This window comes from Phyllostomus discolor, chromosome 5, assembly GCF_004126475.2.
Source record: "Phyllostomus discolor isolate MPI-MPIP mPhyDis1 chromosome 5, mPhyDis1.pri.v3, whole genome shotgun sequence".
Lineage (NCBI taxonomy): Eukaryota > Metazoa > Chordata > Mammalia > Chiroptera > Phyllostomidae > Phyllostomus > Phyllostomus discolor.
The window spans coordinates 38,044,458-38,330,564 of NC_040907.2; the positions used below are offsets into that span (position 1 = coordinate 38,044,458).

The 286,107-nt window shown below is 42.5% G+C and overlaps 8 protein-coding genes, 1 long non-coding RNA gene and 1 pseudogene across 31 annotated transcripts; 4 read left to right on the forward strand and 6 right to left on the reverse strand.

The window, feature by feature from the left end:
* Window positions 1-10,469: 10,469 nt before the first annotated feature.
* On the reverse strand, window positions 10,470-58,556 carry NDC1 (NDC1 transmembrane nucleoporin). Its single transcript, XM_028512206.2, has 18 exons — window positions 58,208-58,556; window positions 56,587-56,707; window positions 52,795-52,896; window positions 50,694-50,868; window positions 48,805-48,943; window positions 44,400-44,508; window positions 41,934-41,985; window positions 40,089-40,224; window positions 39,201-39,293; window positions 37,628-37,709; window positions 35,242-35,400; window positions 29,514-29,759; window positions 29,312-29,418; window positions 27,412-27,462; window positions 25,572-25,635; window positions 23,838-23,938; window positions 16,211-16,371; window positions 10,470-12,951 (listed from the first exon to the last, which is right to left on the reverse strand). Exons 1-18 carry the CDS (start codon window positions 58,262-58,264, stop codon window positions 12,888-12,890), a joined length of 2,019 nt encoding a protein of 672 aa, XP_028368007.1. The 5' UTR covers window positions 58,265-58,556; the 3' UTR covers window positions 10,470-12,887.
* Window positions 58,557-64,925: 6,369 nt separating this feature from the next.
* On the reverse strand, window positions 64,926-91,568 carry YIPF1 (Yip1 domain family member 1). Of its 5 annotated transcripts, none has more exons than XM_028513813.2 (10): window positions 91,454-91,568; window positions 90,682-90,761; window positions 86,574-86,737; window positions 82,467-82,547; window positions 82,134-82,221; window positions 78,539-78,655; window positions 74,911-75,077; window positions 74,371-74,553; window positions 69,398-69,495; window positions 64,926-65,417 (listed from the first exon to the last, which is right to left on the reverse strand). In XM_028513813.2, exons 2-9 carry the CDS (start codon window positions 90,710-90,712, stop codon window positions 69,406-69,408), a joined length of 921 nt encoding a protein of 306 aa, XP_028369614.1. In that variant the 5' UTR covers window positions 90,713-90,761; window positions 91,454-91,568; the 3' UTR covers window positions 64,926-65,417; window positions 69,398-69,405. The 5 variants fall into 5 exon arrangements, with proteins under 5 accessions (XP_028369614.1, XP_035882018.1, XP_035882017.1 ...); XM_036026125.1 differs by lacking the exon at window positions 91,454-91,568 and adding an exon at window positions 91,096-91,398; XM_036026126.1 differs by lacking the exons at window positions 64,926-65,417; window positions 91,454-91,568 and adding exons at window positions 65,425-65,443; window positions 91,096-91,399.
* Window positions 91,569-95,294: 3,726 nt separating this feature from the next.
* On the forward strand, window positions 95,295-111,209 carry DIO1 (iodothyronine deiodinase 1). 5 transcript variants are annotated; one of them, XM_028513051.2, is made up of 4 exons: window positions 95,323-95,739; window positions 102,052-102,195; window positions 107,873-108,072; window positions 110,024-111,209. In XM_028513051.2, exons 1-4 carry the CDS (start codon window positions 95,418-95,420, stop codon window positions 110,090-110,092), a joined length of 735 nt encoding a protein of 244 aa, XP_028368852.1. In that variant the 5' UTR covers window positions 95,323-95,417; the 3' UTR covers window positions 110,093-111,209. The 5 variants fall into 5 exon arrangements, 3 of the variants coding, with proteins under 3 accessions (XP_035882021.1, XP_035882022.1, XP_028368852.1); XR_004903206.1 differs by lacking the exons at window positions 107,873-108,072; window positions 110,024-111,209 and adding an exon at window positions 97,465-97,532 and having other exon boundaries at window positions 95,306-95,739; window positions 102,052-102,141; XR_004903207.1 differs by lacking the exons at window positions 102,052-102,195; window positions 107,873-108,072; window positions 110,024-111,209 and adding exons at window positions 97,465-97,532; window positions 100,458-102,045 and having other exon boundaries at window positions 95,306-95,739.
* Window positions 111,210-114,815: 3,606 nt separating this feature from the next.
* On the reverse strand, window positions 114,816-142,670 carry HSPB11 (heat shock protein family B (small) member 11). Of its 7 annotated transcripts, none has more exons than XM_036026131.1 (7): window positions 142,070-142,165; window positions 131,527-131,595; window positions 130,719-130,831; window positions 125,830-125,936; window positions 124,186-124,254; window positions 121,062-121,105; window positions 114,816-116,339 (listed from the first exon to the last, which is right to left on the reverse strand). In XM_036026131.1, the coding sequence occupies exons 3-7, from the start codon at window positions 130,814-130,816 to the stop codon at window positions 116,226-116,228; spliced, it is 432 nt and encodes a 143-aa protein (XP_035882024.1). In that variant the 5' UTR covers window positions 130,817-130,831; window positions 131,527-131,595; window positions 142,070-142,165; the 3' UTR covers window positions 114,816-116,225. The 7 variants fall into 7 exon arrangements, with proteins under 7 accessions (XP_035882024.1, XP_035882025.1, XP_035882023.1 ...); XM_036026132.1 differs by lacking the exon at window positions 142,070-142,165 and adding an exon at window positions 130,934-131,013; XM_036026130.1 differs by lacking the exons at window positions 131,527-131,595; window positions 142,070-142,165 and adding an exon at window positions 142,555-142,670.
* An 8-nt stretch (window positions 142,671-142,678) lies between these two features.
* LRRC42 (leucine rich repeat containing 42) lies at window positions 142,679-164,153 on the forward strand. 2 transcript variants are annotated; one of them, XM_028513267.2, is made up of 9 exons: window positions 142,679-142,872; window positions 144,184-144,216; window positions 148,107-148,593; window positions 155,415-155,546; window positions 157,017-157,135; window positions 158,454-158,542; window positions 158,709-158,822; window positions 162,332-162,416; window positions 163,657-164,153. In XM_028513267.2, the coding sequence occupies exons 3-9, from the start codon at window positions 148,121-148,123 to the stop codon at window positions 163,929-163,931; spliced, it is 1,287 nt and encodes a 428-aa protein (XP_028369068.1). In that variant the 5' UTR covers window positions 142,679-142,872; window positions 144,184-144,216; window positions 148,107-148,120; the 3' UTR covers window positions 163,932-164,153. The 2 variants fall into 2 exon arrangements, with proteins under 2 accessions (XP_028369068.1, XP_035882016.1); XM_036026123.1 differs by lacking the exon at window positions 144,184-144,216 and having other exon boundaries at window positions 142,695-142,872.
* Window positions 164,154-165,544: 1,391 nt separating this feature from the next.
* LOC114497891 lies at window positions 165,545-166,624 on the forward strand (annotated as a pseudogene).
* Window positions 166,625-181,234: 14,610 nt separating this feature from the next.
* Window positions 181,235-194,715, reverse strand: LDLRAD1 (low density lipoprotein receptor class A domain containing 1). Of its 4 annotated transcripts, XM_028514039.2 has the most exons (7): window positions 193,986-194,711; window positions 193,536-193,590; window positions 190,829-190,957; window positions 188,722-188,859; window positions 186,821-186,949; window positions 183,910-185,348; window positions 181,235-182,990 (listed from the first exon to the last, which is right to left on the reverse strand). In XM_028514039.2, the coding sequence occupies exons 1-6, from the start codon at window positions 194,112-194,114 to the stop codon at window positions 185,200-185,202; spliced, it is 729 nt and encodes a 242-aa protein (XP_028369840.2). In that variant the 5' UTR covers window positions 194,115-194,711; the 3' UTR covers window positions 181,235-182,990; window positions 183,910-185,199. The 4 variants fall into 4 exon arrangements, with proteins under 4 accessions (XP_028369840.2, XP_035882029.1, XP_035882031.1 ...); XM_036026136.1 differs by lacking the exon at window positions 181,235-182,990 and having other exon boundaries at window positions 184,147-185,348; window positions 190,829-190,954; XM_036026138.1 differs by lacking the exons at window positions 181,235-182,990; window positions 188,722-188,859 and having other exon boundaries at window positions 184,147-185,348; window positions 193,986-194,715.
* A 10,084-nt stretch (window positions 194,716-204,799) lies between these two features.
* Window positions 204,800-228,352, reverse strand: TMEM59 (transmembrane protein 59). 4 transcript variants are annotated; one of them, XM_036026139.1, is made up of 9 exons: window positions 227,948-228,287; window positions 224,343-224,375; window positions 223,279-223,384; window positions 221,648-221,742; window positions 217,780-217,932; window positions 216,180-216,261; window positions 215,065-215,146; window positions 209,925-210,033; window positions 204,800-205,431 (listed from the first exon to the last, which is right to left on the reverse strand). In XM_036026139.1, the coding sequence occupies exons 1-9, from the start codon at window positions 228,134-228,136 to the stop codon at window positions 205,276-205,278; spliced, it is 1,005 nt and encodes a 334-aa protein (XP_035882032.1). In that variant the 5' UTR covers window positions 228,137-228,287; the 3' UTR covers window positions 204,800-205,275. The 4 variants fall into 4 exon arrangements, with proteins under 4 accessions (XP_035882032.1, XP_028368995.1, XP_028368992.1 ...); XM_028513194.2 differs by having other exon boundaries at window positions 215,065-215,149; XM_028513191.2 differs by lacking the exon at window positions 224,343-224,375 and having other exon boundaries at window positions 215,065-215,149; window positions 227,948-228,352.
* LOC118500632 lies at window positions 218,386-218,963 on the reverse strand. Its single transcript, XR_004903208.1, has 2 exons — window positions 218,712-218,963; window positions 218,386-218,492 (listed from the first exon to the last, which is right to left on the reverse strand). It is a non-coding gene; the product is annotated as an uncharacterized LOC118500632 (long non-coding RNA).
* A 41-nt stretch (window positions 228,353-228,393) lies between the features above and the next one.
* On the forward strand, window positions 228,394-260,015 carry TCEANC2 (transcription elongation factor A N-terminal and central domain containing 2). 2 transcript variants are annotated; one of them, XM_036026141.1, is made up of 5 exons: window positions 228,394-228,664; window positions 229,191-229,393; window positions 236,606-236,747; window positions 252,112-252,305; window positions 258,996-260,015. In XM_036026141.1, exons 1-5 carry the CDS (start codon window positions 228,526-228,528, stop codon window positions 259,182-259,184), a joined length of 867 nt encoding a protein of 288 aa, XP_035882034.1. In that variant the 5' UTR covers window positions 228,394-228,525; the 3' UTR covers window positions 259,185-260,015. The 2 variants fall into 2 exon arrangements, with proteins under 2 accessions (XP_035882034.1, XP_028369435.1); XM_028513634.2 differs by having other exon boundaries at window positions 228,477-228,664; window positions 229,250-229,393.
* The last annotated feature ends 26,092 nt before the right edge of the window (window positions 260,016-286,107 follow it).

Here is a 286,107-nt window from a genome sequence, read left to right on the forward strand (position 1 = left end):
AGCCTGGATCCCTGATAACCTTCCTGAGGACTGCTGGCAGAACGGTTGTGGAGTATGAAAGAAAACAAGTCATTAGTATTGACTCCAAGGCTTCTGGCCTGAGCAGCCGGTAGCATGAAAAGCCATTTACTGAGATGGGAGAGGAAGGGGCCTACGGGAGTAAGTAAGACAGGTTAGTTAGGTTTGACTGCATACAACTGAAAAGCTCAAAATAATAGCAGCTTGAGTTAACATAGAAATTTACTTTTCACATAAAAGAAGACCCAGAAAGAGGTCGTCTCACCCACTCTTTCTTCGTAATAGACCCAGACCCGCCTGTCTCTCACCGCTTGCACTGCCCACGCTGATCCCGGGCACTGTCCTCTCTCACCTGGCCAACAGCAGTGGCCTCCTGACTAGTCTCCCCCCCACGCCTTCATGCCTACCCACCACCTCCTCTCCCCAGTCTGTTTTCCAGCCGGACTTAATTTCTTAAAACACAAGTGGGCCCAGATGATGTACTATAGAATTATATGCCTTAAACCTACGTAATTTTATTAACCAATGTAACTCCAATAAATTCAATTAAAAATAAAAACATAAGCGGGCCCATGTTCCTCCTTTGCTCAGAACTTTCCAATGGCTGCCTCTGACTCAGAGTAAGACCAAAGTCCTTATTGTGGACTACCAGGCCTGATGCCATCTGGTCCCCTCCTATGGCTCTGACCCCTCCTCCCACTCTCCCCCTCGCCCACTGTGCCCAGACGCCCTGTCCTCATTGCTAGCCCTTGAACTTGTCAAGCACACTCTGGGCTCGGGGTCCTTCTGCTTTTGGGAACTCTGACCCCGGACAGCGACCTACACTCTTTCTTATCTCACTCAGGCCTCGGACCAAAAATTGCTTCATCAGGAAGGCCTTCTCTGTCTCCAAGACAGGGTCCCATCCTCCTGTCTACTTGCTCTTCAGAGCGCTCACCACCACGGCACGTTTGTTTATGTTCATTGTCTATCTCCCCCACGAGCTTTGTTACTCTGAGCTACTCTGCTGTCCCCGTGGAAGCTTGTTAAACATTTGCTGACAGCAACAACAACAAAGCCAACTCCATCTTATTAGTTAACTGAGAAGCTCTAAAGGGGTAATAGGGTTTTCTGTTCTAATAATAATAAGCACAGTTCATAGCAACCACAAAACATTAAAAAACTAGACATAAGGTTAGTAGACAGCAGTGCATCAGGCCGCTTTGTCAGACGTCTCCAGAACCACGCGTCCGCCGAGAGCAGCCCCAAAGACACGCAGCCTTTTCTCGCTGTTCTCGCATGACCTCTTCAGTGAGAACAGGGGGTCACACTGACCACGCATTATCTGGTGATGAACACAGCTGTCTTCTCATAACTCTCCAGCCTTTATGGAAAATCCTGGTTAAAACATGAATAAATAAAAGCCCACTAAAACAGATTTATCTTTTCATTCACAAACAAGCTATTTCTTTCAAAGTTAGGAGGTTTTTCTGTTGAACTTGCAAAATGAAAAAAGAAATGTTTGTAGTAAACTTTACTCCTGAAAGTAGGTTTTCAGCTTGAGACATTTTTAGAGACAATATATGACTAATATTTGTTTTCATGTGGAGAAGGAGCAAAGTCTGATGGAACATCACAGCCCCCACCTCCAAAGAAGACTAAGAAGTCTAGCTTCTTCAAAAAAATAACAGGCTGGAATTTGCAAAGGGAACAAAGCAAGCTGTTTCTAAGGATTTGTTTCAAAAATACAAACTCCTCTCATACATTCCTGGTGACTGTTGCTTCAAGCTGCTAAACTATTACTTCTTTGTGGGGGTGGCGGGGGAAGCAGAGCTCCCAAGGAAACGAAGAGCCTGGCTTTGAAGCTGGATCTCCCTGCATCTGAATCCCATCTCCACTAGCTACGTCCTTGGGCAGATCATCTCACTTCTCCTGCCTCTGTCCCTCTTCTGGAAAACGTAGGTAATCTTCACAACACCCCTGGAAGAGAAGCGGCTGTTAAAAATAAGTGTGTGCAGAGTGCAGAGCACAGAGTCCAGCACCCACTAGGTGCTCAATAAATAGTACTGTTACCACTCCCATGAGCAGTGATCTACAGAAGCCCACTGAAGCCATCAGCACTGGCGAATGCACCATATAAAAACAACTGATTTTTAAAGAACACCAGAAGATACCAAAAGTACAAATAAAAAAACAAAGTCTCCCACCAGTACTATGAATAAAACCTCCCCCAAACAAAAGAGGTGTGGTCGGGAGACAATTTTTCCTCTAACAACTTTGAAATAGTGACCTCTGCTGGCCCATGGAAAACATGAGTTTTTCAACCAACGTTGTCATGAACGAGCAAGGGCTGAGTTGAGTCAGCCAGGCTCGGTCCCTGTCCCTGGAACAAAAACCAGGTGTTGCATTACAAGGGACAGAACTCGTCACAAGGGTTACCACGATGTAATTGGGATGTTAACAAAATTAAAGCCTGGCCTTTCCATTTGCTCATCCGCCCAGAAGATTCTTTTTTTTTTGCAAACCCTGTAGTCTCCTATTTTTAAAATGTCATAATTGCATGCAAATGTTACAGCTGAAAAACAACACAAGGGGCATTAAAAATCAATCTTCCATGTAAGCCTCAGATTTTCCAGCATGAAGATCCAAAAGCAGAAGTGGTGACAAATGTGTAGAAAATAGAGTGAAAAAGTCAGAATGCATCATTAAGAATATTAAAACAAAAGGAGGGGGAAAAATCTTTGGGAACACATGTCTAATTCAGCTGGGGTAAACAGCCAACTACAAAGAAGGCTTTTAAAAACCTTGCAAACCTCTTACAGATATGACCCAGAAATCCAATTAGGAAGCAGTCATGACCCTTTCCTTCGGGCAGAAATATGCTTCATGGAAGAGGCTGCTCAAGAGTCTACTGGCTGGGATGGTTGAACATGAAACACATTCCCACCTCTTAAAAGTGTGAAACAACAGAGGTCGCAAACTGGCAGCCACAGAACCATGTAATTTGGCTTGGCACTCACGGTATTATTTTTTTTAATTAATTAGTTTCCAACACTTTAAAAATGGAGATTTCACATCAAAATCTGAATTCTTGCCTTCTGATAAACAAATGGGGAAATCTAGACATACCAGGCAAGCACCGTCCCCGTGGCAACTACCAACCAGGGCCGGGCACCGGCACAGTCATCCCTTCAGAGGGACGCGGGCCCTCTCCAGTTTGCCATGGCCGGCCCCACTCCTGCCACCTGCCTGGCTTTTGTAAACACTTGAGTTTGAGACCCTGGGTTTCTAACAACCCAAAGGCACTAAACTGACTTCAGTTTAAACAACCATCAACCGTGTGCAAGGTACTTTAGTAGGCACTGGGGATAAAAAGAATTAAACACGACCTCTGAGCCCAAAGAACTCACAGATCACTGTTCCCAGCGAGGGCACACAAACTGGTTATTATAATATGCTAAGACGTGCATTGAAAAGGTACAGAAGTGGTAAAAACTAAAGTAATTCAATTCACTTTTTACTTTTGTGTGATAGATAATATTTGGCTCACTGATGTTCAGATTTTTTTTTCTAACACATGCATTTAAGGGTACAAATTTACCTCTAAGCTTGGCATTAGCTATAGCTCACAGGTTTCCACATGTATATTTTTATTATCACTCCTTTAAAAACATTTTTCTAACTCCCACCTATGTGATTGCTTCTTTTACCTGTGGGGCAATTTTAAATGTATTTCTTAATTTCCAAACACAGAATGTTCTATCATTTTAACCCATCTTTAATTGCCTTACAAACATACTCTAAATCAGGGGTGTCCAAACCATGGCCCACAGGCTGCATGCAGCCCAGGATGGCAAGAACGTGGCCTAACACAGAATCATAGATTTACTTAAAATTTTTTATTTTGTTCATCAGTTCTTATTAGAGTTTGTTTATTTAATGTGTGGCCCAAAACAACTCTTCTTCCAGTGTGGCCCAGAGACACCAAAAGGTTGGACACCCCTGCTAAATGATTTTAATCCTCTGAAATTTGTCGAGACTTGCTTTATGGACCAACATATGACCAGACTGGTAAGTGCAATGAGAGGTTGAAGAGATGTTCTTTAATTGTTAGGGGCAGTGATCCACGTGTGCACCTAGGCCAAGTTTGCTGATCCTGTCATTCAAGTGATCTACTTTATATCCTTACTGAGTTCTAAAATCTCCTTGTTCTATCACTTTACTAAGTACAAAATATCGTGTTATAATTATGGATTTGTCTATTTCCCCTGATAAGTGATTCTGTCCATTTTTGCTTCATGCATTTTATTAAGGTATAACATTCACAAAGTACATAAATCTTAATTACATATACAGTTCAATGCATTTTTATGTGTATACCCACACAAGGTACAGAACAATCAAGGCACAGAACACTTCCAGCACCTCAGGCTTCCTCCTGTCCCTCTAAGTCAGCATGCCGCCCCTCTTTCCATTACCACCATCCTGACTGAGGGGGATACCTGCTCCTGAAATGCACGTAAACACTGTCATACTCCTTTGTGTCTGGCTTCTTTTGCTTAATGTTACATCTATGGGCTTGCTTCATCTTGTTACAGAGAGCAGTTCTTTCTTTTGATTGCTATTTCAAATTGCACAGTACAATTTATTTACTCATTCTATTGATGGACATTTGAATTATCTCCTATTTGGAAGCTATTGTGAACAATCTTGCTATAGGCATCCTCGTAAACATTACTTTTGGTGTGCATATGCACTCACTTCTCTGGGGCGTATACCAGTTAGTGGAACCTGACAGACCCTAAGATAGGCATGTTTAGCTTCAGTAGGTACTGTCCGTTTGTTCACTCCTCCCAGCAGCTGAGTTTCAGTTGTTCCACATTCTCAACCTGTCATGTCAGCCTTTTCTTGTAGCCCTTCTGATGGGTGTGTAGTGGTATCTCAGGATCAATTTGTATTTCCCTAACAATTAATGATACCGAATACCTACCCTCCTTTTTGAAGTGTCTGTTCATCCTTTGCCCACATTATCACAATGTACTTTCAGGTTATATTATTAGGTGCCCTAACATTTAGAACTATTTTTCCTATGAACTGCATCTTTTATTGTTTTGAAGTGTGCCCTCTTTATTTCTAGAAAGGCTTTTTTTGCCTTAAATTACACCTTATCAAAAATTTATACTACTATACCAGCTTTCTTTTAGTGCAGGGGTGTCAAACTCGTTTTCACCAGGGGGCCACATCAGCCTCGAGGTTGCTTTCAAAGGGCCGAATGTAACTTTAGGACTGAATAAATGTAACTACTCCTTAACATTAAGCAAGAGCTCGGCACTGCTGCCGGGTAGAAACAAGGTACCAGATAAAACAAGGTGGAGGGCTGGAGTTGGCCCACGGGCCTTGTGTGTGCCACCTTTTAATGTTTTACTTTTCCTATCCTTTTATATTTTCAATTTGTCCTTATGTTTTACATGTGACTCTTAACAGCAAACAGTTGGCTTTCTTTTATTTGATGAACTTTGCTTTTTTTTTTCAGACCATTTAGTTCATTTAATGTCATTACTATTTGAGGTTAAATCTACATCTTACTATGTGCATTTTCTTTGTCCTGCTACAGATTCTTTTCCCTCCTGCTTACTTTCATTTTTTGTTATTCCATTCTTTCCCTCTCAGCTTGAAACGTTTACTATTCTTTTAGTGGTTGTCCTTACATTACAATGCACATCTTCAGTATACCAGTCTATTGTTGGCACAATGCAAAAACCATAGGCTATTTTAATTCGCAAATACACTTACTTGTAAGTCATTGTATTGTGTACTTTAATTCTCTGTATAGTTAAAACCCCATCAGACATTGATTCTAAGTCAATACTCATATTTACCTTGTAATTAATTTCTTCCTGCTTCTCTGTTCATCTTCTCTCTGGGGGGAAAAAAAACCAAACCTGCCTTTATAACTTAAGTTCCTTTAGTTCCTCTGTTGATGGAATCTCTCGGCTTTTGTTTGTCTGAAAATGTTACTTCCCTACCATTTCTGTAGATTAATACTGGGTATGGAATTCTAGGTCGGTACATTTCTTTCAGGCTTTTGAAATTTCCATTCCATTGTCTTCAATTGTTTTTGCTGAGAACTTAGCTGTCTAGTTGTTGCTCATTTAAAAGTGGTCTTTCTTCTCTTGCTATTTTTGTCTTTAGTTTTTAGCACTTTTACTATAATGTATGTCAGCATACATTTTTGTTTAGGGTATACAGAGCTTTTCCAATCTGTGACTTGATGTCTCATCAATTTTATAGTTATTTGGTATTAAATCTTCAAAACTGCTTCTGCAGTTTAGATCCATTAGATCTCTATTTCCTTCCAGGAGTCCAACTAATTACACTTATAAACTTTCTATTATATCATCTTGTCTCATGCTTTCTACTATAATTTAATATTTTTTATTTTCTATGCTTTATTCTGGATTTCTTCTGACCTACCTTTTTATTCTGGATTTCTTCCGACCTACCTTTCAAGTCACTTTTTTCTACCTATGTCTCATCTGCAATAAGCCTATCCAATTATTTCTTAATTTTACTCTGTTTTTGTCCTATAATTTCTCTGATGCTTTTTCAAATCATGTAAGAGATCTTTCCAGAAAGTATCCAGCCATGCCATATGAAAAATAGAGACATTTATTGAAGAAGATACAAGATACAAAAAACACTGTACACAGGACAATGACACCTCAGGCCCCTTCAAATAGGCGCCGTGGGACCACACACAGCTTTCCCATTCACCATCAGCTGCCCCATTGTATTTTCCTGAATCTCATCAATGGTCTGAAATCTCTCCCCTTTCAAAGGTGATTTTAGTTTTGGGCAAAGCCAGAAGTTTCAGGGTGCCAAATATGGGCTCTAGAGGGGCTGAATCACCTGGGTGATTTGATGTTCCACCAAAAAACTCTGCATGAGACGTAATGCATAAGTGGGTGTGTTGTCATGATGAAGCTGCCAATCACCAGTTGCCCATAGCTGCCTTCTGAATCATCCAAATAGTTTCCACGGAGGAATGTTCAAGCTTAATGCAAAATCTGATGCAGAATTGTTGCTCTACTCGCTCATTTTGAATGTGACCATGGCCACACAGTACACATACTCACTCAATGGCATTATGAAGTCTCCATTGTTCATGCATGCTCAGTCCAGTCCACTCTCCTTGGCTGTCGGATTACATCACTGTTACACAAACCATTCTCATTCTATTAACAACGGTTGGACTTTTTCCAAACAGACCTTATATATAGTTTACATATATATTGTTAATATATGTAGTTTATACATGTGTGTAGTTTCTACTATATATGTATAGTTTCTAATACACTAGTTTCTAGTTCTCTAACAAAGTAGAATTTTCAACCTTACTGAAGATAATAATCATAATTATTTTTTAAATATTTGATGTCTTAAAATCTGGAATCCCTGTGTCTATTCTATTGTCTGTTGCTTTAGTTTTTCTCATTCGTGTTGTCTTGCCTCTTCCTGTGCCTGATTATCTTTAATTGTGTGCAGACACTGTATTTGAAAACTTGTTTGTAGAAATAATTGAGGCCCAGGGTATTGTTTTCCTCCAGAGAGGCTATATGATATCTTCTCCCAGGACCTAGAAACACTGGCAAAGAGAGACTACTGCAATTCAATTTAATGAGGATTCTAACTCAACTACACACAGGTCATGCAATCTCCTTCCTCTTTAACCTTCCTTCTAGGGTGCAGCCCTCGGGGGTTCCAAATCAAAGCAAGGGGACTTAGCAGTCCCTCTTTGGAGGCCCTGAACCCTAAATTTTGTCCATTTTGGAAGGCTCTGAGAACTGTCCCTACACTCCACTTTCTCCTGATGAACAGAGGTTGTCTCTTAGAAGCCATGTTGGCACTGTGTGACCTTGTTCCTAAAGCCTAGTTAGACCCTTGGACAGCTGATCCATTTGGACTAATTTCTTTCAATCAAGAATTTGGTTGGCACTCAGAAACAGCTGGTCGGTCTCTATTGTCTACAAATCAGGAGCTAGAGAGTGGATGGAAAGAGAGGTCAAAAGCCAGTAGACAGGGAAAGAGAACTAAAGCACTGATGCACAAAGAAGCAGAGAGGAACCATTTAGATATCCTAAGAGATTTACAGATTCTTCATGGGGTGTGGAAGCACATCTATCTTTAAGTCCACCATGACTTCCCTGTGCCCTTAGGGTCAGGTCAACTCCCCTTTTTATGCTCAGACTAAGTTGAAGTGGGGATTGTGTCCTTGCCACCAAGAGTCACTGTATAGTTAGAGAGGGACTATTCACTCAAGCTGCAAAACACTGTTTTTAATGCATTGAGCCCTGGCTGGTGTGGCTCAGTGGATTGAGTGCCAGTCTGCAAACCAAAAAGTCACTGGTTCAACTCCCAGTCAGTGAACATGCCTGGGCTGAGGGCCAGGTTCCCAGTAGGGGGGAGCATGAGAGGCCACGGATGGATATTTCTCTCTCACATTAATGTTTCTCTCTTTCTCCCTCCTTTCCCCTCTCTAAAAATAAATAAATAAATAAAATCTTTAAAAAAACAAATTGAAAGATTAAAAGGATAAACCAATCAATAGTCAATGCATCTTCAAAAGACTATCAAAGCAAAGGCCTGTGATTGAGAGGTTACCTTCCAATGTTTCTCTGCCAGAGGCATCATCCCACACATCATCCAGAGCTACGTTGCAGGGCACACTCAACAGTGTCTGGTAAGATATTGTATGTTCAAGGAGAACACTAACATTTGAGGGCAAGGAAGAGCCCCACAGCTCCTGCAAAGTAATGCAAGTGACAAAGCAAGCTAGCACAAGGGCATTTAAGTAGATGCATTTAGTGCAGCTAAGAACAGAACAGATGTCCCGTCATCAATGAAATAGCAAGACACATCAATTTTGTAAATAAGTAGTAAAAAGGTCTGTGCAAAGAAGGGTTGCCTTCACTCACTTCACCCACACAAGGTGGTGAGCTTTGAGGCCAACGGCTGTGACTTGATACCAGCAGAGCCTATCACAGGGCCTGGTACAAGGCAGGCAGGGAGTGATTGCTGAATGAGTGAATATAAGAATTAACAGCTACAAAAGCAAGTCTACAACACCTTGTCTTAAACTCCTGAGGCCAGACCCATGGGGTCTGAACAGCACCTCATAATCAAACATACTACAGGCAATGTCAGCAGAGTCATACTACATGAAATAAATTAAATCAACGAACAGTCTCACATAAGTTAAGGTCAGGTTTAGCTACCAAATAAATGTTGATATACTGAGAAAATGTAAATGTAACTGGAATCCTGGAAGGAGGGGGAGCTCATAGTCTGTAAGGGGATGAAAATTTATAATCAGTTAAGTTACAATTCAATGTGATAAGGTCCAAAAAACGAGGAATGGCAGAACATTGAAAAAACAAAATCTCTGGGAGTATGTGGGAAGGCTAAGCTCACTGGGAAGAAAGAGAAGTTTATCAAGACAGGGAACAACAGGAGCACCTAATGGTGTGAAAGAGCAGCTCATGTCCTATCACCTGCTGCAGTTTCAAGATAGCACATAAACACCTGAGTACCATCCTAGCATTTCTACTTAGAGGGTCTAATCATACTCTTCAAGATTCCCAGTAAGCAAATCAGATGGAAAAACTGTACCTTATAGCAAATGATGGCTCATATGCTTCAGACACTCACCAGAGAGTCCACCCCATATAAGAGATTTCACTAGAGCAGTGGTTCCCAAAGGGTGCTCTTCTGACTAGCAGCATCACCTGAACACTTGTCAGAAATACAAGTCCTTGGGCCCCACCCCCGATTTACATGATCAGAAACTCTGGAGGTGCGACCCAGTGTTTTAACAAGCTTTCCAAGTGATTCTGATGCATGCTCAATTTGGTGACTCCTGGTCTATAACAAACCCTTCTCACAGTGTGATTCTGGTCAGCAGCTTGCTAAGAATAGCTAGATTGTCAACCGATAAATTAAAGCCACCTTAAGCTATTTGGTTTTAAAGAAAGATGACTACATTGGGAGAGCAAAAGAGGGATTTGAGGGCCTTAGTACAGTACCTCAACTAGCTTGAGGTGAAGTTCAGACTAATCTAAGTAAAGTTGACAGACATAACTGTTAGCCTGGGGGAATATGATCCGTTTAGAAACACTATTCTGGCAGGAAAAGAAACTTCTATTAAAAGATGGCTTTCAGCACCTGCCTCCTTTGTTTAGTTTTGAAAGGAAGGAGCCAAGACGATGAAAAAAGATTTTTTAAATTCAGGCTCCTTAGAGTTACAATTAAATACTGGTCACCCACCAAATTAGTCTAATTAAGAGCAAAAGCTGATTTTTCAAGAAATTAAACTTCTTTTCAGGTTTTATAAGCAGTGACAGTACAGAAGGAATTGAAATGGCCAAGGAAACACGCCAGAAATAAGTAATTGACCTTGTATATATACATTTCAATTAACAGTCCTATTTTTTTAAATGTTGATTTATTTTTCTACTCAATTCAGTGTCAATGATATACAAAAAGATATAAGCTGATTACCACATTTACAGGAAGACATACAAAACAATTACCAAAGAACAAACCCAGCAAAGTAACGAATTGTAGCTTATCCAGGTCCACTGAACTGTACCATGTTTATCACAGAACAGTTTCAAGGTCTCCGGGAAAGAAGTTATATGGATTTATACCTTCTGTAAGGGTCAAGCAAACATTATAAGAGCTGACAAAATCATGTTTTATACTGACAGAGAAAAGCTCTTAAAAAACACCAATTTTCAGGCCAATGTTATTGCACCAGTGGGGCTCAAGGCACGATACGACTTCATCAAAGGAAATGCTGCTCTCCTCCTGGCTCCCTAAGGTCCTCCTCCTCGCACACAGCAGAAGGAGCTCTTTTTAATAGCAGGTGACTGAGCCACACCCCGCCCCAACAGATGGTGTGGAGATTATCAACACACAATGGGGAAAAGGAACTGACTTCCTTCCCAGCTAAATACAATCCAGATTTGGGGAGACAGTTTCCAAATCCTACCAAGCAGACTTTATGTGACAGATATTTTGTACAAAGTACATTTTCTGGAGAGAGAACAGGAATGAACATCTCAAGAAGGTTCACATTGCTCATCAAACATACCTTTGCCCAAAGTCTCAGCCAGACATTTCATCTAAGAGTTTAAAGAAATCATCATCCCATCATCAGTCTCAGGAAGAAAATGGGTTCAATACCATAATTCTTTAGGGCAACAGAAGGTTAAGAGTCCTTTTCTCCCAAAATGTGTCAGCCAGGGGGAACACAGAGAATAGAATACAGAAAGCTCAATGGCTTTAAAACATAAAACTCAGCAGCTCTCAGTCAACCTAGTCACAATTTTCTGGCCATCTGTAAGTAACTACCACATTCAAAATTCAACTTTCACATTTAAAAAAAAAAAGATCAACTCCACTTTAGGGAGGAAAAAGCAATGGCAGAAGCCCAAATCCTCCAAACCCTTGACAACTGGGGAGCTCTCATACAGACACTATACAGGTTAGCAGGGTTCATTTATTATCCGACATGTGCTGGCTGAAGGGGCAACAAACAGAGGGAATAAAGATAAAATACATCAAGTAGTCAGACAAATTGTAGACATATATACCACATTAAAGACTCATTTACAACACTGTGCTAAAAAAAAATTGGGGGACACCAGGGGGAAAGATAATAGGAAAAAAATTACAATGAAACATTTCGGTCCAAAGCTAGTCCAATGAATATCTACTAGTAGAATTTCCGATCTTTCGTTTACAAAGAAGTTGAGCAAATAAATTATAAAATTACCTCGCTCACTCTGGGGACGTACAACAGGCTAGCAAGTAATTCCTCTGATGTTTTAGTCTCACTCACTAGTTGAGGACTAAGTTGTTTCTGGCTACAAAGATTTTCCTAATGTATTTTAATTAGCCAGTTAACACAGCTAAGGCTGCTCCCTCTGTGAGGCCAAAAAAGCTTCACAAAATGAAGATGAAGGGTGGGAAAAAGGGAAAGTTTCCTGGTTTTTCTTGCAAAACATTTTCTCTCACTTGAAACACTGTACAATCAGTTAATGTTTTGTTCCACAAAAAGAAAGTAAAACTAGATGGGAAAAGTCATACACTTATTGTTTACTAGCAAGATACAAAATAAATTCATACATGTCGGCCGATTGTCTTTCAAAAACCAAATGCGAATGTTTAACCTTGTAACTTAAGAACTGATTTTTTCCACATTCCTTTATATAGAGTTAGCATCTGTAAATTGAGACTTTTTTTGGACAATCATGCAAATTTAATTTGTCTCTGGAAACAAAAACATAACCTAACATATTAACAAAATATGTCCTTTAGACAGTATTTTTTCTGTGAACTTTTCTCCAGTGTTACCATTTTTATCCTTTAGTACACAGCAAGGACTCTTAAAAATTTTATGTATTTCGAGTTTACAGAGAGCTAAACTCTCCGAACAATTAGGAAGGAAGACTGGAGCAAATCAACCTATTTTACCTTCTGAACTGGCTCTACCCCTTTCAAAAGCAAATTCTAAAAATTTTCTAATTATTATTATTAAGCTATATAAGCTCAAGACATTTGTACTGCCATAGACGCATCTGTGAAATCGAATATTTTATTATACCACACACACAACGAGGAACTGGTACAGAAAAGGCCGTTTTCAGTTATTCTGTTGAGAATTTCTTTCCATGATTTCTCCCATTAAAGTATAGTTTTCAAAGCAACCACCACGACAAAGGAAGCATCTAATTAGTCCATTTTCTTCTGATCCAAGAATGCTGAACATTTACTGTCCCATCTGCAGTTGTATCAGCAGTGTAATGAACACAGTTTATATTACTTAACTATTCTTTGAACTCCAAGAACTGTTGAAGTCTTTTCTGATGTTCTGCAGATGCTTGCACAGCACTAAATGAAACATAAATTCAAAGCATAAGCTTTATTTTACATTAAGCATATTAAGTGAACCACAGAGCACAGAGTCAATATTTTTCAAAACAATTAAAAATGAAGAGAAGTCCTCACTTATTTAGTACTTCTGAAAAAGCTGGATGAAAACTCTCCTTAATCTAACGAGGAGGAGGGCTTGCATTCAGTAATGGCATGCTTCCACCTTCTAAAAGACCAAAGCAAATTAAGACCGACAAGTAAAGGCATCGATTTTAACCTGCTCTGCTATGGAACCTGCTGTGCGGAGTTCCAGGCCTTACAGATTTTCTGGATTTTATTATTTTATTTAAACCAGATTCTAACATTATCTTTGAGTTGTGGAGTATTTGAATTGCCTTTAATATAAAATCCTTTAAACTAAAATGTTTGGTTAAAACATAATAGACTCCACTAATCGTTTTCAAAGGTAACAGCTTGGTGGTTTAGATTTACTTTTCCCTTTGAAAATAAATTATGTCTTGCATGGAGAAATTGAGTTCTCTCTCAATCCTCAGCCCCACAAAAATACATTACCTTGACAAAGTTAGGGGAAGTATATATTAAAACTAGTATAAAACCTTTTAAACTTCTAGGCAAAAAAAACAAAACAAAACAAAACAAAACAAAAAACAATGAAAGATTCTGGCTTTCTAGTTGTTAAGTAGTAATATATCATTACTGAATGATAAAATTCTAGTAACTGAAAGTCACCAGTTCTGAAAGTGCCCAAGAGTCTGACTGTAACAATTTCGCTGCAAATCATTCTTTAAGTCCTTACACATATAACTCTGCTTCCTTAAACCATGTAACTGCCTCTAACTGAACCATTTCAAGTCCTTTTCTGTGCAGATTCCCACCGAGGTGCTAGTGAGGCTGTCATCTCCAAGTAAATGGCTCTGAATGTCCTCAAACACCAAGTCTGCAGCTTTTTTCATGCATCTTCTCTCTGCTAGCAGGCACCGCATTCTCACAACTGTCAGTACTCTCAACTCGAATACCTGTCTCTTCCCCTCAAATTTTAATATTATGGGCTAGAAAATCAGTAAATCAAATTTACTTAATTTAAACCTGGTTCTCAGAGATAGAGCTCTGGGTAGGGAATAAATTAGATATTATACGGTAATAAGTTATTTTCCAAACAACATATAATGTACAGTGGGGGCTTCATAAATGTATGGTCCCATTTTAACTCTATTAACGACAAATGGAACAAGGTAGGATGAACAACCTACTCGTTGAGATTAGACACTGTAGATAGAACTCTCGGGTCAGAAAGTTCTAAGTCTGAATTCTGTCCCTGCAATTTACTACCTGCAAATTCTTGAGCAAATTACTTAAATAATTAGGAAACTTGCCCACAACCAATGATAGTCAATGATGTAATTGGACATAAATCTAAATGTTTTAACTCTAAATCTAACATCTTTTCACCCTGGCCAGTATGGCTCAGTTGGTTGGAGCATCGTCCTATCAACCAAAAGGTCATGGGTTTGACCCCTAGTCGGCACACATGCCTGAGTTGTGGGTTTGGTCCCTGGTCCAGACGCATACGAGAGGCAACCAAGTGATGTTTCCATCCCTCTCCGTCTCTCCCTCCCTTCTCCTCTCTTTTCTAAAATCACTAAGCATGACCTCAGGTGAGAATTTTTTTTAAATCTAACATTTTTTTCCACTATACCATTCTGTTCTATAGTTGTACAAAAGAGCCTGTATTAATCTCATCAATTTTAATGCACATATAAAATTTGGTTCTTCTCAGAGAAAAGCTAAGGCAGAGGTTCATTCTCATAACTTATTATCAGTCATCTATCTCCCTCCCTTTCTTTTCTAAGAAATCTCAATTTTCCCCTTTTCTCCTGTTTTTGCACTGTCACCTACATGATAGGGATATCGCATATCTCTTTCATTCTCTAAATTCATTGGGTGTTTGCTGAAAGTATTCAGCAGGACAGTACACATCTTGTAGGCAGTCTAGTGCTATGCTGGGAAGGTAGAATTTTAAAAGCAACAAAGACCTCAGTTCAAGTTCATGTTCTAACACCCACTGGACTGTGCTATTAAGCAAGTTCTTAATCTCTTTGGGCCTCCATTTCTATTTCTCTACAATTATGACTATCTCTGTACACCTCACAGGTCCTTTGAGAAGAATACATAAAAAGAAATGTATGTATATTAAGTGCAAAGTTATTGCCTAGGACAGCACTATCCAACAGTACTTTCTACACTGATGAAAACGTTTTGTATCAAAGCTGTCCAATACAGTAGCCACTAGCCGTTGCAGTTATTGAGGACTTGAAATGAGGCCAGTGTGATGAAACACTAGATTTTAAATTTTATTTAACTTTGTTTAATTTAAATAGCCATACATGGCTATAATTTTGGAGAGCGCAGATGTAGGAGGTACTCAATAACAGCTTTTGTTTCTTTTTAAACAATTGAATCATAACCTCTTAAGGAGAGAGGATTATCCACAGCTCTTTGGTATTCCCATTCAGAACCAAAGTGTTCCATAATACTTGCTGCTGCTACCGCCTAGTATTATGGAAGTAAAAGAAAACATACCACTGTTTCTAAAAGCAGGTGTATGAAGAAGTTTTCAAGTACTAACTGACCGCATACAGAAAAAGCAGAGTAATCTCTTGTCTTCTAAAGTCCATTCATAATTATGATAAAACACAGTTTAGTTAATAAACTAGTATCTCTTATCCTGCTTAGCTAAATTATTTCATGAGAAGAAAGCAGTAAACATCAATGAAACTAAATATAAACAGGTTTGGCATTTGTGGTTTTCTCTCTGGCTCTGTGTCTAAAGGTGCTGTGACCTGTCACTGTTTTTCCAGCGTGACTCACAAGCACCGAGGACTCATTTGTGGAAGACTCTGCTCACCCCAAGTCTTAGTTTGCTGACCAAGATGCAATAACAGAATTATTATTTTTCTGCCTTTTTTCTCCCTGAAGGATGTTCTGGTAATTTTAAAAAACGATATATAATTACATTTGCTGCTTTTATAACTTTCTCTCCCCTTCTTTTGGTCCATTTGAAAGAAGGCCCCAAATCGTATACAACAGGCCAACTTTTAAAACATAAAGTCTCAACCCAAGCTGTTAACTCCAGGAGGAATCATGAAGGCCCCAAAAGAACTCTGTTAGTGTGTGAGCCTTTATAATTTTCATACCTATTTCTTAGGAGAACTCCTGAAAATGCACTATCATCAGGGATCAAAATGGGTAAACTTACTTTAGATGTTCACCAAATGTAGTAGTTATTCGATAGATGGCGGTTTTTAGTGATGCTCTAAACGCAAATCTTAATGTTTTATAAGAAGTATCCACAAGGGTTCCTGAAATCCGCGGTGGTTTACTGGAAGCGTGAGGAAGCTTGAAGTACTTGTCAACGGCCTAGATCAAAGAGAGAAAACACATCAGAGCAGACTACGATGGAGGTCAACCTAGTCCAAAGGGTTAAGGAGACTTTATTTCAGATAGAGAGACAGAGAGACAGACACATACTATGAAATATTTATTCTGGACCACAAACCATTTGAAAAACAACACAGTAGAAGTCCAGCCACTTCAGCTGGAAGTCCTTTCCTCTAAAAACAAAATCTATACTTCACAACATCCTCGAAAATACAAAGCTAGGAAGTGAAACACAGATATCCTACTCCACTTATGTTTAACAGTATGAGTCCTTTATTAAAAAGCTTGGTAAAAACAAGGATAAAACTTTATTCTTTACATAAATAACCGTCATTTACTTCACTATCTAATCTTCCTTTTCAATTCTAGATGATTAAGCACCCATGAGCAAGAACAGATTGGGAGAGATAAAATTCAAAAGTGAAACTGATTTTATTTATAGTTGACAGTTCACAGATTTAACTATATCTTTAAAGGCCTAAGGTAAATAATATCATTTTTATATGACATAACTACATTAAGAGATGACAGGTGAAAATAGAGAAGTGTAAGTGTACAAATCTATTACAGCAAGATAATGTCCAAAGGAACAAGAATTAATAGTATAAGCTATTATTTATAATAACAAATATAACCACCAAAAGAAATAAAAATAAGCTATAACAATGTTTTTAATTTCAAGAGCTCTTTTATGTCATCTAGGTGATCCTTTTTATTTTAGCATCCTACTTTTGTTTCAAGGATGTTAACATTCTCTCTTATTTCTGAGGATTTTGATGATTTTTTAAATGTGTTTTTGTTTTTTGGCTTGTTCTAGATTCTTCCACATCACTGTCCCCTTCCTTGAGTCTTTTGGTCTTTATCTTCTACATTAGAGACCTTTACCAAAAATCTAGTGACCCTTGCCCTGGCCAGTTGGCTGGAGTGTTGTCCCAACACCAAAGGCTGTGGGCTTGATTCCTGGTCTGGGCACATACCTAGGTTTTGTATTTGATTGCAGTTCAGGATGCATACAGGAGGCAATTGATGGATGTTTCTTTCCACCGCCTACTCTAAAACCAGGCAATAAACATATCCTCATGTGAGCATTAAAGAGAAAGGGAATGTGAAGGGAGGGAAGGAAGGAGGGAAGAGGTTACCCTTGGCTCATGAATGAGAGTGGGACTTCCTGTCTGACCAAAAGCTCTGAGTAAGGTTAGATTACTGACAACAGCCTTCACAACAGGTGATCTGTGTGAACTTTTGCAGGGTGAGCACCCAACTCAGGAACTTTAGGTCTTCCTTCTTGGATAGTTCAGAGTTCCCAGAGAGTTTTCCAGTCCCCAGTGCTCAGGCAGCCAAGTGGGAAACACTGCTACTAAGGTTTTAGTACAAGTGTTTTATAAGAAGTATCCCAGAACTGTGTCTGGACTCTCTCAGTCCAGAAACCTGGTGTTTTTAACTTCTCTAGGGAATAACCTTCAACTACTGTGGGAGTGGGGGGAGCACCAGCAGCAGAGAGTCTAGAGATCTTGTTTTGTTTTGTTTTTAAAGATTTTATTTACTTACTTTTAGAGAGAGGGGAAGGGAGGGAGAAAGAGGGAGAAAAACATCATTGTGTGGTTGCGTCTTGTGCGCCCCATTACCAGGGACCTGGCCCAAAACCCAGGCATGGCCCTGACTGGGAATCAAACTGGTGACCCTTCAGTTCACAGGCTAGTGCTCAATCCACTAAGCCACACCAGCCAGGGCGGGATCTAACTGGTTGTGAAACAGCTCTCACCTAAACCTCTTTTGGTACCCGTGTCTTTGTTCTTCATTCCAGAGATACTTGGTACTGGCCCCACTAACAACTTCAGGTCTGCCTCTGAGCTGCTTAGTCATTTATCTCAACCATCTGCTTTCCAGCTTTGAAAATTTTGTTGCTGTTGTCTCTTCTCCTGTTTATGGATTTATGTCTTTTTAAACATCCTTTCACTATAGTTTAGCAGAGTTTGGGCAAAGGAACAAGATTTGATATGTGTGTTCAGTCTGCCATGATAACTTCAAGTCTAATCATTTATTCTTTCAACAGTAACTTATAAGATTATTTCCCAAGACTGGGACATATTTGAGATAATTTTAGGCACTAGGAAGGTGGTATTCCATGACATATTAAACAACATTAAGTAGCACTGAATCATAATGGAAAGTTACTTCCTTTTCAATTACCTTGCAAACCTTCTGATTAACTCTCAGTATTATCAGGACAAATACTCATCATCATTTACCACCTTGGTCCAATGAGCCCTTTTTATAATTTAAAGTTATTTTGCAAACAATTTTACAGAAGAATGATAGGATAATGTAACATAATTTTATAGAGATTTAAATAACAATATAAACACATTTTCTAGGTTTTGAACATACAGATATCTGGAACGGCAATGAACTTTGAATGCAACTCATTAGCTATCATGCATAAACCTGGAATACATCCAATTTGTAATACTGATTTCAAATTGAAAATATATCTTCAATAGGTTCTGGCCTATCATTACTTCTGGTTCTTTTTCTTGCATTTGTATAATTAAAATGCAGTATTTTAAAAAACTTTTAACAGCTTATAATTTTTTTGAAGAGAATTCGACCATTTTCTTCACAGCACAATTGCAAACATTTTCATTCTTAGGTTTATAAGGACAGATTCAAAAGATTAATCCAGTGACTTTTTTCATTTTGCCATCATCTATGCCTTCTAATCACCTTTGCACACTTTTAGCATTTATCCACTGATGAACTGTATAAAGTAAATTTTGGTGCACATGTATCATAGAAGATGAAGGAATATTATCATGTGTACTTTTAGCAAAAATGGAATAATTCAAGCTCTAATTTGTATTGTGGGACAAAGTCCTTCCTGTTAAATAACTTACTAGATGAGAATATCACATATACATATTTCCTTTTTCTCCTTAAAAATATATTCTTGTCATCAATTCTTGAATTTGTATTTTGGAAACTATATCTAGAATATTATCATTTGAAGATTTAATCTGAAATTCCTCTTGTATGATCAATTTCACCATCATTAAAGTTTACAGCCATTCTGTCCACTGTGGTGACCACTAAGATACATGTAGCTCTTAATCACTAGAAACGTAGCTGGTCTGAATTCAGATATGCTATAAGTAAGAAATACACACAGATTTTGAAAACTTACTATTAAAAAAGGAGCATAAAATATCTCAATAATTTTATACTGACATGGTTAAATAATATTTGAGATATACTGAATTAAATAAAACACATTAAAATAAACTTCACCTGGATTTTTTTAATGTAACGACTAAAAAATGCACAGTTACATATGTGCATTGCACTATGTTTCTAATGAACGGAGGTGGTGGTCCGGAGTGCTGTGATCTGTCTGTATTCACCTTCTGATTTATCTAAATGATTAAATTATGAAAACAGTTTTTGGCAAAAAATTATGAAAACATAGTTATGGCAAAAACTATGAAGGCAATATATGAATAACTCGATCTAGGAGATCCTGGCATATAATATGTAATGGCGTGCTCCGTGGTTAGGAGAACTGAAGTACTTAACCAGCTCTGTGACTAAACAAGTACCTGCTAAGGCTCGGCTTATGCATTGTCCATGGTTCCTGCACTGAAGACTCAGTTCACACACTGGGATCTCAAACATTTAGTAAAGAATTATCCCAAACAATGAAAAAGAGGAAGCAGTGAGTACAACACACCACTGAACAATATATTCTTCAGGAAAAATAAAAAATTCCACGAAGGACTTACTTTGGCCCTGAGAGAAATTTAAAGAAGGGCTGTACTATGAAAACAGATACTTTTTGCCCATTTATATTTGTCTGCAGTAGCATATGCACAAAAGCCAAATAAGGGGAAAAGTCCAGTTGCTCTCCACTGAATATTTATCTACCAGTGTCATTAACAAACATCCACTGTGCAGAGCCTTGGAAGTTCCTGGTCTCAAGGACCCTACATACAACCTAGTTAAAACAGAAGTTTTACTCTCCTAAAGCCTGAATCCCAAACAAGTGCTAAGGGTAAAGGCAGACTCTGTTACTGGAAGTCGGGACTACAGAGCAGAGTGTCTCAGCCTCAGGACTGCTGACATTTTGGGCTAGATAACTATCACGGGGACTGTTCCTGTGCTCTGTAGGCTGTTTGGCGGTATCCTTGGCCACTGCACAATGGATGACAGTAGCACTTCCCCAGTTGTGACAATCAACATGTCTTCAGACACTGACAAATGTCTCCTGGGAAATAAAACCACCCCTGGTTGAGAACCACCACTACAGAATAAAAATATTAGGTGATGATGATAGTCAAGTGCCAGTGAGATGCTACTGAGACAATGTCCGTGCCTCTACTCCAACACAGACAATAAAGTAAACGGACAATTAAAATACAGCATAATAAAGTACTGAGATGGGGTTATAGGGCAGAGACAGACAAAAAGAGAAAAATATGTGAGAAGGGAAGGGGAGTGGAGGGGAGGGGAAAGACATCATGTACAGAGTTAAGAGTTAGGTTAAGAAAATATATTTGGGAGAAAAAAACGAATAGACTATGGTGGTTACTAGAGCAGAGGGCTCACGTGGTGAACAGGAGGCTGGAGTCAGAATGAAGAATCTCTGTCAAGAATTAGCAGGGACAAGAGGCTACAGAAATAATTCAGGTCAGGAATGCCCCAAGCCTGCAGGAAGGCCCATGAGGAGGGATGGGCAAAAGAGAATGGATGGGTGGTGAATATGGGATTGATCCCTTGGGGTTTTGCCATATGGGTGCAGCTGAAGAACATGCGGACAGGGAGCAGAAACAATCAGTAAAAAAATGACTATGACAGACATAAGGCCTAGGCTGCATAGGAGAGACAAAGATGTAGCCAGGAGGGAGCTGAAAGAGGGGGTGAAAACACTGGTGAGGACAAAGTACACAGAAGCAGCCAGGGCAGGAGAGGCCTGTGCTTGGCACAAGGGCTCTTCTTAACATGAGCCCACAGATCGATGGGTAAAGTGCAGGGGCATTAACTTTAGGATAAAAACTGCATATTTACCTTCACTAGAGGACAGAATCCTGGAGTTTTAAGCTTTGGAGGTGGAGAACTCAGGAGACAATGAGGCAAGATGACAGCCATGGGATGAGACTGAGGGTGTATATAAAAGGGTAGCGAGGGGAGGAAGTCAAAGAACTGGGGTACCCAGGTGTGGGACAAATACCCATCCACGTGGACCCTGAATAACTCATTACAACCAGTCTGAGGATTGATTACAGGAAAAGACTGTAAGGTAGTTTGCAAAATCTAATGACTGCCAAGCATGACAAAAAGGCTGACTGCGGTGTGGCCTAGGGGAGAAGAGATGCCACAAGCATCACCAAGGAAGAGTTTCACACTCAGTACCAAACCACCGGGCCTGTTCTCTGTTCCTTTTACCTCGTTGGGTTCTCAAACACTTACTCTGCCTCCTTCCATTCTGCCCCTCAAAAGTATTCTCCTGTCCAACTCCTGTTTCAATGTAACTAGGACCTGACCTTTTGTCAAAACTGTAACTCCTACCTTCCCAATCAACGGTATGAATACCTATAATCAAATAGATTGCTTTCCTTGTCATACCTAACCATAATCAACTACAAAAAAGAATTAGAAATATTTACAGTGGAGCGGTGAGAAGAAACTAATCTGGGTACAGAGTATCTCTGGGCAGTGGGATTCCCTATGAAATCAATTGTTTTAACCAGCATTTTTTAAAAATGAAATAGAATAGAAAACATCAGAATGCAATACTCATCATAGTAAAAGGTAGGAAGTGTTCTAAGAATCCTTGGTTCTTGACTTGAGGTGGTGGACACACATACAGATATACAGATGTATTATACAATATACAGATATATTATAGAATTACACCTGAAACCTATATAAAGTTATCAACTAATGTCACCACAATAAATTCAATTAAAAAAGAATCTTTTGTTACTTATACACACACATACACATTCTGAATCTAATATAAAATAAATGTACTACAGGTCACAGTTCCAAAAGTTTGAAAGGCATGGTTCTACTGGTAGAACCTCTCTCTCTGAAGAGAACCCCATGTGAAAATAAAAAGCTCTGAAGGAGAAATAATGGATCTGGACCTGTGGCCTTCCCTGGGGTCTACTACACTGTTGATGTCCTTTAATTAGCTTCGGGCTCCAGTCCCAGCTCTGCCACCTATAAGACTTGTGTGTAAGAAAGTCACAGCACTACCAAGCCTCCCTCATCAATATAGGACAGCTATCTTCATTCCTTCATAAGACAGTTACGAGGATCAAAAATAATATGAAATTGCTTTGTTGACTATAAAGCATCATACTGTTATTGTCATTTGAAACTACAAAACCAGAATGATGAAAAAACAAACTATGCCACGAGTACCCAAAATATGCCCAAATCATTGTTACCCAATTGTGTAGTTAGACAAGGCAAGTATTAGCAGTTGTGGACAACTACTAGGGAATCGTTTCTTTAGAGAAAGGTAACTAGAAAAAGAGGACAAATAATGAAACATACATGTCTCAAGTAGCATACATGAGAAAGTAAGCACAAAGAGGACTCAAAGCAAAAAAAAAAATCACTGGTTTTTATAAGTAATACTTTCTTAGAGGTAAAATGAATTGTGATGAAGAAAGCAACAGCGAAGCATGTTTTTTCTCCAGATCTTTAATTGCCTCCTAAATCCAAAAGATGTATCCATTGTCATCCTTCAAGCCTAGTTCCGTATCACCTCCTCCAGAAAACCTACTGCACTCACTGGCCCCACCTCTAAGTGTCTCGAGCACTAAGTAAGTGTTCACATCCCACATCCAACATACACCAAGTATCACTAGACAGTGTAAAACACAGTACCCAACATCACGTTAGGAAAAGCACCCAACTGGAAGAAGTATACATTTTATTTTTCTGCCTTTAAGTCTACGACTAAAAAGACCTGTTAGTTTAAAACTATGCACCTATCCTGATGACAGGGAATCCACCAGCCTCACCTGTATCTTCTTCAGCCTCTGGCCAATAGGTAACTTATCATCTTCATGGGTAATTTAACTACGGGTCACTTTCAGTAGCTATACATTGTGTAAAGATCCAAACTTGTATCACTGAACAGAACTGCAATCTCCTAAATAATCTGTTTCATACCAGAGGTACAACCAATGGGTTTAATATACATAATTCCTTTTTCGGTTAACTACAAAATCATTATTTATATGTGAATTAAAATGATCTCTTCCTAGTCTCTGTCAGCAATTTCCTGAGGGTGAGAATAGTACCATTATTTTAACTTCCAACATATGTTTTGTTACTCAATAAATATGATACATAAAAAAACAAATGAAAAACTGGGCTGGGGTGGAGTGAGGAGGAGGGAAAGGACCTTTACCTCACCCGACCCACGTATGGCCTACCTCCTGCAGCGTCAACAAGGTATTAAGAATTGCTGGTAGAGTAGTCTGGACAACTCCAAATCTGTCTTCTGTAAATGACGCTGCTACTAAGTGAGAGAGACCTTAAGGGAAAAAGAAAAAGTTAAAAGTGAATTAAAATTAGGCAAATCGATTTGCAATATATCTGTTTGATAAAGGACTGGTCTTCTGAATACATAAAAAACTTCTAAATAAAAGAGAAGTAATGCACTAGAAAATGGGCCGAAGATCAAGAGGCACTGGAAAGTAGCTCGACTGCAGCAGGGATCAATAAGACACTGTCTGTCTGCTTTGTGTTCCAGCAGGAAAAACGTTTTTTAACATAATATTGTATTTGGTAGTGTTCAGTGCTAGGAAGAAAAACAAAGCCCCTGAAGACTGAAGGTTATGAGGGTACTTTCATTAGGTGTCAGAAAAGACCTCCCTGAAGAAGTATCATTTAAGCTTTCAAAAGGAAGTATCCATAACATAAATATATAATTTCTTTAACTAAATTTTCATATTTAAACTAAATTAAATATATTAAAATATATTAAATAAGTTATGTCAACATAAACAGTAAAAACATTCTATTAACTGCAGTTTTTATGAAGGAAGGATAAAAATACCAGGCTCAGTTTCTCTGCTTACGCGAGGCCTACCCATAAAAAGCACAGCCATTGTTAATGTGATGAGAACTGCGTGACATCCTATAACCTGGCAGCCAAGGAGTGGGCTGGAATGTGCATGTGTGAACAATGACGACTTCACTGTACTAGTCAGTGGTGGCATGTGAGCATGTGTGCTGTGTGGCCGTCACATTCAAAATGACTGAGCAAGTACAGCAATGACTCTGCATCAAATTTTGTGTTAACCTTGAACATTCCTCCACAGAATCTAATCAGATGATTCAGAAAGCCACAGCTATGGGCAGCTGGTGACTGGCAGCTTCATCACGACAACATGCCTACTCATGCATCACATCTTGTGCAGTTTTTGGTGAAACATCAAATCACCCAGGTGATTCAGCCCCACTACAGCCCAGATTTGGTACCCTGTGACTTCTGGCTTTTCCCAAAACTTAAATCACCTTTGAAAGGGATGAGATGCCCTGGCTGGTGCAGCTCAGTGGATTGAGCGCGGGCTGTGAACCAAAGCATCACAGGTTTGATTTCCAGTCACGGCACATGCCTGGGTTGCAGGCCACGGCCCCCAGTAACCACGCATTGATGTTTCTCTCTCTCTCTCTTTCTCCCTCCCTTCCCTCTCTAAAAATAAATAAATAAAATCTTTATAAAAAAAATTTAAAAAACAAAAAAGAAAGGGAAGAGATTTCAGACCATTGATGAGATTCAAGAAAATATGACAGGATAGCTGATGACGATTGGGAGAACCTATGTGAGGTCCCAAGGTGCCTACTTGGAAGGGGACTGAGACATCATTGTCCTATGCACAATGTTTCTTCAATCTTGTATATCTTCTTCAATAAATGTCTCTATTTTTTATATTACATGGCTGGAAACCTTCTGGACAGACCTCATATACAAGGAAAATTTCTGCCCAGATTAAAGTGCATCTAAATATTTAAGAAAAATAATTTATGTAAAGCAAAGATATAAAAATGTATCTTAAAATTCTAAGGTTGACATCTAAGTCCAAAACTGACTTTTCATGGATCACACTTCAAAATTTAACTGATAATTAAAAACACAGTTGCAGTTCACTTAAAGTGCTTACCTTCCAAAGCCCAAATATGCATTTGGGCATCTGAGAAAACAGCCTGAATGGAGGCCTCTGGGTGCTACAAATACAAAGAAAAACATTTAAGCAAGTTCTCCTGGGCAAAAACTCATTACTTCATCTGATCAACTATGCAGTCTATAACAATAAAATATTCAAAGCTATAAAATCTGAAATTTTTATACAATATGATTTAACTACAATAAAGCATTCTGCCACCAACTTACTATATGGCCCTTGCCAAAATCTCTATGTGCCTCAGTTTCTCATTTAAAATAAAAAACACACTCAACCCACCACAAAGGATTAGTATAGAAATCACTTAGGAGAATGATTATAAAAGCTTTAAAAAAAACCCACACACCTAACTAAATACATACTACCTCTCCTGAATTGTCTATCTCAACCCTACTCCAAAGAAAAACCACCCAACCTTCTTTAAAATAATAAGGCCAAATAGTGTGGTGCAAAAATTGGCCCATTTAAACAAATGCTGGCTTTGGTGACGCAACCAATGTAGCCTATTAAGTACAACAGCATGTTATACTCCTCAACATCAAAGGGCACTGCCCATAACTCCTTATCATACGATAGATCCACGTGCAAAGTCAGAATCAAAAGTAGCTGTTCACTTCCTAGGAAAAAGAAAATCTTTTTCGGTGTCTGCTCTGCCACTTACTGGCTTTATGCCCTACTTGACCCCTCTGAGCCTCAGGTTTCCTTATGTGTAAAATGAGAACAAAATGACAACTCACAGGAATGTTGTTAGAAATAAATGAGGGAACTTAAGTGAAAAGAGCAAGCAAGAGTGAGTTCTCCGCATCCTTGTGAAACAAAGCACTAAGTAAAACTTCAGACAACCCCTCCTCCTCTTTGTGGGAGAGGCCTTCCGCAGGGGTCAACTAGTTTCCCCAAAACTCTGGACAGTCTAAGGTAAGATTATTTTTGATAAAGGTAGTAATTGTTAGGAGGGTGATCTTCCCTGCCACCATAGTGAAAAAAGTTCCACGAACTTGAATTGATTCTTTGTTATGTGATAGCAAAGCTATCAGAGCTACTCAAATCTCTCCCCACCAAAGTATGACTCCAAATGAATAAAAATAATGTGTATCAATGAAACTTTCATTTGAAGGCATAATTGCGTCCATTATTAGCTAATATTGCAGTATCTTCAGAAAGAGAAAAGCTAGATTAAAAAAAAAAAAACTAAAACAAAACAAAAATTCTTTCCCCTGCATATGGACAAAGGTTTTGCTCATCAAAGGATTAGCTAACACACAACAGCTGTAGCCAGTGAAAACAGGAATGAATTTTTAGCTTCTGCAACTGAGATTTACTCTCCTGTGGCAGAGGGAGCAAGCAGCTAAGAGACAAGCTGGAAAGTCATTTAGCTTGTGGCCTGAATTACAACTTTTTATCTAACACAAGTTTAACATCTGCTATCTAACCCAGTCTCTCTTCTGGGTTAGAAGCAGTCTCTCTATCTCTCTTCTGAAGAGCAAATTGGCCACAAAGATGTTAGTAGGACCATGAGCCACAAAAGGACTGTCATGGATTTGCTCCTTTTGCAGGATGGGGTTGCCATCACACAAAGCTGCATGCAGTCAAGAGATTCAGGAGGCAAGTTGTAGTCAAGCCCCAGGAGGCCACTGAGGTGAGATGTGAGGTGACAATGGGCAGCTATGGTTAAAATGGAGGTTCAGTGAAACACTAATGCAAAGCTGTTTGGCTTGCTAGGCTCAAGCTAAACATTTAGAAGACCAATCCTATCTGCTACTTCATTTCTTATTTCATTTCCTCTCACCCCTTCCCCAATGCTGTAACTACATATTCTTACCTTACTGAAAAAATACATTATTAGCACCCGTTTTGACAAGAAATTCTTAATCTGAATTGAAAAAAAGAAAGAATTAACACATTTACAGTTTTCAATTCTATTCAAATATCATACATTTTCAGATTCTTCCTGACATTAACTTGAATAAAATAAACAAAATACAGAAAATGAACAGTATTTACAATAAACCACGTAAGGAAATACCTTTGTACTATAAGTTGGATAACCAAGACAGGTCAGGCCATCGAACCTAAACCGCACCGCATGTACACAATAACCTCCAAATTAAAGACCTGCCATAATGAAAGGAAGTCTAAGTGGACCTGGTAATATTTTCTAAGACCACATTCTTTCTCAATTCTCCACAGCTGTCTTGCCCTTTAACCTCTTAATACCGGAAAAGGTACATATTTTCCCTACTTCTCTCCCCCATCTTCAAATCTTAAGATGTGGAATGGTTTTCTACTAGTTGACATTTACAGAGAAAATATCTTAGTATTATTATAAGCTGACAGTATTTAAGGCACATAAGCATATTAGATACTGAAGTCCATAAAATGTCTTCAGTTCTTCCCTCTATTAATTAATCCTCCCATCAGTAAATGTTATTATTCCTCCCATATTAACAGGTAAAACCCTTTCTTGAACCTTCAACTCCCCCTGGTATTTACCTCATTGTTATGCTCCCCTGAGAGCAAAACTCCTAGAAAGATGTGGCTTTTCTCATGGCCTCCAATACCTTCTCCCAATCTCTCCTGACCCCATGCCAGTCAGGCATTCATCCCCACTACCTCACCCAAAAGCCCCTGGACAAGGATTCGATAGCCTCCACGTTTCCCCTGAAACATTTCATCATCAGTTTGACTCTCATGCTCCTTATTAGGAGCAGCATCTGACACTTCTTGCAACACTTTTTTCTTGGTCCTCTTCTCACCTCAATGGCCACTTGGTCTCCTCTGCTATCCCTCACCTCCCAGACCTTTCGTTACTAGAAGATTCCAATTCTTGCATCTCTTTCCTTCTGTATCTACACTCTCCAAGAGTTTTCTTGGAGCCTCATTGCTTTAAATACTGTCTATACTCTGATGACTTCCAAATTTACATTTCCATCCCAGAACTTTCCCCTACACTCCAGAATACGTCTAATTTCTTACTCTGTATTTTTACTTGACTATCTGCCAACATTTGTTTAAGTTAACATGTTTGAAACCAAACTCCAGATTTCTCCCCCTTACCTCCAACAAATCCCTTCTTCCAGAATCATTAGCAAATTGCACTCAATAAATTTTAATTGTATTATTTCAGATCCTTGGGCCAAAAACTTCAGAGTCAACATTTAGTCTATATCTCACACCACAAGCAAATCCTATTACATCTACCTTCAAAATATATCCAAACCTTGACCACATCTTACAGTCTCACTCAAGCTGGTCACAGATACCACCATCTTGCACTATATACTTCAATAGCTTTACTACAGGCTCTCTGCTTCCACTCCTGCTGCCCTCTGAGAGTGTAGTCTCAACACAGCAGGTAGAGCAGCACTTTCAATTTATAAGGACAAAACCATACAGTGGCTTTCCAACTCACTCAGAAAATGTCAGTCCTATACAACAGTAATGGGCCCGATGAGCTCTGGGTGCCTGCTACCCCTCTGACCTCATCACCCACCTACCTGCCACATTCCCCTCGCTCACTCTGCTCCAGCCACACTAGTGTCCACGTTCCTCACACAAACCAAACGCAACTCAAAACCAGTTAACTGGTCATTTCATATGGGACAACTGAATATATGAAGCATCAAAAAAGTCCTACTTATTCCTAATAGCTTAATCATGTGAGATCCTTGATAATCTCAATGTCACATGCAAATATAAATCCTATAACCATAATATCATACCTGTTCATGTTTATTATGAATCCATGAATAAATCACACTGGGCTGTCTCACTGTCTTACCCTCAGGTCTAAGAGGAGATGGAAGATTAGAAAGTTCTGTTTGCTGATCTATTAAAAAAAAAAAAAAAAACAAGGTGAAACTCAGGCTATTCGATTCTCTGCAATTATGACATTCCAAAATATACAAAATAAACAGTCCTCACCAGAAGCAGAAGTCCATAATCGTGGCCCTCTTCTTATTAGCTGAGAACCTTGCGGTGAGCCACAGCAGGTGTTTACATCAAAAATTCCAGCCATCCGATTCATTACACTAGAGCCAAATGGAGACCCAAGGGGACTGGCAACACCCGGTGTAGATAATTTCGAGGAAAACAGTGATGTCTTAATTAATGGTGGCATTGAAGGCTGAGGCATCTGGCTAGATTTGGGGGTCAGAAAGGTAGTTTCTTCTGCAAAAGAACAGATCCAGTGCTAAAAGGACAACCTAATCCAAACAGGCCAACGTAGGAGTTCTCAAATTTTATGCCTCTCAATTTTTTGTTTAATACATGTCCTAAGGCCCAGTAGGTTGTTTCCACTTAGATCCATATTCTCAAGATCCAGTTTTTACTACTGCAACTCAATGGCCACTCAAGGAGCTTGAAACATCTTTTTCTGTCAGATTGGTATGGCCTCTCTTGTTTTACGCCCTCACGTATACCCTCATCTTCAAGCTCAGTTTCTTTAAGGTGTTTTGAATAAACTTCTCAATTTATATTTTATTTTTTATATGGCAACAGCTTTAATTACTGCAATAGAATCTTTCCAGTTTTACTGCATGCTCTTACTATAACTATTACTTGGCTAAACATAACCAAATTTATATTATAATAATGTACCGATAAAACTTAATTATGAAATGGGCAAAAGACCTGAATAGAAACTGCTCCACAGAGGACATACAGAGGGACTGTAGACATATGAGAAAATGCTCAACATCACTAGTCATCAGAGAAGTGCAAATTAAAACCTCAATGAAATACCACCTTATACCTGTCAGAATGGCTACCATCAATAAATCAATAAACAAATGTTGGCGAGGATGTAGAGAAGAGGGAACCCTAATGCATTGTTGGTGGGAGTGCAGTCTGGTGCAGCCACTGTGGAAAACAGCATGAAATAAAATTAAAAATGGAGCTCCCTTATGACCCAGCGATTCCAATTCTGGGAAGAGACCCCAAGGATCCCAAAACAGAGATACAAAAAAATATATGCACCCCTATGTTTATAGCAGCACTTTTTACACTAACCAAGATTTGGAAACAGCCTAAGTGCTCATCAGCAGATGAGTGGATTAAAAATCTGTGGAACATTTACACAATGGAATACTACACAGCTGTAGAAAGAGAAGAAACTCTTCCATTTCCTAATACCAAGGATGGACCTGGAGAAAATTATGCTAAGTAAATTAAGTCAGTCAGTGAAAGAAAAATACCACATGATCTCATTTTTTACATAGAATCTAATGAACTAACGAACAATAAACTAATGATCTGTCACAATATAGTGACAGAAGTTAAGATACATAAAACAGACCAACAGCAGCCAGAAAGGGGGGGCAGGACAGGATGAAAGATGGTGAAGGGACTAACCAAAGAACATTTATGCACAACCCATGGGCATGGAGAAGAATACGGGGACTGGCTTGGGAAAGGGCAAGGATGGGGCTGGGTGGAGCTGGGGAAAGGGAGAAAAAGTGGGAGCAACTGCAAAACAGCATAAATGATAAAAATAAAAGATGTACAGAAAAAAATGTATAGATAAGAGAGCTAACCTTATCCCATTTTCCCCAGAGTTCTTTCAAATTAACAGAAGTCACACCAAAGACCAATTTGTCCAGAACACGTACACATGTGACCCTACAAATCTCATCTGTAAACAGCTTTTTCACAAATTAACTCTATCAACTTAGTTATAGTGTCTGGTGTACAAAAACAAAGGAACATTTTCCCTGCCACTACAGTAGAAGACAAAAAGATAAATCATATACTAGTATTCTATCTTAATACAACCACAATCAGACATTAAACATTTAAAGTAGCAAATTTTCATTAACTTTTTTAAGAGTTGGTGGCAATTAGAAATCTTTGAATACTCAATTTTTTTTTAATATATTCTATTGATTATGCTATTACAGTTGTCCCATCTTCCCCCTTCACTCCCCTCCACCCTGTACACCCTCTCCTACCCACATTCCCCCCTTTAGTTCATGTCCATGTGTCATACTTATAAGTTCTTTAGCTTCTACATTTCCCATACTATTCTTACCCTCCCCCTATCTATTTTCAACCTACAATCTATGCTACTTATTCTCTGTACCTTTTCCCCCTCTCTCCTCCTCCCACGCCCCTGTTGCTAGCCCTCCACGTGATCTCCATTTCTGTGGGTCTGTTCCTGTTCTAGTTGTTTGCTTAGTTTCTTTTGGTTTTGCTTTAGGTGTGGTTGTTCATAATTGTGAGTTTGCTGTCCTTTTACTATACATGTTTTTTCTTTATCTTCTTTTCTTAGATCAGTCCCTTTAACATTTCATAAAATAAGGGCTTAGTGATGATGAACTCCTTTAACTTGACCTTATCTGAAAAGCACTTTATCTGCCCTTCCATTCTAAATGAAAGCTTTGCTGGATAAAGTAATCTGGGATATAGGTCCTTGTCTTTCATGACTTGGAGTATTTCTTTCCAGCCCCTTCTTGCCTGTAAGGTCTCTTTTGAGAAATCAGCTGACAGTCTGATGGGAACTCCTTTGTAGGTGACTGTCCCCTTATCTCTTGCTGCTTCTAGGATTCTCTCCTTCATTTTTACCTTGGCTAATTATGATGTGCCTTGGTGTGTTTCTTCTTGGGTCCAGCTTCTTTGGGGCTCTCCGAGCTTCCTGGATTTCCTGGAAGTCTATTTCCTTTGCCAGAATGGGGAAGTTCTCCTTTATTATTTGTTCAAATACGTGTTCAATCTGTTGCTTTTCCTCTTCCCCTTCTCGTACCCCTATAATTCAGATGTTGGAACGTTTAAACATGTCCTGGAGGTTCCTAAGCTTCTCCTCGTTTTTTTGAATTCTTATTTCTTCCTTATTTCCTGTTTGTTTTTTTTTTCTTCCTTCTGGTCCACTCTATTGTTTTGAGTCCCAGTTTCCTTCCTCTCACTGTTGGTTCTCCGTGTATCTTCCTTCATCTCTTTTATGGTAACCTGCATTTTTTCATCTAATTTGCGACCAAAATCAACCAGTGCTGTGAGCTTCCGGATCACCAGTGTTTTCAACTGTGCATCTGATAGGTTAGCTCTTTCTTGGTCGCTCAAAAGGATGAGTTCTGGGGAACTGATTTGTTCTTCTATTTGAGCCATTGCTCTCCCTTTTTTTTTTCCCAGTCTGGTCACTCTTGTTACGGTGAGGGGCAGAGCCTTAGGTGTTCACTGGGGCTGGGCACCCCAGTCGCTAGATTGTGATGTTGTATGTGGGGGTAGGAGCGGGAGGGAACGATGGTGGCAGCCCCACTCTCCTGGGATCTCAGTCCCTTCCCTGGGATCCTGGGCTGCACGCCCCACCCTGGTCCACAATCGCAGCCTCACTGGGTCCGCCAGTTGCCGCTTGCGTACTCAGGGTCCACCCGCTGTGCACCCCGGATGGCTTACGTGCTCCCGGTTGCCTTAGGCGCCCAGCTCTCCCCACACTCCGAGAGCCACACTCGTCTCCGCCCCTCCTACCAGTCTGGATGAATGGGTCTACTTCAACTTCTTGGCTGTCTGACTTCCATTCAGATAAATTCTCTGTCAGTTCTGGGTGTTATTCTGCCTCTAAATTGTTGTTGTTCTAATCTTGGTTGTGCTTGGAGGTACGGTGCATCCACCTATGCCTCCATCTTGCCGGAAGTCCTCCCAAATACTCAATTTTTAAAGTGATACTGGAGTTTTTAAGCTCAGCAAAAATTCCTCAAAATTAGAGGTGAATTGTCTGCATGATGGGCTAGGAAGACAATTTAAAATAATGAAAATCTGCCCCAGCTGGTGTAGCTCAGTGGATTGAGTGCCGGCCTGCGAATCAAAGGATCACCAGTTTGATTACCAGTCAGGGCACATGCCTGGGTTGCCCACTAGGCAACCATACGTTGATGTTTCTCTCCCTATCTTTCTCCCGCCCTTCCCTTCGCACTAAAAATAAATAAATCTTTAAAAAATAAAATAAAATAATGACAATACCGTAAATCCTCCAACCCCAAATTACAATGATCTTTGTAAAATGCTAATTTGATGTAACTAGGCTATTCAAAATCCTCTACTGGTTCCATTTCCCTATGGGATAAAAATCTCTTTTTTTATAACACACAAGACCTCCTTTTATTATCAGAAATATCCTTACCCATGTAGACTCCTCTTTGACAGCTTTCTTTTTAGCTGTAACATTGTCTTATCACTATCTGTGCACTTTCCACTAAAAAGTCAGTTCCAAGAATATTTTGTCATCTTTGATTCTCTGACTTCTAGAACACTGTTTGGTATGTGGAAGGCAGTCAGTAAATATTTGTTCAACATATAAATACTAATCTGAAAGCTGATAATGTCTGAAACATTCTAGAATATTTTAAAATCTGACATTCATGGCCCTGACCGGTATGGCCCAGTTGGTTGGGCACCGTCCTGCTAAGCAAAAGGTCGCTGGTTCGATTCCCAGTCAGAGTACGCCAATCCGGGCATATACAAGCAACCGACTGATGTTTCTCTCCCTCTGTTTCTTTCACCTTCCCTTTCCCTCTCTAAAATAAGTAAGTAAAATCAATTAAAAAATAAAAATTAAGCCATTGTTTAAAATCTGACATTCATAAACTTATTTCAAACATTTTTCAATTGTAATCTATTTGTTTTTGGTATATGGTCTCTCTAGAGTAATAACATAAACATGTTTGTCTTTTGGTCCACAGAGGAATTTTTTTAACTATCAAGATTAACTGACGTTTAAAAAGTGGAAGATTTTACGTAAGATTTTTTTAGGTTTTAGGCTTCTCTTTAAAAAAAAGACCATGAGTTCAGCCCTGACCATAGTAACTCAGGTGACTGGGCATTATTCCAGAAAGCGATAGGTCACCAATTGCAGGTTAGGTCCCAGTCAGGGTGTGTATGAGAAGCAACAGATCGATGTTTCTCTCCTTCTCTTTCTCCCTCCCTTTCCCACTCTAAAAATAAATAAATAAAATCTTACAAACAAACAACAGGAGTTCATATTCCCCCTTCAGATGATGCTTGTTCTCTCAAGTTTACCACACCCTCACCTATTTGTGTTATGTAAATGCTTAGCACCAAAAGGCACTTAAGAGTGTTACATTCCTAGGCATTTTCTACTTAAGGGATTTGGTAAAATAAAATAGCATTAAGTTTCTCCACCTATATTTCTTCCTCACAACTTTCATCTTTCAAACTGAAGTAGTACTAACATTGTATTAGGCTATCTTATAATAATGAATGTATTTAAAACATGCAGATGTATTCCTATGTATAAGAATGTATCTTAAAACAATGAATTACCAAATTACTCATCATTTTCAACTGCTCTTTGGACATTTTCCAGCAACTTTTTGTGTCTCTGGGATACCGCAATTAGAATAGCATCCAGTATTATTTGTCAAGATTTACCTGGCTTTGCATTAGGGTAAGTTGAAGTCTCCTATTTGATAACCAACATTTTTTTTTATCATTTTAATACCATCACCACACTGGACTTCATTTTTTCTACCTATCATAATACTAAGTTCTTCTGCTTGGTTCAGTACAATATCCCATATATTAGATCAATTTCCCCTAAAAATGTATATCTCACACTCACACACCTATCTTTAGATTAACTATCATCTTTCTTACGAAATAAAATGCAAAAGCTTTCCCCTCTCTTAGTAATGCAAGCAGTTACCTGGAAAATTCGCTTTCTTGGGTTCCACGGTGTATGATGAAGACATTACTCTTCCATTGGTAGCAGCAGCTTCTTGGTGGAGAACCAGCTTCTGAGTCATATCATTTAGAAGATTTAAACACTCCCTTGAAATGGCTGTCCAGTTGTGGGGGTGTCCACCTAAGAGGTCCAAACACCAAATTTTAAAACTTAGATAATTGTAGTCTCTCAAATGAGGAGAAAAACCAATTAGAAATGCTTTGTATCAGGGCCCACTTTTCTCAGTTAAGCTACTATTTATATTCATGCCATCTAATACACAGCAGGAGTTCAATAAATATTTGGAAGAAATAATTTCCCCAGAAGTCTACAAGCACTGCTATTTTACCATAAAAAAAACCCTCAAACTGATCACTGTAATACAGCCGAGCACTAGAGCACGGTGTGAGTGCAGACGCCCAGGTGCTTCACCAGCAGTGCTGAACACACTGAGACAACAAACACCAGCATGTCTACCGGGATGCACACCGTGGCCCCTGGTGACCTCAAAACTGTTGCTTCTGATCCCCTGTGCTTCCTTGTATTTTCATTTGTATAACACTCCCTATCTGCTCTTATATCCACAGGAGTTACATATTATTTTGTAATGATAATACTTTATACTTGAAGGGCTTACATATCTGCTGATTATTTAACTAAAACTACTCTGGTCCACACTCTCATTCCCTTACTTCTCACTATCTTTTGATTTTCTAAGACTTTTATGTCCTAGAGCTGTCTGTGAAAATCAGCTGTGCTTCATTATGTATTAAGAATAGCAGTAATCCACTGAAAATTGGTTTCCCCATCCTAGGTGCCAAATAATCCTTCTCTTCACTTAGAGCCTTCCTTAAACATTTCCCGTTTACAACTCAAGAGGAGCATCACTTCACTTGCACACAAAATGCTTCATCGGCGAATGAATGTTTTGTACTGCTATAACTCAGGACCACTAGAGAACCATGTTAAAGGTCGAGTTAAATTTTAATAATATGCCCTAGTTCTCTGGCAGAGAACACGCCACCCTGTTACAGTTTCCTTAAAGATCTGGTGAAAATATTTAATGTATAGAGAATTCCTAAGTGAACCTAAGTCTGATAGAAAAGAATTGCTACAGCCCTGACCGGTGTGGCTCAGTTGGTTTGGCGTCATCCTGCAATGTGAAGGAAAGGTAACGGGTTCAATTCCCAGTCAGGGCACGTGCCTGAGTTTCCAGTTCAGTCCTGGGCAGGATGTATGTGAGAGGTACCCAAATGATATTTCTCCCACACATTGATATTATGCTCCCTCTCTCCTTCCCTTCCCCTCTCTAAAAATAAATAAATAAAATCTTAAAAGAAAAGTATTGCTAGTTATTCTCCACATTTTTCATGTTAGATTCTAGTCAAGTTGAAGCTTCGATCATTTATATTTTTATATAACCGGATTTTATTTCCATGTAACATTTAACTATACGTAAGGTTTATTTTACAATCTAGGAATTGGCAAGTTTGGCAAAATAATGAAGAGCTGATCAGGCAGAAAATGAAAAGCTACCAGTTCTCTATTCCCTAGGGGTGGCGGGGGCTGGAATTTTCCGCCCCCAGGAATAAACAGAGCACTGGTACAATTCCATCAGTCTTGAGGAAGTTGGCAAGTAACAGAGTCGCCAAGAGCACCTTTGGGTCACCATCTAATCTAGTTCCTTTCTACTTTGTTTCAAGGGAGGTAGAGGAACACGACAGGAAGGGGGAGCTCTGCGCCTGGAGTCCAATGACAGAACTTCTTCCTCCAGCTCTGACATTAACTTTATTTAAACCATTAATCTCTCTGAGAATAAGAACACCTGATATTTAAGATACCCGGTAGCATTAAAACTTTTAGGATTCTTAAACTGCTTTCCTGCTCTAAAACTGTCAACCTACCAAGTTAAGGGAATAAGGGGACTGAAGCAAATAATGTAAAAGTTTAAAAATACCTTTCCTGATGATGTAACTTCTAACCACAACACCAACACTTTGTTTTGTAAGATTTAAATCATGGTTTCATTTAATGGGCTCACTCATGTGTGATATTTTATTAAATATACCTACCTCACCAAAAGTGGAACACTTTCTATGCACATGCCAAATCAGGTCTATTACTTTTAGTTTTTGTTTTTTAAAATTATTTACTTATTTATTTTTAGAGAGAGGGGAAGGGAGGGAGAAAGAGAAGGGAGAAACATCAATGTGTGGCTGCCTCTCAAGTGCCCCCTGCTGGGGACCGGGCCTGCAACCTAGGCATGTGCCATGACTGGGAATCGAACCAGTGATCCTTTGGTTTACAGGCCTGTGCTCGATCCACTGAGCCACACCAGCCAGGGCAGGTCTATTACTTTTAGCATTACCTGGTTGGCTAAGACTAAAAACTTCTTGTCTTCGTGAAGGAGAATATTGAGAAAGCAACATCAGGTCCTGCAAGGCCAAATACTAAAAGGGAAAAAATACATATTGTTTAACTTTTTAAATCTTTATACAAAATCTTAACTATGAATTGGGCTCAACCTAATATATCTAAGGGGGAATTAGATGAAATTTTTCATAAAGAAAATAATACTTATCTTTCCTTTTTAGACTTCCAGAACTTCCTTGCCCCTACCCTCTGTAGGCTACCCCACCCACTATAAGTTCCAGCTACAAGGAACTATAGAACTCTCTGTGTTCTCCTACCTCTGTGGCGGGAAACTCAAATATCACTTCCTCCTGGACCTTTCCATGGCCTCCCTCACACTAACATACACACACAGTTCTCAACTGTGGTACTTAATTTATTACTACTGCCTGTTTACTTTTCTCATCTGGTTCCACCCACCAAACTGTGAGGCAGGAACAAAGTCTTGCTTGCTTCCACATTCAAAGGTAGTGTCTAGCACACAGCAGACATGCAATGTCTGCTGTACTTTTTCACCAAAAATTTTCATTTTGTTCCCTGACTTCTCATTCATCACTTAAGAGACCATCCCTTCTGTGAAGCTTTCTCATATTGGTCCCAAGCAGAGTAAGTGGTTCCCACGGTACTTACCATAGTAAATTTTCATTATTTTTGTCTGTCTGCCTTTTCCCTTAAGCTGTTCCACATCTTATTCATCATTATACCCTAAGTAACTAGCAGTGACTAACACCTACCCAGTAAATAGACTTGTTAAATAACCAAATGAATGACAGGTACTTTTGTTCATCTATTAAACTAGTCATAATTGATATTTAACAGTAATCGGAGCCTTAGTGGTTCATTTTCTTATTGATTTGTAACTTCCAGAGTACAATCAAAACTGTGGGTTCTAACTATTTCAATTCTTTTTTAATTACTATGACCTCTTAACAGGATCGCTTATATTACAGATCTACTTTAAAATTTCAAAATGCAATTTAATTCAAAACAATTTATTTCCACTTAATTTGATTTGCAAATTTATTGCAACTACTTTAAATTCTTTGATTAAAATTTGCTTTAGGATCATTATCACTATTTGTATCTTAAGTGAGTCACTGAATGTCTACACACTACCAAGCACCACCTTTGATAATAACGGCCAACAAGACTACAGGAGTAAAAACACATACTGATCCAATGATAAAAATAGTTTTCAGTGATTTGTTTTGCTACCATGAAGAGTTTATGAAAAACTAATGAATATCATCGTACATCATACTTGAAAATATTTTTATATCTATCCTTAACATAGAATTAACATGTACACATACACTGCAGTACATACTTTCATTTTAGTCACTTGGAAAGAAAAGTGAAAAAGTGAAACTGCATTCAATGTAGCATGTAAGTGATTTTTATAATACTACCAGAATAGTCTAGGCCCTCAAAAAATATATCTAAATACCTAAATATACTAAATATTAAGTCTTTCCATAAGATAAGTTAGACATGACTATGTAAAGACACAAGATGGACAGTTCTGGTACCTTTATGATGAGAGGTGGACTGCTGTTTAAAACTTTTGGGAGGCATTCATCTGACTCTTCTGCAAATGGTGGTTGAACAGGGAACAGATGAGCCTATCAAATATAATCAAAAAGATTATGATAATGAATATTTTCATGACTTTATTACATTAAGTACTAATTGAAATTAATTAGAAAAGGAGGCAATACAACTAAATTAACATCTTCAGTGTTCCTTGAAAAAACAGGTTGTATTAGAGTTATATAACCAAACATACTACTTTCTAAAATGTTACTCTCACAGTTTTATTAGATCTCTGGCTTCCAATAATAGAAACAAATTTTAGAAACAAAGGTTCTTTGAAGCCACTAAAGGATATAGACTTATAGAAATGGTAAAATGAAACAGAAACACTCATTTTCCAAGACAAACACTTGGATGATAAAAACACTGTAAATCCCATTCATTAAAAAACATTTCTTCAATATACATTTTTAAAGTTTCAAAGAACAAATATTTTATTGTTGTACATTTAAAAATTTTAATAGTATCTACATCAATAGCACATAAAAATTTTTAAAATTCAATATGTATTCATACTAGATGGGAGAGAAAGGAAAACCTTCAGAAAAGAATTAGATAGTAGATAAAGCATAGTAAATAGATACCACTAGCAATCCATTCAGTTTGGTTTCCAACAACTAAGATTACTAACACTGTTCCTCATAAAAAAAATAACAAAGTAAATGATTATAAATGATACATCCCTAATGAAGTGTCAGAAGAAAGACCAAAACTCAATTTACCAAAATGGCTTTGAGCAAAATAGCATGCTGATCAGTGCTCTACTAAAAATAAATCTGTGACCTCCAAAATGTGAACATAATAACAAAAAACTCAATACTAACCTCTGTAGCATAGATTTTGAAGAGTATCCATGAGATGTACCAAGTCGTCAGGAGAAAGACTCCACATAACCAGACATGGTAGAGTAATGAGAGATTCAAGAGGCCACTCACAGTATCAAGAGGCCTATGAAATTGCCTATGAAAGCAGAAATTACTGTTTAATACCATCGGAAACACAATCGAAGCATTTAAAAGACTTGAGGCTCAACGCTGAGAAACAAACAAATCCGATTTGTAAATGATAATGGTAATGGACTTCTCTCACTTTGTCCCCTACAGAGTCCTTTCCCTACTACCTTCTAACAGGGAGCATCAAAGGAGCCTAAAGGGAAGAGTAGACTAAACTGGCACACAGCTCCCTGTGTGCAAAACCTTCACTGCCATTTACTATGGAGGAAGAATATGCCAAGCCTCTAAGCCAACCCCTGGAGGCTGAGTAAAAGTTTATTATTGCTGCTTTTGTAGTTTGACACTTAAAAGTCATTCGACATAACTAGCACCTCTCCTGGACCACATTTCAGCTCTATCTGTACAGCCTATAAAGAGCTTCTTACTAGTTAAATGCACATGGTACTATCTAAAAAATCTTTACTTTTAAAATAAGAAATGCTATCTTACCAAAACCTTGAATAGATCAATTAGCAAAGTCATCATAATCCTACAATCACACAACAAGCAACCGTGAAAAAGGATTTGAACCTCTGACTCTGCCATTTATAAGTGTTGTGATTACATAAATCTCTTGACCCATACCACTCTCAGTTTCTTCATCGTGTAAGGAAGGCCTAATCTCTTTGTTCTGCCTCTTAGAGCTGTTATGAGATTTAAAACACCTTATATTAGGAGAGCTCAGCATAGTTATTTGACATTCACTTTGTGGAGTGGTAAGCACATTAAATGGAGGTATTTTCAGCTTTTAAGTAAACATTTACTGAGGACCTGGCATACATTATGGGCAGAATACCAGTCACGTACAAACAAAACATTTTTTAAGTGAAAGGAGGAAAAAAGTGTTACATTAAATTTTTATAAATTATTATTCTTCTTCTTTTTCTATTTGACCCACTTTAAAATCTAGGCTAACATAATACATATTATGCATTTGGTTTCGCATCTAGCAATTCAGCAAAAGACAAAACTAAATTTTACCTAGGGATTTTTAAGTTAGAGATTGACATCTACACTGAAGAAACCATAATGTCTCATAAACACCCATATATGCCAATGCTCCCACTCCCAAAAACTAGTGCAGTCCATATATGACACAAAAAGTCTCATAGTGAAATAATAATTAAAAGAACAAACGCTAATAAAGAAATTTACACTTATTTGCACAATAAAGATTAAAGCTTCAACTATGTACAAAGTGCATCGGGAATACACCTGATTGCCACGTATGACCTTCAACTGGTCACATGACACTCCTCAATTTTGGTATCCTCATAGGCAAAATTAGAATAATGCCCACAGCATTGCAGCTGTCTGGCACAATACAGCATAGAATTATTACTAAGTAATGCAGAAAAACAAAAGAGAGGCAAGCCACGCAACTCAACAAGTCTCCTTTTACGTAAGAGCTGTATCTAACAAAAAATGAATTACTGCTTACTTCTGGGGACAGTAACTGGGTGACTGGGGACAGGGCAAAAGGAATATTCTTCACCACATACACTTTTATATACCTTTGGAATTTCAGACTATGTGAACTACGCTTATTCAAAAATGAATACAATTTTTGAAAATCTTAAAGGCTACACCAATCAAAACATCTGGAAAGAAGCAAACATCTAAAAGGATGAAGGCATCTAAGAAGAATTATAATTCGACTTCTCATAGAGCACTTACTCATCTATTTGAAGGTCCATAGCAGTGCTAATCCAAGCTTTGGGAATATGGCCTGAGGGGGGAAAAATACATAGCTATGAATATAAAAAGTTATAAAAGCAAACCTTAACCGAGCTTAGAGAGGGGGAAAGGAGGGAGGAAGAGGACAGAAACAATGAGGTTAGAGAGAAACATCAATTGGCTGCCTTCTGCACCCACTCCAACTGGAGACTGGACCTGCAACCCAGGCATGTGCCCTGACCGGGAATCAAACTGGCAACCTTTCAGTTGGCAGGCTGATGCCCAACCAACTGAGCCACACCAGCCAGGCCTTAATCATGCTTTGAAATATGAGATTGATGACACAGCCAACTAGACACCAAGACCTCAGTTTAAATGCTGGATTGTTTGATTAGGAATGGGCAATAAAAAATAATAATTTCTAATTACAAGCAATCCTTGCTTTGCAGTTCCAATATGTACATATTTCAGTTACCATGGTCTATTCACTAAGACCAGTCCTCCAACAATTCAGTTTCCATGGCATAGTCACTGTCAGCAACTCAATACAGTACTTCTAGCTTTTCAGTACACAAATCAGTATGTAGATAATGAATATACACCATGATCAATGACCAATCACATCTCTTCTTTCAAAGTCTGTCTGTGACCAGTCTTTAGCTCAGGCACAGACAACAAGGCATGTAGTTGTGTTGCCTCCTTGTCTCCCATGGCAAACCCATATTATAGGGAACCGTTCCATGTGGCATGGTGAAGGTAGCCCAGGCCCTGACTTGGAAAACCGGTGGGGAGTGAGTCAGCAAACAGGAACTGAGCCCATGGATCACTTTTCCCTTGGGGAATCAGGCCTGCATTGTACATAGGCTGCGTTGAGGCTTCCTTTTTGCTAAAACTCCCTCACCCAGAATTGAGGCAGCAAATGTTTACTGCATATCTTTAAAGTAACTTCCTAAAATCTATGCTAAACCTCCCAAGTATGGAGTGTAACCAGTTCAACCACTTTTTCCCTTGCATTTGCAAATATCCCTTCTCTTTGTAGTAATTAGCAACTTCCTCTCCTTTGTTATCTGTAAAAAGTAACCACCTAAACTGAACCTGTGCATAATAAATAAGGACCATCCTCAGTGTAATGTACCCAGAAAAGCAATAAAAGCCTGTCCGGGCAGGGTGCTCTCTTTCTCACTCAGAGAGCAGCCATGCCGTCCCTTTTTCTCCACAAGACTTCTGCAAACTGTGTGAATTTGTTCATTGCAGCCACAGCACATGGACCCCACAGGCCGAGTCGGCATCACCATATAACATGTTACAAATATGAATAACTGAAAGAGGAAAATGGCCAAAAAAAAAAAAAACCCCAAAACCCAAAGTACTACAAAAAAATGAAAAGTGTTAAATTAACACTGGAAATAAAATTTGAAAGAAAGGAAAGAAAAAGCTGACCATGGAAATCCACATGGCTGCTCCCTCAGCCCAACATACAACTGCAGGCACACGTACAACTGCAGACGCATCTCGGAGATGCTGAGGTGCTCCAGAGCACTGCAATACAGCAAGACATAATCTGTTTGCTAGTGGAGGGTCTTGCCTTTAATTTGTAAAAAAAAAAAAAAGCAACATCTGTGAAGTGCAATAAAGTGGAGCACATTAAAAAAACAAGGTATGCCTGTATGAGAGAACAGCCAGGCTGTTTGTAGTAGGTTAAGACAACGAAGGATTAACATTAGAATGCCATGTTTGAAAACTATGTAGACAAATGGATTATATAAACTACAATTGAAAAAGTACACAACAAAATGGCCTACCCACAATGAGAACAATTTTGTAAAACTATATCCACAGAAAAAAATAGGATCAGAAAAAGTTATAATCTGAAAATCATTTTAGAACATTGGATTTTAGTTATACTATTATGTGTTACTACTGAGATTAATGTTTTCCATCTAACTCATTAAGTGGGCACACTTTTAAGTGGACACGCTGTACGTGCCCTGCTGTACGACAGCTCTCCAGAGGCTTTTTCACCTTGCAACACTGACACTCGACAACCACTGAGCAACATCACCCCTCTTCTCCCTCCCCTCCACCCCCACAACCACCAGATCCTACTTTTAGTTTCTGAAAGTCTGGACTACTCTAGACACCTCATACAAATGGAACCATATACCACGTCTTGTGACTGGCTTACTTCATGCACTATAACGTCCTCGAGATTCAGCCATGTTGGAGCATGTGACAGGACTTCCTTCTTCTTTTAAAGCTGAATGATATTCCACTGTATGTATATTCCACATTTTCTTTAACAACATTTTCCTTAACTAAATATTCTTCAACAATCTAAATAATGAATCGGTTAGGCTAATCACACGTATACAAATATAGGAAACATACAAAAACAAAAAATGACTGTAACTGACATTTTCTGAGCTACACGCTAATATATATACTATAAAAAGCATAAATTCTTACCAAGAAAATAATACACAATGCAGAAATTTCTAATCAGGAACAGTGATTCCATACAACTGTGTTTAATTAGTAAGAGCAAAGATCTCCTAAAGCGCAAGAACTTGTATTGCTGTGGAAAAAGAAAAACAGAATTAAGTAACACACCCAAACAGAGGTTCTACTCCATTCTAAAGCAAGCACGTAACTGTAAGAGTTCACACATAAACTACAATCATTGCATGAAAGACAAAGTTCATTCTATTGTAGAAGCAAAATATCAACTATTTCTGATGTTAAAGTAGATATTTTTATTATATTAACATCTCATTGATACAGATCAGAAGTGAGAAAATTAACAATATCAAACTATACTAAGGACTATGGAGATAAAGTATGAAAATGATAATAATAATAATAGCATCTAACATTCTTTGGGCACTTAACATGTACCAAGTACTATTCTAAGCACTTTACATACACTAATCCATTTAAACTTCACAAGAATTCTATGAAGGAGGTTCTATCACTACCCTCAATTTACAGATGAGAAAATCAAGGAGGCAGAGAAAAGTTAAATAACTTAACAAATACTACCACCTAGAAAAAGGAAAATCTGAGATTTCTAATCCAGGTAGGCTGGCTTCAGAGCGTGCAATCTTCAAGATAACATATATTGCCTCCGTATTACATTTTTTTACATGTTATTTTCAGAAAAATAGTAGGCAGTGAAGACGACACTAGCCTAGGAGCCAGGGAACCTGAGTTCTAGTGCTTTCCTCCTTCTGTACAACACCGAGCAGGTCCTGTCTCCTCTACTTATCTGTGAGATACGGTGGCTGAACCACTGGTTCCTTAGTAGATACCTTCCAATTCTATCAATCTAAGTCAGTGATTTTCAGCATGTGTGCTACAAGAATTTTTAAAACATGCAATACCTGACTATTTAGTCAAGGGCAGTGACCTCTTCTCCCTTACTTAAATTGCAAAAAATAAAAACAAAAATAAAAAAATCACAATAGCCAACACAAAAATAGCCAGCTGGTGTGAATGAGTCAAAATTATACTTATTTTTTTGGTCAGGTTGGCAAAGGTAACTAGTTTATTTGTGCCATGAGATGATGAAAAAGACTGAAAATCACTGATGTAAAACAAAGGAATCAAATAAGAAAAATACACAATTTTTCCTAAAAAAACTATACTTATTAAACATAAGTTGTTTGACCTTCCCCCATCGCTGTCCCTAAAATGACAATAAAAAAATATTTTTGAATTATTAGAAAGAATCTAAGGAAACCTACTGAACAATAGATAATCTTCCCAAATTCTGGTCTTTTGTACTTATGATATTCTTATATGTATAAAATAATACATATATCATACATTAATATATAATATGTAAAAGAGGATACATATTATTTTGTGGTTATTAAAATATTAGGGCCAATCCTTCTTTAAGGAATTTCAGAAGCTAAAGAACAGTAAAATTTTTAGTACTTAGGTGGAAGCTGTACCTTCATACTATGTCTGCAGATTCCTACAGTATCATACTAAAAGCAACCCATACGAGTACTTAGTCACTCACCATACAACTTCAAGTACGTTGGCTTACTCAAACATTTTCCAGTTTCAAGATGTGTAACTGTACTATTCTGTGCAGTACCTGGGTGTTAGCACCTTCTCCCTTTGACCCCTCCCCCACAATAAAACCATCACAGTTTCCGTACTATTCTCTACTACTGCACCTTTTGCTTTAACCATTACTCACAGGGCATAGAGAGGCTAGGGAAGCAAGTAGACATTTCAGTAGATACACTCCTAAACTGAAGCATTTTTCAATTCCCTACTGCGTTTCTTCTGTGGTTTGGTTATGAGCTCCCTTTACTGAATGTTTAGTACGTGCCAGGCTCTATCTATCTCATCTTATTTAATACTTTCAAACAGTCTCATTGGCTTAGAGCTTGCCAAACCCCATCTTGGTGTACTTCCATTTCTTTGTCCTCTATTTCCTGTAATGTTCCACTTTTCCCTGTCTATCATTAATCATTTTATAAGGGCAATACAACTGCTTTTAGTAGTGTAGGCAAATTTAAAGAAAAAAATTGAATGGGCTAATACAAATTGGTTAAAATTAATTTTTCTAAAGATCTAATTTTTTATATTTTACATTAAAAAAGTAGTTACTAAATAATACGCACAATATAAAACTATTTATGGAAACTTCACCCCACAAAATGTATAATGTTACAGATACATACATATATATATGTATATATATATATGTGTGTGTGTGTGTGTAAATGTACAGTCCAGGGTCAGGAAGAATATATACTAAACCAGTCACTGTCTCTGAGGCAAGGATGGAGACTGGTCACAGTGTGGCCAAGGACCTTTCACTTTATCTACAGTTTATCTGAATAGTTTATAATAAAAATGACACCACTATACTTTTGAGAAGCTAGCTGACAGGGAACACCAAAATAAGGATGATAATGATGATGATGATGATGGTAATAATAATAATAAATTTTAAGGTCTAACTTTCTCTGGTCAGCTTAGCTATTAAAAATGAATAAAGAATGGTTATAACGTTCACATCACTTTATGGAGGTTCAGAAGAACGGGCCTCATTTCTCACATCAAGCTTGCAAGTTCCTGAAAACCAACCCTACTTGCCTTAGCAACTTAAAATGCCTAAATGACAGCCATACACTGGGCGCCATGCTCGTAGGACTAGTGAAAGAATGCAAAGCTGTGGTATCCTCCTTCTCCCTTCATTTTCTGAAGAGGCCAAATTACCCAAGTAGGCAAACAAAGACACTTACAAACTCGATGGATCCAAACTTTATGGTCCCAAGCACAAAAGCCATCATTTCAACCACTCTTACCAAAATCTAGCCTCCTGTACTCCACTGCATCCACCCACCAAAACCCCTGCAGCACCAACCATCACCTCTCAGGGAGCAGCACCAACTGGGCAGACTAAGCACCACTGTACACCCATGGTTACAAGAGACATCCCCAGATTTTGGCCAAATACTGAATGGCTAAACGTTAAAAATCAACATTCTGCAAAAGTGGAACCTGAAGCCAAAGAAATTACAGAAAACTTTAGTAGTCAAATTTTACAAATGTGACATTATATGGTAGTAACAATGATTTATTAGAACTGCAGACTACTGGACTGTTCCTATGCTCACACCATTGCTTGTCTGAGATGTTAAGTAAATGGCCACTTCCAACTGAGACCCAAAGAGGAACAACAGATTTTAGGGTATCTTACTTGTCTCTAACATTTTCTTTTCTCCATTCTCTATATTCTTAATTATGTTTGGATCAAAGATAATTTACCATGGATATTTCTATACAGAATTTTGGAGTCTTCCTCCTCATGAAATTTTGAGGTGGCAAAGCTGACTTTTAATTCATCTTCACGAGCTGTGAAGAATCGCTAAACAGGACTTTTTATCTACATGCTCATAGACTACAGGGAGGTAAGGGCCAGACCCTTTTCTGTGTGCCCTGCCTCCTCGATGTATGTGTATGTTCATCAGATTGTCCTAGTAAGTGCCCAGGCACAGGCATGTTAAAAGGTTAGTTAAACCAAGAGTACCCTAATCCACCACACTCATACTTCATGACCTCATGACATATAATTTGTTTACATATCCCTCCCCACTCAACAAACTGGGTTCTAGTGGGAAGATGCTGGTTCTAATGTTTGCTCCAAAGCCTAGCCCTCAGCCAGCCAGAGTGGGAATGAAGCAAGTAACAGCACAGTCAGGAAACTGTAGGAATGGGCTGGGGAGAGCCTCAATGTCACAGTGAGAAATCTCAAGTGATCTCCTTCTCCCCTGCCAGAGGAGGTGGTTCTGAGTTTGAGATAGCTCCTGCCCAATTAGTTAGACTTTAAAAAACCAAACTAAAAGGTAGTTTAAATTGTCCCACTTGAACCAACAGAAACTATTTTATTTATACACATGATGCTTTGTTCTGAAGGTAATTTGAGACAGTAACTGACATATTCTATACTTACTTCCACATCCTCAAGCTCATGAAGTTCTTAGGTTCAAAAAGCTGGCAGCTGCACAGAGGAACTTTGCATGAGTGTCATCCTCATCCTCCCCCAGCCCTGCTAGGTCACAGCAATTGCCACTACCTAGCAGGGAGGGAAAGAGCGGAGCAAAGCGGTATTCTGAGAGTGGCAGCGGGAAAGGTGGCTACAGCTCTCAAACACATGCTAAAATCTCATGAAAACAAACCTCTCCTTTTCAAATGGCGATTTTAGGATCTAAGTTTCAAGTCCTAAGTTTCGCTGGTCAAATCTTGAATTAATCAGATGGGGCCAGTTATATATATAATACATACACCGAGGCAATTTTAACTATGCCAAATTCTGACGTAAGGTAATGGTCAAATGATAGCTTACCTGTATGATGGGAAATGGAAGATAGTTCATGTTGTTAATAAAATAGAGGAGGCTATAACTATAGCCCATAAATGCTCCAGCCAGTAGGAAAAAAAGATGATACTCATTTAAGCAGGTTTGTGCAGCGGGGCCATCTAAGCTGAAAAGAAAAAGTTAGGTTATTAATTCAACAGTCAGGGATACATATCACCGTTTTAGGCTCAATATTTAACACAAAGGTTTAACTTAATTACTTAAGAAATGCCCCAAATCCTAGCAAAATCATTTGCTTTAGGTAAATATGGGCAAAAAATTAACAAAACCCTTTTCCCTGATACATGAGATTTTGATCTTTAGTTAACTCTTTATCCCTGTCTTCTGGAAATCTGGTAAGGTTGAGAAAGTCCCCTCGATAGTAAGCAACACTACTTACAAACTGGTGAACTGCACCTGCACTGAAACTATAAACTCCATATTGCACACCTGACAGAGGTGCCACAACTCGAGCTTCTCTCTGTGTTTTCCCTTATAGCTGGGCAGTCCCTCATGGGGACCCTCTTCCCTAAAGAAAATGTATCACTGTTAGGGGAGAAAAAAACTGCCTTATATGACAGTGGCTGGGGCACAAAAACAAATCAAATATTCAGTAGTACTCATGAACATTGTTTTAAAGTCAGTGGAGAATAGGGAACTTAAGATTATTTCAGTAATCTTACTTGATTTTTTTTTTAATTTTGTTTATTTATTTTTAGCGAGGGGGAAGGGAGAGAGAAAGAAACAGCAATGTGTAGTTGCCTCTCATGCACCCCCTACTGGGAACCTGGCCCACAACCCAGGCACGTGCCCTGACTGGGAATTGAACTGGCGACCCTTTGGTTCACAGGCTAGCGCTCTACCCACTAAGCCACAGCAGCCAGGCCTCTTTTTTGATTTTTAAAGTCACAGAATGATCTGCAATTTTTATCAATGTCATGTGTTCAAGAACTGTATAAATTTCAATGAAAGCATTTTACTAGAGGGGGTAGTTATAATTATTTTTTTTCTTCATTCTTCCCATACTACCTTTCCTCCAAACTCCAATATAAATGCCATATCGTTGGCTCCTCAGAAAAGTGAAACAGAAGACCCATCTATCTGTGCTTTCTCCAAACCAAAAAGGAAAACAATCTTTTTCCACAGAGGAGGGGGTTAGTAGTGATCATGAAGGAACAGCTGGCAGTGGAAGTCTTTCCAAAAGGAAGGGATCTTTCTCCAAAGACAAATCAGTTAGTGATCCTGAAGAGGCAGGTAACAGGAATGTGTCCAAGAAAAAGAGGACTTTCTCTTCCAAGGACAAGCCCATCAGCAGTGGAACTGAAAAAGCTGCTGGCAGCAAGAGAAGCAGCTCCAAGAAAAAATCCTAGCAAGTATACCAGGAAGATCAGAACGGACATTTCCCTAGTGGGGTACTGCCCATTCCACCCATCTTGTATACCTTAACAAAAACAAATTTATAAGAAAAAAATGCCACCTCCCTGCTTTCTGAACTCTCCACAGGTGTTATCTGCACATCTCACTTTCTTCCTAGTACTGCTTATTTCTCACACATTGCTATTTCTCTACATATCCATTTGGGTCTGTAGCTTAATTCCCCTCTCATTCTCAACTCTCAAGGAGTTTGTATAGCCTATGTGTGAATCACTCCTATAAATCCAACAGCACCCAATATAGGACTGTGCATAGGACAAAATGGTTCTAAAAAACTGTTGAATTCAAAATATAAAACATCAAAAACATTTGATGTATGTAGAAAATCCCCTTCTACAGAAGCGTAGAAAGCAAACAATGTCCATAAACTAGTAAACTATACAAGTCATCTTTGGCTTAGTAACTAAACAAGATCTCTTAGGGAAAAAAATTAATAACACTACCTCTCAGTACGAGTGCAGGGAACCAAGAGGAAACTGTACCGGCCCTTGGCCATCACCGCAGCGCACCAAGCCACCATCATTCCCATCGCGGCGTGAACAAACGAGTGCAGGAGCTGCTGGGGATGGACGATCTTCCCTATCAGTGCCAGTCTGGAGCAGGGAATGGAGGGTACGACTGCAGAGAGAACACATCAGTGTGGCTTTATAATCTGCTAGGTGGCCTCAGGGGACCTAAATGATTCCCTCTCATCCTTGCACAAATACTCCAAAGGGCAGGAAGAAGCCTAGAGTCAACGTAAAATATGGTGCAAAAAATTCCTACTTAAAAATTCTACGTTAAAATAATTTGAGAAAAGATTAAATAAAAGGAGATGCGCACACACACACAACAAAGAATCTAGAGAGATGAAATCTAAGGAGAATATGATTAACAGCTTTCATTTCTTTTTAAAATTCTTGATAGCTCAAACGGCGCCTACCCTGGCAATCTCCTATGTGCCATAAAAAATAAATAATTTTTAAAAGACAGTGCTAGCCCTCCAGCAAGTTATCTCTATTTCAGCATTTGAAAATTAGCAATATACAGCCAATCTGTGAAAAACAAACCAAAAACTAGGTAAATATTGACAACACTGAATACAAAAATCAACGTTTGTATGGGAATTTCTATTACCTTCCTAATAATCCAAAAAAGTTTTCTGAACAAGAGCTGGGGGTGGTGAGTGTAGGTGTGAGGTGAGGGATGCCGGCCATTTAAACAGCTACAACAGGGTTCCCTAACCTATCTCTGAAGGCACTCCCCTTTTAATGCACTCACAGTGGAGCAGTTGGGGGAGGTAGAAAATTAAGTGTGAAGGGAAAGGGCTTAGGTGCTTTGTTTGCACTTCGGGGAAGATGCTGCTATCCCCTCTCCCTCTTCACTAGAGAAGCCCACAGAGGGCAGTGTGAACCAAAGCATGCTGTAAGCTGAAGAGTTCTGCACATGGTTTAAACAGAAAAAAGGTCTGTTAACAAGTAGTAAGATTAGGAAAACAAAGCAAACGGGTAAATATTGTAAATCCACAGTAAGATTTGAAATTTTATACTGTATCTAACAAACTACGGAAGAGCTAAAAAGAGGAATGATGTTACAGTCAAAACAAGTACTGCCAGAAAAACACTTCTTATTGTATCTTAAGGAAAGACTCAAGGAATCTGAAAGGCAGACTGAGAGGAAAAAAAACTCTTGGAATCTAGCAGGTGATTCTCCCAAGCAAAACACAACATTTTTAAGTTTTTTTTTTGGAAAATCTTAGAATTATACTTTCACATTTGAGAAAGACCTAAGAAATCACCTGGTCCTTATCTCATATCCTATAAATGCATCATTTTTATAATACTTACATCGGCTAAATCACAACTTGAACATGAGCTGTGAACCATTAAAATTAAAAGATCTAAGTTTTTTTGTGGTAAAATACACTTCAAGTTTATTGGTTTAGCCGTAACTGGGTAGCTCACTTGGTTATAGCATTGTCCCAATTTGCCAAGGTTGCAGGTTCAATCCTGGTCAGTGCACATACAAGAATCAACCAACGAATACATGAATCAGTGGAAAAACAAATCAACGTTTCTTTTTCTTCCTCTCTCTCCCTTTCCCTTCCTCTCTCTCTTTAAAATCAATAAATAAAAAATAAAAATAAAGTTTATCATTTTAACCATTTTTAAGTGTATAGTTCTGTGGCAGAAGTACATGTACACTGTTTTGCAAACATCGCATCACATCACACTTTCCCAGTTTCCCCAAGTGAAACTCTGTCCCAGTTAAACAGTTACTCCCCCAACCCACCTCCTCAAAGCCCCAGGCGACCACCAGTCTGTGTTCTGTCTCCATGCATTTGACTACTCCAGGTGTCTCATAAGTAAAATCATATGTTTGTCCCATACAGAGAAACTAGCACTCAAATTTTAAGGTAAGTTACTCAAAGCATATGATTCTGCATGCATTTGTAAAACTGACATAAAACAGAGCCTATATTACACACACTCATATACAAAACACACTGAGTCTGCCCTTAATAAGTTCAGTTATTTTTAAGATAATTAACTTTTAAAAACTTACCTGTATAAAACTCCACATTGAAGATACTTATTATTATTACTACCACTGACAGCAGCAAGAGGTAAAAGATCACACGGGAACTATATAGATCATTGAAAGAATCTAAAATACAAGAAAGAGGAATTAGTAAGAACCATTCAGTCATGTAGTCATATTCAGTATACTGCAATAGAAGAGGGGTTTGAATCACAAATATAATTTTAACTTTACAAGTTGTCTTTTCTTTAACAGTGTCCTTGTAACCTGGCTGGCATGGCTCAGTGGACTGACTGCCAAACTGCAAACCAAAGTGTCACCAGTTCAATTCCCAGTCAGGGCACATGCCTGGGGTGCAGGCCAGGTCAGGGACCCATTAGGGGGCGCATGGAAGGCAACCACACATTGATGTTTCTCTCCCTGTCTTTCTCCCTCCCTTTCCCTTCTCTCCAAAAATAAATAAATAAAATATTTTTTTTTAAAGTGTCCTCGTACACTGACAGGTCCTGTAGGACATCCACTCAAGAACTACAATGAGACTTATTTGGATCAAGCTCTGGGTCCTTCAAATTATACTAGAATTTCTTTCCGATGATTCAGATGTTAACATCAGACAAAATACTATCATATGCAAACATAATTTCATCATGTGAAACAGAGAAGTGCCATATTTAGTAATATACTAACAAAGTTTCCTTTTAAAATGTAAATATTTTTCAGATATTTTCTTTAAAAATACAATTAACCCCTATAGCTAAAAAAAAGTATCATTTCTGGAGCTAGAATAAATCCATAAATCATCTAAATTAGCTGAATTGAAAAACAAAAAAAATCAGGACATCCCTGTTAAATACCAATGCACTGACATTTTATAGTAGTTCAACAATCGTTCATTCCAAAACTATGACAAACTTTAAAATATGTATGTGCTATGCCTAAAAACATGATCAAAAGAAATAAAAACTGCAAGGATATATGCTTGCTGAATAGACTACCACTTAATAAAATAAAACAATTATTTTTTAAATGCAAAAATAATTTTTTAAATTATTTTTTAAAATGCATAATTCATTAACTAAATTAGTCAACAACATTTACTGAGCATTCACAATTCAACCCAAGCATTGTACTCTGCTAAAAAAAGGAACTGATTCTTGTGACTAGAATAAGCAAAAAGAGAGTACAACTTCTCTGGAAAGATTTTTTTTTTAAGATTTTATTTATTTATTTTTAGAGAGGGAAAGGAGGGAGATAGAGAGAGAGAGAGAGAGAAACATCAGTGTGTGGTTGCTGGGGGTCATGGCCTACAACCCAGGCATGTACCCTGACTGGGAATTGAACCTGCGACACTTTGGTTCGCAGCCCGCGCTCAATCCACTGAGCTACGCCAGCCAGGGCTCTCTGGAAAGATTTTGTGAAGCAAAAGTTGAAGAGAACAAGCAGCATTTGTTAGAATAAAGACATAAATCAAATCCAATTTATATGACTGAAGAGAAACTGTTATTAGGATTAAAGACCACTTGGCCCATGAAATTGCAGTTTTTTATCTTGAGTGCCAATTCTGAACAACTGAGAATGGCTCTAGATTACAGTACTGAATACCCTGAGTGTATTGTGACCAGGCAGCCAAGATTAAAAGAGCATAAGTAATGCAGATTCAGGCACAGCATTACCAAAACACTTGCCATCCCTACACTGGTTCTGTAACAGTGGGCATTAACAGTGGAAAACTGTAAGCCACCCTACCCTTTTTTGACAGTTTCTGTAAATGCTGACTCTAGTATGTAGCTTGTAGATAAACAGAATGTTTGTATAAGAATCTAGGAACTAACTTCAAAAGATAGACCCCAACCTTCAGGCATCCCAGCTCCAGATTCGCTGACCTTCGACCATGGAGCCAGGATGACGTGAAGCTGGATGACGTGACACCAGGATGACTAAACCAGGATGATGCCCACCGGACCATCACTTTTCTCATCAGAATGGACTGTGCTCATCTGCACATGGAGAACTTTGCAACCCCCTCCCCCTTGATCTCTTTGTTCTACTTCCATTTCCCTCTCCTGCCTTATAAAGACCTCTGCCTCCAATGAGAGGTGGAGATGCACTCAGAGCTGCAAGTCCCCCATCTTCCCAGAGAGACAGGCTTTGAGACATGAGTCCCCTATCTTCCCAGGGAGATGGGCTTTGTGACATGAGTCTCCCATCTTCCGGGTTGCCAGCACCTGAAATAAAACCACTTTCCTTTCACATCAGCACCTGCCTCTTAAACTCTTAAGTATTGGCTTTTGAAGCAGTGGGCAGCTGGACCTGTGTTCAGTTATACTTTATGGCTTAATTTCATCTGACCTGTGGGATCCATCCAAGAAGTGATTGATATGTCTCAACAAAAATGTAACGTGGCTTTAATTCTTTAGCAGAAATTATCTCCAAAGGCCACAAAGTAAAGCTTCAAACTCCTTGAAAATTGGCATTCTCTTCTGAAAAATTAAGAACACACTTCCCACTTTCCAAAGCAAAAAAATTTACTGTTATTGTTGTTGAGAGGATGTAAAAAGTATTTCTAGAGTATTTGTTTCTTAGCCTTAGGCAAGACTTGAAAGACTTCAAAACCTAGTCTGGCAACATTTCTCTTTTTATTTTTTTAATTCTAATGTGGCACAGTGGAAAGACATGAGCTTTGAAGTCAGAGACCAATGTTCAAATCCTAGTTCAGTTAGTTCCCAGCTGCGTGTCTCCAAAGACTTTAACCTCATTTTCCTCATTTATAAAGTAGGGGTTAATAGCTCTTTATTACACAGAGTTGTAGGAAGAAGAAGAGGTAATTTACTTAAGGTGGTTAGCACAGTGCCTACCACACAGTTGACAGTAATAACTGAAAACTCCTCATCAATCCTCACATTTAAGTCTATGTTCTTTTTTTTTTTTTTAAGATTTTATTTATTTATTTTTAGAGAGGGAAGGGAGGGAGGGGGGGAGAGAGAGAGAGAGAGAGAGAGAGAGAGAAAGAAACATCAATGTGCGGTTGCTGGGGGTTCTGGCTTGCAACCCAGGAATGTACCCTGGCTGGGGAATCAAACCTGGGACACTTTGGTTCCCAGCCAGTGCTCAATCCATTGAGCTACGCCTGCCAGGGCAAGTCTATGTTCTTTAGTCTTTAACTTTCGTCCTTTTCTCTCATCTTTCTTATTAGCTACAATATAGAAATGAAGTATTCATAACTTTACACAGGTTTTTAAAGATATGTCATATTTTCTATCAACAATTTTTAAATAGGTAAAAGAAACAGTTCTCCTTAAAAAAGACAATCTCAGCCCTGGCTGGTATGGCTCAGTGGATTGAGTGCTGGCTTGTGAACCAAAGGGTTGACCAGTTCAATTCCCACTCAGGGTACATGGCTAGGTTGCAGGCCAGGTCCCCAGTGAGGGGCATGCAAGAGGCAACCACACATTGATGTTTCTCTCCCTCTCTTTGTCCCTCCCTTCCCCTCTCTCTAAAAATAAATAAAATCTTTTTAAAAAAGACAGCCTCAATAAAGCTATCAAAGAGACAAACAAAAATTAAGTTTTCATTTACATGCTCTTCTCATGATTTTTTTTGTTCATGTGATAATAAAGTGTCTAACAGGTTTACTAATCTTATTATTACATAAGGAAAATGTGGTTTAAGTTAGGAAGGGAATGCCTTAAGATTACCCCAAAGCGAATGTTTTCCCATGTCAATATAAGCAATAATTGACAATATTTGAAATAATGCAATTTTTATGTTGAGAAGTAGATGCTGTAAATTTGTTTTCCCAAATTGAACATCACTTACCAGACAGCCACTGTATAGGATGAAATAAATCAATGCTACTGAAGATTATAAATACTGTGGTACAGATGGGTAGAAGCAGCACTGACCAGACAATACTTGTAACTATCCTCCAGCCCAAAACCTGTAACAAACAAAATCAACAAAATCACTCACTCATGAAGTCAGTTAAACTATTTCAGTTATGCAAATCCTATCTTTTCATACAGGATGTTAGTTACTAATATTTACACCTAGATCCTAGTCCATGCAAGTATATATAAGCCTCAATGGTTATTACTATTAATACTTTAATTTATATACCACTACAGAATCTTGTAATATCAGTGAACTGATGGCTATATTAGTCGAGTCAGGTGCCACATTAAAAATCCAGAATGGGGAAGAAGGACATATCTTTTAAGTTTTACAACTGCATTTTTACAGCAACTTACACTTTCTGTAGGCTTAATTGGCAGATGCATCAATATCTAAAAAGCTGTATGCATTTTCTAAGAACCATCTGTATATTGTAACTGTTTACAATGATGAGATAAACACTCCTTATTGGGCAATTGACACATAGTTTTCATGCCTGAATCACCAGTGCCTACCATATTAGAGGCACAAGATTTACTGTTGAATAAGTGAATACTGAGAGGTTTTTTAAGCATGAAAGTGACCATCGAATTTATCTTTTGGAAGGTAAAACACCCTTGTGTATGGAATGTAGCTATGAAGAAGAGGGATTCGAGGGAACAAGACCCTGACAGGAGGCAGTCCACCGCAATTGCCCAAACCAAAGATTAGTGTCTGAAGGTAGCCAGTGGCAATGGAAAAGGAAAAGGGGGGGGGGGGGGATAATTGCAGCCACATTTGCGAAACACAATCTATGCGACATTGGTGGCTGATAATATAGGTAGTAAAGGCTATGTAAGACTTGACTCCAAAGTTTGTAGCCTGGGATACAAGGCTGCTGTACCGTTGTGGTAGCCTAAAGGGATATTACTCCTATTTCTCTTTGCCCTGCACAGAATGGATGCAGAACTGTTGACTCAACTTCAACAAGAAAGTACCTCCTAACCTCAGTCCCAGGGTGCACACATTTCCTCTAACTTAACAAAGAATACCTGTCCTGCTTACTTTACTTAGTTCCTAACCCCAGCCTCTGCTAAGGTCTCGCATTCACATTCTTTCCAACTCTTTGCGCTTCTAATCCAAAGGAATAAACAAGTTATTTAGTTACACCTACTAGGTACACCACCCCTGCATAGGTTCTTTCTCTATTCTCTGCCCCAATTCCCATCCAGGTCAGCCCCCGACTCTAGCTTCCACTCTGAATTCCCCCTTCACCCCCTAACAAGTTTGCACTCAAGACATCACGGCACGCACACACCCTGTATCCAGCTTTCCCTAGCACACTCTTCCCAACATTCCCAACAGCTTCCACTCACAACGCACCCCCCCCCCCACCCCGCCACGACCCGGCAATGAGCCTCCCTGCTAGAGGTCCCTTCCCCACGCGCTCCCCACAACACTCGCGCCGGCTCCTCCCCCGCCCAGTGCGCACGCGCGGTCAGCGCCCGTCAGTCCAGCCGGACCCCAGCAGCGTCCAAACGCACACTACAGTGAGCGCAGCACTCACGCGCCACAAGATGTCCCGCGACCCGCTGGCGCAAGGCTGAGTCGCAACCGTGGCCATGGTGATGGCGGCCCCTACTCTGAGGGGTGCTGCACACTGTGAGCCCGCCCGCCACTGCGTTTCAAAGGGAGGAAAGCCCCGGGAGGACCCCGTTGGGGCTGCCTCGAACGCCGCCTGAGCGAAGCCCGGCCCAGGCCCCAACCCATTCCTTCGAGGTTTCGTCTGGACAGGCCCAGCAGGCCAGAATTGCCCCGGAGACACATGTCCAAAAGCGGCCCGGGACTCCAGAATTGGCCCTCTAGTATCGAAAAGATCCCTTCGAAGCAGGGTCAAGCGAGGCGCCAGAAATTGGGGGCGGCGCCGCTGCATGCTGGGAACTGTAGGCTCGAAGGCCCTACAGTTCCTCAGGGAGGTCAGGGAGAAGGGATGAGCGATGCATTCTGGGACTCGGAGGGCCAAAGTACCGCAGAGTGGGAGCGGAAGTCTTTCCCAAGGTACCTTGTAGCCTGCTGGGATTCGTAGTCTTTTATAAGGCCTATACTAGCCACAGTGTTGAAGGATCGGAATTCTACAGTTAGAAAGATCTGGCAAAATGACTGCCCTTTCTCCGGATTTTGCTTTACTGACCTCTTGAAAGTGAAATCAAAGCATATTGTGGCCCTCTCCACAAAGGTGCTCACTAATTTTACGGAAATGGAAAATTCTCTTTCCTTTGAGGTGCATTTAGTTTTGTAAAATCTGGTTTTTAGTTTCATCCATCTCGGCCACTTGCTAAGAAGAATTGATCTTCTGTGAGCCTCTATTTCATCTATAAAATAAGGATAAAAATAAAGATGTCAACCAGTGATGTTATAAAGATGTAATAATGCTATATAAATATTATTAATTTCCTGCTGGTGAGGAAAACAGCTTTTTACCAACCCAATTCCCACTTAATGAAGTCTTTGATTGTATTCGGTCTCAGTGAGATACCTGGAGGAATAGTGCCTACACCTTTTAATGCCCAATTACATACCACAGTCAACATTCAGTACTCTAACAAGACATACATAGATTCAGTGATTAACTCTGAAGAAACACAGTCGAGCGAGACAAATCGGGATCACACATACTGCTCTGCGACGTTTGCTAATAATGGTTTCCCGAGTTGTTTTAAGATTACATCAGATGAACCTCCAAAGAGTTAATATCACTCATGTCTGAAGCACTGCAGGACAAACTGGGAATAAAAGGTAGATCAAGTGCCCTGACTGGTGTGGCTCAGTGGGTTGGGCATCTCTCTGCAGAGTGAAAGGCCACTAGTGCAGGTCTCATCAGGGCACGTGCCTGGGTTGTGGGTCAGGTCCCTGGCTGGGATGTTTCTCTCCCTCTCTTTCTCCCTCCCTTCCCCCTCTCTAAAAATAAGTAAAGTCCTTAATATAAAAAAAAAAAAAAGATAGGCAAAGAAGATCTAACATATAAATAATGGGAGTCCCTGAAAAAGACTAGACTCTTATTTAAACCTCTTATATCTAAACCACCACTCTCCCAACATCGTACAGGGATATGGGAATTACTTTTTGTTCTGAAATTGTTCTAATATTGTTAATGAGTCATCATTTTCCTGAAGTTTTCACTTCAAAACCTCCACTTATTATATAGTTCTGGATATCTTACAGCCTGGAAAATATTAGGGGGTGGTGGTTGCAAATAACTCTTCTTCCTCCTCATCTGTAACCTGTGTAGTGTCAAATTCAGTCCCTCCAAGAGAGAAGGCTGTGAACTCTTAATAAAATATGATTAGCCATTTCCAAAGGCAAATAAGACATTTATTTTGAAAGAACGCCTGGACAAATCCAGAGTCTCTTGTGCAACAGAATTTTGATGAGTCAAACAGAAATAAATAAATAAATTCAAAACACATGGATATTTCCTGGGGTGGGGGACAGGAAAAACACATATTTCCTAGGATAAACCTAAGTTGTTTTTAGTGTTGTTGTTTTGTTGTTGTTGTTGTTTATTTTACCAAACTCTAAACACCTTGGGGAAGAATTTGAAAGGGTCAGCAAATTGAAAATAAGGTTCAAACTCCTCCTTCCTTTGAAGCCCTCTCTTTGGAGCCAGGCTTTCCTTTAGTTGGCTGTTGGGTGGGGCTGCCCTCTGCCGCTTGTTTCTTGGGGATCAGATTTCAAAGGAAAGAGAGGAGACCCTTGAGGGAATATCCACATAGTGGAAGCAAAGTATGAAACCCTGGCTTCAGGAATGGCTTTTTTCTCCCTTTTAAACTGGCCTAGGTTATTTACAAAGCCCAATTTAACTGTCTGCTTATGATAGACAGTAAAACAAAGCCTGTGGACAAAGTTGAGTGTACTAGGTGCCTCATCTCCAAGTATATGAGGAAGATGCAGGATCAAAGGTTTTTCACATGAATATTTAAGTGCCTGGGAGGCATTAAGCAAAGATTTTAGAGAGTCGGACACATGATTTGAATACTAGCTCCCTGTTTAATAGCAAGTTAGTGTAAGTAACTCAACCTCTTAGCGCACTAAACTGTACAAAGAGGGACAATAGTGTGCACTGTTTTGTCTTTTTATCCACGTGTCTAAGTTGAGCCCCATTACCCACCTTTCAAGGGTGATAGTCATTCATACTGCTCACCAAGTATTTCCAGTCCTCTGCTTTCATGACATATAATAGGACTGCACTTCACGACTCTCTTTAACATTAGGTATGGCCATGTGACTGTGTCTGCCAACGAACTGCCAGCATATGTGACTTATGGGTGAGAGATTTAATGGCCATTGTAAGACCCTTTAGAGCTCTCTGTTTCTCTGGCACAGTGACCAACAATATTTGAGATTGTGGTGGTTCCACTGACCCTAGGGACCTCAGTGACTGGAATGAACAGTTTCCCTGCCAACCTGTGATGGACTTGTAACATGAGCAAGAAATAAAACATTTTAAACTACTGATGTTTTGAAGTTGTTTCTTATTGCAGAATAACCTAACCAATCCTGTATGACACAAGTAGTAAATCAACAAATGCATCACATGAGGAAGACTTGAAAAGCTCTTGAAAACCTTTATGTTGCTACCTTATTAATTCACCCCACCAGCAGTTACTCAGCAATGAGTATGGGCCAGGCGCAGTGCTGAGCCCTGTGGGAGTGTGTACATCGGAGCAGAGTCCCTGGTGTCGGAAACTTGTGGCCTGGTATACGAGCCCCACCTCTAGACACTCACTCTCCTAAACCACACCCTCAACTAATGCATCTGATAGAACTGGTTATCAGTTTTTAGTTTATAAGTTGTTCCTGGGGAAAGGATTAGTACAGGCGTAAGAAGCTAAAACTGGCTTGCCAACAGACCCCTCACCTCCTCACCAACATGACTTGCTTTTACACCTTCCTGCCTCTGCTTAAACTGGACTCTTCCAGTGCCATGTTTTCCAGGAAGCCTTTCCTGTCCAATCTCTCTTTCCTATAATTCTACCATTTAGTGTAGGGGCGTCAAACTCATTTTCACAGGGGGGCCACATCAGCCTCACAGTTGCCTTCAAAGGGCTGAATGTAATTGTAGGACTGTATAAATGTAACTACTCCTTAACTAGGGACAAGGAGCTCGGTGCTGCTGCCGGGTAGAAACAAGGTGCTGGGCTGGATAAAACAAGGTGGAGGTCCAGATTCGGCTGTTTTGCTACCTGTGATTTAGTGGGTATGTCTTGCCTTGCATAGCACAGTACTGAAAGAGCAAAGTTTGAAGCCAATCACGTATTCAAGCCCCAGTTTTGCCCTCCCTCCCTGGCTCAAAAGGCTAGAGATCTTGCTTTGATTGAACATGTATATCTTTTTCTTAACTTATTATATCTTGGACACTAGAAATCATATCATATACATTTAATTCTCACACTTGCCCTTCACGTGAAGCAAGAATTCACACCCATATCTATTTGAATGTTTCAACTTATTAAATTTTTTTAGTGTGTAATCGATTTGCTTGCTCTCTCCTTTTTTTTCAATATTTAAAAGGGTTTATATTTTTTCTAATTATTTCCTTTATATAACACTTTTAATCCCCTCTGTTTGGGGAGGGCAGTTATTGTGGATCATTTCTCTTACGAACAACATGGCACTTACCTAATACCTTCCTCCTTCCCCAGTATCTGATTTGAAGCAATGTTCTCTTACTAAATAACTAAAAGGCAATCAGCAAGCGTATTCTGCCTTATAAATGTTCCCCCCTTCTTCCATTTTTGTTAGCTATGCTGTTTTTATTTTACATGCACAAAACCAGTACCATTGTCAGTCTAATGACAATGTGACTTTCCCTTATAAGTGAGTCTGTCTTTTAGCCTGGATACTCCAAATGCTTTTTCTTTAAACTCCACTAATTGTATGCCCTGGCAGATGTGGCTCAGCTGGTTGAATTTCCAGTCAGGGCACATACAAAGGTTGCGGGTTCAGTCTCAGGTCCGGCACGTACAATCCTGTTTGAGTGCGGATGGGAGGCAACCAATTGATGCTTCTCTCTTGCATTGATGTTTCTCTCTCTCCCTTCCTCTAAAAAGCAATAAAAACCTGTCCTCGGGTGAGGATTAAAATTTTTTTAAAGCAAATATTTCTTTATTTTATTTTACTTTATTTATTTATTTTTAGAGGGAAGGGAGGGAGAAAGAGAGAGAGAGAAACATCAATGTGCGGTTGCTGGGGGCCGTGGCCTGCAACCCAGGTGTGTGGCCTGACTGGGAATCGAAACTGCAACACTTTGGTTGGATTAAAATTCTTTTAAAATCCACTAATTTTACTAGACTGTGTACATGTTGACCTTCTGGGTTGAGATCTCCAGGTATACGGTATGTTCTTTCTATATGAAGTCAAAGTCTTTTTAATTTTTTTTCGGAAAAAGTTTTTTATTATTATAGTTTTTTATATTTATTCTTTTTTTTCTTCCAGGACATGCATAATACACTTTTAGAACTTTTTGGACTATCTTCTATGTTTGTCATTTTTCCTTGATTTCTCTTTATTTATTCTGGAATTAAAATTTTTTCCTTCAATTTCATTCCCTTAAGGCGTTATCTACTGTGCAACAGCTATGTTACTGTGATATTCCTTCTAATTTAGTCTTTTGTGAACTAAGTTTCCCCTTTTCTTTCCTCTTCTTTACTGTTTCATTACCTAACTTCTGCTTTCTAATTCTGATTTGTGCCTTTCTATCTTGTACTATGTTTTTAATTTGTATTAGCTCATTTTGAAATATTGTTAGAGTTTTTATCTGGTTTTGTGGACACGTGTTTCTGGAATGCTTTCATTCAATAGGGATGTTATTCTGCTCCTTGTTCTCATTTTTTAAAATAACTTCATTATGAGGTTTGTTTTCAATCCCTTCAGTTGCTTGTTTTTACATGAAATTAGTTTTTCTGCACATTTAGGAGGAGGAAGAGAGCTTTGCTAAATTTATGGCTCTACAATAGGGGTGTCCAAACTTTTGGCGTCTCTGGACCACGCTGGAAGAAGAGTTGTCTTGGGCCACGCATTAAACACATTGTGACATGTAATCACAAAAATATCTCATAATGTTTTAAGTAAATTTATGATTTTGTGTTGGGCTGCATTCATAGTCATCCTGGGCTGCATGCAGCCCATGGGCAGCAGGTCGGACACCCCTGCAACAGTTTCCTTTCCTATATTTTCATGAAGTGCTCAGAAATATGGCTTCAGATGCTCTTGAGATCTCCTGGCTCTGTTCCCCATCCCTGCTCTCATCTGGACTTCCATTTCCTTAGCTCTGGATATCCCTGCCCTACCCTATCTGTATTCATTCCTGATTTTTTTCCTCTGGTGTCCTGGAAAGGCTCTCTGTCTGGTATAAGAGGTAACAAGACCTGGACTGCTCCAGCTTCTTCAGATCTTGCTTTGGAGCCCTTGCACTCATCAGCTGCAAACTGGGTTGTACAAAACTCCCCCAACCCCAGTCAGTACCAGCTGCTGCTCTCCTATTGGTCCTCTGTGCTTTCCGGGGAGTTCTTGCTATTTTGATCTCAGCAAGATCTCTTATTTTTAGACTTCTCAGATACCGTGTTGCTTCCCTCTGCTTCTTTCCACAAAATTGCTGATACCATGTAAGTCTTCCAACTGACAGTGGTTTCCGCCTACCTGAATTCTGGGGTTTGTGGTGATATCCTGTCACCCAAGTTCTGTTGTAGATGATGTCCCTAGGTTTACCAAGGTGACCTTAATCTCACTATCACCTGAATTTGTGCGCATCTTCTTTATCTGCCTGGTCAGCCTTTTAAGTACAAATGTGCCTTTGTAGCCTATGCAGAAATACATAGGGAACTCCTGAACTGCAGAGGATGACAGTAAGGAACTGGCAATCCCGACCTGGCAGAAACTCAGCCTCCCAGATGGTGTGCATTCTGAATACAAAGTATTAAAAAATATCTTTGAGGTGTCACTGGTTTCTCCCCTGAATGCACTCTAGCCAGGAAGGCATGCCACCTTGCAGAGGTACTGCAAGGGCCCTAAAAGAAATTTCTAAAATCATCATCAAAATAGGCTGTAAACGAGCATGTTCTTTAAACCAACTGTTTCACACTCACAGGCAGAAAAGTCAGATGTGCTGTGGAGCCCCCACACCACAGCAGCTAGCACGTCACACCAAATTCTCGGCAGCCTCCGGCATGCTAACGACAAAAATCAGGGAGGAACTTGAGATCAAAGGCATGAAGTGCAGACACAGCTGTTATGTGAGGTATTTATTTTGCAACCATTAGGTTCAGTCACCCAGTGCCAGGTCACCAAAGACAAGTTTTCAGGCACCTAATGAATCCCAACCAAAGTGCACACTGTTTGGCCACTTTAGGATGGCAAGCATCCAGAGAGAAGAGGAAATCTGTACACAATTCAGAGAAAAGACATCGGAAGTTGGGATGGATCCACTTCAATAATTAAGGGCGTACCAAGGGCAAAGTATATCACCTGACAGGAGAGGCAAATGCGCCTGAGCCTGCCTACCCCACTCCCTCACATTTCACTCCAAATCAGTGCACAGTCACAACGACCATGGACAGGCGAGACAGAAGAGCTGAAAGACACATGTGCTGAAAACATTTAATTTTTGTTTGGTAAACGGGCAATCAGGCTTCAGTTCGGCACCATACGGATTGGATTGTAGCGGGATTCCTGCCATTCTGTTGGTTTTCCTGCTGGCTTTGGTGTCGGAAAGAACCAGACTGAAAAAAAAAAAAAAAAAAGTGAACTGAAAAACAAAAAAGAGTAACTTTCAAGGTAAAGGCTCCCTCATAGAGAAAGGAACTAAACTGTGGAAAAGCATATCATTTATGTTTAAAGACAAAACTTCAACACCAAAGCAGTCTGCCGTCCCCAGGCAGCTTTTCTTATATAAACTGTACCACTGGATAGCCAAATAGTACATGGAGAGAAGTTTTATAACTGAAGCATTCAGTATTCAGTTAGTAAACAAAGAAGGAAAAGTAGATTTGAAATATCACCATTTTGGAGCTGCTAATACATTAGTGGACAAAGGCATTGCTTATTAATGGCCACTAATATCAAAAAAAGAAAGATAATCAGGTATTATGAGCTCATGGATAGAAGAATTTGACAGCATTTACCAAGTAGTTTTGCCCCCCCCCCCAAAAAAACACCTGAATCTAATGAAATCTTTAGACACAACCACCAATTTGCAGGAAAAAAGACAATAGGGCAACGTGTTAGATGACATTGTGGAGATATAATCAGCAAACTCCAGACAGTAAGAAACTATAAGACAGACAATTCTTCAACAAATAAATGGCAAAGGGCGAGAGGGAGACAGAATAGCATTCTACATTTAAGACATTTATGCCCTGGCCAGTGTGGCTCAGTGGAGTGAGTGCTGTCCCACAAAAGTGAGAAGTTGCTGGTTCGATTCCCAGTCAGGGCACATGCCTTTCAGCCCCAGTCGGGACAATTATGAAAGGCAACCAATCGATGTTTCTCTCTCACACTGATGTCTCTCTCCCTCTCTTCTTCCCTCCCTTCCTCTCTCTCTAAAAATGAACTTTTAAAAAAGGACATTTAAGAGATACATCAACCAACTTCAATATGAAATTCAAACACTTAGGTACTGGGTTAGCCAAAAAGTACATTTAGTTTTTTCTGTAAAATAAAAGACACATTTTTCATTTTCATGAATAATTGATTTGGATATTTTATCGATTTGGATATTTTGAGTATGTTGGCTATCTCCTGCTATTGGCTTCTAGTGGGTAGAGGCCAAGGGTGCTGCTAAACATCTTCCAATGCATAAGACAGCCCCACAGCAAAGAATTATTTGGCTCAAATGTCAATAGTACCAAGAAAATTCGCAAACCACTTCTGACATGTTCGATCAGTCACAGCACCCTCTCCATACACTACACAAATCTTTTTTTGCATTTCAGTTGAGTTTTTGCCTTTCTTGAAATAATAAAGCATAATACACTGAAAATGTTGCGTATTTTCTTCCATCTTCAATATTAAAATGGCTGCACAAAAAAACAACCAGTTTTGATTGTTTTTAAGTGTGCGCTGATATGACAGCTGTCACAATACAACCTCACACAATTGTTTCAAATGAAGTTGAAGACAACTAAGCACTATCAGAGCCACTGCACAGAAAAAATATAATGGACTTTTTGGCCAACTTAATATACTTGATATTAAAAAGTTATAATTTTTTTAGATGTGCCTATGATATTAGATGCAGAATTTAAATATTATGGATAAAATAGAAGGACGCCTTACATTTGCTTCAAATAATACCAGGGACAGAGGTGGGCGTACAGGTAGAATGAGACCAGCCAGGAGGTGCGACTCACTGACAGTGGGAGGAGGACATGGGGACTCAGTGTACCAGTCACTCCACCTTGATCTACATTTAGAATTTTCCACCAAGTTAAGTTTTTAAAAAAGAATGAAAAGTTATTATGTTGGCCTACTTGCCGCCCACCCCCCCCCCCCCCCCCCCCCCCCCGCCCCAGCCCGTTCTCCCAATTTACCTAAAAGAAAGAGAACAAAGAAGAACATTGAGAAAGAAATAGCCCGGGAATTGAGAATGGATTCCCTGGGCAGGGACACCTCAGATGCGGCGTGGAAAAGAATAAGGGGCTGGGAGAACGACGTAGTGTTGGCCGTGGTGTCAAGTCATGCAGTTTGAATGCTGTGTTAAAGGGGATTATAGCAATGAGTTAAAGCTGATTTTGGAATAAAAGAACTGATGTGTGTAAACCTAGTAAAAGGAGTGTAACTCTGACTCATAAAATGAGCACTCTTGACATGAGTGAGTGAAGGGATAATTGCGTATAAACCCTGTGTATGAGTCAGGAGGGTTTTAATTATAAAGGAGTCTCCTGATGCTCATCTCTTATTAAAGCCCTTCTCACACTGCGGGATAATTATCTGCTGGCCGCGCTCCTCTGGACAGCCCCACTTGTCACCGCCCGGGAAGGCAGCCCCAATCCAGACGCGGCCCTTCAGATACTCTATCCCGTAAGCCAAAGTAAGACTTGTAGGTACAGTTTCCAGGCTTTACCAGGGTTTTGGCTCAGAGAAGAAACTGTATTGGCCCTCAGGTGATAAGTTAATTTTTTAAAAGGAAGGAAAGAAAGAAGAAAGCCAGATATTCTTAGTAACATCAGTGGCTTATGTAGGGGTAGCTTCCCTGATTACAAGTAATTGAAGGTTTCAGGGAGAAATTGGGTTCCTTTTCTCCCAGAAATGCACTCTAGGCTAAGCCCCCAATGCACAGATTTACATGAGGAAGGTTATCTGCAAGATTAGAAGCCATTACTTTTTCAGCGAAAGCTGCAAGTCCAGAGATCACGGGAGAGGGCACGGCCAGCTCATAAATCTGCAGAGCCGGGAGCTCTGACAGCCCCTCTCCCTGGCGAAGAGATTGATGCTTCTGCCAGGGAGGCTCCACAGAAACTGTTTATCACAATCTCATTTGGAGACTTGACACCCAAATGGAGGTGCTGACACCCAAGTTTATAGATCTGAGCAAAGCCCAGAGGTATCAAATCTCTGTAAATCAGGATGGGGGGTCTACAAGGGCCCTGAGGGCCAGTGTCTTTTCAGATGCCAGCTTCTAACTCTTAAGGTTACAGCACCTGGGACACTTGGTCTGGAGCCTTCATAACTGTACTATAAGGAAGAAAATGAAGTCTCAGCTCAGGAGCAGGCTGAGACAGCCCCCCACCAGAGCCTCACCAAGTGGAGGTCAGGTGTCCTGGGCCAAGGCAGAGACCCAGGCAACTGTCACCACTGTGTTCTCTACCTCTATCTCTCTCCAGATTCTCTTGTTCTCAGTGATATGGCATCACTGTGCCCCAATGAACAGCCCACGTCTTCACCTTCCCCGAATCCTGGGAAGCTGACTACTCCTCAGAACAATGGGTAACTGCTTCTGCTCAACCTTCAAGACCCAGTTCAAACAAGAACCCCTCTGTGATGTACAACACGGGTGTAATAGGGTAGCAAGGCAAGCGGTGACTGTTGGAAGGGAAGGAATCTGGACAGCAAAGGTAAAGGCACGAGGAGTCTGGCAACAACAAGAAGTCTGGCATGGCCGCAGACTAGGAACGCTGAGGAGGTGGAACGGGCGGGCCAGGAGTAGGCCGTGGAGGGACTGACGTTTTCCCTGTGCTCTTACCCACTGAGCTAACCACTGGCAGTGGAGTCATTGGAGGCCCAGAGAACATACCAGGCGTGAGAATGTGTAAGCTTTGGAGAAGCCATGCGTAATTTAAGAGAGGTCACATTCAGAGCCTGAGGCCAGGTGGAAAAGTCACAGGGAAACTAAAAAAACAAACAAAAAAACAAATAAATAAAAAACCCCACCAGGACTGTAACCAAAGGGAACAAACCTGTATTATGCCACTGGGAAGGGGACAGGAAGTAGAGGAGAAGGGACACTGGGCTCGAAAGGCAGGAGCGCCTCTTCTAGAAGAACCTAAGTACTTGTGTTTCCCAAATTTATAGTCAAATCATGTGGATTTCACAACTGAAGACTTTGGCAAGAGGGACATGCATGTACACAAACACCACACTAGACTGTGCAAAAAGATGAAAGGGTCTGGCCCTCTCTGTTCCTGTGCTGACTGTACCCGCTGACGCGCCTGCCCCTTTTTTACTGCACCGCAGAGCACAGACACAAAATATAACCTCTTACTTTCCTCTTTAGCTGGACTTGGCTGCTACCACCGTTTGGTTTGGAACAACTGTAGATGTTGGGAGATGTTCCATCTCTGGTGCATCAAAAAAGTATGCCTGTAGAAAAAGAAGGCCCATAGAGAGTTAAAACACACTAAAAAACAAAGCTTCCAGACTCCATGCTACTAGCGCTTCTGGGTTTCCATGGCTCCTACGTTTCCCCGTAACACACTGGTCATTGCACTGAACTACAAGCGTCACTGCTTCTGTCTGTCTCACTCACTCGGCTGGGAGTGCCTTTTTAAATTCACTACCACTTATTGAGCATTTATTACATGTAACTTCATCCTCATAACAACCCCGTGAGTTGTTATTATTACCCTCATTTGACGGATGAAGAAACTGAAGTGCAGAGGGGCTGTCGTTCAGGCCGGTGCACGTGGCTAATGAGCGGTGAAGCCAGGACTCAAAGATGGGTCCTTCTAATTCCAAAGCCCTAGTCTTTGCTCCGAAGACTGTACCCTTCTGGTCTGTGTGTCCCTGGCTCCTCACCCGGGCCCGGCACACAGTGTAAAGATTAATACTTAATGAATTGAACTATGATAGGCTGCTGCTAGCCAGGTAGCTCTGTAAAGACCTGAAAGAGAAAGGTGCCAGGCCAGCCGTACCTCATAGTTCTTCAGCTTGGAAACGAGGGGTTTGGGAAGTGCTTCCGCTTACCATCTACAATTTAACTGTCAAAAACCAGAAGGAGGTGAAAGAGAGAAAACAGGAAGGAGGATCTTCCCACCTGTGTCATGGTCTGAGAATCCTAACTTTAGCCCAGGAAAATTCCAGTTTCACTAGCCTTGAACAATGGATGTTTGCACCACTGCAGCCCAAGACGTTAGGAAGGTAAAAAGATAAGCTGATAAGCTAAGAACCATTTCACCTGCTCTGCTCTCTATTGGCCAGAAGGGGGCACCAACACGACACACAGGAGCTTTTCCAAACAGATAGATTCTCAGTTAACAGTCCATTTCAAAAAGTTTCTAGCAACAGACTCCCTCTAGTTTATCACATTCCCAGAGTAATTCTATTAGCTTTAAAAGTCTTCCTCCCCAGAACCCCTTCCAGCAACTTTTTTGTGAGGCAGGGAAAGAACAATCCCCAGCTTAAGGTGGAGGTCAGGGGCCATGCTGCCAGTGTTGGGCCCCTGCAATTACCTGGCAGGAGCAGGGAGCCATGGAGCCGTGAGGATGCAGGAACGATGCTTTTCTCCCAGACTCTGGGAGGAAACCCTCATCAGACGGAACGAGACAAGAGGCCCCAGTTCTAAACTGCACGCTGCTAGTAAGTTGCACTGTAACTTGGACAAGTCACTCCACTCCTGTGGGCCTCGGTTTTGTTTTTTGGGGAACTGTTTAATCCAACAGTTCAATTTAACTTTACAGATTAAGTGAGGAATTCTCTCTCTTAAAAGAAAAAAGGAATATATTTTCCCACTGATTTTTTAAAATTTTTTTAATCCTCACCTGAGGACATTTTCTTCATTGCTTTTAGAGAAAGAGAGGAAGAGAGCAAAACATCGATGCAGGACAGAAGTATCGATTGCCTACTGTACTCATTTGCATCTGGACAGGAGGGTCACACACATGGGGTGGGGGTGGAGGGAGTCACACGTACCCGCACCCAGGCAGAGGATTGAACCTTTAACCTAGGTATGTGCCCTGACTGGGATTCAAATCCCACAACCTTTAGGTTATTATGTGAATCCAATCAGATGAGCCACACTGGCTAGGGCTTGCTGATTTTAAATACACGTTGAACAAATTCAAATAATACAAAACTGTGCAAGTGCCGTGTTATTAAAAAAAAACAATAATGTTTAGCCCTTTTAGTCTTTTTTTCTTGATTTAATCTTTACTGTATTTTTTTCCATTACCATTTAGTCCCTTTATATCCCACTCTTCCCTCTTTTTTGGTTTCTAAAAATATATGTGACACACAGGCCTTAGTTTTCTTAGCTGCAAAACAAAAGGACTGTGGAAAAAATGATCTCTAAGGGCAAGTCATGATTCACTAGTTCCTCAAATACTAGGGCACAGGACCCTCTGCTACCGGCACTAACCACCTCTAATGTAGGCTCATACATCTCCAATCATACCAGGCTCACCCTCTTCTGCTTCCTCAGTGGTCCCTGCAAGGTGTGTGCCAGCACAATCATAGAGACCATGTACAGGTGCAGCACCAAGGGGACCTCAGCAGGTGCAAGGCTGCCACATGCCTCACTGCACTAAGGCAAAAACACCAATCCGCGCTCCCAGGGGAGAGTGGGAAGGCCCAGCTGTCTGGTTCAGTCAGTGTCCCTTAGCTCAACTAACCCCCGCCAACTCCCCTCCCTGCCTTTCCGATAATGTCTTTGTTTGTACAGCTTATCCTATTTCTCATGTTGCACATACCGTTTCATCCTTATCAATGAAGGTATTACTACAGCTCCTTTTTCTAAGTGAAGAGGTGGGAGTCTAGCAAGGGGAAATAACCAGAGCCGGGAGTGATGGAGCTGGGACTAGAACCCATTCCTAACTTCTTCTTTGGCCCTCCTGTACTGCACATCACCTCCAAGAGAGAAAGGAGGAGGCGCTCTCCAGTGTGGAGCACAAAACCCCAGGCACCGGGTCCCGGCCACATACCTGATCACAGGACAGCTTCCTTCTCTGAGGAAGAAAAAACTGTGCTGCCAGAAAAGGTCCTGTACCACGATTACCTCCCTGCTCCACCATCCACTCGGCCCTGCTCCCCCAAGTACCTTACAGCTCAACAGAGCAAAGCCTTTTCTCCTGTCTGCTTCCCTCCTCCAACTTCTCAACCAGGTAATAATGGGTAAAAAGTTCAGGAGAGAGACGGGAAGATGCCAGTGAGGGGCACCGATGAATGGGCACTGTCTTTAGAGTTCTATGACCTCGGGGCACTCAGGAAGAGTACGATGACACAGGGCTCTTAACCACGTCTTTGTATCTGAAGACACTGTCACAGTATATGAAGGGCTTTCGCAGCCATTTCACTGAGTCTCAAAAAAGCCACTGAAAACGTGAATCTCCCTGACAGATGTTTCTGAGAGTTACATCACTTGCCAGGGCTCACAGTGCTAAGCAGCTCCCAGTCCAGGGCTCTTTCCACTTTATTATAGTGCTCTCTTTTAAAAAGTTCCTGCCCTGGCTGATGTGACTCAGCGGGCTGGCGCATCATCCCATAACTGAAAGAAGGCAGGACTGATTCCTGGTCAGGGCACACGCCCTAGATTTCGGGTCTGATCCCTGGTCTGGGCTCAGGTGTGTGTGAGCCCCACGCCCAGGCTGAAAGCATACAATCCCTGTCCCTGCGCCAACCTCCGGCCATGTGTGGGAAGCAACCAATGGATGTTTCTCTCACACATCGATGTTCTCTTTCTCCCCTCCTCTCTCTCTTAAGAGCAATGAAAAAATGTCCTTGAGTGAGGATAAAAATAAAAAATAAATAAAAAGAAGTTCCTGAGTAGCAAGATGGGCAAGTACATCCTAACTTCAGTGTCATTTACCCCAAAAGGGAATAAAAGCCCAGGAGGTAAAGATCCTGGCCACACATACCGGTGAAATGGGTTAACAATAGTAATAACAACAACCACAACCACACCTCCCAGCTCCATCATCCAATCTGCCTTCCTCCTCTCTATTCTTTATAGAACCAAAAAGGCAATGCCTTTTCTCCTCACCAACTTCTCCACCTGGTATGTAAGGGGGAAAAATTTTCAGAAGAGAGACGGGAAGATGCCATTGAAAGGCATCACAGTGAGAGTTAGTTACAATAAACAGGTTATTCTTCTTCAGCAAACGCAAGGGTCCCAGCAGCATTTCAAGGGATAAGCCAGAGATCCCAAGTGCCAGGAATGGACAGCGTCATTCTGCCACGAGTGGAGCAGTCCTCTGTCTCAAGGGTGAAAGCTTGGGCACATGTGGAGTGTGTGTAAACCAGGTCCGTGTTCCCAAACTTGACACCTTTTATGAGACTTGTTCAATGATAAAGTATTAGAATCTTATTAATGCGTTTAGGGAGACCACAGTTGTCTACACAAAAATTAAAGATCAAATAATGCCCAGGAAATACTTCCTCCCATAACTGCAAAACCTGACCAAGGGTACGGACATGGGCTAGGTGGACAACTTCCCAGGGGCACGTCCTTTTCTTCATCGGTGATCATTCACATTGTTCAACGCAGTTTTTTCAAAACCTGCACCGGCCCCATTAAGGCCCTGGACAGCCGGCCGTGGACAGCCATTTTCGTGCGCTACATGTGCAAAAGATACAAAGTCACATCCCCTTCGGACCAAAGGAAAGGGGTCTGATTCATGGGATGCGTTCTACATTCTGTGCTCGCTCTACATTATTTTATTTTATCCTCAGAACATCCCCGAGTCAGGGCCTATTGTAGCGATGTTACTGAGTCAGAGAAGTTCACCAGCCAGCGAGCGACGGGGCTGGTCTTCAACCCGGGTCTGTCTGACTCCAAAGCACACGTTCTCCCTAAAAGGACACCTAAACACGTGAACTCAGTAACTATTTTACATGCTGTTCACCTTAAAACTAATTCTGTCCGTTCCTCTATTTGGCTGCATTTTCAGGCTTCCTACCTATGAAGATTTAAATTTCAAAACTCTTTTCTAGTTATGTGCAGAAAACTAGCAAAAGCATCCAAAGGCAGAACCCCCCAATCCTATTTATAGACACTCCTCCACCCCACGTCCTCTGGCCAGACACCAAATCTTAACCAGATGTTAGAAAGTGGGTAAAGCTGGAGATGACAATCAAATCCTCATGACTGTACCACCTCTCACCTAGCAGAGCCTACCTAAAACAGTACTTACTTGGTGGAGCCAGTTTTTAAAGAATGATCAAGTCTACAGTATGAGGCTTTTCGGCATCTGCACTTAGAGCACACAGTAAGCACACAGTAAGGACATGGGAACGAGACCTTACCAAGCAGCCCACAGAAAGCAGCATGTGCAGCAACACAATTGTCACGATCGTGGCCAACGCGACGCGCCGGCTATCCTCCCGAACAGCTGGCCAAAACGTCATCGCCAAGACAGAGCCTGAGATGCCCAGGGCCATCATGACTAGGATCCAACGAATGGCTTTCTGGGGGATAATCCACAGTATCTGAAAGAAGAGAGGGAGGGGAGGGGTTTTGGGGGGGCATTCAGAGAGGCATGTGTTCATTCCACGGCCATACGTTTACAAAGGCCCGTGAGTCAGTCGCCACTGGGCCCCCTCGGCCTCTCTGGTTTCTCAGCACAGCCTGGAGAAACACCACCAGCACGCAGACTGGGGAAAGCTTTCAGAGCGGAGGGCTTTAGATCCACTGAAGGCACTTGGCTCCTCAGCCCCCATTCATGCTGCACTCGTACATTCACAGAGCATTTTTCAGGTGCACATCAGTATTAGGCTAGAAATAATGATGCTGGTGGAATACACAACCAAGAACAGGACATCACTCAGAGTAAGTGTGGTACGTACTGCCGTGGGGATATAAATGAAGAGCGAGTATCCATAGACGCACACGATCTCCAAAAACGAATAGGAGACGATGTTCATGACTTTGCTGTTTCTCCACAGGAGGAAACCCCAGAGTGCAAGCGGGACCAGCCAGGCGTAGGCGTAGATGACTGTGGCTGCCATGGACACTGAGGATGACAGGACACAGCGTTACCCCCACCGAGCCTGCAGTGCGTTGTCAGAGCACTGCCAGTACCTCCCGGCCGACTTCCCCCTACGTCCATCTACCGCACTCGACCACAGGGTCACTGCCGACTAGTCTTCACGGACCCTGAGGCTGACCCAGCACCCGACAGGTGGCAGGCGCTCTAGAAATGTGCTGAACTGATGAATCTTTAGCGTTTGTCTTGGTAGTGATGATGAGCAGTAGTCCCTCATATGGTTTTTAAAAATTTGTTTAACAACTAACAACTAATATTATTAAATTGGTTATTAAAAAACAAATTATGCAACTGATACACTTCAGAGGGCCACATTGCAAGTGTTTGAATATACTAAGCATTTCAGTCAAATAAAAGCCAACTATCCCCTTGGAAGAACACGTCCTCTTTCCTAGTATAACAAGAGTTGACACTGATTTCTTTAGCAAATTTATTAAAATGCCCTGGATACAGATTAACTTGCTCTGCATGCTATTTAGGGTTCCTTCTGTCTCCGAAATAGTGAGTTCCAGCTCACTGATGAATTGCTTGAAATATTCTCCAGTTTCGCTTCCCTCTTTAAATAATTCTGTCTCTGTGGTGGAAAAGCTATTTAGCAGCTCCTCAGAACGGCAATGTTCAGTACATTGCTGTACCGCCCTCCTGCTCTGGCAGCAGCACGCCCTAGAGGATTTGTGCTCCCTCTTCTGGAGTGGAGGGTCATAAAGCTCGGCCGAGCCCGTGGCACCAGCCCTTCCTACGTGAAAACCAGCAGGTAATTCACTTAACGCTCTTGGCGAGAACAAAGGCACCCCTCGCAATCACAGTCAGACTCTCGTTAAGACGTGTGATTGTCCAAAATTGTTAGCTCCCAGAGCAGTTTTTGCACATTGGAAACTCCCTGATTAAGGCAAACGTAAATATGCTGACATACTGTGGTTTTTTTTCTTAGATAACTAAAAGAAGGGGAAAAGAATCACTACTACGGTTACGGCTAGCCATTGGGTGTCAGGCATGCCACTGGGTGTCAGGCATCACACTGACTGCTTTATCTAGAGGCAACGCTGCGTAATAGTCAGGGGCACAGACTCTGGATGCAGGCTCCATGGGTTCTGATCCTAGCTGTGCCACTCACAGCTAAGTAGCCCTGGGTGCAAGTCACCTAACCATCCTACCTCACTTCCTTTATCTGTGAAATGGAAAAAATAATAGTATACTATACCTGAAAAGATTATTATAATTAAATGAGTAAAAACAGGTATACCTAAAATACTGATTGATGAATAATAAATAACCAATAATTAGCTTTTTATATTGTTAACAGATATGCAAACATATTATTTCATATATTCTATAGCTTCATTTTAGAGACAAGGATACAGGATCAGAGAAGCTAAGTGGTCAAGGTCAAATAATTAATAAGCGGTGGCAGCAGGATCTGAACTTGGATGTGTGACCTATAGTCTTTACATAAGATGGAAACCTGTTTATTGGCAGAGGCAATGACTATCTTATTTGTACACACTTCCCCTGGCTCCCGATACTGGGGTGCTCAGCCAAAGAGGGTAAGAAGTAAGGACAAACAAGGACCCTCCTAGGCATCCAAACCCTCAGGCAGGTGATCACTCCTTCTTTTCTGTCAGTGTATCTATACATACTTCTGGTACAGAAATTAACACATACTATTCACAACAATGTGCATTTCCCTGTCTTCCTTTGATTAACCATTGAAGTTACTTGAAGGCAGGGTCTATACCTCATGGAAAGTATTTATTAAGTTAACCTCTAACCAAGGTCATCTGACAAATGGAGTTGGGTCCGATCCAGGTCCGATTCCCTGATGGGAAGGAAACTGGGCATGGAGGATGCAGGGGAAGAAAGACAGAAGGCTACAGAGGGGCACACCCACATACACACAGGTAAATATATATCTCTGCATACATGCATGTATCCATTCACATATATGTACATATGTGTAATATTACTTTACATATATCAACTCTTTATTCATCTAATAGTCCTATAATATAGGTACTATTATTTCCATTTCACTTACAAGGAACCTGAGGCCAACAGAGATGAAATAACCTGCCCAGCAAGGTAGAAGTCACTGAGTGGAGGGGCTGGAACTTGAAGACAGTGACCTGGTCCGCGAGACCACACTTTATGCGGCCTGTGTACAGCCTCGCAACAGGCCATCAAGCAGTGGGGGGAGGGGGAGGCGGCAGAGAAAATTGAGGGAGTGGCACAGGTCCATCTCCTACAAAGCTCAACTTTCTCATTCTGGAGTGGCTCTCATCTGCAAGTCCCTGTAAGCTGTTTTTGTTTCTAATTATACAATACTACCACAAGAAAGGAAGTTTTAGAACGGGAATGGCACCCACAAGCCCACGACTAGGACACACACTCATCTCTGTGTTTCCCCCTCCAGGCCCTGGCCACCCACAGACCTCCCTTTAATAAGCTGCTGACTACACAGGCATCAGTATGGATGATTGGCCTCTACCTTGCTCTACACGCAGGGGTGCCCAAGCTTGTGGCATCTCTGGGCCACACTGGAAGAAGAAGAGCTGTCTTGGGCCACACATTAAATATACAAACACTAATGAAAACTGGTGAGAAAAAAAAAGGTTTTAAGTAAATTTATGATTTTATGTTGGGCAGCATTCATAGCCATCCTGGGCCACATGTGGCCCTCGGGCCATGGGTTGGACACCCCTGCTGGAGCTTCATAATTAGTGGCTCCAGACCTCGCTAGTTGAGTCATTGTGACTTAAATAAAAATGCCCCTAATGTTCCCAACATTTAGATTACACAAATAATGCTACAATGGAAACTTTTATGCACAATGCTCTTTGCTTATTTTACACATTTTTCTTTGAATAAATTCCAATCGCTATTGGGCATTCCTTTACAGTTTTCCAGAAGATTATACAGATTCGTAATATTGTGACTTACTTAATACCACTGAATTGTACACTTAAAAATGGTTAACATGGCCCTAACTGGAGTGGCTCAGTGGGCTGGGCATTGTCCCCCAAACCAAAAGGTCTCTAATTCGATTCCCGGTCAGGGCACAGGCCTGGGTTGCGGGTCCCTGGGTAGCGGGTCCCTGGGTAGGGGCATGAGAGAAGCAACTGATCCGTGTTTCTATCCACACATCAACATTTCTCTCCTCCTTCTCCCTCCCTTCCCCTCTCTCTAAAAAATAAATAAAATCTTTTTTTAAAAGTACATAAAAGTGGTAAATTTTATGCATATTTTACATTTTTTAAGTTATGCGGGTTTGTATGGATGGGTGGTAAATTCTGAGACACCACGAATGTCTGAGCCCCAAAGCACAGAAAGCAGGGGTGCGGCGGAGAGACAGGGAACCGAGAGCCCGGTGGGGAAAGGAGCTCATGGGTACAGACTGTCGGCATTCCAAACAAGCCCAGCTATTCACCAACCTTTTCGGAATTCGGGTACATAATGGTATGTGTTCTTTCCCAGATGGATTAAGAAGTTGGAGAGATTCCCACTGATGGCTATGGCAAAGACCAGCGTGGCACATATCCAAAAGGGACCTGTGAGGGAAACCAGAAAATTCAGAAACAAGAAAGTGAAGCACCAGCCTTTAGATTTTTAAAGAATATTTTCTTATCTCCCTTGCCCTATTCATGTAAGCAAGGAAAAAGGACTTTTGGATGCATTCAATACTCTTGGAGCAGGAACTTTCTCTTTTAAAAGGCCAAATGCAAAACTCAGTAATTAACTGCCTTAAAGATGGGGGATTGGAACGCAAAAGCCAAACACCTCCTGTAATGAGGTGAACAAAGACACTCATTTGTTTACAGCTTCTTTTATTGGAGGATCACCAAAATAACTCACAGACATCGTGTTAAACTTTTGCCATCAGGATTCAGGAAGCAAGTCACTTCCCTTATCTAAGTGCCAATGTCAGTACCAGGAAACAAAGAAACCAGACAGGTCCTTCTGCAAAGACTGGGGCAAGCAGAACGCTTTAGGGGAGAGTTAGTGTGATCTACCAATTCACTACGTGTGTTTAAGGCTTTCCTTTTTTCCTTGTTTCTTTTTAATAAAAAAGTTACACAGGCACAGAGTTTAGTGTCTTAAAGGTACAAAAGGGAATACAGAGGAGAGTAAACTTCCTTCCCTCTTGGAGGGTCGCTAGCTATGCATTTCCCCTTCCCAGACCTTACTATCATAACCAGGTTCTGGTAAATCCTGCCAGAGATTTCTACACACAGAAAAGCAAATGCGTATTTGCATGTGTGTGCACGTCTTATGCAAATGGTTACATACATATTTACTTTCACCTTAATATATCCTGGAGATTCTACCACAGCTAAGATAAAAATCAGCCGTATTCTTTTCCAGTGACTACAATACACTCCACCGAACGGACGAGTCTGCCGTGCTTGCAAAGCCCTTTCATCGTTTCGCTTGATTTCATGAACACTGCCCTTGTTTCTCCTCATCTAGAAAAAATTCTAGTAGAACAAATATGATTTTAAATCTGGAGATTTTAATAAATTTTATGAATGCCAATCTCACTAACATTGTGCAGTACTTTTTGGGATAATTGCAGGCTCCTTGGCACATCTTAAAATTAAGAGAATTACTGTGCTGGGTGAGAGGACGAGTGGAAATGGGTCAGCGCTCTTCAAAGCCAGGCCAGGTCCTGAAGGCCGGACAAGGAGCACAGATGCTCGACTGGGCGCTCCCCGAGTCGCCCTCAGCTTCCCACACACTGTGTGTGTACTCACTATCCTTTAAGCTATCCTCTGCTATAGCCAAGGACTAAATCTTGCTCACCGTTATCATTTTGAGAGCCTAGCACCTTAAAGATGCAACAAATAAACAAAAAAAGACTAAAAAAACCCCTACGACCAACAATAATAAAAAAATTCCCGCCCTGGCTGGTGTGGCTCAGTGGACTGAGTGCCGGCCTGTGAACTGAAAGGCTACCAGGTCAATTCCTGGTCGGGGCACATACCTGAGTTGCAGGGCTGGGTCCCCAGTTGGGGGCATGCAGAAGGCGGCTGATTAATGTATGTCTCTCACACTGATGCTTCTCTCCCTCTCTGTCTCCCTCCCTTCCCCTCTGCCTAAAAATAAATACATAAAATCTAAAAAAAAAAAAAAATCTCCAAAGCTTCATAGGACAAATGAACAAAACTGACCACATGTTACTGTTGATGGGGGGAGACCACCCCAGCATATCACCACAAGTGGCCACAACATTACAAGTGGCTGTAGTACCACAGTACCCACAACAGAGCTGTCAGACTTATTCACAAGTACCCATGGCCAGCCAGGCCTGGCCCACGCCGCCGCCCCAGAGCACTCAGGCACAGATGGAAGCTTGGACTCCAGAGACACACAGCCACTGTGCATCCCAGGCCCGCACGTTGCTTCGTTCTGCCTCTCTCTTCCCCTCTCCTGCCAAATTCCTACTCTTACTATGGGGTGGGGTGGAAAGGAGCCTTAATTTAGTTTAAGGTATGTAGTTTTTATACAATGAAATATTTCTAACATCCAGAAAAGCACAAAGAATGATAAAACAAACCTTGATTGTGTTATTTTGATAAGGCTACCCTGTAGTGTGGGAAATAAAACAGTTTAAGGTATCACCTTTAAACTGTTTTACAGGCTCTGCGCTTGGCACTTGTAGAGTGCTCGGCACGTTAGTTCGCTCTTCCTCCCCCTTGGGGGTGGAGACTATGGCTTTGTCTTTGAGCCCTCAGTCTCAAGCACAACGCAAGGTGCTCACACACTGAGCCGAGCCTGCGCCAGGCACTGATGGTATGGATCACTGAGACCCTGAGTGGACCTCTCAGCAGGCGCTCAGGCTAGAAGAATGAATGAGAGGGCTGAAAAGAAGCCACTGGGCACCCCTGGATGCAGGCATGGTCAAGGCGATGGTTTCCACACCGTGCTCACTGGTGCTCCAGGAATTCCACAGATCACTGGGTGGAACTCCTGGTCCCTGAGGCTGAATGGAAGGGGCCCCTCGGCCTCCAGAGCGGTTACACTTACCCTGGTTTCAGATACTGGACATCGGTGCCATATAATGACAACTTTCTGTAGCTTAAAACCTCTGGGCTAATAGAATACATCCTGGCTTTCCATAGTGCTGAACTGGGCTCTAGTTCTACTCTTTTTTGTTTGACAACTCTCAGCCTTAGTTTCCTCATACAGAAAACAGGGATGGCAGTACTTAATATACAGTCAGTCTCATTTTAAGGATCAAATAATGTATGTATTAATTGGTACCCAGAAATTTCTCATGAATTCCTTTTCCGCTTATAATCAATACATATAATCGCTCTAATACTCACTGTTTAGGATTGAGTATATATATATTACTAAGCCTCATTGAGCATCAGCTTCCTCTTTTGAAAAACGGGATGACAACACCTATCCCAAAGGTTGTTACAAGAATTACATGTGACCACACACACAAAGTCTCTTAGAGCACCCGCACATGAGCGTTCAGAGCCACCGCCTCCCCTCAAACACAGAAAACCATTCCCGGTGGAGCCCTTTCCCTCAGGGTACTGGGGGGCCTCTGACCTTTCTCAGACAGCAGGGACATCGAGGATGACAGTCATTCCCTGGCCCACCCTCCTACAGACTTCTAGTGCTGCTTCCTGAGTCCCAAGGGGAGGAGCCGGTCTGTCTGAAGGCAGAGCTGGGACTCAATAAAGAAATGTCCTACACACTCCCCGACCCAAACCAATTCCTCTAAAACTGAAGTCAACAATCTCCTCTTAGAAAAAGTAACTTAATTTGTCCAAGTTTGTAATGACATTTGAAGACTTTCACAGGACATACTATTACTTTTAGTAATAGCATTAATGGAACAGATAAGTGCATTTTCTCCAAAATTCTTTGCAAGGGTTGCTAATGAACTCAGAAAAGTCAAATAAAATGCTGCGTGCCCTGCCAACAGTACGTTCTCCAGCCTTGCAGGTAATCTGCACACTCACCCAAGTTCATGGGGCACATGGTAGAGAATCAAAAAGGCACCACACATACCATACAGATCCGGATTGCTGCGGATATATAACCTCACGAAGTTTTTTCCTGGTATTGGCAAAAGAGACCCTTTTATTCTGTCAAAGACCTGGAAAACAACATAGCAGTAAGTCTACTGAAGGTCTTATTTAAGATTAATAAATTCAACTACTGCAAAATTGAAACTCAGTTATTAGAGCTTTTATGATGGTAGTATTTTCAAATACTAGTAACCTTTTACTTTTGTAAAACCCTATGCAGTGTACAGAAGCTTTCACATTATTTCATTGCATAGCCATAGAAGAAACACGTCTCCATTACACGTAAAAGCAAAGGTAAAACTGCTTTACAAACCTGGTGTGTGTCTACATCGAAAAATGTTTGATAGTATTCAAAGGTCCAGAAAGGGGAGCTTTTCTTCTGTCCAGCAAGTAACTGTCAGAGGTAAAATAAAACATAATGATTTCCTTATTCCCGGTACACAGAGAGGAAGGGAGCTGATCTAATGTAAAATCAAGTATGAAAGACCAAGCTCTTCTGCATCCATCAATCAACTTTGCAAAAGCTGCGCCCAACTCCCAGCCTGACAGAAAACGAGCATGGGTTTGGAAGTCTCCCCAAAAGGCTTCAAATCCTGGCCCCTCCACCAGGGGCAGCTTCATCAAATCACTAGACTCCTCTCAGTCTTCATTCTCTCATCTACAAAGTAGTGCTAACAAGATCTCCTTTTTTTTCTTTTTAACAGTTTTTTTTTTAAGATTTTATTTATTTATTTTTAGAGAGGGAAGGGAGGGAGAAAGAGAGAGAGAGAAACATCAATGTGTGGTTGCTGGGGGTCATGGCCTGCAACCCAGGCATGTACCCTGACTGGGAATCAAACCTGCGACACTTTGGTTTGCAGCCCGCACTCAATCCACTGAGCTACGCCAGCCAGGGCACAAGATCTCCTTCATAGATAGACTTTATCTATAGATTTATGGCTCATGTAGGTCATATTAATCCTCACAGGACTATAGGGAGGGTTAATTATACATAATACATGAGTTATGTACAATAACACATATATGCATCTACTATACACACATACATACAGAAGGCAGACAGTGTATCTTTTCTTCCCTCACCCCTTCAAGATCCCGACTATTGTCACCACTGGAGTTCTCAAAAATTTGATATACTGCTTCACTCTAAAGTATTACAAACGTAAAATATACTCTGACAAAAGAAACAAAATTCCAGTTTACAAGTGGCGCCCATGAGGGCCACACCTGCCACAACAGCACAGGTATTCGACAGTGAAAAGCAGGCCGCAGCTGGAATTGTGACTGCCACCTTCAGTTACCTGGAGAGGATTCATGCAGCAAAAGGAAACATACTCTGAGGAACTCTGAAGGACAAGGGAAGGTGCTCTCGGCAACTATTTTTGCTCATTATACTCCAGCCAGTGTGGCTCAGTTGGCTGGGCATCGTCCCACAAACCAAAAGGTCACCAGTGAGCTTCCCGGTTGGGTCACATGCCTGGGTTGTGGGTTTGGTCCCAGATCAGGGCACATACAGAAGGTAACCGATTGATGTTTCTCACATGGATGTTTCTTTCCCTCTCTTTCTCCCTCCCTCCTCCTCTCACTAAAATCAAAACAAATAGAATTTAGCAAAAAAAAATTTCGTTCTTTATAAAGGAAAACGTGTTCACAATTAAGTTGTCCAGTGGAGGCAGTGGCTGCTTTACACAGTAACGAATGGCCCATTTTAGACGTGTCCGTGTGCTCTTTCTGACCTGTCACAAACAGCATCAGTCTCTTGGAAGGGAAACTGAACTGGAGGAAACTGAAGGTTCTCTCCAACACTGATATCACAAGACAGGGAACACCACAGACCCATGTCCCATAGCTAGGCCAAGAAATTGTCAAAATATTGGTAAACTCTTCCCAATACACAGACACCATTAAAATAATAAATAGAATGTTTTAAGATTTTTCCCCCCCTATACATTTCTTCTTAGACTTTTGAAGCCTGCTTTTGCTCAGTGTGATAACTAATTATATGCATCAGTTTGTCTGGGCCATGGAGCCCTGATATTTGGTCAAACATTTTGGATGTTTCTGTGAGGCTGTTTTTGGATGATATTCACATTTAAGTCAGTAGACTTCTTGAGTAAAGAAGATTGCCCTCCAAAATGTGGGTGGACCTCAGCCAGTCAGGCGCAGGCCTACACAGAACAAAAGGCTGAATTCCCTCCTGAGCCAGAGGGAATGCCCCAGCAGACTGCCTTCAGGCTTGAGTTGCAACACCAGCACTTCCTGGTTCTGTAGGAGAATGCCTTTGAACTCAAACTCCAACTTTTTCTGCGTCTGTAGCCTACCAGCCTCCTCCATCAGATTCTGGACTTGCCACCAGATTTCCACAATCATGTAAACCAATTCTTTAAAATAAATCTCACTTCCTATGTATTTACATCCGACTGGTCCCACATCCCTGGAGAGCCCTAACAGACTTAACTATACTAACAATCACTCCTGTCTCCTGAGTAGTAAGCACGTAACATACACGAACACTACTAGCACAGAGGGGAGGAGCACAGGCTCTTGGACTCACACCCCTCGGTTTACAGTTCTCTGCTTCCTGCCAGGTGCATGTACTGGAGCAAGCTACTAAAACTCTGTGTCGCAGGTTCCCATCTGTAAAATGAGGATAAGAATAGTTCCTGGAACCAGGGTTGTTTTGAGGATTAAATAAGATGATCCAAGTTAAGAATTTAAAATGTGTCTGGTAGATTTTAAACAATGAATAAATATTAACTACTGTGATGCCAATAATGACAATAGTCAACATGCACATCTTTGTATATTTCAGATGAGGAAATCCAGGCTGAAGGAAGTTCAAGCACCTTACCCAACACCACATGGCTATTACTGCTGACCTGGACCAGGATTCAGAGTAGGCTCCTAAGTCAGAGCTCTTGTCACAGAATCTAGTATATAATGGTATTTGATTTAGCATAAGCTTTGGTGATTATTTTGGTATTTCGTGGAGTTCCACCAAGAGCCCCTGGCACCCAAGCACTCTACTATTTTAATAAGCCTGGACGGAACCCACTGCTATAAACTGGGTGCTTCTCCAGTGCACTGCAATCATGATTCCATCTACAAAATATCACTAGAAATATGATTTTTCTGGAACATGGAAAGTGCACATGGAATTAAATCTTTGTGGTCAAAAAGGCCACCTGACAGTCATTACCCATCCAGCTGCAGAAACCCAGAAGTTTCCCTAGATCCTCCCTCTCTTGCTCTCACCCCTTTGCCACCAAGTCCTGCCGAGCCTGCCCCCAAACAGGTGTGTCCAACCCCAGTCCAGGCTTCGGCCCTTCTCGCCGGGACCACTTCAACAGTCTCCTACCTGGTCTCCTGGCCTCCAGGCCATCTCCCCTCAGTTTGCATTCTGTATGGCTGCCACATCTTAAATGGCTTTAAATGTATCTGGCCATATTGCTCAAAATCTTTTAATAGCTCTCAACAGTTTTCAGAATATTCCTATTCACTGGGTTGGGTCCTTGCCTATCCATGCAGCCTGATCTCCTGCCTTCACCAGACTTTGTTCCCAATGTATGTGAAGACAGGAGATGTGCTGTCTGTACCATGTGCTTTCTTTTTTATTTTATTTTTTTAAGATTTCATTTTTACCCTGGCTGGCGTAGCTCAGTGGATTGAGTGCGGGCTGGGAACCAAAGTGTCCCAGGTTCGATTCCCAGCCAGGGTACATTCCTGGGTTGCAGGCCATAACCCCCAGCAACTGCACACTGATGTCTCTCTCTCTCTCTCTCTCTCTCTCTGTGTCTCTCTCTCTTTCTCTCTCTCTCTCTGTCTCTCTCTCTCCCCCCCTTCCCTCTCTAAAAAATAAATAAATAAAATCTTTAAAAAAAAAAAAAAGATTTCATTTTTAGAGAGGGGAAAGGAGGGAGAGAGGGAAACATCAATGTGTGGTTGCCTCCTGTGTGCCCCCTACTGGGGACCTGGCCCGCAACCCAGGCATGTGCCGACTGGGAATCAAACCGGCGACCCTTTGGTTCGCAGGCCGGCACTCAATTCTCTGAGCCATACCAGCCAGGGCTGTACCATGTTCTTTTATGCCTGTGACTTCGCCAAAGCTGTTGCTTAGAACACCCTTCCCTGCCTTCTCCTCCTGGCTACCAACTACTCTTTCATCAAGACCCAGTCTAAGGGTCACCACCTCCAGGAAGCCTCCTGTAACATGCTTCTCTCTGCTCCCACAGCCCTGCTGCTCCCCCATCCAGTGTGTTTCCCATGGATGACAGTGGTCTGTTTGCCCATCTGTTTGTCCCTCTGAGGCGGAGACCACCTGTGATGCCACTTCATGTTGGCACTGCCTGGCACTCTAACTGACATACAGGCAACAGTGAATAAATACATGACAAGTTCAATTTCAAAGAAAAGTGCAAACCTCAGTTTTGTCAGACTCATCGTTTCCCAGTAATTCATCATCCTCTTCTCTCCCAGAGCTTCTTGGGGGTCCTGGCTGATGTCTGGGAGTTTCACCAGGACCCTCGATGTTTATTGTGGTGGCATCTGGGTTGGCCGCTAGAGAAGTGGCTACATCACCAAATTCTGAAATCAATTAGAACATAAGGGTATCAAAGACCTTACCTACACTGGAAATGCTATACCTTTCATTTAAAGGCAAACTGTTATAACCTCAACTTTGCTACAACCCCTATCTAATACAAATGACAAAAGTCTCTGAAAAAAATCTCACCTAGAAATCAAGCTGACACAGAAAAATGATTATGAAGATACCAGAAGTTGAAGTCAGACCCAGATTTCAGTCCTGGCTCAGCTACTAACCAATTATATGAACTTAACCTGTATAAGCCTCAGTGTTCTTATCTGTACAATGGGGAAAATAGTATCTACTCTAAAGAATTTTGGGAAAGTTAGGAATATTACCTAAATAAAGTCCTTAGCAGAGTGCCTGACCCACAGCAAGTACCCGATCTAAACCTTTCTTCTTTGATTCTATTACAAAAAATTTAATGAAGTTATTTTTTCCAGTAAGGTCTATGTAATAATGATTATAAAAAATATGGGGACAAAAATGAAAGTAGAAACTGCAGAATAAAAATCACTCTTAACCCTATCATATAAAGACAACCACCATTAACTTTTGTTATATTTCCTTCTCTTTATATAGTAAGACTCATGCCAGTGAAGATCACTGATTCATGCAACAAATACTTACTGCATGCCTACAGTGTGCCAAGTACTCATTTAGGATGTGATAATACTATATAAACAATTTTGTATCCTGTTCTGTCTACTGGGGATTATATAAAAATGACTTTATATCAGTGTTTACAATGATCATTTATGTGGCTAATATTCTGTCAGCCAGGGATAGGGAGAGTAGGAGAGAGACACTGTAAGTTAACACAATTATTCCACTGTTATTGGATGTTTGGGGTGTTTTCAACTCTCCATTGGTACAAATAACACTGTGAGGAGTATCTGTGCAGAAAAAGCTTTCTGGATTATTGCCTTAGGACAAGCACCTCTCAGTGCAATCACTAGGTCGATCAAAGGATGCAAACCATTTTTAAGGCTCTTGAGCACATCATTAAACTGCTTTCCAGAAGAACCTCACCTATTCACATCCACAAGCAATGATTGAGACTTTCTGTCTCTGGGTAGCCTAATGAACTTTATCTAGCTGTTCTTGAACACAATTCAGGGCATCTCTAGAACTAGGCAGGACTAAGACAGGGTACCAGCAGGGCACCATCACCACACTACAAGCACAGCACAAATCTTATGACTACCAGCAGGATGGGGCTCTTGGATAGCCAGGCCCTCTCTTACTGCCTCTCAGCTATGCAAACAGCTTCATGGAGAAAACTAAAGTAACTGAAATTAATAGGGTGGCTGGTAAGTTACAATTACTTAAGCTTCAGTCTCCAATGTTTTTGCTGTTGAAGCAGCAAGAGACTCTGGAGCATCAGGTCCTTTGTTTAAATTAAGGCTGTAATGCTCCATGACCCTGGGAAAATTACTCCATATCTCTGAGTCTCCATTTCTTCAACTATGAAATGTAGATAGGACCTATCTTAAAGAGAGATTTTGAGGATGATATGAGATACTAAATATCCTGGCAATCATTTACTGACAGGACATGGCACTGACATTTAAAGAGACACTCACAACTTTGCCTGAGGGAATCAGACCAAGAAAAATACAGAACTGAAGTCTCATATTTAAATGCAGTTTACCAGGGGGAAGGAGCTGCCAGAAAGAAGAACAGAGTGTCAGGTTAGAGGTGCAAAGGCCAAGGAGGTTCAAGGGAGGATGAAAACTCATCTAGCTGATGGGATTTGGAAAGGTCTCTGGGAAAAGCTGCCCCCTGAGAAGGATGGTTGGAGTGGTGGGGATGGGAAAGTAAATGGGATAAGCAAGACCCAGAAGGTGAAAAATGTAGCCAGTGTTTGAGGAATAGCAGACAGCACAGTTCGATTGAAGAGCAGACCTCTCACATGGTCACTACTCACACGTTATGTTCTCCATTGGGTAGTCTTGCCCATTTCTGCTCCTCGAGGGCAAGACTGGTATGTTTTTTATTTCTGCCACCAACGTCCCCTGCTTCTACGCCCTGGCATATCCCATGCTACGTTTTGCCTCTGCTCCTTTCCTGACACAATGCCTTCCACCTGAAGGGTCCTGAACTCCACTTGTTCAGCAGACACTACCGCTTTCCTTAGGGAACCCTCCCATGACCCCTCTATAGCATCCTGTGTTCTTTTCTGAAAAGCAAAGTCCTTTATGTAGTTTTATAAAGTCCTGGGAGACTTGGCTCCTCTCCCCTCTCAAACCTCACCTTGTGACAGTCTCCCGCAACACCTGTGCTCTGGTACCTTGGAAAAAAGTCAAGCAAATTTCCTCCAAGCAAAAATAAAGAATGTATATGCCATTCTTTACCCTTGTATGGTCTCACACTGTACTGAGATAAGATGGCCAAGGATGACCTCTCTAATGAAGTGAGATCAGAACAGGGCAAGTGTATAAGCTATGTGACTATCTGGTGTCAGAATGTCCCAAACAGAAAAATGGCACAAAAGCCCTAAGCTGTGAATGTACTTGGCGTCCAGGAGGGTCAGTGATGGGGCCTGTGTGGGAACGGCAGAGAAAGGGCAAGAGTAACAGGACATGAAATCAGAGGCCACAGAGGGCTGGATCATGTCAAGTCTCCTAAGCACAGGATGGGCTCCAACTTTCATTCCTAGTGAGACAGGAGCCACCGAGAGGTTTTACAGCAATGACTTAGAATGTTTTACAACAATCTGACTTAGTTTTACAAAAACTCTCTGGCTTTAGAAGACCGACTGCAGCAGAGCAAGGGAGGAAGCAGGAAGACCAGAAGAAAGGTAGGGCTATAATCCAGATAAGGGGTGACTGTGACCTTGAGCATGGTCAGAAAGTAGCAGAGGTGGTGAGAAGAGGTCAGATGCTGGACATACTTTGAAGACAGAGCTGATGATATTTGCTGATAAAATGGATTTCTAATCATATCTCCTCCTCAGATAGTAGTGAGGTAGCATGGTTATGAAGGTAGGCTACCTGAGTTCAAACCCTGCTTTAGCACTTATTAACTATATGACCTTAAGGCAAATTACTTAGTTTTTCTGAGCCTAAACTTCCTGTAATGAAGTGAGATCTGAACAGAGCAGGGGTACAAGCCATGTGACTACCTGGAGTAAGAATGTCCCAAATAGAAAAATGGTAAATAGGGAAAATAAAAGAGCTATTTCATAAAGTTGACATAAGGATTAAATGAGTTAATATTTGCAAAGCCCTTAAAACAAAGCCTGCCACAGAGTAAGAACTACACATGCATTCACAAGACAAAAAAGCGTCCATCAGTCCCCAGCACAGACCAGGCTCTGGGTTAGGAGTTACGAACTTTCCCTCCAGCACTCTCATACTTTGTAGACTATTTAATATTGAAGTAAGGTATTTAAATGACCACTTAACAAGTAAATGTCTCCCTCACTAGACTGAAAGCTCCATAAGGGAAGAAACTGGCCATTTGCTCACTCTTCTATACCTGACAACCAGACAACAGCCCGGTTCACGGCCACACTCACAAGACACTTACTGAGTCAATGAAGAAATGACCTGGTCATGTTTCATCATAATCATCTTTTTATTGTTATCTACTCCAGTAGCATAAAATATTTCTCCTTTATCTTTTTATCCTCTGTATCTAGCACAGTTCTAAGCACAAAGTAGGTGCTCAATGAATGTTTGTTGAATTAAAGCAGGAACTCTATGCACATTTTATGTAATCACTGTACTAAATTTGTTACCATGTGAAGGGCTATTTAGCAAAAAAAGGAACAGCTGGTGTAGACAAATAGAAAAACCTGGGCGGGGCTAACATTCTTTTACCAGGATGTTTGAAATAATCTTCTTTAATGTGTGTGCCAGCATTGCAATGAAAATCTATTGCTGTAACCACAGAAATACTGATCATAAAGACAAAGGTGGGCACCCAACCGATGTACCTTCAAACTGCAAGTCATCTACAGCTGCCATTCAGCCAGTGGGTCTTCTTCCAATTATTAGGAAGCAAATTTGCAGAAGTCTAAAAGGAAAAAATGAAGAAACTCAACAGGTTACAAAAATAAAATATCTGCAAACAAATCTTATTTCAGCATTTGAAATGTTATTTGCCTTTTTTTTTAGTGGGGTTAACATCAGATATTATTTAAACTGTTATAAAAGAAGTTAAGGGGGTGTCCAAAGGGGTTCCATCCACTTCACTCACTGTGTGTTTATGGACCAGGTACAGCCTGGAGGTGGGAGGATGAGGAAGGTGGGAGTATGGGGTTGAGAAAGGTGGTTCTGAGGACAGTGAAGGGCAAAGGCAGTTCAGCCTCGCCAGTGGCTAAAGTCACAGGCTCTGGGGTCAGACAGACCTGGGTTTCATTCTCGATTCTGCTGCTTCTTGCTGTGTGACTGTGGGCTCCTCGGGGCCTCAGTTTCCTCATCTGTAAAATGCGTTCATAATGGTACCTACTCATACGGTACTGGGGTGGGGGGTGAACACTAAAAAAGACAGTAAGGCGCTTATGCATAGCCAAGCAATTAGCAGGTGCTGTAGTGAGGGCGACCCTGCAGCCTGGCATAACCTGAGCCAAGGTAGGTCTGGGAAAGAGCTGCCTAGGAAGCAGAGGCATCATTTTAGGTGCAGGAGCTGGGCTGCAGCGGCCCGAGGGAGCAAGGGATCCCGGGCCCCCTTTATCCCGGGTCGACCCGCACATCTGGCCTCCTCACCTCGAGGGGACGGGGCGCGGGAGGGGGTAGGGGCGCGGTATCCAGCCCCGAGAGAAGGCAGGGGCCTCAGACGCTCCACGCAGGTTCCGGTCCCTCAGAGTTGCCGGAAGCCGGAGAGGCGGGGGACGGAACAATTCCTCCTCTGGGTAGAGCTCAGCCTGCTTAAAGAGACAGCAACACCCGAAGACTTCAGCCAGCCGCGGCCTCCGGAACTGGCTCCCTTCCCCGCCTCTTCTGAGTGCGAGGCTCCGGTTCTTAAAGAGACCAAGGGAAGGTCCGTCTCCCTCGCCTCTCTCCGGCGGGGCTTAGGGAGTTCTCAAGATTGTGGAGTTGACTTTCTCTTTGTTCATGCTTCTTTTCTTATTGAAATCTAAAATAGCGTAACGAAAGACCATTGTGAAAATAAAAAGTCATCAATCCCTTCCCCCCAATTCTTTTAGGCCATAAGAATTTAATTAACCAGTGATGGAGGGAATGAGTCCATCGGTCTGAGTTTGCAAAGCAGTGATCGAAGTCAGGTTGAAGTCTGTCCATAAGAACACCCTAATAAGTGTGGTCATTTGTTCTTTCACTCCCACGACAATCAGCCTTAGCCTAGCATTAGTGTGGGGAGGGGTTGTTTGGGAGCGACAGTAAGGACTGGCTCACTCACCCCAGGGTCCCCATAGGGCGACTGACCCGTAAGGCGACTGACCCCCAACTCTAGTGCTGCTGGGCCCAACGACAGTGGAGTTGCGCTGACTGGTCCTGGTAAGAAACATTTTGCCCAGCTTCTTCTCTTTGCCTGGTTAATGCCTACGTGGCCCTCCAGATTTTGGTAGCACCCACCTCCTAAAACTTCTTTACTCCCTTAATCCCCTGGGCTTGCCTCTACCACCACAATTGTTACTGTTTGTCTATCTTTGACGGCCTGTGAGTGCTTTCAGGACAAAGATCAGGAATGATTCTGGTCTCTGGGTCTTCAGTGCCCAGCCTAGAGTGGGGCACATAATAGTTGCTCACTGAAAGCTAAGTAGAGCGATCAAGTAGTGGCTGGCTGAGCAGCATAAACCAAATTCACAGACCACACAAGATAGACCCTGTAACTTGGACCTCACCACAATGGGCTTTTGTTGTCAACTGGAAAGACTCTAAATATAGTGTGTGTATTTATACAAATGTATACATTAATACATTTATTTATGTATTTATATGTATTAATTGTATAAAGTATATTATGTAATACAATTATAGTTTATCTATTGAACTCACATCATAATTAGGCTTTACACATGCAAGATTTCTAATTCTCAGAACAATCCTGTAAGCTTGATCCTCCATTTATAAAGAGAAAGCTGAGGCTTAGAGTACGTGCAGGGTACTTTGGCTGAATATGTACCGGAAATGAACCTCAAGGCACAAATTCAGGTGTGCAGGCATGTTAGACACCTCTTAGACCCCGTTTCAGATCCTCTGGCCTCGCCTGCTACTTATTTCACCACCACTGATCTTATTCTGGCTTCAGCAGGTAGAACCTAAACGAGTTTCACCTCCAGCCCATACCTGAGGCTTCTTACCTTCTGCATCAGGGGTTGTGTCTTGGTACTGTGGGGTCAGGGGTCTGCTGGGACCACTCAGCACCCAAACAGTTACAACCCAGTGGTGCAGCTATAGGGAGTGGTTAATGCCTCAGGGGGCAAATCTTTGACCAATGGGGCTAACACCTGCTGAGAACATGTTTCTTCCTTTTCCCCCTCAGAGAGCCACTCCGCAGATATCTCATGTAACATCCAAACTATGTTGCAGGATCAAGCAACCAAATGCCTTTGGAAGTGGCTGCTGGGAAAAGGGTCCTCACAAGGGCTCTCTTTGCTCCACTGCCGTACAACCCCTGTCCTTCATGCCTGGTCCTAGGATTCACGCTTGCCAATGCAGCAAGAGCAACCCACACTAAGGCGTGGTGGTGCCACGAGTAGCCCCAGGAAGCGGCTCTCATGTTGGTATTTTGGAACTGTACTGCTCGCCAGTCCGGTGGCAGCAACAACCCTGTGGCTAGTGATAAGTGTGTGTGTCCTGGGAGGAGATGACGACACCTAGACTGTATGTTTCTTCTCTTGGAAACAGAAGTAAAAGTTATATTGATATATCAGTTATAGTGACATGTAAGATTTGGCTCAAAATGAGACAAGAATCGAAGATAACCATACTGGTTTAACTAAAACAGTGATTCTCAACTGGGGACTATTTTGTTTCCAGGGGATATTTACTTGGCAATGTCTGAAGACATTTTTGGTTGCCACAACTTGTGAGGTGCTCGGGGCATGGTGCTTCTAGATATCCTATAATGCAGTGTCTAGTTCAGAATACCACTGGTGTCAAAGTTGAAAAATTCTGAGTTCAAATGTTCAGGTTTCCTTAACCTGTCTGCCCAAGTATGGTAAGGTAGGTGAGCCCACTTGGAGGATTCTAATCAGACCTCTCCTGCTCTGAGGGAGGAATGAACCACTGAGAGACAGAACCCACCCACCCTCACTTAGATAGAATGGGGAAAGGAGAAGGGGTGAAGGGAAGCTGTTGAACTTGCTCTGATGGACAGGAAAGGGGGTAGAGGGGACACGCTGAAAAGTCTGAGCCTTGTTAGATGCCACATGTGATCCCGACTGAGTCTCCTGGCTTTCTGTGAAGAGGAAATCTAGAGGCCACTCAGCTGAGCCATGCTCCCGAAGGTGTCTTCAATGCCCCATGAGTGGTAGCATCCCAACTGGGAGAGCATCTCATCCCAGCTCCAGGGGTTGCAGATAAGGGGTGGGCAGTCGGTACCACTTTAATCTTCTTTTGGTGTCTCAACGAGTAGACCTCTCTTCCTTTTTTATGTACCTGATATTAAGAGCTAACATTGTTTGAAGCCATGTGTGGGCGAGGGAGAACTGAGATAGGCTGCACTTTACATCCCCGTGACTATATTGTAACTGCCAATTTTTACTTCCTAACCTCCTTACCTTTTGTACCCAAGCCCCCTCCCGTCTGGCAACCATCAGTTTGTTGTCTGTATCTGAGTCAAATGACATATATCTTTAAAGACAAAACAGTGGACTTCAAAGACTTTTTGAAAACAGAGTGGTAATTTTTTGTTTGTTTCTTCCCCACTCCAGACTCCCACCCGACTGTGGTCAGAGAGTGCGGTATTTTCACTCTGCCCCCAGTACTAAGGGAAGTCAAAGGCCCCACCTCTGCCTCTGCTTGGGGAGCTTCCAGACCCAAATCCTCCTGGAAGAGCCATGACCCCAGAAACATTTAACCACCAGCTAGAAGCTACGAGTGGAAAAAAATCTTTCATTATTAAGAGAAATATTTACTTTATTAAAAGAATAATTAACATTAGGGTTTACTTGCTTGGCTCTGGCTGGTGTGGCTCAGTGGATTGAGTGCTGGCCTGAGAACCAAAGGGTCTCAGGTTGGATTCCCAGTCAAGGCACATGTCTGGGTTGCAGGCCAGGTCCCCAGTAGAGGGTGCGTGAGAGGCAACCACACACTGATGTTTCTCTCCGTCTCTTTCTCCCTCCCTTCCCTTCTGTCTAAAAATAAATAAATAAAATCTAAAAAAAGAAAAAAGAAAAAGAACTTAATTGCTTGTAGCAGAGCCTTTCTAAATGACCACAGAATCCCTTTAAGTGTGATCTTTTAAAGTGTTTGTTCTTCAAAATTTATCAGGGGGAGAATTTAAGATCTGAAGTCTTCTGGTCCAATAATCTCCCAAAGGTTAAGGCAAAGAATCAGAAGTGATAATGATTACAACAGACCTTTGAGCACTTGGTTTGAAATTTTCCATTCCATTGACAGGAAGGCAGACACCTTGTGTCCTGGTACCTTCCCACTGCCCAGAGCTGGCTACTCCCACCCTACACCTTTGCTCAGCTCCGCCCAGCAGGGCCCAGCTGCAGCGTCTCTGTCTGTCAGCCTCAGAGGCAGGTCTGGCTGTGCTGAGATGGGGCTGGTCCAGCCAGGGCTGTGGCTGAAGAAGCTCTGGGTACTTTTGCAGGTGGTCCTGCATGTGGCCTTGGGCAAAGTACAACTAAAACTGTTTCCCAAGAGAGTCAAGCAGCGCATCTTGGCCATGAACGGGAAGAACCCACACTTCTCCTATGAAAACTGGGTTCCAACCCTCTTTGGCATCCAGTATTTCTGGTTTCTCCTGAAGGTTCGTTGGCAACGATTGGAGGACAAGACTGAGGAAGGGGGTCTAGCCCCAAACTGCCCTGTGGTTCGCCTCTCAGGACAGACGTGTAACATTTGGGACTTCATGCAAGGTCAGGAGGCTGATACCGCTGGAGCGGTGCTTGGAGTGGGGATGTTCAATGTGGGTGGGAGGTGTGTTGGAAAGTCCTGAATTCTTCTACTACTCCAGGTCCCTTTTTGGCTTCTTGGCTTCTTCCTACCTCCTGAAACCAGGACTTTTCCTAGATTCTGCTTTTCTGAGTGTCATCAGCATGTTCACAGGCACTGAAACCACAAACCAGCCCCTCTGGCCTTCAGCTCCTCTGGCACTGCTGTTGCCGCACGGTCGCTTCTGCCTGAGATGCACTTCGAGCCCCTCTCTGCCTGGTCAACTCCCATTCATCCTTCAGGCTTCTACTCAGTGACACTTCCTGTGACAAGCTAACCCCATCTCCCCTGGACTAGGTTAACCCCCCTTGTATACTGAACTTCCTAAACTTTTCTGTATTATTACACCTGTCCTGGTTTGTAATTATGTGTGGGGTATATGATTAGTGTCTTTTGCCCTCACTAGCCTGCAAACTCTGTGCAGGTGGAGACCACAGCTCTTAACCCCCTGTTGCACCCCCATGGCCACTGCTGACTCATGGTAGGTGCTCAGTAAATATTTGTGAAGATCTCTGACTCTTCCAGGCAAACCAGCTCTGTCTACTTGGGTTCTTAAAGACCTCTCTGATCAGTTTTTTCCTTTTGTCCTAACAGCCACTCTTCCTGCCAGAATTTCTTCCTCCCCCTCGTGCCCTCTGTTCCAGCCCAGCTTGTAAATATCTGCCAGATTACCCTTCCACAAGCACATCCCTGAACCGAGGACACCCCAACTCACCAAATTTTGGCAGCCCCCCTTCTGCATTCAGGATGAATGCTCAAGGTCCTCCCTGGGCTGTGATTTGTGCTCAAGGTCCTTCTGTACTGACTCCAGCTTTTGTTTTTCCAACTTCACTTGTAAGCTTCCCCTCTTGTTCACTGCCTGCAGACAACTGTCGGATCTTATATATCCCTTGCACTTTTCCTTCTCTGTCTTTGCTGAAGTTGTTGGCTCTTCCACACCACTGCCAAAAGCTGAAATACCCTTCATCATCAGGGTCTTGCTGTTCTGCCTCCCCATCTGTGAAACCATCTCAGATGCTTACAGCTGGTCATGCACTCTCTCTGTTGTGCGTTCATGACTCTCTGTCTGCACATCTCCCTGGACTCTGGTCTCCCTCCCCAGCCTCAGACGGCCTAAGCACAAGTGTTTTCTTCTTGGTGAATGGTTATGTCTTGCAACAGGGCTGTATCTGATTCATCACTGAATTCCCAGGGCACAGTAGAGAAGGTCCCTGAGGCAGTTGACTAATCTAGTGTCCTTTGGAACACAAATCCCATGGATATGCCTTAGTACATGAAGTCCCCTGGTCAAAAAGTACTTTGGGAATCCATGCACCCTATCCCCTCCTCTTGGATATTCATAGTGAACATGAACATATAGAAGGCTCTGAGCAGACTCGAAGCTTAAAAACAAACAAACAAAACTTGAACAAATTTCCCAAACATTGACAAATTTTCCTAACACACACACCTCCCCGCTCTCCACCAGAGGAAATGCCTGTCATCATATTGATGGTTCCAAAGAACAGCCTTTGGGAAATGTTGACCTAATCCAGGCCTCTCATTTTAGGGAGGAAATGGAGAAAACTGAGAGGCAAAGGTAACAGAGCCGACGATGGGCTGAGTCAGTCCCAGAATCAGGGCTTTCTTCTTCCCATTTTTTTTCACAGCACCTCAACATTCATGAGCACCTCCTATGTGCCTGGTCTTCAGCTAGATGTCAGGGTCACAGAGTTAAGTAAGAGCTTGCTCCTTCGCTCAAGGAGTTTATGGTTCTACAGAACAGATGGATGTAATAAACAAATTCTTACAGTTCTGTGAGTTGGGGGAGGCTATAGAGGCATGAACTTTGCCTCCAGGGCTTGGAAGTTTTCCTGAAGGAGGTGGCTTTGGAACTAGGCCTTGAAGAATGAGTAAGGTTTTTTTCCTGAGAATGGAAAAGGGGAACATGTTTCAAGGAAAAAGGAAAGCCAAGAGTTTTTGCTCATGACTTGAAACCAGGGTATACAAATGACCTCTATTTGCTCAAAAAACATTTACCAAGTGACCACTGATAATAAGAGCAATGAGAATAACAACTAACTTTTATTGTGCATCTACTATGTGCCAAGCACTGTGGTAGAACCAGGTGGATGTGCTGAATATGAATTATCTAGCAATCGATTCCATGAAAGACAACTTGCCTCATGGTCAGTTCACAGAATTTACTTGCCCCTTTTAATTGCTCATTTTCAGTGAGCCAGTGTGCATTTTAGGAAGACTGCTCTATTTATCCCTGTTTTTCTGCTGCTGTGTCTGAGCCTGAAGGAAGAGGAGAGAAGGAGACTGAAAGACAAAAGAACACTCTATTTATGAAATGGGGTTGGCTTTCAGCACCTTGATCCAGAGTCCCTGAAATAACAGGTGCTTGTGGTACAGAAATCAGCATAACTGGTCTCTGTCCTGGCAGCTCTCGTAATCCAGAGAGGGAGATGGCATAGTGAGACATGGAGCCAGAGGGTTCTGGGAGAAGCAGGGCGGGATAGGGGGGTAGTCAGAGGAACACTTCCTGGAGAAGAGGATGGTGAGCTGATTGTCTAGGGAGGGTGGAGCCTTGGGGTGGGTGAGGAAGCAGGGGAGAGGGGCAGAGCAGGACAGAGGGGAGGGGCAGCAGAGGTCTGAGGTGGGGAGGAGCATCCGTCAGTTTGGCAGGAGTTGGGTGTGGGAGGCATGAAGCAGTGAAGGATGAGGCTGGAGACACCATCAGGGACTAGAGCTTAGGGGGCCTGCTGTGTCTTACCAAAGAGTAGATTTTACCCAGAGGGTACAGGTGAGTTCTAGAAAGATTTTCAAGCAAAGAGTTAACACGATCAGGTCTACTTATTAGAAAGACATCCTGTAACTGCTTTGGAAACCCAGGAGGTCACTAAAAAGCTCTGTTTATAAGCTTTGGGTATAAATCCGAGCTCATTTTAGAGTCACAGATTGGAAGGTCTGGAAGAGTCTTTTTGGTAACCTAAAGCAGCTCTTTCATTGTTTAGATACAAAGGCTCAGAGAGGTAAATTACTTGCTCAGTCACACAGCAAGTTCTTATAGAGCCAGAACTAGAATTTGTGCCTCCTGATTCTCAGCTAGTGCAGTTTTTCTTATTAAGATGGCAGATGCTCAGAGAAATTCTCAGCCACTCCTATCCTCTGCATGTACATGCACACACACGACATACACATGCCTTAGGACACTCACACACAGCAGAACATTGATTAACCAGTGTATTTTGGTAGAAGGCAAGTCTGATGATTTCTTTTCTAGGTACCTGGGAGTTAATCTGCAACCTGATTTGTTTTAGCCCTTATTTAATATTATTTAAAATCTCTCCAAGCACATTTATGAGATGTCATCCAGTAATTATAAATGGGCTTTCCCTGCTCTGAGAGCCCAGTGCGGGGGTCTGGGGGTTGTGACGGTAGGTTTGAGTCCAGTGCTACCACAGAGCTTTTCCCATTTGTACCAGCGACTCAGGGTGGACAGTTCTTGCCCAACACCCTTGAAATGGTGTTCTCTGCACCATGGCCTGTGGCCAGGCGGGGTGTCAGCCCGCGGCACCCCTACCCCTTGTACTCGTTTTTCCCCTCTCTGCTACCAGGAAAGCAGCGAACTGAGTTTAAACTTTGCCCTCAGTACTGATCATTGCACTGACCACACTACATATAGATAAACTAACAGCTCTGTCTCTTCTAAGGGCCTAATCAGTGGATGTTGAGTCTTTTTTCTTTTTTCAAGGAAAAACAAATTCCAGACAGCTAATATTTAACTCTAGTCCTGACCTTAACTCTTGGATTCTTATCTGACGGGTGACTCCCTGAGGTCATTGGAGGCCAATGGCCAGCCACTTGGCTGTGACTGGCCTCTGAGCTTCTCCTATGTTGTCCTGGGTGACCCTGTCACATGGGTGAGGACTCTGTGCAATCAACCAATACCCTGTATGGCCTCCTATGAGAACATCTCAGAGCCACAGACAAGGAGGACTCTGTATCTCCAGAGAAACTGGCCTGCTTTCTCCTCCTGTACTGATAAGTGAGAAATACATAACCAATTGTCTCCCCTTGTAATTGGTCACCAGAAACTGAGTCAAATATTAGCTCAGTTATAATGAATGCAGGGTCCTTAATGCCTGTTTATTTGTGTTCCACATTTCCCTCTTCTCTGCCTTCCAGAGGGGCATGATTTTTAAAAAATTTCTATTTAATATTTTTCATATGTATAAGCTGCTTCAAATCCTTTGCAGCAGTGGGAGAGGGACTAACTGACCAACTAAACCACAAGCAGGTTAAGATGCCCTCTGCCCCCCTTCCACCAGCAAGTCCCATCAGTTCCAGTGTTCCCTTCTCTACTGCCCACACCCCAGCTCATGTCCCCTCACCCCTTGTATTTCTCATTGCCACTTCCATTCCACATCAGTCCTTTCCCATTGAGCAGCCAGAGTGATCTTCTGTGTAAATCTGATCATTTGTTTTCATTGTACAGCCCTACTGTAGCAGTCAGAGTGCTGGCTTGCAAGCAACAGAAGCTCACTCTGGTTTTCTTGGTCACACACACATCCATAGACGAAGGAATGTATTAGAAAAGTATTGTAGGAGTTCCAGAACCAACCACATGGAGCACTGAGCCTCGTCTGTCTTTTAGCATCAGCAGTCAGGCCTGGATGCTGCCATCCATGTGGTTGCCATGGGAAACCATCAACACTGTAGGACTCCACCATTCCTGACAGGAGAACCTCCAGTGGACCATGTATGACTTCTGCCGTCTCAGTGACTGCAGAACCAAAGATCCGTGTGGGAGGGTCCAGTCAGTCCTGCGTGAGTCACTGACTGTGCCCTGGCTGCCGGGGGCAGAGAGCAGACCTGGTCATTCTGTCTTCCCTAGTGCAAGGCTGGGCACACTCTCCCATCAACAAGTAGTACACAAAAGAGGGAATTCCAAGTAGGAAGGAGAGGTAGGAGCTGGGCAGCCAAAATTGTAACAGATATCCACCATTCTTGGTTTGTATCTTCTTGACGTCCTAGTCAGATTCTTCACAGTGTCAGAGAGCCTGCCCACTCTGGCCCATACCCGCCCCTCCCGCCACGACTCTCACTGCACCCCAGCCTGGCTGGGGCCACATTGGCCTTGCCGGTCCTCGAACACACCAAGCTCTGTCTGTCCCTCCTCAGAGCCTTTATACAGGAGTCCCTTTGTCTGGAATGCCCTACTCCTCCCTCTGTCCCCTCTGGCACATTGCTAGTCTTCATTTCCCCAGTTAAATGGCCTCTCATCAGAGGCCTTCCTGGGCCCACCTGTCTAAAGTAGGTGGCTCCTTTATAGTCTCTTTCATAACACTTGTCACAACTTGAAATTACCTCATTTACACAACATTAAATAGCAGCTAAAAAGTACCATGCCAGGGCAAGAGAGAGGCCACAGAAGATAAGAAAAATCTTTGTATTTTAATATACTAAATGGAACTTTCCCCCACTTTTTGAACAAGGGGCTTGCTTAGTTGTTTTGCAACGGACTCAGCAAATCATGTCGGTGGCCCTGCTCCCAGTATTTTGTCCCCTTGTGGAGTCCCTTTTGCCACCTCCCACTTCATAGCTCGGGGAGCAGGTAAGAGCTACTGACAGCAGCTGACATCATTGAGCACCTCCCATGGACCAGGCCCATTTTAACCACTTGTCTGTGTTAATTTCTTTAATTCTCATAACAATCATGTAAGGTAAGTATTATTACTATGTTCATTTGTGGATGAGGACACGGAGTTCTCTGAGTGGAAAGAGCACTGAATGAAAATCTGGGAGCCAGAGCGTTCATTTCAGCTCCACTACCGGTCTGCTGTGTGATATGAAACAAGACGGTAAACCTCAGTTTGTCCATAAAACAGGGGAAAAGTTATCTACCTTGTGGTATACTGATCACATCACGTGAAAGAATGGATATGTGCTCGCCTTATAAACTGCATGAAAGGGACTCTTTTTATCATTCTTTTCTTTCCCACCCAGCAACTGCAGGTGGTCCGCTAAGACCACCTGATAAAGCCCCTCATTCTATACAAGGGTAAACTGGCTCCAGCTTCTGCTAAGCCATGCTGTCTATGCTTCAGCTCCTCACTGTGCCCTCAATCCAACATAGAGCGCGGGGGCGGGGGGAATATAACAGGATTGAAGCAGGAGTGAAGGTGGGGCTTGCAAAACAACTGCTGTGTGTAGATTATTGGATGGTGACGGTTTCAATTCTGTTTCAGGCAACAGGCCACTGGTGCTGAATTTTGGAAGTTGTACCTGACCTTCATTTCTTTTCAAATTTGACCAATTCAAGAGACTTATTGAAGACTTTAGTTCCGTAGCAGATTTTCTCATCATTTACATTGAAGAAGCACACGCATCAGGTATGCAAGATTCCCTGTGCCCACCTCCTCCTGCCCTCTCTTGCTCCCCTCCCCCCAGGGTTGGGGGTGGGGAGAGGTATAGGAGGGGAGAGGGAAAGGGCCCCATTCCCCCACCATCTCCCAGTCCCTGCTAGGTTTATCCATCGTTTGCTGACTTCAATCTGTGCTTTCAACTAGGAACACAGAGCAGAAAACCTGGAGTGATAGGGTCTAGCTGGGGGAGCATCTGACATTCTGAATGGATAAATAGGGAAATCAAGGGCGAGCAGCTGAGATAAACACAGTTACCAAGAATTTAGACCTGAAATGCCACAAGTGCAATGGCTGCTGTTCAGTGACTTGTGAAATCCATCCTAAGACTTTCTGAGCTCAAAAGTGCATTGTGGTTCATCTCTGTCAGTGGTTCCCAAGCTTCAGTGACCACCAGAATCACCTTGAAGGCTTGTTAAAACACACTGCTGGACTCCGCCCCAGAGTTTGCGTTAGTTCTGGGGCGGAGCCTGAGAATTTGTGTTTCTAACAAACTCCAGGGGATGCTGAAGCCACTGGGGGGGTGGCGGGCACACGCTGAGGATCACGTCCCCAGGCCCGATTTTCACCTGGGACAGGCATCCTCTCTTCAGCCCCTGACAGGCGGTCACCCATCTTTATTACTTCATGGGAAATTTTGCTCCTTTGCCAACAGCTCTGTTTGTGAGAAAGCCCTTCCTTGCCATGAGCAGGCACATCCCTCCCTGAAACTTCTACAGCTTGGTCTAAGCCCCATGAACTTTACAAAATCGTCAGGTATACATTTCTCTCCTTGGCTGTCATGGGGATCAACTCTTAAACCCACACATTAAAGAAGGCAAGAAGGATTGGATAGCCAAGTAGAACAGATGTCGTTTACACACCCGCCTTCCTGCAAGACTCATCTTTGTCGGCCAGCATCAGGCAGAGTCCACGTCACAGACTTAGAGCTCATAAGCATTGGGTGAATGAGTGTTTTAGGCCAGTATTGGACTTGCTGGCTTATCTGTATGTTGTAAGTATAGAGATTGCTATTAATTAATCATGAGCAAAGTTGGTCCAGCAGCACTTTCTCCAGTGCTGTCCAGTCCTAGGCCCCTGGGTGTCAGTGCCTCCTGCGTTGCTTGTTGAAAATGTGTATTCCAGGGCCCTACCCCGGGCCCATTGCATCTTGATTTATATGCACCCAAAGGTTTGAGAACTGCTTTTAAGTTAATACTGTGTTCTTCAACTGGCACTTCCTATCCTCATTAAGACTTTGGGGCAACTTAAAATATTAGCGTATGGTAATAGGTACATACAGTGCTCTCAGCTTTTATGTGTACTTAAAAATTTCCACCCTGGCCAGGTAGCTCAATTGGTTAGAGTGCCATCCTGATACACTAGGGTTGCGGGTTCAATCCCTGGTCAGGGCACATACAAGAAGCAACCAGTGAATGCATAACTAAGTGAAACAATAAATTGACGTTTCTCTCTGTCTTTCCTTAAAAATCAATACAAAAATAAAATTAAAAATTTCCATAATAAAATGTAAAGAGCATAGGTACCAGAAGAACAAATACAAGCACTATGTACCTGTTTGTCAAATATCCCTTTGAAAGCAGCAGCAGCTATCAGTTAAAGAAAAAGAACTTGGATACTCACAGGTGTCTGTGGTCTCCGTGGCAGAGAGGAGATGATGCCCTGATGTCGTCGCCACGGACAGCTGAAGCTCAGCCAGCGCTGACGTAACTGTCTTGGGCAGCACTTCTCAAACTTTAATGTTTGCATTTAAATCACCTGGGAATCTTACTAAGATGCAGATTCTGGCTCAGTAGGACTTCAGAGGGGTCTGAGATTTGCCACATCTTGCCAGCTCCCCCCATGATTTTGAGACTGCTGGTTCAGTGTCCACACATGGAGCGGTAACAAGGTCCTAGAGCAGGGGTCCCCAACCCCAGGCCCACGAACAATACCAGTCTGTGGCCTGTTAGGAACCAGGCTGCACCGCAGGAGATGGGCCAGTGAGTGAAGCTTCATCTGTATTTACAGTCGCTCCCCATCGCTTGCATTATTCCCTGACCTCCACCTCCCATCAGATCAGCAGGGGCATTAGATCTCAAAGGAATGCGAACCCTACTGTGGTGAACTGTGCATGTGAGGGATCTAGGTTGCGCACTCCTTATGAGAATCTAACTCTAGGAGGTCCACTGATTCTAGGAGGCCTGTGGTCTGTGGCCCAGTCAGTTGGCTTCCTTCTTCCCACACACCACATTTCTCCAGGCAAATTGTGGGGAAGCACGAGGTGTGGAGCAAGGAACAGACTCTGGATTTTCAGGCCTGAATGTGAGTCTTGGCCCCATCACATGCTGGACACACAACCTGGAGGAACTTACATTCCATGCCGGCTTCTGAGCCACTGAACTGGGATAACAACTCTGATCTCACAGAACCACCTATTCGGCAATATTTACCATGTGCCTGCTGTGTGCCCACCTCTGTGCTGGGCCTGCGGATATAGAGGCAAAAGATACACGCAGTTCCTACCTCTAAGGAGTTCACAGTTGGAGTTGACAGGCAAGTCAGTGCTCCTGTCTGGGCCTCCCTGTTCTCAGGTGCAGGATGGGGAGGAGCCTCTGCCTGGCCCCCATTAGAGGCTGCTGTGAAGCTCCACTGAGCAAAGGGTGGACAACAGTTACTGCCTAACCGTGATGCAAAAGAAGCTGGTGTTATTGTCATATACAAAGTTTTGATGTCTTGGGGCAGGTAGTAAATACTTTAAATACTAGTTTTTCTTGGGAGAAAGACTTTGAAGCACTGAAAAGGTGAAGCAAATTCTGCTGATGGGCTTAAGCAACTTATATTACCCTGGGAGGCAACTATTATTGTGAACACAGGCCATGCAGCTTCCAAAGAACCCAGGACCACATTAGCTGGGTTCCCGGCTCCTGAGAAATGGGGCAGGCAGGTAGAAGGGGACGTAGCAATTTATTGTTGTCTTTTTTTTCCAATCTGTGGGTCTATTAGCTAATGAGCGCCACCTCCTGTAAGCAGGCAGAAGGGCACTCTGGCAAGTGAGGCCAGTTGAAAATCCCTTTCTATTTAAAGTTAAGCAGCTTTAATTGGCTTGGTTTAGGGGTGAGAGGAACATCTCCAGAGCAAAATTAGAAAATCGGTGATATATAATAAAAACTGGGTTCTTTCCAACCTGTCTGTTATTTTTGGGCAGCCAGACAAAATAAAGCAATATTTTTTTTAGCAGCTTCTATGAACCAGGCAGAGTACCGGGAATTCCATACATGTTATCTCATATAAACCTCACAGCCATCTGCTTAGCAGGTTCTATTAGTGAATAGTTTCTATTAATCCCATTTAACAAATAAGAAAACTGAGAATTTAAAGAGATTTTAAAGAGCTTGACCAAAACCATACAGCTTACTGTGTCAGGGAACCCTTCCTGGAGGAGAGGATGTTGGAGCTGTGATTCTTAACTCAGAGGAATTTTTGTCTTCCAGGGGTCATTTGGCAATATCTGGAGATTTTTTTTTATCCTTACCTGAGGACTTTTTTTTTTTCATTTCTTTTAGAGAAAGAGGGAGGGAGAGAAAGAAACATCGATGTGAGAGAGAAAGTGACTGGTTGCTTCCTGTATACGCCCTGACTGGGGTTTGAACCATGGCCTTTTGGTCCACAGGATGATGCTCCAACCAACTGAGCCACACCAGCCAGGGGTGGGAATATTTTGGTCATCACAAATTGAAAGCTGGGGGAGTGCTACTGACATCTAGTGAGGAGAGGCCAGGGATGCTGTTCAACACCCTACACCACACAGGAGGGCCCTTCACAATGAAGAATGATCTAGCCCAAAATGTCCACAGGGCCAATGTTGAGAAGCCCTGTGTTAGAGTCAAGCTTTGTTTTTACTTTTTATTTTTATATTTTTTAAGATTTTTATTTATTTATTTTTAGAGAGAGGAGAAGGGAAGGAGAGAGAGAGAAAGAAACATCAATGTGTGGTTGCCTCTTGCATGCCCCCTTCCTGGGGACCTGGCCCACAACCCAGGCATGTGCCCTGACTGGAAATCAAACCAGCAACCCTTTGGTTCGCAGGCCCACGCTCAATCTACTGAGCTACACCTTCCGGGGTAGAGCTGAGCTTTAAAAGGACATGTAGGATTTCATACATGGAAGGATTGTTAGGAGAAAGGGCAGAGAGGTGTCAGCATCATTTGAGGAGGAGTCCACTTTGGCTAGATGTGGAGGGACTAGCAGCCACGACTGGAAACATAGGTGGGGAGAGATGACAGAGATGATTAAATGCTATGCTAAGGAGTTGGTCTTGTAATTGGTGTTTAAGTAGAGAAAAACATATGATCAAATCATCCTCGGAGATTCTTGGATGACGACATAGAACATAGTAAGATCAGGGGCAGGAAGACTGCGTAGGATGAAAATGAGGGTCATTGCCAGGCTAGCAGCTGTACTTGGCTCTAAGCTCACCCTGAACGGCTTATCACACGAGGCTGTCAGTCGATCTCACCCTTCTGCTGCAGCAGAAGTCACAGTAGCCAAACAAGAAAATAGAAAGTCCTGCTCTACTCCCACTGTAGCTGGAGGCAGGAGCTGTGATGAAAAGGATGTGAGTGAGAGACAGCTTGAGGGCAAGTGGGTCAAGGAGCCCCAAGTATTACACCCACCTCACTGGAGCAAATAGCTGGAGGAAGACTGGAGAGATGGGCCAGCTCACTAAAGACCTGGTGGGCCATACTGAGGAGCATGGGATTTATTCTGAAGGTCACCAGGAGCCACTGAAACATCTACGCAGGAGAGTGACACAGTCAGATTTGCATTTTGGAAGGAGCACTCTGGTGGAGAATAACTGGAAGAGGGAAATTTTGTCTAGACTCTGGAGGACTAGTTCTCAAACTTTGGCATGTGTTAGAATCATCTGGAAGGCTGTTAAAACAGATTGTTAGGCCTCATTCTTGGACAATCTAGGTAGGGCGGGGCCTGAGAAGTTGCCTTGCTAACAAACTCTCAGGCGATGCTGCTGCTGCTGGCCTGGGCAGCTCACATGTAAAGAAATGCTGCTCTCAATCCTTGTCTCTAAGTGTGGTCCAAGCACCAGCAGCCTGAGCATCCGGGGAGCTAGCTAGACTCAGTGCCACCCTAGACAGACTAAACCAGAATCTTCCTTCAGTGAGGTCCCTGAGTGACTCTCTGGCACATGAAAGTTTGAGAAGCACTGGTTCGTTGGACTGCGTCATTGAAGAGCGGATGTCTGGAAGTCCGGAGCCATGGGCTTTGGTTCTGCGTCAGCCACTAACTCCCTATGTGATCTCATGCATTTACCCATAATGCACGGTCTGGCAGAAGTAAGGCCTGCTTGAGTGTGGTTGGTAGGGTAATAATGGGGATGTAATAATTTATAGTTTTAATCTGAACATTTTACATAAAATGCCATATAGTGTGCTCCACTGTGATATTGTTGTTACAGAATTACATGTTATGATTTTGTAATAAAAAAGGGAGCATTATTTGTGCTGGACCCTGTAGGAAACTGGGCCAGATCATGGCTGAGGGCTCCTGTCTCTGCGACCCGCCCCATTTAAAGTGAGGGGTAGGGACTCAGGCCTGCAGGAGTGTGTGCCATGCCTGTGACGCCCACTGCTTGGCCTTTGTCTTACAGATGGCTGGGCTTTTAAGAACAACGTGGTCATCAGGAATCACCGGAACCTCCAGGACCGCCTCCAGGCAGCTCACCTGCTGCTGGAGAGGAGCCCCCAGTGCCCCGTGGTGGTGGACACAATGAAGAACCAGAGCAGCCAGCTCTATGCGGCACTGCCCGAAAGGCTCTACGTGCTCCAGGAGGGCAGGATCCTCTACAAGGTGGTGGCTGCCCTCACCCCCACCCCCACCCCAGGGGCAGGGACCCAGGGAGAGCAAAGGGCTTCGTATCCGGTAGACCTGGGTTCAAATTGCTGCCCAACCATTTACTAGCCATATGACCATGGGCAAGTTTTCTTTTTTGGAGTTTCAGTTTCTTCTTCTGCAAAATGAGGATGTTGGCTCCCCTGTCACAGGGGATGACATAATGCACAGAAAGTCCCTAGTATTTAGACTGGAGCTGGAGCCTCCTGGCAGCCTTCTGAACCCAGAAAGATTGGCCCAGCCCTGGATTAGTCTGGAGCTGAGAGACAGAGAGCGTTGTTTCCATTTTATAAACAATGCTCAGAGAGTGGAACTGACTTGCCCAAGGTCACACTGCACAAGGCTGATTTTAACTCTGACTCCTCCGAATGGGAGGATTCCAGAGTGGGAGGGTCTGAAGCGCCTGATCTCTGAGGCAGGCCTGAACCTGGTGAGGCTGAAGGAGGCTGGAAGAAAGCAAACTCAGCAGTTCAGAGCTGGAAATGCTGAAACAGGTATTCAAGACAGGAATTGAGTCCAGTCTCCCTTTCCAGAAGGACTGAGTTCCTCTCAAGGCTTCCAGCCTGGCTCGGGTGAGGGGCATAAGCAGGGCCTCTAAACCCCCTGAGCACTGTGGGCCTCCTCAGAGAGAGAAACTGAGTGACAGCCACTGAGGCGGTCTCCAGCCTTGGAGAGCACGTGGAAGCCCAACCGTGTGGATACTCCCCTGCTCATGGGTCAGGCTAGCCCTATGTGTGCAAGTGAAACACCAACAACTTGTAGATGAATCCCCAGGGTGCCAAGGATTCAGGTCCTTTCTTCCTCTCTCCTCCCCAAGACGTGTTCTCAGATGGCTAGATCAAGCCAGGCTGGGCACTGTGTCCCTACCCCCGGTTAGGCCCTGTGCAAACACTGAAAACACAAGAATGAACTTAAAATGGCCCACACCTTCCTTGAAGGTGCTCACAGTCTGGGGGATAAGGAAGACCCAAATAGAGTGTTACGGTATCCCAAGTGCCGAGACTCCAGAGTAGGGGCCACCAAACCTTTCCTATGAAGGGCCAGGTAATAACTATTTTCAACTTTGTTGGCCACACAGTGCCTGCTGTGATGGTTCACTTCTGCTGGTATAACACAAAAACAGCACAGACAAAATGTAAACAGAAGTGTGGAGGCATCAGGACAGATTTAGCTCTCAAGACAGTTTTCCGGCCCCTGGGGAACTGTGGGCTTTTCAGAGGAGGTGTCAATTTCTGGGCTACAGGGTAAGGAGGCAGCCATGTGAGCATGGTGAGTGAAAGTCATTGCAAATATTAGGAAGAGGGTGGGCAAAGGCACTGCAGCACATTAAGGCAGAGTGTGAATGGAGAACTGAGGGCACTTGGGTTCAGACTTTCATTGTGATTCAAGGAGACTTAGGGCAAAGGAGAGCCATTAAGGAGTTTTGAGCAGGGGAGAGGCATGCTCAGATTCTTACTTTAGAAAGACCACTGGCTATTGGGTGAAGAATGGAGTGGAGAAATCAGGGCAGAGTCGGGAGTGAGACAGCTGCCCTAGTAGAAGGGGATGAGGGCTGAACTAGGCAGTGGGTTGGAGAGGCAGAGGTGGTTCTGGTACAGAATGAACAGAACTTGATGTGAGGAGTGGAGAAGATAAGGCCAGTCTGAACATGTGAGTATGGAAGAAAAATTTATTTGTACAGACTCCTTCCTCCTTTTGAAACTATTCATTTTATCCCCTCCGGTTTTCCTCCTGTTTACGTGCTGTCTTCCTGTGAAATGTTGGTGCCACTCCTCATGCTCTCCCTGGGTGATCTCGCACACCTCACCTTCCACAGACTACACCATCCCGATGGCTCCCACCTGGATATCACTAGCCCAGATCTCCTGCAAGTTAGAAGTCTCAGAATGTTCTTTTATTTCTCTTGCAGGGTAAACCTGGCCCTTGGAACTATCATCCCGAGGAGGTTCGTGCTGTTCTGGAAAAGCTCCACAGCTAATCTGGACAGATCCCCCAGTTCCAAGTGACCAAGAGGAGGGCTCCTCAAGGCTTGGCTCTCCCCGCAACCCAGCTGGCTTTCACCTCTTGACCTGTGTCCCTAGTTGAATTCCTAGCTCAAATTTTTCTGATCTGAGCAAATAATTTTATAATCAGAAAATGAAGCAGCCAGAGAGTCGAGTGTTAAGGAATGTACAGGTTCACACACATGGCCTCCACTGTAGAGGCCACTTTCAGTGCACGATGCCTCAGAGTGTGACGGCACCGGCACTCCGTGGGCGTAGGGCTTCTGAAGGGTGGTCTCTCTGCAGCTGCCCTGATACTGAGTGGTTAGATATGGCATCCCTTACACTAGGAAAAGGCACTTTACCAAGTTGGTCATCTGTGGCATTGGTACTTAATACACTGAACTGGTTTTTAGAACCAAGCATGGGGAGAACTCCAGGTGTTTAGAGAGAGATGAGGAATTGGTGAAGGAGGGAGTAGGGATGAGAGGAGAGAGTCAAGATGGTAATACTTTCCCTGGCAAAAGACTGAAAAACCAGTCAGTGGTGGTGGCCGGGAGGGGTGAGTTTCCATGGTAACACATCTCTAATTCTACCATAGAAGGGGAGGTTACTCACTTTACAATTGTTGAATATATTTCAAAGAAATTTGGCTCTGAAACTTTTTACTATCTTATCAATAGAGTTACTAGGGGGCAGGGGAGGACTGACTTCCCAAAAACAATGATAACCTTGACCAAACTGGACACCAGGCACCCGCAAAGTGCATTCGGTTATGCAGAAACTCATCCCTGAAGCTCTGTTTCTCAGATTTCTTTTTTGCAAGTCTCCTAATGGTAATTGTGTTAAACTATGTCAGACTAATGAATAACCATTGGTATTCATCTGTTTTAACTCTGCTTCTTCTCATATTTGTTTATGACGGCCACAGCCTAAAGTACACACAGCTGTGACCTGATTTGAAAACAAAATATTTTAAGATGCAGCAAGCTAATACAGAATGATTAAAATATATCAGCTCATTTAGGATGGCTTTAGTGTGATCTTTGTGTTTTCTTTCCCCATTTGTGTCCACCTGCACAGTAATCTGATCAGCAAAAACGCCATTTGCTGGAAGGGCCTCGTGTGACGGGGAGAACGCTCAGTCTCCATGCTACATGTCGAATGTGGTTCTGTCTTGTGAACTCCCACTGGGGAGTTTTTCCACCCTGGAATCAAACTACCTTCACAACGTGACATAAAGGAATGCACTTGGGAGACATTTTTCTAACATGAAAACACATTCTCCTTGGCTCTGCCTTCGTTTCTACAATGTTAACATTATTAATGTGCTATTTTACTCTTATAACTAGCTATCTTTAGTCATCTACCAGACACAGGCTCTTTCAGATTTGTTATTTAATCTCTACATATCTCAGAGAGGAGATTATGATCTCCATTTTACAAACAAGGAAATCAAAGCCCAGCTCTGAGTAATTTGTAGAGGGTCTGAGAATCAGTAAGTAACAAGTTGAGATTCAAACCCCATCTCTAACTTCAAGGCCCGAGTCCTGGCTCTACGCCCAGCTAGCTGTGTGACTTTGGTTAAGATGCCTTGGTACCTAGAACCATGATGGGATATCCCACTATAGAGGAGCGCCTACCCCGTGGAGAGGACTCGTGAGTAAGCACTCAGAACTGTGCCTGGCTTGAAGAAAATGCCATGGAAGTGTGGGCTATTACCATCAATATCATTGTTGTGGTTCCACAAATGCCTCCTTGGTCTCCCTTTTAAGGGCTGAGGTTTAGAAAGAAGACAGGACAGCGGGGACACAATAAAGATTCTTCAACTTGCCAAAGCAACTGTTCAATACTGGCCTGAGTGTGTGAAGGCGTACTGAGTGCTGTGAATGTGGTGGAACCAAAGCACAAGTGCGCACTGTCCTAAATCCCAAGTCCTAAATCCCTCAAAAGGAGAGAGCCCGTGAGACCACAGTCCTCTGCATCACTTCAGATGGTCCTCCAATTCATGTCTATAAATGCACAGAAATCTCCCAATTTTCAACAAATAACTGTAGCTGGGACCAGAGAGTGTTCAGAATGATAAAATAGACCCCAAGTGTTCCAATTCAGTTCTCTTCACTTTTGTGCATTAGACATTAACTGAGTGCTGATTCTTCTCTGGGTGCTGGGTGACGCAGAGATGGTCGAGGTCCAGCTATTGTCCTCCAGAAACTTAACCTCACGGGAGACCAGATGTCCACTGTGATGACCATAATTCTAGGTGAAGTAGGATGGATTAGAGCTGAGGTAAAGACTAAATGCTCACGGAGTGTGGAGGAGAGAGCAATCCCTCTGAGTCTGTGGATCTGGAAAAGCTTTATGGAGGTGGTGACCTCTGGGGTGCCCAGTACTTCCATAGTTTGGTATGGGGACTTGGAGGACGTGGGAAGGGAGAAGGGTACTCAAGTGGAAAAAACTACATGGGGAAAGGCAGAAAAATAATATGTGTAGCGGACTGAAAGAGGTTTGGGCTCAATTCTAATTCATGACGAAGGGCTCTTCTCTTTGAAGGTGATCTTCCTGGATCTGGATAGCAAGAAAAAACCCTGTTCTGTTTGGCTAACATGGTCAACTACTGGTAGGTGAAGGAAGCTTGTTAATACGTCCTGTCTGTCTCACAGTACAGTTTGTGGTCACAACTTCAACTGATTGGAAGGAAATACTTCATCTTGATATGTCTTTCTGCTTTCGGCTGGTTTTCCCCCAGTTCACTTATTCTCTGAGGGTGAGGCCCTCTGCAGCAACTGGCTTTTTGTGGAGCAGTGAGTCCCTGCCCCATTCTGGCAGATGCAAGACACTGCCCTGTGTGCCTGGCAGGGGGCCTGGCAAACCAAAACTCCAGCTATCAGGAATTAGCCTGTGCCCTCAGAAATGCCCGCCGCCTTTAATGCTTGCTCACCTCCCCGGAGCCCGGCTCTCAGTCCATTCCTGGCCACAGACTATGTCCTTCATTTCTGGTAAAACTAGTCATTAATTTAAGAAGGTGTATTAAAGTATTTTATCCAGCACTGTTAGGTGCTCAACAGAGGAAGGATTCCAGGATGTCTAAAAAGTTTCAAGACGTTTTTTTAAGAAGGAGACGTAAATCCTGTGTTCCCTGAAGTCTCACATGCTTGCAAATGCCAGTCTGTAGTCTTTAAGCCTGAAGAATACCTGGCAGGGTTTCAGAGTCTTGTGTTTCAGTCTCTCTCCCTCAGAGATTTGTGGACATTGCTCCACTGTTGCCTAGCAGTAATGCAAGTAGAAGTCTGAAGCCAGCCTAATTTATTTCTCCTGGCACTTGAATTGCTTTTATTCTGCTTGGAAACCTATCCAACTCTTTCTTTATATTAGAAGTTCACTAACTTCACCAAGACATATTGCAGTGTTGATTATTCTATATCAAAATTTCCTGGAATACTGCTATGGTCTGAATGCCTGTGCCCACTCCCCCAACAAATTCACTCCCTAAATCCTAGAACTCCATATGATAGTATTAGGAAGTGGAGCCTTTGGAAGGTGATTAGGTCATGAGGGCAGAATCCTCATCAATAGGATTAGTGCCCCTATAAAAGAGGCCCCAGAGAGCTGGCTAGCCTTCCAATGAGGGCAGGTATCCTTTGAGTAAGATCGGAAGTAGATAAGGAAGCTCGCTGTACATGACCTGAGGAAAAGAACCCACCAGGCAGGGGAACCTGCAAAGGTCTAGACCACATAGTACACACAGCATCTTGGCAGTCAAGAGCTGGTGTGCAGGTGGAGAGATGGCCAAATGCGGGGGATAGAGGAAGCCAATGCAGGGCAAATGAGACTTTAAAAAGACGATGGGGTTCAGCAGTGAGAAACAAAATAAAGGCTAAAGCCACATATGATTATATCTATTGCTTGAAACTTGCAAGGTGAAAATGAGTTTTTAAAGCTTAGGAGAATGAAGGTTAAAGGATGCTATTTCTTTAAAGTAGTTTTTAAAAAGATTTTATCTATCTATCTATCTATCTATCTATTTATTTATAGAAAGGAGAAGGGAGGGAGAAACAGAGAGAGAGAAACATCCATGTGTGAGAGAAACATCCATTGGTTGCCTTTCCCACACCACCAACCGGGGACCTGGCCAGCAACCCAGGCATGTGCCCTGACTGGGAATCAAATCGGTGACCCTTTGGTTTGTAGGCGGCTGCTCAACCCACTGAGCCATGGCAGCCCACGCAAAGGATGCTATTTTCAATATCACAAAGTGGTATTATGAGTATTACATGAACTTGTTCTGGGCATCCACAGAACACAGAAACAGAGAAAAAAGATTTAGAAATAATTTATTAGGTCTTTGCCAAAGAGATCAATCAGATAATCTCCAAAGATCCCTTCCAGCAATCTCTAAAGCTTAACACAGTGTTTTTCACACAAAGAATTATTGACGTCTCAGTTTAGGAAGCTGGCAGAAAGCAAATCCACAGCATTTCTATGTATTGAACATGAACACAATTGCTCTAAGTCACCTGCCTTCTCAAAAACCTTAAGTGGCTACAGAAAAAAATCTGAAAGTATTAAAGGCTTTCTGTGATGTGGCTGTAATGTACAGTTTTAGTCTATTCTTTGCTCCTGTCCAATTTACATAATCATCATCCCCAAATGTATGTTATGAAAAAGTGCTCACCTTCACATCTGATCACACCAATGGTGTTCTTGGAATACGTTTCCTACTCTCCTCCATTTATCTAAAACCTACCTTACTAGGAGTAAATTGGTATAACAAATCTTGGTAAGCAATTTATCTAGAAGTTTTAAGAGCCTTAAAACTGTTCCTAACTTTGAGTACTCCCTTTCTGAAAATCTCTTCTACGGAAATCTTCTGAGAGGCAGGCAAAAATTTATACACAAAGATATGATCAGTAGCATTAAACTTATTTTTCTGTTATGAAGAATTTCAAGTATACATTAGAGAGACTAGTACAACAAAACCCCGTATATCCATCACCCAGATTCAATGTTTTGTTGCCACATTTGCTTCAACTAACACTTTTTCATTTACTTAAGTATTTTAAAGCAAATCCCAGATATCATGTAATTTCAATCCTACATACTTATATGTGCATCTTTTTAAAATATAGGCATTTTCTTATGAAAGCTTAATGCTAGCAGCACACCTAGCAAAATGCGCAATAATGGTCCACAAGTAGATTTTCCAATTCTTAAAAATGTCTCTTTTCAGTTGGTTTGCCCAAATCGGCATCCAAATAAGAAACACACGTGACATGTGGTTATTGGAGCTTTTACATCTCTTTGGATCTAGAGCAGACCCCCTTCCTTAATCAATTAACATTTTTCATGACAATGACTTGGAGACCCAGAGAAGAGCTGACGTTGCAGTAGAAGTCCAAACGCTGTCTGGTGGCAGAATTCCTCCTTGCCCAGGAGAGGACAGTCTTTTGTTCTATTAAGGTCTTCAACTGATTGGTTGAGGCCCACCCACATTATAGAAGACAATCTGCTTTACTCAAAGTCCTCCCATTTAAGTGTTCACCTCATCCAAAAAACTCCCACATGGAAACATCCAGAATAATGGATGTCTTTGGAAAGAAAGAAGAAAGCCTGCCTCTTCTCTGAGGTTTTCAAATCCGTATAAAATAAAATTAAAAGAAAAAATAAAATGATTTGTTCCACAGGGCCTAGCTCAAGTTTCATGACCACTGTGAAACCTTCCCATAAATACTTTCTCTTTTCTGCACTTGTACATCGTGTACTTGCTATATACTACTTACTCACTTAGACCCTTGCATTGATCAATAATACATTTAAAAATTAATGCACTGAGACCTGAAGGGTCCCATGTTAGATGCTGTGGGGACACAATGTATTATCAGCTAAGTTTCATGCACAGTCACCTTCTTGACTAAGCTATAGACTGAAACAAGAGCTTTCTTATATCCTCCATGGTAGCCATCACTGCTGACCATGACACCAAATTCCTTTGCACAAACTGTTAAAGAGAAAATAAATAAAAACCAAAACAGACTGATACAAATCCCTTTAATAAACTATATCAAAGACAATTTTGTTTTTAAATAAATATATTGTTAAAAATCACATAAAATCATTTTGTTATAATTATTAAGAAGGATTGGAAACTGCTGTCCCCTCTGCAGAAATGCTATACACAGCTGCAAAATGATCAAAGGCTGATGTAATAATGAATCTCAAGTAAGTGGCGTGGCCATCATGCGCCTGTAGGGGAAAATCAATATGAATGCTCTTAGCAATTCTAGTTCACTGTTAAGCAGTTAGCAGAAGAAAGGTTTGATGCAAGAGTAATATTCTAAGTATATAGCAATATATGATGATATTCAGAAGAGAAGCCAGTCACATGTAATAGTACAGTTGTTCTAGTACAGTTCTAGTGTGTATCAGCCAAACATCAGCCTTGGTTTGATGTAAAATAGCAGACGGAGCTAAAAATTACAACTGTATATTTCTGAGCAATGTTTTCAGAAGTGGCTTTTTAAAGTATTTTTCATGATAAAAGATTTCTTTGGGTTAATGATACCTCAGAATGTTACCCTGGAACATGACTATAATTTTACATAATTTCTCTGGAAAGCAATTTGGCAATATATTTTTAAAAAGCTATAAATGTGTCTATATCCTTCAACCCAGGATTTCCATTCCTTGACGTTTAATCTTAGAAAATAACTGAAAAGGTGAAGGTCCTGGTAGTGGGAACATGCATAACATGTCACTGGTAGTATTACTTATAATGACAGAGGGAGGAAAAGGAAATTAGTTAGCATTTGCCTATTTGTATACATTTGACCTTTTTTTCCATCTGCCACTTCGTTTATTTATTTTTATTTGCAGGATGACTTGAAATACATCTTTAAGGGTATTTTCACTCCCCTCCCCCAACACGAATCATTCAAGTAAAACCAACATAACTATAAAATATAGCAAAGTAAAGGGAAAGTAGCACAACAACCCAAGAGGCAAAGGTTCAGGGGACGGCGATGGGTGCAGTCCGATTATACCATATGCATATGTGCCATAGGCATATGCATACCACATGCATATTCACCTGCTCAGGACTGCCTCCCCAGAGGGCAAGCACAAGGACTCATTTTAAGAGGGTGTTTTAACTCAAAGCTTAAGGTTAAAAAAAAGAAAAAGAAAACAAAAACAAAAACAAAGAAAACCCCATAAACTACACAGCCTTCCTTAATTATAGGAGTTCCTTTTCATTTTATAAAAAGAATGCCATGATAAAAAATACTGAGGCACAGCCAAAAGAAGGGTGACAACAACAAATTTAAAAACAAAAAATAACCAGAACTTCCAGAAAATCAAACTGGGTAGAAGTCCAACAGCCAAGGAGCTAAAAAAGAAACATTCATCCAGACTGGTAGGAGGGGTGGAGATGGGCAGCCAGGGTGGAGGATGTGTGGCAAGATGGCAGCTGGAGGACCAGGCTGGGGAGGTGGCAGATGATGGAGCGGGAAGTCCCACATTTGCATGTGGATAAACCAGGAGGAACAACTAGAGCCAGACAGACCATGCAACAGGGAAAGTTTCCAGCACAGGGAAAGAAAGCCTTAAAACCTCCGGCTGTAAAATCCTGTGGGGTTACAGTGGCAGGAGAAACTCCCAGCCTCTCAGGAGAGTTCACTGGAAAGACCCACAGGATCCTAGAATGTACACAAACCCACCCACCTGGGAATCAGCACCAGAAGGGCTCAATTTGCTTGAGGGTAGTGGGGGAAGTAACTTAAAGCCTCTGAGAATTAAGCAAGCAGCATTGTTCCCTCCCTGACCCCTCTCCAACATACAGCACCACACCATGGGTTGCCTCATCCTAGAGAATACCTAAGGCTCCCCCCCTTACAACATAACGGGCACACCGACACAAAGAAATATGGCCCAAATGACAGAACAGATCAAAGCTCCAAAAATAGAGCTAAGTGAGGAAGAGACAGCCAGCCTGCTCTTCCTCACATGCAGAGTTCAAAACACTGATAATAAGGATGCTCACAGAAGTGGTTGAGTATTGTCTCAAAATAGAGGAAAAAAAGAAGGCTATGCAAAGTGAAATAAAGAAAAATATACGGGGAACCAACAGTGAAGGACAGGAAACTGGGACTCAAATCAAGGGTTTGAAGCAGAAGGAAGAAGGAAACATTCAATCAGAACAAAATGAAGAAACAGGAATTCAGTGTCCCAGGTTCGATTCCCAGCCAGGGTACATTCCTGGGTTGTAGGCCATAATCCCCAGCAACTGCACATTGAAGCCTCTCTTGCTCTCTCTCTCTCTCTCTCTCTCTCTCCCCCTCCCTCCCCTCTCTAAAAAAAAAATAATAAATACATAAAAAAATCTTAAAAAAAAAGAAACAAGAATTCAAAAAAATGAGGAGGCTTAGGAATCTCTGGGACAATGTTAAATGTTCCAACATCTGAATCATAGGGGTGCCAGATGAAGAAGAGGAAGAGAAAGAAACTGAAAACTTATTTGAACAAATAATGAAGGAGAACTTCATTCTTATTCCCCAATCTGACAAAGGAAATAATAAACTTCCAGGAAGTCCAGGAAGCTCAGAGAGTCCCAAAAAAGTTGGACCCAAGGAAGCACACACCAAGACACATCATCATAAAGTTACCCAAGATTAAAGATAAGAAGAGAATGTTAAAAGTAACAAGAGAAAAGGAGACAGTTACCTACAAAGGAGTTCCCATCAGACTGTCAGCTGATTTCTCAAAAGAAACCTTCCAGGCAAGAAGGGGGCTGGGAAGAAGTATTCCAAGTCATGAAAGGCATGAACCTACATCCAAGGTTATTCTATCCAGCAAAGCTTTCATTTAGAATGGAAGGGCAGATAAAGTGCTTCCCAGATAAGGTCAAGTTAAAGGAGTTCATCATCACCAAGCCCTTATTATATGAGATGTTAAAGGAACTTATCTAAGAAAAAGAAGATGATCAAAAATATGAACAGTAAAATGACAACAAACTCACAACTATCAACAACTGAACCAAAAAAAAAACAAAACCAAAAACCAGCTAAGCAAACAGCTAGAACAGGAACAGAATCACAGAAATGGAGATCACATGGAGGGTTATCAGCAAGGAGGGGGAGAGGGAGGGGGAATGGGGAAAAAGTACAGGGAATAAGAAGCATAAATGGTAGGTACAAAATAGACAGGGGAAAGTTAAGAATAGTATAGGAAATGGAGAAGCCAAAGAACTTATATGTATGACCCATGGACATGATCTAAGGGAGCAGGGGAAATGCTGGTGGTGGGGGTGCAGGGCGGAGGGGAATAAAGGGGAGAAAAAATGGGACAACTGTAATAGCATAATCAACAATATATATTTAAAAATAAAATAAAAATAAAAATATTGAAAGTTATTTTCTTATATTTGTAAAGATAATAGAATTTAGAAGTTTCTTAGAAAACAGACCAGGAATGGCCATAATTTTAAGTTTAAAAATGATACAAACTTGTTCATACATTACTATTTTAACTACTGTATTTTGCTATGTATAATGTGCACTTCTTTGCCCAGATTTTTAAGGGAAAAATAAGGAGGCACATTATACATGGGTAGTATCTTGTGTTTGTAATTGTTTATTACATAAAATTTCTTGTATCATATATGTTAAAAAAATAAATGCTAAAATTCCTTTACAATACAGAAAGCATGTATCTAAATATAAATAAATAAATAGAATAAGAAAAATATATAAAATAATTAAAAATAAAAATAAATAAATAAACGATTTAATTAAAAAATTAAAATGAAAGATTTCTTTCCTGAAAGTTTGGGCCAAAAACGTCGGTACACATTACACATGGGAACATACTATACATGCATGGCAAAATATGGTGATGCATATGGTTGACAACTAGAAGAAAGCAGGTATAGTAAAAGCTGTTGTGACAGGGTGATAAAATTATAAGTGATTTTCAGCCTCCCCATCCCCCTATATTATTTTCCCAATGCTCTATAATGATGTGAGTCTCCCTGAACCATAGGGAGTCCTGAAGCAAAGTATTCAGCAAAGATTTACTAATCATAACCCATCAGTAAAGTTGGATAAAAACAGTAAGATAAATTTAGTCTAATCATTTTTCAACACCTCCAACTCCCCTTCCTAGTCATTGGGCACATTTGGGTGGTGGAGAAAATTAACAGGGTTCAAAACTTCCAAATAAACTCTTTTAAAATACTGGTATCATAGCTCCCAACAAGTTGTGATAAAGGAAATTTAATGGACAAGGTACCACTTTAACCCTTATTTCAGGAAAACTTAATTAAACAAACAATGCCACCAAAAAACCCACCACACATTCATTTTTTCCACATTTTTGTGTTTGTCTAAAACCAGAGCCTGACAAACTAGCAGGAACAGAGAAACTCCTGACGAGGCAGCAGTTTCCTCATCAACGGGCATTCATTCCACTTGACAAGCAAAGCCCAGTGGAATGCTGTCCAAAAAATGCTTATTCTCTTTCCACCTCATCTCTCTTTGGCTTAATTGTTGCTGATCCTATGCTCCAGTTCCTCTCATCTGAAACTCCTTTGTCCTTTCATAATTAAATTAACATCCAATTTTGGCATCTCAACCTTTTTCTGATTCCTATTCTAAAAGGCCTACACAATCAAATGAAAGAAAGCAAAGCAAGTAAATAACTCCAATAAAGGAACAAAATTATAACAAAAACAAGTAAGTGAATTTTGTTTTACCCTTGCTGCCATTCTGTCTGTGAATAGATAAAAGCCTAATTTATGAATGCTACATTTAGATTATAATATTATTGAGAATAACCTCTATTGATTAAGTACAGAAACTATAATATCATGAGAGTATTTATTAACTTTATGACTATAGAGATCAGTATAAAATTTAAATATATTATGCTAGCTAAAGATAATGTTTATCTCTACAAAGCTTATTTACTTACCATAATTTCTTCATTTTGAAGCTGCCCTTCTGTGTGTACTAGATCTAAAACATAAATTTAAAAAAAATGAGTTAGGGCTCAAAAATTCATGAGGATCTGCTACTGAAATTTATGTTCAGCAAAACATGATATCTGGTAAACTACAGTTAAATCAGATTCACCAGTGTTCTGGGGTTAAAATTTAACATACAAATAGAGATATTTGATATAAAAAAGTATGAAAGATAAACTATTTATGAGCTATAAAATATCTCTAGTGACTATAAACATAAGGAAATCCAAATGTAAATTACAGTAAAGGAATATAAAGTGAGGGGTTGATAAAATGTGAAAATTCCTTTCAAGGACCGAGCTACTAACTGCAATCACGGCCTGAAAGGAGCCGTTTTATTGTTCCCATAGGCAACAGCTAGAGCTCAGTTTCTCACAATAAATTTTTACTGTGATGCAGAATGATGCTGCCCATGAATCGATCTTTTCTGGTATCCAACTTTAGAAAACCTTCACTCATATAATTTTAGGACAGATTATCTGGTCATGAATTAATCATATCAAATATTCTTTTGGAAGCATGAAATATTGGTATAATAAAAATTATTGACATTATTTAGAAATTAATTTCATTTGTATTAAAATAGTGTACATAATTTAAAAAGGCACATAGTACAGAAAGGGAAGTCTCTGGGAAGTAAGATTATGTATGACTTTCCTTCTGTTTGCTAGCTGCTCTCTGAGGTCAGGAAAAACAGCAATCCTCTGCCTGACCTCTCTTCTGTCCTCCGTCCTGCTCCCTACAGGTGCACGAACATTTTCAATTCTTTAATCTTTTCCCCCTGGAATTCCACTATGTTTATATTCCTTTTCTTGTTTTAACAATTTTTTACTGACTTTATATTATGGTTGGTGAAAATTTAGGTCTCTTAAACTAATATCCTCTTCCTCTTCCTCCGGTAAATTTTCCCTCCTGCCATTCTCCCAATTTTGAAATCAATACTTGATGACTACATTCTTATTTATATGCATGTTATTTGCTGCTGAAATAAGTAACAAATTATGATCATATTTTCTTATTCAACTCCTCCCTAACCACAAGTTAATAATAACTTCTTATTCTAATTGTTTAGTTTTTTAAATTTGAAATATTAGAAAATTTCAAATAGACATAAAGCAGACAGAACACAACTCCTACATATAACTCGTCATCTAGATTTTACAGTTACTAATATTTCACCATACTTGATTTATCTAATATCTTTTTTCTAAAGTACTTTAAAACAAGTCTAAGACATCATATTTCATTTCCAAGTATTTGATTATCCATCTCTAAATAACAAGGATATGTTATTACATAACCACAAACCATTATCACACTAATATTAAAAATAATGCATTAAGCCCTGGCTCATGTGGCTCAGTTGGTTGGAGCATCATCCTGTAATCAAAGGATTGCAGGTTTGATTCCCAGTCAGGGCACATGCCTAGATTGCAGGTTCATCCTGGCCTGGGCATGTAAGGGAGGCAACCAATTGATTCTTCTCTCTTGCATCAATGTTTCTCTTTCTCCCTTGCCCTCTCCCTTCTTCTCTCTCTAAAAACAATGAAAAAATGTCCTCAGGTGAAGATTAAAAAAAATCCTTTATTATCACACACTACCCAGTCTATGTCCAAATTTTCCCATTGTCCCCAAAATGTCTATTTATAGTTGATTTATTCAAATCAGCACTGTCTCTTTTAAATTTAAACTGCTTTCTCTCCCATGTGTACATGTTTTTCCCATGCCACTGGCTTAATGAAGAGACCAGGTCAGTCATCCTGTGCAATGTCCCACATTTTGTCATCTTGCCTCTCCTAGTTTCACCTAATTTGTTCCTCTATCCTGCCTATTTCCTATGGTTTGGAAATTAAAGCTAAAGGCTTAATTATACTCAGGGTTTGAGGCCTTCATCAAATGTGTGGTGATCTTTGGCTGTCCTTTGTTACTTGTGAATAAGTCATTTGAAAACTACGTGCATGAGCCAGGCTTGGTGACTAGTGGACTTCAACAGGGTGACCAGGAAATGAACTAGTCTTTGTCCACATCCATAGATCTTTTCTCTGGGGCATTCACTTCCTCCAAAAATAAATCTTCTCATCTTCTGGCTGGGGCTATGTTCTTGGTTGCTGTCATAAACAGCAAAGCACAGGAGGAGTTCCTACTATTCAATATTTAGACTTCCACCCAAATCCCCGTTTTCAACTCCATGTCTCATTACTCTGCCTGGTCTCCCCGAGTCCTGAGCCTCAGCATTCAATGTGCCTTAGGGAGAACAAAGTCATCTTTGGGGGTGATTTATGGGAGGAAGGAGTGGTCGCCTAGCTTTTGGCAGTAGGAGAAACTCTCTAGGGCCCAACTACTTTGTATATAGGTATTCAACTGATGCCCCTTTTCTTCTGGTTTATGTCTCACTCACACTTCGGTACCATTTGCTTTCAAGTTCTAGACCTATCTGGGGTTCTGTCAGGCAAATTGGCTTGCTTCTCATAACTTTTCTCCTTGGCAGGCACTTAGGTTATAACGTACACCCTTGAGCTATAGACGTTACTTCTCCATTTGTATCTTCCCTTCCATAATATATATTGATCTCTCACATCTGCTTTGGTCTCCTGCTTTTTGGTTTGTTTATTGTTTTTTTGTCCTTTTAAGGTTTATGCCTCTTTTCATTCCTTTACAATTATTTTCACAGTATTTTGGGAAGGAATCGAGATAGACACAGGAAGGCAGTATATGTTTAACTGGAGGCTACAAATTCTGCTGCAAAGAAATCCAAAAACTAGTATTTATGGTTTTCTGCCACACGGCGAATATTTTGTTCACAAAACCCATAAATGGTAGGTATCATCTCCATTTTTCAGACAAAGATTCAGAAACTCAGAAAAATTAAGTAACATGTTACCAATTACACCACCAGTAAGTAAAGAAGCAGTCTTATATTCAAACCTGGGTTTTTCTAGGCTGTAAATATGTCACTAGAATCATTCAGGTCATCATTTTTCACCTAAATGCAGACTGATTGGAAGTACAGAGTCAAAGGGCAACTGTCTACTCCCTCACGCTCAGAACGAGGCTGGTAAAACAAGCACGTACCTCTTTCAATCCACTGCTCAAAATCAACTGGCTCATTAGACGCGCTCTTTTCAATCCTCAAAGTGCGCACTGATATTGTAAATAAACAAAAATAAATAATGTATTAATTATCTAACTGATCCTATGTTGTTATCCCTATATTCCTGTTTTCCTTTAAGACTGTCGGGATTGGTGGGACTGCACAAGAACTGGGATCAAGAATACCACGCTCTAAAAACCATTCACTTACTCTGTTTCTCCATAAGTCCCTATAGCGAAATACAGTCTCATGTCACTGTAATCTTACAAATGTTTTTGCAAACATACAACACTGAGCTAGGGAGCTTTTTTGAATTTGGTGTCATATAGATGTTTTTGTATATTGGTATTTGTAGTCTTGGTCATACATTTTTATCTTAGGGAGAACCTACTATGAGGCAGGCACACTTACTCATTCACTCCTGACTACAACTTTATGAGAAAAGTATTATTCACCTATTGATGAGAACGCAGGCTTGGAGAAGTCAGGCAACTTACAGAAGTTAAGCTAAGTACGAAATGATAAAGAGTTAGCAAATGCCAGAGCTGAACTTCAAACTCGAGGCCTGTCTGACCCCAGAGCCTCTATAATTAACGACTGAAGAGAGACAATGGGAACGCAGTCATCTTCCTTCTGCACTGTTTTTTCACCACAGCCCTGACCCAGCTCCAGCTCCCACAGATCCATTCTTTCTCTTCTCCGTTCCCTGGGGAGATGAGCACTGTTCACTCACTTGCCCACTGGCTACTGGTCAGATCTGGCCAACAGGAGGGGCTGGGAGGAAACTGGAGAGCAGTGGGGAAGTGAGATCAGGTTGTTTTTTCTCCACTCCCTTCCTGCTTCAGTGCCGTGTCTCTGACAGCGGTTGTGTCCCTTCATGAGTACCGCTCCTGCCAGGCAGGCCCTCAAGTGCAGGCTCCAGCTTTCACGGGGCTCCCATAAGCCTATTACCCTCATTTAGCCCAGGAGTGGTAATGACTTCCCGCTGTAGCTAGTTTCTGGGTGTCTCACCATCCCTGATTTCTTCTCTTAAGCCAGAACATAATTTTGTAAGTAGTTCCATCAATAAAATCTCTTCACTTGAACCATCTGGAGTGTATTCTGTTTCCTGCCACGATTTTGTCTGATATATTTTATCCTTACATAAACATATGACAGGATTAGAATGATATTCCAATGGGAGATTTCCCCCCTAAATCCCTGAGAAAATGTCATTATTAATAGAAGAATCAAAATTATCCAATGCAAATAATCAGGGTTATCAGATTTTCAGAAAGAATTTGACAGAGAACCCCAAGCCAGATGAATCTGTAATAAATATGTCAAGGAACCTAGCGTTCCGGCAAGCTGGCTTCTCATGTTCATAATAGGGTCTTTTGCCAACAACTTTCACATAGTGAATTGCATGGAAATTATTATGTGCTTTGGAAGGGTTTCAAATCTGCAGTTTCATGGAGTCTAACTGTGCTCAAGGCAGTTAAGCCATGCTCCTCACTTTCCCACCCCAATAATAAAGCTGGATTCCATGCTGCAAAGAGGCATTAATGTTTGCCAAAGTTTACACATGTGCCCTCTGCCTATGGAAAATTTTTAAAATGATGAAAATTAATGTATGATTTGCTTACCAAAGTAACTTCGGATTACAAGCTTTTCAATTTTTACGTGTTTGTGAAAACAAATAATGAACTCTTGGGGAAACATTCCTGTGGTGGTCCAAAATGTTTCTGGATTCCTATTGTTAATATGTAAAAAAGAGAGGGAAAAATAGCTAAATAAAAGTTAAACATTCACAACAGACTAGTGAGTAAGTATTTAAAAAAATAAACAACCCCTGGATTTTTACAATCCTTTTCTAACCATTCACTCTTTCTCTAATCTTTCCTCAACTTTCATAATTCTTCTTCTTCTACTACCATATATACTCTTTAAAAACAGAAATTATGTCACTCTTGTCTAAAACCTTCAGTGGTCCCTTATTGTCTATAAATCTAAATCCCTTAGTGTGCCATTTTATGACTCTGTACATAATAATCTGGTCCCATCATTAAAATACCACATCCTTGCCCATCATGCTCTCAGCTCCCATTACTGCACTCACACAGGGCCAGTCAAAATTCTGCAAACACATCATGCAGACTCATGCTCCTGGGCCTTAATACATACGTAATAAATCCCAAAGTACAATTTTTTCCATTAAGTGGTCAATTGTCTTTCAAAAAACTTAAAATAAAAAGGTTGTTTTTTATATTATCCAAATATTTACCATTTCCAATGAACTTAGTTTCTTCCTGGTTTGAATTTCCATCTAGTATTTTACATTTCAACCTACAGAACTTCCTTTGACAGTTCTTATGATGCAGGTCTACTTGTGATGAAAACAATGTCTTTATTCTATCCTCATTTTTGAAGGATATTCTAGCTGGGAACAAAATTTTAGATTGACAAGCTTTTTGGGGGTGGGGGAAGTCTCTCTTTTTCAGCATTAAAAATATTGTTCCATTGTTACCTGGATCTCATGGTTTATAATGCAAAGTTAGCTATCGCTGGTACTATTGTTCCTCTGTATTTAATGTATTTTTTCTTCCAGCTATTAAAATGTTTTTTATATATATTTTTAGCAGATAATAATATGGTCTCTTTGTATTTATCCTGCTTAGGGTTTGCTGAATTTTCCTGGATCTGTAAGTTAGCATTTTAAAATAAGATCGGGGAAATCTAGCCAAAAAGTAGAAACAACCCAGATATCTATGAGCTCATAAATGAATAATAAAATGTGTTATATACATACAATCAAGTATCATGTGGCAATACAAAGGAATGAAGCACTGACATGCACCGTAACATGGGTAAACCTTGGAAACACGTAACTGAAAGAAGCCAGTCATAAAAGACGACACATATATACTTCCGTTTACATAAAATGTCTGAATAGGCAAATCCATAGAGACAGAAAGTAGATTAGTGGGTGCCTAGGGCTGGTGAGGGTAGGGGAAATATAGGGTGACTATAATGGGCTATAAGGTTTCTTTGTGGTGTGATAAAACAGTCTAAACTTGATTGAGCAGATGGTTGCATAGCTCTGTGAATATACTGGAAGCCAGTGAACTGCACACTTTAAATGACTGAATTGCCATGGTATGTGAATAATACGTCAATAAAGATGTTATTTAAAAAAAAAGAAGGAGAAGAAAAAAAAGAAGAATTATGAGTTTCTTAACTCATAATTCTGGGTTTTTAATACTATGCTTAATATTTTACAATTTTTTAAATTTATATTTATATGGCTTTAAATATTTATTTAAGTAAATTAAATGACTTTTAATTGCCCTATGTTTTTTCCTTTTAATGAACAAAACCAATAAAATCACATGGTATCTATAGGTATGGATTTTAAAATGACATATTACTGAATCCTTTTAAAAATAAATTCTATTTATTTATGTATTTATTATTATTTTTTATCCTCAGTCAAGGACATGCTCACTGATTTTTATTTTTATTTATTTATTTTTTAAATATTTTATTTATTTTTAGAGAGGGAAGGGAGGAAGAGAGAGAGAGAGAGAGAAACATCAATGTGCGGTTCCTGGGGGCCATGGCCTGCAACCCAGACATGTGCCCTGACTGGGAATCAAACCTGCGATGCTTTGGTTCGCAGCCCGCGCTCAATCCACTGAGCTATGCCAGCCAGGGCTTGCTCATTGATTTTTAGAGAGAGGAGAAGAGGTATAAAAACATCGATTGGTTGCCTCTTGCACGTAACCCTAATGGGGATCCATCCTGCAACCTAGATATGTGCCTTGACTGGGAATCAAATCAATGACCTTTCAGTTTACAGGACAGCTCTCCAACCTACTGAGCCACATTGGCCAGGGCTGAATCCTCATATTTAATAAAGTCATCAAAATAACTTTCTATTTATTTATCTTAATCCTCACCTGAGGATATATGTTTATTGTTTCTAGAGAGAGAGAGGAAAGGAGAGAGAGAGGGAAACATTGACTGGTTGCTTCCCATACATGTCCCCATTGGGGACTGAACCCATAACCTAGGTATGTGCCCTGACTGGGGATCAAACCTACAACCTTTTCTTGGTATATGGGCAACACTCTAAACAACTGAGCCATCTGGCCAAGAGGAAAATAGTTTTATTTTAAATAAGGTTTATAGCTAATGACTGTTTAGTATCTATTATCTTACGTGACTTTTTTCATAACTCTGAGCTAGTCAGAGAAGTGAGGCATTCAGAGAAGGTGGTATTACCCCCATTCTGCAGACCAGGACACTGAGACTCAAAGAGTAACACATCTACTCTTAAGCCCAAGGTAACACATATAGTTCACTTACCCAGGCGTTTTAACTGTGAATCTTGTATTCTTCTACATCATCTAAAAAGAGCTAATTCTTTTCCTCCTAACTTATTTTATTATCTAGTGCAGAACTTTTTTCTCCATTTCACTGATACATTAAATGCCAGAGGAAAAAGTAACATTAAGGGCAAGTAAAAATATAATCACCTTCTTTAACTCCTATTCCTGGGAAAGGGAGAGCTGGGAACACTGTTGAGTTGGGGCAAATTTATAGCACTGTTTTCTCCAAATAATTCTATGGTTACTTCCATTTCAATAAACCAATTTATGAGTAGAGAATAATGTTTCATAAATGCTACATAAAGTCTAATTTTATTTGTTGGAAATACATATAGATTAAAAGTCTCTGATGTGCTCTGTTCAGTTACCAGGTCAATAACTTCTTTTATTCCATGTGGTCTTCTGTACTAGGGGTTTTGTCTAATCTAAAACATATATGGCCTTAGTTAATGTTCATTGATATGGACTGATATGGAAAGATCTCTATTTCTGGCAAACAACTTAATGCAAATCTTTATAGGTCTATGTATTCTTATAGCAGTTCCCACATTAATTTCTCTACTCCAAGGCAGAGTGGGATAAATAACTATGATCTGAATTTCAGAAAGTAAAAAAGTAAGAAGGATTAAGAGGTACAGGCAAAAAGCAGGTATCAAGTTTCTGATGCAAACCTTAAGTTTGAGTTATAGTGTAGTACAGAGAACCCCGAAGTAGGAGTTAGAAGACATGAATGTTAATCTTGATTCTGGCACTTGGTTATCTGTGTGACTTTGTGCAAATCATTTTACCTCTGACCATCTTTTCCCTCATCTTTACAATAAGATTGAAAATACTTTTTTTTTTTTGCCCCTTATTCCCCAAGCTTACAGTGTATGTCAATAACATATCATCTATGAAATTATAAAGTCCTATGCAAATGCAAAGTAACATATGCATACATATGTTTGTATGTGTGTATTTGTATGTATGTGTATAAATAAATACTCAGCTACTTTCAAATATTGTTAAGTTCGACTAATATTTGATGGTCTAATTCAATAAGCTACTCAACATATATTTTAAGACACTATGGAGTTAAAAATGAACAAGTCACAGTCTCTGACTTATAAGTAGTCACCTTTAAGAAACAAACATTAAAGATAAATAATTACACAATAAAGGAATAAATAAAGTGATAGAGGTATCTACCAAATTCTACTGGGTTCCAACAAAAAAGATAAACTCCCCCTACCTGAGGGAGAGGGAGAGATATCAGAGAGAATATAACTACTAGGCTTAAAGGAAGAGGTTGAGTTGCATACATGGGCTTCACAATAAAACCCAAAGAACAACAAGTGGCTCTGTCTTCAGTAGTTAAAACTAGTACTTGACCTCTTTAGGCCTTTCTTACCATGAGTCTAAAACGAAAGGTTTAGATAGATGAACGCATAAGTCTTTCCAGCTCTAAAAATCACATGATTCTATTAGTCAAATGCTGGTCACTGTACAAATACCAAGGAAGAGAATTCAAGAGAGTGATAAAATAGCCAAAGTTATCCCATTAACTACTTTTTCTAGGAATTTAAAAGTTTCAGAACAATACTCATCTACCTAGAATAAGCTCTAGCATGGTGAAGAGTGGAAATTAGAATAATGTCAAGAGGTGAAGAACCAAAGAATGCCGGTGGATGGCAGACAGTGAAGCATTCAGTTTAGCAAAGATGTTGCTTAGGCTAATAAGGAAATAGGCAGTAGACAGGAAATTACAATGTTTATATACCTATTTACTAAGAAAAACTTGAAATAAACCGTAACTAGAAATTAAAATGTATACTTCCATAAAATGAGGTTGTTGCTGTTTGAAGTTCTGTCTTATTAAACTACTCCTTAAAAAACTATTTGTAAAGGTCAGTTTGGGAATTATAAAGAAAATGATCAAAACCAAAATATATACAACTGAATTAGTTTCAGACATGGGACCAAAAGTGGATATTGTCAGGTAATCTACTTCACCAAACGTTTGTTTGTTTATTTTTATTTTTAACCAAATATTTATTAAACTATATTTAACAGGGTTAGCTGTTATAAAAACACATGGTCCCAGTACTCAAGGGGTTCACTGATGTAATATCAAGAGTTTAAGGAAGAAAGAATAAAACTCTTACCCATCAATCATATTTTCAGGAGGGTGTTTTTCATCACTTGATGTAGCTAAAATTACTTCAGCCCCTTCAGAGCTCAAACAGAGATCAACTTTTCTCATCTTAAACTGTTTAACCTGCAAATAAAACAAAAACAACAAAAGCCACTTCTTGATTCTCTGCACTTTATGTGAGAAAAGGAAGAGAAAGAAAGCCTGTTGCCTAGCGCACCAGCTTACCAACCAAGCTCTTCACAAGTGGGAGGGACTCTATAACGTTTATTTACATAAGTAAACTTCAGACTGCTCCCAAGAATAATCTGTAAGATATGAGTATTTCCACTACATTATCCCACAAACAAGTCCCTGACTACTCTGACATAATTTTTCTGCTTATAAAATTAAAAGTCCCCAATAATTATTTAGAAAGAGTTAATAAGCTAAGGCAATATTAGTGGGTTAATTTTTTTAATTACTTAAATTGTTTTATTTCTGAAATTATTTAAAAATAGCTTTTTAATAATTTCATAAAAACAATTATTTGTTCATCTACACATTTATCAACTGAAGTAGCAAACAATATTATTTACATCTTATAAGACATAATCATTATCCTTTTTTTTTGAGAAGGAATGTAAGAGAGAAGATATACTTTTACTTATTTTCAAATTCTAAATCACTCACTTGGGTCATGGGCTTAAAGATATTCGTGTTGTATGGTAGTATTTTAAGTTTAATAGAAGCATCCTGAAAAGATATTATTGAACTCTACTATGAATCCTGGTGGATAAGACACGAGGAAGAGAGAGAAGATTCTGTCAGACCTTGCTCACCCTCCTCCTTGCTCTGGTGATTCTAGGGCAAACACAAATATACAGATGCAGCGACTGGAAAAGCTGTGCCTACAAAGAATTAAAAGAGTGTTTGGAAAATTGAGGAAGGCTTCCAATAACCCTTCACAACCCCGACTCCAGTCTAACATTTAAAAAAGTGAAACTATTCCAGATAAACAAATGACAAAGCACAGAGAACATTATATATCAACATAGCAAACAACTATGTACCACTGCCCTGATTTAATAAATGTTAATATCTTTGCCACATTTACTTAAAAATTTATTTTTAATTTTTAAAAATAATAACATTTATGATATATATTGGATATTTTTTACATTAACATTTTGAGACATATGAGGAAGGACCCCCCAAAATCTAGAATTATCTTCTGGAGGGTGGTGCCCTGGTAGCACAGGTTTCCCCTGCTAGGTGAGTGTTCTAGGAACCATCTGTGTCAGTGTACCAGCTGGTGTTGCGAGAGGCTGTGTTGGGCTCCAGGGAATTTTTTTTAAAAGACTCAGCGCATTTGCTAATTTCAGGATGGGTGATTTACAAGTGCACCTGCCCAAATTGCACTGAGTGTTCAGCAGTTTTTGACCAAAAATGGCATGACCACTGTGCCCCACCCTCCCTACTCATCAGACCTCGCCCCACCCTGAGTGACATTTTTTCGTTTCCTTGGAGGAAAAAACTCCTCAAAGGGAATGTTTTGCCACGTGGAAAAGAAGAAACAAACAACAGAACTAAAAGGTATCAAAATTGACAAGTTCAAAAATTGTTCTGAGCAATGCAAAAAATCCCTGAAACGTGTATTGTAACAACATGCGTATTGAGGTTGAATAACATATGTTTATGGGTCATCCAGGCCTCTTCCTATGTTTTTTTTTCTTATGTTTGATTCATTTTTCTACTGGGTTGCTTTAAAAATTTTTTTGCCCATTTCTTTTTGATCTGTAGGTATTTCAAAAATGAAATATTCTGGATAGAAATCCTTTCTTATGTGTTGTAAGTGTCTTCTGCTCTGTGGTATGGTTTTTCTTTGTAACTTTGTTTTTTGTGTTGAATTACCCCATACATACATACTCTCTTTTTTGTTACTGAACTGTAACAAACATATAGAAAAAGCAGACAGACTTCTGGCCAAGATGGAGGCGTAGGGAGATACACTTTGCTTCTTCGCACAACCAAAAGGATAACAACAATTTAAAAACCAAAAACTGCCAGAAAATCAAACTGTACGGAAGTCTGAAAACCAAGGAGTTAAAGAAGAAACATTCCCCAGAGTGCTGGAGTTAGCACACAAATAAAGATAACTAATAAATCTGTTAGGGAATTTAGTGAAAATATGAATAAATGGGTTAAGATAGAGAATAGTATAGAAAAAAATTTGAAGAGATATGGCAGAATTTTTTTTCCAAAATCTGTGAAGGACATCAGCCCACAGATCAAGTTCATGAACCCTAAATTGGGTAAATACAAAGAATATTCCACCTAGGTATGTCATAGTCAATTGCTAAAAATTAAAGAAAAGAGGAGAAAAAAGTAGTCAAAGCAAAATGTACATTGTAAATAGGTGAACACCATGAATCAAAATTAACTTCTCATCAGAAACAGTGGAAACCAAAGACAATGGAATGACATCTTTAAAGTGCTAAAAGATAAAAAATATATAGAATTCTATATCCAGCAAAACTATTCTTCAAAAGTGAAGACAAAATGGAGACAATTTCAGGCAAACAAAAGCTGAAGGTATTTATTGCCAGTAGATCCACACTACAAAATCTATTAAAGGAAGCTTTTCAGGGTGAAGGGAAATGATTCCAGGCAGAACCCTGGATCTGTGGGAAGGAATAAGGAGCACTGGAAATAGTATATATATTGCTAACATAAAATAATATTTTTTAATCCTCACCCAAGGACCTGTTTATTGATTTAGAGAGGGGGTAATAGAGGGAGAGAACGAGGGAGAGAAAGATCAATGTGAGACAGAAACACCAATTGGTTGCCTCTCATACATACCCTGACTGAGGATCAAACCCACAACCCAGTCATGTGCCCCGACTGGGGAATTGAATCTGTGACCTTTCCCTTTACAGGAGGATGCCCCAACCAACTGAGCCACACTGGCCAAGGCTAAAATAACATTTTCAAAAATTTCTTTATAAGAAACTACTTAAAGAAAAAATAGCAATGAGTGATAGGAGTTTAATGAATGTATATGTAGTAAATGCAATAATAATTCATAAGAGGAGGGTAAATGAAACTATTTCCTATAAAGTACTTTCATAAAATTTGTACATTGAACATGAATATATTAATTCAAAGTAGACTAGATTGTAAAGGGTGCATGTTATAATCCTAGGATTACAATAAAATAACCATTAAAAAGCATAAAACAGTTATAGGAAGAAGGCTAACAGAGAAGAAAAAATGGAATAGCATAAAAATACTTGATTAACCTGAAAGAAGACCAAAGACAAGTCATAAAATAAAGACAATTAGAAAGTAAATAGCAAGAAGATAGAGTTAAGCACAAATACATCAATTATTCCATTAAATGTTGATAAACTAAACACTACATCATCAGATTGAATTAAAAACAAACCCAACTAGATATTCTTTCAAGAAACACACTCTAAGTATGTGGATAGACTGAAAGTAAAAGAATAGAATAAGATATGTCTTAATTATCTGGTAGGTAAATTCCTCTACTTAATTTTTTTTTAAAGATTTTATTTATTTATTTTTAGAGAGGGAAGGGAGGGAGAGAGAGAGAGAGAGACAAACATTGATGTGTGGTTGCTGGGGGCCGTGGCCGGCAACCCAGGCCCTGGCTGGGAATCGAACCTGCGACACTGGTTTGCAGCCCGAGCTCAATCCACTGAGCTATGCCAGCCAGGGCAATTTTTAAAATTGATTTGATTCTATGTTTTGTACCTTGATTACTAGAAAGTTTTGTTAAGTTACAGAAAAAAAATTGAAATGTTAATTGTAATTCAATTCAATTTATAGGTTGATTTTGAGAGACAATCATGTTTGTAACAATGAGTCTTCAAATACATGATTTGGACAATCTCTTCACTTTTTTAAGACTTCTTTTAAGTTCTTAAATTGTTTAAAAAATTTCCCCAAACATAACTTCACCTATTTTGTTTGAGCTACTCTTACATGCCTATGATTGCTTGTTATTGCTCTTTTGAATGGAATCTTTAAAAAAAAACTTATTTTTTAAAATCTTATGCTTTACCACACAAAAATATTTCTAGACATTTATAGTGGGGGTTGTTGGAGGCACCTGGGATTCCATCACTGGGAGAGGGAGGTGTATGCTGGGCTGGGAACAACAAACTGGATGTCTACACTGCTATATGGATAGATTTAAAAACTGCCTGATGTCCACTGATATCACAAAATGTGGTCTATCCACACACTGGTATATTATTTAACCATAAAGAGGAAATTCTGAGGATTCTCCAAGATGGTGGCCTAAGTAAATATGCCTTGCCTCCTTGCGCAACCACATCAAAATTACAACTAATCTATAGAACAACCATCACTCAGAACTGTCAGAAATCGAGCTGAATGGAAGTCTCTAACTATGGAATTAAAGAAGAAACCACATCCATCCAGACTGGTAGGAGGGGTGGAGATGCAGAGCAGCCTGGTCCCGCACCGTGTAGTGGTAAACAATCAGGAGAGATATCTAGGGGAATAGTTAGGGATATCCTAGCCCCACACCAGGCCCCCCAGCAGAAGGTTCCAGTGCCAGGAAGATAAGTCTCTATAACTTCTGGCTGTAAAAACCAGTGGGGATTGAGTTGCTGGAAGAAATTGCTGGATTCTCAAGTAGTTCCTCTTAATGGGCCTGTGCAAGTTCTTCACTCTGTCTAAGCTCCAGCACTGGGGCAGCAGCTTGAAAGGCACCAGTGGCACATGGGGAGGAACTGAAGTGCCTGGCATCAGGGTGAGAGATGGCTGACAGCTTTCTCCCAGATAGAACTAATAGCAGATGCCATTGTTCCTTTTCTGAACCCTCACCAAAGAGTCACAGAGCAGCAGGCACCAAATGAGACTTCACAAAACTGGCTCTTTGCCCTCCCCTGATGATTCCCTGAGGCTCCACCCACCCAACACATGGACCCACCCAAGCTGTTAACAGTGGTTTTTCCATAGGAATGTCTTGTCTTGGCTCATGCTTCAGATCTTCCTAAATCCCCTCAAACAAGCAACAGCTGGCTTCAGTGAGCCTACATACCACTTGCTAAGTGGTCCAAGGCCTGGAACTAATAGCAGCTGGCCTTGGTTCACAGCCTGGCCATGCTTGGGCATCTTCAAGCCCAGCACAAGTAGCAGCTATCTGCAGATTGCCTTATAGCTTATGCCAAGTGGCCCCAGGTAGAACACAGGTGGTGGCTGACCTAGGTCTGCACCTCCTGGGAAACCTTAGAGCCTGCACACCCAGTAACAGCTATGGACCATGTCAGAGCGCCACCACCTAACTATCCCCACAAGTGATACAGTCAAGGGGCTGACTCAGCAGGCACCAGAGCCCTGCTGAAATAAGTCCTGTTCTGTGGAGTGGCCTCTGGCACAGCTGATCTTCCATGGAGAACAGAGGCTGTCCTCTGACCACCTTCATGGTGGTCAGTGGTCACAGCCAGTCCTTGCAGTGGACTGGTCTGGATAAATCCTTCCCATTGGCTGCCAATAGCAGTCAAAGCTCAACTACAAAAGGAGGGTATAGTTAGCCTACACAGAGAGCACACCTTGACTACCAACTTGGATGATCGGGGAGGCTGTGCCACTGGGCGCTACAGAACACCTACTACATTAAGCCATGCTACCAACACAGGGTATCATGGCAGCTCTACCTAATACATAAAAACAAACACAGGGAGGCTGCCAAAATGAGGAGACAAACATGGCCTAAACAAAAGAACAGATGAAAACTCCACAAAAAAAGCTAAACAAAATGGAGATAAGCAATCTACCAGATGCAGAGTTCACAACACTGGCTATAAGGATGCTCAAGGAACTTAGTGAGGACCTCAACAGCATAAAAAAGATCCAGTCAGAAATGAAGGATACAGTAATTGAAATAAAGAACAATTTAGAGGGATAAAATAGTAGAGTGGATGAAGCCGAGAATCTAATCAATGATTTGGAACATAAGGAAACAAATAACCTACCAATTAGAACAGCAAGAAGAAAAAAGAATAAAAAAAAACCAAGGATGGTATAAGGAGCCTCTGGAATAACTTCAAGCATACCAACATTTACATCATAAGGGTGCAGGGAGGAGAAGAGAAAAACCAAGAAATTGAAAACCTCTTTGAAAAAATAATGAAAGAAGACTTCCCTAATTGGGGGAAGGAAACAGACATACAACTCCAGGAAGCACAGATAGATGCAAAGAGGTCCACATCAAGATACATCATAATTAAATTGCCAAAGGTTAAAGACAAAGAGAGAATCTTAAAAGCCGAAAGAGAAAAGCAGTTAGTTACCTACAAGGAAGTTCCCATGAGACTATCAGCTGATACCTCAAAAGAAACTTAGGCAAAGTAGAAGGGACTGGCAAGAAATATTCAAAGTGATGAAAAGCAAGAACCTACAGCCGAGATTACTTTACCCAGTGAAGGTATCATTTAGAACTGAAGGGGAGATAAAGAGCTTCCCAGACAAGAAAAAGCTTAAAGCATTATCACCAAGTCATTATTATATGAACTGTTAAAGGGACTTAAGAAAAAGAAGATCAAAACTATGAACAATAAAATAGCAAAAAAAAAATACAACTCTATCAACAATTGAATCTAAAAAACAAACCAAGCAAACAAGCAGAATAGTAACAGAAGCACAGATTCAGAGAATGTTTTGATGGTTGCCAGAGGGCACAGGGGTCTGGTAGAATGGGTGAAAAGGTGAAGGAAGTTAGATGTAAAGTACAGTAGAGGAAAGGGAGTAGCCAAAGAACTTACATGCATAATCCATGGACGTAAACAATGGTGTGGGAATTGCCTAAGGGAGTTTAGAACGCTGGGTAGAGGAGGGCAAAGGTACAAATTTGGGACAACTGTGATAGCATAATCAATAAAACACATTAAAAAATATCTCTAACATTTCACCACTAAATGTAATGCTCACCAAAGGTTCTGTTAGACACTGTTCATTGGGTTATAGAAATTATTTTCTATATAGTTTCTATATAGATAAACTTTCTAGTTTTTCTTTTAAGCATGAATACGCATTGAATCTTATCAAATGCTCTTCTAACATTTACTAAGATGATCATAAAGATTTTTCTGTGGGTTGATAATGTGGTAAATTAAATAAAAAACTTCTAATTGTATAGCATCCCCAGCTCCCACTATAAACTCTATCTACATGGCCAAGATACATCCACAGTTGCATTCAGTTTTCTAATATTGTACTTATAATTTTTGCAGACTATATTTCTAAGTGAGATTGAACTATAATTTTCCTTTGTTATTCAGTCCATGTCTGATTTTGGAATCAAAACTGTACTCTCAACATGAAGAAGTTGGAGAGCCTGTAAGCCTGATAAAGTGCTTGCAGGTAGATTTATTTTCACTATTTCAAGTTCAATAGTTTTTTCACGTTTTCTACACCTTCTTGAGATAGCATTTTGAAATTTACATTTTATAGAAAATTATCCATTTCTTCTTAGTTTTTATATTTATGGGCATAAAATTCATTTTCACTGTAACTTTAAAATCTAGTATGATAGTATTGAAACTTTGGTATGATTGCTCAAGAAAGAGGCATATCTTACTAATATTTTTCATTTGTGCCTTTTTCTTGTTTTTAATACTATTGGTACTAGAAGACTGGTATTAGATGAACATCAACCCTTAGTTTGAAGAGAAGATTGTGAATTCCTAGAAATAACAGTTGATGAACTTGGATGTTAATTCTGAACAAAATTATTAAATTTCGTTATTAAAATGATGGCTTTTAAAGTAAATAAGAAAGTAGTAAAATAGGAAGCAGCAGTTAACATTAGTTCACAAAAGTTATACCATCCCTATACATTTCTTTTTGTTTGTTTGATAGAGTTACTACCAATTAGGGACATGTTCTGAACTTTCAAAAAACTTCAGACAAAGCTTCTCAAGATACCGTGTGGACCAGATGGAGAAATGTGGGTTGGCTGACAGGCAGTACTTTAGGTACATATTTATAACTCTCTGAATGGCTATACTAAAAGAATGATTAATGGAACAAAATAAACTGTAGAGGACCTCTATCCTTATCTCATTCAACATTTCTATGAATTAAGGATGGGAAAATAAGCTTATCAATTTGCAGATGACACAAAACTGAGTTGTCAGCTAATACACCAGATGACAGAATCAGCACACACAAAAAAAAGATCTGAGCAAGCTAGAAAGATGGGCTGCAATAAGTAAGTTATTTAATAAGGATAACAGTAAAAGCCTATACTCAGACTTAAAAAATCAACCACACAAGGATTAATCAAAATTGGATTTGGCAAACTACTGCTTCTGAGCCAAATCCAGCCTGCCACTTATTTTTGTATGTCATGAGCTAAGAATGCTTTTCATAACATTTAGGTTTGGTTCATTACAAAGTCACTATAAGGCAAGAGTGCACTGTATCTGCCCTCAAAGGTAAAGGAACTAACTACACCCCATGAAAATTTTTGAACTCAAACTAAGCACTAGGCACTGCACTAGTAATGCAAAGATGACTACAACCTAAGACAAAGAGAGTGACTAAGACTTAATTCTTGCCTTGGAGCTCAGAGTCAAGGAAGACAGACAAGCATGCAACTAATAATATAATATTATATGCTAACAGTGTGATCTACATTCAGAATACTGTGCTCAGTCTGGGTATTACTATTTAAGTAGGACATTATCAGGCTTGATATTGCTCAGAGGAGGGCAAAAAGTTCATGATAATCTATAAACTATGTTATACGGATAAAGCTAAAAGAATAGGGACTGAAACATTTTGAGAGAGATGAGAAAATGTGACTACAATTTTAAAAAAGTATTTTTAAAGGGTTTTACTTATTTTTAGAGAGGGGAGAAAGGGGAAGGCAGGGAGAGAGTGTGAGGAACATTGATGTGTGAGAGATACATCAATCAGTTGCCTCTCCCATGTCCTCAACTGGTGACCTGGCCTGCAACCCAGGCATGTGCCCTGACCAGGAATCAAACCAGAAAACTTTCTGTTTGTAGGCCAGCAACAATTTTCAAATATCACAAGCGTACACAAACAGAAAAATGATTCTTATTTTTCTTTTACAATTCCAAGGAGGACTGGACTCAACAAATGTGAATTTTAAGCAAGAACATTACACACACACACACACACACCTTTCTGGCAAAGCAAAGATTTTACATTTTTTTCATCCCTGAAAGTGTCCAAGAGACTAGATGATAATCTATGAAAGAAACTAAAGAAAGAATTCCTATGTCTGTTGGTTGGTTCTTTTAATCAATCAAATTCTAGAAAAGGTAGATTGCACACAGATAATGAAGGATCTTAAAACCACATTAAGGACAATGGGTTTTACCCTGAAGTGCTGTGGTCCTCAACTGTAATAAGGGTGATTTTGTTCACCAGGGGACATTTAACAATGCCTGGAAACATTTGGGCTGTCACAACTTGGGAGGGGGTGTAATGCTATTGTCATATAGTGGGGACTTTGCAATGCTGCTAAACATCCCAACATGCACAGGAAGTTCTACACAACAAACAATTAACTGGTCAAAAATGTAAATAGTGCACAGGTGGAAAAATGGTGTGGTAATATATCTGGGAATGGAAGTTTAGGGGTTGGAGGTGTAGGAAGAGAACTTGCTGTATAAAGTTATATATTTTAAAAAATATTTTATGTATTTATTTTCAGAGACAGGGGAAGGGAGAAAGAAAGGAGGGAAAACATCAATGCAAAAGAGAAACATCAGTTGGCTACCCTTCCCACTCCCCCAGCCAGGGGCTTGGCCTGAAACCCAGGCATGTGCCCTGACTGGGAATAGAACCAGTGACCTTCTAGTTCACAAGCTGGTGCTCAATCCACTAAGCCACACCAGCCAGGACAAAAAGTTATATATTAGAGCAGCAATTTTCCACCTTTTTCATCTCATGGCACACATAAATTACTAATATTTTGTGGCACACCAAAATATATATATTTTTGTTGATCTGACAAAAATAGGTATACTTTTGATTAATTTACACCAGACACTACTGTGATGGCTGTTGATATTTTTTTACCAGTGTGCCTCTTGTGGCAGCATTGTTTTAGGGGAAAGTATCTAGCATCGTTTTATAATGTATGAATAAGGAAGTGTACTACTCTCCAAATGTTCAGTTTTTTTCTTATCTCACATTCTTATCATCTAAGTTGTCTGAGGCAAGCAAACATGTCCTTTAATAAAAACTCATTTCATACCTCCTATATCCATCAATATCCTTCCTATTTCCTGTGTGGGGTACAACTGTTTAAATAACAAGTCATAAATGGCAGAAGATGGGTTCCCTTTAAAGGTTCCTTTGTTGTGGTTAATGAGAAAGAGGCAAACCAGCCCCCAAGAAACTCATGGAACGACCCATCTGATATGTTGCTTCCACAACCCCAAAGTGCAGGTTTGGGGATGTAGTCTAATTTCAACTTGGGGTGACTTACTCGAAATACACATTCCAACAGGGCCACAGGTTGTGCACTCTGGGGTGCTATCCTTTGCATTTTTCAAGATCCCTGACATGGACTTCTCTGATGCTTTGTCCTGTCCTGTAAATCCAGTCAGTTAACTATCCTTCACCTTCAGCTCACGTGCCCTTTCAGGTCCTTCTTTTCAAAAACCTCTCTGGGGTAGTCCTCAGTTCACTTTCTCCCTGAACAGCCCCTTGGTTCTGGTACCCTCTCCCATAACATCCATTGGGAACTTCCATGTAAATTAGAAACAGTCACCCTGTGTCCCCCGTGCCACAATTTATGCTTGTTATCACTTGAAAGGCAAACCAGACCTCACACCACTTCTCACCTCCATTCAAATAAACCCTTCTCCTCAGTTCCAGACCATTTCAAGACCTCCATGGGCCCAAATATTCATTCCTTTTTGGACACCCCGCCCCAAATCATATCAAATACATTAAATAAATCCACATCCTACATTAAATGTAATGCATAACTATAGGGGTTAGGTTGTAGTTGGTAGGTTACATTTTGGTAGAGTTATTAATTTCGATTTGCAATTGTCTTCTCCTTTTGGAGATCAAAACATTATTTCAGAACTCAAAAAAGTTGTGGGCTAGCACTAGCGTCTCTAGGGCTAACGGGAGAGAACAGATGTAAGTTAGACTTTCCCCATCCCTTCACCAGCCGCCCTTCAGTGCCTTCCCGCCGCCCGCGGGGCGCGGACGCGCCCCCTCACTACCCCTTTCCACTCTCGCTCAATTCCCTCTTCACCAGCATCCCTTTCGGTCGGCCTTGTCCAGCCAGGTTCCCACCTCCCCGGTGCCGACCTAGCCCGCGGCACCGACCTACTCGCCTGGACCTCGAGTAGCTCCAAGAGCGTAGACTGAAGGGCCTGGAGACCTCCCTTCTACCACGCCCTCAGCCCCGCCCCTACCCCCAAGCCCTCCACCCAGCCTCCACCGAGTTCCCGGCGCGCTCCTCTTTACTCTAGAGTCTTCGCTCCACCCCGACCCGCAGGCCCCGCCTCACCCCTCGTGGTACAGCCCCCTCCCAGTCCCGCCCCCTACCCGCCCAGGCCACCACGGATCTCCCGGGCTCGCACAAATCTCTAGTCTAGGCTCTCCACCTAGTCCTCACGCTCCACCACCAGGCCACGCCCCTAAGCTCTTCTTTACTTCGTGGGCTGAGCTGCGCAGTCCCGCCCAAGGGCCTCTACCCAGGCAGGAACCTGAGTATTCGCTGCCTATCCTCCTCCAGTTGAGCTCGATCCCTCGGGCCTGCAAGACCCAAGGGACCCGCCCCCGCGCGAGGACGCACGCGCAGTCCCCACCTCTCCTAGCTCGGAGCCCTTGGCCCTCAGGTCGCCTGCCCACCGTTCGGCCCCGCCTCCAGGTCCGACCCCGCCCCCCATGCCGGGTACCGCGCACGCGCGTCTGCCTTACCCAGCCTACCCTCCCCCCGTCCCTGTCAGCCCAGCGGTCCCAAGGCGCTAGGTCGCCCCTAGCCCCTTCCCTCCTCCCATCCTTCTCTGTCCCACCCTCCTTAGCTTTGTGCCTGGGGCGCCGAGCCGCTTTCCCTCTCGCCGCGCCTGTGGAGGAGGGATCCACTACAGAGGAGCTGCAGCTCGCTGCCCTGGGCAGGGGCACAGGTAGGTGGCGGCCGCGGGCTGGGCCGCCTACGGAGCCCTGGGCCGCGAGTGGGGGCGGGAGCGGGGTGTGAGTGAGGGGCGAAGTGGGGGAGGGGAAGACCCAGAGAGATGCGGTTGGGGTGTGGTTGGGTGAAAGGTGTGAAGAAGAGGATAAAGGAGTGTGGAAGATGGATTTAAGCTTGAGGTAGTGGTGCTGGGGTTGGGTATGTGGGCGTGTGAGAATTGGGGTTCGGGGCGGTGGGGGAGAAGGGACCAGGATTTTTGGGGTGGGCCCAGAGACGGACATGCGTGGGAATTTAGAGACATGGAGAATTGCAGTGCTTGGGAAGGGGCTTTGAGGAGTGCAAAGAGGAAAGGATATAGGATTGAAATATGAGAAAGGGTGGGGTCTTGTGGGTAGGGAAGAAAGAAGTTGGGGCTGTGGATTGTGAAGTTGAGTGTAGTGAGGCCTGAAGGAAGGGGATTTTGAAGGTTGAAGACAGAAGACAAGGAAGGAGATGGAGAGATTTATGTCCTAGGAGAGGGAACCCCAGAGAGGGGGAAGGGTGAATAAATGGTGACGGACAGAATAGATGTTGCCTGGGCATGAGAGTGGGTGGGGGGAATGATGTGGGGAAGGAGGGAGAGGCTGGGGGAGATGGGACTGAGTATGAGAGGCAGGGAGCCAGATTTCAGAAGGGCCATGAAGGATTAGAAGAGCATAAGGCTTGAGAGGTGGGGGCAGAGGAGCTGAGAGTGGGAGAAGGAAGGAGAGGTTAGGATTTTTCCGGTGGAGATTGGATTTTGTGTGTGAAAATCTAGAGTTAGCAGATAGAGAAACAGTTTCTAGATGTGGGGGAGATTGGTATGTTCCTGGAGGAAAGGAGAGAGCTGGGTATGGTACCGTCCTCTGGAGCTTGGGAGAGGAAAGGGTATGGGTGAGAAGTCAGGTAGAAAAATGCGAGTTATAGGATAAAAGAAATAGAAGTTGAAAATTGAATAATGGACCTGACACAGAACAATGAAGGTAAGATTAGTTAGTCAGTTATTCATGGTTTGGAACAAGTTTCTGTTCAGGTTTTTACGTTGGAAATTTTCTCCAGAATTCTGCATTTTCGGATTAACCAAGGGTGTGCAGCCTTGGGATGAAGGCCATGAATTAACAGATGTTTTCCTGGTGTGTGGATGTGGGTAATTTCTGCCCTGGCAGAAGGTAGAGGGGAGGCCTCCATGTAGCTCTGTCCTGGCTGTGTTCCCACCAGTTCTTTCTTCACATGTCCACTGTTTTTTGTTTTTGTTTTTTAATCTCCTCCCTGTCTCCCCATCCCCCAGCTTTAGCCAGTGAATACCAGAGGGATCAAACAGGTGGGTGACATTAATTTTTAACATATTTTTTTTACCCTTAAGGCTTATGTCATATTTTTATTCTTGAGAGACAGCATCATGCAGTGGAAAGAGCTTGAACTTTGGAGTAATACAGCCTTGAGATTGAATTCTGGCTCTGCCACTTACTAGCTCTGTTCCTTAAGTAAGTTACTTTATTTCTCTGAGGCTCTTCATCTGTTAAATGGTAATCCTGACCCCAAAGGACTGTGGAAGCTAACATGAGATCATTTAATATAGTACCAATCACCGTGCTTGGCAACTGATAGGTGCATAATAAATGGTGGCTATCGTACCCACTATCATTGTCATCGTAATCTTTACTATGATTTTTGTATTATGGGGATCATTAACTTGACCTACTAAAGTTAGGTGTTTTCTTCTCTTTCTCTTCCAATTAGATATCCATAGACTTACCTCACAATTTTAATCCTGTTGCCTCCTATTCTCCCACCTGCCTCCCCACCCCTTGACTGGGGTAGCCATGCTCCTTGATTGGTAAACTGGCTTTAAGTTATAAAAATCTATTAGGTTTAGTTATCAATTGTTTTATTTTGCTTCTTGTACAAAGAGGCTGTAGAAACCTGAGTTATTAATGGAGTATGGTTATATTTTATTGGTTTGATGAAATGGTGTACTCCGTTGTGTTGGTTCATTTATGGGGGCCAAATACTAGAACATGCACAATCATGATGTTTTTCTGCAGTGATGTATCAGTTACAAAACTGCCCCCCTGGAGGGAGCTGAGAGACTATTAGAATGCCCCTGCTACTCTGTTGATCTAACATAAAATATAGCTAATGCAGATCTACGCTGGACATTGTTTCCTTACAGATACTGATTATTTTGATTTTCCAGTTGTATGGGGTTTTCGCCATGGTATGCCTCCTGAGGGGGCCCATTTATAGTAGACCACCCTATACAACAGCCAGGAGGAAGCAAAAAGCCAAGTATAGAAGCTTTGTGTGGAATTCTCTTGCCTTTGTGGTTCTTAACCTTGAAAGGTTTAAATACTAAAGGTTATCATCCTTAGATCATTTTATAGTACCTCACAAATTCTCAGGAAGCTCTTTATTGGGAGAATGCAAGATGCCCAAATTCAGTTGTAGAAATCAAAGGTTACCAGGATTCCCTGAACCAAGATGAGTTCCTCAAGTGCCATAGTTGAAGAATAGAAAGGCCTTGGGGTTTCTGGACAGATGATATAGGTGTATCTTTAGGAAATATTGGATTTCTTTTCATTATTTAGAAAGAGAACTAGCATTTGATGAGTAATTTAAAGGTAAAATATAGCCAGAACTGTGCCCTTTTTTGAAAATGATCCCTGGAAGTGGAAGCTGCCAGGATTTGGGGCAGCCTGGGTTAACATCCTTACTCCGGTCCCAAGCTGCTGTGCCCTCTGCTGGATAGAATCAGACTTTTCTGATTTTCACCATAGTAGCCATCCATTCATCCATTTGTTCCTTTTACTGCAAAGTTTGTGGAAGGCACTATTGGAGGGTAAGGGTTAGGGATAATACCGATGGGCAGACCCTATTTCTTTGCCAGGGAGCCTACAATATGTTGATCCATTATAATGTTATCTTCCATTGGATTTGCCTTTCTATTAAAACCAGTTCATTCCTTTTTAGGATGATACCTGGTACCTACTTTCTGATCTATGAGTAGAGTAGGGCTTGAATATCCAGTCACAGGGACAAAGGCCAAAGGGGGTCTGCTCTATCTTCTCATCAAGATTGAAGTCTGTGAGATTGAAGGGGCCAGATGCTTGCTTCTACTGGAAGAAGAGCTTAGAATTCTAAGTGAGGCATCTCCTTAGCAGCAGACTGAATACCAGCAAGACTATGAGTTTTAAGAGCTGGCACTGTGACAGTTTTTTTTCTTTTTCCTGGTTTGTAGATTTTTTCTCCTGGTAGTACCAGTAGCAGTATACTCCATCATCTGCTTTGCTTCTACCACCTGCAGGAGGGTCTGGCAAGTGGGGGAGGAGCTGCAGCTGTTGCCTGGAAGAGGAGCTGGCTCCTAGCAACAGTATCAGCAGGCCCTGCAGCTCAGAGCACTAAGCCTGTCCCTTTTGAGGTCTCACCCTTCATCTCAGTTGGTTCAGCAAATATCTGTTGAAAGCTTACTCAGTACTAGGCTCTATGTTAGGCCTGGGAAAGAGAAACAGATCAAATGAATGCCTTGCCTTCAAAGAGCTCACAGCTCTGGGGACATTAGTAAGGGAACAGACATAGTGCATGGTGCTAAGTGCCATGCAGAAGGAGTCACTGATACCCTGGGAAGGATCAGACAGGCCCACACTGGTACAGGGGTTAGGGAAGGTTTCCCAGGAGAGGGAAGGTGGCATTAATGATGAGTAGGAATTACCTACGTCAGGGAAGCAGAGAAGGGTATTGCAGCCAAACGGGCAAAGGACAGTGGGACAGCCAGTTTACTTGGGTAGTATTGCATGGCCAGAGCAGGGCATAAGAAAATGATCAGGAAAGGGTGAAGCTCTCAACTTAAGCAGAGCCCTCTTTTCTCATGTGTTACACACATAATTATACTTGGGAGAAACTGAATTATACTGATGCCCACAAACAGGATCCACTGCTTGATCTCTAGAGACGCAGCGTTTTTGATCACTGAGTTGATTGTTAGCTGACACTTTTAAGTGTCATCATAGTTACATCCTAGCTCTGCATTGATGCAGAAGAAGCTGGGTTGGTTCACTCTAAACGTCAATGGGAGTCTTTCAGACATAATAGCTTTTTGACCTACATTATATTAAATTGCATCCCCCTTCTTCCTTTAAACTGATGTAGAAATGATAATTAAATACTTTCATGTGATGTAGCAATTTCTTGTATATTTGGAAATCTCACAGTTCTTCAGGCAAACAAGTATTTATTCCAGTTAGTACTTGGGCACAAAATGTCCCCCACATGACCACATAAATACCCAACTGTTTTTGATATTTTGCGTAACGTCAAAAGTGCCCTAGTAGAGCCTTAATGGAAGTGATGCTTCAAGGGCTAGAATAGCTTTTATTTAGCTCTTGTGTTGGAGGTCTTTATTTTTAAACCCAATAAAAATTTTTTGCTTGTGGTGTGTGTAAGGTTTAGCAAATAAGTAAACTTGAGTTCTGCCAATATCTTCTCAGGGACTGCTGACATGCCAGAGCACTTTGGTAGGAATTCTGGTTAAATTAAACATGGTCCCTTTTCTCAGGAGCTCAAACCAGCAGAACACAGACCCAGAAGCAAATCAGTAGCAGAACAGTGAGCCAAGTACAACAAAGAAGTGCGTGGAAGGTGCCATGGTAGCAAGGGAATTAATTCATTTCTAGTCTATGTTCTCTGCATAAATGTGGCTTAAAAACAAATAGTAAATTCCAAATGTATAATTTGTAACTGTAAATCCATAAAAATTTTACAGTTGTAATGGCTGCATGCCATTCCATGGTATGGGTGTATCATAATGTATTTAATAACACCCATTTTTGGACATTTAGGTTGTTTCCAATTGTTTTGCTAATATCAATTGTGCTTCTATAACTTTCCCTGTTGATGATTCTTTGCCCACTTCTGCAATAAACCCTCCTTAGGGTAAATTTTAGAAATAAGATTTGAGCTGGATGTTGAAAGATGAATAGGAGATCACCAGATAGACAAGAAAAGGGGTGGGAGTAAGAAAGGGCATTCCAGGTAGAGGCAGTAGAAGCAACCTCTAGTGCCATAATTCATGGGCAACTGGTAAACTTCATTTGCCCAAACTATCCACAGGGCCTGCCTGCTAGGCTAATAAAGCTGTGGACACAGTGAGATGATGTTACATGTTACAGATGGCACTTTAACTGTATTTACTTCCTCTGTGCCTTGCTTTTACAGTCACAAGCAAAGCAATGTCTTACTACCTCAACTCAGAAAACCACCTGGACCCAGGGCCCATCTATGTGCGAGAGAATGGGCAGCTGCACATGGTCAATTTGGCCTTGGATGGTGTCAGGAGTAGCCTCCAGAAACCAAGGCCTTTCCGACTGTTTCCCAAAGGCTTTTCTGTGGAGTTATGCATGAACAGGGAAGATGATACTGCGCAGAAAGAGAAGACTGATCATTTCATCTTCACATACACCCGGGAGGGGAATCTTCGGTACTCCGCCAAATCCCTCTTCAGCCTGGTCCTGGGCTTCATCTCCGACAACGTTGATCACATTGATTCCCTTATTGGCTTTCCTGAGCAGATTGCTGAAAAGCTGTTCTCTGCTGCCGAAGCCAGACAGAAATTCACAGAGCCTGGTGCAGGGCTGAGAGCTTTACAGAAATTCACGGAGGCCTATGGAAGCCTGGTGCTTTGCTCCCTGTGTTTGCGAAACAGGTAGGTATTCTGATTAGGATATTGAGCATTTTATTGGGTGTTAATTATGTCACGCTCTGGGGCTTAGTAGCTTTGAGGGCTTCCCCATCAAATAGCACTTCAATTTTGAACTTTCAGACACAAAATGATATGGGCCATTTTGAGAAAAATCATTGTCTGCCTTCACCCCTCTTTCAGACAACATTTAGCTTTGTTTTTGAAACAATTTAAAAGGATTAGTTGATTACTACAGCTCCATTAGGTAGAAAATACTCTTCTACCAACATTTCTAGTAAGAGAAAGTAGAAAAGACAAGATGTGATCTGCCAAATACCTGTTGGTATGCTTTTGGGGATATGAAAATTAGTAACTAGAGTTCTCAGCCCTGTTCCAGTGTTCAGACCACTAGATATTGAGCATTAGATAAAAAGAAATTTTTTAAAAAATGAGTGGTTGAAATTTCAAGTACCCTAAAATTTGGAAATTTTCAAAGAAGTTCCAACAGTGGGAACTTCTGTCTTAGGAAAGATCTGTCTTTCCTCATAGAGCAGATGTTTTGTCGTGCATGTGACTTGCCTTGCTCATATACTTTTATGATTTATTAAAATTTTTATCCTTTTATCATATAAAATGACTTTCAAAGTAACTACTAACTTAAAAGAATACTTTTGAAGAATGTACATAGAAAAGAATTTAAAGCAAACAAAAAAGTAGAAAGTGAAACACAAACTTCACTCGCTTCTCTTTCCTATTTCTTCTCTACAGAGGCAACTACTGTTATGAATTATTTTTACATCATTTCAGAAATATTCTGCACATACACATGCTCATATAGTTCTTCCCTTTGTCATACAAATGGCAACACACTGCTTACACTGTTGTGTACCTTGCTTTCCTCTCATATTTTGAAAATTATTTATCAACAATAATTGTAGATTTTTTTAAATAGCTGTATAGTATACCAATGTATGGATGTTTCTGTGATTAGAAAATGTGAGACTTCCAGTCAGGATGGTGGTGTAGGTAGCCATGCTTTGCCTCCTTGTGCAACCATGGAAAGAATTAAAATCAGATCTCAAACCTAATAACACCTAGAATTAACAGAAAACCAAGTTATATGGAAGTCTGCGATCCAAGGATTTAAAGAAGACACATTCATCCAGACAGGTTGGAGAGGTGGAGTCACAGAGATGGGTGAAGAGGTGTGTGTGCAGCAAAGGGGAGTGGTGCGACAGTGGTGGAACAAAAGGGAGGAATACCTTGGGAGTGGGTGATCCCAGCCCCAGGCCAGACTGCACAGCCCAGGGTTCTAGCACTGGGTGGATCCCTGTTAACCTCTGGCTGTAGAAACCAGGGTGGGGCTGGGGCAATGGAAGAAACTTCTGGATTTTTGTAGCACAGTCTTAGAATGTATGTAAATGCACCCACTCCAGGATTCACCACCAGGCCAGCAGCTAGAAGGGCCCCAGTCACACACAGCAAGGAGGTGAAGTGACTGGAAACAGGGTGAGTGCCAGTCAGACTGCCAGAGGCCAGGCAGCATTGTCCCATCTGAGCCCTCTTCACAGAGCCACAAAGCGGTGGAGAGGGTTGCCTGGTCCTGGCAATTACCTAAGGCTTTGCCCCACACAATTTATAGGTGCCTTTTCTACAATAGGCCATGCTGCTAATACAGGGAGTAAAAGCAGCTTTACCTAATACACAGAGACAAACATAGGGAGGCTGCCAAATTGAGGAGACAAAGAAATATGGCCCACATGAAAGAACAGAACAAAACCCCAGAAAAAGAACTAAGCAAAATGGAGATAGCCAACCTATCAGATACAAAGTTCAAAACATTGGTTAACATGATATTCAGAGAATCCCTTGAGTACAGCAAGCAAATGAAGGAAGAAATGAAGGTTTCTCTAAGTGAGTAAAGAATAATCCATGGGAAACCAGCAGAGAAGGGAAGGAAGATAGGATTCAAACCAATGATTTGGAATATAAGGAAGAGATAAATATTCAACCAGAAGAAAAAGAAGAAATAAGAATTTTAAAAAACAAGGATAGGCTTAGGAACCTCTGGGACATCTCAGAAAGTGCCAACATCCGAATCACAGGAATGCCAGAAGAAGAGGAAGAGCAAGAAATGGAAAACTTATTTGAAAAAATATTAAAAGAAAACTTCCCTAATTTGGTGAAGAAAATAGACATACAAGTCCAGAAAGTACAGAGTCCCAAACAAGTTGGACCCAAAGAAGACCACACCAAAGACACATCATCATTAAAATGCCAAAAGTTAAAAGACGAAGAGAGAATCTTAAAAGCAGCAAGAGAAAAGGAGAGAGTTACCCACAAAGGAGTGCCTATAAGACTGTCAGCTGATTTCTCAAAAGAAACTTTGCAGGCAAGAAGTATTCAAAGTGATGAAAAGCAAGGACCTATAGCCAGGATTACTGTACTAGTGAAGCTGTCATTTAGAATGGAAAGGCAGATAAAGTACTTCCCAGATAAGATAAAGCTAAAGGAGTTCATCACCACCAAGCCATTATTACATGAAATGTTAAAGGGAGTTATCTAAGAAAAAGAAAATCAAAATAATGAATATTAAAAAAATAATAAATCCACAACTATGAACGACTGAATTTAAAAACAAAAACTAAGCAAACAACCAGAACAGGAACAGAATCATAGATATGGAGATCATTTGGAGGGTTAGCTGGGAGGGGGAAGGGAGAGAATGGGGAAATTGTGATTAAGAAGCATAATTGGTGGGAACAAAATAGACAGGAGGAAGTTAAGAATAGCATAGGAAATGGAGAAGCCAAAGAATTTAAATTCAGGACCCATGGACATGAACTAAGTGGGGGGATTGCTGGAGGGAAGGGGGGTACCAGGCAGAAGGGGGCAAAGGGGGAAAATTGAGATAACTGTAATAGCATAATCAATAAAATATACTTAAAAAAATATAAAAGCCTACTGTTAAGATACACAATGTGATCATTAAAATAAGGCTAAACAGAAAGCATATAATAAAAAGAACAGAAAGCATAAGTTGAGCTCATATGCTTGAAAAAATAAAGAAGCATTCTTTATTTAATTGGCTCATAGGATTAATGTTTTTATCCCAGGCCAAATACTGTACTTTAAAAAGAAAAGACATAAACAGATGCAGACAAAAACAGAACCATGGACTCATGAACTTTGCAGACACCTCATGAAAACTCTGTCTTTGTGCTGTGGTCTCAGTCCAGGCTGGGCCAGTGGAAAGGAAAAAATTGCCCAGGTGACTAGTCAAGTAACATTTCATTGCAGCTTGTACATTTGAAATACATTTTACTTTTTAATCCAAGTTATTTCTGTTTATTATAGAAAAATTTGAATAAATAGAATTATGTATACTTTGTCTTAAAATTATGTTATAAAGGCAATACATACTATTTAGGCAATACATAGAACTGTGATATTAAAAAAAATAATAGTCCCACCATTCATGGTAATCATTTTCAAATATATATTTTTGTGCATTTAGAATATAATCTACAAATTGTATCCTGTTTTGGTTTTCCTTCACTTACCATTATGGCTTAACCATTTCTAATGATAGTGAAAATGCTTTTCATCTATTTGTGAGGTTTGCCTACTGAACCAGTGGTCAGAAGCACAAGTGGATGAGAATAGCACGTTTATTCATGTTTGCTGAGCACATAAATTAGTGCAGCGTTTCTGGAAAGTAGCTTAGCAAAAAGTATCAAGAACCTTTAAAAAATACCCATACCATTTATTAGCCCACAAATATTTTTATATAAGAGTGTTCGTTATAGTAGTAGTTGTAATAGTGAAGCCTGAAAGCTGACTATCCAACACTAGGAAAGTAGTTAAGCAAATTGTGGTACATTCATATGATATATAACTCAAGATAATATTTAAAGAACATTTAAATGATGTTGTGAAATGTTCATTATATACTAAATGAAAAAATAAGAATTAAAGTTACATATGCTATATGATCCTAGCTTTATTAAAATAAGAATTTTTATAATTGCATTTATAATTGAATTTTTAAAAATATAAATCACATTTTTATAATTTTTATAATTTCTCTATTTTTATAATAGAGAAAGAAAAAAGAAACCCACTGAAATATCTAGATGGTGGGATTGAAATTGGTTTAATTTTCTTTATAATTTTTCATATTTTCATAATTTTTTTCTCCATAACCTTTTGGCTCATATAGCATTTTCAAATTTTGCTGTCTTATTTAAATATAAATAAGATTTTCAACTGTGATAAAAAATTTCCCTTTTCCTTTTGAATTCCCAAAGGAAAAAAGAAGAGGGCAGGAGATTTGGGTTTGCATTTGCAATTCAGGACTGAAGCTGCAACAGCAAAGATTTTACCAACACAAAAGGGTTGAGGTGAAAGGGAAAGAGTCTGAGAAAATAATTGAAAATTAAATAATTGGTTAGGTGCAGGGGCTTGCGGTCTTGGGATTGAGTCACAAAGCTGCCTGCCAGAAGAAGCCAGTACCTTTGCAACTAGGTTCCACCTCTGCAGAATGGTCTCCTCCCTGTGTTGAAACCCCAGTGATTTTTCAGTCCCACTGTTGGCTGCAGGGAGGCAAGTATGTTTTCCTTAAAATATCACCCTGTGTAACTGAAGTAATTATAATAGCTACCATTTAATGAGGGCCTTAATAATCTTGAAAAAAATAATCATCAGCCCCATTTTCTAGCTGGAGAAATTGAGACTTAAAGAGGTTAAGTAACTTCTCACAATTACACAGGTAATTAGAGTTGTTAAGAATCTAAATTTACCCGATCCTGATTTAGGGGGAAAAAAGAATCTAAATTCAGGTCTTTCTGATGCTAAAATATGTCTGTACTCTGTTGCTTCTCCACTCACTGTTTTGGATCTGTTAAGGGGCAAATTGAAGACTAATTTTGAGCAAGACCCTAGAACTTGTTATAGATCAGCGATTTTCAACCAGTGTGCTGCAAGAATTTTTAAAATATGCAATACCTGAATATTTAGTCAGAGACACCGACCTCTTTTCCCTTTAGATTGTCAAATAAAAAAAATGAGAACAGCCAATACCACAGTAGCCATCCAATGTGAATGCCCTGTCTTGAACCATAAATATATAGGTCATATAATAGAGATGCATCTTATTAGTCATGTTGCATAATAAGGTTGAATCTGATAGGTTAATTCTTGGTACTAGAAATTTTTATATAGAAACATTAGCATATGATTTTTAAAAAATCACTTTGGATCAAAACACATAGGTAATTGCTATTGTTATTATTGTAAATCAAAATTATACCTATTTTTTGTCAGAAGTGCAAAAAATGTATTTTTTGGTGAGCCACAGAATTTTAGTAATTAGTTTATGTGTTCCATGAGATGAAAAAGGTTGAAAGTCATTGTTCTAGATAAACATCTAGTAAGGTCTGTGGCTTTGCATGTTGGTTTCTCAGCTTTGATTTTTGTAATGTTTGTTAATTATGTTATCCTTCTCAGATAACCCATTTCAGAATTACTAAAAATCTTTTGGTCAATTGATCAAAGGATGTGTGTTTTTCTTTCTCTGATTACTAGTAATCCCCCAAATCCCCATTAACCCATTTCAGCTCTGTGATTGTAAAATGGAAAGCAGCAGCTTTATTTGCAATGCAGTTAAAATAGTCTGAGTAAATAAGGCTCATTTGTGGACCCAGCTGAGCTCCATCGGGCAGCTTAGAGGGGATATCAGTGCCCAGGCCTTCTGTAGCTAGCAGTCAGGTCAGTGACAACTTGTTGGAAGTAGGAAGAAAAGAGATTTAACTTCCCTCTTACTATCGGATTGTTACATCCTGTTTTTGGTCATTATGATCCTGCTGACAGAGATGTGAACTCTTTTTAGTGTAACCGCCACTGGTCTTAGCTTGCCGTCTCTCTGTGGAAACATCTAGACATTCCTGAGGAAAGTGGATGAGAAAGACATGCTTTTGTCGCAAGTCAGTTTCTCTATTCTTTTAGGATCCCCTCCATTTCCTGTCACACCTAATTCCTTTTCATTTTTTCTCACTGACGACATCTAAAAGAGAAACGGCTAGAAAGCAGAGTGGAGGCCACAGCCTGGGATGTGTAAGGCCTTTTTAATCCCCTTTTCCTCTGCAGAGGCCTCCCTGATGCTTCCTTATAAACTTGGGCAAGGTGCTCTAGTGTAATTAATTGGTCCTGCTCACTGGTTTGTCTTAAGAACCATCTAGATTAGAGTGAGCCCTCTTAGTAGTCATGCTGCACGTGCTTTCAGGGTATAAAGTTATCGGGTTGACAGGGACACAGTGGAGTGGGCAGCTACTCAAACTTGGGTTTGAGTAGAAAAGCTAAAATGTGATCTGCCAAATACTTCTTAGTATGTTCCTGGATGTGAAGATTAGAAGCCAGAGTTCTTGGCTCCATTTCAGTTTTCAAACCACAAAATATTGGGCATTAGATAAAACTCAGCCTTAAAGGAATGATTGATTAAACATTTTTGAGTACCTAAAGTTTGGAAATTCTCCCATAAGGTGCCAACACCACCAAAGTCTATCTGTCTTCCAACAAAGCAGATGTTTTCTCCTGTGACTTGTCTTTGCTCATGTACTTTCATTTATTTACTTATTTAAAATGCTTATTCCACTCTCATGTAAAAAGACTTTCTAGGCATTCACTAATGAAAAAATTCAGCCAGTGTCCACATAATAATCAGTGAAGTCTGCTTGTTACATGGTACTTTGTCCTGATGGAATGTTGACTGCGGCACAGAGCCACATTTGGTAGTGTTTTAAAAAGAAGGAAAAGAAAAACTGCTTCTTGTTCTCCATGCCCCACAGATATCTGGTGATTTCAGAAAAACTTGAGGAGATTAAGTCTTTCCGGGAGTTGACCTGCCTGGATCTTTCCTGTTGCAAGCTTGGAGATGAGCATGAACTTCTAGAACATCTCACCAATGAGGCCCTATCTAGGTATTGCCACCATTTGCAGATGAATTGTTTTATTTTTTTCAAAGGAGGGCCTGGCCTGGCTGGGTGGCTCAGTTAGAGTGCTGTCCACCAAATCTGCGGTCAGGGCACATAGCTAGGCTGCTGGTTCGATCCCTCGTCAGGGTGTGTACAGGGTGCACATGGGAGATAACCAGTCAATGTTTTGCTCTCACATCAACATCTGTGTGTGTCTGTCTGTATCTCCTTCTCCCCCTCCCTGTTCCCCCTGCCACCCTGCCTCCCTCTCTCTCTCTAAAATCAATAAATGTATTCTCAGATCAGGATTAAAAAATAAAAAAAGGTATGATCCAACAGGGTCATCTTGAAGAATGCCTATTACTTCACAAACCTGTGTTTATTTGCTAACTTTTTTTTTTTTTTCATAAAATTCTCAATTTCCATTTACTTGGTAGAAGCAATGTAGATTGGACATCTCTTACAAAAGTAAGTCAGTTGGTAATTTTTCTAAATAAACTATTACAACATGTACTACTTAAAGAGTGCATGGATTAAAAAACGATTTTGGCTTTTGTCTAGTCCTAATTCATTCTAGCAAGAGATGAGAAGTTATACAGTTTTCCATAATTATCATTTTCTATTTTAACTATCAATGAATTACAAATTATTTTAAAAGTTAACTACTAAAGACAACCAAATACATCCTTTTCAAAAGAACCATAATTTAAAGAAATCACCCAGTTCATACCAATCACACATAATCCGACTAATCTCAGCCTGGACAGCAGAGAGGAGGCCAAATGGATTCCTCTGTGGTTTCAGAAGCACCCAGAGGAATAACAGCATTACAAACCTGAGTCTAACCTGCTTCCTGGGACCTTCCTAGGACAGACACCCACATACGGCTCCGTACAAAGGTATTTTTGTGTGAGTTAGTAAAAGTTCAGATTTCTTCCTGTGTGTGGGACAGTGGAGCACATTAATACACCAGTGTCAGATTAGCTGCATGGATTGGGTTATAGGTATACCTTAAAAACCCGATCTGAAAATCTGGATTTATAAAGCTAGTTAAATTTAGAGGATTGTTTGTTTTGTCAAAAGAATTCTCATAGGAGTTCTTTAGGAGACCTTCCTGACATATTTAGAGTGTTTTTAGTTTTTACACAGTATTTTTTTTTTTAGGAATGCAGTTTTTGTGTTTAATGAGGTATATTCATCTCCATAATGAAATCCATTTATCTCTTTTCACCATATACCTTTAGTGCCTTCTGCCGACTGAGATTAATACTACATGACACTTGTTCCCTAAGGTAACACTCACTGAGTAACTGAAATAACACCAGCAGATATTTAACTCCATTAAATGCATTGGGTGTGAAACAGCAGGGGGCAGAGGATATTTTATATTTTTAAATGAAACTTATGAAAGCATGTTATACCTAGACTTTCTCAAACTCTCTTTGAGTAATTTACTTATGGACTTTGTTTCCTTAGTGTAACTCAGCTCCACCTGAAGGATAATTGTTTATCCGATGCCGGGGTACGGAAAATGACAGCGCCCGTTCGAGTGATGAACAGAGGCCTTGAAAATCTAACGTTACTAGACTTATCTTGTAAGTTTTACCAGAAATTAGAGATTATTAATGTTGAAAGAATGGCCTTAGAAATCATTTGGTTCTTCCCTTCATTTTAGAGGTGATAAATTGAAGGGACTTTCCTAAGTGCCACAGCAAGTTAGTGGCAGAGCAGGACTAAAGCCAGAGGCTCGTGACTCCTGGCCAAAACCTCTCTGGCACGCTGGCACCTCGTTACGGTAGGAAAGGCCCTTACGGTTTCATCCATGCCGCTCACTGTGCAGACAGCGCAGCCTGTCATCATATTCGTAGCATCTATAAAGCACGTTTGGTTCATCTTTACTTTCTTTGAGTTGCTTGTCTGTCATCTAGGTCTTTTTTATCCATATTTGCTTGATGGAAATCTGGATGAATCTACAATTATGATAACTTACTCAGGATTAACCAAATACTGACACCAATGGTAGATAGTTGATAGGGATCATTTACAATTTAATTGTGCATCCATTGAATGTATGAATGGCAGGATGGTATGATGTCAAAGGAATAGAAAGAGCAGGATTTGAGGTCAGAGGATGCTCCTTGCTCTTTTACTCTTATTAGCAGCTGTGTGCCCTTGGGAAAGTTACTGAACCTCTCTGAGCCTTGGTTTTGACTTCTGTAAAATGAAGATGATGATGAATGTCCTGCCTTCCTCCCAGGAAAGTGTATTCATTCAACAAATATTTTTTGAGCATCTACAGTGTCTCAGGCACTGTGCTCATGGCCTTGAGGACTCAGTGCTAAATGTAATAACTGTCTGATATGAGATGGTAATATAGAAGAGAGGATTCTGGGAAAAAAGCAAGTAAGAGTAGTAATAGTCCCTGTGTCTGAGGACTTTTGAAAACCTTTTTAAAGTAAATCTTTTTACTTTGGAAGTGAAATGGCCGTGAATAAAGTCTGATGAACCATTTTTTTCTTTTTTTTATTGTTCAATTACAGTTGTCCTCATTTTTTTCCCCATTATCCTCCCCTGCCCTACCCACCCCACAATGAATCATTTTAATACATGTTTATGTATGTTGTTTCCATATGGTTATAAATTGAACCCTTTGGGGTAACACCTGGGTCATTTTTTTTCTCCTAACCCCCCAGCTCCAAGAAAGTTAAAGCTATAAAGGACCTTAAGAATCATCTCATGTGTGGCTCTTCATATCACAGCTAGAATAAAGATCCCTATATTTAATTTACTCGGAAAAGTTTGTTCACTCAATATTTTATATTTTATTATCGTTTGACCTTTTTCTGACCTTATTGTTGGCATTTTAGCAAAGTTATTTTGTAACTGAATACTACCTGTGTTTTTGACATCTAGGTAACCCCGAGATCACAGATGCAGGAATCGGATACCTCTTTTCTTTTAGAAAACTAAACTGCTTAGATATCTCTGGGACAGGGCTTAAGGTAGGACTTTTACTCCCTTCTGTTATTTTTCCACATTCCCAGTTTGATACTTTGCTTCTGTTAATTGGTGTTTAGAGAGGGCTGGTATTTATGATGGTGTTCATTTCCTACTGAAGGCAAGTGCTAACAGATGTGTGGGCTCCCTGCTCTGTCTTCCCCTCACTAGGACGTCAAAGCTGTCAAACACAAGCTCCAGACGCACATAGGCCTTGTCCACTCCAAAGTGCCTTTGAAGGAGTTCGATCACAGTAACTGCAAGACTGAGGGCTGGGCCGACCAGGTACTGCATGGTTTTTCACATACAGTTAGTATGGTTTTTCATTGTAACTTTAAGAGTCTTATGCAACACTTTGAACAAATGTTAATCCTGTTAGTATTTCCTGGCTTAATTGTCACCTTCATGTCAAATTGGAGACACTGATGCCCTGCAACTGACCCAGCTACTTAAGGAAAGGTGTTACATGCCTGTCCTTAAATCTTATGCTCTGGTCACTAGATTATGCCTCATATCTTATTGGACCTCAGAGAAAAATGCCATCTTATAAAGATTCTGAAAATAAATGTATTATGGCTTCTATGAAAATATCAGGATGACCCAACTTCAGGAGGACAGATTTTTCTTAGTAGTCTAGAAAGAGTTAAGTCACACCAATAACGATTTAAATCTGACTCTTCCTCTTTTGGGGGCAATTTTCCTACATCTCAGAGCCTTAGCAAGGACAGGTCTTTTTGTCCTTCTCTCACTGAGCATTCCCATTTTCATCTTCTTGACTGAACTTTACTTTGAAGAGTCATCTCATCTTGATGGTCTCCCTCAACTTGGTAAAGTACAGACTTAAGTAGGAAGTCAGAAGGTAACTAAGTATACAGCACCAGTAGATGCCAGCTTGCCTGTGACTGGTGCCTTTCTCCTTCCCACACTTTAATAAACCAATGGTTCTTGGTGGAGACTTAGAGGACTCCCCAAACTGTTTTGTTCTGGGTGTCTCCTTGGTGGTAGCTGTAATGCATGATGGTGGACCTATCCAACTGCCTGATCATAGCATCACCTCCCTAGGGGTAAACAGGAAGAGGTGCTGGTGAGTCACTGTTTCAGAAGCACTTTGAAGTTGGTCCAGAAAATGCATGCTGAGATAATTATCTTAGTGCATGGCCAGACACAGTCTGTAGCACTGGGTGAACCCTAGACATAGCAGTAGTGAACTCAGGGCAGGTAGGTATGGGATAGTAATATAAAGGCTTGATGTAGCTTGGTAGCAGGTGTCGTGGTGGAAGGAGCACAGGCTGTGGAGTCAAAGAGACGTGGGTTTGGCATCCTGGCTTGATAGCCCAGTAGCTGCATGACTTCAGGAAACTTTGAGTCTCTGTTTCTTCATCTGTAAAATGCAGAAGCCAGGATCTCTCTTGCAGAGCTTGGTAAGGGTGAAGGAAAACGCCTAGCAGCCTGACCTGAAAGTAAGCGAATTGGCCTCTGCACAGCTTCATGCCATGCAGCCTCAGCCTCGCTTCTCGGGCTCGACTGCAGCGCTCTCTCTCTCTTGTTGGTCACTCACTGAAACTGTTTCAGGCCGACTCTGCTCCTCCTGCCTCACTCTCAGAAGGTGACACAGAATGAGACTGTCTGACAGAAGTGCCCTTACTGCCCTATCTCTGTCTTAACTTTTCTTTGTTTCTGCAACTAGATCCTACTTCCCTCCTATCTAAGGGGAACAGGGGCATCATTTTGTTCCAGAGATAAGCCTTTTAGAGGTTTTTTTTTCTTTTTCAGTTCTCTGCCCTAAGATCACCAGCTTTTCCTGCACTTGTACTAACAGTTATTTCCCTCTACTGCCCCACCACCGCATCTTCAGTCTCACCCTAGGCTGGCCATTTCCTTTCTCTGTATAAACATACTTGATCTACTGTTAGTCTGACATGTTCCTCATTCCCCAGCAGAACTGTGAGTTGTTTTTTATTATCTCTCCCACTTCCTCATTGCCTACTCAGTTCTTAGTCTTTTTTTTTAAATAAATCTATTTATTTATTTTTAGAGGGGGAGGGAAAGAGAAAGAGAGGGAGAGAAACATCAGTGTGTGGTTGCCTCTCATGCGTCCACTACTGGGGACCTGGCCCACAACCCAGGCATGTGCCCTGACTGGGAATCCAACTGGTGACCCTTTGGTTCGAAGGCCAGAACTCAACTTAGTCCACTGAACCACACCAGCCAGGGCTCAGTTATTACTCTTTTCTAATCTAGGCCTGGCCTCCACTTCTCTATTGCAGGTGGTCCCTCAAAGGTAATGTGTGACCTCATTTTTCACCTGCGTTGGCTTTTCTTCAGCATTGATGTAACATGTCTGCCCCGTGCTTTTTCCTCTCGGCCTTTCTCCTGGCTCCCCCCTGACTTTATCACTTCCCCACCTAGCTCTTGCTGATTACTCTCCTCTTCTCTGATACCTCCCCTCTCTCTCCTGGTGATCTCAACTGTTCTCAGAGCCTTAACTGTCCCTGTGGGAAGGGTTCCGCCTTCTCTCACACACTAGACCCATTCCTAATTATCACCCATAAATCTCTACCTGGTACCTCAGATTCAGCATGCCTAGAACCTAACTTATTTTCTTCTTCCCTGTCCCCAAGCTCTTCTGTTGACATTCTGGTCTCGCAGTGGCAGCACTGTTTTCCCAGTTGTCCCCTGAGTCACTAGATTTAGGAGACCTGTCTGCATTTTCCATAATCGGAAAGAATCGTAGAAGGGGTGATAGTGGGTATTTACTGAGTGCCGTTTGTGTGCCAGTCACTGTGCCACACCCTTCGTGTGTGTTGTGTCGTTTAACAGATGAAGAAATTGAGACTCAGAAATTAAATCACTTGCGAAGGGTCCCCTGGCTAGTAGGTAGTAGAGCTAACTCTGGAATTGTATTCTTAGACTGTGTTGTACTGCTCTGTGTCCTGAAAATGTTTTTCTTTATGATCATTCATTGCATACCATAATGAAAAATATGAAATTTAGTTCTTGTTTCTCATGGTATAAGTGAAATAATCATTTATTTATAGCTTATACTTGGCCAGAGTTCCAAAAGAATTTGAGGTAGTGTATAATAAAAATACATTTGCAATGGTTGTAAAAATGGAAGCTGATCATGAAGTATCTTGAGAATATGGAAATGTGGACATTTTACACAGACTTTAAGTTATAGTTAATGTGTTTTAAGGCATGAGACTAAGAGTGTGTGAGTAGTAATGGCTACGGTTTTGGCTTTTTCTAGATTTAAAGATTTATGTATTTATTTTTAGAGAGCAGGGGAGGGAGGGAGGGGGAGAGGGAGAAAAACTTCAATGTAAGAGAGAAACATCAATCAGTTGCCTCTCACACACCACCCACCGGGGACCTGGCCCCAACCCAGGCATGTGCCCTGACTGGATACCGAACCGGCGACCTTTGGGTTTGTGGGGTTTGCGGTACGATGCCCAACCCACAGAGCCACACCAGTCAGGGTATGATTAAGTTTTAAATTTTATTATTTAGTTTAGGGAAATGCCATTTATTTCTAGCTTGGAATAGAGATGAAAATTGGGAGTGAGCTTTATAGATGTTTCCTAAGTAATGCAAATGCACATATCCAACATATTTGTAATCCCTGTGTTAAAACAGGAAGTCCAGGTGTGACGTGATTCTTACCGCCAATCACCTGAAGTAAGAGAACCACAGGGGTCTATGTTTACAGAAAGGGAACAAAGGGGAACAAGGAAGGTTTGAGATTAAAAGCTTGAGATTTTGTTCAGATTCACATCTTTTCAAATATGTTTTAGATTGTTCTGCAGTGGGAGCGTGTGACTTCAGAAGCTGTGAAGCCAGGACAAGCCTTAGAACCTCGAAAGGCAGCTCAGCACTTCTGTGAGAAATTCTTTTTCCTTTGGAATTTTTGCCCTTAGGTTTTTGCACCCTAACTTAAAAGAAGTTAGCTTATCCTCACAAAGTGGGAAATTTAATTGTGATGGTACTGACTTAATTAGGGCACCAGGACTTGTGTTCTCTCAACATAGCTTACAGTGCTACGTCCGCACTTGGCTTTGAGCGCCAGTACCAGGAAAATAGCTTATTAAATGTATGTATGGGTTTATATTCCATCTTGTTCCAAAAATGATTTGCAGTGGCACCAAAGTAGACATATTATAGAAGGTTCAAAAGGGATTAAGTGTAGCCAAAAGGTAGAAGCAACTCAGGTGCCCAACAATAGATGAATGGATAAACAAAATATATTATTTACATATGGTAAAATATTATTCAACCTTAAAAAGGAAGGAAATTTTAACACATGCTTTGACATGGGTGAAACTTGAAGACATTGCACTTAGTGAAATAAGCCGGTCAAAAAATAGACAAGTGTTGAGTAATAATTATGAGGCTCCTAGAATAGTCAAGTCCGTAGAGACAGAGGGTGGAAGGGTGGTTGTCAGGGCCTGGGGGAAGGGACTGTGGGGATTTATTGTTTAATAGGTTGGAGTTGCAGTTTTGCAAGACAAAAAGTTTTGGAGATAGATGGTGGTAATGGTTGTACAATAATGGGAATGTACTTAATGCCACAGAGCTGTATACTGAAAAATGGTTAAAATGGTAAATTTATTTATGTATATTTTACCCTAATTTTTTAAAATGAGGTTAAGTGATGAAATCAAAGTGAAGAAAAAATAAAGTTAACAAAGTAAGAAGCCAAGGAATACCAAGAAAGAAAAACACATAATGTGTTATCTGCTAGAGTTGTGCCATAAATCAGGCTCATAGAAGACAGTCACGTCCAGACTTTGAATAGTAATAGCTAACATTTTCTTAGCTTTTACTGTGTGCCAAAGATTGTCCTAAGCACTTTATGTACATTATTTTATTTATTTTCACATCACCCTTATGCAGTAGGTTTTATATCTCTGTAAAGATGAGAAAACTGAATCTCAAGTCACTTGCCCAAGGCCTCTTATCCATGAAGTGGCTCATATATGCCTTCAGCCAGTGCTGAAGCGGTGATATGCCACTGTCACTTTATAGGGACTTAAAAGGGAATAAAATCAATCCAGGCATCACTCTGTTTAGGCCATTGTCACTTTCTTTGGATCACCCTTCCCTTCTGTTGTTCTTACAGATGGGAAGCGGGCGCGAACAGAAACCCCGGTGAAGTGTCCCCTGGCAGACCCCCACATGAACTCTTCTGAGAAACTTCAGTTCTATAGAGAGAAAGCCCCAGACTGCCACGGGCCATTGTTGAAATGTGAAGCTATCTCAAGCCAGGAGTCAAAGAAGACCAAGAAGAGAGGTTTTGAGGAGCCAGAAAAGGAACAGAGTAATTCTTCACAGTCTTCAAAGCAGAAATATGTGTGTCTTGCTGTGGAAGACTGGGACTTGTTAAATTCCTATTGATTGGCAGAAGTTGACCGTTTTCCCCCCAACTCTAATGTATGAGGAAAGGGGGCTGATGTTTTTTCTTTTTTGTTTGAATTTACCTATGACATTAGTATAGCAGGCAGATATTTCTACTTTTGTGGTGGGGGAGGGGAATGCTATGGAAGTATGTAATAATTTCTAATGTATATTTTCAATACATAGTAATTTTTTCAAATAAACATTTTTTGCTATCTTTAAGTTTTGCATATGAAATGTGGACTAGAGCCGTAGGAAATAACACTGGTTTGAGGTGAAAGGCCACCTGAAATAACAAGGCTGCTTAGCATGATTTGTTGCTACTCCGATTTGTCCTGGCCGGTTACATATACTGGGTCTGGCACAAATAACACTGCTTTTTTATTACAAATTCATGAGCATGTAATTCTGTAACAATGTCACACTCAAGAACATGATATGACATTTTAGGTGAAATTATCAAATTAAAACTATAAATTATTACACCCGTATTATTACCCTACCAACCACACTCACACAGGCCTTACTCCAGCCGGCCCCTGTATATGGCTGCCACATTGAATACCTCCCACTGCCATGACCTGTCCTCCGTGAAAGGAAGATATTAGCCCCAGTTTAGAGTTAAGAAAACTCAGAGCTGCTGAGTGACAGAACCAGAATATATGCTCCTTTCTGTCCAACGTTAAAGCCCACTCTGCTACAATGCCTTTTAAATAATAGTTCCTATTGCCCTGGCCAGGTAGCTCAGTTTGTTGAGTGTTATCCTGATACACCAATGTTGTGGGTTCAATCCCCAGTCAGTGCACACACAAGCAACCAATGAATGCATAAATACATGTAACAAGAAATTGATGTTTCTCTCTCAAATCAATTTTTTAACAATCCCAACTATTATGTCTATGAAGTAAAGCACCAGGACTCTTCACAGCATTCTACAAAGTATGTATGATCGCCAGTATTTGATAGATGAGGAACCTAAGACCAATAACTTGCCTTGAACCAAACAGTGCTCCTCAAGCTTTATCGTGCATGCAAGTCACCCAGGGGCCTTGTTAAAATGCAGGTTCTGATTCAGTAGGTCTGGAGTGAGACCTGAAGTTCAGCATTTGTAACCGGTTTCCAGATGATCCCAGTGCTTCTGATTTGTGGACTACACTTTGAGGAGCAAGGCTCTAGACCACAGGTGGCAGACACAGGGCCCAAGGGCCGAATCCGGCCCTCCACCTTGTTTTATCCTGCTGGCACCTTGTTTCTACCTGGAGGTAGCACGGAGCTCCTTGCCCCTAGTTAAGGAGCAGTTACATTTATAGTCCTAAAATTACATTCACCCCTTTCAAGGAAACTCCAAGGCTGATGTGGCCCCCTGTGAAAATGAATTTGATACCCCTGATCTAGACCTTCATTAATACGGTAGACCCTAGTCACTTACAGCCATTGAACACTTGAAATGTGGCTAGTCCAAAATGAGATGTGCAGTAAAATACACACCAGATATCAGACTTCAAAAGTACAAAACTGTGAGTGGAAGATGATGTATTTTGAGCTGCCATCTTGTGTCTCCATGTGGGTGTGCTTATTCTCAGCTGGTCTGCCAAAGACTGCCTGAGCACCAACCCTATTCCCCCACACAGCCCCATTTTCTCTCCAATAAGATGAAAGAAACTATGGTGAACCAAGAGAAACTCACCAAACTGCAGGCACAAATGCACATTGGTGGGAAAGACACTGCTCGTAGAAAGAAGTAGATGGTTCACAGGACAGCTACAGCAGACGATAAAAAACTTCAGTTCTCCTTAAAGACGTTAGGGGTAAACAATATCTGGTATGGAAGAGGTAAATATGTTCACAAATGAGGAACAGTGACCCACTTTAACAACCCTAAAGTTCAGGCATCTCTGGCAGCGAACACTTTCAGCAGTACAGGCCATGCTGAGACAATATAGCTGACAGAAATGCTACCCAGCATCTTAAATCAGCTTGCTACACACAGTCAGACTAGTCTAAGGAGACGCACCAAAGCCCCGCTCAAACAATCTGGATGGAAAAGCACCACTTGCTACAGGAGACGCAGATGATGATGAAGTTCCAGATCTTGGAGAGAATTTTGATGAGGTTTCCAAGAAAGAAGCACACTGAACTGAATCAACTTCTGAAAAAGATAAACTTGAAGAAGTCACTGGTGGCTGCGATTTTATATTATGACTGCTTTTTCAAATTTGTTTATGGATCTGATAAAATCAACATCTCTAATAGTTTTAAGCCCTAGCTCCTTGGACACTGCAGCTCTTTTCACTTTCTGCTCATACACAAATCATCTTTGCATCTGATTAAACTGAGGAAGCCTGGGATAAAGTTTGAAACCAAGGTTAATTTTTTCTAAAAAAGATATCTGCATTTTTAAGTATTGATTACATGTTAAAATGGTAATTTGGGGATTAAAAATAATTTCACCTGTTTTTATTTTTCTAATGTGGCTACTAAGAAACTTAACATGGCTTGCATTTGTGATTTGCATTATATTTCCACTGGACAGTTCTCTTCTAGACCATATTCCATCCTTAAAAGGCAGCTTAAAGCAAGACCTCCTGGCAAGTAAAAGGGAGACAGGATTACCTTAAGGAATTAAGAAAATTGGTATGACAGGTTTGACACTTGGAAATGCTCTAGAGCAGGGGCGTCCAACCTTTTGCCATCTCTGGCCCACTCTGGAAGAAGAAGAGTTGTCTTGGGCCACACATTAAATACATTGTGACATGTAATCCCAAAAAAATCTCTTTTGTGTCTTTTTGCCAATGACACCTCAGACAAGGGCTTGATCTCCAAAATACATAAAGAACTCACAGGACTCCACTCCAGGAAGACAAAAAAAAATTATAAAGTGGGCAAAAGACTTGAACAGACACTTCTCCAAGGAGGACATACCGAGGGCCCAGAGACACATGAAAAGATGCTCAGCATCACAAGCCATCATAGAGATGCAAATTAAAACCACAATGAGATACCACCTCACACCAGTCAGAATGGCCAACATAAACAAATCAACAAACAGTGTTGGAGAGGATGTAGAGAAAAGGGAACCCTAGTGCACTGTTGGTGGGAATGCAGACTGGTGCAGCCACTGTGGAAAACAGTATGGAATTTCCTCAGAAAACAAAATGGAACTGCCTTTTGACCCAGCAATTCCACTGCCAGGATTAAACCCTAAGAGCCCTGAAACACCAATCCAAAAGAACCTATGTACCCCAATGTTCATAGCACAATTTACATCAGCCAAGTGCGGGAAGCAACTAAGTGCCCATCAGCAAATGAGTGGATCAAAAAACTATGGTACTTTTACACAATGAAATTCTACGCAGCAGAGAGAAAGAAGGAGTTTATACCCTTTGCAACAGCATGGATGGAACTGGAGAGCACTATGCTAAATGAAATAAGCCAGGCAGTGAGGGACAAATACCGTATGATCTCACCTTTAACTGGAACATAATCAACATAAGAAAAAAGCAAACAAAATATAACCAGAGTCATTGAAATTAAGAACAATGTAACAATAGCCAGAGGGGAGTGGGGAGGGGGACAGTGGGAAGAAGGGTTTTCAGGAACTACTATAAAGGACACATGGACAAAACCAAGGGGGAAGGTGGAAGCTTCCCAAGGGAGGGAGATGGATTTGGAGGGAGTGGGGGGGAGGGGTGGGGAGGAAATACAGACAGCTGTAATTGAACAACAATAATTTTTTTTTAAATCTCATAATGTTTTAAGTAAATTTATGATTTTGTGTTGGGCCTCATGTGGGTCATGGGCCATAGGCTGGACACACCTGCTAGAATTTAACTAAGATTTTAATTAGTGTAGATTTTGGATCTGATGGGTATTTGCTATTCAGAGCTAGGCAAGGGGCTAGCCTGTTGCCCAGGATCATATCAAAAGCTCTGATTAGTGAAATTTATAAAAACAAAAAGGCAGTATAGATAGTTTTCTTTGTAGAAGTAAACTTGAGTTTTAAAATGTCATTTGGGTGGACAGTAGCACACCTTGCTAAATTCCTAGTGCTAATAAACACCTTGTCAAACTTGGCGTATATTGTTAGTCAAACTTGAGTCTAATTTGATCACCCCCTGCTGCCACCCCCCCTCCCCACCGTGGAGTCGCAGTACTCTGCCAGAAAGTGACCTCTGGAATTACTTTTTAAACATCCCACCTGTTCAGATCATTTTGAAAGGCAAATATTCATTCAAAGCAACTTTTGATTTCTTATATAAACATAGTTTACTTTTAGAGCTTAAGTTTCATTTTCTTTAATCTTTTTTTTCTTTCAAGAATCTAATTTTCCTCTGCTGGTGATTCCCTTAAGCAAATATTTCTTGTTTGATCTGAACAATTCATTTTAGTCATTCAAAGGGAGTTATGAAAGTCTAGGCTTTGTTTTAATGATTGAGATCAAAGTCAAGAAGTTATGACTGGCAGAAGATAGATGAGGTGATTTGTCTGTGTGTGTCTAACTTACATGTGAGGATTAGCTATTTTAAAATTACAATTTTTTCTTAGGATTCACTTGCTGACTTAAGAACTTTGGGCAAGTGACTCAATTCTGTTAATCCTCAATGTACCTCTTTAGAATTAGGCCACCTACACATGCTTACAAGAATGAGTAAATCAGTGTTTCTCAAGAGCATGGTCTATGGACCTCTGCCTCAGAGTCTGCTGGGGTATATCTATTAAAACGAAATCCCTGGACCCCGCCCATGTTCAGTGAATCAGAGTCTTCCAGTTTGCTAGAATTACATACAATTCTGACATTAGGCCAAGTTTTCTTCTCATACATTTATTTAAAAAATGCTGAGCTACTAATTTGGGGAAGTATATATTGAACATTAAATATATGCCAGGTACTAGGGATTCACAGGGAACAAGACAAAATACAGTCTTGTCTTCAAAGAATTTACATTGGGCATGGGGAGTGGAGTGAGACAGACTAAGAAGTAAGTAATCAGGACATAAGTCAATGAGCTAAATTCACACAGTGATAAATACTTTAAAGAAAGGAGAACAGGGTAATGGGGTACTGGAGGATGGGGAGACAATTTAGATTTTTAAATTAATTTAGAGGGTTACAGAAGGCATCTCTGAGGAAATGATGTTTGCGTCAAGAGGTATGAGAATAAGGAGGAAATCATACAAATATCTGGGTGAAGAGAGTCTCGGGGAAGGAAAACAACCTGAGATAGTTGGCACATTCTAGGGACAAAAAGAAGAAAAAAGTGAAGGTCAGGTGGCTAGTACATAGTGACCAAGTGTAAAAGATGCATTTAGGGGAGAGACAAGTGGCAGATCCAGGCCTTATGAGTCATGGAATTTAAATTTTACTTCAATAGAACACAAGGCCACTGAGTAAGCCTAAATCACATGTGATGTGATTTCTACTCTGAAGAGTGGACCCCTGTTGCTTGCTGGACCCACTGGGCGGAACATGGATTACGGTGGTGGCAACAGGGGAGCAAGAAGCCCAGTGGAGACCAGTAAAGTTCAGGTGAGGCATGGTGGCAGCTGGGAGTGGAGTGGCAGCAGTGACGACGAGAAGAGGTTGGATTCAGGGGCTGTTTTGGAGATGGAACTGCCAGGTCACGATGCATTTGGCATCAGGGAGTAAAGGAACAGGAGTAAAATCGAAGAGGACTGCTTCCTAAGGTTTTGCCTGAGTGGATAATGGTGTCATTTACTAAGATGGGAAAATATAGGTAAACAACAGGTCTGGGGTGGGTGGGAAAGTCAAGAGTTCTATTTTAGACAAGTTAGAGGTGCCTGATGGCAATTGGACATAAGAGTCTGGAGTTCAGGAGAGTGGTTAGGACTGAAGATATAAATAAAGTTGGGGTTCAACAGCCGGGCTGACACTTGGTGCCCATGACCACACAAGATCACCTACAAAGAGAGAAGGGAGAAGAGGCCTGAGTGAAGGCTTGGGGCCTTTTCATGTTTAAGGTCAAGCAAAAGGGGAGTGGGTGTTGAAGTCAAAGATTAAAACCAGGAGAGTGTACAATACAAGCCTAGAAGTGAAAATATTTTGATGAGAAGGGAGCAGTGTTAATGTTTCTGGCAGGTCGAGTTCTTAATGGAATCCTAGGACATGATCACAGTCTTCATTTTACAGATGGGGAAGCTGAGGCTCGGAGGGAGAGGAAGTCCATGTGTTATGACGGTTAATTTTATATGTCCAGTTGGCTAGGCCATGGCGCTCAGCTCTTTGGTCAAACGCCAGTCTAGGTGTTGCTGTGAAAGTGTTTTATAGATGTGATTAACAGTTAAACCAGTAAGTTTTAAGTAAAACAGACTACTTTCTATAACGTGGGTGAGCCTCATCCAGTCAGGGGTAGGCCTGAGAGAAAAGACTGAGATTCCTAGAATAAAAATTAATCTCTCTCATCTCTCTCTTTCTCTCTCTCTCTGTTTGTGCATGACCTATTGGTTCTGTTTCTCTGGACAACCCTTATTAATACTTTCATCCTTTCACGCATGTGGCAAACAATTATTGGGCACCTACTGTGGGCTCTGCTAGAGTACGTAAGTAAGACAGGGTCCCTGCCCTCAAGTAGGGAGCAGAGGAATGACTTTGCAAGTGCAGCTTGGTGTGATCAGTACCGTGATTTGTGTGGGTCTGGGCGCTTTGGGACCACAGCAAAGGAGTGCCAAATGGGTAACCTAGAGCTGTGAGGCAGCAGATGCTTTTTAAAAGGTAATGATGCTTGAGTAAGTTTTTTTCTTAAATTTTTTTTTCAATTACAGTTTACATTCAATGTGGTTTTGGCTTAGTTTCAGGTGTGGGTTTTGAAGGATGAATGTGAATTAGCACATCAAAGAGAGGCCAGCATTTTAGGCTCCAAGACATGCGGACAAGAGTAGCAGCATTTCCACCAGTGATGCTCTCAGGAGTTCTGGGTGGCTGGAGCCGATGACAGCTGGAGAGAGTCCAGTGTCAAAGCTATAGCAGTCAGCAGGGTCCACAGTAGGGGAAGGCAATTGTCCTGAAAATCACAGGAAGCCATGCCAGGGATTAAAGCAGGGGTAACAGAGACCTGTGTTCTAGGAAGATGCCTCTGGCTACTTGGTGGAAGCTGGCCAGGAGGGGCAGTCTGGTGAGGAGCCAAGGAAGACCTGAGGTGAGCCTGGGGATGCAGCAGTGGGGATGACAGTGAGATGTCATCCACTCAGTGTGGGTTTGTTCAGCATCTGCACTGCTCAGTGACAAGGTCCGTAATGAACAACACAGACACTGCTGCTCTGGAGCTTGGTGGTGGAACTGGAAGGAGTTGGTGTTGACCCATGGGAGAGGAATGGCCGAAATAGCTTCCTGGTTTCTAGCCTGAAGTAAGTACTAACCACTGAGCCGGAGCATTGGAGAAGGAACAGGATTCGGGGGCAGTTGAGTTCATTTTGGAGCTTGTAGACTTTGAAGTGCCCGAGGGACAATTAGCCGAAACTATCCAAGAGCTCTCTGATCTGTTAGTCTGAGGGGCAAGGAGAATGACTGGGAAGAAGCCAAAAGTGGGAATGAAGGCAGGCAGGAAGAACAGGCTTCAAGGTAAGAACCTTGAGTTGTACTCGAACGTGTATTTGAAATGTGGGTTTCCCCCCGACCTATGGAGTAGATCCACAGCCTTCATCACATTCTCAAAGGAGAGAAGACACGCCCCACCACTACCCCAATTATATGCCACTGAAACAAAATGGGGTGAGCAGATGGCTAAAGATGGAGCCCTAGGGAACAGCAATATCTAAAAGGAAGCAGAGGAAGATGGAGCTCAGAGGAAATGGTTGCAGAAGGAGGAAGCCAGGAGAGTGCACATTGTGAAGCCAAGACAGGGGAGTGTTCCAAGACAATGGAGATGCTCAGCCATACCCTCTAGTACAAAGAGGGCAGGGGAAATAAATACAGACAGATACAGGCAATTTGCAGTTGAGCAGGTAGACAGAGGAGGACTTGATATAGAAGAAGGCTGTTTTAACATCGGGAAGTTGAGACATGGCACATGTTTATATGCTACAAGGAGCAGGCCAGTAGAGAAGGGAGTGGTCTATGGCACCAGGACTCCAGGCTGCAGCAGTCCTTACCTTCAGGAAAGCAGTGGCCATGCCAGTACAACAGTGGCCCACATAGACCAGGAGAAAGCCTAGTGACAGGTGAGTGAAAGCAGCCCATGCAGCTCTGCCTGCAGCCTGGATCAGGAGACAGAACAACTTGATCCCAGCAGGAATAGCCAGTGACATGGGGTTTGTGCAGCTTGAGAGGCCTCGGGGAGATGGTTAACTGTTTTCAGAGGGAGGGCTTTCCTGGGGCAGAGGGAACAGATATGTTTTCTGGATCCAGAACTAATTAAAGACACATTTAACTCAGTAGCAGAAGGAAATTTCTAAACTCACAGATGCTAGGAGAGGTAGCAAACTCCTCGTCTTCAGAAGTATGTACCCACAAGCTGGGTGATTATTTGATGAGGTCGGTATATACGCAACCCAAACATCAGGTGGGGGTGGATTAGTTGCCCTTTAAAAGCCCTTCCAAGGCTTGGAAATCTCTAACATATCAGGCTTCCCATATCTCAAAGCATTTTTGTGGAATGGTCCAAAAGGCTATTTTAATGCATTTTATTAAAAGTAATTGTGTCACATAATTCTCATGAGGGCAGGAATAGAATGAGAGGATATAGCTTAACAAGATAGTACACCTAGCGAGTGTTGTAGTTCTTAGAAGGAAGTCACTGTTTTAGGATTTGGATCACTGATTCCCAGAAGTTTGAAGGGTCTCTCAGGGATGGCTAAAGTAACAGTGCAGATAATCCCCACCCTTCCATTCTAATTCCGGGGAGCTGGTTGGTCCCAGGAGCCTGAATTGTCATTAGGCAACACCCCTCCATGCCACCCCACTCCTACCCCCAAGAATCTGATGTGGCAGATCCCAGGACTCCTCTTTGAGAAACTGGATGAAGATGATGGAATGAGGATGAAGGGATTCTCTAAGTACTCCAGAAATCTGTGTGCTTTGCAGATGAGAAACAATGCTTGGGTGTGTGTAGGACTTGCTGGGAAAATCAGGATGTGAGTCTCAGATGGGCTTTCAGGTCCAGTATTTCCCTGTGGCACTGAGCAGGCTAAATGGACAACTTCACATGCCTTAATCTCATTTACTTCCATCACTCCTAACTGGGGAAAATAGGAGGCTCAAGTCATTGTCTCAGACCCCAGCTTATAAAAGGAAATCATGATGCTTTGGCCTGTCTTTTCAATGAATGAGGTAGAACAAATCTCCTAGTGTAGACCCTGACTTCCACCCCAGGCCTGGTTGGGGCTGGAAAACTTCCAGGGAAACATCTCCCTCCACCTTGCTCAAAGGATTCAGAAAGCAGCCAAGATGGAGTAATGGGACTAGCTTCACCTTCCTGCCTGGAACAACTAGAAAGCATATGAAGACTATCAAAAGCAATAATTTTGAAACACTGGACATCAGGCAATGAAGGACAGCGAACCCTGAGAGACAGAAAACAAATAAGGTGAGCTCTACAATTGTTCCAGCTTACTGCTTGGAGACAGTTTCCAGGATGCAGCACAGAGAAGGGAATCCAAGCAGACAAAGCTAACAGAATCCATGAATTACAGAGATGGAGTGTAGAGTTCAGGGAAAGCAAGGCAGCTAGTTGTCCTAGCAAAGAGTGGTGGAGAGTAGAGAGCTGCAGACAGAGAGAGCTCCAGAGATATGTAGAGAGTGTCCCTCAAGTATACAGCACAGGCATGGAAACTGCCCCAGTCCAGGAAAGAACCACCCAATAGGACTAGAGGAAACAGTACTTGCTGGCCACACAGGGCCGGGAAAAACTGGTTTGGCTAAGTTAATATTTGATGAATAGATTTCAGAGCAAAGACTCTTACCAGAGAAAGAAGATCAATTTCTAATGATAAATGGGTGAGTTCATCAAGAATTTATAATAATTCTGAACATGGATGCAACTAATAACAGAGCTTAAATGTATGAATCAAAATCTGATAAACCTGCAAGGGAAAAATAGACAAAACCACAATTCTATGTGGAGCTTTTAATACTCCCCTCTCAAAAATTCATAAAACAAGTAAACAGAAAATCAGCAGGATATAGTATACTTTTAACCAACTGGACCTGACTTACAGAATCCCACAGTAGCAGAATGCACTTTCTTCTCAAGTGCCCACAGAACAGTGCATTTCTAGCAAGACCAACAAAGAAAAGAGAAGACATCCATGAAATTGACAAACCTCTAGCTAAACTTCTCAGGAAAAAAAGAGTGGGGATTGAAATTACAAATATCAGGAATAAAAGAGGTGGCATCACTACAGATTCCACAGATATTAAAAGGATAATAGGAGAATATTGCAGATAACTTCATGTTAATAAATTCAACAACTTTGAAGAAATTGATAAATTTCTTAAAAGATATTACCAAAGTTTACTCAAAAAGAAGAGAATAATCTGAGCACTCCTATATCTATTATAGAAGTTGAAATTTTAGTCTAAAACGTTTGTACAAAGAAAATCCCAAGAACACATGGCTCCATTAATGGATGTTGTCATACGTTCAAAGGTGAAATAATACCAATTCTGTAGAAACTGTGACAGAGAACTGAAGAGAAGGGAGCACTTCCCAACCCATCTATGAAGCCCACGTTACTTTGGTATGAAAACTTGACAAAGACATTACTTTCTCAAGAAAAGAAAAAATAGGCCAATGTCCCTTGTGAACACAGATGAAAAGATTCTTTATATAAAAGATCATACATTATAAGCAAGTGGAATTTATCTCAGGGAAGCAGGATTAGTTTAATATTTGGAAAGCAATTCATGAAATTCTCCACATTAACAAACAAAACAGAACAGATTATCACAATAAATACAGAAGAAACTTTGACAAAATTTAATATCCATTCCTGATATAAACTTTTATCAAACTAGGAACAGAAGAAAAGTTCCTCAATCTGATAAAGCTCATCTGCCAAAAACCTGTGACTAATATACTCAGTGGTGAAAGACTGAATACTTTCTTCTTTAGATCAGGAATGTATGAGGCCAGTAAGGCAAGTGTCTGCTCCCACCACATCTGTCAAATGTTGTAAATAGCTACTGAAATAAGACAAGAGAAGAAATAAAAGACATCCAGATTGGAAACAAATAAATAAAACTGTCTTTAGTCATAGGTTCTATGATTATCTACATAGAAATTATGATGGAATCCACCAAAGAAATCTACTAGAATTAATCTATGAGTTTAGCAAGTTTGTATGATACATGAATGGTACACAAAAATTTATTGTCTTTATATACTAGAAGTTAAAACTTAAAAATACCACTCACTATAAAAAATTTGAATTACTTAGAGATAAATCAGCCAAAGGAGGTATAAACTTGTATGCTGAAAGCCATAAAACATTACTGAGAAAAACTGGGGGAAAAAAGGAGAGATATAATGTAATAATCATGGGTGAGATGACTCAACGATGTTACGATGGCAGTTCTCTCCAAATTTTATCTGTAGTTTCAATGTGATCCCAATCAAAATTCCTGCAGGACTTTTCCACAGAATTTAGCAAACAGATTCTGAAAATTGTATGGAAATGCAAGGAACCTAGACTAGTCAAAACATCTTTGGAAAAGAATGGAATAGGAGGAGACTAACAGTGCACAATTTCAAGACTTATAAAGGAACAGGAATCAAGACAGAGCAGTATCAACATCAAGATAGACAAATAGATCAATGAAACAGATTGCAAATAAATGGATAACTGATATTTTACAAAGTTGCAAAGGCAATTCAATAGAGAAAGGAGCAACTGGATTCCATGTGCAAAAACAATAATAAAATAGAATTTTGATTCGCTCTTTTCACCATCTACATAAATTGACTCAAAATAATCATAGGCCCAATTATAAAACCTAGAATTATAAACCTTCTTGAATAACATATAGAATAAAATCTTTGTGACCTTGGGTTAGTAATACTTTTTTAAATACAAGAAATATAAAAACATGATTCATAAAAGAAAAAATTTGATAAATTGGACTTCATCAACATGAAAAACTTCTGAAAGACATTGTTAAAAGAATGAAAAGATAATCCACAGACTGGGAGAAATATTTTCAAATCATGTATCTGATAAAGGTTTTGTAATTTATAATATATAAAGAACTCTCAGGACTTCTGGCCAAGATCAGGTGTAGGAAGATACACTTTACTTCCTCACAACCAAGAGAAGGACAACAACAAATTTTAAAACAAAAACAGCCAGACTTCCGGCCAAGATGGAGGCATAGGTAGATATACTGTGTCTCCTCACACAACCAAATTAAGGGCAACAAAAATTTAGAAACAAAAAAAAACAACCAGTACTGACAGAAAATTGAACTGTATGGAAGTCAGACAACGAAGTAGTTAAATGAGAAACATTCATCCAGACCAGGAGGAGGGGTGACCGGGTGGTCCACATTTGCGCGCAGATAAACCAGGCAAAACTGAGGAGCAAGATAGACCTTGCAACCCAGGGTCCCAGCATGGGGAAATAAAGCCTCAAAACACTGATTGAAAACACCTGTGGGGGGTTGCGGTGCCAGGAGAAACTCCCAGCCTCACAGGAGAGTTCGTTAGAGAGACCCACAGGATCCTAGAACATACACAAACCCACTCACCCGGGAATCAGCACCAGAAGGGCCCAGTTTGCTTGGGAGAAGTGGCGGAAGGAACAGAAATCCAACAGAGAGCAGAGCAAGTGCCATTGTTCCCTCTTGGACCCCTCCCCCACATTACAGCGTCACAACCCAGTGACTGGGTTGCCCCACCCAGGTGAACACCCAAGGCTCCGCCCCTCATACGTAATAGGCGCATCAAGACAAAAAAAATGGCCCAAACAAAAGAACAGATCAAAGCTTCAGAAATAATACAACTAAGTGATGAAGAGATAGCCAACCTATCAGATGCACAGTTCAAAACACTGGTGATCAGGATGCTCACAGAATTGGTTGAATTTGGCCGCAAATTATATGAACAAATGAAGGCTATACTAAGTGAAATAAAGGAAAATGTACAGGGAACCAATAGTGATGGGAAGGAAACTGGGACTCAAACCAATAGAGTAAACCAGAAGGAAGAAAGAAACAACTAAACAGAAAAGAAGGAAGAAACAAGAATTCAAAAAAAATGAGGAGAGGCTTAAGAACCTCCAGGACATCTCTAAATGTTCCCACATCTGAATTATAGGGGTACCAGATGGAGAAGAGGAAGAGCCAGAAATTGAAAACTTATTTAAACAAATAATAAAGGAGAACTTCCCCATTCTGGCAAAGGAAATAGACTTCCAGGAAGTCCAGGAAGCTCAGAGAGTCCCAAAGATCTTGGACCCAAGGAAGCACACACCAAGGCACACCATAATTACATTAGCCAAGGTGAAAGTGAAGGAGAGAATCCTAGAAGCAGCAAGAGAAAAGGAGACAGTTACCTACAAAGGAGTTCCCATCAGACTGTCAGCTGATTTCTCAAAAGAAACCTTCCAGGCAAGAAGGGGCTGGCAAAAAGTATTTGAAGTCATGAAAGGCAAGGACCTACATCCCAGATTGCTCTACCCAGCAAAGCTTTGGTTTAGAATGGAAGGGCAGATAAAGAGCTTCTCAGATAAGGTCAAGTTAAAGGAGTTCATCATCAGCAAGCCCTTATTATATGAACTGTTAAAGGGACTTATCTAAGAAAAAGAAGATAAAAAACATGTACAGTAAAATGACAGCAAATTCACAATTATTAACAACCACACCTAAAACAAAAATAAAAACAAACTAAGCAAACAACTAGAACAGGAACAGGACCACAGAAATGAAGATCACATGGAGAGTTAGCAACAGGGGAGTGGGGGGAGGAGGAGAGAGGGGGAAAGCTACAGAGAATAAATAGCATAGATGGTAGGTAGAAAATAGACAGGGGGAGGATAAGAACAGTGTGGGAAATGTAGAAGCTAAAGAACTTATAACACATGGACATGAACTAAAGGGGGGAATGTGGGTGGCAGAGGGTGTGCAGGGTGCAGGGGAGTGAAGGGGGAAATGGGACAACTGTAATAGCATAATCAATAAACTATATTTAAAAAAAAAACAGAACTGCCAGAAAAATCAAACTGTATGGAAGTCTGACAACCAAGGAGTTAAAGAAGAAATATTCATCCAGACCAGTAGGAGGGGTGGAGACAGGCAGCCGGGCAGAGAGGCCTCATGGCAAGGTGGTGGCTGGCGGACTGGGCAGTCCCACATTTGTGTGCAGATAAACTGGGAGGAGCAACTGGGGAGCGAGAGAGACTGCATGACCCAGGGTTCCAGCATGGGAAAATAAAGCCGCAAAGCCTCTGACTGAAAAACCTGTGTGTATTGCAGCAGCACGAGAGACTCCTAGTCTCACAGAAGAGTTCATTGGAGAAACCCACAGGGTCCTAGAACGTACACAAAACCACCCACCCGGAAGTCAGCACCAGAAGGCCCAATTTGCTTGTGGGAAGTGGAGAAAGTGACTGGAAGTCGGCAGAGAGCTGAGCTAGCGGCACAGTTCCCTCTCAGACCCCTCCCCCACATACAGCGTCACTACGCAGCGATGCAGGTTGCTCCACCCTGGCAAATACCTGAGGCCCTGCCCCTTGCTATGTAACAGGTGCAAGATAAAAAAAATATATGGCCAAGAAAATGAAAGAGCAGATCAAAGCTCCAGAAAAAAATACAACTAAGTAATCAAGAGATAGCCAACCTATCAGATGCAGAGTTCAAAACACTGGTAATCAGGATGCTCACAGAAATGGTTGAGTATGATTGCAAAATAGAGGAAAAAGTGAAGCTATGAAAAGTGAAATAAAGGAAAATGTACAAGGAACCAACAGTGAAGGGAAGGAAACCAGGACTCAATGGTTGGAGAAGGAAGAAATAAACATTCAATCATAACAAAATGATGAAACAAGAATTCCAAAAAAATGAGGAGAGGCTTAAGAAACTCCAGGACAACTTTAAACATTCCAACATCCAAATCGTAGGCATGTCAGAAGGAGAAGAGGAAGAGCAAGAAATTGAAAACTTATTTGAAAAAATAATGGAGAACTTCCCCATTCTGGCAAAGGAAATAGACTTTCAGGAAGTCCAGGAAGCTCAGAGAGTCCCAAAGAAGTTGGACCCAAGGAGGAACACACCAAGGTTTGTCATAATTACATTACCCAAGATTAAAGATAAGGAGAGAGCCTTAAAAGCAGCAAGAGAAAAGGAGAGTTACCTATAAAGGCATTCCCATAAGACTATCAGCTGATTTCTCAAAAGAAACCTTCCAGGCAAAAGAGGCTGGAAAGAAGTATTCCAAGTCATGAAAGGCAAGGACCTACATCCAAAATTACTCTATCCAGCAAAGCTTTCATTTACAGTGGAAGGGCAGATAAAGTGCTTCCCAGATAAGGTCAAGTTAAAAGAGTTCATCACCACCAAGTCATTAATACATGAAATATTAAAGGGACTTATTTAAGAAAAAAAAGATCAAAACTATGAACATTAAAGTGACAACAAATTTACAATTATCAACAACTGAATAAAAACAAACAAATAAACAAAGCAAACAACCAGAACAGGAACAGAATCATAGATATAGAGATCATTTGGAGAGTTATCAGCTGAGAAGGTGAAGAGGGAGAATGGGTGAAGTGGTACAAAGAATAAGAAGCATAATTGGTAGGTAGGTACAAAATAGACAGGGGGAGGTTAAGAATAGCATAAGAAATGGAGAAGCCAAAGTACTTATATGCACGATCCACGGACATGAACGAAGGGGCGGATTGCTGGAGAGAACAGGAGTACTGGGTGGAGGGAGGCAAAGAGGGGGGAAACTGGGTCAACTGTAATAGCATAATCAATAAAATATATATTTTTAAAAGCATACATTCATATAAAGACTTGTACTATAGCAGCTTCATTTGTAATAGCCAAAACTAAGAATAACACAAAATCCATTAATGAATGGGTAAGTGAAGAATGCATTTCTTCAACCTGGAATGCACAAGTGATGGTGTACCCATACAACAGAATACTACTCAAAAATGGAAAGAATAACTATTGGGCATGCTATGACACAGATAAAACTCCTAATATCCTGAGTGAAAGAAACCAGACAGATGAAAAGAGCATATATGTATGATTCCCTTTATGTAACATTCTGTAGAAGTATGAATCTCTACTGACAACATCCATCTGTGGTTGCCTGTGTATGGCAGTGAGGATGGTTAGAGTGAGAGCAAGGCTTACAAAGGCTGGAAGGACACTGGAGAGCGATGGATATATTCATTCTCTTAACTGAGATAGTTGCATGGGTATACACATGTGTCAAAACCTATGACAGTATTCATTTTAAATATGTGTAGCATGTTGTACGTCAATTATACTTCAGTAAAGCTGTTGTAAAAAACTCATTGAACTGTATGGAAATTGTATCTCAATTAGAACATTTTTTTAAAGGACTCAGAGAAATCACTTCTGCCTTGACTTTGGTGGTCCTCATCATCCCAGCAGCACCCACCTAGCCGTGCTGCTTTGGGCTGGTCCCTTCTCTCTCCGGAAAGCTGTTTAATGTCTGTAGTTCATGAGTCTGAGGAGGAACAGAGTCTCAGGCAAACAGCAGTGGCAGAGGGTTAAATCAGACCAGATTTCCAGCCCAACCCCTGGGGGAATGCTGAGCCACTTTAAATTCCATCCATCTATCCCTGTGTATTTGTACAGCAAGAGCCTGTTGTACTTAACTTACTGATCTGGGAGCTTGGGCCAGGATGCTGGGAGAGGGCAAATATTGATGCTGGCTGCCTGGGTTCTCCCTGCAGGCTGTGGCATTAAATCCCCCACTCTGCTGATGAGAGCCATGGAATGGCCCCGGCTGGCCCCACTGGGTGCATGTCTCTCTGGACCTGGCTTATGGAGTGCTGTTTGGGAGGTTGCTAGGGCATCTGCTTCTTTCTGAAAGGAAGAACCAATAACTAAGAAAAGAACAGAGTGCGGGCTGCGAACCAAAGTGTGGCAAGTTCGATTCCCAGCCAGAGTACATGCCTGGGTTGCAGGCCATGACCCCCAGCAACCGCACATTGATGTTTCTCTCTCTCTATCTCCCTCCCTTCCCTCTCTAAAAATAAATAAATAAATAACATCTTTTTAAACAAAGACACCAAGTAATTAAACTCTTTTAAAAAAAAGAACAAATGCTGGTCTGCTAGCTGCCAATCACCTCCTGTGTTTTCAGGCGCCCACCCCCTAGCCAGGGCCCCAGCTTCCTCTTCTAGGGAGTCCTGGCCCAGGAAGGGTAAGATATTAAGGAGGGGTATGGTGGGTTCTGGATTGGGGCCTATTGAGGTTTGATCCTGGTTGAGTCCTCTAAAAGTTGTGTGATCTTAAGCAAGCAGCTTCATGCCTCTGTGAGGTGCACATGAAGTACACAAACCAGGTTCCTGGAAAGGTTGTGAGGAGTGGAGAAAATGAGATACAGGGGATAAGGCACACAAAAGTTTGCACTGGTGTTTGGCATGTACTAACTGCTCACCAAATATTGGCTCTTGATATTTATTAATCGCTTAACACAGCACTTGGCACTCCCCTTTCTTCTGCTTCAAGCTTTGTTGTTTCCAAGTGGCATTCACATTCCAGCTCTCACCTTTTCCTCTTCAGAAGCCTGCAAGATAGTCTGGCCATGACCTCCTTATTCCTAACGTACAGAGGAGAGATCCTTTTTTGCTGCGCCTCCACAGAAGGAGGAATGCAGTGTCTTCTTCCTGCTGAACTCCTCTGCCAGCTCCCTGCAGCCTTGAGCCAAGTTCACTCCCTGCAGCCCAGAATCTGAGACTCACCCTCACATTCCAGCCACGGGGGGCTGCTTCACACTGCTCAACCAGGACTGCCCTGTCCTGCTCCCCACCTGGTTCCATCATGGCTCTGCTCAGGCATCATAAACCCTAGAAGCTTCCACACCTCATGAGACATAGCATAAAACAGCAACTTCTCTGGCCAAGTGCCCAGGCACCTGGCTCTGTGCCCCACAGTCAGATGCCCTGCCACAAGCTGCCTGGCTGTCCAAGCTTCGTATAAAAACAGCATCTCCCTCAGAGCATTGTGGCGAGAATGAGACGTAGAGCTCTCGGCACAGCGCCTTGTTTGCAGCAAGTGCTAATGTGTGTGCCTGGACACCTGGCTTTCATATTTATGAGAAGTTAGATCTTGAGAGTATCATGCTAAGCAAAATAAATGGAATGGAGAGGACAAAAACCATGTGATTTCACTCAGGTAGGATAGAAAACAAACAAAGAAAAACAAAAAAACTCATACTCACAGACAACAGTATGGTGGTTACCAGAGGGGAAGAGGGATGGGAGGAGGATTAAGAGGGTGAAGGCGGTCAAATATTTGGTGATGAAGATGACTAGACTGTGGCACACAGGGCAATGTATAGATACTGTACGACAGAACTGTGCACCTGAAACTTACACACTGTTACTAACCCATGCCATGCCAATACATTTCATTATAGTTTAAAAAGGAAAGAAACCTGGCTTGTGGTCCGTGCGCTGCTACTGACATGCTGAGTGGACTTGGACAAGTAGGTCTCAGCCGTGGCTTCTCGATCCTGTAAAATGACGCTCTGTACCCCAAGGGGCCCGTGCATGGGCGTGGATGGGAGGGGAGGCTAAAATGGTGTGCAACGGTGATGCTGGTGCCTCTGGGAGTTTTCAGAGAAGAGCCACAGGCCACTGAAGGAGCCTAGGACTGGCTGACCACCAAGGCCCACCTGCCTCTGTCCCACGAGGCCGAACCGCAGCACTGCCACTCCCTGCCAGAAGTGGGTACTCTCCCTGCCGCAGAGTGACCTAACCTAGCCCTAACCCTGACCCAAACCCGAACCCTAAACCTAACCCCAACCCAGGGCAGAATCCCTGAGGTGACTGGTTCTAGGAGCTGGTCCTCAGTTCATCAGGGTCAGGACCATGATTGTGTCCTGGCTCCCAGAGGCCCCTCTTCAACCACTGAGGCTGACTGGTATGAGCAAACACAGGCTCAGGCTCCGCTGGTTTCTCCCCAGCAACCTGGTTTGCAACAGCTGATGCTCAGGCCATCAGGAGCATGTTGGCATTTCAGTGCCAGAACAAGCTCCTTGTTCCTCAGGGACCAGCTCAGCACTTTCTTTACCTGGAGACTGGCGTCCTGTTGGAGAAGGCATGGCCCAGAGTGGGAGGCCAGGCACCCCTTCTCAGGGCTCTGGCCTCCTCCATCTTCCTCTTCACGCCCTGACGCCTACTAAGTATGTCCCTATGGCCCATGTGTTCTACCGGTGAGTAGCCCTTGACCTTCCCCTCTTCTCTGCTCACTTGGTCCAAGTGCTGGCATCTCCTTCTTGGACCGTTGTAATTAAAGATCACTGTAGCTCCAGAGAGTGTCATTGTTTACCACACCTTATGGCTGTTGTCCTTAGGATGAAGTGTGACACGCTGTGTCCTCCAGGATCCTCTCCCTGCTCACCTCCTCACTCCCACCCACTGATGTTGTGGCCACCCCGACCTGCTGGCATTCCCTGGCTGAGCCACAGCCTGTCACACAGCCACAGCTTCATTCACAGGGCCCCTCAACTGGGACTGCCCTTCGCTTCCACCTGTCTCGCTGGAAGTTCTCCTGCCCTCCAGAGCCAGCCCAAAGGCCCCTCCTCTGGGAAAGAGGCGCCTCTGGATCAGTGGTCAGAACGCAGGATGCCGCCCCAGTGTACCCACAGCTCCTCGCTTGTGCTGCTGTTGGAGGGAAACTTAGCCAGAGGCGCCAGAGCCTGGGGCTGACCATCCCTCAGGCAAAATCTCTGAGGGACCAGTTCTAGGAGCTGGTCCTCAGTTCATTGGGGTCAGGACCGTGACTGAGTCCTGGCTCCCAAAGGCCCCTCTTCAGTACCCTCAGCCTAGAGTTTCCTGCTGTCCCCCAATCCTTCTGTGGTAGGAGGTGCCTCCTCCACCAGACCCCGCCCTCCTCAGGTGCTGGGACTCAGGTCTCTTCCTTTCCTGGTGCCCAGCACCCAGCTTGGCCCAGAGCAGGTGAGTAGCGACTCTTCATCAAGTGATGAATGAACCAGCGCTCACCTGTCTCCCAGATGGCCATTTTCAGTCCAGAACTCACACAAGACTGGTACACAAAACTGATTCCATTAGTCTGCAGTGGGGATAGGTCTGTCTCCCTCAGTAGGAACCCTCTTGTTGCCAGATTCCAAGTCTCACTTTGTGACCCTGAAGCTAATTTTAAAAATACCCCACAGGGACTCTGCATGCCTCGCTTCCCAACAAGTCGAGACAATCATATTGGTAACAGGTAAGGTTTTAGGGTTGAGACACCCTAGAATATGTTTGATCCTGGTTTCAGCCCTGACTTTGCTGTATGATCCTCGACAAGTCATTTCTCCCTCCAGGCCTCAGCTCCCTCATCTCCCTAATGGGAGCACCGATCTTGGTGTGTCTAGGGACTGGAAAGCTGGAAAGGTATGGAGAGAAACAACTCATTTACTTAGGCTCTGGGGTCAAAAGACAACCACTAGTACAAGAAACCTGGGCGGAGTGCCCGGGCACCAGGCACAGGGTGGAGAGTGGGACGGATGGAAGAGCTGCTCCTTCTCCAGATCGTCTGCTCCACGGCTCAGAGCCTCCTGGAGGGCTCCCCCCGGCAGGCTGATGAAGCCCCACTGCAGGTGAAACTTCATGTGGTCAGCCAAGAGGGCCTGATTACTGAGACAAGAAAGATGCTGAAGCTATAGCCCAGCCCAGCAGTATCTATCTGCCTTGGGTACAGAGACAGGAAGCGGTACGCACGCCACATAAGGGCTAAATTCCTTGGCTGGATATTTGACTCCAGACTTGTCTTTTCTCCAAGGGGTAATGAGGTCAAAACCCAGGAGTCTGTCTTAGAGCAGAGGAGCAAATTCCCTCTGCGTGGCCCCTGAAGCAGGCCTAAAATCGTGGGAGCAGTTTCCCCTCATCTTTGTTAATGAGCTCCCTGTCACTGGAGGCATTCAAGGAGAGGCTGAACATTTTGAAAGCAGGAGAGGCAAGTCTTTTTCCACAGAGACCACAGTGTGTAGGTTTTACTAGATGAACTTGAAGGCTCCTTCCTGCCCTCGTATTCTTCAATGCAACACTCACGTGGCGGCTCATCAGCGCGGTTCAGCCAGCCTCCTGCTCCGGCCTGCGTGCCCAGCTAGGGGCCAGGACAGGAGTACTCGTCGGACCAGTCAGAGCAGTGCTGCACACGGTCCCGGCAGAGGCTTCTCGGGATACAGCCACAGTACTTGAAGACAGTTGAGGTGCAGCGCCACCACCCAGGGCCGCAGGGTGGGCACACAGTCACTGGAGGAACGAGAGACGACAGAAGAGCAGCTGTAGTGTCCTGGAATGTCCAGGGCACTCCCTACCTCGACACCTGCCACGGCTCCCCAGACCCCCATCCCATCTGGCATGGGTTGACTGTCTTCTTGTTTCCCTGTGGGAAAGGGAGTCTAGATCCCAATGCATGGGCTGTGTGACCTCAGGCCAGTCTCTTACCCTGTCTGAGCCTCAGTTTCCTCATCTGCTCAAGGTTGTTATTAAGGAGTAGTGCCAGGCACACGGCCAAAGTTCAAATATTAATGGGTGCACACTGTCTACCGCAGCCCATCCTCCCCCTCTCACCCTGACTCAGCCACACCAGCCCACCTAAAACTCTTTCAGGGTGCCCCATAGACTTCCCCCCTTTGCCCTGAACCCCGGGCCTCCAGCATTCTTCCCTGCACGTCCAGCCTCTGCCTGTTAAAACCCTGTCCAGCCCTGGCTGGTGTGGCTCAGTGGACTGAGTTCGGCTGGAGAACCACAGTGTCCCTGTGTCAATTCCCATCCAGGGCACTTCCCTGGGTTGTGGGCCAGGTGCCCAGTAGGGGACACACAAGAGGCAACCACACACTGATGTTTCTCTGCCTTTCTTTCCCCCTCCCTTCCTCTCTCTAAAAATAAATATATAAAATTTAAAAATAAATAAATAAAATCTTTAAAATAAAATAAAATAAGATAAAATAAAATAAAATAAAACCCTGTCCATTCTCTAAGGTCTGCTTGAATACCACCTCTTCTGAGAAGTCTCCCTGGATTCTTACCCCCTCCCTTCCCCTAATAAACCTCCCCAGGTCCTCGTCACTTCCCTTCGGCATCAGCAGGATGTGAGTCCTGTGGGTAGGACACACGTGTGACTCCTGGCTGTGCTCCAGCAGAGCCTGGCACGGGCCCAGCCGTGTCAGGCCGTGTTTGCGGGTTAAACACTGGGACAGTGGAAAGAGGCCAGACTTGGAGTCGGGAGACTGGGAGTCAGGGAGGGCGTCCCAACTTCCCTGCCTGTCGTTCATTGCATTAAGTTCCTTCTCTTCTCTGGCCTCAGTTTGCCTACATATAAAGTGGGGCCAGTGGTTCCTGCCCTGCTTTCCTCACAGGGTTGTTGAGAGGTAAAGAGGGGGTTAGGGAAGCCTAGGTTCAAACCCCAGTTGAACAACATACATACTTCTTGCCTGACTACCCTCTTGTTGGCCAGATTCCAAGTCTCCCTTTGTGACCCCGGAGCTATACCAGTTTCCCATCTATTAAGTTCCCCACCACAGAAGAATAAAGCTCCAATGGGAGTCATTTGGTATAGTAGTGAGCACCCCACCACTGGAGGCATCCAAGAAGGGGTGGAAATGTCTTTCCAGGATGCAAGGAAAGGATGAAGGGGGAACCTCAGAGATTCCCTGGTCAACCTGCGCTCTCTGGTCACTACCCGGCCACGTGTTCAGCCCAGCCCATGCCCAGACCCGTACCTGGGATCAGTTCATCCGAGCAGTCCCCACAGTTGTTGGTTCCATCACACCTTTGGTCTGAGTAGATCCAGGATGCTGGGTCTCCACAGTGGGCCACAAGGAATTGGGGGAGACTCTTGGGCACATCTCCTATGGAGAACAGATGAGGCAGGAGAAAGTCCACATCTGGCCACAGCTGTTTCAGGGATATCTCAAGGGGGATTGTCATGGCCACCTTGGCTGTTGCCAAACTCAGTGTCACTGTGCACGCACACCAGGAAGGGCACGAGGGCAAGGTTTCCTGGGGAGGGGGTCAAGTCAAAGGAGAGATGTGTTCTTTCCCTGCACATCCAGCAAGACGCCCAGGGAGCTGCCTCTCCCTTCCTCACACCCTACGCAGATCTTGTGCATCCCCACCCCCCACCCCACTGCCTGCACTGTCCTCCCTCCAGAAGTGTGCTCCTGGACACCTGTCCAAAACCATTCCAGTCAAGTCCAGGTTCAAGTTCCTTCATCTCCACGAAGCCTTCTCCAACTGGAACATAACAAGAATAAATGTGATGTCTCGCACTTGGGTCCCAGAACCCAGAGGATGTGAGTTCACGTACCTTGTGAGAGGGAGTTACAGCACTTTACCTGAAAGCATGTTCTGTTTTAGACAGCAGTGCGACAAGGCTACCAAAAATTAACACAAACTCAGGCCACATCACTAGAGGTATAACCCAGACTTGGGAGGTGAAAAAAGCCTTTGTTCCTTGAACTAGCCAGAGATGGTCAGAAGTGTCATGAATGTTTTGGAGCTTGTCCAGGGAGATGGATGTGTTGTGTGTTCTGGAGAATGCTGGTGGAACAGGGAAGACCCATCACAAGGGGGAGGACTGGGAGTTGAGAGTGTGTCCCGGGGAAGGGAACACTTACGTGGGGCAAAAGAGCAGTGGCTCCAAGTTCATGCAGTGCCATCGTCATGGAGACAGATTAAGATCCAGTTCATGGCAGGCAGGGGTTGATGAGAGGGCAGAGTTGGAAGCCGTCAAGGATGCCAGTGGGAGACATTCCCATGGAGAAACCGTGCAATGATGGTAGCAGCTGCCTCAAGTGGTAGTGAGCTCCCCATCCCAGGACTATGCAAGCTGAAGCTGGGGGGCCTCTGCTGGGTTTGTTGTCAGGGGAGTTTGGGCATGAACTGGGACATAGCTAGATGACTTTTAAATTCTCTTTTTATCTTGAGGGTTTATGATGCAATGACTCCCTTCATTGGCACCCCTTCTCCGCCCACTCCAACTTACCAAGCTCTCTCCCCGCTCCAATGGGCAAAGGGCCTGGCTCCTCTCTCCTGAGAATTGTCAGGTCTTTAAGGTCTGGGACAAGATCTTCCCATTCATTCATTCATTTACTCACTCATTCCATCATTCATTCAGCAAATCATTCTGAATACCCTGTGTGCCAGGCACTGGGACCCAAGGTCAAGCAGGCCAGGCCTGACCTGAGGAGTTTACAGCCTGATGGTCATGGCAAATATGCCAATTGAGGGTGGCAAGGTGACCAGGGCTGGGACACAGGGAAGCACAGGGGATGTAGAAGCCCAAAGGAGGAAGTTTAACCTAGTTTGAGAGTCAGGGCTTCCTGGTGGAGGTAACCCTTGAACTCTGCCATGAAGTTTGAATACAGATTCTCTGGCATGGAGATGCACAGAGTGAGGCCATTCCTTAACGTGGGCATTCACGTATGTGTGCGGGGGGAGGTGCTCCTGGCTGAGGGCACCATATAAGCAAAGGCCTGAGGACACAAAGGTACCTGGTAATTTCAGGGATGACTGAGCTTCATTTTCACTGCAGGGATAGTGGGAGTTGGAGGGGCAACCCCAAAGGGCCCTGGAAGGTCCATTCAGGGCAGGGGCAGGGGCCTGACTGGGCAGTACTCACGGCACAAGTCCTCGTCCTCGTCCTCGCCGTGGGGACAGGTGCGGACACCATCACAGACCCCGCTGGCCGAGATGCAGCTCCTCCGGTCACGGCACAGGAAGCCTGTCCTGTTTGTCACCGTCACACAGGCCTGGGCCGCTGAGTGGGCAGAGGGTGGCCCCAGAAGGTCAAGGATGATGCTCACAAGGGCATCACAAGGTTCCCACACCTGAGACCCACCCCCCAAGCTGGCCTGAGGGGCTGGGGCAGTTAGAAGGATACTGGGCTTGGCACCAGAGGCCAAAGTCCCAGCTCTACCATTTGCCAGCTGAGTGACCTTGGGCAAATGACTTGACCTCTGAGCATCAGGTTTCTTGTCTGCAAAATGGGGACCACACTACACACCCACAGGACTGCTGGGGAGACTTGCATAACCCCAGAACATGGAGTGCGCCAAGTAGGTCACAGTACCCCTCCTTCACGGAGAGCCGCGGACAGGCTCGCAGGAGGCTCCGAGGACGGGGCTCCGGCAGTGAAGCGGCTTTCATGGCAGAGCCCCTGGCACCAGGCCAGCTTACCAGAGACAGTTTGCTGGGCCTGGCCTGGGGCTATCAGGTCATCACTCCATACGAGTACACCTGGCCACAACTTCACCGTCTACAAAGCACTGGCACGGTTTTGCTCTATCGTTTCCCCACTCCCCCTGGAAGCATCATCATCAGCCCCATTTCACACATGAGAAAAGGAAGACTCAGGAAGTGTGATGGGCCCCGGCATAGCTCACAACCCAGGCCTGCTGACCCAGTGCTTCCCTGAGGCTGGGGTGGCCTCCCCAGTGTCCAGGAATATCAGGCAGCACCTGAACATTTCTGCCCTTCTGACAGTCTTCCCACCACCCCAGGAGCTGCTATAAAGAATTGAAGGAGATGAGCCAGGATGTCACCCCAGCCCCACAGGCCATGCATGGGAGAGCGGGTTTGAGCGGGTTTGAGCGGGTTTGTGCATGTTTGGGCACAGGGGATCCAGGTCCCAGCTCACATGAGGGGGACTTACTCTCAGAAACTTTCATATCATCACACACATTAATGCACATGCACACACAGACACACATGTACACAAGCACACAGACATGTACACACACAGATGTGCATCACACAGATGCATACAGACACAGAGGCATGTGTACGCACACAGAGGCACAGGAATGCATATCCTCAAGGATGCACACCTACCCCAGGTGCCCGTGTCTCTGCACAAGCATGCAGAGAGCTGTGGGTTTACCCCTCCCTCGCCTTGGCCCTTACACACCTGGCCTGGCTATAGAGCTGTGCATCAGAAAGGGAGTTGTGGCGACACCTGCACCCAGTGAGCTCAGCCCCTGCCCATTGAGCTCTGGATAGTGACCTCCCTCCCCAGTGTAGCCTTTGAGGCCCTAGGCCCCTGGCCCTGCCCACCGCTCCAGCCCCGTGTCCTCTGGCCCTTGTGTGGTCTCCTACCCTTTTCCTCATGTTTCTTCCCATCCTAGGGACTCCACACATAGTGTTCCCTGAGCCTGGTATGCATCCCTGCCACCCCTTTGGCTAACCAATTCCTACTTTCCCTTCAGACCTCAGCTCCCTTTCACTTTCCAAGGTGCCCACTCTGACTCCTGGACTGGGTCAGGGGCCCTATTCTAGTCTCTCAGCATCCTGTTAACCCTGCCTCAATGTGCTTATTTAATTAATGGTTATGTCACTCCAAACTGTTAGGTCTGTGAGGGCAGGGACCACGTTGGGACTCACCACTGAAGCTGGGGCCCCGGGGAAGGGTCGACACACTCTTATCCTGTATGATGGAGGCAGACACACAAATGGATGGTGCCACCCGGGACACAGGCCAGGGGAAGAGGCTTCTAACCCAGCCTGGAGGTCAGAGCAGGCCTCCTGGAGGAGGCAGGTCATCAGAGCTGGGACCTCTTAATAGCTCATATTACAAGAGCTATTGTAAGTGCCCAAGTCTGTGCACACATGCTAAGGAATTGTCCAAAAGTCATTTTGTGGAGAAACCAAGCAGGGTCAGGGTTCCCCCCTGTCTCCACACCCCATCCCCTCCCAGCAAGTAGGACCCACCCTCCCTTGACCACTCTGACCTGATGTACGTGGTGGGGATCCAAAAATGGCGATCAAGGCAATCAGGGCCGCAAGAGTTGCCAACAGGAGCAGCAGGGAGGCCGAGAGGCAGGTGCCTCGGCGAGAGCAGCAGAAAGGGCCACAGCCTGCTGTGGGAGCAGGAAACCGGTGGTGCAGCAGCCAGTGCTGGGGCTCAGGGACCCCCTCCTCTGGCCCTTCCTGTAAGTGGCCTGTCCCCACCTGGGTATCCAGGGGCAGAAAGAAGTTCCCTGGAGGAGGTGCCACAATGCCCTCAGTTCTGCCTGCGGGCCCAGCCCCACCGAGCACCAGTCCCTGGCCCAGTCCTGTAGCTAGTGGGCAGCAGTTGGGATACAGAGGGTCCCAGGCCTCTGCTCCATCACCCTTACACTCCTGTCCTTCCACAAACACTGCTGTCTCCTCAGGAGCCAGTCAGAAATGGACACCTGCTTTCTGAGCCCCGACCATGGGGCAGAAACTATAGCAGGCCCTTCTACATAGCCATTATTTTTATTTTCCAAAACAACATTTTATAGATGAGGACACCAAGGCTCAGAGAAGGCAAAGTTCAGGTCACCTCGTGCGGAGCTGAGATGTGAGTTCACACCTATTTGCTGCCCAAACCAGAGCCCTTTCCACGTGCCAACCGATTGTTCGTTCCGCAGCCTGCCAGGGTGCTGGTTGGATGCCCAGCTCCCGCACTGCCCAGCCCGGCCCCCCTGAGACATCACTTTACTTCTCTGCCTGATTCCTCATGTGGAAAATGGAGGTCACCACACCTACCACAGGGCTGCCGAGAGGATTAAGCTAGTGAATATATTAAAACAGTGCTTGGCATAGTAAGTGCTATGAAGGTTTTAGCTATTGTTAGTGTATATTGAGCACCTACTATGTGCCAAGTTGTATCCTAAGCATTGTGGAAATAACTATAAGAGGAAACATATTGCTCCTTTAACTTACTTTGCTCCTTTAATTTTTGCTTACTTGTGAAATAATGAAGGAAAGCGTATTGAGGACCTGCTAGGTGTCCTGCTCTGTAGAGGACACAAAAGCAGCCATTGCTCAGGTTGTTGCCCTCTGAGAGTTTGCAGTGCATTTAGAAGGCAAAGTATGGGCAGTTAGAAGGAGAGTGTGGGTACAACTGCCGACAGCTGGGCCCCAGTTATTCCAGAGAAAGAAGCAGGGCAGATGGGAAGCATCTGTGTCCCAGGATCCAGCCCAGGGGCAGGCATGCCTTAGTAGGTGCTGTATGAATATTCTGACCCAGGGCTCCAGGAGACTAGGAAAGGGCCCCCATTCAGGGCAGAGCAGGCCATTTCCATCCAATCCACTCATATTTGTGGAGCCGTCCATTCTGCTCGCCTGCTGGTCAGACCTGTCCCTGTGCAGCTCACAGAGCCAGGCAGTCAGTGTCGTTCAGGGAGTGTGAGCAACGTGCTGTGGAATTCCCACCGGCGGGGGAGGGGAGGGTGCGAGAAGAGAGCACTCCACATAAAGAGTGCAGGTGGAGAAAAGGCCTGGTAGGTGGTGTTGGGGGATAGCAAGTGGCCTGGCGTGGCAGGAGCCTGGGGTGGGTGTGTGCTGGGAAAGGAGATGATAGTAGGAGATACAGCATAAATCTAAAATCGATAACCCCTGCAGGCCCTAGCGGGTGGTTTCCTTGTTGTCAGCAAACATGGGAAACTCCAGTAACCAGAGAGACAAGACCATGTGAATCTGGGCCAGAATGCCCTGATCAGCTGGGCAGGCACTCCTCAAATATTTGTGCAGCGCAGCCTGTGGGCAAGACGGGTCACAGGAGAGACTCGGGCAGAACTGAGGCCCATGCCCAGGTGAAGATGCTGCTCTCCAGAGAGGGAAGGCCCTGAGGTGCCAATCCTCACTCTGGACAGAGGGGAAAAGAAGCCACTGTCCCACAACCACGCCTACTAGGAGCCAGGACTTGGAAGTCAATACCCCCACTGTGGGGCAACAAAGGCACCGGGGCTCTGCAACCAGACGGACCCCAATAAGAACTCCAACCCTGTCTCTCCCACCTCTCAGCTGTGAGGGATCCCAGCTTGGCCAAGCTACCCAACCTCTCTTAGCCTCAGCTGCCTCCTCTGTTACTGCCCCACAACAGGACCCCTCTCAGCACTGGCCTGCGGACTAAGAGGCCGTGCAGCCAGGCCCTTTACTCCTGGAGGAGGAAGGGTCTGCTTCCTCCTCGGTCAGACGCAGTCAAGGCAGAGCGTGGGGTAGGTGCTCAGTCAATGTGCGTTCCTTCCTTTGAACTGTTCTAGTCACACAAGTCACTGGCACACAGCAGGTGCCAAATAAGTGTGTGATCCCGCCTACTTTATTCCTCAGTAGTTAAGAGAATTGCCCACGTCAATCACTGGGTCAAGTGTTTGACTCCAGAGATCTTTCCTTTACGAGTTACAGGTGGACTCTGTATGTGGTGCAGTGCCTGTAAGGTAGGCAGTATACAGTAGGTGCTGAACAAATGCTTGTGCGTGAAGAGATGAACAACCCTATTAAGCAGCTGGCTGTCAGCATGGCCGGCCAGGAAGATGAGAGTGGATGACATCAACATGGAGGGCGGAGGTCTGAGGGACAGGGGGAACCTTAGGGTGCCCTCTTTGTGCCTCTGTAGCACCAGCCCAACCTCAGGGAACCCTCCCTGGGGAGAGCCTGCAGGGCACTGGCCCCCACCCCTCCACCCTTTACCTTCTTCCCCAGGGAGGACATTGGTTCGAGCAGCAGCTTTGCCGTTGGCCTCCACCTGCCCAAGAGAACACGGTGAGGAGTGGGCTTTGGTGAGGCTCCCCAAAGTTTCCCACGGAAGTCACTGAGAGCCTTAGGTGGGCCCACTGGCCCCCCACACAGAAAACTCATCAAGCCTGCTCATATGCCCACACCTTTGCCTGCACTGTGCCTTCTGCCTGGAATGCCTTTGCTGCCACGGTCCCCTTGGTAAACAGTCAGCCTTCAAACCAGCTCAGGCGGCTCCTCCTGGGAGAGGCTTTCCCTGATGCCCCCTCCCATCACATGGATGGATCCCCCCACCCCCTCTGGAGCAGGGGGAAGCTGAGCCATCTCAACATCCCCCGTCTTTATTGCCCACTCCTGCCCCAGGTTGGCTCCCCTGGGTCAGGAGCCATCTCAGGCAGATCTTACCTGGGGGAAGATCTTGTTCATGTCTCCGGTGCCCAGCTCCCAGCTCTCAGCTCTGGGCGCTGCACTGGTGTGTAGAATGTAGCTCGGGTTCCCTGCCTGGTCACCAGGGCAGCCTGGAGGGGGGTGCATGGGAGGCCCTGCCTGGCTGCACCCTTCCTGTGGGCAGTCCCTTCCCAGGCTGCCTGCCAGCTGGAGGAAAGGGCTGGAGGGCCATGGTCCTGCTCAGTCTTTCCTTATTTTGTGGTCTGCTGGCAGTGTGCCAAGGTTGTCGGAACCCTCCTCGTCCCTAGCTGACAGACAGAGGCTGGTTTACAGAGAGAAATGGCCCTCCTGTCACTCAGTCCGGGGAGCTTCTCAGGGTGTGCCTTTTCCTCCAAGTCAGTGATGAGACTGGAGGACCTCAAGCCCCCAGCTGCACGAAATACCAGGCAGATCCGGGCAGAAACACCCAGAATTAACATTTCCATGGCTAAAAAGCAGGAGTCATTTTCTCATCGATGTTCTGTTCCATTAATTAAGTAATCTAGGTTGAAAGAATATGCATTTTCCACTAAACTTATAAAGCAAATATAATTTTAAATTATTTTCTTTTAAAAAGTGACCATGTGCATTTAAATTTTTCCAGAGATGGTACCTACGATGAAGGAGGGCTGACTAAGGTAAGCCCACCCCATGAGGTATGAGTTCCCCTGTAGCCTGATTCTTCTGCTGAGGAGACCGAGGCCTGGGAGCTTAAGGGACTGGCCAGAGGCCCCAGACCAAGGAAGGAGAGGTGTCCATGGGGACTCCAGGGAGGGCCTGTCTGCAGCCTGCTTCTTTTTTTTTTTTTTTTAAGATTCTATTTACTTATTTTTAGAGAGAGGAGAAGGGAAGGAGAGAGGGAGAGAAACAGCAATGTGGGGTTGCCTCTCATGCGCCCCCTACTGGGGACCTGCCCCACAACCCAGGCATGTGCCCCGACTGGGAATCGAACCAGCCATCCTTTGGTTCTCAGGCCCTTGCTCAAAATACTGAGCCACACTGCAGCCTGCTTCTGATGCCCATGGGTTGTCTAGCGGGTGACAAGTCTTTTCTTTTTCACTGGGATATAGACTGCTCAGTATCCCAGGGGGTGGTGGAAAGGATAGACACAGAGGCAGCAGCACTGGGAAGGGCTAAATCCTAGGTCAGGAGAACAGGGTCCCCACGAGAGCCCCGCCACTGGCCCTGGCTGCTCTGAGCCGCAGTTCCCTTGTCCAGAAAATGTAACAATTAGACTAGACAAAGGGGGTGTCTTCGTTTGGGGATCCCCATAATCAGGTCCCAAGACTAAGGGAACTGGGCTATTTATTTGCCAGCTCTTGCAAGTCATTGGCTGAGAACAGCCAGACGGTGTTCATTCCTGGCACCATTGTCCCACCTTAGGCAAGGAGATGCCAGTGCTGGCAGTGGCGAGCCAGGCCGATATGCCCTGAAATGAAAAGGGCTGAGGGAATAGGCAGGGCACCCATGGCGTCTGCTAAAGACGCCAACTAGACTTCATCTTGCATGCCCACTGCAACCGAGTGTAGAGGGTGTCCGGAACAGGGGGTTCAGAAGGATTCTGAGGTCAGGACTCGGGGTTTTCTGGTTGATTAGAGATGTCTTGCCATGGGTGTATCCGTGAACAGTGGTATCATACATAATACCCATTTGCCCAACTCATGCCAACTCATGCCTTTCAATCTCTGGATTTCCTGGTCTCTGATTCTTAAGTGTTTCTTTATGAGAAGACTGTGTAGGGATGTGGAAATGTCCCTTCCCCTAGAATCCTGGCCCAGTGCAGGTACGGCCACATTTGGCTGTGCTGGAAGCATTGCATCTCTCCCCGGGCTCAGGGTGCCACTGAGAGCCCTTGTGTGTGTGGGTGGGGGGGGGGGGTGCAGCAGGGGGTCCTGGCGAGATGGAGGAGAGGCCTTGCTGCTTCAATCCCAGGATTTCCCGGAGTGACAGCCAGGTGATACCTTGGAGAAGAAATGCTTGGGCTGGACTGTGCAACCTCTGCCTCCGCCCTGCGGGGCTCCCTTGGCCGTGGCCGGGGTCTGCTTGACCTGCACCTGGATAAACTCCTAGCAAGAGCAGAAACTTTGGAGCTGGTAGTCCAAATGGTTCCACCACTAGCTGCATGACCTCCGAGAGATAGGTCCCTTTCCATCTCTGAGCTTCAGCTTCCTCCCCTACCTCTTTACAGCCCTTTTCCACTCCTTCCTGAAGACAGGCAGTGCCCCGCCTGACACCCAGCATCTGACATTGCACTGCTCGCTTCTCCCACGTGCTCCGACCTCTCCCTTCCTTCCCCCTTCCTTCCCCTAGAAAAGAACTTTCAAAAACTTAAGAAAAAAGTAGACACAAGAAAGTAGAAAGAATAACATAATGAATATTCACGTACCCACCATTCAGAGTTAACAAATGTTAAAATTTAGTCATTTTTGCTTCAGACTTTTTTCTGTTAAGTATAGCAAAATTGAAAGAGTATTTTCTTCCCCCCAATCGTATTCCCTTTCCTCCCTCCCCAAAGTCAGCCATTTCCTAAATGTGCCATGTATGCCTTCAGTGGCTGGCTTTTACACACTGCTGCTCTCTAGACACACATACACACCTGGAATCACACCACAGGGGCACCTCAACTTCAGCAGATACCACTGAACTGCTCTTCCAGGTGACCGTGCCAATTTGCACTCCCACCAGCAGTGTGTGAGAGTTTCTGTCTCCCAGCCCTGAAATTGTCAGACTCCCTCACATCTGCCAGTCTGGTAGGTGTGAAATGGCACCAGTGTGGCCAGTTTGCATTTCTTGAGCAGTTCTTACTGCTACCACCAATCGCTAGCATGTATGGAGTGCTTATCTTTGCCACATGCAGCACTACGTGCTTTACATTATGTTAACTCATTTAGTCCTCCCGGCCACAGAATGTGGGGACTATTGCCCTGATCAGTGTGGCTCAGTTGGGCATTGTCCCGCAAAGTGAAAGGTTGTGGGTTCGATTCCCACTCAGGTCACATGTCTGGGTTATGGGTTGGGTCCCCAGTCAGGGCGTGTTAAGAGAGGCGACCAATCAATGTTTCTCACATCAATGTTTCTCTCTCTTTTTCTCCCTCATTTCCCCTCTCTCTAAAAATACAATTTTAGAAAATAAAATAAAAAAGAAAAGAAGATGGAGACTGCTGTCATCTCCATTTTCCAGATGAGGAAACTGAAGGACACAGATGTTAAATTACTTGCCCAAGTTTCCAAACTGAAAAGTGGCAGAGCCTAGAGACAAGCCTGGGAGGCTGAAAGGTTCACACGCTTACCCCCACTTACGTATGCCCTCTCCGCTCGAAAGTGTGGTCCTCGGAGGAGTAGCATCTGCGTCGTCTGGGAGCTGGTTAGAGGCCGGTCTCACCTGGAAGCTACCAAATGAGACTCTGAATCTCACCAAGATCCCTGGGAGATCAGAGCACGCAGTTTGAGAAGCCTGGCCTATGCCACGCTGTTAGGCTGCCCTTTTACTAATATACATTGGTCACGTGGATTTCCTGCATGGTGCATTGCTTCTTCGCATCTTTCCCATTCCTTTGTGGGTGATTTGTCTTTTTCTTACTGATTTATGGATTTCTTGATGCTGAGTTCGAGTCATTTGTTACATGGGTGATACATCTCCCCTTCTATAGCTTGTCACTTGCTTAGAGTGACTTCTGCTGGCTCCATCTTTCTAAGTCCATCATTCTTGCCCAGCACCAGGGAGAAGTCTCACTTTGTGAAGCTTTCTTCGACTCTCCTGCTCCCCTGGATTTACCTTTCCCTATATTTCTTATGGTCTGGGATTCCATCAGAGCCTGGCTGTGGCTAGGAGAGACCCTCTGGACATGAGATTGGCAAACCCCAGCTTGCATCAGACAGACCTGGGCTTTCATCCACTCTGCCAAATAAATACTGAATTTAAGGTGGCCAATCACAGACTCTCTAAGCCTCAGTTTCCTCCTCTGAAGAATGGGGATAAGAATACTTACCTCAGAGTTTTTGAGAGGATAAAGTAAGCGCACACATGTGAATGTTTTTTCTAGCCTTTGAAGGTACGATAGATACTGTTTCTGGATGCCTTGGTCTGTCTGCTTTTACAGGGAGATCTAGCTTGAGGGCTGGGACTGCTTCTCACTCCAGGGCCCACCTCTGGGCTGCAGAATGAGACGTGGACACCACAGTTAGATTGACCCAGGGACCAGGAGATCTGCTTCCAGACTTGGCTAGAGGTGAGGCCCAGTCCTCACTTCGGTATTTATCACTCCTCCCCTATGCCTTCCACAGCTCTGGGAGCATGGCTGGTCACCTCTGCTCTCAGAGACTGTTTCCTCAACTCCAGATGAGGACGTCAAACCCCGCTCTCCTAGAGGGATGCTGCAAGGACCCACTGAAGGTGAAGGTGGGAGTACTATAAAGGGCTTTGCCAAGGTCACATGAATCAACAAACTCCCTCACGAAATATCTAAGCAGACACTGTCACAAGACAGCACTATAATATTCCTTAATGCAGATGATCCAAACTTTACTGACGCATACATACTTAAGCATCATGAAATTAACAGAGGTGGGGCTCCAACGACTGCCTGCTGGTGGTGTATGCTGAGGTAACATCATCAAGAGTTTTTGTTGAAACCTCTCATTTCTAATCAGGTGCTGATATCTTTCCACACAAGCCTTCAAGCATTACTGTCCCAACGTTGCAAATCGACTCAAGTAGATGAAGCACACAAGAAGCAGTAATAGAAGCCCAAAGAGCTTAGAATTTAACGAACAAAAATATTTTACTCTTACAATGACAAAGAAAATTCAGGCAACCTCTAAACCAGGGGTTCAGTGAACTTGGATGGGAAAAAATAATTCTTTTTTTCCCCACTAACTTCTGAAATACAGCATTTGCTCCGGTTATGAACACAGGCAACAATTGAGCCTAGTATTAGCAGTACCTGTGACTTTACCACCAATAGAAATTATACTTAGATATCAAATCATGGATGTTGTATACGTTTCAAAATAATAATCTGAAATGACATCAGCACTAGATCTTGTTTTATGTGTTAATAAAGAAGCCCATATATATCAGTATCACAAAATTTTGAAAATATCTTAGCTGTATTTTAGTATAATTAGGTTCCTTGGCAATCCTTTGCATTTAGTTTGTGCATTTGAGAATAATGTTCTCAGAAGCAGGTTGATAGGCTTCACAAAATCACCAGAAAGGTCATGACATAAAAAAGGTTAAGCCTACCTGATCTAAACAAGTCAGTCATTAGTATCACAGGAAGAGAATACTTAATAGTGCAATGCACAAAGCCAAGTTCAACAATTATAAATTCCAGAAAAGGTAAACAAACTGTGCTTCAGAATTCAATTAATGCAGAGTTGGAAAATCCACCCTAATTTAACATCTTGCCTCCCACGGAAGACCGCATTTCCCACTATCTCAATCTTTCACTTCCATCACTGCACATTACTCCCCCTAGACTCTAGTTGGGAAAGACAGGAAAGGCAACTCATCCTGATGGTACTCAAAGGCAAGCATGACACGTTTAGCAACAGAAAACCTGGTGGGAGGGGTTCAGGAGCACACTGAGTTAGGAGAGGCTGGGTTGGCGAACCGGAATTTGAGGATAGTGGTGAGCTGAACTGGCATTGTAGTTTAAAAACGCAGCCCCATGCTCCCATTCTTCCCAGTCTGCTTGACAAAACTCAGATGGTGACCAGGTCCCAGAAACCAGTCTGAGGCTTACCATCTGAACCAAATGTGGACGAACAAAGAACCTTATAGATAAAAGCTCAAAAATTTATTGGGTTGGCCAAAAAGTCTGTTTAGTTCTCTCCATAAAAGACACATTTTTAATTTTCACCAATAACTATTAATTTGGATATTTTGAGTCTGTTGGTTATTTCCAACATGGCAGAATGTTGATTGTTCTCAATGTCTCGATTTGGTTGCTATCAACTTTAACTGGTCTACCCAACCTTAGAGCATCATCCAACAAGAAATCTCTAGCACTATGTGGGTACCCAGGAAAGTGACTGAAAACCAGCAGAGAGCGGAGCAAGCAGCACTGTTCCCTATCGGACCCCTCCCCCACATGCAGCATCACAAAGCAGCCTCATGGGTTGCCCCACTCTGGTGAACACCTAAGACTCCACATGTTACCACAGACGAGTGCGTGGAGCCAAAAAAAAAAAAAAAAAAAAGAAAAGAAAAGAAAAGAAAAGAAAAGAAAGAAAGAAAGAAAGAAAAAAAGAAAGAAAGAGAGAGAACAAATGAAAGAACAGTTCAAAGCTCCAGAAAAAATACAACTAAGTGACGAAGAGATAGCCAACCTATCAGGTACACAGTTCAAAACACTGGTTATCAGGATGCTCTAGGAACTCACTGGGTACTTCAACAGCATAAAAAAGACCCAGGCAGCAATGAAGGTCTCATTATGTGAAATAAAGAAAAATCTACAGGGACCCAACAGTGATGGGAAGGAAACCAGGACTCAAATCAATGGTTTGGAGCAGAAGGAAGAAAGAAACATTCAACCAGAACAGAATGAAGAAACAAGAATTCAAAAAAGTGATGAGAGGCTTAGGAACCTCCAGGACATCTTTAAATGTTCCAACATTCAAATCATAGGGGTGCCAGAAGAAGAAGAGGAAGACCAAGAAATTGAAAACTTATTTGAACAGCCCTGGCTGCTGTAGCTCAGTGGATAGAATGCGGGCCTGCGAACCAAAGGGTCTTTGGTTCAATTCCCAGTCAGGGCACATGCCTGGGTTGCAGGCCAAGCCCCCAACAAGGGGCACATGAGAGGCAACTGCACATTGATGTTTCTCTCCCTCTCTCCTTCTTCTCTCTCTAAAAGTAAGTGAATAAAAATCTAAAGAAGAAGAAAAAAGAAAACTTATTTGAACAAATAATGAAGGAGAACTTCCCCAATCTGGCAAAGAAAATAGACTTTCAGGAAGTCCAGGAAGCTCAGAGAGTCCCAAAGAAGTTGGACCCAAGGAGAAACACACCAAGGCACATCATAATTACATTACCAGAGATTAAAGATAAAGAAAGAATCTTAGAACAGCAAGAGAAAAAGAGACAGTTACCTACAAAGGAGTTCCCATTAGACTATCAGCTGATTTCTCAAAAGAAACCTTCCAGGCAAGAAGGGGCTGGAAAGAAGTATTCCAAGTCATGAAAGGCAAGGACCTACATCCAAGATGACTCTATCCAGCACAGCTATCATTTAGAATGGAAGGGCAGATAAAGTGTTTCCCAGATAAGGTCAAATTAAAGGAGTTTATCATCACCAAGCTCTTATTATATGAAATGTTAAAGGCACTTATCTAAGAAAAAGAAGATAAAAAATATGAACACTAAAATGACAACAAACTCACAGCTATTAACAACCAAACCTAAAAAATAAAACAAAATCCTAAGCAAACTAGAACAGGAACAGAATCACAGAAACACATGGAGATCACATGGAGGGTTATCAGTGAGGAGTGGGAGGGGGAGAGAGGGGGGAAAGGTACAGAGGACAAGTAGCATAAACGGTAGGTAGAAAATAGACAGGGGGAGGGTAAGAATAGTATAAGAAATGGAGAAGCCAAAGAACATATGTACAACCCATGGACATGAACTAAAGGGGGGAATGTGGGTGGGAGGGATGTGCAGGGTGGCGGGGAATAAAAAGGGGGAAATGGGACAACTGTAATAGCATAATCAATAAAATATATTTTTAAAAAAGGAATATCTAGCACTAAACTTCACAAACTACTTTTGACATGTTCAATCAGTCACAGCACCTTCTCTATACACTGCACAAATCTTTTTTTTCCTCTTTAGTTGCGTTTTTTCCTTTTTTGAAATAATAGAGTATAATGTGCCAAAAATGTTGTGTATTTTCTTCCATCTTCAATATTAAAATGGCTACACAAAAATTCACCAATTTTAGTAAGTTTTAAAAAAATGTACACTGATATGACAGCTGTCACAATACAATCTAACAAAACTTTCGAATGAAGTTAAAGACAACTAAGTGCTACTAGAGTCATCTTATGCAAAAAAAAAAAAAAAAAAAACGAACGAACTTTTTGGCCAACCTAACACATTAAGTAAAATGAAAGGAAATAGGATTATTTAAGTCTTATTTTTAAAAATAAGAACACTGGGAAGGAAATAGAATTTCCTATTTCAATATGGCTGAGTAAATGCTTAATAGATGCTAGAGGTTACTACTACAGAGGTAAGATATTAATGGCCTCTCCACTTGCTCCCCGGGTCTAGCCTCCACACAGTTGTCCAGTCGTTCTAAAACACTGTTCCTGTCTTGCTTAAGACTGACCCATCTATGGCTTACTGTAGGATCAAGTTCAACTTTAATAAGGTCTGGTGCTATCTGGTGCACCCAGACCCATCTATTGCTATGCTTTTGTACGCTCTACTTCAGCCTGCTGAACAGCGTGCAGTTCCCCATCCTCCTGCCTCTGCATCTTCAAGCATACTGTTCCCACTACCGGGAATCATTTGGCTTTCCCTTTTCCTCCAGACTACACTTGATGTCACTTCCTTCCAGAAGTTAGGGCCCGATTATGCATCCTCATAGTACTCTATGTTCGTTTAGTCGTGGCAATCATCACATTAATTAACAGTCTGTCGCCTCTGGACTTTGCCCAGTGGGAGTGAGGCGCTGTGCCTTGTTTGTGGTCGCAGTCCAGACCCCAAGTGGCTATTGAATGGTTTGACTGAGGATCTATTACAGGGTATCTGGGCAAAATTGCTGCCGTGGGGTGGTGAGGACACAAACAAAATGTTTTTATAATAAATTGCTCCAAAGGTGAGGGGGGTTGATTAACAGAAAAAGTCTAGAAACCCCTAGACCAATGATTCCTAGTAATGTGGTCCATGAGAGACCACAAAAATTAGGATTTTATGTATTTCAAAAATTACAATGAAATGGCACATTTACCTAAGAAAAGACAGACAAATAACAAGGGATAAAGTTGTTTGCTTTTGGCTGGAATATCAGCTCAGAGTAAATATATTGGTTTCACATGCTGATTAGCAGTGGATTGGCTTATGATGGCATCATATAAATTTCTAAGATAGGCTAGATGATCTGACAATTTTTGATTTAGCAAGATATATAAATAAAAGGTATCCATGGAATTTTGTGAGGACTGGGAACCTTGGGTCTGTATCATTCATTACCGTGACTACTGCCTATACAATCGCCTGAATTAGTGTGTCTTCTACCAGGGGTCTGAACCAAGGACCTTAGGAGTCTGGGAGGTTTGAAACAGAGAATCACGGGTCTTGAGATGCTGCCTAGGGCCAAGACAAACCTCTTAAGATGCTTTTAATGTGGTAGGAAAGGTGGCACCTGTCTCATGGAAACAAGTGAGGTTGGGCCCATTCAAGGGCTGAACTGTTACTTTAGGAGAAGGGGCCTCTCAGTTTCGTTATCTTTATTAAGGTTTTCAAGCCATTTTTTACAACGTATATAATTTTTTTTTGATTGGAAGGATAATTTTCCTTTTTTGAAGTGAAGTTCCTTTTGAAAAGGTCAGTTTGGTTTAATTGTGCTGAAATAAAGAGGACAGAACACACATATTCGGGTGCCTGCTAAACACCAGGAACGACTGGGTGCGCTCCACATACAGGGTTATAAACCGAAACAGAAGGCCTGTGTCCATTTGGATCAGTATCTTCCACACAAATGAGGGTATCTCAGGGTAACCTTATTCGGGAAGCAAAGAAAAACAATACCAAGGGCAGGTGTCAAGAATACAGTACAATCATACAGTTGCTCCTTTTCTACTCCTTTTATCATTTTAATAAGGGAGGCCTTTCCTACGAATGGGCTGACTCCCGTAAATCTGCAGCATTTCCCCCCCTCAGTTTGTTTCACCGGATGTAGTTCAGTTAAACCTGTACCCGATACCAAGCACGTACCACAGGTGGGAAATAAGCAAGCCAGGTTTCCAAAGAGCGTACTCCAATTCAACCCCTATGTTCTGTGACTGTCTTCTCGCAAGTCAGAAACCATGACTGCTCAACAGTGCCTCCGTAACTACTCCTCTCTTCCACGTCTGGATGTGGTCACGTTACCTTCTAACCCTCTATCTTCCAAACCTAGACAAACTATTTTAGAGCCAAAACCTGTATTTTGTGACCAAAGTCTTCCTTGATTAGTTTTTAATTGTATGCCTTCTTCTGACTCAGAGAAAGCTGATGACTAGGCTGTGAGACGGGTGACTCACACCGTAGTCAAATAGCACTGCTGCAGGTGCCCGCAGTGCCCCATGTGTAGGGAAAGGGTTGGTTTGCAAAGTTTTTTAACACTTCATGGTAAAAAAGCACCGAATCATGTTAAGGTTCTGGTGTACTATGTTACCTGACATGACTCTTATTTTTAAATCTGTGTTACTATAGGTAAAGGAATGATAATAACAATAGCTTTTGCCAAGTGAAATCTATACTTAATTCTGCACCACAAGAGTCTTAATTCTTACTTTCAAAATGAAAAGTTTTCTCTGAAAGTATCTTTAAACTTGATATGCCAACAGAGAAAAACAGTTCTTTGGAAAGACTCATTCAACAGAAATCTATAGCCTGTGCAAATAACATAACATAAAACGTACTTCTGACCACCATCGTTTTTGTTTCAGTTTGTTTCCTGATCATATTGTTATATAGCAATAGATAGAAATAGAACATTTCAAAAATTCTTTCCAGGTTGGGTAGGGGTGAGAGGAAAGATCTGGAAAATCAAGAGTATATTAACTCAACTTTCAGCACATAATTATTCAAATAAAATTTTAATGATTTCAGTTCAATACAACTGAAAATGTAGTGTGAGGGCATTTCCTGCTAAATTTCAAATTACAGGGTATGGGCCATTTCTGAGCAGAAGCATCATATCCTACTGAGTATTCAGCTTATTAACTAAAGTGACTGATGGTATCATGGTGAGAGGTGGGGAAACAATGATCAGCTCATAGAATTTGGCTAACCCCCCCCCCCCAAACAATGCAAATAATAAAGTAGCTACAGAGATTAAAATAAAAATTCAATCCCAAATATCCATTTCTTAAATTACTAGAAAAAAATTACAGGTAAAGTTATAGCAAATACAGTCTTCTCAGATTTGGGTAATTTTATTTTCATTTTATACTGATTTTTAAGCCCTATATCCAATGAGACCAATCATAAAAGCCCTACGAGAAACAGAACTTTAGGTATCTATTACACTTTTCTTGGAAAAAGAGGAGAAGCTTAGATTTCTGAATGAGCAAGGTTCACTTTTGCAGGTAGAGGCCCTGCTTCTTCATAGTCTTCAGCTTGAGATCTAACAACCACAAGAGAAGCAGCTGGGTATCGGTTCAGCTTCTGTTCATTCATAAATTCCAAGTCACCATAGATGCTCAGCTTCTGCAAAAGAAAATCAATGCATCTTAGAATTTGGATAACTAGAAACATCATTAAGTAAGTCTCCAAATAATTTAATCTGTGGGTAGTTTGTAAAAAATAAATAAATAAAATTTATAACCATCCTCAAGAATGAGGAATGCTTTTAATCAAAGTGTTTTACAGATGGGTGATTCAGCTGCCAGTGCTGGCCAAAGAAAGCTTTTCCACATGTTCCAACTTAAAATATTTAGAAGCATAACAAGTGGGTGTCAAGAAAAGCTGCTCAGGTTTAAATGAAGTTAATGCGGTCACACTAAGAGCACCGATTTGGGATGTCTGATTCTTTAAGCGATTAATTCCTTTTAAAATCTTAGCTCTCCAGCAAGTTATCAAATGATTTGGAGTAAGTTTCTCTGCTACTAAATATTTTAATTTAATGCATTTGAAAAATATGTGCTATTTAAAAGGCTTTGGCAACAAAAAACTTACAAGAAATATTTTAACACTGACAGAAAGGTCTTCACAAACACAAACACATAAAAGCTCCTTAAAATTATTACTATCAAATCCAAGAAGATAATAAAACAAAAGAATGAAAGCAAAACAGTCACTGCAACTGTCATAAAACTCATTGGAGCAAAATGATAATGCCTAGTATCTTTAGGAAGTAGGCCTATTTAGATGTAGGGTTGTCTCCTAAAGGCAGAAAAGTAAAGTGAAAAGTATTTGCTAAGAAATGAAAAAGATTTTGTTGTAAACTTCTACAGCAATGCATCTCTGAATCATGAGTTAAAAACTGAAGTGCTGGCCTTATCGAGAAGGCAAGTGACCAAATATAGAGCGAGAACTACACAGAACTACTTAATGGTGGAAAGGTGCATTTAAAAGATGTTAAATAAAGAGCACTTTCAAGGTTTTCAGTATCCATCAATACTGATACATGCCACAACATGAATGAACCTTGAAAATATCATGCTAAGTTTAAGAGGCCAACTAGGGGTGGTAGTGGTGGTGCTTGGGAGGAAATGGGGAGTGAACTACCACAGGGTATGAATTTTCTTTTTGGGGTGCTAAAAATATTTCAAAAGTGACTGTAGTGATAGTTGCTTCTTTGTTTCGTGTTTCAGGTACAGTTTGCTACCTACCACTTCAAGGCAACAACTATCCTGCAATAAGGAAATGGCCCAGTACCTTATACTTTTCCAGTAAGAATATCTTCCAGACATATTCAGTGGTCGCTGGACTGAACATGGATCTGACATGGTATGGCCTCCTTAAAACCCAGGATCAACACGTGGCAATTTGCTCTGGGGCACTGTGAAAGAAAAACTTTCACAGCACTACTCAGCAACATTTAAAGACCTTGATGCCCTGGCTGGCATGGCTCAGTGGATTGAGGACTGAAAGGCCACCAATAGCACATGCCTGGGTTGCATGCCAGGTACGTGGCTGGGGGCATGTGAGAGACAACTGACTGATGTATCTCCCAAGCATCGATGTTTCTCTCCCTCTCTTTCTTCCTCCCTTTCTGTCTCTCTAAAAGTAAATAAATAAAATCTTTAAAGATACTGAAACAGTAACCAAGAACTGTTAGAATGATCTCAAACATCAACATGGAAGTGAAGAGACGGAGGTGAGGTGGGAGATAGTGTAAGGGAACTAATTAATTCCTCGTCCTTCAGTGGGAAGACATTAGCTAATGTCTAAAGCTGATAAAATAAAGAAATAGAAGAGGAAATTTTAAAAACTTTTGGCTATGTTTTATCTGGAAATGAGGAAGATGTAATTTGTTATACATAACACTTCTAAAAGCTAAAAAATGAATTTAATTAGTAAATAATATTTGAGCTTTAGGCCTGGCTCTGCCACTAACCAGTGATATAATCTTGAATAAGTTACTTAAAATCTTTTCTAAACCACAGTTGAGATGCCTTAGGCTTTAGGACCACAGGTGTTGAGGGGGCATGCATGGGAAAAGTGAGGTGTTCCCCAAAGAATTTGAAAATAAGGGGAGAGAATTTCTGACAGAATGAAAACTATACAATCAAAACAAAATTATCAAGCAGAGACACCTAAAAGGAAAGGGAAGAAGAGCTACCTGAAAGGGAAGGAAAGATCCTCAAATCTGTAAGATGTAATCAAAACCATAATGAGGCATTAGTATGTCTAAACAACAACAGAAGAGGAGGTCACTTCCCTAAGTCAAGTGAGGAGGTAAGAGAGGAAAACCTAAGAAATGCCCCTCTAAGACCTATTTGGAGAAGAGAGAGGTGGAGCATCCTGGCTCAAAAACAGGAACCATGTGGTCCCGGTGGTGTTCATCTTCCTAGTGTCAGAAGGCACACAGGAGATCAGCTCCTAACAGGAGTCACATAAGTTGCCCCCACTTACGATGCCCAGATAACTAAAGAACACCTGTTCTTTAGTACTGTTGAGGGTACTGTTGAGGGTACTGGCTTTGCAGTCGGGCTACCTGGGTCCACATTCTGGTTCTACCACCTACTGGTACGTGACACCGGGGCAATTATAAACTCTCTCTCTCAGCTTTCTTATCTGGAAAATGGGGATAATAATATCAGCCACCTCACAGAATTAGTGAGAAGACTAAATGAGCTAATTCAGTTAAAACAGTGCCTAGTAGAAAGTGCTCAAATTAGTCCATTGGCCTGGGGACCAGAATTCAGGTTGTGGTGATTTATCAAGGTGAATTTCACCTGAGGCCAGCCATCCAGGTTTTCCTGGCAATAACCAGACCAATCTCTATATGCATCTTAAAAAAAAAAACCAAAAACAAACAAACAAAAAAACACACACAGCCAAAGGGTAAGGAGAAGAAGTTGGGCTAATAGTATACAAAGGAAGGAATAAAGTGCCACACAGCGAAAGGTCAACAAAGATTTATTACCATAGGTTTGTAGCTGTTGCCATAGAATTTAAAGTGTACGGGATAACTTTAAAGGAACTAATAGGCAAAAGCAATCCTACATAAGATGGGTAATTTCATTTTTTTAGAAATAATAAATGACTAAAATATGGACATCAGAACTAAAAATAACACAGGTAAGGAATGTAGCAAGAGCACTTCATCATTACATTTTTATCACAAGTAGATGGGTTTTACAGAAAGTTACGCAATCTCTGATATTTCAACTCCCGATCCATTATTTACTTGGTTTAGCCTAATTTAAGTTCTTTCAGTCAAATCTCAGTTCCTTACAGTACTTCCCTGATAATTAGCTATTCTTGTCTGTACCTGGGAAAACTGTCCATTTTCCTCTATCTGCTAACCCACACCTACCCATTTTTTCAAATTCAGGTCAAGTCCACATTATCTAAACGCAATATTTAACAATCCCAGCACACGGTGTCTGCTTTCCTTAACACTTCATACATTTATTATTTGTGCCACTTAAAATCCTTATCAGCCACAGGAAAAATAGTATACAGGAAAAAGAAAACCACAGGTATTGTGAGTCCAAAGACAAGAACTAATTCTAGCCTCAATACTTTCATTGCTGTGCAATCTCACCAAGGTTAACTAGATCTTGTAAGCCTGCTTAATCATCATCTATAAATGGGTAATAAAACCTGCTGTAGAGTTCTGCAGACATGTAAGATATATGAAAATACTTTGTAAATTGTAAAGATCTATATAAATGTTACCAACATTATCCTGTCCCAGTTACTAGCTGCTTGTATCACGTATCACATTAAGAAAAAATTACTTAACTATTCATGTATAAATCTTATATTAAAACATATCTTTATAGCCTATTTAGATAAGACTGTTCAACCGCCATGCCAGGCACATGACAACTACTTATTACTAGATTCTATTTAATTTCCCTTTCTTCTTTTCACTCCTTTTCATTGCACTTTCAAGGCATAACTAAGTCTCTCTCACTTGGAGTTGAGGTCAACAGACATTATCACCCCATATTTAGTTACATAAGTAACCTTCTTTCCTTGAAGGCTAAATCAAATCATCAAATTATAGACTTTTTCCCAAAACAAAACTCCTTAACTTTACAAATCATGTTTCTTGGGTGAGCTGAATTTTAATTATCAAGGAAGTCACAATGGTTTTCCACCTGCCTCAAGGTTAGGTACCAGAACAAATGAACTCAAAATTACAGCAATTACTCTTTCAAATTTGTGACAATTAAAAATTTCAAGTGGTTCTACAAGTCTTCTTTCTTAAATATCACCTCAGAAACTGATGGCAGTAGGTGCTTCTCAACTTCAAAGAACTAGGAGAAATGCTTTACTCAAACCGGCCAACATATAGGTAACTATGGTAGTCAGCTCTGCGGAAAACCAGAACAGTGGCTCCTGTATTGCAAACCTGTAATTTTTCATTTCTGCCAACACCCAGGTGTGTGCTTAAAACCACCAAACCTCCTCTCACTCTATCATTAGTAAAGAGGCCTTGTTTTTCTAGTTAAACGGAAAGGCATTTAAAATGACCGTGCATGGGGCGCAGTGTTCAAACGACATGGGAGAACTGAACTGACCTCAGAGGGAACATACTGCTCCACAGCTGTAGCAACAGTTGCACAGCAAATCCAGAGCAACACCATCACGGAGAGGACAAGAGTTGTGGTCAAAATCCACCCCGAGTTACTGAAAAAATGAAAAATAAATAAATAAAAATAAAATAAATAAAATCAGTCATGTTAAAATTTCGTAATATAAGAAATAGGAGATTCTTAATAATTAAAGGCAACCAGCTATATGTACTTAGTTTAATAACATAATTAAAACTTCATGGTTACTACCTTTAAAACTACTATATTTTGCCATGTATAAGTGCACTTTTGTGCCCAAATTTCGGAGGGAAAAACAAGGATGTGCATCATACACGGGGGTAATGAGTACATACCATGGGTCTGTTAATGGGATAATAATCCCATATATAATGCGCACGAAAATGTGGGTGTGCCTTACACACTGGAACACATTACACACAGCAAAATACGGTAATTTGAAAAACACACTTATAGAAGGAAATATTGTAACAGGTATTATATCAGGCTGGTGTGAAGTCCTTCCCTCTGTTTCTCAAGTTTCTGAAGCATGGTTATGTAACTTTTATAATTTGAAAATCTGTCATACTGGCTTCTTGTTACATGTATAAAATTAAAGCAAATACTGTCAAGAGTATTCTTAAATTACTAAATGAGATAAGGCAGACGAAAGTGTCCTATAAATTACACACTGCTATAAAAATGTCATATATCGTTTTGCAAAATATTACAATACTTGCTTTAAGAAAACCTAATATTCCAAGATTAAGGTATAACATAGGTAAATTATACAATTATCATTTTTTATAAAGGGATTCACAACACAATTCCAGAAGCTAGCTTCTCTAGAATATTTCAAATACTCAATCAGCCACAATTAACTTACTTGTTCAATTTACAAGAGTACATCTATTATGAGGCATTCTGTATCCATTACATCGTATGCTAGTAAAGATATGATTACATTTCTTATGATTAAAATATCTTCATGTAGAAAGCCAGCTACAAGAATCAGCAACCAAAGTTTTTTTTTTCTGTAATTGACCTATTGTTTGCTAAACTATAGATTAAGATTCCAAGAACAGGAATAAGTCTGTGCTCACCCAACACTGCTTAATAAAAGATACGAAGTTACCACCATAACCCATTCACTTGATGGCCGGCTAACACCTGACCACGCTAAGGAAAAAGCACGCATCACTGTTTGTCTCTTAGCAAAAGAGGCCGACTTCAGAAAATGAATTGCATCTAAAAGCAGGGAACTCCTGTATGATGCTTTAGGTATTCCAATTTAGAAAGATAATGGAGTAAAATATGTTTTTAATGACCCCCCCCAATTTACATATTTGAGCCCTAACCTGGCTAATAAGGAATTCCTTTCATGAAATGAGAAGGATATATTTGACATCTGGATTCCAGTCACAACTGTTAAGTCAGAAAAGTAGAGCTCATTTTATAGTCAATCTACTTCTCCAATCTCTACAACAAAACAATCCTACAAGAACCTCAACTATCTCCATCATTTCCTGTATTCATCCACTGCCCTAGTTGAGACCTTTTAACTTCTTACCTGACTTACAAAAGTTCTCTGAAGTTATCCTCTATCCTTCAGAAGCCTCTTCCTGATATTAAACATGATTACTTTCTTGTTCCTTTCTAGCTATCTATGTGGTTTGGTCAAATCTTTTTTTTTTTTTAAGAATTTTTTGATTATGCTGTTAGTTTTCTCCCCTTTATCCCTGCTCCACCCTGTACCCCCCAACCCTCCAGCACCCCCCCTCAGTTCATGTCCATGGGTTGTATATGTAAGTTCTTTGAGTTCCCTGTTTCCTATACCATTTTATGCCTACTAATTATGCTTCTTCTTCCCTGTACCCTTCCCTCCCCCATACCTCCCACCCTCCTCCCCACTGAAACCCCTCCACGTGATGTCCATTTCTCTGATTCTGTTCCTGTTCTGGTTGTTTGCTTAGTTTTTGTTGTCTTTCCTTTTAGGTTCATTTGTTGATAGTTGAGTTAGTTATCATTTTACTGTTTGTATTTTTTATCTTCTTTTTCTTAGCTAAGTGCCTTTAAGATTTCATATAATAATGACTTGGTGATGATGAACTCCTTTAACTTGACCTTATCTGGGAAGCACTTTATCTGCCCTTCCATTTTAAATGATAGCTTTGCTGGATAGAGCAATTTGGGATGTAGGTCCTTGCCTTTCATGACTTTAAATACTTCTTGCCTTCAAGGTTTCTCTTGAGAAATCAGCTGATTGTCTTATGGGAACTCTTTTGTAGGTAATTCTCTCCTTTCCTCTTGCTGCTTTTAAGATTCTCTTTATCTTTCATCTTGAGTAATGTAATTATGATGTGCCTTGGTGTGTTCCTCCTCAGGTCCAACTTTTTTGGGACTCTGGGATTCCTGGAAGTCTTTTTCCTTTGCAAGGTTGGGGAAGTTTTCCTTCATTAATTGTTCAAATAAATTTTCAATTTCTAGCTGTTGTTCTTCTCTTTCTGGCACCCCTATAATTCACATATTGGAACATTTCAGGTTGTCCCAAAGGTTTGTAAGTCTCTCTTCATTTTTTTGAATTCTTGTTTCTTCATTCTGTGCCTGTTGGATGTTTATTTCTTCCTTTTGTTCCAAATTGTTGATCTGAGTCCTGGTTTTCTTCCTGTCACTGTTGGTTGCCTGAATATTTTGCTTTATTTCATTTTGGGTATTTTTCATTTTTTTTTTTTCACTTTTTGACCAAGCTCATTTTGATTACCAGGGCTGAGGTTTTGCTGTTCTTTCATTTGGGTCCTATTTCTTTGCTTGGGGTCCCTGATAAGTTTTAAGAGGGTGGGGACTTAGGTACTCACCTGGGCAGGGCAACCCTCCTTGCTGCATGCTGCTGTGCTGCCCGTGGGGGAGGGGTCAGAGAGGGAACAATGCAGCTTGCCTGCTGGGCTCTAGCACACTTTCCAACAGACTTTCCTGTGAGACTGGGAGTTTCTCCCACTGATGCAACCCCCAAGGTAGTCCTCAGTCATCTCTGAGTCTCAGTTTCACCTTCCACTAGCTCTGCCCGTGGTCTGCCACCTTGCCACACGGGCTCTCACACGGTTGTTCTGGTTGACTTTTTCTTTAATTCCTTGGTTGTTGGAGTTCCGTGCAGTTTGATTTTTCTGGCACTTCTGGTTGTTTATTGATTTTAGATTGGTTGTCATCCTCCTTTTGATTGTACAAGGAAGCGAAGGGTTTCTACCCATGCCTCCATCTTGGCCGGAACTCTGGTCAAATCTCTTAAATAAATGTACTACAAGTAGCAAAAATCTCTAACCATTATTTAAGACATTTTTATCTCCTCTGCAAATTCTCCCACTAAAACCTCTGACAGACTTAGTACTCCTTGTACTCTATCTACGAGAAGTATGTGTGTATGTATAGTATGTGGCAATAATTATCGTTCTGTTCACCATTTGCATGCCTGTCTCTATAATACTAAACCTGAGAATTCCATAGAGGCAGAGACTGAACATCTTTTCTTAGGTTTCAAGTCCTTAATGCAATGCCTGGAACATCATAGACTCTCTAAAAAGAAATGGCAAGTGAAAAATGAGTGTGAGCTCAATTTCCACTGTGGAGGTCAAGGGTAACTTTCTAACAACTATGTGATATAATACAGAGAAGTACCACAGTAAGAATCAGAAGACCAGTTCCACTGATTAGCTAGGTGATCTTGCAGGCAATCATGGAAAATCACGACCCTTTACAAAGCAGACAGCTATGGCAGAACAGGATGATTAGGAGAGACAGAATTAGAAAACGTTTGAATTTTAACACAGCAGATACACAACCTTGGGGATAGTTGACTCACCTCTCTGATCTACCTACTTATCACAGGTTCACTAAACTAGGAGTCAAATGAGATCACTGAGGGGAAAAGCAACTTAAAAACAAATCTTTTTTATTTAAATGTAGGATATTATTATAGTAATTCATGTTTGTGCACAGAAGCTTCATAAAATTAAATCTCTAATTATAAAGTTAGTTGCTTCCTAAGTTAAATATTTACAACATTACTTTTAAAATGTTAGATTTAAATGAACAATATAAAATATAATGACAAAATGTTAAAGAGCAATAACACAAATAAGATGCCAGGTAGTGAAGTACTGAGAATAAATTGTAACTTTGGAGGGGGAAAAATTGTCAATTTTTTTGCACAAGATCAAAAGCAGGTTTAGAAAGGGAAGAAAGAAAATATTTAAAGTTAAATCCTCTTTTTCTCACCCAGTCTTTAAAGACTATGCTCAGTAAAAGGCACTAATTTCTAGATCCCAATATGACCCTACTGATACCTGATAAAACCTCTCAAGAAACTATTTCTATCACAAGAAATCACAGGAAGCATGCGGTTTGGATTACTGTAGTGAGAGATGGTGAGGGTAAGCACTTGTACACGTTCTACTCAAGTGCTTGGCCTGGTATTTGACAGAGTAAATAGTTACCAATAAGTGTTAAGACCCACTGTCTTTTTCTTTTTTTGGGTGGTAGGGGATATTGAGGGTGGCAGGGGGAGCTCATATCCTAACTTCATGGAGGAATGGAAGCACACATACATTGATAAAAATCTCTTCACCCTCAGAAGGCTTGATATTCCTTCCTAGGAGGACATGAGGTATCCTCAACCCTGCCTGCCCACTTTCCCCTGCCAGCCTTAAGACTCCTTGGCATACCGCTGACACTCCTTAGTATACAACACACGCCCTCCTTAACCTATTGCCTTTATCAAACTCCCCTAGCCTCTTGTGTGTCCATGCAGCTAAAAACAAAAATCTGGTCCTCAAACCATTAACATATATTTAATTTAAATAGCTGGAGAAGCACATTTCTTAACATAAATCAAAGAATCCTAACAAGACAGCTTTTGTACTGTGAAAAAAAACTACATGCTTGGGTTTTATTAAAGTAGTATGCATGTTACTTTCTAAACAAACTAAAATATCCAAAGTACAAGTTTTGGAGGGAAAAGGTAAAATTTTTTACTTTTGATCAGCTAATAAAATTTTAAAATAATAAAAAGAAATGTATCTCTCTGATATAAGTCAGATTTTATCTCCTATATTCATTAATAAAGAAGAATACATACAGAGAGAGGCATCTTAAAAAGCCATCATTTTCTCCATCTTCAAGATAGTTCCTGTGTTCTTGTGAACTTCTCATTTGTAGATCTGCTGAAATAACAAGTACATGTTTATGTTATTCTATACTCCAAAAGACAGTCTCGGATGACTACTTCTAGATCTATACACTTTACAGATGTTCAGCTATTTTTATAAGTATAATCTCATACATTTGGTAATGAATGCACATTCCTGTGACACATCAAAAACCAACTGGATATTCCACTACATTAAAGATTTCCCATTTTGTTTTCAAATGTTCACTGATATTAACGTTTTTGGTTTAATTACAAGTGGGGTTGAACAATAGAATTTGGTTTCTTCTAATGTAAAGTTAAAGATGGTCCCGTGTGCTGTCATTATCCACCCAGCAAAATAATTAGAAAGTTAATTTAATCAGTATCTAAAATAAAATATGAACTAGAGGTAAGGTCAGCTTTAGCTTAATGTTTTATATTTCCATGAGTTAAAATTCACTTTTTGTTAAGTAAAAAGAGAATAGGAAATCACACTTTCAGGGCAGTTTTACTATTTGGTTGCTTTATTGGGATGTATCAGAATATTTCATTGGCTTATGCTCATAACATCCTTCAAAGCAAACTAAATGGTTTCAGAATAGTGGTTCTCAGAGTGTAGTCCGCAGACCAGCACATCAATGAGATTTTTGAACTTGTTAGAAATGCAAATTCTCAGGTCTGTCCCACATCTGGTAAATTGGAAACTCTGGATGTGGATATCAGAAATCTGTTTTTAATGAGCTCTCTAGATCCTAATGCACATTAAAGTTTGAGAGTCACTACTTTAAAAATTATTTGTTCATCTTCCACTGCTGTAAAAGCAATCACACAACCAATTCTATCACAACCAGATTTGAAAATATTTTTTATTTTTAAGATTTTTATCTATTTATTTTTAGAGAGAGGGGAAGGGAGGGAGAAGGAAAGGGAGAGAAACATGCACCCTGATTAGGAATCCAATTGGTGACCTATCAGTTTGCAGGCCAGTGCTCAACCCACTGATCCATACCAGCCAGGGCTGACTGCTAATGTTTTTATCCTAAGCTGCTTCAAATAAAACTTACAGGACATTTTGCTTAGCGATGATTCTTTCAAATTTGTAGGCTCCTGCTCCAACTGTGGTGAATACTGGATTTCTGGCTTAGACTAAAATGATAATGAAAGCAATTAAGCCATTTGTACTTCTTAAGCCTTTCTCAGTAGCAAGTTCTGTAACACATTATCTCTATAAACATTCAAATTGAGAAAAAGTAACAGAAGTATGGTATAAAAAATAAAACACATTAACCACAATATATTTTAATTGCACTTCCTAAATATCAGATCCAATGCCTTGCAAAGAAACAGACAGATTTCTGGCATCATCAAGTATTTAAACTTCCTGACAACACTTTTAAAAAATAGAAAAAAGGACAAATTATAACATACTGCATTAAATATCATACCCTGCAAGAATGAGTTCTAACTCTAGTTGATCAGGAATAATTTAGCAGACTGCCAACATTTTTGGCTAAACACTTATTATCTTTTTTTCTCAACTAAAACATTCCATTCTTCTGTCAGTACGAGTAACTCATAAACCACAGCTAAATGCTCCATACTTCACATGCAGCCCTGACCCCCGAAGCGGGGGCTTCTCCACCCTAGCTGCACTCAGGTTGATCTCACATCTAATTAGGGATGAAGGAGGACTCCGCTCTCAGAGGCAGCTTATGCTTTAACTTAAGTAGCTTTAGGATATAAAATTTAGTCACGAATTTAAAGGGATTCCTTCTGTGTTTTACTTACTAGATAATCAAGACTCAGGATAGTATTACAAATCACATAGTAGCCTTACAGTGAGCCATTCACAAAGTAAAGGTTCACACTTCAATTATTATCTGAGAGAAAGTACCACAACAGAATTTGTGGACGGGTCAACTTAAGGAATTAAACTATGGAATTAAAAGGAGGACAGTATTGTAAAGTGGTATGTGGGCCTTGGAACTAAAGGACCTGAGTTTGAAGCCTTTTTGTTACTTATGGGCAGGGTGACCTTAAACAAGTTATAGACTCTCAGTTTCCTCATCAATGAAATAGAGATAATACAACTTCATGAAGTTGTCTGAAGATTTGAGATGAAATATGTAAATCCTTAGTATATAAGAACCTTCAAAAACAGCTACTATTATTATCACATCACATGGTAAATAATGAGGTAGAAGTTACCTCTCTAGGAGGCAACATACTTCTTCGACAAGCTCTTAACAAGAGTTATGAGGAAAAGCACTAACTAAAAACAACCAAAAATTACATCATATTGCTTTTCTCTAATATCCACATGTGATATAAATACATGTCACTACTTATATTCAAAGTATACTAATTATTCTTATCTCTCATATCTAGAGGTTTCATTTTATTAGTTTAACCACTACAAAACTTAGAAGGCAGTTCTTATTAGATAAGGACTGATGGCCTTTAGACAGGCTTCCAACGGGCAGAAGGAAGGGTAAGTCACAACATGTTCTGATGCCCAAAGTTTCCATTAGACCAAATGAATATTACTGGATGGTAAGTATTTGTAAGTGACTGAATACACAGCTCTATGCCAAGACATTCATTTAAGACATACCCATCTATTCTTGTTGGTATTTAGAAGAATATATGAAGCACAGGTATTACCTGGAATATAACTATCTTTCCATCATCGGCTTGAAGATAAAAAGTCCATGAAGAGGTTATGAAGCTCTGTGCAGAGTCCATCATGTCACTCCAGAACGACCTTACCAGAGTCAGAGGGAACAGTAGATGCATTTTTGGCATCAGGGACATGAGCTTTAAAAAAAAAATTAAATTTTATACATATATAATTATTGTTCATATATGCATATTCAAGACAGCAACATAATCAAGATTCTCCAAATCCTCATTGGGTTAGGGTATGAAGAATTAAGTGACTCTGGGTGGGTGGTTGGGATGGGAGTAAAAGACAGAAAATTATACTGCAACAATTAAAAAAAAAAAAAAGAATTAAGTGACTTTTTCAGCCAAGATAGAGGTACAGGTGGATATGCTGCTTTGCTTTCTCGTATAAATGAAAGAAGGATAACAACTAATTTAAAAACAATAGCAACCGTAACTGCTAGAAAATCAAACTGTATGGAAGTCCAACAACCAAGGAGTTAAAGAAGAAACATTTATCTAGACTGGAGGAGGGGTGGAGGACAGGCAGCAGGGACAGAGAGGATGCATAGCAAGGTGGTGGCTGGTGGACCAGGAGGTCCCACATTCAAGTGGCAGATAAACCAGGAGGAAGAACTGGGGAGTAAGATAGACTGCCAACCCAGCGTTCCAGCACAGGAAGAGAAAGCTTCAAAGCCTCTGGCTATAAAAACCTGTGGGGGTGCCCTGGCTGGTACAGCTCAGTGGATTGAGCACAGGCTTCAAACCAAAGGGTTGCTAGGTTGATTCCCAGTCAGGGCACATGCCTGGGTTGTGGGCCAGGTCCCCAGTGGGGGCCACGTGAGAGGCAACCACACATTGATGTTTCTCTTTTTCTCGCTCCCTTACCCTCGCTCTAAAAATAAGTAAAATCCTAAAAACAAAAAACCAACCTGTGGGGGTTGCAACAGCAGGAGAAACTGCCAGTCTCACAGGAGAGTCTACTGGAGGGGCCCACAGGTCCTAGAACGTACACAAATCCACCCACCCAGGAATCACAAGGGCAGCACCTGAGAGGGCACAATTCCCTCATGGGTAGTAGGGGAAGTGACTGAAAGCTGGCCAGAGCCAAGAAAGCAGCATTATTCCCTCTCTGACCCCTCCCCCACACACAGCACCACAACACAGTGAAGTGGGTTGCCCTGCCCTGGGGAATACCCAAGGCTCTACCCCTTACAATGTAACAGGTATGCGAAGACAAAGAAAAATGGCTCAAATGACAGAACAGATCAAAACTCCAGAAAAAGAACTAAACAATGAGGAGACAGCCAACCTATCAGATACAGCGTTCGAAACAACGGTAATCAGAATGCTCAAAGAAATAGTTGAGTATGGTCACAAAATAAAGGAAGAAGTAAAGGTTATACAAAGTGAAATGAAGGAAAATATACAGGGAACAGTGAAGAAAAGGAATCTGGGACTCATATCAATGGTTTGGAACAGAAGGAAAAAAATAAACATTCAACTGAAACAGAATGAAGAAACAAGAATTCAAAAAAATGAGGAGAGGCTTAGGAACCTCCAGGACAACTTTAAATGTTCCAACATTTGAATCACAGGGGTGCCAGAAGGAGAAGAACAGCAGCTAGAAATTGAAAACTTATTTGAAAAAACAATGAAGGAAAACTTCCCCAGTCTGACAAAGGACATAGACATAGACTTCTAGGAAGTCCAGGAAACTCCGAGTAGTTGGACCCAAAGAGGAGCACACAGCAAGATACATCATAATTACATTACCCAAGATGAAAGATAAAGAGAGAATCTTAAAAGCAGCAAGAGGAAAGGAGAGAGTTACCTACAAAGGAGTTCCCATAAGACCATCAGCTGATTTCTTAAAAGAGACCTTGCAGGCAAGAAGGGGCTGGCAAGAAGTATTTGAAGTCATGAAAGGCAAGGACCTACATCCAAGATTACTCTATCCAGCAAAGCTATCATTTACAATGGAAGGACAGATAAAGTGCTTCCCAGATGAGATAAAGCTAAAGGAGTTCATCATCACCAAGCCATTATTACATGAAATGTTAAAGAGACTTATCTAAGAAAAAGAAGAAGACCCAAAATATGAACAGTAAAATCACAACAAACTCACAACTATCAACAACTGAACCTAAAAAACAAAAACAAATTAAGCAAACACTAGAACAGGAACACAATCCTAGAAATGAAGATCGCATGGAGTATTATCAGCGGAGAGGGAGAGTGGGCAGAATCAAGGAAAAGGTACAGGGAATAAGAAGTTTTATTTGGTACGTAGGAAATAGACAGGGGGAGGTTAAGAATAGTATAGGAAATGGAGAAGCCAATGAACTTACATGTACAATCCATGGACATGAACTAAGGGGGGAATGCTGAAAGGAGGCATAGTGGAGGAGGAAAAGGGGAGAAAAAAGATGGGACAACTGTAATAGCATAATCAATAAAATATACCAAAAAAAAAAGAATTAAATGAATCTACAATAATCATTCCCATTAAATGCTTAGTTATATACGCAAATGGACTATGATAAAGCGGAAAATCTCTTTAATTTGCCACCAAAAATATTTATAAGCTACCTGTCACCTGTGTCAAAATAAAAGGCTTTTAAATCAGGTCTAAAAATAAGGAGAATCGTGAGATTTGGTTAAATAAGGACTAACAAGTCCTCAAGAGATATAAGGGAAAGGGATAAATCATACCATTCTCATCTTTCAAGTAAAATAATTCATGCCATTATGAACATCAATGGAAAAAAATCAATGAAAAAAATATATGTATAAAATGGGAGACATTTGATAACAGGGCAGGGTGAGAGAATTATCTATAGGCCAAACACACCAACACACACACACACACACACACACACACAAACTACTCTAGACATAACACTAACTGATATCATCTTCCCTCCAATTCTGACTCATACATGTGCAAAATACGCAATATCATTTTTAAATGAAAAGGTTAGAAGTAATCTACATGTCCCAAATAACGGAATGCGTAAATAAATGATACATCCATACGATGAAGTATTATGTAGTGAAAAAAGAGTAGACATTCATAATGTCTACTTTTAATTTTGAAAGAAAGGATGCATGCATCCTTGTGTATGCATAAACTATATCTATATTAGTGACTCTGCCTACTTCAATGCGGGACAGGACATATAGGAGTAGAAGACATGTCACCATTTACTCCTTTTACCTTTTGAGTTTTGTATCATGTGGCTATATTTTCCATGCAAAAGTTAATAAAATTAAGGAACTTTTCCCAATATGTTTAGAAAATATAGCGTATGAGGGGTGGGGAACTATAACAGATGATATAGGAGAGGTTATCAGGAGCAGGTTGAGATAAGTGGTTTGAACTTAAACCTGTGTATAATGGGGAACAACTATGTAAGACAGAAGTATGACATGATGAGATTTCCATTTGGAAAATAAATGTTTGGACACAGACTAAAAGATAAACTAGAGGGGGTTATAGTGGGAAAATAGTTTGGAAGTTAATTTAGTAATATTGATGATGATCTGAATTAAGATAATTGCCTTTGGGATTAAAAAAAAAAAAAGGGCCTCTGAGCCATCAATTTCCCTGAGCCTCAGTTTTTTCGTATGTAAAAGGAGGAAAATATCTTCAGTAGGCCATGAGAAAAAAACAAAATTATGTATGTGAATATATCTTTTAACAGTAAAGCACTATATAAAAATATAATTGATATTTTATATTTCCAAACATAATTTGCTGATGATAAAATGTAACACTAAAATAGGATCGTGCAGGTGACAAATATTTCAATACAAGTGAGTATAATCTAAGAAGGCAATTTTAAAAGGCAGTTTCGTTTCATACTTGTTCTTGTCTCAATTCAGCAAATGGCAGCTGATTCTGGCAACCAAGATGGCAAGCATATTGCTCATCAGATTGGGAATATGCTTCTGTACATGCTGAAAGAGAAAAACAGTCAAATTACAAGAGAGAGAGAGAGAAAGAAAAGGAGGGAAGATAAAAAAGGGATTTCATAGTTTACGAAGAAATGTCTCGTTATTTAAAAAGCATATCATCAATATGTATTTCCAAATTTGGTAAAAGTAGCAAATGTATTATTTTAATAAAACCCCTTTTATCTCCCGCAAGTCCAATGCTTCAGTTATAAATCTATTACGTACTCAAATTCTGACAGTATGATGACATTCATAAAAAGGGAGCCTCATAGCTAAGGTTTGCATAGTGGAAAAAACACTGAACAGGCAAAATCACTGAACAGGTAACCTGAATTTTGGCTCTATCATTTGTTGGCTGTGTATGACCTAGACTGACTGTTCAACCTCTGACTGTTGACTTACATATGTACAATGGAAATACAACCACCTACTTCATGGGGTTGAACAAAATAATATATTTTAGTGATTTATACAAATACATATTTGTATAATATGTATACACCATTCAGAACTGGGTCACTTAGTTGAGAAGCAAGGGTATTCACATAGCAAAGAAAAGCAGCTAGTCTAACACCCTAAGTTCTGAGAAAATGGAACTTAGAAAATGTTCTACCGCAGGATTCCAGAGTTGAAATGGGTCTCTGCCAGCTGAACTCTCTGCATTTAGATCACCAGACCCATCTTCTTCTTGTGATAGAGCACTTCACCACTATTAACAATCTTATTTTTCTTTCCAACCCAGTCATGTGTTTGTGATATACTTTTTAAAGGTGCTAGACAACAAACTGAACCAAATTTATGCACATACGGAGATGGCCAGTTAGGAGACTGAGCCAGGAAAAATAAGATTATGATACCACGAAGGCTGGATGTTAGTCGTGGCTTAGTGATAGGGAGAAAGACACCTGCTGCTCCACTGAATGAATAAACCGTGTACGGTAATGAATGGAGAAAATTCCATTACAGTTCTTTAAAAAGTTAAATGTCATTTTGTCCTAATTACAGGTTTCTTCTATTAAACACATCTCTTTCAGCAAAAAGCAAGCGTAGTGGTTTAAGAGATGACAAAGACTCTGGTTACTTCTTTTACTGGCATGACCCACAAAAGAATACACTATTAAATACTGAGTCAAAGGCCTGATTCAATTAAAAAAACTAGGAGCTAGGTCAACTAGCCTATGATTGAAAGGCTCAGGAAAATTATACTATTCATGGAAAAGGAAGCAATGAATTATGAGAAGGGTAATTACTACTGCATTTGTCTAAACCAAGTACTTGCTTAAACAAAGGTGTCCCATCCACAGCACAAAACAACACTGTCTCAACAAATACATGAAATTTGAAGCCCATGAAATTTCTAGTAGCAATTACTAAAACTCTAACATCATAATAATTAAAATACTCTAAATCATTAGTTTCAATATCATGCTTGTCATTTTCTAAGGAAAATATATTAAAAGTATAATACAACTCAATGTATATTAAAAGTATATAATACCAATGTTCTATACTGCTGATGTCATCAGTGTATGATCTTACCAGATTCACATTCCAATTTGGTCCGATTTAACTCAATTCCATCATCCACAAACTGGCAAATTGAAAACAGCCTGCAGCCTCTCTGACAGGCGTATAGCTCCTCTTCCTAGAAAGTTCAAGAACAGGGAGGGTTACCAAAAAACAGTGTATTTCCCTCAGGGAAAATAGGTCAAAAGAAAGCAAAGTTAGTAGGGTTTATTATAAACTGTCCAATAAAAAAATTTACAACTGAAAGAAAAATGATAGGAGCCAGGTAATACCCAGGACCTTTGCTATATAAAGAGGTTTTAGTTTCTTGTCTTTAAAGTGATATCCAAGAAGGAAGCCTAGTAGGTAAAATCACTCTTTTCCTATATTTCATGGAAAAAATTGCAAATAAAGAAAAAACAATGATATAATCAGAACTTTAACAATAGAAATAGAAATGAGTAAGCAAGTGCTTTAGTACCAATACTTCTGCCACATAAATATTTATACAAGTCATCAAGCTTATCAGGAAAAGCATCATGATTAGCTTCACATGGCAAATAGTGCCATAAAGATCCCCACAAAGTAAGGTGTACATCTACAAAAATGCTTACATGAAAGATTTTTAAAAACTTGGCTTAACTAAAAACACGAGAGCGATAGTGTGCCATATGATAAAGCCAATGGAATTAGCCAGATCTGGATTAAAACCTTTCAGGTGAGTGACCCAACACAAGTTACTTTACCTATCTAAACCTCAGTTTTTCTCATCATAAAAGGAGATAATAGGTATAAATTATTATCTCCAATGCCCTCAATAATGCTGGAGATAGCTAGCTATTCCTAGCACAGTGCCTGGGACATAGAAGGTGCTCAATAAATGGTTGTAGTGTTAATAATAATAGTTTTAAAATAGAAAACATCATAGGCATCATTGTATATGAGTTTGAGCTCAAGGCAGGATATATTCTTCATTACTGGAAAATGTTAGTTGCTTAGTAAGATTAATGACAATGTCTTCAACAGGCTTTCCTTCAATGAAATACATATAGTATTTGAAACAAACCAGTACATGTGGGGGAGCCCCCTCAACTTACTGTGTGATCCACTATGTACAAACCAGCAGGCACCTAATGAGGAAGGAAACAGCATGTGTATATGCTAGCTAGCAACCAACAGAACACAATGGCATGCATTTCTTTCCAGCAGAGGGTTAGTAAAATTGCTGTAGCAGCAGCCATCCACTAGGAATAAATGGCTACAGTCTAATATTAAGCAAAAGTCATTATACAGCTTTCAGATAGCACATTTTTGGACCTCAGTTCTAGTTGCATCTGTTGTTTAGTTTAGATGAAATCGAAAGAATTTTAGCAATTAAAATAAACTTCATACCTGAGTAGCTTTGCAGCCTCTGTACAAAAACGAAAGAATTCTCCTGTCTTTGGAGCACCACGTATTTCCTTATATAGCACAGAGGAGGCACAAGCTCAATAGTATGAGCTTTACTGAATGCCATTTCATTTTCAGGTATGTTTTCTTCTATTAAATCGATTCAATAAGCCCCCGAGTACCATTTTCATAAGAGAATATATACAGCACGGCAGCTGAGCCTCACCACTTACTTTGTACAACCTCAGGCAAGCAACCAAAATCTCTCAGAGCCTCTGTTTTCTTAGTTATAAAACAGAGACAATACTCTTAATGTCAATCTTGAATATGATTATACATTTTATATTCACAATACCATTAATATTGTTATACTACTTAATAAGTAGACATAACATTAGTAATATACTTAATGAGCACCCACAATGTGCCAGGCACTGCACTAACACTTAACATCTGACATAACACTCAGCACAGAGTAGGCACTCAATGGGTAGTTATGAAGAATCATATCCTGTTTCAAGTACATGTTTCATGGTCTAGATAATATTACTACTCCAAGTAATAATTCATGCCCCATGTATCCCAAATGACTGTCAAGTGTTTATAATATAGTTCCTCTGATTTAGAGCACAAGGAGATGGTCCTCCCCACCAAACAGAACACCAGCTAAATAATTACACACATTTTTATATCCTGAGCTGAGTCAAGCTAACTATATTCATTATTCAACACTATTAATAATACACACACCAAACCGGTTTAATGACATACACATACAATAGAAGAAACAACTATTGACGTGTGTTAGGCACTGTGCTGAAATGCCACATATATTATTTTTAATCTTTACACTAGCTCTGCAGGGTGTAAGGGTTTTTTTCTACAGCTGACAAAATGAAGTTAGAAGTTAAGTGATCAGCAAGGCCACACAGACAGTAAAAGTGGAGCTGCAGATGGAGCCTGGGTTTAGATTTGTCTGGTTCCAGAGCCATATACAAAAATGATCAGGCTGGATCTAGTTAACTTTGTTATTAACATAAGCATGTCTCTTATATTTGGATCCATGCAAATCATGCAACTGTACTTTTAAGGGAAGTTAAAGGGTAAACTATAATAACTTTAAAACAATTGCTTACCAACAGTTAAGCACTGTACTTTTCAAACAACAAATAATTCTGAAAATAAGTCATGAAAATGAGATCTCTCCACCAGCTACAAATACCAGACCAAGAGAGGCTATGTGGAGCTTGTCAACTTATCTAAATGCATTCCTCATATAACACATTGCTTTTTCCTGAACTGCAAAGCACAGTAATTGGGAGGAGGACCAATAGAAATCAAGGAAATAAGTAAATTAGTTATTTTTACTGCAACTTTATTAATAACAGGCAATATAGTGTAGCCAGCTTTAAGGCTGAATTCCAACTACTCCACTAGTTCTTGGCTATGTGACCTTGGGCAAGTTACTCAACCTTTCAGAGCCTCAATTTCCTCAATTGTAAAACCCTACTTCGCAGGGTAGTTGTGAGAATTAGGGATAATGTGTATAAATCTCTCATACTAGCTAACAGAGGGTAGAAGAAAAAATGTTAAGTCCAGGACTTACAGGGAGCCAGATGATTTAGAGTTCCTGGTGAGAACAACTTTAAAGAATAACTAAAAATGGCTTAGAGATGTTAGATATTTTTAGGAAGTAGTGGATATTATAAAAATACCTCTAAGTTCCAGAATGTTTATCCTTTTGAATTATTTATTCTCCCAGGATTCTGGTTCATACTACAAATGTTCTAGGAAATGTCAAAACACAAAAACAAAAAACCCAAAACCAAACAGTCAAATGGCACAAAGTAAGTCTCCACTCCAAACCAGGCCAAATCAGTATTAATGAGTTTCCTCATACAATCCTCTTAGATGAGAGAAGAAAATAATGTATTCAGGGCATTCTACATTGATTTAAGTCTGGAAGTCAGAATTTCTCATTTCTCTCTCTAGCTATATTAGTCTCTAACTGGAAATTTAGGGTAATACTATTGCCCCCACTTTGTCTTGAAAACTGTCAATTCTCATGTAATGTAAAATGTAAACAGGCATATGGGAAGTGAAAGCATTTAGAACTTTTCATTTCAAAGACCTGAAAACACTTGCCATAAGTTACATCCTAATTTCCCTGGACTTGTCCTCGCGGTTACTTTGTAGTTTGAGAGAGCAGAAAGGGCTAGCCACACGGTTAAGCCAACTGCATAGAGATGAAGGAAAAACAAGGAGACAAGCAACGTCAACAAAAGCTCTTATAAATACAGGCAGTGGGGTGGGAAAAACGTATTGCCAAACTATACAGGGGTAGGCAAAAGTAGGTTTACATAATACAAATAATTGGTAAATAAATAATAATACAAGAATAAACAGTTTCTTGCAGTCACAACTGTAAATCTCCTTTTGCCCACCCCTGCATACGGGAAGGGTGGAGGAGTCACCACGCGATCTAGAATGCTGCGTAAAGAGTTCTCAAGAAGCTGAAAAACAACTTGAGAAGTAGAACGGAACCACAAGAAAGGCAGCACCTGCGGAAGGGCAGGGAGTGGAAGTAGGGTCGCTCCTCTCCCTAAGCTGTGACCCACCCCTTTCCACCTAAGGGGCGGCCTCATTTCTTTACTCCACGAATCCCGTCTTCTGCAGTAAACCGTAAATTCTTTCAATGCACATCCTTCTGTTTCTTCTCTAAGCCATCCCAGTCCCTAATGGCAGTGCCAAGCACACAGTAATTCAACACAGATGGAAAGCCCTTCCGGTGCGTCTCACAACTCCTCGGGCTAACTTAATATATTTCATACCACAGTGGAATTGTCTAGTCTGACTCCCGGAACAGGCAGGCTGGGGGCTCCGGCCAGAGAGGTGCTCAGTAAACAAGGTTTACGAAGTAACCTTTTGTGGGCTTGCGTATCTGCTTCTGCCCCCCGCCCCCATTCTTCCCGCTCCTCAAAGGTGAGGACTAGCGCTAATAATCAGCATCCTCCTCCCGCTTAGGATGCTAGTCTCCCCTGACGCTCCGCAAGCTTCCTGAGGAAAGGGGTCGGATCTTTTTCATCCTTGTGTCCCCCAGCCCATTACAGGGTCGGTGCAGCACAAACTTCCGCTAATTTCAGCAGGAGCGGAGTGCGGGTGTGATTAAGATGGAAAACAGGCGCTACACAGGTGGGAGGCAGCGGCTGAATGAGGGATTCAATCGCCAGGTTCCCAGAGCCCACAGAGATGAGGGAGAGAGGAGAGACAGGCGGCCAGGGAAGGGTTGCAGCCCGCTTCGGACTCGCCCTACCTTGGGGTAGGTGTGCAAGGGGTAGGTCAACTGACAGACCCGGTGACAAGACGCCGTATCACCCAAGACCGAGTCAAACGCTTCGGCCGCAGCGGTCCCCAAGCCTCCGGCCAGGGCCATGGTCAGCAGCAGCAGCGGCGGGAGCCCCAGTTGGGCCCTGACCCAGAGGCTCCCTTTCGGCGCCGCCATTTTGTTCCCCTCTCTCACAGCAGCTGTTTGTTGTTTTCTTTTCAGGGTCTCCTCCTCCTTCCGGAGCCAGACCCTTCTCCAGCCCGCGGGCCGCCACTTCCGCCTCCGCCGTCCCTCTCAGTTCCGCCCAGGCCGGAGTGAAACTGACGCCTCCGCCTCAGCTCCGGGTGTGCAAACTTCTAGATAGGAGAGAAGAGGCGGAGCTAACCAACTCGAGTGCTGGAGCAAGCCGGCCCCCTTGGCTCCTTTCTTCCCTTTGAGGGGCACGCTGGGACACGTAGTTCCCCACTGGCAGGAGGCGCACGGTGCGGTCCGGAAGGCTGGTCTGGAAGAACTACAGCCGCCCCTGGCGCGACCGCAGCCTCTCCCTTCGCAGTGCATTTTGGGGAATGTGGTTTGCTGTGCTCCTGAGGCCCCTCCGGACAACTACCGCCCTGGGAAGAAGCCTTCGTTCAGTTTCATCAGGCTTGGAGGCCTCAGGAGGTGTTCTCTGGAGGGGCCTAGCTGCTGCCAGGGCTGCTTTTCCTGGTGCGTTTGTTGCTAGTTCCCCTTTCTGGGCTCCTGAGTGCTGAGGGAAGAGGAAGATGGTTTTTACTTTTGCTTGGGGATCCGGAAGACTGTAGTCGCGGGTAGGGTCCTCTGACCTCCAAGCAGTTCATGGAGATGGTTGCTTCTTGGGAGGACCCTGTGGAGATATGGAAGCGGTTGTTGATTGCTGGTTACTAAGGGAACCCTTGGGATTGCGGCTATGCTGGGGTGGTTGTTAAGAGAGCTTTGTTGGACCCAGTGGAACTTTAACCCTAACACAACCCAACCTAAGTTGGAAGAGGCTTGTCACTAGGATCGGTATTGGCCTGGGCCAGTTTGGGGTCCCCGCCACAGTATGCGCTTCTGAAAGCTGGGCCTCTCCTAACTGAAACCCATCATTGTACAAGTTTCATTTCTTAGAATGATGCTACCTTTTCCAAGAGACCATCCCGTAAATTCCAACCAATAGTCTTCATTGGTTCAGGAATGCTTCCAGAATGTAGAGAACCCAATTGTGTCACTTTAGGGAACACACATCCCAGCAGTTTGGATGACGTTTTAGAATCTGCCCTCTTTCTTGAGCAGAACACACCGCAGGCACGTGAAGGTAGTTGGAGTCCCCTAGAAATGGATAAATTCGTCATTCGAACACCTAGGCCCCAGAGTAGTCCTCAGAAGAAAGATCCTGGAAGAAAGATTTACAAGCAGGCCACGATTGAATCTCTGAAGGTGAGAGGGGATCTGGGACTAAAGAAAACGTGCAACGGACTGGGATAGCAAGGTGGTGTGGAGAAGTTCTGTGGAAGACCTGTGAATTATTTTTGCTGTGCTTCCTCTCCGATGTGTTCCTGACCACTCCTAAGTTTCCCCGGTACCCTCTACTGACTTATTGATCAATTCCCACGTTTCTCTTACACTCTTTTCATTACTTTGGCGTTTTAGTATGTTTTGCCCCCTGTGTTATTCTTGTGCAAAATTTTGTCCATTAGGAATGTGAAAGTACTGAGTGATTCTATGTACCCTGTGTACGCTCGTAAGGCTGGGTGATGACTGTGTACCCTCCTATCTTGTTGGCCAGACTGTATCACGTGACCTCCATTCCTACAACTGAGAGTGGGAAAGAGGCTGTTGTAGTGGACCCTTTGCAGCCGGAGTGTCTTAGCAAGAAAGAATCAAGGAACAGACAGGATAGACAACCAACAAAGTCCGTCTACATTGACACCCAATTAATGGTAAAGTAATTATTATTTTACCAAAAAACAAAAAACCCTGCTTATGATTAGTTCCCTTTGTCTTCTTGAACCTCTCCTCCTCCATATCTGACTGTCCTTTATTGGTTTCTCTTCCTCCACTAGACTTCTAATGTTTGTGTTCCCAAGAGCTTTGTTATACATTTTATGTATTTAGCCAGGGTGACCTCATTCATGTTGAGACTTCCCATGCTGATGACTACTTACTTGGACCTCCAGCCTAGATTTCTGAGGGTGAGAGTGGAATTTGAGGCTAGACAAAATGTGCAGAGAATTGTGATAGCAAGGTGGCATTCTGTGCACTTGACTTGTGTACTCAGGTGGACTCTTCTTCTAGATATGCCACAGGCGTACCAGCTCCAGGTAAGAAAGCAGTGCAGAGGACTGGAAACAGCAGCCCTGGGTTCCAGTCCTTGCTGTGCAGCTGGGTGATCTTCAGCAAGTCATTTCCTTCTGCGGGATCTCAGTGTGTCCTCATTCCTAAAACGTAGGGTTGAACAATGTCACTGTTTTTTTAAAGGAGTACTGTTGTCATTTGGAGTAAAATAATTATTAATTGTTTGGAACTGTCCTGTGAGTTGTAGGAAGTTTAGTATCCCTAGCCCTCAGACACCTCCCATGGTGCTAACCAAAAATATCCTCATGCTTCCAAGCAGCCCTTGGTTGGTTGTTTGAGACCTGCTGAACTCCAGATCATCTTTAAAATCACTCCTTGTCTCACAGTTCTGTGACTTCATGGAACACATTCAAGTTGTCGACTGTCTCTGTTTTTTCAGTACTCATGGATAATTGTATACAGCAGTGATTCTCAGTGAGGGACAGTGGTGGGTGGGATTGTGGTATCAGACTGTCTGGAAGGAAAAGAGGAGGGTAATAATTAAACTATACGAACACTCACATATAAACACCCATATTCTACTTTACTTCTGCCTGTCCCTTCTCCCCTCTGTGTCTCTACTTTTGTGCCCTAGTTCAGAAACACTGTATGATTCCATAGGAAGATTATGGAATCAGAAGAAACAGTAGGCATACGGAATACCATTTCTATTAAATGCAATAGCTTTTCTTTCAAGCTTGTTCTTTATTCTCCTGTATTTACTTTGTGTCCATATACCCAGTAATTAGGACTAGAAACGGAAACAATCCTTAACTCTTTTCTCTCTTGTATGCAGTTTTTCAACCCTGCTTCCTAAAATCTTTCCTGTCCTTACACATCCCACTATAAATTCAAAACTGTTAATAGTTCTTATGTGGAGCAGTGCCATGGTCTCTTAACTTAGCATTCCCCATCATTCTCCCCTCCACATGTTAGCCAGAGAAGTAAATCTTAAAAAAATGAAAATCTACTCAAGTCATCTCCCTGCCTAATCCTTCAGTGGTTTCTCCTTACCTATCGATAAAGACATTTCTCTATGTGAGACCCAAGGCCCTCTATGACCTGGCACCTGCCTGCCTCATCCCCTGCTGGCTCTTCGTATGTGCACTTCATTCAGTGTCAACCACTCACAATTTACCAAATATGTGCTCTTTCATACCTCTGTACCTTTATATATGCTTTCCCGTTTGCTTAGAATGGCTTTACTCCCTTGTCTTGGAACTGATATGGTATAGTTATTAAAAACACAGACTCTGGAGCCAAACTGTCTATGTTAAAATCCCAGCTCTGCCATTACTGCTGGTGTGATGTTGGACAAGTTATTTATTTTGTGTCCCCTGTGCCTAGCACAGGGCTTAGCATATAGAGGTCTGCAACACATTTTTCTGAGTGACCAAATGAACTAAAACTCCAAAAGCCTTGGCATGGCGTGTGTTACCTTTTCTGTTCTGACCCCGTGAGCCTATTGTCTCATCCCTCGTAGCTTCCTATTCACAGGAATACTTTCCAGCCGCACCCCATTTCTCGCTGTTCTCTGTATAAGCTATTCTCTTTCATGCCTCCAGGGCTTTGAATATTGCTGGTCCCTTTTCCTGGAAAACCTTTCTCTTTCTTTTTACAGAGTGAATTCCTACTCCTTTGTCAACCCACACAAATGCAACTTTCCCTGTGAATTGTAGATTATAAATTTCATGAGTACAGGGACCTTGGTTATTTTATTTACCTCTGTATTCTTGGACCTATCACAGTGCTTGACACATACATAAGTAGTCAGTAAATTTTTGTTAAGTGGCTATTGAAAGGCTTTCCAGGTCCTTTGGGGGAGTTCATTCTTCTCTCTTAGCACTTGGCTCAACTATCTGTTACAGCACTTACCTCACTGTATTATGTTTACCTGATTACCTGCAGTTCCCCAGTCTACTGTGAACTCCTGCAGACGGGGGCCACAGTGTCGTACTTTGTTCTAATTCTGCTCCAGTACCTAACACAGTGCCTACTGCATTGTAAGTAGAAGTTTATTGAGTAAATAAGAATCATCTTTATTTGGAGGTACCCTTGCAGGATCTAGATATTAAACTATTCTATAAATATTATTTTTTTGAAGATTTTACTTATTTATTTTTAGAGAGGGGGAAGGGAGGGAGAAAGAGAGGGTGAGAAACATCAGTGTGAGAGAGGAATATTCATTCGGGCCGGGCAGGAGCATGTGTACTCAGGCATGTGCTCTGACCTGGAATCAAACTGGTGACCTTTCATTTTGTGGAGCAATACCCATCCAACTGAGCCACACCAGTCAGGGCTCTATAAATATTATTGTGAAATAATTTTATGTCCAGCCCTGTGCTAGGTACTCTAGGGAACATAAGAGAAATTCAAGGTCAAAGTATGAGCCCTCGTGAGATTTCCTGTTAGAGAATCATAGCATAAGAAATTCTTAAGTAATGATATAAAATCATAGTGATCCATGATATATTTGGTTTTCGGGCAATAAGAGTTAAGAGAGAAGAGAGCTCAGCGTCTGTTTTAGTGGTCAGAGCACCCTAAAGGGGATGGAAAGATTTGACTAGGTAGAAGGAAGTAGTGGCAGATAACCATTCAATAAGTGGTACCTGCTGTCCTCTTTCCTTTATGCACACCTACCTGCTTACTTTCACGTGTACACAATGATAAATTACAACCAAGTTGAATTCAGTGTGAGTTCTGGAGAGTTAGTTAGTGCTACTCTCTGCCAGATGACTTATTCCCCACACCAGCATCACATTTTGATGCCAAAAAATGTGCTGAATGTTCAAGCCTCAATTTCCTCATCAGTGACATCAGAAGTAACAATATCTAACCTGCAGTGTTGTTATAAGGGCTAAATAAATAAATGCATGTTGAAAGGGCTAGGCATTGTGCCTGGAATGTAGTAAAAACCAAGTTTCCTTTTTTCATGTACAGAAAAGAGAGGCTTGTGCAGTAAAACTAGAACTGAGAACCCTGATGATGATGATGATGATAGTAGTAATGACTACTACTAACATTTACTGAGCCCATTCCAATGGGCCAGGCATCGTGCTTTCCATAAATTAACTCTAAATTCTAATAACAGCTCTGTGAAATGGATGCTTTTATCATTTATATTTTACAGTTGAAGAATCTAAGGCACAGAGAGAGTAAGTAGTTTGCTCAAAGTCATGCAGCTATAAATGGCAGAGCTGGGATTTGAACTAGATGATCTGATTCAACAGTCTGCCCCTTATATGATAAACTGTTTCTAAAAAGTGGAGTTTCTGAATGCCATGCAGAGGAAGTGTAAAAATCTTAGAATATTAGGACCACTGTACTTCTTTTATCAGTATAGTGCAAGTAATTTTGCCACAGCCTTATCACATTCAGTGAAAGTGATACTCAGTAGAGCTCATGCAGGGTGTATTTGAATGGTAAAGGTTACTTTGGTTAATCCCTTCTTATTCCCTTAAGGGAACGTGATTTCTTCTGTTGGTTGCAATAGGAGATTTTATTTTATTAAAGATTCTAGAATACACTAATTCTTTTAGGTTTAGCACTTAAGAATGCTCTGTAAACCTTTCCTTCCTTTGTGGGATTGACTAGCCAACATCTGTCTCCTGCCCCAGCCAGTGGAATGGTGCCCATGTGATTGCTTATGAGAGAATCGTTGTCCCTAATTGGTTTTGTCAAACCTGATATTTCAGCCAGCCATAACTATAAGACCAGATGTGTTTGAAGAGCACCTCTTCTTTCTGGCAACAACCATTCCACTACTCATTGTAGCTGCCCCATTGGTATTTCATGTTCACTTCCCTTGTTCCTCTCCATAATTCTGATACAAACTTGAAATATCTGTTTGGGGCCCATATTTGGACAAAAATAAGGACATATTCTTTGTGTATATGGAATTCTGCTCTGAAACTGGCTGCTATATTTTTCTATTTCTGTTCTAAAATTTCAGATCTGAAAGCTATGCTGTACTTAGTCTTTGAGGGTAGAAATGGCTTTGTTCAATTACACATACTGAGCACTAGGGATAGAGAGACAAATGAATTGTTCCAGCCCTCAAGTCGCTCACAGTCCGGTGGGGCAGACAGCCTTGTAGATAAGTATATGCAGAAAGCAGAGATACAGTAATAGAAGTCTGTACAGAATACCAAGGGACCCAACAAGGAGTATGGTCAAATGTGGTTGGAGAGAGGCAAGAGTGGCTTCATAGAAGAGGTGATGCTTAAAGAGAATCTTAAAAAATAAATAGGCAAAGAAAGAACATCCGAGGCAGAGAGTGAAATACTGTGATTCGTTTAGGCAGCTTTAGACCCTTTGGTGTATCTGCAGCAAATGATGAAGCTGAAAGGGTGTCAGAAGCCAAGTCACGTAAGGCCTTCTATGCTGTGCAGAAGAGTGTGGGCTTCCGTAGTTCCATATGCTAGAATGAGCTGAGTGGAACCCCGAACCTCATTTTGACCATGTGGAAATGCTAAATAAAAAGTCTCCTAACATAGAGGTAAACTCGAAAGCAAGAACAAGAAATCCTCAGGTACAAGGAGGAAAGAGGAAATGTAAACCCAGAACTGCAAGTGGGAGCTGAAGTTGAATAGTTCTATTGAAACCAGATGTAATGCTTATGGGGCTGGGGTTTTAGGGCCAGTACGGGGATTGCAAATAAGTCCTCAGGCTAATAACCCCCATTTGAAGCTGAGAGCTAAAACAGGGCTAGCGTGCTTGAGAAAAATGAACTAGAGAAATTCCATTAGTCCAATGAAACAGCATAAAGATTGTGGACTTCCCAGGGTTTTGGATTAAAAAAAGAGTTCACTATAATGAAGTAGAACCCCACACTTATTACTGTGCATGGAGATATATATCTGTATATTTACATTTATATATCTCTGTGTATATATAGTTTAAATTCACATTATCTATAACCCTGAATATTCATTAGGAGAATAGGTTTTAAAGCTCTAAGACATTTGTATATAAAATACTATTAAAGTGGTTCATCTGGCTTTATATATATCAATGTGAATAAATGAAGAAAATGTATTGAGTGAAAAAGCAAGTTGCAGAACGATATGATGTTTATACCTTCTTCCTATTGAAAATATCCCAGTGCACTAAAACCTGATTAGCATAGTATCACAACAGAAAGGAGGGCTTTTCCTGTCTTTCCCTCACCTGCTTTTCGGATCTTGGAACCTGGAAGAGTCAGAGATCAAAGCAAGGAAGCAGATGGGAGAGGAGGAGGAGCAAAGAATCGGAAGCAAGGGAGTCTCATGTCTCTCCTCCCAGCACTACTGCTAGGCAGGAAGCAGACCCCAGCCCGGGAGGCAGTTGAGACTTTTTTGTTGCTGCTTTTTATTAAACTATCACATGAATGTAGAAAAGTGGACAGACCATGAGAGTACATCTTGACAGATTTTCACAAAGTGAACACACCCATATCACCAATATCCACATGAAGAAGCAGAACATTGCCAGGATCCCAGAGCCCCCGACACCCCCTCCCGCTCTCTAACTGGGTCCCCTCCCCAGGGTAATAACCATCTAGGTAAGAACTTTTTAATTATAAAAACAACGTTATTATTTTGTGCCTGTTTACTGTAGAAACTACAGAAAAGTTGCAACACAGAACAAAGAACTTTCCTATCCTTTCTCCCATATTCCTTAATTGTTAAAATTTTACACTAAATGGAAGTATGGTAGTTTTTCTAGGAACAAAAGGAGGGGAATGAGTTTGGTGAAGGATATAAGGAAATTGAAACTTTGTTATGTTTTATTTATGAAAAATGGCAAAATGTTCACTTTTTTTATTATAAATACTGAATTAGTCTACCTTTCTGTGTTTGAAGTTTTAAAAAATTCTTCAAACACGAGACAGTTTGAATTATATCATCTAGGAAGTGGGAACTGTTGAAGTGTGCTTTTATTGTTGAAATAAATATGTCTTTATGACTTTTCTGCTCTCTGTCCTTGTCTATGAATTAAAACACTTAAGTGAGCTATAGGGTTGATTCACCTCAGCATCGTTTTTCTTTTCTTCTTATCCTTATTGCTCTCACTGCTAAGTGCCCAGTGGTGTCTGACATGGTAAGATTAAAACTTGCACTTTTCCTAATAGATGCAACTCTCTTCCTGATTTGCAGTAAGCAGGACCTGCTTTTAAGCAATTACCCATCATTTGGGGCTATCACACACACTGTGCTGTGGTTCAGGTCATAATCAATAATTCACATGTCAATAGGAGCCCCATTAGCTCAGGTGAAGGCAGATGTCTTTCTAATGAAAATGTTCCATTTTCCAAATGACTGTTCTTTTTCCCAGAGAGTTGTGGTTGTAGAAGACATAAAAAGATGGAAAACTATGTTGGAGCTTCCTGATCAAACCAAAGAGAATCTAGTTGAAACCTTACAAGAATTAAAGAAGAAAATACCCTCCAGGGAAGTTTTAAAATCAACAAGGATAGGTATGTTCTTTCTGAATGTTATACAAAGTGCTTATATTTTGTCTCCTTCCTTTGCCTTTCAAACTCTATGTGGTAAGAGACTATTGTTCTAAAAAGTTTCCATTGGTAGCACACTAGATTTTCATATTACAGGTCTGTACAGAAGATATCCAGCCATGTAATATGAAAAAGGGACATTTATTGAAGAAGATTGTTGATACAAAGAAACATTGTATATAGGACAATGATACCTCAGTCCTCTTTGAGGTAGGCACCTCGGGACCTCACACAGTTCTCCCAATCACCATCACCATCAGCTGCCCTGTCATATTTTCCTGAATCTCATCAATGGTCTGAAATCTCTTCCTTTTCAAAAGTGATTTTGTTTTGGGGAAAAGCCAGAAGTCACAGGGCACCAAATCTGGGCTATAGGGCGGCCAAGTCACCTGGGAGATTTCATGTTTCACAGAAAAACTCTGCATGAGACATAATACATTAGCAGGTGTGTTGTCATGGTGCAGCTGCCAATCACCAGTTGCCATAGCTGCGGCCTTCTGAATCAGCTAAATAGTTTCTATGGAGGAATGTTTAAGCTTAATGCAAAATTTGATGCAGATTTGTTGCTCTACTTGCTCAGTCATTTTGAATGCGACAGCCACACAGTGCACATGCTCACTCAGTGGTGTCTCCTGCCCCCACTGACTAGTGCAGTGAAGTTGTCATTATTCACACATGTGCATTTCAGTCTACTCTTCCTGGCTGCCAGGTTACAATGATGTCATGCAAAATGATCTCGTTATATAAACAATGGCTGGACTTTTTCTGGACAGACCTCATCATACATTTTTTTTTAATTACCAGAAAAATAAAATATACAAAATACAAGCCCCCTTTTAAAAAATTGTATTCAACAGGTATAGAATTACTGTCAAATTGCTCTAAAAGTTTCTAAATACTTCAGTTTCTATGCTAACCTCATGAACTGGTAACTGGTAGGGATCTTTGGATAGTTAACATTTTGAGCGTGCTTGATCCTGGGTGTGCAAAAATAAGACATGGTTTGTGATCTCAAGGAACTTGGGGTTTGGTGGAAAAATAAGCACGTAGACAAATGTGAACATTAAGAAGTTATAGGCTGGAAATAAAAAAATTAAAATGTCCTGAGTACCACTCTGATCTATGTAAGGTATATGCTGGCATAAAGAATGAAGTAATCACTTTCACCTGGAGAATTCAAGAAAGGCTTCATGGAAGAGGCGACATTTCAGTTAACTCTTGAAAGAGGCTTGGCTTTTCTGTCTTGAGTAGAAATAACTTGCAAAGTATGATAAATAAAAACAAAATGATAGCATCCCTTGCTGCTACATTATTTGTTATAGCATTGGAGATATTTAAGAGGTAAGTCAGGGACTGTGTTGAATTGCCATTTTAGTACAGTATACAACTGTGAATAACATGCAAGGAGGGGCCAACATGTGTTCTTCAAGCTGCTCCCAACTCCCTGGGGAGTCCAGGGTAGTCATTCACAGCTGCTGTTCTTGCCCTCACACTCGTTCAGCCATTGCCTTCTCTGCCTCCCCTTGACCTCTTGTTCATGAGAAGCAGAAGAGAGAGCAGCTTCATACTGGTGCTAACAGCTGGCAAGAGCTGTGTGAAATCCCCCAGAGACCCCCCTAGAGTCTTGAGAGTTGCACCCCTGTAATATAAACCAGAATCTGAGAAAATTAGATGCTTAAAGAACATAAAACCCTATCATTATAGCCAAGGAACTGCTCCCATCTGCTGGCGATTTTCTCTTTATAGGTTGTGGTCACTAGAGGGCAATAAGACCATTCATATGAGCAGATAAGGCATTTCCACCAGTAGAGGGTACTAGTGATTAATATTTTATGACATGTATATATTTACATATATGTATGTATCTGTTCATATTTAGGCACACACCATAGTTACTATTTATGATCAGATCTTGAATATCAACACAATAGGCTAGAATTATTCTACAAATACAGACCATGATAATTTTTAAAAAATCATTTCTATTTGTTCTTTGAGTATGCTTTTAAGAATGGGTGTGTCTGATCAGCGATTTCAATTCAAGAATCATAATGAAACCACAGCAAGGTGGCTTGACTTGGGAGGAGCTGGAAACCATGTAACTTTTGTCTTGACCATACCCCAAGCTTCCCTAAACCTCAGGTTGTATGGAGTAGAAGGGTTTCTTGATTTCTTTGTACTTAAGACAATTGCTAAGCTCAAGATTCATTTGTATCATTGCCTGAGCATGTTTACATTCTTCCACCTTTAGCCTCCTGCCTGTCCCTGTCCTGTGGGCTGTAAGAGACAAATATTTACTGAGGGCCTTCTTTGTGCTAGGAACTGTGCCGGCATAATAATGGAGGCAGATATTTTGTACACCTCTTTGAAGCCTGCAGTCTAATGGAAGGACAGACAAGTTAACAAGACTTTATTGGACAATGTGATGACTGCTCTGATGATCGGGAGAAGTTAGCCTAAGGAGTATATGCTTTGGGAGTAGAGGAGGAGATGTTGAAGAATGTGTCAGGCAGGGGGTATATTATGTGAGCTCTACACAGGGGTGGAGGTGGGAGAGAGCAGGATGCATTGCAGAAACTGAAAGAAGTTTGATGTGTTTGACTTCAAGCGGGGGAGACGGTCTGTATCAGATAGAGAAGGTTCTTTGTAAGCCATTCAAAACTTTTTAGTCTTAGCATGTGTATTAGTTATCTATCCCTGTATAAAAATTACCCCCAAATTTAGCAGCTTGCCCTGGCTGGTGTAGCTCAGTGGATTGAGCACCAGCCTTCGAACTGAGAAGTCACCAGTTCAATTCCTGGTCAGGCCACATGCCTGGGTTGCAGGATGGGTCCCCAGTTGAGGGTGTGTGAAAGTCAACCGATTGATGTTTCTCTTCCTCTTTCTCCCTCCCTTTCCCTCTTTCTAAAAATAAATAAACAGCATCTTTTTAAAAAATTTAGCAGCTTAAGTATTTTTATCTCACATAGTTTTTCTGAAAGGCAGGAATCTGAGAGCTGCTTATCTGGTGGTTCTGGCTCACAGTCTCTTAGAGGTTCAGTCAGGCTGTTGGCTGTGGCTATAGTCATCTGAACATTTGACCAAGGCTTAAGGATCGACCCAAAATGGCTCACTCCCAGGATGGCTGGTAGGAGGCCTTAGTTCTACAACACTCAGGCCTCTCCTTAGGGCAGCTCGTGACATGGCAGCTGATGTTCTCCCGAACAGGTGATCCAGGAGAGGACAACCAAGATGGAAGCTACAGTGTCTTTGATAACCTAACCTCAGAAGTGACATACCATTGCTTCTGTCATGCTCGGTTGGGCACACAGACCACCCCTGGTACGATTTGGGGGCAACTACACACATGTTATGAATACTGAGAGTTGAGGGTCATTGGGGGGTGTCTTGTAGAATAGTTCCCACAATATGAATTTCTTTTTATTTAACCAAGATTTATTATACTTCTTGGACATGCAGGTTTATGCACATTTGTAGAAATTTTATGGCCATTAACCCTTCAAAAGTACCTCTCTTTCATTTTATTTCTTTGTTCTGGGATTCTACAATTAGAAGTATGTTCGACCTTTTCTTTTTCATATCCCTTAGCTTGTTTGTCATATATTTTTTTTATCTTCTTGTCTCTTGTAATGTCCTGGGCAGTTTCTTCAGATACAGATCTTCCAAATCACTAATTCTCTTTTTAGCTGACTCTAATTTGCTATTTAATCTGTACATTGAATTCTTTATCAAAAATTATTTTTCATTTTTATAAGCTTCATTTCTCCCTAAATCTGCCTCATCTAAATATTATTTGTATATTCTTATGATTGTGCCTTTTATTTCTTTAAACATTTAATGTGTAGTTCTTCTGTATTTCTCATCTGACTGTTCTCATATGTGTAGTCTTTGGTGGTTTAAATCTGTTGTTTATTGTTTCTGCTGACTAATGGTGCTTGCCTTCCCATGTGTTTGTTGACTTTTAATTGTGAGACATTATTTTCTTTCAATCTATGGGAACTACGTGGGACTAAATTGGAGACGCTTCCCTCTAGAGGGGATTAGCTTCTTTTCTTTTTTTGTTTCTAGCAATAGTGAAGGGTCACTTCTGGCCTAGAATACTGGAGCACACTTCTCAAGGATCCCAGGTCAGTATGAGAGTCCCAGGATTAGCTCTCCCTCTTCACCACTGACCCGAAAGTAAGTATTTCAGCAGTGTGGCTATTTACATCAGCCCTTAGTTTAACCCCACCCCTCTCTGAGCCTAACCCTTTAGCTTCTGCTTACTTACTTACTTACTTACTTTATTTATTTATTTATAGAGAGAGGGGAAGGGAGGGAGAAAGGGAGAGAAACATCAATGTGTGATTGCCTCTTGCACACCCCCCAAGACCTGGTCTACAACCCAGGCATGTGCCCTGACTGGGAATTGAACCAGCAACCCTTTAGTTCACAGGCCAGCACTCAATCCACTAAGCCATGCCAGCCAGGGCTCTGCTTATATTTTTGAAAGAGGGAATGAGGTGTTGTTTTTTTTTTTAAATCTAGAATCTAGTTTTACTACAGTGAAAGGGTAGCTTTAGTCCATGATAAATCCTGAGACCCTAAAGGTAGTCGATGTAATTATTGACTGGATTTTGAACGGAGGAGTGACATATACACATTAGCATTTTAGAAAAACATCATCTGGCTGCCATGTGGGGAGTGTATTGGAGAAAAGCAAACCTAGAAGCAGAAAGCCTAGTGAGGAGGCTACTAAAACATCTGGTTGAGAAATGCGGGTAGCCTGGATGGGGCAGTAGTCATGGGGATGGAGAAGTATAGTTGGAACCAAGAGACATAAATGGAGTAAAATCCTGAAGAACCTGGAAAGAGATTGGATGTTGGGAGTGAAGATAAAGGAGTGAAGGCTTGAAGCCTGGATTTCTGTTATGGCCAAATAGGTGTATAGGAATTCCACGCATTAAGATGGGGAACAGTAGGTTTGGAGGTGGGGAGATCAATACATTCAGTTTTAGACTTACTGTGTGTGACATGCCGTGGGACATCCGAGAGGAAATGTCCAAGAGAATGGTGGATGTACAAGGCTGAAGCTAAGGAGAGACTCTAAGTATATACTTGGGCGTCATCGTCAACATACAGTTAGAAACTGAGGCAAAGGAAATAGGTAAGCTTGCCCAGGAAGAGTATTTAAGAAAAGCATAGCCCAGGCTGGGTGGCTCAGTTGGTTGGAGCATCATCCCATACACCATAAGTTGTGTGTTCAGTCTCTAGTCAGGGCATATACCTAGGTTGCGGGTTCTATCCCTGGTTGGGACACATACAGGAGGCAACCAGTCGATGTTTCTCTCTCACATCAATGTGTCTGTCTCTCCCTCAAATCAATAAATATATCCTTGGGTGAGGATTAAAAAAACCTTTTTAAACAGAGAAAAGCGTAGAGCTAAATCCAAAATCTTGAAGCATACCAATATTTAGGAGACTTATCGGAGGAGACTGAGAAGATGTGACAAGGGAAACAGGAGGGAACACTGTCTTGAAATGGGATGGAGTATTTCTAGGTCAGTGGCATTCGTTGTTCTCAAAGAGTCAAATATGTTAAGTCTAAAAATTACATATTAGATTTTGCAAGTTAAGATCGTAAATTATTTTGGTAAGGTCAAGGGTAGGGTTAGGGGCAGAAGGTTGAAGAATGAGAAGGTGGTAAAGAAATGAAGCTGTGAAAATAAACAATTCTTTCAAGAATTGAAAGAAAAAAGTAATATCAGAAAGGGAACGTGGAGTTGAATAAAGTTGTCATTTTAAAGTAGGAGAGATTCTAACTGTTGACAGACAGATTTGTAGAAAGACCTCATCAGGAAGAACACACTGGACTTCGTAAGGATTGACTGTGGAGATGAGGAGGCCACGATGTCTCTCTATGTTGTTGCCATTCTTACCCTCTTCTCTGGTCCTTTCTGCCTTCAGACAGACACAAATCTTGCCCTTTAATTGTCTTTGCTATCTCTTACAGACACTTTGTTTTTCTTCTTCCCTTTATAGCCAGATTCCTTTAAAAATGATTAATAATCACAACTCCCATTTCTGTACCTCCCATTCCTTCACTGAATACTTTCTGTGCTGTCTCCGCCCACAACTACTATTATTCTCTCCCAGGATACAAGTGATTTCATTCCATCCGAATCCCATAGTCTTGACTTATACCTCATCTTCCTGGAAACCATGAATTTGAGACCATTGATTAATCTCTTTACTGTCAACATAAATGACATTGAACTTGTTGCCAATTGTTTTTTTTTTTTAATGTTTCTTTCGTAGCCCTTACCTGAATTTGTAATTACTTATTTGTTTACTTCTGTATTTTTTTATTTACTAAACAGTAACCCTAGGCCGGCAGGACTATGTGACACACTTTGGTGTGGCATTTCCAGTGTTAGTGTGGCATATAGACGGAGCTCAGGATGTATTCATCGAATGGATGAAAATGACCAGTTCAAATAAGATTTTTCTCCATGACTCTTAGTAGCTTTTTAGATTCCCATTTCTTGTCTTTCTCTGTTTCTTCAGTCCCTGTCCTCTGTTTCCTAATGGGGAGCTTTCCCCTAAAACTCCAACCTTAGTCTTGTTGCCACTTTAAAGTATTTCAGCAGAGAGCCTGTCTATCCACTCTCGAACTTAACGGAGGCCTTAATTCAGACAGCTCTTGGATATGTATCTCCCATCCTGATCCCATTTGGAATCTTAGATCTTTAGAAATGCTGTTTCAATTTATATTCCTACCATTTTCTTAAAATCTTACTAATTAATAGGTTAAAATAGGTTGTTTTCACTTGCCGCAGAGAATGAATTGCTTTCTATGTGTTTATTGGCACTTTGTCCTTTTTTTATGAATTGTTTATGTTCTTTGTCCATTTACTATTGAGATCTTACAATTTTTGCTGTTTCTGTACTTTGTAAATGTTAGGTTCATAACACTTAATTCCATTTAGCTACCTAAATTTATAAAGGAGGAAACAGACCCAGAGAGATGAGTGACTTACCCAGGGCCACATAGTGAGTTAGCACCAGAGATATAACGTGAACCCAGGTCTCTTGGGACAGTGCTCTTTCTTGGTTAGCAGCAGACTGCCATTGTGCCCTGGACCCTCGCCATATGTGCCTTTATGTTAGTGGACCATCTCTGTGGGTTCTGCCATCTGCTCAAACTCATCTCTTTTAAGCAGAATTTAGTGGCCTTTCTTGTGTACCTCGAATGCAAGGTTTCTCCTAGTATTCCCATTTTAGCAATGCCCCTAGCATTTTGCTCCAACTGGAACTTTGCAGGTAGAAATGTCTGTTAGTTGGAGATGTGGGACTGAAGCTCACATGAGAAATTTAAACTAAAAATACATATTTGGAAGTCATTTGCATAAAATCACCTAAGTGTATGAATTCTCTGGGTAAAAGGAAAGATTAAAGGGCTAAGGGGTAGAACTTGGAAGATTCATGGTGGGGATGTGGGTGGAAGAAGAGGAGCCAGTAAAAAGGCAGAGGGAATATAATTAGAGGGAGAAGAAGAGAGCCAGGATTCTGCACTGGGACATGAAGGCCAAGGAGGAGAGTGTCCCAAGAGGCGAGGGAGATGAGTGGCCTCACTGTCCTCACGTGGTCTGGGAAGTTGGGGGCCAACTGGGTGAAAGCCTTTGGACCTGGCATTTAACAGGGTCTCTGTGAGTGGATAACTTTATTTTATTTTATTATTGTTAACAATGTTTTAAAAGATTTTATTTATTTGTTCTTTGAGAGAGGGGAAGAGAGAGAGAAAGAGAGGGAGAGGAACATCAATCACCTCCCCACATGCCCTGAACTGGGGACCTGGCCCGTAACCCAGGCATGTACCCTGACTGGGAATCAAACTGGCGACCCTTTGGTTCATAGGCTGGTGCTCAATCCACTGAGCCATACCAGCCAGGGCTTAACAATTTTTTTAAAGAGATTTTTATTTATTTATTTTTAGAGAGAGGGAGAGAAACATTGATCAGTTGCCTCTCATATGCAACCTGACCAAGGACCAAACCTGCAACCCAGGCATGTGTCCTGACTTGGAATCAAACTGGCGACATTTCATTTTGAGTGATGACCCCCAACCAACTGAGCCACACCAGTCAGAGCTGGATACCTTTATTTTAAAGGACACCAGTGGGCACAAGGTATCGAGTAGGTGGCTGACGAGGCAGTGGAGTTAGGCCTTGCACCCTCTACCTGGTAAGCAAGCATGCCCCACTTTGCAATGCTGTATATGTGAATATTCTTGGAAAAGTCTTATGTCAATCATATTGATCTGATTTCAGAGATGTCTTATTTTCATTTATGATCGATTAACAACAAGAAAACCTATACTTACTAAGTGCTTTCCCAACTATGATCTTATTTGATCCACATAACAATTCTGGAAGGTAATTGTTATTTTCTCCTCTTTACAAGTGGGAAAAGTGAGGCTTAGAGAACTTGTCCAGCTCAGAAAACCATGTAATAAGTGACAAAGCTAAGATATTCTTATACCATGTCATGCTACCTCCTGAAACCTAAAGATGCACCTTTCTCCATGACAAGCTTTTACTTGTCCTTCAAGATCCAGATGAAACATAATCTCTGTGAAGCTGAAAATGTTTGTTGAATGAACAAAATTGAGTGAATGAGTGAGTGGGTGGGTGAATGGACAGGTATGTGATTTGACTTGCCCAAGGTCATGGGAGAAGTTAGTGGCAAGGACCTTAGGCCTTCTAGTCTCAACTTGTGCCATAGATTCCTTCTTCATCAGCAATCCTGAACTACTGATAGGCTCTGTATTTATTTTCTGTGTATAATGCCATAACAAATTGCCATAAAACTAGTGGTTTAAAACAGATTTATTATCTGATGGTCTTGTGGGTCTCAGTGGGCTAAAATCAAGGTGTTGGCAGGGCTACATTCCTTTCCGGAGGCTCTCATCTGTTTCCTTGCCTTCTCTGATTTCTAGAAGGCTTCTGTATTCTTTAGGTTGTGGTTCCCTTCCTCCATCTTCAGAGCTGGAGGGTTGAATTCTTCTCATACCTCATCTCTGACTCACCCTTCTGTCTCTTCTACCTTTAAGGAGTGTGATTAGATTGGGCCCACCAAGATAATCCAGGCTAGTCCACCCTAGCTCAGGGTCCTTAACCCTAATCACATCTGCAAAGTCCCCTTTTCCACATATTCACAGGTTCTATGGAGTAGGGCATGGCTGTCTTTGGGGACCATTATTTTGCTTGCCATTAGCCCTCAAATGATGCCATGCTATTTCAGGTCCCATGATCCTGTTCACTGTACTTCTATGAGACCTGTCTCCTTAAGTCATTGTTAAGACCCAGGATGAGAATTTGTCTCTTTGCTGGTATTTCCTGGCCCCTTTCCCAGCTGAATTAACTCCTCTGTCCTTTGGCCCTCCATGGAGTTCCCCCTTCGGTAGTGTCTTAGGACCTGTAACAGTTCCATGCTTGTGTCTCTTTAGGTGTCCTCTGTGCCTGGACCTATCTGGAGCTCCTTGAGTGCAGAACTGTGTTTGGTCAACATTCTCCCAGTGTCTAGCACAGGGCCTGTACATAGTCTAGCATGTGGTAATGTTTATTAAGTGAGTGAAAGATTGCTTCCTTCAGGGAATTTAGCTTAATGTGTCGGTATGCAGAAGCCCCCTACCCTTAGACCCAGGGGACTTGACCTAGATCATAATAAGATCAGCCAGTGGCACTGCTTTCTTTAAAACATAAACTTCATGGAGCAAATAATGACTTTTGCAGATCATTAACTTCCTTCATGTAGCTACTGACCAACTTGTGACCTTGGGGAAAGGTCATGGATCCTCATTTTTTTCATCTGAATCAGGTGAAGGTAGAAGTGTGTAATCACCAGAGGCAGTAGCATGGGGTCGGAGCATGAGCTCTGGAGCCAAACTGCCTACATTTGAAACCTGGCGCTGCTTCTTATGTGCCGTGTCCTTCGCAAGTTCCTCAGGCTCTGTGCCTGCAAAATGAGGAACCACGGCAGCACCGACCTCTGAGGGTTGTCCTAAGAGTGAAGTGAGTTAAGGTATGCAGAGCATTCAGCACAGTGGTTAACTGGCATCATTATTGTTATCACGAAATTACTTTTGTGATCCAAAATTTATGATTTTTGCCTTGTTTTTGCTAGAAGAGGGTTCCCCAGACCCCTTCTCCGCTTCTCATTTCCTGCCCAGACCTAGTTTCCTGCTGTCACTCTTTTTTGGAGACTCCTGTTTGCTGACAAAGCTTACATTTCCTTGGGCTCGTGTACAGCCTCTCCGGTCCTGGGGTGGTTTTCCTGGTATTGGCAGAGCCTGGAGACCAGTCTGGGTGGGGGTCCTGTGAGAGTTATCGGTGGGGTGTGCTGCCCCCTGCAGGCCAGGAGCCTTAAGCCCTGTGGCCAGCTCACAAGGCCTGTTCTCTTCTGATATGGAATACCAGGAAGGTAAACAACATGATCTCAGTAGAGCCTTACCACGCACTCCCTGTGTTCCAGTCCCTACTAACAAAGAAATGCAGGGTGCTAGGGGTTAAGTGTGCAGGCCCTGGAGTCAAGCCGCTTGTATTCAAACCCTGGCTTCCACTCTTACTGTAGAGACCTGGGGCACGTTGCTTTGCTGACCTTCAGTTTCTCATTTGTAAAAAGAGATATAAAAATCGTATTTGATTCATTGTTTAGTTATAAAAATTAAGTAATTCATATAAAATCTGGAGTAGTATGCAGAAATAATTTTTAGCAATGGGGAAGAATTATAAGCTCTTGGTTTTCCCATCACTTTGGATTCAGTTCTTCACAGTATCATTCCATTATTTTGTTTACATGTGGTGATTTTCCCAGTCAACTGCATCCACATTCAAATGTTAGTACAAAACCAATTTGAGAGTCAGATGTAAATTTTTAAATTTAACTTTGATTCAGTCCAACAAACATTTGTTGATTATTCTGTGCTAGGCACTATTCTGGGAGTTGGGGGCTGTAATTTGGAGTAAGGTGTGGTTCTGCCCTCCAGATGTTTGCGATTTAGAAGGGAGGGTGAGCATTTAAACATTCCAGGCTAAGGGAACAGTGAGCGAAGGCACAGAAGTATGAGAAGCCCGGAGAGCCTGAGCCAAAATGAGGACGTGCAAGCTGCTCTCTGTGGCTAGAGTACGGTGCATGGAGATAAAGGGGTAGGAGGGCTGGGTGTGAGGGGAGGGAGGAAAGGGGGCGACCTGGTAAGACATAAGGCCAAAGAAGTTCAGGTCATCCAGAGCTTGAATGATATACTTAAAAATTAATTTGAGGGCAGTGGAGAAAGCCACTGAAGGGTTTTTGGTAAGGGAGCGATGTGATCGAATTGTGTTTTAAAAGGTTATTTTTCACTTCGGGGTGGAGAATCAACTGGAGAAGGCCAGACTGGGAACACAGATTGGTCAGTAAATCATTGCAATAGGCCTGTAGAGAGGTGATGGGGACCTGCACCAGGGCAGCAGTGAGGATGAAGAGAGGGCTGAGGCGGAAAAGGGAAAGACACAAGAAATGTTAAGGAGCCTTACTTGATGGGTAAATGGTGGTGCCATTGTGTGACAAGAAATACAGGAAGAGGGGGATAATAATGAATTCATTTTCTATTTTAGAAATGTTGAGTTAGAGGTGCTTGCAAAATAAGCACGTCGAGATGTCCAGTAGGGGACTGGATGTTTGGGTCTTGTGCTCAGTGTGAGCCTTTGGGCTGGAAATACATATTTGGTAGTCATCTGCTTGCAGATGGTAGTTGGACCACAGGAATAGGTAGGATCACTCAGGAAAGGCAGGTGGAGAAAGAAGAGAGGAGGCCAAGGACAACACCCCAGCTGGGGTGGTGTCTTTATTCACAGATAAAGGCTGAGCAAAGCATATGCAGCCAGCAGAAGAGAGAGAAAAGGAAGAGGGAAAGCAGTAACAGGTGGTACCTCAACAAGCAGAAGAGAATACGTCAGAAGGAAGAAGGCAGTGTGTCCGATGCCATTGAAAGATCAAGTAACATCGGGGTGGTGAGGTCCGTTGGTTTGACAGGTAGAGGATTCTGTTTGAAAACTTCTGTGTCTTCAGTTCTCATACATAAAGCTGGGTCAACAGTGTCTTTTATGGAGAGAGAAAAGGATAAGGTAGGGAACACATAGAGAGAAGGATCTCTAATCCAAAGAAGCCTGAGTGGGTGCACCTCTTGTTACAGCACAGCCAGCACTGTCGGGGCTGCCTACAGGCCGAGCCAACCCACGGGCTGTGAGCTGGACCGCGCAGACACACACACACACAGTCCCACTTCTCAGAGGACACCCATGACGATGTCATTATACATTCTTTTAGACCCTTTCCTCTGCGTATAAACACACATATGTGTTTATTACATAAATGTGATTTCTGTTATGAATTATGTAATAAATAAATATTGGCTCATACTGTGCCTGCTCTTCTGAGAATCTGTTTTCTTTTTCCACTTAACTGAATAATCACCTTTCCATATTGAATTATTCTAGTCTTTAATGGCTGCAAAATATTTATTGTTTGAATGGACTATAATTTATTTAACAAATTGGACTCTTAATAGGGTGAGCTTGTAAGTTGTTTTTAGCTTTTCACTGCCACAAACAGTACCCGAATGAATTTTTTTTTAACATAAATCTTCTCTGCACACCTCGGCAAGGTGAGAGTGGGTTAAATTCCAGGGGCTGTGTCTCTCTCCTCTCCGTACCTCAGGACCAGGCATAAAGTAGGTGTTTAGTACTAAGGTATTAAATGGCCTGAATTTAGGTCTCGAGGTCCTCCAGTCTCTTATTTATCTTTTTATTTTTAGCATCTATAACAGTGACCAACAAAAATTTGTTCGCTGAATGAATAATCTCAAGGATATGGAGACCTCTCCTCAGAAAGGAAAATGTTGAGTAGTGACCAGCTTTTAAGTGGTGCGTGTGTTTCAGAAGCACCTCGCTAAGCAGTGCCGTCCAATCCAGGAAGCTCCTCGAGACGTTCCCCTCCCCTCTCCTGGTGAGAGGCACTGGCGTATTCCTTTCCCGGGGCAGCAGGAAGGCCAGGTGACGTTCCTAGGTAGATAATTGGTTAGATTGAGAAGCTAAAGACTCATGTTTTCCCTTCAAAGTTCCATTTCTTTTTCATCTGCAGGATGCTCGTCACAGAACCTTAAAAGCAGGTGCGTTTTCTTGTTCAGCCCTGCGTGATGAGCGCGTCCGTAAGAGCGGGCCTTCTGCAGACGTGTGGAGAGTGAAGGAGCCATTCAGTGTTGGCCGACACAGTTGGCAGGAGCTAATGAACTTTCTGAGTGTTTCTGACCGCTGCCCCAAACTGAAATCCTTTTTCTGCTTCCCTTTGTTCAGTAATGATTCTTTTTATTATTATATATTAAATTCTTGTGTATAATAAGGTCTATTCCTGAACTTTTTTATTTAGTAGGTCTTTTTTTGGTGCTAGTCCATACAATTTTAGTTATTGTTGCTTATAATATGTTCTAATATTTTATAAAGCTACTTACACCTGATAATTTCTTTTTTTTTCAAAATAATACTTTATGCATTTACCCATTTATATTTCTATAACAAGTCTAGCAAGATAGGTTGTATTCTAATAAAAACAGCCTATTAAGATTTTTTAATTGAGATTATATTAAGTTAACTTCAATACATTGGCATTACTTTACTAATTTTCTATTATATAATATGGTGTTTTCCCTCTTGCAGTATATATTTTAGTGAAAATACATTACTCTTCATACGGGCCTCTCATCCCACAGCAGCTCTTGGACCTGCGCTCTCCTACTCCCTGCCTCCCGCCACCGTGCCGTCTGCGGGAGACGCAGACAGAGACGCACACGTCACAGCTCGTACTCCCAAAGAGTTCACTTTGGTGAACAAGAGAGATAACTAATGTAACTGCAACTAATGATAATTGTTGTGACAAACAAAGTCCACGGTGCTCAGGAAGCACCAAGGAGGTGTGACAACCGAGGCTGGGGGCACTAAGGAAGACTTCCTAGAGGAAGGGACTCCCGTACTGTGTCTTAAAGACAGAAGGGAAATCAACCAGATGAAGTGGGAAGAAAGAGTATTCCAGGCAGACAGAATGTTTATCAGAGTATATGTCCAAAAGTAGAGACTTTCAAAATATTGGAGTGTTTTGGAGCTGCAAGTAGCTGAAGTATAGGATGACAGTGTGATGGCTGGAAATGAAGCTAGAAAGTAGGTGGGAGGGTGGCACATGATTGAAGGGACTTGTGTGACAAGCTGTGAATTTGGATATAGAATGGAAAGATTTAAGTGGAACAGTGAAATGGTCAGGTTTATGTTTTGGGGGAAAATCCCTAAAAGAGAAAATAATAAAGTTAAATAAAGGCTCTTCAGGCTCCTATGGAAGATGGTCTTGAGGGGTTCCGAACATCACATGTGGCAGTTTGGACTCAAGAGACTCTTAATCTATAGCAGTCCGTGGTGACCTTACCCCCCTTTTCACAAAGCCAATGTTCTAGCCGCTGAGCTATGGCGCCAACTTATTCCTCCTTTTTAAAAATGCCATTTACTGTTATAGAAGCCAGGTCTGTTGTTCTGTAGAATGTGCCACATTCTGGATTTGTGTGTTACCTCGTACTATATAACTTATCCCACTGCCTCTCATGTTTTCTGTAAACTAGAAGTTAGCTTTGGATGACTCATTGGATTCTGGTCCATCTTTCTTGGGGGAGGATGGTGCAAGAATACTTCATAGGAAGGGCTGTGTATTGCTGCCTCTGTCTGATAGTCCCACTCTCGGGGATGCTGATTGATCAGTGCTTCAGGTATGACAACTCCATTATAAACATCCCCATCAACCTTTCATCGAATGAGTTCATCTACTGAGGATTATCACCTTCATAAAGTATTTCATTATGGGCTACAATTCTTTTTAATTCTGTCAATCTTTTCACATTATTAGCTGAATAAAGAACATGCCTTCAATAACTAGAGCTATTTGGTTGTTCTGAAATACAGTATGTACCAAAAAGATGAGAAAAATGCTTAATTCATTTTCTTTTATTGCAATTTTTGGATTAAGGAGTTGGTACATTAGTTATTCGGTTTTAAATATCTGTTAATTGTTTCTGTTTTATGACTTACTATATTGACTAGTCCAGTGATTATCTTGTAATCTTAGTCTTTAAGAAATGGTTTTCATTTGCCCAAGAGCCTCAAAATTTTTAGGTATGTGTATTATTTTCTAAGTGTCATACACACTTCAGTCCATCTAGTCTTGTACTTTTCAGAAAAAAGAACAACTTTTCCTTTGGTTCCTTCTCTCCTTCCAGGTCATACTGTGAACAAGATGCGTCAACACTCAGACCCAGAAGTGGCGTGTCTTGCCAGAGAAGTTTACACTGAGTGGAGAACTTTCATGGAGAAACACGCGGATAGACCTTCAATTGAAGTCCGAAGTGATTCCAAAACTGAGACATTTAGGAAAAATGCCCAGAAACTACTCTCAGAAGCATTGGAATTGGAGGTAATGTCTGGTGGGAATGTGATTAACCAGGACATCGTGGTTAAATGAGCCTCACATTTTCATGAACTTTCATAGTTGTAGTGCTGTGGGTCTATTTTGTCTTTTTCTTTAAGGGTTCTGGGTTTGTCATCATTCTGGGAGACAGTGTTGTGGAAAGGAACTGGCAAAACCTGCACTAAAACCCTGGCTCTAGCTGTGGCACCTTAGGCAAATCTCTTAACATTTCTGAGACTTGATTTTTTTATGTGTAAAATGATTATTATTCCTACGATCTAAAGTTATTGGAAAGAGCAAGTGATCCATTTATACAAAAGAATAATGCAGTGCCTGGTGATTAGAAGTCACTTAGTGAACATTGGCTCCTTCCATTTAAAATCCTTCCCTTTCCACTGAAGCAAAAATTCTGGGGTGGACTCTGTTATGGAATATCAATGGCAAAATATATAACATTTTTCCACATTCATACCTTTGGTTCTAAAACATATAATCAATTGGCTAGACATAATTCCTATCATCTTCATAGTCAACAGTTCAGATGACATTGGTGGTTTAGATACACGTGCTAGAAGGATTTTTGCTCACTAACAATAATATGAAACACCATCATCAAACAAATCTTAGAGGTTAGTTCATACTCTGGAAAAATCAGACACACAACATCTACATTTTTGTTTTTCTTAGGGTATCCCTGTTAAAGTTCCCTTAAGACTAATTTAATATTATTAACAAAAGAAGCAATTGGAAGTCTGATTAAAATACTAGATCTGTTACTATATTATCTGAAAAAATATTTTAACATTTCTATCTTAATTATGCATCCACAAAAGAAAGGCAAATAGATTTGTGGTATATTACTTTTTTAAAATAAAGTTTTGGGTTTTTTAATACAAACTTATGATAGAAAATGAGAAAAATATAGAAAGGAAAAAAAGATCACCATTGAACTTACCAACAAGACATAATTGTGTTAACATTTTGGTGCATTTTCTGTTTGGTAAATTATTATAGCTTTTTAAATGAATGCTATAAAGTTATGATTATCCCACTATTAAGAGCCAATTATATACTAAGTGTTCCATAAGATAGTTTTATTGATTATTTAAATAACATGGCAGAAAATTGACAATTATTTACATTTGTGTTGTCTTTTTAGTCTTGATCAATATCAGTCCATCATTTTGTATATCATTTATATGTTTATTTTTTTACTTTTATAATTTCTAATGTTACTTGATAGTTCAGCGAATTGCTGTGCTGTTAAGGTTGGCTTATCTTTTCCCAAAGGAAACTTTAATATGAATATTAAATCCTTGGAAGAAAGAAGAAATATGAAGATTATAAATCTAATTTTCCAGAATATTGATTAGCCAACAAGACTTGCTATTTGATATTTTAAATAAAGTTTATTTTTTTAAATAAACCAAAATGATTACAGAAACATAGAGTGTGGGTATATAATATGTAGTTAATGTGGTGGTAAATACCAGTTCCCTGTGGTATCTTTTTAAGTAAATGATAATAACGAAGCAATGCTTGTAAGGATTAATGAGCAGTTTGCCTGCTATATTAAACTCCATAATAATTATCCTTTTAGTTTATCCATTAATTATACTTTAAATGGCACATCAAGTGGTAAGCACTCAAGTGTTACAAAGCAAAGTTAAAAAAGTGATACATTCGTTAGTGCTTTCCAACGTAATTGGAAAAAATACCAGATTAAGCACAGTTGAGTGGTGTTGTTCCCAAAGAGTAAATTTTAAAAATTAAAAGTATGCATCTTATTCTCTTTCTTGGCCCCCCCAAAAAATCAAATCTATTTTGTTGCATAAAACAGTATGGATAGTAATTTTATCAGTTTGGTATGTCAAAGAATTATAAATATAAACACTTTTGCATAAAAGTTAACTCTTAGCACCTGTTATCTGAAACATTTCCATTTTAGGATAAATCAGTGAGCCATCTAACACAGTCAGTATCTGGTCTTTGACAATAACCAGTGCTGAGTGCATTCAAATCAGACATCCGATCTCAACAAGTGCTCTTCATGGGGCAGTAGTGAGTCATTGGTAAGTTGCTGGCCCAATGACTAAGCAGCCTTTACAATTTGATCCTAACGTGTTTTTGTAGATCTACTCATTACATTTTTGCAGAAAAAATATTTTCATGTTCTTTGTTTTGGTCATATTCTTTACTAGTGAAAACCGCAGATGAGGAACACACACACACAGCCAAATTGTCTCTCTATTACCGTGTAGATCTTGCTTTCCAAATTCATGGATTGTTTCCTTGTTCTTGGAATAATGGAACAGATGAATAAAAACTCCATTGTTGAGACCCTGGCTCCATTCCCCTTTACTTTCTCCCTTCCGGATCTTCTTTGTTCTGCTCTGTCTTTCAGATCTTTCCTCGTATGAACGTCCCCTGTGGTGTCATTCTCTTACTTCCCCTTCCTCATTATCCACTCTCCTTCCTACCTCATGGCCTGTGATCATTTTCCTATTATGTCATTAAAAAAAAATGAACCCGATTCTCAAAGTGAGCCTGTATCATTAAGAGTTATGAAACGCTGGCTGGTTGGCCCGGTTGGTTGTCAGATGGTGCTAATGAGATCCAGGTCAGGGGCGAGTCCCCGTATGGAACTGTTAGTTTTTTCTTTGTTTAATGGCTTCAGGCTGCACCTCTGGCTTTGACCAGCTCTTTTATAAATGTATTTAAGTGGTCAGAAAGGAGTGTGGTTAGATGTGTACAAATCCAATCATCCTATGTGTGCTAAAACCCACACAAAGTTTGCTTCCAGTGGACATTCAATTCAACAAGTATTTAGTACTACTACTCCTAGTGCCGGGGAGAATGCAAACACAAGTGCGTTGCACTCCCTGTCTTAAGAAAGCTTACTGTCTCCTGGCTGAGAGCCTGTAAATGACTAATACAAGACAAGATGAAATATATCTGAAATAGTGGTACTAGCAAGTGGTGTAGACACACAAAGGAAAGAAAGTGAAATCTGATGGGGGAATCTGGGAAGGTTTTATAGAACAGATGGCAATTGAACTGGCCTTTGCAGGAGGGATAGGATTTTGCTAACTAGAAAATACATATAAAATAGAAGCATTAGATAGAAGCATTATATTTCACATTACATTTCTTATCTACTATGTATAGGATGTATTTGAAAGAGCAGGAATGGAACGAGGTTACCTACGGGGGAAAGGACATTCATTTAACAAGTATTTACTGAACTCTTAGCATCTGCTAGTACCTATGCTGGGCCTGGGGGATTTAGAAAGGGATCCAAGACAGTCCCATCCCTGGAAAGGCTCTCACAGTCTTCTGAGGGAGATAGTTACAGCACAATGTAGGAAGTTCTGCACTTAAGGCACACACGTGAAGAAGGCCTTGTTCCCTTTTTCTAAAGGGCTCACAGATGTGGTAGACAACACTAATTGATTATAGCACCATTTCCCACTGAGGCCAGAATCCTTGATGAAGACAGCTCTAAGTGGTCATGCTTTAGATCTTCTCCCAGCTATCGCCGATTCATCCGGGATTGGACAACTGAGTAACTCACAGGTACAAATAGATAGGGAAGGCAAATCAAATTCTGTCTCTGAGAAATGTGAACTAGGAAATACTAAGAAAACAACAGTGGGAGTGTTGAAACAGAGGATGTTGGAGGAGTGATGAGGAAGCAGCAGCTTTGGGTAGAGATGTGTAGAATATGGGGAGAGACTGCGGCAGTTAGGACTGGTGGTAAGGCACATGGGGAGGAGCAGAAACCTGTGGGGGGGAGGAGTGCAGGCGGATCATGAGAGACAGAGAAGGCATATGGTCCCCAAATAAATCTGTAGGCTTTTTAATGGGATTCTTATTCTCATTCCTATGGTTACATCACACAGCAAAACCCTTTTTTCTCAAGGTCTCAGTGAGACTGTGGTCCTTCAGATAAGTCTCCAAGGGCTTACCTAAGTCACCAGGTTAGGACCCGTTGGAAAAGACTCAGTAACTTGGGGCGGGGTGCGGGGGGGGCATTGGGTTATCCAAAGGCAGTTATAAGACAGGCATTCTTCACTTTGTGCAATGAACTTGCTATACAGAAAGGTACATGATAACTCATTTTCCCATATAATTTACATTTTAATATCACTGGTGATATTAATCACTATCATTTCTTCATTCTGATTGGCCTTCATTTAGTAAGAAGATATGAGAATTGTTAGATGCTTGCTCCCTGTTCCCGCCACATGGTGGGTGGAACACTCTCCCACTACCCCGCGGCTGTCTGTGTACATGCCGTCCCCTTTCTGGGCCGTGAGTTCCTGGAGGGTCGGGCCAGGTCTCTTCTGCCCAGGCTCCCCACTCCCCAGATCGGGCCAGACTCAGCCTAGCAACTCAGTGACCACTTGCTAAGTGAAATAATGTATGAGCATCCAGTTCCGTGAATTCCAGGGTGCTCTGCAAGTTCTTTTTTATTTTGTATATATACTACGATTTGGTGGAATAGCCACTACCTGTTTTGGAAATGCATGTATACATACTCTTTTTCTCCCACAAACAACCCCCCCCCTCAAAAAATTTTTTAAAAACAAACTTTTTCTTGACTGTTACACTGAGTGAATCTCTAAACAGTCAGTGACTAACCATCCTCACACCAGATCAAGGAGCCTCTCTGGCATATGTTTCTGGACAGATGCCGGGCAGACAGCCAGCTGCCCTTCCAGCCTCCCGAAGGAATCTGCTACCAGGGCTGCCGCAGGCCGGGGGTTCGGTCAGTGCCCGCGCAGGAGGCCATGAAAAGCTTGAGGAGTCTGGGTTCTGGACAGCCGTGGCCCACGTCCACTCGACCCAGCACCGCCTAGGTGGCCAGTCAGTCCTCGGGACCACAGGCTTCCCTGAACGTCTTCCGTCTGCTGTGCTCAGGCAGGTGTCTGGGCCTGGACATTCATCCTCTGTCTCTTTCCCTCTGGGTCTCTTCTGCTCCCTGCTCGGTCCTTATTGCTTCCAAATTTCTTTTCTCTAGTTGTTTTGGTCTGTCTGTTCCTTATATTAGGATATTTTATTAAATGTCAGGTGATCCTTTTTTACTTTTGGTACATTTTTTTCTTAAACTTTTTGTTTTAAACAACAGTGCAGTATATACATAGCAAAAGTGCACAGAAGATATATGTGCTGGTCAGTGAGTTTATCACAAAGCAGATGCTCACTTTACGCAGCCAGACCCTGCCCTGCTGGGTTGGGCCCCGCTGCTGTACCCCTGCGCCCCAGCACGCGTTTCCGGCCTCTTTCCTAGTGTTCAGTACTCTTGGAATCCCAGTCCCCTACCTGGTGCTTACTGGACTGTGCCCTCCGTGGAGTCCAAGACTGCGCCAGCCTTATCCTGCTTTTTCTCCCTCCCCAAGCACAGAGCCTGGCACATAGTAAGTGCTGAATAAATATTTGAATGAAGGGAAAAAAGGAAGTGAGCGAGACATTTGTGTCCTGTATTCAAGGGTCTCACCCTCGGGAGACAGACAAAAAGTGCATCATTGTAATATATTCTGGTAATAACTAAGGGGAGCTCCAGACGTGGTGGCAGCCCGAAGCAGAACCTTCAGAACTCTGAACAAGGGTTTGCTTTTGTTGTTTGGTTTTTTTGGTTGGTTTATTTGTTGGGGTTTTTTTCGGGAGTTTTTTGTTTTGTTTTGCATTTTGCTTTTTAGCTAAGTTTTGACATACAAATAGGAATGGGTTTTCTAGGTGAGGTGTACCTTGCTGAGGGAACACATACTGTGCAGAGGCGGAGAGGTTTGTGAAAGCAGCTTAGCGGGCTCATGCTGGGCCGTGCTGGGGAATGGGCCTGGAAAGAAAGATAGGGGCGGAGGGGCTCCCTGACCAGCAGCCCAAGCTGACCTGGATGCAGACTGTGTGGACAAAGTTCCAGACCTGTCCTACTTGAATTACGTCTGTGGCCTTAGGAGGACTTGGGCCTGAACCAGGCCACGCCAGAATCACTACAGGTTGCACCCCCTAGGCCTGGTCTGCCTAGCTGACCCTGCAAATGTCTCTCCGAACTCTGCTGGTCTCAGGATGTTGAGGAGGCAGTTAGTATGGCAAAAGGAACATGAACTTTGGAGTTGGGGCTCCAGGTCAGAGTCCCAGCTCTGCCTCTCAGCGATTGTAAGCCCTTGAACCTCTTTCTACCTTTCAACCCATTTCCTCATCTGTAAAATGAGATAATAGGAGATGTGAGCATTAAATGTGAAAAGTGCTTAACAAACTGCTCTACACACATATTAGGATTCAGATCCAGTATTTCTGAAATGCAGTAAAGGGTTAAAAGCACTTTTAAAACAAACGAAAAAAAAAAGTATAAACTGTTATACTGATTTATTGCCCTTGGTCTTCGTTTCCTGGTTGGTAAAGTACAGGGCCCAGTACCCGTTGCTTAGTTCGGGCCAGTTTCCTGTTATAATGGCAAATATTACCACCCGGCAGGGGTTGTGAGTGAGGTCCCTGTCACAAAGCACATGGCCTTGTTCCTTAATTGCCAGGGTGGAATTAATTTGCTCTTCCTGTTTCTCTTGTGACAGGAAGTAGATGTCCTTGAATTTCAGTTGATTAATGGAAGCCTCTGAGCAGAGTGTTCCAGCCTCTCTTGTTTTTTAATCCGTATGCAATGCAAGGCCCTAATTTGATAATTTTGCTGTTTTTTAGATGGATCACCTACTGGTTGAAAATATTGAGCGGGAAACGTTTCATCTCTGCTCCCGCCTCATTAATGGGCCGTACAGGCGGACGGTGAGAGCCCTGGTCTTCACATTAAAGCACCGAGCTGAAATCCGGGCTCAGGTGAAGAGCGGCGCGCTGCCAGTCGGCGCGTTTGTACAGACCCACAGAAAATGACCCGAGGACGGTTCTAACCCCGGGCTCGGCAGAAAAGAAAATGGGCCCCTCTCTGCCATTCAAAGACTCTTTTGAGTTTGGGTGATGGCTGATGCTGGCTGTGCTGAATTTTCCCATGGTGCCATTCCTTCAGACAGAGGATGCAGAGAGCCCTGGGAGACAGGCCTGCAGGAAATGCTTCATTAGCTGGAGCGCTCCGGTGCTGCCTAACAGGACGTGCGCTGGCTGTCACTAGGAAGCCGGTGCTGTGTGGTTGCCATCACCCAACACAGCAAAAGGTGACGGATTTCACTGTGAGTATGCCAAGGACACCTCTAAACTTCCCCCACGTCAGGCAGATGAAGTTACTGCTTTATTTCGCCACCCCGCAGGTAACTGAAACTCAATTACTGCTGCCGCTCACTTGGTCCCGTCCCCCTGAGTTTAGATAGCGCTGGTGCCTCTCAGAACTCCCCTGTCTGTTCTCCTCGCTCTACCCCAGGGGTGAGCCTGCCGCCGCCAGCCAGCTACCCCTTCTTTCCAGAACTCGCTTATCTGAACGTCTCAGCTCTCCCCGGAAAACCTTCTGTGGGGTCTCTGGAGCCCCCATGCTGAGGCTCCTAATGAAGAACCGACTTGAAGCATCTCCACACCTTGGGGTTTGTTTGAATACGTTGACTCTCTCGGTTCAGGGCTCGGTGGAAGATGCATAATGAAATTCCTCTTGAAATGAACTACTGTAGTAGAAACATTACATACATATGTATTTTAAAATGAAATATATATACTTCTGCTTGAACAATTATGTAAATGATACTTGCTTTTTTTTAAAGTAATAATAAACTGGGACTTGTTTCTTCCCTAAAACAAAAGATATGGCTTGTTCATTGAAAAGGGTGTTGTGTTGAGAAAAAGTATAGTTGGTGAAAGTGAAGAATGATTGGACTAGAATCTGAGATAGCAAGATCCAAAGAAGGTTTATTAGGTCAGGGGAGACTGGCGTGTGTTTGTCATCTGAAAAGGCGGAGCTAATAAAAAAGGAGAGGTTTAAAATACAAAAAAAAAAAAAAGACAACGGGTTAAAAAGCAAGGACAGAAGGGAAGGGACTAACGTCATGCACCTTCTGAGTGCTAGGTGATTGATTCATTAGCATTTACACTGATCTTTACACAGTGTTTTTGATCCTGTTTAATCCTCTCAGGTTCTGTTCGTAGGTATTGTTTCCGTTTTTTTAGGTTTCCTCATTTATTCAGCATCCATTTAGTGAGCGCCCATCCCACGAGGTGCTGTGGGTACCTAGCAGGAATTGTAGAGAGACCCCGAGGCTCACCAGGCAGAAGCATCTTGTTCAGTTGCCCACTGCCAGGAAGTACTGGAGCTCGAATAACAATTAAGCACCTCCCCTGTGCTCGGCACTGTGATAGACATTTGAATAATAATAATATCCCACTAAAGATGAGAAAAGGGAGGCTCAGAATGGTTTAGTCACTTACTCAAGGTCACACAGATAGTGAGTGGCAGGGCTAAGATTCAAAACCCGTCTGTTTGACTGGATTCAGTCTCCCTAGTTGATTTCATTTACTCTCATGGTTACATGAGGATGGTACTCTAATTTGCATCTTCAGACCATGCCTGGTCCCTGAGTTTCAGATGGCATCTCAGATATAACATGTCTTCTCCCGCTTGGCAATACTGGCAACCCAGGCACTCTAGCTAGGAACCTGGGGGTCACCTACACCCCACCTCTCCTACCCTGACCTAGTCAAGTCCTAAAGGTTTTACTTCTCACATATATTTAGAATCTCTTGCCCCTTCTCCATCCCTAGGACCACTTTAGGACTTTATCCTCTGTCAGCCAGATGACTACAGGGCTTCCTAACTGGTCCCTTTGCATCCAGGCTTAGCCTCTTCAAATCTACCTGTCTGTGCTGGAAACAAAGTGACATGTCAACACCGTAAGTCCCAGCACGTCACTCCCCCTCTAAGCATTTTCTCATGCTATTGTGTCTCTGAAGTGCAGCTCTACCTAATTCCCTCTCCTGCCCAGCCGCGATACCCTGTGTATTGCTCCGTACCTATCCCCATGTTCTGTGGCTGCGCTTTTGATTCTGTCTTCCCACTAGACTGTAACAGGAACTCACGGCACAATATCACGGTGGTTACCAGAGGGGAAGGGAGGGCAGGGGGGAGAAAAAGAGGTGAAAGGGGGTCAAATATGTGGTAATAGAAGGAGACTAGACATGGGGTGGTAAGCACAGAGTGCCATATACGGGTGATGTTTTATAGAATTGTATACCTGCAACTTATATAATGTTAGTAAGCAATGTTACCCCAATAAAATTTCATTAAATTTACAAAAATAATTTAAGCTTCATGAAAGCAGAGTCTTCATTTTGTTCCTTGCTGTATCTCCGGTGCCTAGAACAAAGCCTGGCACAAACTAGTTCTCCATGACTGTTGAATAGTTGAATGACTAGTTTGGGGTGCACAGAAAAGGCATCTAATCCAATCAAGTAATACTCCCTGGAGGAGGCGATACCTGTATGCAACAGGTCTTAAAGGGCAGAAGTAGTTAATTACATGATTGAGGTGAATGCCTGGCAAAGAAAGCAAGAGTATGGAAAGCCTCAGAATTGTGAGACCCCTAGAGGGTGAGTGGTGTGGCTGCAGCAGAGGAGGGGAGCTGGCAATGAGGCAGGAGAGGAAGACAGGACCAGGACCAAATCTGAAGGGTCTTAAGCAACAGGAGAAGTTGTATGGATTGATTCTAAGCAGGACCTGTTTAGTCTTTTGTTAATAGGCTGTGGAAGAGAAGCTGGGTTAGGGGACAGACTGGAAGTCGGAAGCTTCATTTATAAGCAACCAAAAAGTTACGCTAACTTAAGAACCCAGAGTAAGTTGAAAACAAATTGCTCTGTGGCTGAAAGGCTTCCGTGGTGATAGCTGGAAAGTAGAGTGATTGCAGAGATGTACTTTGGAGATTTGGAGAGCAGGCTGCCTTGTTTGTGGCCGTTTTCTCCTTGATGCGTGTGCAGAATTTCCATGAACGCTAGTGCAGCTGCCGTGAGTGCTTGTCCAAGGAAAGGCTTGCACATGTCCCTCCCAGCTGACCCACCCTCTCAGAAGCACCTGCTAGAAATGAAGGGTTCAGCTCCTGAAATGGGGTGAGAAAAGTTCCTAGGACCTCTGAGTTACCTGTAAGTCTAAGCCTGAATATGTCTTCTAAATGTGTTTAGTTGCTAGAGGAAGTTTGGGAGATTAAATACTGTTAGAGTCTGTTTCAGCAGCTTATTGATCCTTTTCTTCCGGTGGTTAAATTGGAGGTCCTGGTCCTTTGGGTAGGGACTGAGTCTTAATTTTCATTCATTCAGTCAACAAACAAATGCTGCCTGTCTGCTGTATGCCAAGGACTAGACTGGTATTGGGGAAACTGCAATAAATGAAATATAATTTCTGTCATTGAGGAGCTCTTAGTCTGGTGGGGAGACAGACACATCAGTAAATAATTGCAATATAGCATATTAGGTGTTGTAGATAATTATTTAAAATGTTGAGAAAGTGGAAAAAGGAGTGAATACCATCCTAAGGGAAGGAAAAGTCTTCACAGACAGTTAATATCTGAGCCCAAGTCTTGAAGGATGGATAGGAGTTCTTAGCAGAAGGATCAGTACGTGTACAAAAGCCTGGAGGTGTAAAGTGTATGCCTCGTGTCAGTAAAGTCAAATGATAGGAAGTGGTGGAGGCATGAGGTTCTTAGGAATGGTGGAGAACAATGTGGCAGAAAAATTAACCAGGGCCTTGGGGGCCTTGAGAAGTTTGGACTTTGGCCTTTGGACAATGGGAGGCCATGAGATGTTTTGGAGAAGGTGAGGGAGCTAATGAGATGTACATTTTAGGAAGATAAAAATGTTCCTACATAAACAGTTTAAAAATTTAAAAACTTTTAGAACTCCAACATTTTATGGTAAAGGAAAGAAACACTCGAGATTCAGTAAATTACAGATTTTTTTTTGACAGATGAAGTTTAGAGTTGACCAAACATGTCATTGGAGAGTCCCAGGTTTGAAAAACGGCAGGAGGCTCAGATAATGCATTTACTGTGTTCAGCAGTACGGGAGCAGGCAGCCGGCCTTTTTTCATTTAAAGAATATCAGGTTCTTACACTTGTGCCTGTCAACCTTGGTTTTCTTTTGCTGCAGCCTCAGGCCCTCAGAGCCTCATTCTGAGATTTGTAATGTGTTTTGGACGCGTTTATCACAGCCGTATGGAACGAAGGCTCAGTTTGTTACAGCCCATTATTGCTATCGAAGGGAGTCCATCCAGAAAACAAGGCTTTAGGAGCTTCGATTAACTCAGTGGCACTGCCTTGATTTCCGAAGAGCAATGGTTTGATCGGATGACACTGTATACTTTTTTAAGGTTTTATTTTTTATTTAGTTTTAGAGAAAGGGAGGGAGAGAGAGAGGGAGAGAAACATCAGTCAATCACTTGCCTCACACACGCGCCCCAACCTGGGACCAGGCCTGCAACCCAGGCATGTGCCCTGACCTTTCACTTTGTGGGACGACACTCAGCCAGCTGAGCCACGCCAGTCAGGGGGTGACATTGTATTTTCTTTGAAATCCACCAAAATGATTGCTTACTCATAGCTAAGGAAGTTAGTTTCAAGATTCAAGAAGACCAGGATATCCAATTAAATGCTGCTCCTTCATCTTGTTAAAATCACTCTTTCAGTGCTTATTTATTGAGTTCCTATGGGCCGGATCCAGGGGTCATAGGGATAAATAAGACTTGTCTGTGGTCCCAAGTTCACAGTCGTGAAGGTAAGTGCCAAGGACTAGATAAACCATTAAAAAAAGCAAATGATTATGAATTATGGGAATTTAAAGAAAAGGAAATAAGAAGCCAATAAACGTGTTAGAAGATGCTCAACCTCATTAGTAATCAGGGAATGGCAAAGATAAATGCGATCCTCAAAGACCTAAAGGATGCAGAGATAATGATTGCCGTTATGTCTCTATTTAATTCGCTGGTCCCTACAAAAATCAGATGGCTCCTGGATGATGGCAGTGAACTCCAGCAAAGTCAACCAAGTAGAAGCTCCCACTGCAGCTGCGGTGCCAGATGTGGCCTCTTTCCTAGAGCACGTTTACACGTTCTCAGCTGCGTGGTATGGAGCCATTGATCTGGTGAATGCTACTCTTTTCCTTCCCTATCAGAAAGGAAGATCAGTGTTCGTATTTGCTCGGGACAGATAAAAACATACATTTACAGCTTTGCCTCAGGGCTGTTAATGCTCCCACTGTCTCACAACCTAGTCTGAAAAGGCCTATACGGCTAAGCATCTTGCAGAACATCACATCACAGTGATCCACAACGTTGACAACATCAGCTGACTGGGCCAGATGAGCAAGACACAGTGAGTATATTGGAAGCCTCAGTGGGACACGGGCACTGCAGAGAGTGCAAGAAAACAACATGAAGATTCCAAGGCCTGACATATCAGTGAAATTTTTAGGGGCCAATGGTCTGGGATATGCTCGGGACATGCCCTCCAAAGTAAAAGGCAAATTATTGCGCCTCCCCTCCCCCATTAGGAAGGAAGCAGTGCTGGGTAGGTCTCCCTGGGTGTTGGAGGCAGCATAGGGATCCACATCTGGGAATACCACTCCATCCCTTAGAGTGGATGACACGTAAGGCTGCCAGTTCTGGTGGGAGCTATAGTACAAGGAGCCATGCTCTGTGGACCATGTGATCTGGCAGAATCCATGGTGCTTGAGGTATCTGGTGGGAAAAGATGCCGATAGAGTTTATGACAAGGCCTAGGACTAGGAGAATCTCTATGCGGACCCCTAGGATTCTGGAGCAGGGCCACCTGGAGCCAGGAATGACACATGTTTCCAAACACATCTCCTAATTAGCAACAGGGTTCTGGATAAAACGGATTGAGCATGCATCATCAAGTTGACCATGCAGCCAAAGCTGCTCATCAAGAGCTGCATTCTGTCAGCTCCACCAATCATAAGGTCAGAAAGCCCAGCCTCAATTCATATGAAGGACACGGTACAACTGGCACTGGGCACAGCAGGGCCAAAGAGCATAAGGGCACTGCATGAGCAAGTGGCCCAGACGTCTGTATCACCCATCACCCTTGCACCAATCCCTCCCCTCAGCTATCCAGCTGGAGTTGAAGAGAGCCCAGCTTTGTTCCCAGGTAAGTCAGCCCAGTGTGAGTGAGCAAGCCAAAAATAGGCTGCGGCTGCACTGCAGTCCCACGCAGGGATGTCCTTGAAAGAGAGCAGAGGGGAAAATCTTCTTGATGGGCAGAGCTTTGGATAGTGCACCTAGTCATCCACTTTTTGTGGCTATACATGGATCTCATGGGCAGTGGTGAATAGCTTGTCCGCTTAGTGAGGATTCTGGAAGGAGTAAGATTGGAAAACCAAGGACAAGGAAATCTGTGATAGAGGCATGTGGTTGGACCTATGAGAGTGGACACCAAGTGTGAAGGTCACTATATTCCATATTAACACCTGCCAGGTTCATGCCATGGGATAAGCACTAAACAGCCCTCCATATGCAGTTGACATCAGCCAGCCTCTAAGGCCACCTCAGACCTGGTACACGGGGTGCACAAACAGTAACCATGGTGGCTTTGAAAGAGGGCGTGTATGGGCCCCACAGTGTGGGCTCACACTCACCACGACTGACCTAGCTATTGTTGATGCTGAGTGTTCAGCCTGCCAGTTACTGAGACCAGTGCTGAGTCTCAGATACAGCTCCATCCCTAGGGGAGAACCAGCGCCACCTGGTAAGTTGATTACATTAAACCTGTTCCACCCTGGAAAGAGCTGCAATTCGTTTTCACTGGAGTAGACATAGTCCAGATATGGCTTTGTTAGAAGGGCTTTATCCAGCACAACTCGGAGGGTTTACAGGGTGTTTGATGAACACAGCCAGGGAGGTGAAGCCATGGCCGCCCGCCATGGAATGCACTTGTCCTTCCACATACCGCACTATCTCCTTAGGCTGCCAGTTTGGAACTATTTTGTTGAAGACACAGTGAGGCATCTGCTCAGAAACTCTGCGAGAACAGGGTGCTGTCCTTCAGGATGCAGCATACATTCTAAATCAAAGACTGTTACAAAGAACTTTGTCTCCCCTACATGGTGGAATACATGGGTCCAGGACCAGGGGATGAAAGCGGGAATGCTCTCACTCTCACCATCGCTCCAGGAGGCATCTGTGCTTCCTGTTGCGCAGTTCTGGGTTCTGCAGGCTCAGAGACCCTAGTTCCCGAACAAGAGGACTGTTGGACTTTTACCTGGGACTGCCACCCGGCTACTTTGAGCTCCTTGTGTCAGAGGATCAGCAGGCAAGAAGCAGAGTCACTATTCTTCCAGGGATAATAATGCTGATCATTAGGAGGAGGTAAGGCTGCTTTTAAGCACTGGAGGGCAGAAAGGTATATCTCTGAGACCCAGTTGATCCATTTGGAGACATCTTGGTACTCCCTTGCCCAGTATTTATTGTAAATCAACAAATGTAGCAGCTGTAGCCTAAGAAGAACATGGTGACCACAGGCTCAGACCCCTAAGGTTGGAGGGTCTAGATCTTGCCACCATGTAAGTCACTGAGGCCAGAAGACGTGCTAGCTGAGGGTAAGGGGAGGTAGAGGGAGATGATGAGTATCAGTTGTGGTCAAAAGGCCAGTCATGGTGGCCGGGGTTATAGTTTGTCCCACTGACTTCCCTGTAAGTTCCGCCCAGGAAAAGAGGCCCACCAGAATCCTGGAGGCTGCTCCCAGAGCTTAAAGAAGCGGGGCTCTGGCACAAGGTATGGACCGTAATCGATGCTATCCTGCACTGCCCAGCCCCTCCCCTGTCCCCCGGGACTGATGGGCCTATTCCCTCTCAGCTAGCAGGCCTCCCTGGGAAGTCCCCTCTGTTGAAGAAAGGCACCTCACACTAGGTCATGCCTCCTTCTCGGGGCAGGTTAATTCAGGATTGCAAAGGAAGAGCCCCATTGCCCCAACTCAGGACAACATCTGAAGGACCTCCCATGGGATTGGCTGAGTGAGGTCTTAATACTGCATTGACCAATTTATCACTCTGTCTCATCTTGCTCCTTTCCCTCCCCCCACCCAAGAGCAATTCCTAATAAACTTCCTGTATGCTCATCTCCATTTAGAGTCTTCTTTCCGGGGAGCCGGACCTGCAGCATAGCTCTTCAAGTTGTTGGTAACGACTTGGAGCCGGGGTCTGCCAACTTTTTTTTAAAAAGGGATGGACAGTACACATTTTAGGCTGTGCAGTTCATGTGGTCCCTGTCATAACTACTCAGCTCTGCTGCAGTGCAAAAGCAGCCTGAGACACCATGGACATGAGAGTGGGCATGGCCGTGGCTGTGTTCCCCTACCACCTTCTTTATCCAAGCTGGCACTGGGTTGCGTTTGGGCTGTGCATCGCACCTTGCCAAGTGCTGCTCTAGAGAAAGTTTTTACATGCACACAAGTAGCATGTCCAAAGACTTTAATTACAACATGGTTTGTAATAACAGGACTTTAGAAACTAAATGTACATTAGAAAAGAATGGTTAAATAAATTGTGGTACTTAATAGACTTTTGGAACACTATGCAACAGGTAGAAAGAATGAGTTTAGATCTACAGCGTATGTAACAGCTCTGCCTAATAGAAATGTAATGGGAGCCACGTATTTCATTTTACATTTTCTAGTAGTCACACTAAAAAATGTGAAAAGAAACATAAAATTAACATATTTTGAGCTCTATATACCCCAACTGTTATTGCTTTAACCTAACCTGTGATCAACATAAAAATTATTGAGATGTTGCACATTCTTTCTTGTGCACCGTGTTTGAAGTCTGGTGTATATTTCACACAGCACATCTCGATTTGGACAAACTACACTTTCAAATGTTTAGTAGCCACATGTGGCTAGTGGCTACGGTATTGGACAGCAGAGATCTGTAAGAACTAACATAGAAATACCACTGAGACAAATTAAGTGAAAAAGAGAAGTTGCAAAACAGTATATATAGTGTGAACCATTTCTATAAGGGAAAGACTCTGTTTCTATCAGAACACTGAAAAAAAGAGAAAGGAAAAAGTTGTGTACAGGCACAAACCCAAAGAGAGGCTTCGAATGGAGTGGGGGAATGCCCGGGAGGGGACTCACTCTCTCCTTACCTGATCTTTTGAAATAAACTTTTTCTTTTGGAATAATTTTAGATTTACAAAAAAAGTTGCAAAGCGTTCCTCTATGCCCCTCACCCAGTTTTCCCTATTGCTAATATCTTGCATCAATGCAGTACAGTTGTTGAAATTAAAAATCCACCATGGGCACATTACTATTAACTCCAAACTTCATTCAGACTTCACCGGATTTCCTGCTAATGTCCTTTTTCTGTTCCAGGATTCAATCCGGGTGGCCACATTGCGTTTAGTCATCATGCCTGATGTGGACACCGTCCTGCAGTGTCTCTGGTGTTATGGATGAGAGGAAATAAATTCACACGGACTACCGAGTCCTGTGGAGGAAAAGGGACGGCACAGCCACCCTCTCAAGAGGAGAGTGCCCTGACCCTTGCCTTGAGAGGCTTTTATTGGATCAATTTGCATAGGAATACAGGGTGTATATGTAAAGCTCATTAATCATTATCAGGCAGTAAGGATCAAACAATAGATAACATACAAAGAACTCTGAGGGCCTATTTGAGTCAGGGTCAGATAGCTAAATGGCCATAAAACTTTGGGAAACAAACTCACTTCCTGCTTGGACACTTATTTAATTGAGAGCATTCTAAAGAAAGCAGTTTCCACAGGATTTTACAAATTCTTTTGTAGGCCTAATCGCCCTAGAAAACCCACCCTTTCCAGCACAGGGCTGTACCCACCACTGGCATTGTTTTAAGCTTAAGACATTGTTTCAGGCTTAAGTCAGGTAGGGGAAGTAAGGCAGCCAGGAGATTAGGAGACTTCTCAGAAGACAGAATGAGGACTCAGGCTATGTCAAAGCTGAGGGGCGAGGGTCCATCACCCCTTTTCTGTAGCCCCCAAGTCCTTCCCTGGGGCCCACCATGATCATGCCTGTCTTAGGTCGTCCCTACCTTGAGGAATCTTACCCATCATTGGCTAACTGATCAAGCACTGGGGGCTAGGCAGGGTGAAGTAAAAGGAGCAGAAGCAGCGCTCCTGTCAGGGAGATAAGTTTTGTCTCCTTAGTGGCTTATGGTCCGAAGGTCACTCACTCAGCCTTAGCCATGGGGGTGTTAGGGCTCCTGAAACCAGGCAGGGCAGCTCCCAACACATGCCTCTCTAGTCTCCTCTGCTCTGTGCCAGGTTCTTAGTCTTTCCTTGCTGCCCATGACCTTGACAGTCTTGTGCAGTGCTGGCCAGGTATTTTGTAGAATGTTCCTCAACTTGGGCTTTGGCTGTTGGTTTCCTCATATCAAAACTCAGGCTATGGGTTTTGGGAACGAATACCACAGAGGTGAAGCACCCTCCTTGCCTCATCTTATCAGGGGGTCCATGACATGCACCTAATTTATTGCTGCTGATGTTAACCTTGATTGCTTGGGCAAGTGCTTGCAGGTTTCTCCAGTGTAGCATTCCAATGGTTTCCTTTTCTTACTCTGTTCTTTGGAGGCAAGCCACTATGTCCAGACCCTGCTCAAAGGTGGGGGAATTCAATTCCTGGGAGAGAGGAGAGTATTTGTATCATTTGGATCATTCTTCCCTAAGGACAATTTGCCCAGCCTTCCCTACTTATTTATTTAATATCAGTATTGAATATGTTTAATGCAGAAAACATATAAACACGGTTGGTGCTGTGTGAGAAACAAGCTGTGATTGGCAAGGTTTTGCCCCCGCCCCCAGCTCTTCATGACTACCTTTGAGCAGGGTCAGCACTGGCCTATTACTATTCAACCAGCAACATGAAACAAGCCATTTTAACTCTTCAGGCCTCCATTTCCTCATCCGAATAAGAGAATGTTTCATGAAATGATCCCACAGGTGAAGAAGGATGGTCTTTGTATGTTTATAGGAGCACAGGTTTGGGGTCTTTATTTTTTTATTGTTTTTACCTATTAATAGACTTCAGTTCTTAATGGCAAGGCTTATCTTCTCTTATTTATGTTAGAAAATGACCCCAGAGCTAATAGCCTTTGAGAGCATCGCATAAACATAATCAATATTTATAGCCCCTGCTACATTGATTATCATAACCCCAAATAGTCCTCCTGCCCTGCTCTTCGGCCTCCCTGAGAGGGTTTGGTTCTCCTATCCTTCCGCCACTCCAGGACCCAATCCAGGGTGCTGCACTGCACGGGAATCACCGTGTTCTCCCGTCTCCTCGGCTCCGGGACCGTTTCTCAGTATTTACTTGTGTCCTATGATCTTGGCAGTCTTTTCCTATTCTTAGATTTTTCTCTGGTGGCTGAAATCCATCCTGAGGTCTGGCATTCGAGGCTCTGCCCTCCCAGGCAGCTGCTGACCTCGGCTTCATTCTTGTCCATCTCATCTGCCTATACTACAGCTACACTGATGTCCTTATCACCGCCAGGAATGAAAATGTGCTCCTCTGCAAAGGCCTATGACAGGCCCCAGGCCACTGAGACAAACCAGGTAAGGGCTGTGTATCGGAGCCCATGGTCGACAACCCACAGCAATCTGACAGAACGGAGGGACGAGTGGGGGACTGGGAGTGGAGTGGAGGGCAGCCTACCTATGCTTCTGGAGGGGCCTGGTCTGGAAAGAGTCAGAAAGGCTTTGCAAAGATGCTTCTTTTGGAGCTGGGCTTTGGCAGGTGTACAGGCGTTTACCAAGTAGTGGTAAGGAAATACCTAAGTAAAATTATAGGCACAGTATCAGGGGCTTACATGTGGGTGACTGTTCATCACCAAATACCAAGCACTTGCAACACATCAGGCACTGTTTGATTGTTCCCCCTCCACTGTTGTGTGAACTGCAGGGCGGGCACTGTGTCCGATGCCCTCCTGTGTCCCCAGCACAGAGTCTGATACAGAGCAGGAGCTCATCACACGTGCTCACAGAGAGAATTAGCAGACCAGGTGAGACCCATGCCTGAGTCCTGCTTAGGATCTCACCATGCAGGAAAGCCCTCCCCAACCCGTGGGTTTCTTGTGGTCCTGAAGTTGGTGCTGGGTCAGGAAATCTCTGCCTGCAAGAGCCCCATCCCCTTCTGCCTGATGCACAGAGCAAGGCTCCCTGAGGAAGCACTAAGCATTGGATTGCTTCAGAGAATGCACAGCCCACGGGAGGTTTGCTTCAGAGGCAAGCAGCCCACGTGGCCATGGGGGGCCTGATCTGAGGCCAACCCACAAGGGGAAATGCATCTTGCATTGTCACAGGGGGCCCCTGGCCAGTACTTGAGCTGAAAAATCAAATACCAGGATTTTTAAAAGGTATTACTTTGGAGAGGTTGTTTGGCAGAGGAGAATCAATACAGTCAAAACCCATCCAGCATGTAGTGAGCCCCTGCTTACCCACGCGAGGCCATGCTAGGTTTTCCACCCTCTCCATCTCACGCACATCATTGCCTCCAAAGTGTAACCCCTGTCCTGCTTGTCTCCTGTCCCCAGTGCCGGGGCCTCTTACCTCATCTCCTTGGGGGGCGCTCTTGTTCCTCCCCCAGCAGTAATGGATTCTGCCCCAGCAGTCAGAGCGAACAGCTAAATCGGACACACTGCGGGTCATGCCCCTCTCCTGCTCCGAGCTCTCCAGTGGTCCGCATCTCACAAAGCCCTGACCGGGGAACACCACGTTCCACCCGTCGCCACCTCTGCTGCTGTCTCTGTCCCCACTCCTACCGGCAGCTCCACCCGCTCTGGCCTTTCTTCTGTCCCTCAAACTTGCCAACCGTGGCTCTTCCTTGGGCTGTTTACGCCCACTGGCCCCTCTGCCCAGTGCGCTCTGACGGCGATCCGGCACTGACTCCTTGTCATTCAGGGTTCACCTCCTCGGAGAGGCCTTCCCTGGCCGTCCTCTGCAGTGAGGCCCTCACTCCCCAAGTCGCTCTCTGACACGTCCACGCTTTTCTTCTTCACAGGACTAACACCATCTGAACTTACCATATTCATTTATTTACTTTACTTTTCTGCTTCTCCCAACAGAGCACACCCTTCAGGGCACCGCAACCTCGTCTGTGTCTTCTCCCCAAGCTCTCCAGGGCGTGGCCCCTGGGAGGGCCCCACATGTGTGTGCATGCGTGCAGAGTGAATGTGCCTGCGAACAAACGAGCGGTGCCCTCCACACCTCCCTGGCCCAGGAGAGCCCGGGCAGCCGGGCTGCGCGGCTACTGGGATGAGCTAACCCCAAGTGTGTGGACTGACAGATGGTGTGGGGTCCTGAGCTGAGGCGTGGCTTTTATTGGTCTGAGTTGCTTTTGCTTGAATAGGATTAGCATAAATGCTATCCCAGGCAAGTGGATAAGGTGAAGCTCTGTTAGTTACATTAAGATTATGTTTTCCTGCTGCAATCCAGAACCATCTTTTTTGCTGGGCCCCATTCATGGCTGAGGGTGCTGCTCAGAGAGGTCAGATGGGATGGGAGTGGGCGGGGTCGCATGTAGATTCCTCAGGCCTTCTCCCTCCCCCCTCGATTTTCCCCTCCAGTCCCTTCTCTGAATTGACTTCCAGAATGACCTTTTTCACCCATAAAATCCAATCGTGCCAGCCCCAGCAGAAAGCCGTTTCCCAGCCCCCATTGTTCCAGGATAAAGTCCAAATGCCTTGTAACAATGAAGATGAAGATGTGATGATGGTAGCTACCTCAGAACTCCTACAACTCTCCCAGCAGCCCCGCAAGGCAGACAAGCATCGTTATCCTCATTTGCCAAATGGAAGTCTGATGGCTCAGAGGGTCAGTGACTCGCCCAGGTCGCTCGGCCCGTGGGCTGCAGAGGCGGCTGTGGGCTGCCGCACACTCCAGGCCCTGCCCGACCCGGCCAGCCTCCCTCTCCAGCAATGCTGCCATGCTCCTCCAAGTGCCCCTGCGATGGCCTCGCCTGACTCAGCATGGAGCCGAGTCAACAGCAGGTGTTTGCCCTGTGAAACACCGGTTTTCTGGCAACGACGCGTCCTCTGCTTTAGCCTTTCCTCTGCAGCCTCCATCAAGGAGCATTTAGCTTTGGGGGGCTCATTTTCCACAAAGAGTTCTTAAAAACTACTTTACAGTAATATATATAATGTGTATAATAATATGAGAGCTAACATTTATAGAGTATTAAGTGTCAAGACAGTGCTGAACACTTGACACGCATTTCTTAGTTTTTGAAATCCCATTAGTTCATTTGAGTGAAGAACGCCCTACACGCTTTTTATTTAACTACAAAGACATATGGTGGAGAGTCAGTCTCCCCCATCTGCACTCCTCTCTCCCGTGCCCCGAGCCCTGGACCACACTGTGACCCGTTCTGTGGATGTCCTGTAGAATCCACGAATCACTACTATTTCATCCATCTTCTCAACAACCCTTTGAGAAGGGTATTATTTATTATCTTTGTATGTCATATGGGGAAACAGGTTCAGAGACAGGAAGCCACTTACTCAAGGTCACACAGCTTCAAGTGCCACTGCTGGGATTTTGCCCCGATGGGATAACCCTAAAGGTCCTGCGTGGTCTCACCCTGCACCCGTCTCCCCCCGGGAGGGGAGAGCTGGGAAGCTGAGCTGAGACATGTGCTGGTGAAAGCTGCTCACTGACAGGGTTTTGCAGCAAAGAATTCAAACTTGGCCCTTAGTGGAATGACAAATTATGACCTGTCACAGACCTTTGAGGCTATTGACAAGCCATCAAGACCTGAGTATTCCAACCCAGAATCCCTGTCGTCATCAGTTCTCTCTGCTCCCTACCATCTTGCTCCTTCATGCCCTTGGCGTGCCCTTCACAGGGGTTGGCCCTGAGGAGCTGCTCAGTGTAAACAAGGTGGCGTGAGACGGAAGAGAAAGAACACAGCCAGGCAGCTGGGGGACCCAGGTTACGCCAACTCTGCCCCTCTGGCCTGCAGGCTGGGGTGGGTCCCGTCCCCTCTGTGCCTCTGGGTCCTCCCTTGTAAGAGGAATAGTTACATCTAACCCAGAGGTCTGAGGATCCTCCTGGGAGGTAATGGAGGCCACATGGCAAGTGGCGAAGCGCCATACAAACGGCGTGATTTCCAATAACACGAAAAGCTGGAGTGAGTCTGATGGCGTCTGTGGAAAGACAACTGGCTAAATTCACACCTACTGACTGTTCACGTCTTCCCGTCCAAACCACCAGCCTGCCACTGCCACGTCTCACTGTTTACCAGTCCTTTCTGGGCACTGCCTTTACGAGTCCTCGCGCAAGCTCTGAGAGGTAGGTCTGGCAGGAATGGTCACCCTGCTCTACAGATGAGGAAACTGAGTTTCCAAGGGGGGAGAGCCTTGTCCAAGGTCACAGGTCATGAGAGGTGCCGTGGTCCTCAGACCTGGTCCTAGCACTGCCCTGCCCTTGTCCGCAGGGCGGAGCCTGTGCTCCTTGGCCTGGCACTTGAGGCTCACCAGGGCCTGGCCTTGCCTCCCTCCCAGATCCATCTCTCAGCATGCAGCCCCTTTGTATGTCAGCCTCCCCAAGTGTCCCCTCACTCCCTGAACACGCGACAACGCTTCTCAGCTCCCCGTCTTCATACCCGATGTTCCCTCTGCCACGCTGCCTGGGCGACTCCCGTCCCTCTGTCATCAGTCCTTTCCATAGTCACTGTGACTGGTTTCTGACACATACATTTTTGTTGCTGCTGTTCTTGCTACCATATTGATCAGTTTGCAGACCGACCCGGGGCCCAGGCTCTGGAGTCAAATGACCTGGGTTTAGATCCTGGCTCAGCCACTGACTGGCCGAGGGATCCAGAGCAAGTTACTCAACCTCCCTGTGCCGTGGGCCTGTGTTCTCAACGATGTCACAAACGCCTCCCCCGGGGCTGTTGGGAGGGGTACATAGTACACGTAAAACCATAAGCACCCGTTTGCCCTCAGGGGTGCCTCCCCTCTCCCAGTCCCGGGGTCGGGCACACCAAGCTGACACAGACTCAGTGCTGGCCTCAGACCCAGGGGAGGAGAGAAGCATTTCAACACTCCGTGACAATGCATTCAGTCTGACCAAGTCTGTTTTTGCTTAAATCATCCTGTGCCCACATTCATGGGCTCCGAGGAGCAAACCCCATTCTGCACCCACTCTTTTCCGCTTCCCACAGGTGGCCTGGGTCCTTCTGCCCCCCATCCTGCTGAGAGTCTTATCCGGGGGAACGGCTTTGTCAGCTGCCCCTTCCCTCCATGTTCACCCCGGAGACGGGCTGCACCCCGAGAGCAAGGAAGAGCCAGCTGCAGCACGATTTATCTCCCTGGGCACTTCCCCAGCTGAGATTTACAGGCTGTGCCTGTCCCGGTGACCCTGCAGGCTCAATCACAGACCTACTTCCAGGCTGGCCGGGGGCAGGAACCCACCTAGGCTTGCCATACGGCATAGGAGAGCCACGGGCCCTGTCCACCTGGGCCTCGGAGGGCATGGGGCCCGTCCGGCTGCCTTTCTTGTCACCCGTGAGGCCACTGAGGCCAGAGATGGGAAGACACATTCAAAGTTCCCACCAGGGAAAATGCACCTGGTGTGAATTCTAATGCAGGCCTCTGAGTACCTTCAAGGGAACTTGCTTTACTGTACATGAGTGTATGAATTCATCATTGCCCAGGTAGCTTTCTCTTTATAGAGCAAAGCTACTTGCTATGGAAACATGTGTTGAAACCTAAACCTAAAACAAAATGTTGTGCTTCCATAAACAAAGAACATATTCTGTCCACACAAAAAGTCAGGGGTGTACGTGGTGAGACACTGCCCGGCCCCATCAGCCTGTGACTGCACAACGGAGTCCCGTTTTTGTCTGAAATACAATGACCCTGAGCATCCTTCTGCAGAAGCAGAAACTGGTCCTTCTCTAAGAGTCCCTCAGCTGTTCTTCTCTGGCAATTTTCCTGCCTGCGTGCCCCGGGCTGAGTGTGCTCTGAGGCCAGAAGAAGTCCTCGGGCAGCATGGCAGCACTGGCACTTGGAAGCCGTCCGTCAGGTCAGCATGCAGGGAAACGGTGGATGCCGAGGGGCTCAGGCAGGACACTCAGAACATCCGCTACGAAAGCCGTGGAGCACCACTTGAAGGACGAGAGGCTGACAGCACCATCCCTTAGGCTAGAGGAGACGAGGAACAGGAGGGAGGTGACTTGGCTTTTAATTCCAGCTCTGTCGCCGTCAAAGTGGCTGTGACCTTGGTCTGAGAGTCTCTGCTCCTCAGTTTCCTCCCCTGTCATGTGAGGAATTCAAAGCAGATGAATCTTAAGGTCCCTACCAGCTCTAAAAAGTTCCATAATTCACCTGGCTTCTAAAATCTGAGCCTCACAGCACCTCCCGGGAGGGGGAGCGCAGGGCCAGTGTGAGCCTCCCTGTCCGGAGCTGAGGAAATTCAGACTCAGAGAAAGGAAGCAGCTCAGCCCACGGCTATCACAGTGATGGCATCACAGCGGCGGCGGGGGGGGGGGGGGGGGGGGGGGGGGGGGAGGCTCCAAAGAAATGCAAATCTTGGGCCTCACCCCAGATCTACTAAATCAGAAACTTGGGGTGGGAAGGGGGCGGGCAGCCATCGGTGTCACCTCCTGGTGATTCAGATCCTGTGCTTGCACAAGGTGGAGACCAAGGTCATACAGTGAGTTAAAGGCAGAGCTGGACGAGAGTCTGAGCTCCGGCCTCCCAGGCTGCACTTCCGCTGTCAACAGAGTGCCTTGTGCTTAGTAGGCCCTCAATAGATAGTAGGGGAGCCTTTAAGCCCCACACCTATTTCTGAGGGTTTGTCTCCAGGGACCTTTTGTGCTGTGCTGTGTCTGCAGCTGGTTGGAAGCGTCACTCCAAGAGTGACAGGGCGGTCACATAGGGCCTGGTGAGCAAGGCTGAGGAGCCCCTGCTTCCTCCCGAGAGCAGTGAGGGCCACCCAGCACGAAGACCCCCAGCTGCAGTGTGGGGTGGAGCAGAGGGCCTGAGGCGGCCACATCAGCCTGCCCAGACAAAAGCCCTCAAGGACACAAGTGGAGCCCTCTCAGTTCCTCCGGTGCAGGGCAGGTAGGAGGGAGTGTCGCCAGACTGGCACGACAAGAATTCTCAGGGCCCAGAACCTGGAACCAAGTCCAAGCCAACATTCCCCCACATCCTTACGCAGGACCAGACTCCATGGTCTGGCCGTGGTCTAGAGCAGGGGAATCTGACCTCTCGGTGTCTGGGCCACACTGGAAGAAGGAGAGTTGTCCTGGGCCGCACATTAAATGCACAAACACTGATGAAAGCTGATGAGCATAAACAAGGTCCGTGCATAATTTTCATGATATCCACCACCACAGATAAGCAAAAAAGCCCTCACACAATAACCCTAATTATGCAGCGGCCCTTTCGATAATCTTTTAAAATCAAAGAGCAGGTCCCACATTTGTGATCACTAATATAGAAAATGTACATATCTAAGTAATAAAACTTAGTAATAGAACTAAGAATGTTTTAAGTAAATTTACGATTTTGTGTTGGGCTGCACTCATGGCCATCCTGGGCGTCATGTGGCGGGTGGGCCGTGGGTTGGACACCCCTGGGCTAGATGAACTCAGGGCAGCGGCTGGAGGCAGGGCAGCCAAGGGAGGCTAATGCTGAAATTATGGTGGTGGTACGCGGTGGTGCTGGTGTGGATGAGCGGGAAAGGGGCGGGCTGGAGAGAAGGTGGTGGTGGGAGAACTGACAGGACTGGGTGTGGGATGGGAGGGGGAGGGAGGGGTCCGAGAGGAGCCCGGGTGCTGTCTGGGTGACCGGCGGGTGGCAATGCTGCTCCCTGAGACAGGAGCACAGGTGGAGAAGGAGGCTCAGGGAGCCTAACGGTTCCATCTGAGGCTGGGAGGTGGCTGGGAGGTGACCGTGAGGTCGCCGTGCCTGTGGGACAGCCTGGTGCATCATCCAGGCCGACGGATGAGGGGCCTGGACCCAGGAGAGAGGTCCGGGGGGAGACTCAGGTTAAGAGTCACCCAACAACCCCAAAATGAAACAAAACCCCCAGGTGAGCAGAGACAGGGGACTGGAGCCAGCAAGACCCTCCGCTGGGGGGAGTGCCCAGGGGGGTGTCCTCTGACCCTGTGGACTAAGCTAGGTTTCCAAGAAGTTGTCTCCACTGGTGGGTGTCTCTTCTCCACCACCCTTGCCCACCTAGGGTGCCTGACTAGTCCAGTCTGCCCAGGACCACCCTGGTTTTCAAACGGCAAGCCCCATGTCCGGGGAAGCCCCCAGTCCTGGGAAAACCAGGACAACTGATCACCTTTTGCTCATCTCAGTTCTAAGGGCTTCGTCATTGTCTGTCCCCCCTAGCCCACAGTAATGGGGCTTAACAGTTGCGGGGAGAATGGCTGGAGGGTTCAGGGACTGGTTTGGAATGTTGGAGAAAATGCTCAGGGGAGCATCTTGGCTCTTTTTCCTGCCAGGAACCGGCACGGCCCAGATGCAGTGTCTCAGTCAGGTTTGGCTTTCTAGGTGCCGCAGGCCACAGTTCACCACCACCACCACCGTGGTGCTTGTCTCCGGGCAGGCCCTTGGCTTCCCAGTGATCCCACGGATCCCTCCCCTGGCCCCACAAGGTGGCGCTATGCCTGACACCAGCCCACGCCTCTGCCAGGCGAGCAGAGGGACCTGAGGAGCTGTCAGCCAACCTTCTCTCCAAGGCCTGGGAGTTCAGGAGCCATCTGTGGAAGCAGACACTCCAACCCACCCACGGCACACACGAGCTTTCTCCTTACCAGGCATATATAGACACTGACACACTTTCCTGCCCACATGCTCCCCAAAATACCACAACATTGACAGGCTGCAGGAGCAAGCTCTGTGGAGCAGGGCTTCATACTGGATCATCACTTCCAGTCCCCTCTAGAGAGAGAGCGGGTGCACACACACTCTCTCTCACACACACACACACTTTCTCTCTCTCTCTCTCACACACACACACACACACACACAGGAACTCCCCCTACAGGAACACACACCCATAGCTGCCCCTGCAGCCAGGCCCTTCCCCTCGCCCTGCACGGAGGGGTCCTACTCCCTCTCAGCCTCTCTTTCTCCACCACCCCGGCTATGCCTCCTCACAGCCCCATGGTGGGATCAGATGAGACCTGGAGGAGATGGCATTTCAGAGGCCGAAGCAGGTCGGGCATGCAGGAAGGGACAGTGGAGGTAACATCAGACACACACACATATGTATGCAAACACACCCAAATACACCTGCACCTGCGGCAGAACAAGCTCCTCACTCACACCTGTGCCCCAGCGGTGTGTGTGAACGCCAGCACGGGGACCCACAGCCGGCACACACACCTGCTGCCCAGAGCTGCAGACCTGGTCTGGACTCCTGACACCGGCCCCCAGCCGGCCCCTAGCCAGCCCCTCCCCTGGGGTCTCTTTCTGCTATGAGAGAGCTGGCAAAGAGGGCCAATGCCCAGGCAGGGGTTCCCCAAACCTCCAGGCTGCCCCCCCCCCCCCCCCCGCCAACCTCGAGTTCAGTTCTGGCTGCAAATGCGCCCTGGTTCCAGCTCCCTCTCCACTGACTGGGACCTTGGGCAAGGCCCTCCCCTCTCTGGTCCCTCCCCTGCTCCCTGCGGCTGGACCCTCCTCTATCAGACCCTAAGGGGTTTTGGAGGGGTGGGGTTCTGGTAAGAGACGTGAGCAGTGAGGGACACGCTGGGTGGGAGGGTCCAACACACCTAAACTGGAAAACTGGATCCACCTGTCCACCTCTGCCTGTGGGTGACTTGGGCACCCTGACGCGCCTCTCCGGGGGGCATTGTTTGTAAGGCGCCAGCACAGGGCCTGCTACCCCAGAGCGATAGAGGAAATCTGCTTCCTTTATGTCGGGGAGTTCTTGGAGCCCACCTGACTCCTCCCTCAGAGTGAGGGAGAAGAGGGCCACTGGGAAAGGAGGGTCCCATCTCCATGTGGCCCCATGCTCCCGGTGCACCTGCCCCAGTGGAGTGCTCCCTGGTCCTGAACTGTCCACCTGCTTTCCTACCTCTGGGCCTTCCCTCAGGCTGTTTCCTCTGCCCTGAAAGCCCTTCTCCTCCAGCCCCCTCTGTTGTGCCTGGTGACTGTTTTGCATCTTGGAAAGACTCAGCCTCAGTGGCGCCTCCTCTGTCCCATTCAGCGTGCCCCACCGCACTCACCAGAGATGGGCCATTTAACTGATGCGTGGTCAACAGGTGCAGCCTCCTGGGGCTACTTGTTTTAATCTTAGATCCACCATCGACTCGCTCTATGACCTTGAGTATATCAGTTCACCTCTCAGGCCTCAGTTTCCCTCCCTCTCTGTAAAGTGAGTGATGCCTTCTCAGGACAGGTATGAGGATCAAAGGGCAGAATGTTTGGGGAAAGCACTTTGCAAACTGTAAAAGGCTGGGCACCTGTCCAGGGGAGTTTTTATTCAAAGAGCTTCCCAGCCTATCCTGGATGTGAGCCAAAAGGTGTGTACACCCCACAGGCTGGCCTGCAGGTGTGGGGCAGTTTCTGTCTGGGGTCTGTTTGTGTTTGATTTCAAAGACAGGAAACTGCCCAGGTGATGTGGGCGGGACCTGGTCAACACTGTTGCCAGGGGATTCCCTGGGGGATGGCCCTGAATTGCGCCCCCACCCAGGGTTGTCAGGTGGAAACTCACCCCCCAGGAAGGAGACAGGGCAGTAAGATTGTGCTGCAGGGACAGAGTGTCCCTCGGCATCAGGTGACTTGAGTGTGATTCTGGCTGACCTTAGACCAATCACCTTCTCTGAGGCTTCAGCTGTAAAGCCGGTGCACAGAATTTATAATTTGGGGAGCTCCTTACACTCCAGAGGAATCCTGGGGATACCAAATGGGGACCAAGACATGGCCACTACGTAGGAGGACATCCAGGCCCTGTACCCACCTGCTTTTCTGGCATTGTCACCTCCATTCTCTTGTCCCGCTCTGTGCTGACCCATGTGGTGAACTTGGGGTTCGATTGAGGCTCCCACATCTCTAATCTCCAGCCATACCCTGCCTAAAATGCCCTTCCTCTCTCCCCTTTAACGACCTGTTCAGTGTCCACTCATCCCCCAGGGCCTGCCAAGCATCACCCCCTCCGGGGCACCCCCCTGTTGCCCTTCCAGGCACTGTTGGGGCTCCTCTTCTGGCCACAGTGCCCCCCTGCTCTATGCCGTTGTTGGCTTGTGGACAGGACTGCCCTGCCACTGACGTTGCAGCTGTCTCACCATCACCCATGGGTCAGTCAGTCAGGGCCAGGCACTCAAAGCCATGAATAAACACCCCAAGGGGTCCCCTTGGCACAAAGAGCAGGGGACCATCAGGGAGAATCTATGTGGTTTGGGGCTATGTGGTTTGGAATCTATGTGGTTTATAAAAAGAGCCACCAGACTCATGGACTTCCAGTCAAGATGGAGGCATAGGTAGACACACTGTGCCTCCTCACACAACTAAAAGAAGGACAACAATTTAGAAACAAAAAACAACCAGAACTGCCAGAAAATCAAACTGTATGGAAGTCTGACAATCAAGGATTTAAAGAAAAAGCATTCATCCAGACTGGTAGGAGACAGGCATTCCAGGGTGGAGAGGACTCACGGTAAGGTGGCAGCTGGTGGACCGAGCAAGGCGGTGGTTGGCAGGCCAGGCAGTCCCACATTGGAGTGCGGATAATCTGGGAGGAACAACTGGAAAGCGAGACAGACCAAGCAACCCAGGCTTCCTGCCAGGAAAATAAAGCCTCAAAATCTCTGACTGAAAACACCTGTGGGGGTTGAGGTGGTGGGAGAAACTCCCAGCCTCACAGGAGAGCTTGTTAGAGAGACCCACAGGGTCCTAGAACGTACACAAACCCATCCACTGGGCAATCAGTACCAGAAGGGCCCAATTTGCTTGTGAGTAGCAGGGGAAGTGACTGAAGGCAGGCCCAGAGCTGAACCAGCTGCACTGTTCCTTCTCTGACCCCTCCCCCACATACAGCATCACAACCCAGCGACGTGAGTTGCCCCACCCTGGCGAATACCTAAGGCTCTGCCCCTTAACTTAACAGGTGCACCAAGAAAAAGAAATATGGCCTGAATGACAGGACAGATCAAAGCTTCAGAAAAAATACAACTAATGGATGAAGAAAATGCCAACCTATCAGATGCACAGTTTGAAACAGTGGTAATCAGGATGTTCACAGAAATGATTGAGTATGGTCACAAAATGAAGGAAAAAGTGAAGGCCATGAAAAGTGAAATAAAGGAAAATGTACAGGGAACAGTGACGGGAAGGAAACAGGGACTCAAACCAACAGTTTGGAGAAGAAGAAATAAATAAACGTTCAACCAGAACAGAATTAAGAAACAAGAATTCAAAAAAAGGAGGAGAGGCTGAGGAACCTCCAGGACAACTTCAAACATTCCAACATCTGAATCATAGGGGTGCCAGAAGGAGAAGAGGAAGAGCAAGAAATTGAAAACTTGTTTGAAAAAATAATGAAGGAGAACTTCCCCAGTCTGACAAAGGAAATAGACTTCCAGGAAGTCCAGGAAGCTCAGAGAGTCCCAAAGAAGTTGGACCCAAGGAGGAACACACCAAGGCACATCATAATTACATTAGCCAAGGTAAAAATGAAGGAGAGAATCCTAGAAGCAGCAAGAGATAAGGGGACAGTCACCTACAAAGGAGTTCCCATCAGACTGTCAGCTGATTTCTCAAAAGAAACCTTACAGGCAAGAAAGGGCTATTCAAAGTCATGAAAGACAAGGACCTATATCCAAGATCGCTCTATCCAGCAAAACCATCACTTAGAATGGGAGGGCAGATAAAATGCTTCCCAGATAAGGTCAAATTAAAGGAGTTCATCATCACTAAGCCCTTATCATATGAAATGTTAAAGGGACTTATCTAAGAAAAAGGAGATGATCAAAACTATGAACAGTAAAATGAAAACAAACTCACAACTATCAACAACTGAACCAAAAACAAAAACAAAAATGAACTAAGCAAACAACTAGAACAGGAACAGAATCACAGAAATGGAGATCACATGGGGGGCTATCAGCAGGGAGGGGTGGGGAACACTGGGGGAAAAGGTACAGGGAATAGGTAGCATAAATGGTAGATAAGAATAGATAGGAGGAGGTTAAGAGTAGTATAGGCAATGTAGAAGCCGAAGAACTTATATGTACGACCCATAGACATGAACTAAGGGGAGAGAGAATGTGGGTGGGAGGAGGCATCCAGGGCGGAGGGGAATAAAGGGGGGGGAAATGGAACAACTGTAATAGCATAATGAATAAAACATATTTTTTTAAAAAAGAGCTCCTAGAAGGAGTCGGGCTCAAGTCACTGTTCCACCACTTACCAGTTGGGTGGTCCTCAGTGAGCCCCCTAGCCTGGCTGAACCTCAGCTTTCTCATCTGTAAAGTGGGATGGCTGTGAGGAGGAGAGTGGGTGCAGCGCCTACATGCCCCGGGGCTTAGTGAGCTGGAGCCACTGTTACTATACCCGCATTTCTGCCAGTGATTCCAAGGGGGATGGCATGAGGGCTCTTTGTAATCAGCCCCCCGAGGTACAGTCTGGATAGCATTGGAGTCCAGGCCCTGGTGGGGCCACGGCGCTGAGACAGCCAGCACAGCACCTTCCCAAAGGTCTCCGCTGCTCCTGGACCCTGTGTGCACTTGAAGGAAGCCAGCAGAGGGCAGGGAGGCCCCTCTGATGTTCCAGGAGTCAGCCCACGGGGTGTCGTTGACTTTGGAGGGCAGCATGGAGTGGCCCTGGGAGGCCCTGAGGCTCAGTGCCCAGGACAGCCGGACCTGACTCCTGCACCGTGTGTGCCAGGGCCTGCCTAGGCAGAACAGACAGGCCACAGAGACCATGGGCTCCCAGAAGTCTCCCCTGGGAGCAGCCTTAAGCCCTGACAAGACACCTGAGATGCGGCAGCAGCTTGTGGGGTCTCGCTGACACCTCAGGAGCCCAGAACCCACCCAGCAGCTTCCCGCTGGGACTGGTCGATGCTCACTGAGCTCGTGCTCTGCACAAGGCACTGAGCCAAGAAGTGTCAGCACTGCCGGGCAGGAGCAGGGACTCTGAAATTGGCCACCCGGTTTGAGGCCTGGCTGCAGCCATGACCAGCGACGTGACCGTGGGTGAGACGCACAGCCTCCGTGCCTCAGCAACTCTGTGGTGGGGCCTAAACAAGCTACTTCACACGAAAGGTCCAGAACAGTTCCTGGGAGCTGTCAGCTGTGACCTCAAGCAAGTCGCTCCACATCTCAGTGCCGCGGGTTCCTTGTCTGTGAGGTGGGACTCACAACGCACCCGCCTCACAGCATCACCACAGGAATTAACGTATGGGACGTGCTTACGTTCTGAGACCAACACCAGGCACAGGAGCCCAAGCTCACACCCAACATGCGTCTGTCACAGCTACAGATGACTACAGTCGTCTGCTTCCTCGTTACCCCCTCACCTGCTCTACTGTAAGGCCTGGGCTCTTCGCACAAACCTGCCGAATCCCACCTCTCCTGTTGCTTAGAAGGAATAATAATGGCTACTGTTTAGAGAATTAGAGAGAAAATAAATGTAAAAACATCTAGAACCATACCTGGCATTGAGTAAATTTTAGCAAATGTTCCAACTTTGGTTTCCGATTTACAGATGAGGAAACTGAGACCGGGCGGTTGTGGAAAGCTAGTGGCTGGGTCAAGGCAGGAGCTCCACCCCAGGCCCAGCTCCTGCACTGGCCGTGCCCCGTTCCTGCCTGGACCCCAGCACCCTGGCCCGAGTCCTGGCCCAGGGTGGGTGCCGGGGAAGTGCCTCTTGAAGGAGTCTAGAGAACTGGTGGATTGACAGACCCAGGCCACCTCCCCAGCAGGTGACACAGGCAGAACCAGGGTCCAGCTCACCACGTCGAGCTGGTTTACTCCCAAACAGCATGTGTAGTGCTGACAGATCGAGGGCCTTTCCCAGGGGGGCCGTCCCAGAGGCATCACTGACAGAGAAGAGCAGTCACTTGGCCTTCCTGGCCCAGTGGGCATCCTCATTCTGAAGCCAAGGACACCAGGGCTTCCACCCTGCTAAGGGAAGCAGCTGGTGCCGTCCAGATCATTTCCCAGCCTGCCTTTCCAGCTTCGCCCCAGCATGCCTCCTAGTTCCCTCAGTGGCCCTTGTCCTGTCCTGCAGTCACGGCATGCTCTTCTATGCCTCTTTGCCTCAGCACATGCTGTTCCCTGTGCCTGGATGCCCTTCCCCCTCCTCGCCCCTCCTCCACCTGCTGAGCCTCCTGGGCGGCCTGAGTTGTTGTTCCTCTGGGCTCCTCCAGCACTCCACAAGTTGAGTCAGGAATTTAAGATTGTCTTGTTCCTAAAAGCCCTAGAGAGGAAAGCGTTTAGTTATTTCTGTGTTGTCTCCATTTGGCCTCTCGATCCACTATCACTTTCCACTCTGCTCCTTGCCTGGGGGGACTGACCAATGAGGTCTGCATCCCCCTGGGTTCAGCCCGTGAGCACTGCCCCCCAGGAGACTAGAGGATGAGAGAGGGGTGAGGGTACCCTGGCTGGCTTGTGTCCCTCTCCTCGCCCTTCAGGCCTGACGATGGTAAGGACTCCCCTGTCACTGCCCCCAGCTTCTGCACTCCCCCCGTGGCTTCCCTGCACCCTGCCTGCACCTTTGTAAATAACCCCTGTATCATGTGTGCACAATGGAATATTACTCAGCCATAAAAAGAATGAAATCTTGCCATCTGTGACAATATGGACGAACTTAGAGGGAATCGTGCAAAGTACAATAACTCAGAGACCGAGAAAGACACATACGATAAGATTTCACTTACATGTGGAATCTAAAA

Bases quoted from the DNA above. Each gene is read 5' to 3' on its own strand.
- HSPB11 (XM_036026130.1), bottom strand. From the start codon at position 142,635: ATGGGGGGCGGGGTCGGACCTGGAGGCGGGGCCGAACGGTGGGCAGGC. The intron at 130,832-142,554 runs GTGGGGACTGCG...TTTTATTTGCAG, and splicing joins AGGGCTCCGAGCTAGGAGAG to GTTAAACAGTTTAAGATGAG. The intron at 121,106-124,185 runs GTACGTGCTTGT...TTTATGTTTTAG, and splicing joins TGAGCAGTGGATTGAAAGAG to ATCTAGTACACACAGAAGGG.
- DIO1 (XM_036026128.1), top strand. From the start codon at position 95,418: ATGGGGCTGGTCCAGCCAGGGCTGTGGCTGAAGAAGCTCTGGGTACTT. The intron at 95,740-96,788 runs GTCAGGAGGCTG...CTTCATCATCAG, and splicing joins CATTTGGGACTTCATGCAAG to GGTCTTGCTGTTCTGCCTCC.
- NDC1 (XM_028512206.2), bottom strand. From the start codon at position 58,264: ATGGCCACGGTTGCGACTCAGCCTTGCGCCAGCGGGTCGCGGGACATC. The intron at 44,509-48,804 runs GTAAGCTATCAT...CTTTTTCCACAG, and splicing joins TTCCATTTCCCATCATACAG to CAATACAAGTTCTTGCGCTT. The intron at 12,952-16,210 runs GTAAGTTTACCC...TGTTTCATTTAG, and splicing joins ACATTTGGTGAACATCTAAA to TGCTGTGCAAGCATCTGCAG.
- YIPF1 (XM_036026124.1), bottom strand. From the start codon at position 90,712: ATGGCAGCTGTAGATGACTTGCAGTTTGAAG. The intron at 82,548-86,573 runs GTTTGCACTTTT...TACCTCTGACAG, and splicing joins ATGAGTCTGACAAAACTGAG to TTACTTGCTGGACAGAAGAA. The intron at 82,222-82,466 runs GTTTGTAAAGCA...GTTGTTTTCCAG, and splicing joins TCGATGTAGACACACACCAG to GTCTTTGACAGAATAAAAGG.
- TCEANC2 (XM_036026141.1), top strand. From the start codon at position 228,526: ATGTGGTTTGCTGTGCTCCTGAGGCCCCTCCGGACAACTACCGCCCTG. The intron at 228,665-229,190 runs GTGCGTTTGTTG...GTGTCACTTTAG, and splicing joins TGCCAGGGCTGCTTTTCCTG to GGAACACACATCCCAGCAGT. The intron at 229,394-236,605 runs GTGAGAGGGGAT...TCTTTTTCCCAG, and splicing joins CCACGATTGAATCTCTGAAG to AGAGTTGTGGTTGTAGAAGA.
- LDLRAD1 (XM_028514039.2), bottom strand. From the start codon at position 194,114: ATGCACCCCCCTCCAGGCTGCCCTGGTGACCAGGCAGGGAACCCGAGC. The intron at 193,591-193,985 runs GTAAGATCTGCC...TCTCTTGGGCAG, and splicing joins TGAACAAGATCTTCCCCCAG to GTGGAGGCCAACGGCAAAGC. The intron at 188,860-190,828 runs GTCAGAGTGGTC...CTGCCCACTCAG, and splicing joins ATCCCCACCACGTACATCAG to CGGCCCAGGCCTGTGTGACG.
- TMEM59 (XM_028513194.2), bottom strand. From the start codon at position 228,136: ATGGCGGCGCCGAAAGGGAGCCTCTGGGTCAGGGCCCAACTGGGGCTC. The intron at 224,376-227,947 runs GTAGGGCGAGTC...CTTCCTCATTAG, and splicing joins CCTTGCACACCTACCCCAAG to GTGCCTGCTGGTTTGTACAT. The intron at 216,262-217,779 runs GTAATACCTGTG...TTATCATTTTAG, and splicing joins GAAAGATAGTTATATTCCAG to TCTAAGCCAGAAATCCAGTA.
- LRRC42 (XM_028513267.2), top strand. From the start codon at position 148,121: ATGTCTTACTACCTCAACTCAGAAAACCACCTGGACCCAGGGCCCATC. The intron at 158,543-158,708 runs GTAGGACTTTTA...TCCCCTCACTAG, and splicing joins TCTCTGGGACAGGGCTTAAG to GACGTCAAAGCTGTCAAACA. The intron at 158,823-162,331 runs GTACTGCATGGT...AATATGTTTTAG, and splicing joins CTGAGGGCTGGGCCGACCAG to ATTGTTCTGCAGTGGGAGCG.